Genomic DNA, 282,791 nt, shown 5'->3' on the forward strand with positions numbered 1-282,791 from the left:
CTCATGGTGCCACAATGGGCCCTGGGGACAAAGGGGGTCCCCTGGATGTCACAATGGGCTCTGGGGACAAGGAGGGTCCCCAGGATGTCACAATGGGCCCTGTGGACAAAGAGCGTCCCCTGAATGTCACAATGGGCCCTGGGGACAAAGGGGGTCCCCACGGTATCAGAATGGGCCCTGGGGACAAAGGGGGTCCCCTGAATGTCACAATGGGCCCTGGGGACAGTGGGGGGTCCTGGGACGTCTCAATGGGCCCTGGGGACAAGGGGGGGTCCCCAGGATGTCACAATGGGCCCTGGGGACAAAGAGGGGTCCCCTGAATGTCACAATGGGCCCTGGGGACAAGGGGGTGCAGTGGATGTCACAATGGGCCCTGGGGACAATGGGGGGTGTCCAGGATGTGAGAATGAGTCCTGAGGACCAGACTGGGTCCCCATGGTGTCACAATGGGTCCCCAGTGACAAGGAGGGGTCCCCATGGTGTCACAATAGGCCCTGGGGACAAAGTGGGGTCCAAGAATGTCACAATGGGCCCTGGGGACAAAAGGGGTTGCCATGGTGCCACAATGGGCCCTGGGGTCAAAGGGGGTCCCCATGGTGCTACAATGGCCCTGGGGACAAAGGGGGGTCCTGGGATGTCACAATGGGTCCTGGGGACAAAGGGGGTGTCCCCATGGTGCCACAACGGGTCCTGGGAGCAAGGGGGTGGCCAGGATGTCACAATGGGTCCTGCGGAAAATGGGGGGTGCCCAGGATGTCACAATGGACCCTGAGGACAAGCGGGGGTCTCCATGGTGTCACAATTGGCCCCAGTGACAAAGGGGCTCCCCTGAATGTCACGATAGGTCCTGGGGACAATGGGGGGTGCTGGGACGTCACAATGGGCCCTGGGGACAATGGGGGTCCCTTGGATGTCACAATGGGCTCTGGGGACAAGGAGGGTCCCCAGGATGTCACAATGGGCCGTGGGGACAAAGGGGGCTCACCAGGATGTCACAATGGGCTCTGGGGACAAAGGGGTCCCCAGGATGTCACAATGGGCACTGGGGAGAAAGGGGTGGTCCCCATGGTGTCACAATGGGTCCCCAGTGACAAGGGGAGTCCCCAGGATGTCACAATGGGCCCCGGGGATAAAAGGGGTACCCAGGATGCCACAATGGGCCCTGGGGACAACTGGGCGGTCCCCAGGATGTCACAATGGGCCCTGGAAACAATTGGGGTGTCCTGAGATGTCGCAATGGGCCCTGGGGACAAAGGGGGATCCTGGGACATCACAATGGCCCCTGGGGACAAAGGGAGTCCCCACCCTGTCACAATGGGCCCTGGGGACAAAGAGGGTCCCCACCCTGTCACAATGGGCCCTGGGGACAAAGGGGGGTCCTGGGACGACACAATGGGCCCTGGGGACAAAGGAGGTCCCCAGGATTTCACAATGGGCCATGGGGACAAGGGGTGTCCTGGAATGTCACAATGGGCACTGGGGACAAGGGGGTCCCCAGGATGTCACAATGGGCCCTGGGGATGACGGGGGGTCCTGGGACGTCACAATGGGCCCTGGGGACAATGGGGGGTCTTGGGATGTCACAATGAGCCCTGGGCACAACTGGGAGGTCCCTAAATGTCACAATGGGCGCTGGGGACAAAGGGGGTCCCCACGGTGTCACAATGGGCCCAGGGGACAGAGGGGAGTCCCCAGGATGTCACAACGGGCTCTGGGGACCAGGGGCGTCCCGAGGATGTCACAATGGGCCCTGGGGACAAAGTGGGGTCCTGGGAGGTCACAATGTGCCCTGGGCACAAAGGGGGTTTCCAGGATGTCACAATGGGCTCTGGGGACAACAGGGGTCCCGACGGTGTCACAATGGGCCCTTGGGACAAAGGGGGTCCCCCGGAAGTCACAATGGGCCCTGGGGACAAAGTGAGGTCCTGGGAAGTCACAATGGGCCCCAGTGACAAAGGGGGTCCCAATGGTGCCACAATGGGTCCTGGGGAAAAAGGGCGTCCCCAGGATGTCACAATGGGCCCTGGGGACAAGGGGGGGTCCTGGGACATCACAGTGGGCCCTGGGGAACAAGGGGGTCCCCAGGATGTCACAATGGGCTCTGGGGACAAGGGGGGATCCCCATAGTGTTACAATGGGTCCCAGTGACAACGGTGGTCCCCACGGTGCCACGGTGGGCCCTGGAGACAAGGGGGGTCCCCACGGTGTCACAATGGGCCTTGGGTACAAAGTGGGGTCCTGGGATGTCACATTGGACCACAGTGACAAAAGGGGTCCCCATGGTGTCACAATGGGCCCTGGGGACAAAGGAGGTCCCCACGGTGCCACAACGGGCCAGAGGGACAAGGCGGTCCCCATGATGTCACAATGGGCCCTGGGGACAATGGGAGGTCCTGGGATGTCACAATGAGCACTGGGGACAAACGGGGGTCCCTATGGTGTCACAATGAGTCCCCAGTGACAAGTGGGGTCCTGAGATGTCACAATGGGTCCTTGGGACAATGTGGGGTCCTGGGATGTCACAATGAGCCCTGGGGACAAACGGGGGTCCCCATGGTGTCACAATGGGTCACCAGTGACAAGGGGGGGTCCCCAGGATGTCACAATGGGCCCTGGGGACAATGGGGGTCCCCATGGTGTATACAATGGGTCCCCAGTGACAAGGGGGGTCCCCAGGATGTCACAATGGGCCCTGGGGACAATGGGGGTCCCCAGGATGTCACAATGGACCCTGGGGACAATGGGGGGTCCGGGGACGTCACAATGGGCCCTGGGGACAAAGGGGGTCCCCAGGATGTCACAATGGGCCTTCAGTATAAAGTGGGGTCCTGGGATGTCACAATGGGCCCTGGGGACAAAGGGGGGTCCTGGGACGTCACAATGGGCCCTGCGGATCAAGGATGGTGCCCTGGATATCACAATGGGCTCTGGGGACAATTGGGGGTCCTGGAATGTCACAATGGTCCCTAGGGACAAAGGGGGGTCCCTTGGATGTCACAATGGGGCTGGGGACAAAGGGGGTCCTGGGATGTCACAATGGGCCCTGGGGACAAAGGGGGTCCCCAGGTTGTCACAATGGGCCCTGGGGACAAAGGGGGTCCCCACGGTGTCACAATGGGCCCTGAGGACAAAGGGGGTCCCCAGGTTGTCACAATGGGCCCTGGGGACAAGGGGTCCTCAGGATGTCACATTGGGCCGTGGGGACAAAGAGGGGTCCCCAGGATTTCACAATGGACCCTGGGGACAAAGGGGGGTCCTGGGACGTCACAATGGGCCCTGGGGACAAAGGGTTCCCCAGGATGTCACAATGGGCTCTGGGGACAAAGGAGGTCCCCAGGATGACACAATGGGCCCTGGGGATGACGGGGGGTCCTGGGACGTCACAATGGGCCCTGGGGACAATGGGACGTCCTGATATGTTACAATGAACCCTGGGCACAATTGGGGGGTCCTTAGATACCACAATGGGCCCTGTGGACAAAGGGGGTCCCCACGGTGTCACAATGGGCTCTGGGGACAAAGGGGAGTCCCCAGTATGTCACAATGGGCCCTGGAGACAATGAGGGGTCCTGGGATGTCACAATGGGCCCTGGGGACAACGGGGGTCCCGACGGTGTCACAATGGGCCCTAGGGACAAAGGCTGTCCCCTGAATGTCACAATGGGCCCTGTGGACAATGGGGGTCCCCAGGATGTCACAATGGGCTCTGGGGACAATGGGGGATCCGGGGACGTCACAATGGGCCCTGGGGACAAAGAGGGTTCCCAGGACGTCACAATGGGCCCCAGTGACAAAGGGGGTCCCAATGGTGCCACAATGGGTCCTGGGGAAAAAGGGGGTCCCCAGGATGTCACAATGGGCTCTGGGGACAAGGGGGGGTCCCCAGGATGTCACAATGGGCTCTGGGGACAAGGGGGGGTCCCCATAGTGTTACAATGGGTCCCCAGTGACAAGGGTGGTCCCCAGGATGTCACAATGGGCCCTGGGGACAAGGGGGTCCCCAGGATGTCACAATGGGCCCTTAGGACAAGGGGGGTCCCCAAGGTGTCACAATGGGCCCTGGGGACAATGGGGAGTCCTGGGACATCACAACAGGCCTGGGGACAAGGGGGATCTCCACCCTGTCACAATGGGCCCTGGGGACAAAGGGGGGTCCTGGGATGTCACAATTGGCCCTGGGGACAAAGGGGGTCCCCATGGTGCCACAATGGGCCCTGGGGACAAAGGGGAGTCCCCAGGATGTCACAATGGGCCCTGAGGACAAGGGGAGGTCCCCATGGTGTCACAATGGGTCCTCAGTGAGAAGGGGGTCCCCCATGGTGTCACAATGGGCCCTGGGGACAAGGGGGATCCCCAGGGTGTCACAATGGACCCTGGGGAGAAGGGTTTAGGGGGTTGTGTTAGGGGGTTGGAGGATTATGTGGTGCAGGATTTGGGGGTGCAAGGATTTTGCGGGGCCTGATTTGTGGCTGCAGAGTCTGGGGTTGCAGGTTCCAGGGGTGCAGGATTTGGGGGTTCAGGGTTTAGGGCAGTAGGATCTTTGGGTGCAGGAGTTTGGGGTGCCGGGTTTGGGGGCCAGGATTTGGGGTTGCAGGATTTAGGGGTGCAGTGGTTTGGAGTGCAGTGTTTCGGGGTGCAGGGTTTGGGGAAGGAGGATATGGGGGTGCAGGGTATAGGAGAGCAGGATCTTGGGGTGCAGGGGTTTGGGGTGGGGGGCTTGGTAGGGCAGGGTTTGGGGGTGGAAATTTTATTGGGTAGGGCTGGGGGTGCAGGATTTGGGGGTGAAGGGGTTGTGGGGTGCAGGGTTGTGGGGTGCAGGGTTTGGGAGATCGGTACGTGGGGCTGGAGGATTTGGGGGTGCAGGGTTTGGAGCAGCAGAATCTGGGGGTGCAGAGTTGGGGGGTGCAAGATTGGGGGTAGCAGGGTTTTGGGGAGCAGGGTTTCGGGGTCAGGCTTTAGGGGGACAGGGTTTGGGGGGCAGGGTTGGGAGGGATGATTTTGGGGTGCAGGGTTTAGGGCAGCAGGATCTTGGGGTGAAGGGGTTTGGGGTGAAGGGTTTGATAGGACAGGATTTGGGGTGCAGGTTTTTAGGGTGCAACTTGTGGGGGTCAGTATTTGGGGTACAGGGTTTGGGGGTGCAGGGTTTAGTGGTGCAGGGTTTGGGGGTGCAGGTCTTGGGGAGGCAGAATTAGGGTGCAAGACTTGAGGGTGCAGGGTTTGGGGGTTTGGGACATGGGGCTGGAGGATTTGGGGGTGCAGGATTTGGGGTGCAGTGTGTGGGGGTGTGTCCTGGTTTTGTTAAAAACAAGTTTCTTTTTTAGTGAATTTGCCTGTCAGCTAAAGCCTTCATGTCAGCTGCATTTTCCTGGAGAACCCAACACATGTTTTGGTTAAACCCAGCAAGGGAATGCAAACTTATTGACAAGCACGGATGGACATCTCGCGAGAGGGGCAACGAGAAAACTGATGTCCGAGAGACTGACCAACGGTGAATAACATTCCGTTCACGTGAATACTTCATATAAAAGTGGGAGATCACGAGGATCTCGGCCCTTTTCTCCTCATGGCCGACATCAGGAGAGGACCTTGCTGGTCGTCCCTGCGAACGGAGGCCAGTGAGAGACTGAATCCAGCTCCGGTTGGCTGCAGAGTCTGATCCAGGACTTTGGGTGCTGGCTCTGCAGTTGCTGAGACTTACAAGATGGGTTTTGTATATTTGTATTATTTTCTCTGTTCTCATCAGTAGCATCAGTAAAACATCTTTAACTTTTCCAACTCTCTTCTCTCTGTCCTTCTTTCCCTCCCGATCGCCTGTGCTGAGTGGGAAGGGGGGAGAGGGAGGGGCAAAAGGGGGAAGTGGGGGGGAGAGGAGGTTGACAACACATCTGCCAGGGTTTGATTGTCACCCCGCAATCCTAACCCTCGACAGATAATTGGCGCCCAACGTGGGGCCAGAGAACGGGGTAAATTTGGAGGTTTTTGGCTTTTCTACTGCTCTGACGTACCTTCCAATTTTCTTGGCACGGTGCCAGCTCATAGAGTTGTGATACTCGCGCGTCTGTTTGATTCGGATATTATTTAGTCGTGATGATGATCCTGTGTGGTTTGGCACTGGTTTATTTCATTATACTGCAGCCGCTAATGTATTTTTACTCGTTTTTGCTTTACCTTGAAAAACCTCCAGGAGAGATTAAAGAGCAGAATGGCTCTATATTTGCTAATTGGTCAAGCGAATCTTTAGAAAGGCTGACTAACAATACTTTTGTGATTTCGCTGGGACAGTTTGCAAATGTGTTAGAGAACTTTGAATACCCTTGGAGCTTTGATAGAACTGTGATGGTGTTATCTGGTTTGCTGAATGTGTGTCAGTTTGTGTTACTGTTAAGAGAAATGAGGTTCAATAGGAGGTTTGCGTCTCTTTTTAGTCCTGAGATTTGCGGTGCGTCTTCGGAAGCTTTAGCAAAAAGCACTCCTGGCCGCTCGAGAAAAGGCAAAACAGCCAAAGCTGCTGCTGCAGCCACTGCCCCCCCAACCGCGGCTTCGCAGGCTGAAGCTCCAGCTCCTCCGCATTGCTCCTCTGCCAAGGGCGCTGCAGATAACGTTACTTCTCCAGCCTCAAAGGCTGACAAGGCAGCCCCCCCGCCTTCACACACTGGGCACTGTTGCTGCTGTAACCACAGCAATCACTGTGACAGTCATTCAGACTCTGGAAATGAATCAAATGATGGTGAACCCATATCAGCATCAGTTGCTGGTTGTAAGAAAGTCACTAGAAAGACCACCCGTGCAGCAGGTGATGGCACAGGGCCAACATCAACCCAAGAGGCATCATCACCAGGACAGGGTGGAGATGAAGTGACCACCACTCGGTCCTTTTCTCCAGGTGAGCTGAGAGACCTGCGAAAAGACTTCAGTCGTCGTGAAGGCGAGAATATTTTAACCTGGCTGCTGCGATGCTGGGACAACGGGGCAGAAACAATTGAATTAGAAGGTGGTGAAGCCAGGCAGCTGGGATCTCTGTCAAAAGATTCCACCATTGATAGGGCAATTTCAAGAGAGTCTAATGCCGCTACTCTCTGGACCCGACTCCTGGCAGCTATGAAAGTCAGATTTCCCTACAAGGAAGATTGTGTATCCAAGTTAGGGAAATGGAATACTATGGAGAGAGGTATCCAGTTCCTGAGAGAATGAGCTGTGCGAGAGATCATCTATCTAGGACCAAACAGCCAAGAGGGGACAGACCCAGACAGAATCAATTGTACAAAATCTATGTGGCGCAGATTTGTACAAAGTGCACCACCTGCATATGCTAAGTCATTGGCAGGAATGGTCTGGTCAGCTAGAGGTGCACAAGAAATTAATGAAGTGATTGAGCAGCTCCGGAACTTTGAGGACAGCCTTGCTGGTTCTCTACGGGCTTGTGTCTCTGCTGTGGAGAAACTGTGTGAAAAATCTGATGACCGGTTTGAAAAGCTGTTGCAAGAAATCCAAGAGCTCAGAGCAGACTCGTACCGTTCACGACCTGCACAAACCTATGTTTCAGCTGTTAGGAGAAGGCGTTTCCAATCTCGAGAGAGAGGGCAGAGGCAGCCCACAAAAAGAGGTTCACTGTGGTTCTTCCTACATGAGCAGGGAGAAAACATGAACAAGTGGCATGGAAGGCCGACCTCAGAACTTCAAGAACGAGTACGTGAGATAAAAGGAAAAACTCCTAGGAAGGTGGCTGCTCCAGTTTACAAAAGGAGCAGAAGAGATTGTGATGCTCTTGAAGGAACCTCTAATTCACACCCAGAGACTGTGCAAAACAGGAATTAGAGGTGCCCTGCCTCCAACCAGGTGGAGGAAAGGGATAACAGAGTCTATTGGACTGTACAAATACAATGGCCTGGCACAACACAACCCCAGGAGTACAAAGCTTTAGTGGACACTGGTGCTCAGTGCACAATAATTCCTTCTGATTATAAAGGAACGCAATCCATCAATATTGTTGGAGTGACTGGGGGATCCCAGGAGCTGACTGTTGTAGAGGCTGAAATGAGCCTAACTGGAAAGAACTGGCAAAAGCATCCCATTGTGACTGGTCCAGATGCTCCGTGCATCCTTGGTATAGACCACCTCAGGAGAGGGTATTTTAAGGACCCAAAAGGGTATAGGTGGGCATTTGGTATAGCAGCTGTGGACACTGAGAAAATTGAACAACTGTCTCATTTACCGGGTCTTTCAGATGACCCTTCTGTTGTAGGACTGCTGATGGTTGACGATCAGCAGTGCCAATTGCTACCACGACGGTGCATCGCCGGCAATATCGCACCAATCGAGACTCTTTGATTCCTATCCAGAAGCCGATCCGTCAATTGGAAAGCCAGGGTGTGATCAGTAAGACCCGCTCACCTTTTAACAGCCCAATCTGGCCGGTGCATTAGTCTGGTGATGAGTGGAGACCAACTGTAGACTATCGTGGCCTGAATGAAGTTACAGCACACTGAGTGCTGCTGTGCCTGACATGCTAGAACTGCAATTTGAACTGGAGTCAAAGGCAGTGAAGTGCGATGCTACAATTGACATTGCTCATGCATTTTTCTCTATTCCTGCAGCAGCAGAGTGCAGGCCGCAGTTTGCTTTCACCTGGAGGGGCATCCAGTACACATGGAATCGCTTGCCCCAGGGGTGGAAACACAGTCCTACCATCTGCCATGGACTGATCCAGACCACGCTGGAGCAAGGTGAAGCTCCAGAACACTTGCAATACATTGATGACATCATCGTATGGGGCGACACAGCGAAAGAAGTCTTCAAAAAAGGTGAGAGAATAATTCCTATTCTTTTGGATGCTGGTTTTGCCATAAAACGAAGTAAGGTCAAGGGACCTGCACGAGAGATCCAGTTTTTAGGAATAAAATGGCAAGATGGCCGTCGTCAGATCCCAATGGATGTGATCAACAAAATTGCAGCAATGTCTCCACCTACTAATAAAAAGGAGACACAGACTTTCTTGGTCATTGTAGGTTTTTGGAGAATGCACATTCCTGACTACAGCCACATTGTGAGCCCTCTCTATCGAGTGACTCGTAAAAAGAACCAATTTGAGTGGGGCCCTGAACAACGACAAGCCTTTGAACAAATTAAGCGTGAGATAACTCATGCGGTGGCCCTTGGACCAGTCCGAACTGGACCAGATGTTAAAAATGTGCTCTACACCGCAGCCGGAGATAATGGACTTACCTGGAGCCTCTGGCAGAAAGCACCAGGAGAAACCCGAGGTCGACCCTTAGGTTTTTGGAGTCGAGGATACAAAGGATCTGAGGCCAACTGTACTCCAACTGAAAAGGAGAGACTGGCAGCATATGAAGGAGTTGGAGCTGCTTCAGAAGTGATGGGCACTGAAGCACAGCTCCTCCTGCACCTCGACTGCCGGTGCTGAGCTGGGTGTTCAAAGGGACGGTTCCCTCTCCACATCATGGCACCGAAGTTACATGGAGTAAATGGATTGCACTGATCACACAACGAGCTCGAATTGGAAGTCCCAACCGTCCAGGGATATTAGAAGTGATTACAGACTGGCCAGAAAGCAAAGACTTTGGGATGTCTCCAGATGAGGAGGAAGTAAAACGTGCTGAAGAAGCACCACCATATAATCCGCTTTCAGAGACTGATAAGCAGTGTGCACTGTTCACAGGTGGATCCTGTCGTCTGTAGGAAAACATCGAAGGTGAAAGCTGCTGTGTGGAGTCCCACACGACAAGTTACAGAAGCCACTGAAGGACAAGGTGAATCCAGTCAGTTTGCAGCAGTGAAAGCCATCCAGCTGGCTTTGGACATTGCTGAGCGAGAGAAGTGGCCAATGCTTTGTCTCTATACTGACTCATGGATGGGAGCAAATGCCTTGTGGGGGTGGCTACGGCAATGGAAGAAAAGCAACTGGCAGCGCAGAGGTGAAACCATTGGGAACCACGCTGTGGGAAGACATTGCTGCTCGGCTGGAGAGCCTGCCTGGGGAAGTTGGTCATGTAGATGCTCATGTGCCTAAAAGTCAAGCCACCGAGGAACATCTAAACAACCAACAAGCAGATCAAGCTGCTAAGATTAAAGTAGCTGAGGTGGACTTGGACTGGCAACATAAAGGTGAACTTTTCCTAGCTCGGTGGGCCCATGGTGCTTCAGGGCATCAAGGTAGAGATGCAACATACAAATGGGCTCGTGATCGAGGGGTGGATTTAACTATGGACACTGTTTCACAGGTTATTCATGAATGTGAAACTTGCGCCGAAATCAAACAAGCAAAACGGTTAAAACCTGTATGGTATGGGGGGCGATGGTTAAAGTGTAAGTATGGAGAAGCTTGGCAGATTGATTATATTACACTTCCACAAACACGTCAAGGTAAGCGTTATGTACTTACAATGGTGGAAGCAACCACTGGATGGTTGGAAACATCTGCCGTACCTCATGCTACAGCCCGAAATACCATCTTGGGCCTTGAGAAGCAAGTCCTTTGGTGGCCGGGTACGCCAGAAAGAATTGAATCAGACAATGGTACTCATTTCAAAACCAGTATTATAGACAATTGGGCCAAAGAACATGGTATTGAGTGGGTGTATCATATTCCATATCATGCACCAGCCTCTGGGAAAATTGAAAGGTACAATGGTTTGTTAAAAACTACACTAAAGGCACTTGGTGGTGGAGCCTTTAAAAACTGGGATTCACATTTAGCAAAAGCCACTTGGTTGGTCAACACCAGGGGATCAACCAATCGAGCCGGGCCTGCCCAATCAGAAATTCTATGGACTGTAGAAGGAGATAAAGTCCCTGTAGTACACATGAAAAATATTTTAGGAAAGGCAGTCTGGGTTCCTCCTGCCTCAGGCACAGGCAAACCTATTCGTGGGATTGTTTTTGCCCAGGGACCTGGCAGCACCTGGTGGGTGATGCTTAAGGATGGAGAAGTTCGGTGTGCACCTCAAGGGGATTGGATTTTAGGTGAAAATATGCAATGCTGAACTGTACGATGTGAATTGCCACACTAACAATGTTTAAAAAGTGTCTTTCAGATCAAGACAATGGTGATGAAACCAGCGCTGGCTTCTTCGAGTGGCGCCCGACACCTTCTTCGAAGTTGGTGTCCTTAACCCACAAACAGGGGTCATGAGATGCACTTGGACCATTTTCCCTGCCCTGGGAGACTGTGGTGACAAAATGAACTTAATGAACTTTTCAAAGGATGGTCCACTGATTAATTACTCCTGTGTATATATGTACATATGTATATATATATATAGTAGTAGTGATTAATTAGATTGTATTGATAGATTGTATTGATAAGGTTTAAGTATTCAGTGAATGTCATATTATAAGGGGTGGAATGTCCTGGTTTTGTTAAAAACAAGTTTCTCTTTTAGCGAATTTTTGCCTGTCAGCCAAAGCCTTCATGTCAGCTGCATTTTCCTGGAGAACCAGACACATGTTTTGGTTAAACCCAGCAAGGGAATGCAAACTTATTGATAAGCATGGATGGACATCTCGCGAGAGGGGCAACGAGAAACTGGTGATCGAGAGACTGACCAACGGTGAATAACATTCCATTCACGTGAATACTTCATATAAAAGTGGGAGATCACGAGGATCTCGGCCCTTTTCCCCTTTGCCTTTTCCCTTTTTCCTCATGGCTGACATCAGGAGAGGACCTTGCTGGTCGTCCCTGCGAACTGAGGCCTAGTGAGAGACTGAATCCAGCTCCGGTTGGCTACAGAGTCCAATCCAGGACTTTGGGTGCTGGCTCTGCAGTTGCTCAGACTTACAAGATTGGTTTTGTATATTTTGTATTATTTTCTCTATTCTTATTAGTAGCATTAGTAAAACATCTTTAACTTTTCCAACTCTCTTCTCTCTGTCCTTCTTTCCCTCCCGATCGCCTGTCCTGAGTGGGAAGGGGGGAGAGGGAGGGGCAAAAGGGGGAAGTGGGGGGAGAGGAGGTTGACAACACATCTGCCAGGGTTTGATTGTCACCCCGCAATCCTAACCCTCGACACCTCCCCAGCTCCTGGCCCTGTGCCGGCAGCAGTGAACAGCGCTGCAGAGGGGTAAACACCTTCTGGAACAGTCTCACTCTCCTGTGCGCCTCACTGTGCTTTCCCCGTGAGCTGAGCACACATGGGAAATAGTCCTGAAACTGTTCTGGGATCTTTTGGACATATTCATAAGGCCTTTCTATGCTGGATTATGGGCTGTGCTGGAAGAAATCCTGTAGGCACATTGCATGCCACTCAGTTTCCAGCACTCTGTTTTTAACATAATACTTCATTTCTTCTGGCAATGGAACCCCAACAACATGAACACTGATCCCTTCAGCAGCTCTTTCAAGCAGCAAGACCTCGTCCTGATGCACCCCTGTGCCCGGCTTTGAAAAGGGAGCGGCTGGTCCTGCTCAGCTCTTGAAAGAGAACGTTCTCAACTTCCATAGTGCTTTCTAACACCCAAGAAGTGATGGCAACAGAGAGCATTTCCTGCACTTCAGTACTACTTGCTGAGTGCATCACAGTTCTCATCATGAACAGGCAGAAAAGCCTTTCAGGCTGCGGTCTGACCTTCCTACCAGGCAGCCCAAAGCATCTTCACCCCATGCTCCTGCACCAAGGCAGATGGCGAAGACCTGAACTCCCCCAGCCTGTCTCACCTTCAGCTGCCGTCGAACACGCTCTATAAAAAACTTCCAGCAAGTCTCCCTGGAGTCCACCAGCCCTCGGCCTTTGACTTCATTCCTCACGCTGTTGATTATGTTTTCTACTTCATCATCGGGGAAGAGATCAGGGATTTCACCTGAGAAGAAGGCAGGTTTGGGTTTACTGGTCTGGATTTTGTTGCAGTCGCAGAGCAAAGTGAAGCAGGTGCCTCCCTCTTCAGGGCCTTGGGGAAAACCCTTCCTTGAGAAAAATCGTTGTGCCAGGCGCCCATAGGCCCCAGCAGCAGCAAAGTGGCACAGAACATCATTCTGCTAAAAAATAAGCCCTTGTGAGAGCAACATTTCTCATAAAAGTATGAGCTAAACAAACACAGAATAAAGCCAAAGTACAGAAAGTCCATTTTTGTCAGATCGACAGTGCTGATTAGATTACAAAAAAAAATCGCAAATACCTAATATGCTATACACAATAATGAAATAATTTCAGTTTTGCAAATCAATTAGTTACCGGTACCGTTCCTGCAGCTGTTCAATGCCATTGCCAGTGCTGGTAAAATAACTCCCACATCACCAAAACATTTTAAAAGTCAGAAATCTTTTAAAAACTTTTTAAAGTTAATAGTTATGCAACTGATTGCCAAAAACATAACCAGCCAATTTTTCTTTTTTTTCTGGTTACTTAATTTATCACGTATTCACTTCCCTTCTGGCTTCTGATTTGATTGAAATCATTATTATTGAGTGAGATACTGTCAATATGAGCACTAATTACTTAGGAAAATACACTAATCAGATATCTGCTTGTTTATAAGAGAGTCTAAAATATATATTCTGTTCTAGCTCCTTAGGTGATGGAAAGAAGTGAAACAAGTAAGAAAAACAAGCCTGCAGAGAGCGGGAAGCAGCCAGAGCCCTCAGGCAGCACCCGCTGGGTGGCACTAGGTCACGTTTTGGGAGGTCATAGAACCACAGAACGTCCTGACATGGACAGGACCCCCAAGGATCATGGAGTCCAACTCCTGTCCCTGCAATGACAACCCCACAGTTCACACCGTGTGTCTGAGGACGTTGTCCAGTCTCTCCTTGAACACTGTCAGGCTGGGGCCGTGACATCGCCCTGGGAGCCTGTTCAGTGTCCAGCACCTCTGGGTGAAGAACCTTTTCCTCATGTCCCACTGACCCTCCCTGGCACATCTTCTGCCATTCCCTGGGTTCTGTCACTGTCACAGAGAAGAGCTCAGCCCTGCCCCTCCTGCTCCTGCTGAGGAACCTGCAGCCCCATGAGCTCTGCCCTCAGTCTGCTCTGCTCCAGCTGAACAAACCCAGGGACTTCAGCCGCTCCTCATATGGTTTCCCCTCCAAACCTTCACCAGCTTCATGTCCCTCTGGACACCCTCCAGTAGCTTTATCTCCTTTTCTCCTGTGTCCCCAGCCCTGCACACAGTGAATGCTCCAGGTGAGGCCGCCCCAGCACAGAGCAGAGCGGGACAATCCCCTCCCTGCCCGGCTGGCCGTGCCGTGCTGGATGCACCAGGACACGGGGCCCTCTTGGCTCCAGGGACACTGTTGGTTCATGTTCAACTTGCCACTGACCAGAACCCCCAGAGCTCTCCATGGAGCTGCTCTCCAGCATCTCGTCCCCCAGTCTGTCTGTACAGCCAGGGTTGCTGTGTCCCAGGTGCAAAATCTGGCACTTGCCCTTGTTACACTTGTCATGGTCCCTCCCATGGTCCCTTCCTCAGTCCTCAGTCCAGCCACAATTCTGAGCTGCCTCCCCAGACCCTGAGTGAGGACTTCTGATCTGTCCCCTCTTCCCCACATAGCAGCTACAGGAAAATGTGACACCTTTCTGAACCACCGCAAAATGACCTGGACATCCCAAACCAGGCTGCTTGGCCTGCCCCTTGCTGCAGGACACTGCAGAGCTTCACTTCATGTCATGAGATATTTGTGCCATCTACACAGGTGACAGGAGCTACTCACCAGCCTCCACAACAACCCCTGTCTTTACTCCTGATTACAAATTTATCACAGGCAGAGATTGTTTGCTGCTCAAACCATCTGGCCAATTTACAGCCACATATGTCAACTCTGGAGTTTCGCACAAACTATCGCTTCCCTGTGCTTTCAACTCTCCAGTCCTCACCATGCACAGAGGTCACCCGAACCAGCTGGAGTCTTCCCACTCCTGACTCATAAATAAGGAAAAAAGCATCATGCAGTTGGTAGCAGTGATTTTCCAGGGACTCCGGGGAATATGCCCAGGCTGGGTTACCCCCTGCGGTCACGGTGACACAGCCGCACGCTCCCATGTGCGCTGTAGCTGCAGTGCGCCCTGCATGGGGAGTGCTCCACCACACATACTCATGCCATGTTCTGCAGCGAAACAGAGCATCTGTGTGTAGGCTGGCTATTCTGCAATTGTTTGGGCAAGCAACAACTCAAAAACTTTAATGGAAAAACAAAGAGGAAAAGGACTGCAATGGGACAAGCAGCTAGGTGACGCACACAGACACGGTCATTTGGTGGCTTTGTACCATCCACCAACTTGCAGTCAAATATTCCAGCCAGGAAAAACCTTATTAGGTAACTAGAGTGTGGATGCATGAGATCCACAGGTCAAACTCTTCATCTGTTGATACATTCCTTGGGCTCTGTCCTCAGCTGCAATGTCACAACAGACACGTCTCTTAACTGTAGAGAGTATACCATGAAGTATGGAAAAACTAGGTACACAACATCAGAGAAAGAAAAACTATCAGATGATGGAGTACATCCTCACAAAGGAGACCTTATCATGGCTTTTAGTCCAGAACTTAACCCACATATCTTCTAGCTCACTTCATATATTGCCCTTCTGTATATTCTAAAACCACAGATGCTACCATGAGCACAACCACACTGAGAAGGGGGAAAGGGGAAATCAAGCAATGACAGAGGTACCTGATGCTAAGAAGTCATTCACCAGCACCAAGAACTGCTCATCTGCCACTTGAGCGTCGGTCATCAGGAACACGATGCCTATGTTCTTCACACCGGCTTTCAGGTACAGGTTTGCCAGGTCTGCCTGGACGTTGAAAAGCAAGAGGACTTAGGGGGTGCACCTCCATTCTGCAAAACTCAGGTAGGTACCACATCTACAAGCAGGATATTTCAGAATCTTCCCATTAACCAAGAATAAAGCAATGGCAATTAATTAGCGTGAAACTGCACTTTGGCCACTCTCCACCTTCATGGCTGAGTCTGCCCGGTTATATGGGGGAGTCTATCGCTGTCATCATTGTAAGACTTTACCCAGTAAGACTTGACGTTACGGCCAGGTCTGTGTAACACAAAAAAAAAGAGAAAGAAGCCCTGGCCAGCACCGCTACACACAGGGAAATGCTTGTAGCTGGAACACCTGGAGGTCAATGGATGTGGCTAAAGACATCAGTGCAGTCCCTGGTTGTGGAGGCTGCCCCGGGAGTTCAGAAAGGCTTACTGTGGGCACAATAAGTCACTATACGGGGACATTAAAGCACCACAGGGACTGGGAGGGACAGCAGCCACTGAAAATGTTGGACCTTGGTGTCCCCATGCTGTAGATTTCTCTGATTTCACAACTATACCTGAATTTTCTTTTTTTTTCTGAGGTGCTGCAACACATTTCTTTCTGCTTGTGAAGAAAGGAGAAGGACACCTTGTGCAAACAGGGATGTTTTCAGTTTTATTCCTTTCCAGAGTCTGAGCAGGGACTCGCCCTTCAGTGTCCCACTCAGTGCAGTGATGCTGACAGAGAAACTGCTCATATGGAAAAGCTGTTTCACCTCAAAGGGGACAGTGTCCTGATGAAGGACACAGTGTCCTCCTGATGAAGGACACCAACTTCTTGAAATCCAAGTTGTTCATGAGATGGGAAAAACGCCATCATCCCGCTCAAACTCCATCATTTCCTTCCTGCCCCTCCAAGCAGGATACAAGGCATGCGGGAGACACTGAAGGAATTTACTGGCCTGTGTTCCAGAAACTTTCTTAGGAATTCAGCAAATACACACGCTCCCTCAAAAAGAATCATTTGTTACTTCCATCACTGGAAATTTGAATTAGATCAATTATAACAGCACGAGGGGCCAATGCCAGACAGGGTAATCTGTCACCATCCTGCTCTTCCATATCGAAGAAAAAAAGATGACTCCATATTTCATAAACTCTTTGAAAATGAATAGAGAGTGAAGGGAACATCAAATTATCTTCCACCTCCACAGACAGAAGTAAAGACATGCTTTGAAAACAAGTTTATTAATGCTGGTTTCAAGCTATATTCCTAGATGGGAGCACAGGTTTTCTCAATGAATAGGCAGGTAGGAGCTAGAAAATTGTACGAGTGGGGCTGAAGAACACAGAGGAAAGTTGAAAATACCCAATGGATGGAGGATCAGGCTTGTGTGACGTGACAAAAACATGACAAAAACAACCTGTACACAACTACAGGTCATCAGGCCCTGCCTCTGATGGGGAAGGAAGGCAAGGGTTCATTGGCCATCGCATCTCCCGAGCAGAATGGCGTGAAGTTACTGAGGTTGTGATTTTTACAACATTTCTGATGAGAATCCTTTTGCCAGCAGCTAAAATACTTGAAAATCATTTCAACGATATTTTACAATGTTGATTTGTAACTTCTGTGCTCACTAGCCTGCGCATAGATATAAGCACAGGCACCTGTTATCCATAGTGAACCATCCACCATCCCCTCAGTCCCTCCCTCATACAAAATCCTGGTGGAAGGACTGGATACGACTTTGGAACTCTCCTCCTGCTCTCTCCTGCTCCTTTTCCACCTCCAAATCACTCCACAACAGGCACCTCACAGATGAGCTAATTACCACATCTTGGTTTAATTAGAAATAATAGTCAAATACGGTTTCTTGAACAAGCATTAACTGAATGTCCACACCAGGGGTTTATCATCGGAGCCCAGCGCTGACTCTGAGCCTTGGGCTGGGATGTTGTTGGGTCTGGCCAGCTCAGAGGGCTGGCAGGGGACATCAGGCCTGTCTGCACCCCACAGATGTGTTGGGAAGCACTGCTCCTCTCTGCAGTCCCATATAGTCTCTGGAGCTTTTTACTGTCTTCACAATGGCGTCATTCAACACGCAACAAGACAGAATCACAGGATCCCAGCCTGGTGGGGGCTGAAGGGACCTCTGCAGATCCCCAGTCCAAGCCCTGCTCACGCAGGGTCACAGAGCAGATCACACAGGTGGGTCCAGGCGGGTTTCAATGTCTCAGAGAAGGAGACTCCACACCCGCTCTGGGCAGCCTGGGCCAGGCTCTGGCACCTCCCAGCAAACAAGTTTCTGCTCATGTTCAGATGGAGCCTCCTGTGTTTCAGTCTGTGCCCGTTGCCCCTCACCCTGGCGTTGGGCACCACTGAACAGAGTCTGGTCCATCCTCTGACACCCACCTGAGATATTGATCCCATTGATCAGATCCCTCTCAGCTTCTCCAGCTCAACAGCCCCAACTCTCACTGAGTCTTTCCTCATCAGAAAGATGCTCCAGACCCCTCAGCATCTTTGTCTCCCTCTGGTAATTCCTTGTCCTTCTTAAATTGGGGATCCCAAAGTTTTCAGGGCAAGTTCTGCTTTTTATTCCCTTCCGCTCCACCTCAGCCCCAGGAGTCACCCACCTTCAGGTCAGGGATCCCGTACCCTTTCCTCAGCGTGATCTGGAAAAGCTCCAGGGAGCTGATGAAGGCCGCCAGCCTGGTCAGGCTCTGCTTCCCGCTTCCACCCACGCCGACCAGGAGAGCGTTCCCTCGGGGGGACTCCAGGATCCGGCTGATGCGGCAACTAAATTGAAGCATATAAAATCTGTCATTAATAAGAGTATTTTTCTTATTCTCTGCCCACTGCTTTTCAATATATATTTTAATCACTAGGAAACCGTAGTCTGAATGGGATGAAAAATGTCAATCTAAGAGACATGTCAGCAATCAATCCCCATCTCTGCTGAGGCCCAAACAAAGGACGTAGCTGATTAAAAAAATAGTTTGGTGGCGATTCAAACTGTGTCCAATATTTTTCCACCTGCCAAGTCCTGCTGGATAGAAATATTTTAAGGTGAAGGCCTGGATGTCTTTGCAGGGAGGACAAGGGAAAAAACACATTACATGGACATGCAAATAGTGAGAACAGAATTCATGGCTCTGGTGCACCTCTCCAGTGAAGGTTCCTCTTCACAAAGCATTTTGGGTTCATGTTCAGGTGAAGGGTCCTGCTATGCATTAAAGCATATTCATATACATCTGGAATAGCATAATACCTGTCTGGAAAATACAGTCCAACATTATTTATCCAAGCCACCATTAAGAGTGAGATTTTGTCACACTTAAAATGAACTTGCTATTGTTTTTCAGGTCTGTTCACTTGTCCTTGAGAGTTGCACAGTGAGCTCTGCCCCCAGTCTATTCTCTTTAAGCAATTGCTGACATCCCCACGTTAAAATCCCAAGTGAGGGAGGTTTAGAGGATCCTACCTGTGAAAACCTCACTGTCAGGTGTCTGAAATGCAAGCACCATTCCCCTCTTGACATCACTGCCTTTATTCAACTCACTTAACTGAGTATTTTCCTAGACTAATCTAATTAATTTTTCAAATAAGACTGCAAGAAATACTGTACTGCTTTATTACAGCTCAAGCGTCTTATGATCTATGTGCAGACTCCCACAGATTGTGAAATTAAACCCAGAATAGCAATCCAGCTTGTGTGGAGAGCTGGAATGTTCCTGCTTTTCATTCTCTAGCTGGCTGTCCCCAAAAGCAAGGGCACGGGGTGTGCGTTGGGAATGGGCACCATGAGCCCCGGGTCAGGAGGTGACTGACCCATATCCCCCACCTCCCCACATACATTAACTCCCTTACTTTTTTTTCCCAACAGAAACTTCACAACAAATTCAAGATGTCATCCATAAGCTGTTGGAGATGGAATAATTTGTGTGTTTCAGCAAAACGCAATTTCCAAATGCGCTGAATCGAAATCACTCAGCTCCAGTGAAAATCATGCTGAATACTCAAACCTCGCCTTCCCGATTACTCACAATATTAACTGGAGGGATACTGACAGGTTTTGTTGAAAATCCCAATTTATGTAAAGTGCAAAAGAAGCACAAGATTAAAATTACTGTCACCTTTCTGCAAGCAGAAACACCAATGGACATCAGGTTGCATATGACTCATTAATACAAAGAAGTAAATGCCCAAACTATAAGGGAAGCCATGCCCCAGCACAGCCAGCACGCTGCACCGCAAAAGGAACAGATTGCTGAGCTCTTAGAACAGAACTGGTTAAACAGCTAGTTAAAAGGAGTAGAAATTTATATATATATATGTATTTTTTTAATTTGCATGAGAGTAACTGCATTAGGTTACCAGGTCCAGCAAACCTGAAATCACCCACACAAGCGTGCAGCAGGACAGCGGCTTCCTTCTAGCTTAGTCACAAACCTGCTCTTCATGATACAATGTTTCCAGGCAAAATCAGTTAAAACTATGATTTACAGGGGAGGTTCATCTTCAGAAATTATCTGAGGCCAGGTCTGCATTTCAGCCCCCAAAAATCAGACCACACCTGGAATATTGTGTCCAGTTGTGGCCCCTCCGTTCCAGAAGGACAGGGAACTGCTGCAGAGAGTCCAGCGCAGCCACCAAGATGCTGGAGGGAGTGGAGCATCTCCCGTGTGAGGAAAGGCTGAGGGAGCTGGGGCTCTGGAGCTGGACAAGAGGAGACTGAGGGGGGACTCATTCGTGTTTACAGATATATAAAGGGGCAGTGTCAGGAGGATGGAGCCAGGCTCTTCTCAGTGACAACCAATGACAGGACAAGAGGCAGTGGGTACAAACTGGAACACAGGAGGTTCCACTTAAATTGGAGAAGAAACTTCTTCCTGGTGAGGGTGACAGAGCCTGGCCCAGGCTGCCCAGGGAGGTTGTGGAGTCTCCTTCTCTGCAGACATTCAAACCCGCCTGGACCCCTTCCTGTGGAACCTCAGCTGGGTGTTCCTGCTCCATGGGGGGATTGCACTGGATGAGCTTTCCAGGTCCCTTCAACCCCTGACATTCTGGGATTCTGTGATTCTGTGGAATTCCCAACAAGCATTTAAATCATGTATAAGAGCTGGAGGTACGTGTCACGATCCATACCACAGGCATGTAAATAGCTTCATAATGATCAACGGAGGCTCGCTATTTTCATATAGTCCCACGTGTCCAGTTTCCACAGGGAATCCAGCTGGACCTCCAGGCATCGGAATGCAAGCAGGCTTTCCAAAGGATCCAGGCAATTTAAGTGCCTCAGTCCATTCAAACTAGTAGCCTGAATTCACGTAATCTCACATTATATACATTTGAAAATCCCACTGAGAATTGTGTAAACGTGCCTCTAACCCAGTTGTGAAAGCATTTAGGGACATCCTGGTGTAACTAGTTCTGTGGCTGGCTGTCAAGTGAAGACAAAAAGCACTTGATCCATGTCATGTACAATAAACGTCTGTGCCGTATGCAGAGCATCAAGGGCCAAAGATGTAACAGCAACCAGACTTCAAACGACCAGCAGCATGCTGACCCTCCATCCGACAGCCCCGCATCCTCACAGTGTCAAAAGATCCCCCCAGCAGCAGCTGGAGAAGCAGGGCAGTATTTGTGCAGGACACACCACGTGGGCAGATGAAGCTTCTGCACACCTCCAGCTCCTTCTGCTCTAATAATGGATACCGACATCCTCCAGAAACCTCCATGGAAACAATCTGCATGGATAAAAGCTACAATGAGAGCATAAAGACAGAAAACTCCCTTACACGTGGCACATGGCGTCCTCAAACAGCACCAGGCTCATGGCAGCGTTGACTTCGTTGTAGCTGTCCAAGGCTTCCACAAGGATCTTGTTCAGCTCCTCCCAGGTCGGAACTGGCCTGTAGCTGGGTTCTCCAACGCCTTTAGCGAAATGGCAATAAATGTTCATTCGCTTGGTCTGCTCTAAAGTTTCCTCAATGTCCTGTCAAATTTAAAAATCATTTTTAAAAAAGGTATATAAGAAGTAAAGGAGAAAACACTGCAGCTCTATGTCATCTTTCCAAGTGAAGCACAGTGTTCCAAAAAATGTCCATATAGCTGCACCTGTGTGTTGAAAAAGGGGAAAGAGCGACAAAAAGGAAGGAAAGGGAAAGGATAAAGCCCCAATACTTGCTCTGGACCTTTTGTAAATCACAAGAACTCATCACCTTAAGAAAATGTGAGCACAAGAAAAGCCCCACAGCAACAGCTACAGCATGACACTGTTGCATGGACAATGATTAACAGCCAGAGGAAAAAGCACTGTCTGCGTTACTGTGATATTTGCAGGACTCCAATGGCAACACTGCCGGGTGATGACAGGACTGAAGCAAAGCAGGTCTAGAGCTTCCATTAGGAAGATATTTTGGAAAAAAAGGAAAGCACTAGGGATTTGTGCCTGCATCTCACTTTACTCCCACCAAGACTGGGGATCTGACTCTTTTGCTTTTGCCACAAGACTCAAGACATTTAAATAAAATAATTTAATTAATTCACAGAGCCGAAATCTCCTCTCCCCGGTGCCCTTAGGGAGAGCATCGTTCACCCAAATACCAACATTGGCAGCCCAGGAAGCAGTTGACAGAGATTTTGCTCCTGGTGTCCCACCAAGAGCATCACACTCCCTGCAAGTGAGAGACTGGCAGACCTTGGGTCAAACTTCTCTTGCCCAAGGAACCTTTTTCCTGTAAGCACGTACGTTATTATCAGAGTTATGAACCTCAACACTTACGTCACATAATTTCTTCACCGTCTCCAGCTGGATTTTATCAAAGGTACCATAATCCTTTTCTTCAACCATCTTATCCCGGTAGACTCGGTTTGACTCGTGCAGGTAGAGTTTCACCAGGTCTTGGGGGTGCTGCAGACGTTCCGGGGTAGAGAACAGAAGGCCCTGTGGGGTGCAGAGACCAGCAGTAAACCCCACCTTGACCTGAAGGGCCTGATGTCTCCCCAGCATCCAGGCTGAATGGGGCTGAATCACTCAAAATGCAGAGTTACTGTAACAACCTGCAAATAAACTTCTGAAGAAGCCCCTGGAGAACGTGCCCTTCGTTACCTCCAATTTCCCAAAGCAATTGTATATATTACACCAATTTTAACAGCCAAAGTGCATCCCCAGCGCAGCCTGATCTCCAAGAGTGCGTAGGGTCAGACACCAGCCCGACGGGCGGGTTTCTGCATCCCAACACCACAGCACGGCTGCTTTGTCAAGAAGAAGATAGTTTGGACATCTTAGCGGTGATGATTTTTTTCTAAAATCAATTAATTTTAATTAGGTGCATTCTGGCTGCAGGAAATATTAGTTTCTGTCTGCTTATCACAGCATGTTTACCATGAACTCTATTAAAATGCATAAAAGAATTATATTTCAAAGAGGTGTCACCTATTACTAAGCCTATTAACAGCACCCAGGGTTTTCAATGGCATGTATTAAACAGACAGTTTTTATTCCTAACATCTAATTATTTACACACAAAACATAAAATGTATTAAAAGCAATGTAAAGCAGGCCATCTCAGCTCGATGGATCATGGCTCAAATCATTTGGGTTTCACATTTGTCATTACAGCTGTCAAGCTGTTATTTTATTTATTTCAGAGAAAAGATAGTGAGAAGAGCTGATGACTCAAAGAGAATAAGGTGAAACCCATCAGGTCCTAAAAAAAAGTCACTCTAAAGACACTCCAAGCCACAAAAGTTGTGTTCTTGATGCAAGCAAATGTAAGGCTCAGAGGGAAGAAAATCCACGTTTCACAAATCTGTAAGCAGTTTATTAACTTAACACCTGAACATCTCCCCTTCCTTCACTTTACAGACCCGACTCTCCCGACTCCTCTCAGCAGAGCTACCAGGCTCTGCCACGGCAACCAGCTGCGTCCCCAGAGAGCGACGGGGACGCTCTAGATATGGAAGAAATTGCTGCCCCTGAGGGTGGTGAGAGCCTGGCCCAGGTTGGCCAGAGAGGTGGTGGATGAACCATCCCTGGAGACCAGGCAAGAAAAATAAATAACTTTTTCTTTGCAGTCTAAATAACATTTAAAATTATACTAACTAGTGCAGCATAGCGACCCCTTTCTAGCTGTCCTGCACTGCTGGATGAAGCACCTGCTCTCCTTTCTCCTGACGTTCTTCTTGGGGAGCCTGGAGCTGCCTCAGCAGCGGTGACATGAAAACAATGACAAACACAACAACAGCGTGTGGGCCACAAACTCAAGAGTCCTATTTAAAGTGCCAATTTTTAAATCTGCTCTGATATCAGGGAGGGTTGACGAGAGGCTCCAGTCACCCCCTTGGCACTGCATAGAATCACAGAATCATTTCAGCTGGAAGAGACCCTCACGAGCATCGAGTCCAACCATACCCTAATTCTAGCATGAAACCATGTCCCTAAGCACCTTGTTTAAACACCTTTCAAACCCCTCCGGGGATGATGACTCCACCACTGCCCTGGGCAGCCTGTTCCATAGCACCGTGGTTGCCATGTGCGATAGAGCAGCTGCTGGCACCTGGATCTCTGTTAGGAAGAAAAATAGCAGAGATGGGAAGAGAGAAGGAGGGGGAAGCTGTGAAACCAGACTGGCTCAGGTAACCACACGCCAGCCAAACCCAAGGTAAAGCTGTGCCAAACAACCGTGCCAGACCAAGGCACAAAACAAACTCTTGCTGACCCTGCGCCCATCTCGCCGCCGTCATTCCCAACTCAGCCACAATGTCAGCACGTAACACACAAGGTGCATTTCGGTGCTTCAAGCCTGAAGTTTGCAGGGCTCTTTAGTGAGCTCAACCAAGGGTGAACATGAAAATCCCTCCCCATGCAAAGGAGTGAGGAGTTCACTGGCAGCGGAGCCGACGTGGAGCAGCAGGACACGCCGGAGCCCCCGCTGCTGTCTGGCTGTCAGGAGGAGAGAGCCTGCTCTTCCCCAGCTGCCACAGATCTTAATGTGACATGCTGCTTCAAAATCTTGTTAGAAATAGGAATAAAAAGCAAAATACAACCCTGCTGGGTCTGTGATTATTATTTTACAGAGATGACAGATATAATTTAGAGCATAATACCATGGTAACCCTTTCAGATGGAAAGAAAGACAGCAGCAGGGCTTTCTCTGGTGGGAGCCAGCGGGGAATGTATTTTTAAAAAGCATAATCCACAACTCTGTCACTGCAGAGACCTGTCTGCTTTAATCAAGGGTAAATTGCTTGGAGCGTACCAATCAATTGAACTCTGCAGTGCATGGTGGGACCCAGAGGCACGAAAAGGTGCTGTAGAAGTGCAAGACAAAGTAGTGTCGGACTTGAACCACAGACGGGACCCACTACAGAGCGAAAGTAACAGATAATACCTTCTGATGAGCCCAAAGGATTACAAAGGACTGAAGGGTGACCTTGCCCCTGCAGCAGTAACATCAGTAACAGTAAATTATATACTCACAACAACCAGGAGCCAGGCTGCCGTTCCTGCAGACCTTGCCTAACCCTGCTCCAGCCCCTTCTTGCCTGTCATCCCTGACTGTGGTTTCCAGCCCCTCCTCATATTTCCAGTGAAACGTGACAGCAAATTAAAGTTAGATTATTACAAATTATTACGGTACTTGCTGAGCCTTCTGTAGTCATTTAAAACCAGCCACGAGCCCAGGGGGCTGAAGATGGTCATAGATTTTGGGGTTCCTTGTTATTCTTTTTAAAAATCAGGAAGCAGCATCCTTCAGCCCAGACCCTGGTGTGTTCCCAGGTCAGCAGTGACCCGAATGTGTTTGTGTACTCAGCAGAGGAACCATGCCCAGTGCTGGCTTCCCCTCTTCATCCCCCTTCTTCACCCACAGCCCTTCTGCCAGTCGCCACCTCCCTGGAGACTCATGTTCCCCTTTGGGAGCCAAACCCCCCCACAACACACACATTACCCTGGTGCCACATAGGACAGACCAGCTTAGCTCTACTTGAGGGCCTGAACCAAAGTTTCACCCTTGGCCAGCTGACGCCAGACAAGCAGCAGCACTGAGTACAATGCTGAGGCATTTAATGCTGTCCAGCTGAAGGTGAAGTCCAGAGACAAAATCAAATTAGAACAGTGGATGAAAATCATTGTTCTGCAAGGATACATGGAATTTCTCACAGCCTTCCCAAGTCAACACAACTAGATGGTTTGGTAGGGGTCTGGAGCATCTTTCTGATGAGGAAAGACTCAGTGAGAGTTGGGGCTGTTAAGCTGGAGAAGAGAAGCTGAGAGGGATCTGATCAATGGATCAATATCTCAGGGTGGGTGTCAGAGGACAGACCAGACTCTGTTCAGTGGTGCCCAGCGCCAGGGTGAGGGGCAACGGGCACAGACTGAAACACAGGAGGCTCCATCTGAACATGAGCAGAAACTTGTTTGCTGGGAGGTGCCAGAGCCTGGCCCAGGCTGCCCAGGGCGGGTGTGGAGTCTCCTTCTCTGAGACATTGAAACCCGCCTGGACCCACCTGTGTGATCTGCTCTGGGACCCTGCGTGAGCAGGGCTTGGACTGGGGGATCTGCAGAGGTCCCTCCAACTCAACCAGGCTGGGATTATGTGGGATTCTGTAATGCTGAGGCATTTAGTGTTTTCCAGCTGAAGGTGATGTCCAGAGACAAAAATCAAATGAGAACAGTGGATGAAAATCATTGTTCTGTAGGGATACGTGGAATTTCCCACAGCCTTCCCAAGTCAACACAACTAGATGGTTCATCTCAGGAGAAACCTATTGTACAGCCAGGGCAGCCTGGAAAACAACATGGCTCAAGCAGTTCAGACAGGAACCCACACAACAGAAGAAGACACCTGTGTCCTTGAACAGCCGCTGGAACCCAGGCTGGATATCCTGACATGTTTCAAAAAGCATTAGAGACCCACACTTGGGCAACAGAGTGAAACCACACCTGTGTCCCTGATGGGGCGCTGGACACCCTTCTGGCCTCCACAGCCTCGGATGAACCTGGATATCCTCACCTACCTGAATCTGAGCACCTTGAACTGGAGCCTAATCCCACCTTAGATCTGCAAAGTGCTGATGTCTGACAAGAGGACAGTCACCTTGGACTCCTTTCACCTCCAGTGAATGAGGTGCTTCAGAAACACAGTTCCTCTGAGCTCTTCTCCGTGTTTGTCCAGGAGGAAGAGCTGATGCACTACAGACAGAAATGCCCATTTTTCTCTGCTGGGGGAGAGGACGCGACTCGCCAGGCAAAAGGGAATCCCACTGAAGATACTCAGACCCCCAGAGACGATCATTCCAATCAGTCAGGACAAACATGAACAGTGCTTGACAAAGTCAATCCACTGCTGCCTGCCGAGCCTCCTACCCCTGGGTGTATAGGTTGCTCTTTTCCCTTTGGTTTCACCAATACCTGACAAATCTCTCTGGTATTTTGCCATCATTTGTAGTGAACACCTGGAGTCACCTTCAGCTGAACCCTCGCTCCAAGCAACGCAGACATCAGCCTGACCAGCTGGAGCCAGGTGACAATGGGTCTTGGGTGCAGAAGGGAAAACATGAGAGCAGTAAGGACCTGTACCTGTTGAAAGGAATTATTGCTGACTTGATTTGGGGCCGTCTTCCTTGTTCTGTGCAACACTCACATGCATACAATGTCCAAATTCATTAGCTGCAGCAATTAAGATACAAGTTCTTGGAGTGTTTTGTAATGAGGTAATTAGCACAGGACTCCTTGTCATAAGAGCTGTCAGGCAGTTTTGACAAAGGGAATCAAGCTGGGCTTCTAAGGTTGGTAGGTGCAGCATTAATATATAATATATTATGTATATAACAGTATGTATATAATAGTGAGATAACAACAGAGCCACTGGACAGGCTGCAAATGGAGCCATTTTAAGGACCTGTGCAGAGCCAGCAGTATCACAGCACAGCGGCAGCAAGTCCAGGGGCTGACCCCTCCACAGCTGCAATTTCTACGTGCTTTGTGCCTTTAACAGTTGTCATTGGCTGCTTGTATAACTACAGAACAGTCGGTAAAACAACAATCTCCCAATGCCCTTCACACACACAGCTATTGTGCAGGCGGTGTTTGATTGCTTGTCTGGGATTAAAAGGAATTTGAAAAAGGCAACATGCACCGAGCTACATCCACCAGTTCTCCATCTGCCCACAAGCTAAGGAAACTCACATGTCCCTAACCAGGAAAAGGGGGTTGTTTATTCCTTTATCTTTTTTTTTTTTCCCAGTTAGCATCATATCAAGGGTCATGGGCCATGGTAGACTGGAAGGTGGGTGGAGAACTGGCTGGCCCAGCAGGCTCCGAGGTCTCACTGGAGCTCCAGTGCTCCGCAGGGGCTGGTACCGGGGCAGTGGGTGTCTCCATGCGGGAGCCAGCAGTGCTCTCCCAGCAGGGCTGCAGCTGGCACTGACCACGCAGAACGCAAAGGGAAGGACCTTGACAGGCAGGCAAAAGCTGTGTGAGGTTCAATCCACTTTTGGGGCCCCCAGGACAAGAAAGACATTGACATACTGGAACGAGTTCAACGGAGGCCACCAAGGTCATAAAATGGTGGAGGACAGGACATGCAAGGAAAGGCTGAGAGAAATCGGTTTGTTCAGCTCGGGGAAAAGGTGAAGGGGAATTTTAATTCTGTTTCTACCCCTGGAGACATCCCAGGCCAGGCTGGATGGGGCTCTGAGCACCCTGAGCTGGTGAAGATGTCCCTGCTCATGGCAGGGGGGGCACTGGGGGAGCTGGGAAGGTCCCTCCAACCCAAACTGTTCTGTGATTCTTTGACTCTGTCTACAACTACCTAATAGGGAGTTATAGAGAAGACTGAGCCAATTTTTTTTGGAGGTGTATAGCAAAAGGACAAGAGGTAACAAACTGCAGGAAGGGAAATTCCAACTGAAATAAAAATATATCAGCTTCACCGTGGAGTGGGTTTAGTGGTGTGACAAGGGTCGGAGAGGTTATGGGAACTCCAGTCATGGAAACATTCAAAACTTGGCTGATCAGCCTGACCTGACTTTGAAGCCAGCACTGCACAAGAAGGGTTTGGACAAGAGAGTGTGAGCTAAATTATGAGTTTATGAAGATTGAATGAAAGTAACACATGGAAATGCATTCCCGGAGTCCAGAGCTTCTTTCACACTCAATTTCAGGAAGAAAATTGTGTTCCCGTAGGGACAAACAGGATATCAGGAGATCTCAAAAACTCAAGAATATTTAATGTGAAGGAATAATCAAGAATGAATCCAAAAGGTAAGGAAGGATTTCAAGAAAAATTGGACCACTATTTCAATAAACATTATGAAGCCCAGGAGCCAGACTCCCCCACTCCTGAAGCCACGTGATAAACAAAACAACACCTGAGCTCAGTCGCTGCTCCTGCCCCAGCATCCAGACCTGGCAGGACATTTCCTAATATCCCACAACCTGAGCACCTTTCAAGCAGGTTACAGTTAAAATTAAAGCTTCCCATGGAAATGCTGCTTTTCTCTCTCTGCCTTTCAAAGCACAGATTAACTAGAAGTCAGGAGTTAACACGACCCACATCTAACATCAAAAGCTGCTGATGTTTAGCTGAGCATAAGTGACAGGTCTGATTCTTTCTTGGCACAAAAGAGTTATTAACTTTTTCAAGGCCCTGTTTTTGCATTTCCCACTACGCCATTACTTCAGTTCTTGTGTGATGGACCAGACCACAAGGCACCAAACTTTCAGTACGTACTTAGGAGAACAGGTGTTAAGAAGGACAGCAACAAGTTACAAACCGGGGTTCTACAAGAGTTTATGGTGTTCCAAACCTCTCGATTCGGCTGCTGAGAACCTTCTCAAATTTTACTAATCAGCCTTAAACTCTGAAAGGCTCTTTGAGCAGTAATATCTACTGCTTCAAAGTATGAGATTTCAGGGGAAAAAAAAGTCTCTCCGTTGTTGGAAGAAAATATTTCTAAATCTGAACAACTTCCCCTTGGTACAGAACTGGCTCTGGTGGAAATTCAGTTTTAGCAATTAAGTCAAAGCTGGGTTTGATTCAATTATCACCTTTTTAAATGCCACCCTTCATGCACATACTGAGCATCTGACCATCAAGAAGCTAAGAGGACATGCCAGTACAGGCCAACAAGCTAAGCTGGATCTAACTTCAGGGCCAGTAACCCACTAACTATCCACCACCTGCTTCAGTACAATAAAATAATTTGCCTGTGTGGTGGAACAGTGCCATTAATCCCCACATTTACACGTGTGGAACTGAGGCTCCCAAAGATGAGCGCAGCTCCATCGCACTCACCATCAGTCATTTAAGTGCTGAAGTCGGAAGCCCAAAGCTCCCTTCAGCTGGTCCCTTCTACAGCCAGAGGGCGTTTCAACCCACCCCAAACCTGCACATCCATCTGGAACTACTCATCCCTCCCCGCTGACCACAAGAGGCTGGAAAGTAACTAAGCTTCTCAAAGCCATGGGCAATGGTTCTGGAATCCATCCAAAACTAACAAGGAATTAAGGAACGGCCTAAGGTCACCCACTTTACTCAGGGCACACATGTGCTGTGTCATTTTTAGGTAGGAGACTGCATTCTGCCCACCAGAGCTAGAGGAACACAGCTCCGCAGCCTCTTGTAGCATCGGGACAAGCTTCAAGTCCCACAGGACAGCAACTGCACTTACTTGGAAGATATTGGAGAAGTCTCTCAAGTTGAAAATGTAGTGGAACTTGATGGCTGTTGGAAGGAATGTAGCGGCTACTTTCTGGTGCAGTCCCAGGGCAAGGGCAATCAGCTGCTGAGCTGATTTTTGCACAGCCCCCGAGAAATTTCCACTTGTCAGGTGCTGCGTTAAAATGGTGCTAGAGATCCTGGACAAGGCATCCTGCCCAGGGATGGACAGCGCGAAGACACAGAAGTGACGCTGAGGGAGAGAAAGGAAGGCATGGAAAGGTCAGAGAGCTAGAAAAACACCTTTCAAGCAAAATGCCCTTGGGGATTTGCTGTGATAATCTCATCTAGGCTCCCTTTCCCATGAAATGCTGGACCAGATGATCTTTTGAGGTCCCTTCCAACCTGGGTTGTTCTATGATTCTCTGATTTGCAGTCCACCTGAACAAGGTTATTTCCCTCTCCCAGTTTGCCAGCAGAGCTCAGGTGGGAAGTGACATCACTCTGCTCACTAAACCAGGGATTTTCAACTGCATCTCACCAATGCTACACTGGAAGTGCAGTCCATCGAAGAGCCAAAGGGCTCTGAAGGTCCCACCGACCTCTGACAAAGCCCAGTCACTGTCTCTATTAAGAGCAGCCCCTGGAAGGTGCCATCTCCCAGAGGACCTCTTTACTAATTTGGAACTTGCAAAGTTGCCCATGGGACACTTCATTTTAACTCCACACCTTGCTGAAGAGGAGCCAGGGTCCAAGCTGACTCTGGTCATTAGGTTTCTCCATGATGAAATGAATTTTGCTCACTGCTACCCAGTCCCTCCATCGGTTGGCAGCTCCCAAAAATCAAAGTCTAATGTTTAAGATCTCTTCCCAAATCTTCTGTTATCAGCAGCGCTTGAACTGCTTTTTGTTTGGCTTGGGGTTTTTTTGTTCGGTTAGGTTTTTGGGGGGATTTGGTTGGTTGGTTGGTTTTGGTGTTCTTTGTTTTGTTGGTTTTGTTTGGTTGCTTGGTTTGGGGTTTGTTGGGGTTTTTGTTGTTGTTGTGTTTTGGTGTGGCTTGGGTTTTTTTTTAGTTTTGTCTGTTTTCTTCGTTTGGGTTTCTCCCCCACACCTCTTTTTACTGACAGCTGCATCAGACAATTCTGGAAAGCAGGCGGCGTTAATGCACCACGCTTCAGAGCTAAATACGAGCTAAATGAAGGCAAAATCTGCCTGTACGGACCAGAAGGTTGTCCTGAAAGTAGGTGTTAAGCTGGCTGGCAACTTTTGACTTCCTCCTCTGACGGAGCTGCAGAATGCGAGGAAAAACAAACAAGGGAATAAGGGACCCAGTTCGGTGCTTCACTATTAGGAATCACAGTCACTCGACAGATTCGTGCCATTTGTACTGATAAAACAACAGCAGGATCTGCCAGTGGTTGTCCTCTAACCTCACGTTTAAATGATCCACCCCAAAATAAACCCAGCGATGCACCTGCCGTTGTGCAGGGCTTTACCTGCAGCCGAGGGTTGATGGTGAAGCTCCCCGCCGTCGGGTTCATGCACGACACATACTGCACGTTCGTGATCTCCTTCAGCGACAGCTTGGTCCGGTCGTACCTTCGGGCAAAACACAAGCAGCAGCACAGTGACCACGGCCACTGCCTCTCTCAGTACGTGTCCCTGGGCTGCCAGAGGCCGCTTGTCTTCAGGGGGTCAAATTCTGCGTCTTGCCAAGATGAGGCCCAGGCCCAGGTTGCCGGCCTATCTGTACACGGCCTGGCACACGCGAGTCCTGCTCCTGGTGGAAATCCTTCAGCTTCAACAACCTGTAGCTAATATTTCTATCAGTAATAAGCACTGAGCAAAGCCCCTGGGCCATACTCTTCACTTGCATGGAAATGGCAGAAAACAGCAGGAGTGTCTCTGGTTTGATCCCAACCCGGGACAGGGTGTGAGAGACTACAAGGGTGACTCTCAAACACTGTGGCAAACCCAGCCCTGCAACACCCAGTCATGGGAGACGGGCCATCGTGAGCAGGTGAATGGTGATTTACATGTCAAGGCCGAGGTGACAGCCACAGACAAAGGCTGGGTGACACAGGCAGTGCTGTGTTGAAGGACACGCAGCCTGTGCGCTGACAGGCCCGACACGGTGTCAAGGCCCAGGCTGAGAGACCCTCCGGGCCTCCCCCATCTTCCACAATCACCCCCAGTGACGCCTGCACAAAAGCCCAGGTGATCCCGAGGGCTATAAACCCTATAAAACCTGTGCCAGCACGGGCAGGGTGCCACCCTGGGGACCCTTCCACCCACCGGGCTGACCACGGGAACCGAACCACACACCACAGGGTGCTGAACCCTGACTACAGACCCAAGCATTCCTGCATAGGAACTGGACCTGAGACTACAAACCCCTCAAACACACCACGGAGCCCTAAGGGTGGTGAGACCTTTCCTTTCCCTTTCCTTTTCCTTCCCTTCCCATTTCCTTCCCCCTTCCTTTCCCCTTCTTTTCTTCCTCTCTCTTTCCTTCCTATATTCCTATTTCTTTGCCTTCCTTTTTGTGAGTAATACAGTAACATAAGGTTTAGAGCCCCACTTGTGCCACAAAACTCTTTCATGTGAATCTTTTCGCTGCTAAACTGTTTATCGATTGAGCTTAAGTAACATAAATCCTTCTGCCACTGAGTCATTTGCCAATTGGACCAAGCTACAAAAAATAAAGGTCTTTTGTTTGTGGACCTTCAGGATTGTATGTACTTTTTTCCAACCCAGGGGACTGACAAATCTCAGTCACACTTCCCCCAACCATAGCGCCAGGTGGGACATGACAAGGGTCAGCAGGCTGCTGCTGCCGGGGGAGGACAGGGAGTCCTGGGCTCCCTGGTTTAAGAAGGACAAGGAATTACTGGAGAGAGTCCAGCGGTGGCTACAAAGATGCTAAGGGATCTGGAGCACCTTTCTTGTGACAAGAAACTGAGAGAGCTGGGGCTGTTGAGCTGGAGAAGAGAAGCTGAGAGGGATCTGATCAATGGATCAATATCTCAGGGTGGGTGTCAGAGGATGGACCAGACTCTGTTCAGTGGTGCCCAACGCCAGGGTGAGGGGCAGCGGGCACAGACTGAAACACAGGAGGCTCCATCTGAACATGAGCAGAAACTTGTTTGCTGGGAGGTGCCAGAGCCTGGCCCAGGCTGCCCAGAGCGGGTGTGGAGGAATTGAAAACCATTCCAGTGGTTAAAATTCAGACAGTCAAGAAAACACACCTTCAATGAAAATAAAGAAATAATGGGAAGGGTTATTAGAATGGAGTCGTGAGACAGGTAAACTGAGCCTTGGCAGCTAGGAAGTGTCAGGTAGTCTGTAAACCCTGCCGTACCCAACCAACGGGGAACTGGGGAGGGAATTTGCAGTTGGGATTAGGGGTGGATATAAGCAGTGGCTTTTTGCCCTGTTTTGTGTGCCTACCTTTAGGTGGAACACCCGACCTTGCAAAATCGTTAATAAAATATGCTTTGCTGAGAGATCCTACCTGAGCCTATTATATTGGTGAGATGATAACTTCCTGCATGCAATACAGTGCCCAGTGGGCACTGCTGAGCACATGGGCAGAAGGCCTCGATGTGTCTGGGAGGGGACCCATGGCATGCTGCATCCGCCCGCACCTCGCTGCATCCCCTGCACGTTGCTGCATCCGCCCGCACCTCGCTGCATCCCCTGTACGTTGCTGCATCCGCCCGCACCTCGCTGCATCCCCTGTACGTTGCTGCATCCGCCCGCACCTCGCTGCATCCCCTGTACGTTGCTGCATCCCCCCGCACCTCGCTGCATCCCCTGTACGTTGCTGCATCCCACCGCACCTCGCTGCATCCCCTGTACGTTGCTGCATCCCCCCGCACCTCGCTGCATCCCCTGTACGTTGCTGCATCCCACCGCACCTCGCTGCATCCCCTGTACGTTGCTGCATCCCCCCGCACCTCGCTGCATCCCCTGTACGTTGCTGCATCCGCCCGCACCTCGCTGCATCCCCTGTACGTTGCTGCATCCCACCGCACCTCGCTGCATCCCCTGTACGTTGCTGCATCCCACCGCACCTCGCTGCATCCCCTGTACGTTGCTGCATCCGCCCGCACCTCGCTGCATCCCCTGTACGTTGCTGCATCCCCCCGCACCTCGCTGCATCCCCTGTACGTTGCTGCATCCCCCCGCACCTCGCTGCATCCCCTGTACGTTGCTGCATCCCCCCGCACCTCGCTGCATCCCCTGTACGTTGCTGCATCCGCCCGCACCTCGCTGCATCCCCTGTACGTTGCTGCATCCCCCCGCACCTCGCTGCATCCCCTGTACGTTGCTGCATCCGCCCGCACCTCGCTGCATCCCCTGTACGTTGCTGCATCCCACCGCACCTCGCTGCATCCCCTGTACGTTGCTGCATCCCCCCGCACCTCGCTGCATCCCCTGTACGTTGCTGCATCCCCCCGCACCTCGCTGCATCCCCTGTACGTTGCTGCATCCCCCCGCACCTCGCTGCATCCCCTGTACGTTGCTGCATCCCCCCGCACCTCGCTGCATCCCCTGTACGTTGCTGCATCCCCCCGCACCTCGCTGCATCCCCTGTACGTTGCTGCATCCCCCCGCACCTCGCTGCATCCCCTGTACGTTGCTGCATCCCCCCGCACCTCGCTGCATCCCCTGTACGTTGCTGCATCCCCCCGCACCTCGCTGCATCCCCTGTACGTTGCTGCATCCCACCGCACCTCGCTGCATCCCCTGTACGTTGCTGCATCCCCCCGCACCTCGCTGCATCCCCTGTACGTTGCTGCATCCCACCGCACCTCGCTGCATCCCCTGTACGTTGCTGCATCCGCCCGCACCTCGCTGCATCCCCTGTACGTTGCTGCATCCCACCGCACCTCGCTGCATCCCCTGTACGTTGCTGCATCCGCCCGCACCTCGCTGCATCCCCTGTACGTTGCTGCATCCCCCCGCACCTCGCTGCATCCCCTGTACGTTGCTGCATCCCCCCGCACCTCGCTGCATCCCCTGTACGTTGCTGCATCCCCCCGCACCTCGCTGCATCCCCTGTACGTTGCTGCATCCGCCCGCACCTCGCTGCATCCCCTGTACGTTGCTGCATCCCCCCGCACCTCGCTGCATCCCCTGTACGTTGCTGCATCCCCCCGCACCTCGCTGCATCCCCTGTACGTTGCTGCATCCGCCCGCACCTCGCTGCATCCCCTGTACGTTGCTGCATCCGCCCGCACCTCGCTGCATCCCCTGTACGTTGCTGCATCCCACCGCACCTCGCTGCATCCCCTGTACGTTGCTGCATCCCACCGCACCTCGCTGCATCCCCTGTACGTTGCTGCATCCCACCGCACCTCGCTGCATCCCCTGTACGTTGCTGCATCCCACCGCACCTCGCTGCATCCCCTGTACGTTGCTGCATCCCACCGCACCTTGCTGCATCCCCTGTACGTTGCTGCATCCCCCCGCACCTCGCTGCATCCCCTGTACGTTGCTGCATCCCACCGCACCTCGCTGCATCCCCCTATGCCTCACTCCATCCCCCACACCTCGTTGCATCCCTCTGCGCCTCACTGCATCCCCCTACTCCTCGCTGCAGCCCCTTGTGCCTCCAACGCTCCCTCGCAGCTCCCTCACCCTCTATCTGCCTGACTTCCCTGACACCCACAGCCCAAGATTTCTGCCTCCGCTCCACTGTCTCTGTTCCTCGGAAGCTTTTGGCAGAGCTCAGGCATGCACACAGCTGAGGAGAGTGGAAATTGCAATGCGTCCCTGCCCTGTATTCCCTGTGGAGAGATGCAAATATTCATGTCCCACACAGAGCTGCTGGCTAAAGTGTAAAACACACCAATCTCCTTCCAAAACAGTCACTGCTTTTCCTTCAAATCACCTCTGCCTAGATAATGGTTGTTTGCTGCTGCCTGACAGAAGACAATGTTAGGTGCTCACAGCAGGGGGGTTCACCCCAGCTGAGGCCAAATCCACAGCCGCCTCTGCTCTCAGCGTCGCGGGGCAGCAAGGCCGAGCATCGCGCTCCCCTCGCAGGCTTTGCGCTGGGACCACAGTCACAAGCCACAGCAAGAGCAGAGCAAAGCTCCTCTCAACCCAGCTATGAGTAAGCAATCAAGCGGTATTAAAGAAGCGATGGACAACGTCCTCGGACACACGGTGTGAACTGTGGGGTTGTCCTGTGCAGGGACAGGAGCTGGACTCGATGATCCTTGCGGGTCCCTTCCAGCTCAGGACGTTTTGTGATTCTAAGTGAATTTGTTTGCTGGGGACAGGGGAAGCCCTGAGGGTGCTCAACTCTCAGTTCACCCAGAGCCTCCCAACCAGCTCTAGCCCAGCAGTATGCAATGGGAAGAGGGACCCACGCTTTGAGATTCTCTCAAACCCACTCCCCAGCACTGGAGCTGAACAAAAAGGTCTCCGACAACCAAGCCCAAGCAGGCTCCTACCAGTGGCCGTAGTCCAGGTGCTGCCGGATCAGCGTATGGGGCTGCACTGTCCCGTAAGCGTCCACCTCGGGCATGTTGAGATCATCAATGAAGTACACGAGCTTCTTGGTACCTGGAGGGCCATAATTCCTACCAGCCTTTTTCTCCAGAGGTTTCTCAAGCATACCTGTAGGGAGGCAGAGGTGCAAAGCTCATCTACTGGGAGAGCAACTGCTGCAAAATAAAAATGATTTCTCAGCCCAGCTCAATGCTGTGCTGTGTGTAGCTACAGCGGCCCCTCAAGGAGCTGAGATGTCCCCCAGCTGCAGCTGTATGAGGAGCAGCTGAGGGGCCTGGGGGTTCAGCTGGAGAACAGGAGCTGAGGGGAGACCTTCTGATCTCTGCACTGCCTGAAAGGAGCTTGGAGCCAGGGGGGTCGGGCTCTGCTCCCCAGGAACAAGCGCCAGGAGCAGAGGAAACGGCCTCAAGTTGCACCAGGGGAGGCTGAGGCTGGATCTGGGGAACAATTTCTTCCCCAAAGGGCTGTGGGGCATTGGAACAGGCTGCCCAGGGCAGTGCTGGAGTCACCAGCCCTGGAGGGTTGGACAGACGTGGAGATGAGGTTCTCAGGGACTAGAGTGCTAGAGCTGGGTTACGGTTGGACTCGATGATCCTGAAGGTCTCTTCCAACCAAACTGATTCTATGATTCTACAGTGCAGCTGGGAGCCCTGCAGGGACCCTTGGTCAGCACTTTGGTTTGACTTAAATCAGAAAGCTCTCAACTCTTCCTTCCAAACAAAAATACAACAAACTTCGTCTGCTACAAAACATGTCTACCTCAGAGCAAACAAGAGCTTTTCATGCAAGATAAAGCCTTTTGAATCTCTTCTGCATAATTTTTTACACGAAATCTTGCTTGCAGAGGTGGCTGTGCCAGAGCAGTGAGCGTCCCCTGCTGCCTGCCCCGGCGATGCGGCAACTGCAGCGTGGCCAGGGCAGCAGGCACTGGGCGCTGTGATGGAGAAAGGGAGATGGATGCTGTGGGCACAGAAGCCCACGAGCAAAGCTGCTGGTTTTGTGAATATATGCATCTTTTACCCTGTTAGACAAAAATAGGCGATCTCAGGGCCAAATTCCTGGACATCTTCAGAACAACCAACATGACACTTTTATTTAAATGCATCAAATAATCATAAGTTCCCTGATCTTCTCACCAGCGTTACCCAACCCTCCAGATAATGTGACAAGACTTAATTCCAACACGAGCTGTCAAATTACCACCTAGTTTCAAGTAGGGTCACGCACACGCAAAGGAAAGCACGGAGAGAACAGTTTCGCATTTCGAAGCCTTGGAAGACTTTAATTTGTTTTAGCAGAAGGCTGGGGTCATATGTTGCTCTAGCTCATAAAACGTGGGGAATATTTATAATCCTGGGCTGATATTTAATAAAAATCACCCCACGTCGCTGCACATCATGTTCTATAGGTTATTGATTCCTCTGATTGCAGCCCAGGCAACCTTTACTGTCTCAGTAAGTGGAAAAGCAAACGGAAGCAACGCTCCTCTGCCCAGACCCCGGGTGGGTTTTCTGCCCTGTGCTTACTCGAAGAATTTGTTTCATTAGCAGTTTTGGGTTGGCAACAGACCTATAAGGTGCTATAAAGCAGCACACGGTAAGTAGCAATTCTTTGTAATTAGGGAAGACTGGCAAATGTAAACGGGACTGGGAGTTTTTTTAAGCCATTTATTATCACGTGCAAAAGTTGTTAAGGAAGATTTATATTCCGTTGGTTTGTTTCAGATCACAGACCTTTCAAAACGCTGGGTTTTTCCTGCTTGGGTGCACTGCAGACAGCTCGCCTTGCTCACCACTCAAAGTGCAGCTGATTTCTTGTCACAGACAGTTGCTGCACAAAGGAATGGATTGTGCTACGGAAAATGATGAATCTTTCCTCAGCGGAGCCTCTCTCCCCGTTCAATAAAACCACAATATTTGAAATTTCTGGTAGCAAGTTAAATTAAGTGTTTCAAATAAGCATTTAATTTAAATTTAATTAGTCCCTAATTAACATATAAAATCAGCCCTTTTTGAGGTTAAACAAGTATGCAAGAGATTCATCACACTGAAATGCAATTACTGGGGATCAAGTGACATGTTCGTGGAAGTGGTATTTTAATTCAAAGCCGTATCTCACAATAATAATAAGGGGCGGTGTGTCTGTGTGAGATCCTGACACATACTCAAACCAGCACCTCAAAGAAACAGCCTGGACACCTCGTACCTTCTGGCTGGTGAGCAAGGGAGAGGGAAAAAAAGAACCCAAACAAAAAAACCACAAGATTTATTGCAATTTCTCTGAATGACAGAAGTCAGGGCTACATCTGATGGAGGGGCAGAGGCCCAAGAGGGCACGAAGCAGAGCGAGGCCCAGGGCAAATGCCACAGAATGTGGTATTTAGTCACAATAAACTACAGAAAATCCCCAAACTGGCCCCAGGTTCAGGCAGAGAGAGTGTTGGGCTCCTTTTAACCCCTGTGCACATGGCGCTTCTGGAAGCCACAGGATGCAGGGATGGGTTGAACAACAACTCTGCTTCCCCTAAGGGCTGCATCTTATACATCTCTGCAGCAACAGGCACCTTGTCTAAGGAACTACTGGAACTCAGGTTAGGATCTTTTTTAAGTAAGAAAAAATCCAAAATTACTTTGTGCCCATGTTTTACAAATTTAAAGATGTGCCTGCTGGGGAAAAGAATAAAGCAGCCAAGTGACAAACTACACAAAAAGGGACAAATTAACTCTAAAAAATGAGCAGCAGGGATCCAGGCCAAGCAGTATAAATCATGCTTCTCAATGCAAATCTCACCACCACATCTTCATCCACACACAAGACAACTTGCTCCTCTGTGCAGGGGAAGAAAATCACTGACTCAGCCCACAGCTCATGACCAGGGACACGGTGCCAGGTCTGCCTGTACAAATAACACCTGCACACACTCGCCCATCCAGCTGGAGACAAACGGCTGCACATTCACAGAATCACAGGATCCCAGGCTGGTTGGGCTGAAGGGACCTCTGCAGATCCCCCAGTCCAAGCCCTGCTCACGCAGGGTCACAGAGCAGATCACACAGGTGGGTCCAGGCGGGTTTCAATGTCTCAGAGAAGGAGACTCCACACCCGTTCTGGGCAGCCTGGGCCAGGCTCTGGCACCTCCCAGCAAACAAGTTTCTGCTCATGTTCAGATGGAGCCTCCTGTGTTTCAGTCTGTGCCCGCTGCCCCTCACCCTGGCGTTGGGCACCACTGAACAGAGTCTGGTCCATCCTCTGACAGCCACCCTGACATATTGATCCCATTGATCAGATCCCTCTCAACTTCTCTTCTCCAGCTCAACAGCCCCAGAGCTCTCAGTCTCTCCCCATAAGAAAGAATCTCTAGGTCCCTCAGCATCTTTGTCCCCCACCCAGGCAGCTGGACAGAGAGACAGACAGACAGACAGACAGACAGACAGACAGACAGCTCAGCCCATTTAGCAGCTCAAGGGCATTTTGCAGAGACCCCAACACAGGGAAGAAAGCAAAGGGGCACCTGGGAGGGAGGAGGGAGACTGCAGCCATCACACACTAGCAAGACCCAAAACCCTTCAGACCTGCCCCAGAAAGCTGCCGTGACTCCACGACACAGCCCCAGGTGACACAGCGTGGGCTGAGCCTGTGCTGTCACCTCTGCGAGTGGATCAGTCCCACAGGGCAACTTTAAACTCTGACACCTTCCTTAAAACATCTGCAGTGTCGGGAGCCCAGCAGAGCACAGACAGGGGCTGTGATGCTCATGGCCGTGAGCGTGTTCGCCCCAGGGCCACCTGGCCAGGAAAAACCCACATGGTGAAGGTTAAAACCTTGGTCTCACTGGTGCTGGTCCTGTAGAGGGAGTAAAGGGATTTCAGGACACTTGGGTCAGACCAAACTCCATAAAGGAAGTTATTTTGGTTTACAGTGACCCACAGCTGTTGTTCAACTCAAAACAAGCAAGGTTGTTTCATTCCTGATTAATAAATACATGTAGAAAATTATCCTCTCTCTTTAGGTCAACTGAAAGTGAAAATACCATTCCAAAATGAGTCACTTTTCAACAATTCCCTCTTTCTCTTCATCTGTGAAAAGACTACACAGCAGAACTGACCTTATCCTGGTCTCAAACTTCATCTTTCACTGATGTGCCAAAATCCTCATCAAAGATATTCTCATGGGCTTCCCCAGGTCAGAGCCTCCCAGGGTCAGCAGCCGTGTCCCCTGGGGCGGTGGGATGTGGCACCCGCTCCGTGGGAGCACACGGGGCTGCATCAGGATGCGGGGGACAGCCCAGGAACCAGCAGCACCTGCACATCCCCATCAGCACTGTCCTCACTGACAACTGGGATGCAATTCCCATCATTGCACTCTGAGGACAGCTTAGATCCCAGCCAAGCAACCCATTCTATTCAGCACGGGCTTAAATTCAAGCGTATTAAAGACACACCTCAAGTCAAGTACGAGCTGTGTGCTGTAGAGAACAGCAGCAGATTTAAGTGTGTGCTTTGCACAGCCCTGAACCAGAGTCGTGGTGTTCAGAATTCAATCCCTCATGTTGGGAAATGCCATTTTCCATAAAACCAGGAGTCTGCGGACCAGTGAGTTTCACAGTGGGATTTAAGAGTCAGTGGGTGCCAGTGCAGTGCCCACAGTGCACACCCAGCTCCAAACCCCGACGGACACCCGAAAGGAAAGAAAGGCATAGCTGGCAAACGCAATTCACTACCTGCAGCAACTCTCATTTTTCGTCCAAATCATATAAACAACCCTATTTTCAGCCACGCAGAATGACGAGATGGTGTCTCAGGGACTTTGTCACTACGTTGTCCCACATCCTGCTTCTCTCTGCAGGCCAAACGCACCTCCATCCCGCACCCTGGGCACACCAGCCCTGGCTCATAGGTGTCTCTGAGCCTGCGCCTCATGTACATCACTCAGCTCTGGAAGATGGATGGAGGATGAGTCTTCACAGTCAAAGTACAGTAAAGAAAGATGGGTAATTGAGTTGTACTTCATAAAGAATGTGTCAAGGGTTTTGATTGTGGGGTGACAATACAACCATGGCAGATGTGTTGTTAGGCCCCTCTCCCCCACCTTCAGCCCCTCTCTCTCCCCCATTCCCACTCAGGACAGGTGATTGGGAGGGAAAGAAGGATAGATAGAAGAGAATTGGAAAAATTAAAAATGTTTTACTAATGCTACTGATAAGAATAGAGAAAATAATACAAAATATACAAAACCAATCTTGAAAGCCCCAGCAATTGCAGAGCTGGCACCTGAAGTCCTGGACTGGACTGTGCAGCCAACCGGAGCTGGATTCAGTCTGTCATGAGGCCTCCGTTCGCAGGGACGACCAGCAAGGTCCTCTCCTAATCTCGGCCATAAGCAAAATGGACGAGATCCTCGTGATCTCCCACTTTTATATGAAGTATTCACGTGAATGGGATGTTATACTCTGTTTGTCAGTTTCTTGGTCACCTGTTTCTCGTTGCCCCTCTCGCGAGATGCGAATCTGTCCTTATCAATAACCTCACATTCCATTGCTATGTTTACCAAAACATGGATCTGGTTCTCCAGGAAAACGCAGCTGATATGAAGGTTTTACCTGACAGGCAAATTCACTAAAAGAGAAACTTGTTTTTAACAAAACCAGGACGGAATGCCATTCTTATCATGAAGTGCTTGACCTCGAATGAGACTTCAATTGAAATGCCTGCATACAGTCACTAAAATGCATGTGCTCTTCCCAGACAAAACACGTGCAAGGTTCACATACCTGTAAGGGCATTTCTGGATCAAATTCAAACTGAGGAATAAGTTTAGACCAAGGTTCAAACTTCTTCGTTTCTGGATCAATGTAGAAGTCAAAGACTGTGCCCTGAGAGGGAAACTTGATAGTCTTGAATTCTGCCACCCACCACTTGCTGAACTCCACTCTGTAGTCCACAAGCTATAAGACAAAAAGTGGAGAAAATACACTAATCTGGATCAATTAATTAGTAATGGAGAATGTTATCTATCCCAGTCCACCAGAGCGGGATTAGTCCTTAAAATATATTCCACAGCATAAAGTTCTTATCATTTTTCCTGCTATTAAGCCTAATTTTTCATTTTCTTCATTTCTGCTCATCAGTCCTATTTATTCATCTAAATAATTCATCCTCTGTGTTGATCACTCTTGGTATGTCTGAGACTAGATAGATGGATCAATTTGAAAAAGAGAAATACGTGCCTATGACTAAACAGACCACTTGATTGATTCTTGGTGCCTACTTCTTCCAACAGACAAGGACACAACATCCGTCTACATCTGTGCTCATGGTCAGTCACAGCATGCATACCAAAGCCTTTCCTCATCAATCACACCACTCTATTCAGAGTGAGTTGTTGTCTTCTGGCTTCTTTTCAAGCCACAACGTTTCAGACAAGCAGGACTGCAGACACCAGCGTACCAAAGCAGCAGCGAGGGGCTGCCCCTTTGACCCCGCCGTGATTCTGCGCTGCCACATTCCCCTCAAAGCACCCGTTTCCTTGCTTTTCCCCATTGTATCTTTCTACACATGGAGATTTTGGAGCATCTGAATTTTTTCAACTGGGGTGACAGTTTTGCTTTAGATGCTGGGTCAGGACTCACAAAATGTGCTTAGTCCCCTCCTCTGCCCTAGGTCTCCTGTATGACATTGGGCCAGCCATTCTGCCCAAACACCTTCCCATGTGGACAATGGGAACTGGAGAGAGGTGGAGGGGAGGAGGAGAGGAAAATTGCTGTGAGAAAGATGTTTGTGAAATACCGGACGCATCATTTAGCCCGTTTTAACAGCACAGTTTGTTCCTGGGGTGTCTGCGGGTCTCTCCTCCCCATAGCCATACAATGTGGGGTCACCAACACATTGTCCATAGGCTGCTCGGCCTCCATAAGGAAACCTGGGTTTGTTGCTGAACTGAACCAAGTGTCCTCCATAAAGCCTCCTGAGCCACAGTCCCTCAAAAGACCAGTGGATTTGAAAAACACATTAACAGTATCCACGATTTTGCAGACTCATGCTATTCAGAGAGGCAGAATCCCTGTAATTCTCCATTCTCCTGTTGTTCTAACTCCTCAGCAGCGGCAGCAGAGTAGCCCGCAGTGGAGCGGGACGTGCGTGGCTGCTAAAAGCTTTCCCACAAGGGTGCCCTTACCCCGCACAGCCAGACCGCCTGCAAGCGCGCTGTGCCGCGCTGCCCGCCCTCCCTGACCCCGCGGTTAAATGGAGCCACTCCAGCCCCAGCTCTATTGCCAGAACGGTGTGGAATTCAAACCACTTCCTTAATAAAAACCCCATATGGATTACCGCTAATTTCAGAGCCAGGAAATGGCAAATCTATCATCTGTTTTTATACAGGGGCCCCGCTACCCACCAACAAGCACCGAGTAGTGGGAAGCCTCCCAGACTGTTTCTCCTGACATTTCGGCCGCGAAAGGTCAGCGCGAAGGGCACCTTCGGTGGAAAGCAATAAACAGATTTTATATTGGATCATTTTTCATCAGGCTCCCCATTGCTCGGACTGCTGTATCCTCGCACTCTCAGCTCTGACATTTACAGAGCACCGCGGGCAGTAACGCACAGCCAGGCTCCCGGCGGAGCCTCCCGGAGGGTCGCTGTGCCTGCAGCTGCTCCTGCAGCCCACCCAGAGCCACTACCGCAGGCAGGAGCCCGGCCTGATGCACCCGAGACTGACTGTGCGGCATGGGGAACACAGCGGCCAGCTGCCACAGCACCGCACACCAGCATACTTGCGCTTGTACTGCTGAAGCAAAGACAAGTAGTGCTTCCCAGGCTTTATTGTGTTTTGTTTTGTTTCTTTAAGTCATCCTAGACTGGCAACACTAAGGCTGAGTATTTCCCAGCTGGCACATGGGAAATGGAGGCTCCACAAGGACCAAGGAAGCTGGTCTCGCACAGCTCATTCAATGGTCACAAGGTGTGATGGCACCAAGTGAGCACCCAGCTGAGCTTGAGCTGTGTTGTTCAGCACTTCCTGAAGCATCTGATCCTTGGCATGGAGCAAATCTGAAGAGACCAGCAGACACTCTAGGTCTGGCGTTAAGGTACATGAAAACACACAAAGAGACCCCTGGGAGCACTTGAGCAGCCATCAAGAACGGCAGTGCCTCCACCCGAGCTGGGGAGGGGTGTCTGGTGTTACATTCGTGGAGAGACCTCCCGCATAGTCCAGACAACACAGAGTTTGACACAAGCCCAGCGGAGATCAGACGTGGATCTCCAAGCCCTTGACAGCAGTGCAGTGTGGGCAGACCCAGACATCAGGACTACACACTTTAGATCTGAGGATAAGGCGTCCTCTGACTAGGGGATGCAACCACCCAAGAGTAGGTGTGCCCCTGTGGCCACGAAAGTCAATGGCACCTGGGGTGCGTTAGGAAAAGTATGACCAGCAGGCCAAGGGAGGTTGTTCCTCCGGCTCTGCTCTGCCCTGGTGACAAAACACCGGCTGGTTTGTGTTATGTAGCACGTCTACCTGTGCAGTCAGAAGGCTGAAAGACTGCTCCACTGATACATCCATCTGATAAATCAGTCTTAATTTGATCACATTATGCACATCCACAGGCTTCTATAAGTTAACCTTATGTTTCTCCCCAGTGAAATGCATCTGCATAAGCAAACATCCCTCCACCTTTACCACTGACCCCTCAGCTGTTCTCCGGTGGTGTTACACCCTGGATAACGAGGCCTTTCGTAAAAGGAATTGTTGTGTTTCTAGTTTATTATCACCTATATGAGAGCCCCAGGAAAACAGCATTACTGGCACAGCACTATGTTTCAGAAAGTATGAAGAAATCAAAACAACACAAAACCACACAAACAAACTGTGTGAAAGATGCTGAAGAGGCATCTTCCGTCTTACCTGATCTCGAAACATTGATCCACCAAAGGCCCAGACGGCAGCAAAGACAAAGTAAAGTTCATAAAGCTCCTTGGGACAGTCAGGAGGTGTGTTCTCCTCTGCCAGGAGACATTCAAGGAGGTAGCACAACATCTGAACCACACTCTGTTCAGGAATGGGAATAATCTTCTTAAATCTAAGGGATGGAAATTAGAAAGCAATACGTCCATCACAACCCAGGAAGACTAGAAATGCTCTTTCAGAACACTGGCATTCTGCTTGTCAGCGGTACGTGTCCTATTCCCAGGTACAATAAAGAGAACACCCATTCTCACACTCAGACCCGCTGGCACCGGCACATATACAAGTAATAACAATAATCAGAAGTTTCAAGCATTTTAAAACTTTGATCTTCTTGAAAGAAGCAGAATGGAAGACTTGCTAAAGGCAATGATTTCCTGCGAGCACGATGAGTTCAAAAGCGGTCAAATAGAGGAGTAATAAAATAAACCCTTTCATCTTGCCATTTTACATTCATTTAAGCTACACTTACAGAATTCCAAACTAATATTGTAGCTGCACTGAAGTCCTCCATAAAGTAATTATAGCTATTTGAAAGGTTGGTTCTACGATTTCTGAATTAAGCAAGCTACCAAAACACTCAGCTCAGGGTTGCCTGCAGCTAATCCCGTGGATTTCACGCTCTGAGACAATGTTCAGCAAACAGAATGGGAAACGTCCGATTGACTTTGCTACCAACAGTCAAAACCAACTTGGTCCCACAGAGAGAAGTTCCCTAGCACAATGTTTAAGTCCTGATTCCAGACCCTTCTGACACATCCCCCTTTTGGCTGACATCTCCCATGCTGATTTTTCTGTTGTTTTTAAAGGAAAGTGCAACTATAGGAAGCAAGTAGAGGATGGGAGATGCTCCCTTAAGTTTTCTGGGACTCTACTTTGGCCAGTCCTCACCACAGTATGAGAAAGAGAATGGTTTCACATGATGATAAGCAAGAACCACATGACTTCCCTGTGGACACTGCTTTAAAGCCAAATCAAGCCAAGAAGCACTAGGACCCTTCCAAATACCCAAGTTCTTAATGAAAAATAACTTGTGGAGTGGGCTCAGGTCTAGCCTGACACATCAGGAGGCTGAAAAGCTTTCTCTTTGGGATCTGCCGGAATTATTTTCCAAGAGATAGAGAGTTGATACAGGAAATACAATAAAAATCAAATCAAAATCAGATGAAAACCAGATCTGACCAACACGATACAGGCAGGAGCGTCACTTTGCCCACCTCGCCCTGCTGGTTCTCTGAGCTTAAGCCAATGACGCTCAGGGCTTCCAGGGGCAAGGAGGATCATGTGCAGCACAACCCAGCGCAGCACAGCTGGGCTGGACAGTGGCAGGTGTCCCCATGCCCTCACCACGGGTGACACAATCACTCATCAGATGGTACCTTGTTCTGAGGGTGTCCAGGCAAATGGGCAGGTACTTATCAAACAAAATGGTCAGGTTGGCTCTTTCGGACTGGATCTCTCGCCTGTCGATCCAGCTGCTCACTGGAGGATTCCAGCCCAGATCCGACGGGTTGATGTACAGGATCCCTTTAGGCCCAGGGTAAGAGAGAACATATAGTAAAGACATAGCAGAAACTGTTCCTTTCTTCCAGCAGAGTTTACCAGGTACTTTCACACAACTAAAACCCTATCAAATATGACGGGACGTCCCATTACCTGCCCCCTTTTCCTGCCCCACTGCAGAGTAGAAACATGAACAGTGAAGAAACTTCACCCTTGAAACCACGGCGCTTTTCATGACCTTGCCCTAAATTCAGAACATTGTCTTGTCTGAGCAGTTTCATTGCTCTGGGCCCCATTTCCCCATGTGTAAAACTAGGGGACACCTCCATTCCCTTCTCCCATACTTCATGCACTTCTTCAGAAGATCAAGAACTCTTTGAGACAGATACTGTCCTTCTCCTCATAAAGTCCATCCAAAGGGCTTTGCACAACAGGAGCACTCAGCAACGCTGAAGCCATGATCACCCACCAACAGTCAGAGTGCTCTGGGTAAATCTCCAGGATGATGACAGCTCCACATGTGCATTTGGGGTCAGGATCCTCAGTTTGTCTGTCAGAAACCTGCCCTGTCCACCCACGGCCGCTGTGATCTCAGGTTGGGTACTTGCAACAGGAGTCAAGTTGGCCAACAGAAGACTGGTTAATGGCACGAGATCCTCCTGGGTTCACGGCAAATCCCAGTGCGGAGCTCAGGCCAGGACTCACCCGCTCGGGACACGGTTGCTGGGGTGGCTGTGCGCAGGTGGCTGATCTCAAACACCAACCGCATCGTTGGGTTCAGAGGGATTCTCTCATTGCTCGCCAGGGTCAGCACCTGCATTGGGCAGACAGACAGACAGAATGACATCTTCCCCAGGAACAGGAATGAAAAGCATTCAGCACTTTGCACTAAAAAGCTTGGTTGCTGCCAGCACAGTTCCTTGAGGGAATGCAGCTGATTTCCAGCAGGTAGTAGAACTGTCTTCCATGACTCAAAGGAACAGCACTCCCTTCGAGCGGCGGAAAAAGGTGTGGAATTATGACCCCACCCTATTTTTGAAGGGCCTGGAGCTACAATCAGGACATCTGTGATTATCCATGAGCCCAGTTCCAGGAAGGGAAATTACAATGAAACCATGATTTGAGCTATTTCCCCTCATGCACCATTTTCTATATGTGATATTGTTTGGTGTATCTGAAGAAACACAACCGCATTATTCTAGGAGGTGTTATTTCAGCATCTGCATTTTTAGGCTGAACCATGCCATGCAGTCAAAGAATATCTCCTTCTTTAACTTATATTCATTACCTTATTATCATCCATCACAGTATTAAGAGACTCAATCCACATTGGATCAATATCTCCATCCAGTACCATCCACTTGGGACCGTCATGCGTGATGTTGGCCAGCTCTCGCATGATTGATGAAAACAGGCCTGGGAGGGTGACAGGAAGATGGTGATGAACACTGAACTTGACACCTGCTCTAACGGTTTTCTCCAGCAACACAGTAAAAATTACTCTAATTAATGCTTTCCTCTCAAACATGCAAAACTCTATGTGCCTATACGTAAATATTACTATATCACAATACGGTTCTAGTTTGCTTTAAAGTGAAAAAAGGGTTATCAGTTATCACTACTGAAAATGATTGCAGACCTACGCACGAGCTTCATTCCCACCGAGAATCATAAGGGATAAGAAAAATGTAGAGTAGCTACTCAAAGGCAAAAGGCGGCATGAGTTATACAATGCAGAGAAAACCACCTGAATATGCCTAGGAAATCCTTATAAATATTTTTTTGTGGCTCAAAGTATATCAGGGCAATCAAGATGCATTAAACGCTGGGTCATGGCTTTAGTGAGACTGAGGGGAGAACAAGCACAGAATGACATTGAATGACAGAACAAAATGTTGGTAAAATCAAGGAGAGAGAGGATACAGAGTCTCAAGGGGAGTAAATAATGAATGTTAAGAAGACCACGAAGGCTGGGAATAGAGCAGCAGCACTGCAGAGCAAATGAAAACTCCACAAAACTATTGCTCTCCTCTACATGTGAAAATACCTCGGGAGATGCTGGTCTTCATGAAAAAACATCAGGCAAACATTAAAAAAAAGCCTCTCTTCCAGTGAATTGTGACAAGAACTCTTTTTTTTTCTTTTTTTCTCCAGGACAAGCTATTTCTTTGTGATCCAGATCAGGAACAGCTAGTGGCACCATCTGACTGAAGACAAAGCTTGTGCTCAGCAAATGCAGAACGGCTCACCTGGAACAGGTGTGTGATCCCGAGACCGGGTCAACAAAAATAACGCTTCAGCGCCTCTGCCTCCAGCCAGTTCCTTACGTGTTGGACACACGCCTTGGGAACCACTCCGACATTATTAGCATCAGAAACAGTTGCTGTCTCAGGGCATCAGGGCTTCCCTCGGATACACCGCGGCAGCGGGGAGAGGAAAGCGCCTCTGTCCTGACCTTGTGCATCCACAGCACACGGCTCTCTTGGGGTTTAAAAGAAGAGTTTTGTTCTGCAAAGAACACTTTTGGGATTCCCATATGGGACCTTTTACCACCTAACATGTAGGACCTTTTCAACTTCTGATAATGTGACAGGATAAAACTGGGGAGCGGAAAAGCAGGGGCTGATCTGTAAGGGAACAGGTCACCTCTTGCTAGGCTGTGGTGAAGATTGCCTTGCTGGTCTTTGACAACATGAAACAACATTTTCAGGAATGGTTACTGCAGAAAATATCTGCCTTGAAAGCTCAGGGAGTAGTGCCACTATTTCATTTAAACCATCGCAGGCCAGAAACCACTGGACAGTCACCTGTAAAATGTCCCTCCTGCTGTTCGGTGTCACCGCTGCCCTCGATCTGCAGCCACTGCTGCAGCCAGTCTGCACAGTTCAGGCTGTACCCTGCACGTCCCTCTGCCACTTTGATTTAGGCTCCCTAATTACAATTAGAAAGAAATTAACCTGGCATTGGAGCAAAGCAGGGGGTCGGGAAGGGTCCACGGCGGGGCCAGGGGAGGTGGGTGGCAGCTCATCCGCTGCTGTGGATGATTCATGGTAATGTCTTCCCTCACCTCCCCCGCACCTCCCAAACCCGCCGCACACGTAAATCGAAGCTGCCTTTATGTATCAGTCACAACCCAACATTTCCACTCCAGATTTTCTGTAATCTTCCAGCAAGTTTGAAATGTTCCTCAGGAGTAAGCAGGATCAACAGCTTGGCAAACGCTGGTGTGCTACAGAGATCGGGCAGCCATACTGAGTGGAAAAACTGACGTTAAGGCTGCTGTGCGTGCTATCAGCAATGAAAACCTGGGGATGGGACATTTTTTGGGGTCCCAGTGCACACCACAGTGCAGGAGGGACATCTCTTCCATCACTGGTCCAGCCAACTCCCAAAAACTGCCTGCCCCACTTAGGAACTGGTAAGTGTTGGTATTAATGGGCATTAAAATTATTCTTAGGGCAATAGGATCAAGTAGGCTTATGCTATATTTCCCATTTGAAGATCAAAGAACTAAAACATCCTGTGTATCCTTTCAACAACAAACTGTCATGTGGCTGTAGGCAGCAGACAAGCACCTGGGCTCTCAGACCTGCACATGAAGAACCAGTCACCCTGCTGCTGCTCGGGAAATTCATTAAAAATACCCGTCTTTATCTACATATTTCAGACATGAAATGACATTTACCGTCTTTCCATTCTCTTGTTGCTGGGTTAATGATGCCAAAGAGCTCACCATTGGTGACTGCCTTGGGGTTGAGGTCTGTCCAGACAGGACGTCGCTTCATTATCTGGTAAGTCCTGTTCAGGGATCTCATCACCTGAGACTTGCCCGTGCCCGCGTTACCCACCACGAAGACAGAGTGCCGGACCGTCAGCAACTCCTCCAGCTGCACCACCTGAGAAAAACACTCCCAAATTTTAGACAAAGATGCCAAACTGAAGTTCAGGTCTATAAAATAGGTCCCACTGGGCCACCTCTTTAGAAAGACGTGACCCTGAGACACAAGCAGATTTGACAATTGAGTTTGGTCCAGCCACTCTAATCACAATGGGTGAAATCCTCAGCCTGCAGATAAACTTTCAGCGCTGTTTATACTTGACAACCACCACCTGATGAGGCCCTGCTCTCCAGGGGCTACACTTTCATGAGCCTACAAAAGTTGGCCCCTTTGGAAGCCCAGAGACTGATCCAGTGCTGACTTCAGGAGCAGGTGCAGCTGCCTCAGACCCAGCACAGCTGACTGCCCTCCAGCGAGATCTGCCTGCAAGGACAATGCTGTGCAGAGCTCTCTTTGTAGAAGCAAAGCTGTTTGAGAAAACCCAAATGATTTGATGGCGATGTGGGTGTAGCAGAAGATCTCTTGGTCTTACTTTGAGCACAAAGTTGTCCTCAGCCTGCAGCCGGAGGTCCAGCACAGCCTGCCTCACAAACGACTCAAAATTCAGGTCACGCTTCCGAGGCACATCCAGTGCAGGGAATAGATCCCCAATCAGCCCCATAAACACCGGCACATCATCCGTCACAATCTTGGGGATGTTGAAGTCACGAAGAGAGCGCATCAGAACCTGGTCTTCGGGTCGCTCTGGGTCATCTCGCTTGAGGGAGCCAGCAACAACTAGCACTGACTTAATGGCACGCAAGCCCCAGTCGTAGTGATCCTACACCAGAGGAAGAAAAAAAAAGAGGCATGAGTTTATGCTTAGACAGTACCATGTAGGGTGAAGAACCACCATTCCCAAACTGCCAGACTAGTAAGCAATGAAAATACATCTAAATCTGTTATTTGCATTGTGGCCAGAGACCTTCTCCAGCCTGAGTGACCTGGTTTCCATCTCAGTAGGTGAGATTCCCGTCAGGGACAGTATTAAAGAGTCAAATAATTCAGCTGTTCAGACCATCACATGGGCTCACAGTTGGCAGTAAGACAGCAGCAGGATTTGCACTCCAGAGACCAAAGCAATTTGTTTCACCTAAATCATAAAGCACCTATAGCAAGGCCAGCCAGCCCCCTGCATCTGCAGGAGCCACCAAGGTGAAAGGCTTGTGAGTCCATTATGAGGCCCCAAAGACCCAAGTTTCTCCACCCTGCCCATCACAAGATGACAAGCCTGTTTGGTCTCAGAGGAGGTCCAGGAATAAGGGGTCAGTAAAGACATTGCTGAAAAAGTACCACAAAACGGCATGAGAAGAACTCTCAAGCCAACAAACAACTGTTCATATTTCTGTCCTGTTAACACCCTCCAGAGCACAGCTCGACAGCTGACTGCTCTGTGTGGGAGGCCATGGCTTCCACCAGGCCCCTCAAGGCACAGCACCAAGTTTCTGCGACAGAGCATATCCCACCCAGCCTCATGCTGGCACAGCCAAGATCAGGTTTGTATCATCAGGAATCCTGATTCAGGTCTCCTCTGGACCCAGCTTCGATCTACACAAATAATGACAAGGAAAAATCTGATTTGCTTTGCACTGACAGTAACTCTAACAAGACCTGGAACCAGCCTAAGGCTGAACTCAGAGAGGGACACCATAAACCCTTTGCAGGCAGGAGAATCAATAGGAAGAGACTGGAAAGCAAAAGGTCACTGAATACTACCCCAAACATGGTGTCATTTAAACTCACTGAAAGGTCTCCCATTAATGCAGCTGGTCAAATGCTTTTGTCCCTGCAGATGCTCCAGTAAAGCAGTCTGAAAATTTTATTGCTCCGATGATCACCAACCCTCTCCTCCCCCAGCAGCCAGTGCAAATGCAGCCATTAAATAAAAGCTGTGAAACGTTAGCCATGGAGCTGAGCAGCACAGTGCCATGTTTCTGCTGATTTTGGAGATTCATCATACCACTCAGCCACAGAACCAGGCTCACCTGCTTGGACAGGAGCTCTTTGCAGAGTTGGTAGAGAGTAATGAACTTCCTGGCTAACACCCGGGCCTCGATGAATCCCTCAGCCACCAACATAATTTCACAGATCAGCTCAAAGTCTGGCACAACCATCGCACACGGCCTAAAATGACAGGTGAGGAGGCATTGCAGAACAAGTATTTCTTGACTACAGGTCTTACAGGCAGCGCATTTGCAGCTTCATCTTCTAGGCCTTCTTTTATGAGCCAGGTCACCCTCTGCCTTCCCCACGACAAGGGACAGAGCTCCTTTGCCCTGCCTGTGCGTGCCCAGACCCAGGCCTGTTGTGCAAGGCTTAAACTACCTGCGAATGCCCTATGCAAGTGAATTCCCCAAGGACATGAGGTCGAGCCTGGATGTTCCAAAAGACAGTTTCTGCCAGGTCACAAACCCTGACCTGGACTCACCTGGAGAGAGCTTTTAAATTCTCAGGTAGCTCTGTTCGCCCTGCGTAACCAGGGTTCATGGTGATGAAAATGCCTACTGATGGTACTAAGTTGATGTCTTCTCCAAGAAAATGGAAGGATTTCTTCTTCTCCCGTATTGCATCCTGCACGCTCTTCACCTAGAAATCAAGACAGTACTATAGTATCAGCGTTCACTTATGAAAAACACATCAGACAACGGTGCTTCCTTCGTTACTCTTGGCCTCGTGACAAATGGGGCTAATCACTGTTTTATTTTTCACCGGCAGCATAAAGCTTTATACACTGTTTGGAGTACATCAGCATGGCAATATCAATTTCCCATCTCAGTCAAACTCTGGCAAAGCAGAAAAAAGAGCTGAAGAGAGTGGAAAGTCAAAATGCAAAGGAGTTGCAAGACTTCACACCTTTGCTCCATGAGACAATGATGAACGTGGGTCAGGAAGAGCAACTCAGGAGCGGGAAATGTCCCCAGCACTGCCTGCATTCACCTTGGCTTTTGACATCACCTGTGGGACACTGCTCAGCACATCTCACAGCAAAAACACCACCAGAGGCTCCACCATCTCTGAACCAGCCAGCCCAGCAGAGGTCTGATGTGTGAGAGAGACACAGGGCAGTACAGGTATCCACAACACAGCCAACACCCAAACGCACTCCCCAAAGTCTATCACAATATGGGCCCATTATTCCCTTTACCCATCTCACCTCTCCCCACACAGCGTTGCTCTTCAGGACATCCCAAAACCCTCCTGTGCCTGCTCCGTTCCCTGACCAGGCCCAGAGAAGGGGTAGCACCTCCCAATAAGCTTGGCCTCAGCTCAGTTGTAAACTGACCACTTGATATCACTTTTAAAGATTTTGGGACATCAGATGTTTGATTTAAAACCAAAACCAGAAGGCAGAAGCTGTAAAACCTCTCCTAACACCTTCACTCACTAATATTATATTGTTTTTTATATTTGCCTGATTGCAGCTTTGTTCTGCTCATTCCTCTCCTTCCGAGGAGTTCACCTCTCTGCAAACAGCACCTCAGCGAGGGGCAAATCTCTCTCTATTCACCGCTCTAACCTCACGACTGTTTGCCATCTCAAAGTAAAGCAATTAATCGAATTTTTCCCTGTAAGGAACCATATCGACATCAGCTGCATGAGTAAGACAGCCAATTAAACATCGCCATGGTAACACTCCTAATAGCAGCCAGGAGACACCATGATGGAATGACGGCCGTGCCGCTTTCTTCAGCTGCCACGCTCCAGCCAGGAGCGAGGGAACCATGAGCAGTTGAGTCATTCCTGGGCTTCTTTTGTTCAGCTTCCCTTTTTATTTCAAGATCCTCAAAGACTTTTTTTCAATGACAACTTTAAACTAGGACCTGACGGAAGAGAAATTGAGAGGGAATGATACATAAACTCTTGTACCTGCCTGGGGCTTCTCTGGGATGCCACATAAGGTACCAATTATGAGTGAAACAGATGAGAAGAATGAGGAGTTCATGGAGGGGTTAAGAACAATGTCTTTGACCGAAACATTTACAGAAGTGTAGAAACTTCTGAGCTTTATATCTTTCTATAACACTGAGCCCAAAAGGGAGTCCAGGAACAATTCAGCACCTCAATCAGATATTAGGATCCTAAAACACGCACTCAGCTGACAGTTGGATCCTGAAGAACTTGGGCACTTTGGCACCTCAGTTTTCTGCACTGAAGCCCCCCAAGGCTTCCCCTGTATAAAATAATGCCAGGTTTCCTCATGGGCTGGTAAGAGGAGGGGAAGGAGGACGCGAAGTGACAGATTATATATATAAGCACGAGAGCACAGGACTTTCTGGCACGATGGGGAGGCCAGTCTCCCTTCCAGCCCTTCTCCAGGGATGCTGCTGCGCTTCACACGAGACTCACCAACACAATGCACTGAGCAGCTAAACTACAGAGGAGATGAGAAACCATTCGCCAGGGGAAACACCCATGCCCAGCTGGGCACCGCTCCAATAGCTCTGTCCCAGGTTTAATCCCACGGTGTCAGGGTACCCTGGGCAAGCGCGTCAGCAAGGGCCGCAGATCTGCCCCAGATTCCAGCTCCCGAGTGTCACCAGCTGACACTGGCTTTTGGGAGCACCACGGGGCTGCACACATTCCTCCAAGGAATGGTGCCAGTTGGCCAGGAATACCTTCCAAAGCCACTTGGCAGAGCTGTCGTTACAGACACCAGAACTAAATCCACAGCCATATCGTTTTGGAGACAGGTTAAGAAAATTAATCCTGAATGTATTCCCATTTCCTGAGTATGACACACAACCTGTGCCTGACCAGGGGTGATAAGGAACCCCCAGAAGTCCAGCGGATCTGCCCCAAACACCCCTCTTCCCCTCTGTGAAAATTATTCCCTACATTGCAGACTGAGCAGCCGCAAGTCAAGGCAGCTTCTCTGTCTTGAAACGATGTGCTGCAATTATCTCACAGCAGATTAATGACACGAGTGCTTTCCTGAGGAGGAACAGGTACAGAGCCATGGTGCGTAGTGGTCTGGGAAAAGATGCTACAAAGAATTGTCTTGGCACAAATGCTGTAACTGGGGCAAGAAAAGTGACAAATATCTTTGCAGCACGTAACTGCGACATCTTGGCAGTGCTGTGATATTCATGGGATTAATCTTGAGATCTAATCCCACACCTGCCTATACACAGAACTGAAACCGGCAATATGCAATTGCCATTTTTACCCTTGCTCCAAAGACTGCAGAATGGCTCTGCTCTGTTTGTATTTATTTATGAGTGTTTCTCCACTCACCTGTACAGCAACCACAGAAAGGACCTCAACTGAGATCCTGTTAAATTCATCAAAACAGCCCCAGGCTCCCGTCTGGGAAAGGCCTTTGTAAATATTCCCACAAGACTGGAAAAACAAAACAAAAACAAAGATTACAGGAGTGAAATCATAAATGGAATCAACTCCAGCAAAAAATTGATTTTATTTCCCAGCCTGTTTATTTATAGCAATTTACAGTCTATTGTGGGTATTTAGAAAAGTGCATGGAAACAGCAGGCACAACTCAATTATAATATTTATAGCTCTGCGCAGCTTGCCACTTTATCTGCTAATTGCACTTTCTCGATATATCTGTGCACCAGTTTCATTTAAAGGTCACTTGTGCTGAATTACTGATGGTCCCGTTTCCTGGGAGAGCCCATAAGCTAAATGAAATATGATCCGAGGCTACCAAAATCACTGTACCGTGCCAGACCGGCAGAGAGCAAGACTCAGCCTAATGATTCAGTGCTCTGTAGCGGCTGAAGGTTCACTATGTTTTGGGTTTATTCTGGGAGAGGATCCTGAGAAAACCAGGACAGGTCCCTCCCCGTGCCAGGGGCTGCCAGGTCGCGAGCACGCCGAGAAGGAACGACCAGGGTCCAACTATCAGCACAGCCTTGGTCTCAACTGAACAGACCAACATTTTTGAAGAATTACACATGAAATCTAACTCCAGAAAGGAAGGGAAATGCATAATGAGGCAGAGAAGATAGTTCGGGTCTCTGCCTCCTGAAGAACCTTGTGCAAATCTTAGAGAAGGAACGGGAGGAGAAGGAAAAGGCATTCAGCTTAAAGGAGTGTAGCAGGGATTTGGAGAGAGGTGATCACAGAATCCCAGCCTGGTGGGGCTGAAGGGACCTCTGCAGATCCCCCAGTCCAAGCCCTGCTCACGCAGGGTCACAGAGCAGATCACACAGGTGGGTCCAGGCGGGTTTCAATGTCTCAGAGAAGGAGACTCCACACCCGCTCTGGGCAGCCTGGGCCAGGCTCTGGCACCTCCCAGCAAACAAGTTTCTGCTCATGTTCAGATGGAGCCTCCTGTGTTTCAGTCTGTGCCCGTTGTCCCTCACCCTGGCGTTGGGCACCACTGAACAGAGTCTGGTCCATCCTCTGACACCCACCCTGACATATTGATCCATTGATCAGATCCCTCTCAGCTTCTCTTCTCCAGCTCAACAGCTCCAGCTCTCTCAGTCTCTCCTCACAAGAAAGAAGCTCCAGACCCCTCAGCATCTTTGTAGCCCACTGCTGGACTCTGTGCAGTTATTCCTTCTTAAACTGGGGAGCCCAGAACTGGACACAACTCCAGATGTGGCATCACCAGGGCAGAGCAGAGCGGAAGGAACAACCTCCCTTGACCTGCTGGTCATACCTCTCCTAATGCACCCCAGGTACCATTGGATTACTCTCATCCTTCAGGTTTGCTCGGGCCCTGAGCATCCCCAGCCCCATGTGACCGCACTGCAGCCGAGGTGGGAGCCATACCTTGTAGTCCATCTGCTCGGAGCAGTTAAACACGTACACCATGATGCCCAGGGCTCGCCCCAAATCTTTCGTAGTCTCCGTCTTGCCAGTGCCCGCAGGGCCTGCAGGTGCTCCGCTCATGGTCAGGTGCAGTGACTGGGTCAGGGTGATGTAACATCTTTCACAGTGAATGATGAATGAAAAAAGGAAATATGTCCAATAGGTCAACTGTGGGCTGCAGGGCAATAGCACTAGAGCATTGCACTCAGCAGAGCCTCTCCTCTGAAAAGCTGTACGTGAGCAGGGGTCATGTCTGAGCTGAAAGCCTTCTTGGCATTAATTACCACCTCTGCTCAGCTCTGTTTTCTCCAAGAGATACTCATCTTCCACCAAGGTCTGCCCAAACCTCTTCATGTCCAGCTTGTGTTCTCTCTGGATCCTCATACAACTCATGGATATTGGGCACATCTCAGGCAGTATGAGAAAAGGACAGCTTTTCTGGAAGACCTGTCACTGACAGAAACCTGCTCAGGTGGCCTATGAGTGAACCCAACTCAAAGCTGCAGCAAGTCCCAAAGTTTCTCCATCATGTTGATGATGGACACTGGGGTGGTGTCCACATGTGAGTATCTATACTACCTGTATAAGCCACAGAGGTGTAGTCAATATAGCCAACCAAACCTGATGATACCTGGGGGCTTGACGCAGCTGACTAACACAGGTGACTAGAGCCACCTGAGATGCTCTTGGTTGCTGAAATGTCACATAGGGTGGAGAGATATGACAAGGGGTCCATAGGAGACTTTTACACTTCTGGATTGGCAGCTGGAAGCCAGGTGGGACAACACAGAGTATCTCAAGTAACCCTAGGTGTCCCCACTGAGGCAACCAGGTAGATGTCTGCTTCAAGATGGGATGAAAGCTCTCTAGACTCACCAGCTTTATGGACTGTGGACATCTTGTGCACAGGAAGACACCCACAAGTGTTTTAATGTGTGAGCTGAATCCCACCCAGGGATCTGATGTACAAATTCCCCAGAGGGTACCACCAAAAACCAGATAAGAGTTAGAGCTCGACCGCTGGAGTGCTGGGACATGGAGACAGAACAAGAGGGATACAGGTGTCTGAACTAAATCCATCTTTGGTTGGCATCTCTCTCTCTACCTGTGTGGCAAAGCCCAGCTATGACATTGTGTCCCAGGGACTTACCTGTCGGTCAGCGGAGTGATCACAAGCCGAGGGGTATTGCCAAGGTATTCATAGGAGTACAGGAACTGGGCGTCACAGATGTTGGCAAAGCAGTGCCGTTCCTCATCTGACCATCTGTGCCGGAGCTGTGACAGCCAAATGAAGGCCTGGGCATTGTCCACCTGCAACACACCCACAAACACCATCACAGGAAGGCTGGGGATGCCAGACACATGCAGCTCGGGGGCCAAAATAGCGACTGCTATAAAATTTTCATGGGGGATGACTGGTCCTCACTGCAAGGCAGGTGTGGTGAGGAAGGCCGCCTCCTTGCAATGCGGTGAGAAATGTCACCTCCCCATCTCCCATCAGTAAAGGGGAGGAACCAAATTAGTGACCACATTGGTGGGAGAGGAAAAAATTAATGGCCAAGAGAAAGAGCCTTACAAAAAGACTCCTGAATAGATTTAAGAAGCAGCAAGTCATGAAGAAGGTCTCATAATGCAACCAGAGTGAGAGAAGGAGCAGAGGCCATCTAGACAAGGAAGAGGTTGCAGACAGCACCAAGGAAACAGACTGGGGACAGGTGGACAAAGACAGGCATGGCCAGCGCTCTCTGCACAACCAGCAGGCAGGTCCAGATGCATCACTTCACCCCAGGCTGGACCGAGGCACCACTGAGCCCAGCTGAGCCTTGAAGACAGAAACCCTGTGAGCAGCCTGGCTGCCTCTGAGATGACACAGATGAGGGAAGAGCCACAACCCAATACATTCAGGGCATCTTCCCACCCACCTGCAAGGCTAAACACTTGGCATGGTGTCAGGGACAGGGGAGTAGTGTGGGAGAGGTGTTGCAGGAGAAGGGAGTCCCACATAAGTCCCTGTGGCCCCACACCAGACAAAGGACGCTACAAAGAACAAAGCTTGAATGCTTTTTCTTACTTTCTAAAGTCAAAACTGAGACTGAGTCCAGCAGCCTCCCAACACACCACCATCATCCACCAGCACATGTCTTGGCACCAGGACGCAGTGCCGCGCTCTCACTCCTGGTGTGAATCTGCAGCAACTACAAGTTGGTGTTGCAGGGCCATGACACAGCACAGCTCTGCAGGCTTACAGGGGCTTTCTGCACACTTACTACAAACATTGTAGAAATAAATTTAGTCATACGTCTCCCACTGAGACCGGCAGTGATCTGAATGGCCAGTGGTTGGGCCCCCTGAAGCCCCCTCTCCAGCACCCACAGAACTGTGCTGAACTGCCAACACCAACCTTCTGTGCTATCATCTTTGCCACCACATCCCGAGCATGCACGTCGATGGTGCAAATGGTCATGATTTTCTGTCTGTCGCCCTTGGAGAGCTGCCCGATCAGCATGGTAACGAGGGTGTTCAGCTGGGTCACTTGCTTCTTGTGATATTCCTTCATCGCATTCTCGTAGCCTTCCTCCACCCTGGCAAAGGCAATCCCAACCTCGGTTGTCCACCAGATCTGGGTGCAGCAAAGCGCCACCTAGGGAAATAGGCTGGTTCAGTATCAGGGAAAATACCAAAGCTTCCTTATGTTCAAGAGTGTCGGATCCACAGGGAGATCAAGGATGAAACATCCGTGACATGAAATTAAGTATTTTTTCATACAGTAGTCACAGCAGACAGTACAACAAGGATCTGCTCCATGACATTCATTTAAAACACCATATCAGTGATAGACACATTTAGCAGCTAGTTATAAGTAAATCAGCACCTTTCACATGCCTGACACAGCAGAGGAGGAAGAGTTGGAGACCACGAGGTTGTCAGAGGTGCATCTGAGGGGCTCTTCACTCTTATCAGGCCTCACCACTTTGCCTTCCTGCTGCACCTCTCACTGCTCTGGCTGTACAGACTGCACTGCCCAAGCCCCTGGGCTCTGTCACCCAACCAAGAGCCCCAACCAGAGCATGGAGCTCAGCCTGAAAACTCCATCGGGAGACCGCCAGGATAAAGGACAACTCATCCTCCCTCTCTCCTGGATAGCAAGGTGGAGGCCAGAAACATGCCTGTCCACAGCTGCTGAAAGAAGGGAAGGGCAGGACTGATGGGGAACCCAAGAGCTACCTTTCCACGAGCCAGCCTGAGTGGTGATAAGAAGCAGTGGCAGATACCTGGGCAGGATAGTCAAAGAGCCATTGTTCCCTTGGTTTTTCCTCATAAGCCATGACGGCTTCTGTCATCTCATCTCTCACAGTAGCCCTCATGCTGTCTAATACATGACTGAGCCAGACTTCAACCTGGAAAAGAGATTAAATCCCAGTAACACATTTGCTCTTCTTAAGTGCCTTTGGTAATTAGTGAAGATAGGAAATGAGGCAAGCATCTCAGTTCTCTTTAGACTGGACATGAGGGAAAGGTTCTTCACCCAGAGGTGCTGGACACTGAACAGGCTCCCAGGGAGGGGTCACAGCCCCAACCTGACAGTGTTCAAGGAGAGACTGGACAACGTCCTCAGACACACGGGGTGACCTGTGGGGTTGTCACTGCAGGGACAGGACTTGGACTCCATGATCCTGGTGGGTCCCTTCCAGCTCAGGACATTCTATGAGTTAACCAAACCTCACAGCCTCCTTCAGACTGGGTAGATTTGGCTAATTCTGGTACTGTAGGATTAGCATCTACTTCCAGACACCAAGAACGGAAGACAGATTTTTTTCTTGAACTCTAGCTACAGGAGGAACCAAAATGAACTCCGTCAATGAATAATTTGGTCAGGTGTGTTCCACCTCCAGGCCATGACAGAATCCCTGGTGGGATGTGGGCAGTCTGCCAGCAGCAGAAGAAAGATGCTGCCAAACTTGGGAACACAATTCCTGCTGAATTTCATATTTCACAGGCAAAGCCCTCAACAAGAAGACAGACTGAACGCAGCAAGCTCCATTGCTGGGGAGCTCAGTAGCCGGTATTACGTACTTTAGCTTCCTGTAATAGACCGTGCAGAAAGGTGAAACTACCAGGATAGATAAGCTGAGCAGTAGCTTGATTCTTACATTTCATACTTTCACTCGTGGTATGAAATAATGAAGACTTGAGAAACAGGTAAAAGGCCTTCTCCTGCCAAACACACCCGTGCAGAGGTACTATGGAATAGCTTAGTCTCTTTTCAGTCTGCATCCCCTCCCTCACCGAGGATATTTGTAGCAAGCTTTAAGACGAACCTTCAAAAGGTCTTAGAAAAAATCAAATTAAAAACCTAGTCAGGAAAATGGCACAGCTCTTTCTCTCACAGTGGACTGCGACATCCACGTCCCCCCTTAGTGAGGACCTATCCAGAGTGACACGAAAGGTTGTGGTGTAAGGAGGTACTAAATCACCACCTCTTCCAGCTTTTCTCATGCACCAAGGGAGAGCAGTGAAGCTCTATGACGTCTTGGCAAGGGATCTCACACGAGGGGCAGGGGAGCAGACTCCACCGGACAGTTTTGATAGACAAGGACTTCCCTCTCACCTGCCCACTGCAGTCGCAGGGCTCGCTGAAGCTGACGTACTCCTCCTCTCTACTGTACATTCCCAGGCCAACCTTGGTTGGCTTTTGCTCAGAGTCCAGCTGGAATTTCATCCTGGCCAAGCTGTCAAAGAGTTTGGAAAGATGACGTTGCACCTGCAAAACGGGTTGTATAAATAAAGCAACCGAGATAGGACGAGCGGAATGAAGATCACTATACATGTCACAAGCAAAATCATGTTAACAAAATATCTTGGATATTTAGGTAGCACCACATCTTCTCAAATGTGGCCAACATACTGCCAACAAAAGCCTCTTGCTGTCTCTTGTAATACTTCCACCTATTTCTACGTAATTTAGAAAACAGACATGCCTTAATAAATCATGTTTCTCCATTGGGAAATCTTCCATACAGAGCAAAAGCATAGAAAACATTGAAACACCTCATGACTCCTACCCCAAATTTCCCTACATGTAGTGATGAGAAGTCTGTAGCCATTTCTCCACCTCATCCTATTCTCAGCACAACGTGGAGTTTTCTTCACTATGAACTTTCCTGTTTTTCCACTACTAGAAACTGATTTTGTGCTAGTGAAATATCCTAAATTCTCTTTCATGGAGAAGAAAGATCTTTATTTCTGCCTAAGACCTATGATAAACAGCCCAGACCTCCTATAGAACAACCATGTTCACCAAAAGCACTCTTCCAGAAGGAAAAGAATAATTCAGTTCTTTCCTGTTCACCTCCATCTGAGTCTGCAAAGCCAACAGGGAGATGCTGTGGGCTCTCAACATCAGCATCTGCCTGCTGGGAGCTGAGCAGGTCACCAGCACTTCTTCCAGACCACTGCGTAACACACAACTGCATCACTGCGCGCCCCACGCCAATGAAGGTGAGATTCTCCTAGGATTGACGTCCCCACAGAAAGGGGAAGCTCCCAAAGCAGTCCCAGACAGGAGCTGCCTCTCTCAATTACAGCAGAGAGGTAGAAAAACTCCCATAGGGGAGATGAGAAATGAGGGAAAGGGACCTGGGGGTCCTGGGGACAGCAGGGTGACCATGAGCCAGCACTGGGCCCTTGTGGCCAGGAAGGCCAATGGTACCTGGGGTGGGTTAGAAGGGGGTGGTCAGTAGGTCAGAGAGGTTCTCCTGCCCCTCTGCTCTGCCCTGGGGAGACCACACCTGGAATATTGTGTCCAGTTGTGGCCCCTCAGCTCCAGAAGGACAGGGAACTGCTGCAGAGAGTCCAGCGCAGCCACCAAGATGCTGAAGGGAGTGGAGCATCTCCCGTGTGAGGAAAGGCTGAGGGAGCTGGGGCTCTGGAGCTGGAGAAGAGGAGACTGAGGGGGGACTCATTCATGTTTACAGATATATAAAGGGGGAGTGTCAGGAGAATGGAGCCAGGCTCTCCTCGGTGACAACCAGTGATAGGACAAGGGGGAATGGGTTCAAACTGGAACACAGGAGGTTTCACTTAAATTTGAGAAGAAACTTCTTCTCAGTGAGGGTGGCAGAGCCTGGCCCAGGCTGCCCAGGGAGGCTGTGGAGTCTCCTTCTCTGCAGACATTCAAACCCGCCTGGACCCCTTCCTGTGGAACCTCAGCTGGGTGTTCCTGCTCCATGGGGGATTGCACTGGATGAGCTTTCCAGGTCCCTTCCAACCCTGACATTCTGGGATTCTGCGTGAGATGCCCAATGCTCTGATGCTTTCAGAGAAGGAAGGGTGGAGGTGGATTTGTCCATCTAATTCTGACTCACTGACTCACAAAGAACTACAACCCTCCCTCTCATGAGCTGTGCTGCAAGTGGACGCAGCTTCTCACACACATACAAGCAGGGCCAAACCCTGGGAGGTGCTAAGTGACTCTGAGAAGCACAGGGCACTCAGCATCCCCCCAGATCACAGAATCATTTTGGGTGGAAGAAACCCTCAGGATCAAGTCCAGCCATACCCTAGCTCTGGCACTAATCCATGTCCCTAAGAACCTCGTCTAAATGTCTTTTAAACCCCTCCAGGGATGGTGACTCCAGCACTGCCCTGGGCAGCCTGTTCCCATGCCCCACAGCCCTTTCTGGGAAGAATTTTTTTACAATATCCAATCTGAACCTCCCCTGGCACAACTTGAGGCCATTAAGCGTATCTTGAGGCCATAAGCTTATCTCTTTTCAAACCGTAAGTAAACCGTAGAAACTTTTTCTTACATGTAGAAGCTTCTGGTCACAAATCCCCAGCTGCCCCTTCCCAGACCCTGTCCAGTCTGGAGGGTTCGGACACAACCCCAGCACTTGCTGCGATCCTGCTGCCAGAGCCCGAACGCACCTGAATCTGCACAAGTTCAGCACCCAGTTCACGAGGATAATGTCATTGTGTATTTAATCCTCCTTTAGGAATCATCAGACTTTGAAACTACATTGGGAAGGCTGAGAGTGTATCTATGTATGATACTGCTTGACATTTACTTTGATTTTACTGCAAATACTTTTGAATAACAGAAAACACCAGGAATTTCTTCTTACTCAACAGAGCATTTCAACACAGTATCTTTGCTTCCTGTGTTTTTTTTTTCCTCTTCATTTTAAATATCAATCAACTATGTATTTATGATACTCTGTGGGCTGAAATCACCCAGCAGCAGACACAGATAGAAGCAGCGTTAAAGGTTAGAGGTAAACAACAGCATTTCCAAATACACATGCAAACCTGCTCCATTCCTGTGCTCACATCAATACTGAAAATGGTGGAAAGCCTGAAGAAAGTGAAAATACTCGCTACCAAAAGACAGAATTAGGACTTTGTTCATCATCCAACACTCGCCTTTTGCTGTGAACGTTTTGACTGGTTTTACGCACCAACCTCTGAATAAAAGATGCGTCCCAAACAAGGCCAAGCAGAGCTGTGCAGGGGTGGGTGGCAACCCAAGGAAGTCCTGCCTTGGCCACAGCCACTGTCTGACCACCAGCTGTCTTACCTCTTCCAGGCTGTGTTCTGCTCTTCCCCTGTAAACAGGCCATCCCAAAGACCTTTGCATGGGGGAAGGAAGAAGTGGCTGACTAGCAGATGTCTCCTCTGCCTAAAAACAGAGACGTCTCCAAGCCCTCGGTTGTCAACACTGTCACATTTGAATGATCGGTCTGTGGCTCTTTCAACAACAGATGCTGTTTGCTGGCATCCCAGCTTGGGGAACCAAGCTCAGCAACAAGTTTTGGCTGAGATCCTCAAGAAATGGTTTCCCCCAACCTCACTGTATCCCAGCAGAAACAAACCCACTGTTTTTATGGTATCAAGAACATAGCTCTGCTCTGTGCAGTGCTTTCAGAACCATCTGCAAGCATCACCAGGGACAGATGGGACAACATACAGTGTGCGCATTGCCTTTCAGAGACGACAGATGAAGGCCAGCAGTGAAAGAGTTATTGTTAATCCAAGTGAGGGTGGGAGAAAAGGCACTCAAGAAAGGATAAGCTACAGCTGAGTCCCTAGACAGCATCTTCCACCCTGACATTACTGACAGCTGGAAAATGTGAAGGTGACACAGTGCAAGGCTTACCAGCTGTGGGTTGGTGCCATTGGAAAGAATATCCAATAAATCTGCTGAAGAAACAAAGTAAAATCTGGGAAAGGCCAATCTTTTCATGTCCAAATATTCAGCCAAAGCCTTCTCACACAGGGACAACCTGGGGAGAAGAGCAGAAAAATAGAGCCCAGGACAGGCGGGTGAATATCCTTTAATGTGTCGTGCTACAGTTTGGGTTATCGAGCAGATTCTCCCCTCCCATGGGGAAATGCCAGACATGAGCTGAGCCTGCAGGCTGGTCCTTTACAGCATTTTCCAAATAGATAACAAAGCACATAGTAACTCATAGATCTCTCTCCACTCCCAAGGGTCAAACAGACAAAGAGTCAGAGAATCCTCACCAAAAAGCAGAAACACAGGTGGAAGAAGAGGCTAGAAAGGCTTTGCAGTCTGACTTACTGTTTTAGACAAGCTCTCAACTGCCACAGGTGATTTCACACTAGGATGAAAGTTTCCAAAACTGCTTTTATTCTAATGAGCACATTTTAAAGTCTGATTCAAACCTACTCAGCTTTTTGTGCTTGTGAAGCCTGAAAAGAAACTTGTTTGCTCCGTTCTAAAATGAATCTCTCAGTGTTTACATGTTAAACTGCTGCTGAGCTTTCAAAGTTCATAAATAACATGCAGTTAGTCCTCTGTGGGGAACACGGGCCTTATCTGTTTAGGAAGTAAAATTAGATCTCTATTTTAAATGGATAGTTATTACTGACACAACAGCTCTCACGTTAACTTGTTAGGTGTGTTCCAGGTAGAGTAGCTCATATGTTAGGTGAGAACTGTATCCATCTCTGGACATTAAGGTCTTTCTCAGGGAGTTTAGTTATACCATCTGTGAAGGGTACACACACAAAGATAATTTTGTTAATTAAAGCACATGGGATCGGCTCTGCTGCAGATATCCCTGCTTGGACTGCTAAATAGATATTTAAGACACCAAATTTGGGGTGGCAGTGAGGCCACATGTTATTAAAACCAACTGAGTGCCTAGCTTTGTATGTGTGCAAATCAATATTCAAGATAAGAGTTTGCACATACGCAAAGCCAGAATCCACCTTGGGGGCTTCAGGGTGATGGATCATGAATAAAAAGACTCAATGTGTGAATGCAAAGAACGCACAGTCCAGAAGGAAAGCCTTGGAGCACAGGTTAAACCAACTTATTAGAGCTGATCCCAGTCTCTGACAAAATCCTGGGACTGAAGTTGTACCTACCTACTCTGAATGTCCTCCAGTTGTTGGGACAGACCTGGTTTATTGGTGGCCTCAACCACATTTGGGGTTTTCTGAGTTTCATAGGCCAGTTCTTTAAAGTCCACATCAATCCCTTCAAAGCGTTTGGAGTCCTAAAAAGCAACACAAACATGCTCATGGTAAAACATGGATTTTGTGCTAAAGGTCTCCATCCTCTGGGTGCTGTCTTTGGGTTGAGGGGAAAACCTTCTGTCCAGTGCAGACAGGGACCCCTCCACCATTCCAGAATGGCTCTTCCACTGACTTGCCTGAAACTAGTCTGCAAACAGGCACTTGCCTTCTTGTCACTGTATCCCAAAGGGGTTGTGGATAAAGCGCTCCATGCAGGAGGCAATGTCTAGGACCAACCATTTTCATGGGATTTAATTCCCCTTGGAAAACCTCATAAATCTCTCTCTCCCATGTCCAGGTGAAGTACCAAGTTTCCCTGGCTGCAGCAGCAGGAGATGCTCCCACACCATGGAAAGGCTCCCAGCCTCATGTGAGTGCACTCCTCCCCTCCTGCTACAGCACAGGAATCCCAACACCCATCCACAAAACGGGTATGATGACTCTTGTAGAGGAGAGCCCTTCCTTGCCTTCAATGAGGGTATGGAAACCCCACGTCAGCACCGGAGGCCCACATCAACAATTATGCTCCGTATCTAACAGGGACTCTGAATTTCTGGAGCTAAACACTGAAGAATAAAGCAAGCTATGTTCAAAACATCTCTGCTCCTCCCTTCTTCCCAGGTCAGGCCTCCTAAGTGAGGCGGGACACTGAACAAGTGTTCCAAGCAGTCCAGGTAACACTTCCACGCTACCCTGTGTTCAGCCCCAGGAGCAAGGCTCCATCTGGAAGGTTGAGCCCTCCCTACACTCACGCCACAGATCCAGCTCCAGGTGAGCATCCCACAGCCTGTCAGCACATCCCCCCAGCCCTGGATGCATCCTGAGGGTGCTCAGCTACAGAGACTTTGAGCTTCAGTCTTTCTTTTACGGAAGAGAAGCTGCTGACTGAGCCACCTGTGTCCCTGGAGCCAAGAGGGCCCCGTGTCCTGGTGCATCCAGCACAGCACGGCCAGCCGGGCAGGGAGGGGATTGTCCCGCTCTGCTCTGTGCTGGGGCGGCCTCACCTGGAGCATTCACTGTGTGCAGGGCTGGGGACACAGGAGAAAAGGAGATAAAGCTACTGGAGAGTGTCCAGAGGAGGGACATGAACTTGGTGAAGGGTTCAGAGGGGAAACCGTATGAGGAGCGGCTGAAGTCCCTGGGTTTGCTCAGCTGGAGCAGAGGAGACTGAGGGCAGAGCTCATGGGGCTGCAGGTTCCTCAGCAGGAGCAGGAGGGGCAGGGCTGAGCTCTGCTCTGTGACAGTGACAGAGCCCAGGGAATGGCAGAAGATGTGCCAGGGAGGGCAGTGGGACATGAGGAAAAGGTTCTTCACCCAGAGGTGCTGGACACTGAACAGGCTCCCAGGGAGGGGTCACGGCCCCAGCCTGACAGTGTTCAAGGAGAGACTGGACAACGTCCTCAGACACACGGGGTGAATTGTGGGGTGTCCTGTGCAGGGACAGGAGTTGGACTTGACAATCCTGATGGGTCCTTCCAAGTCAGGACATCCTATGGTTCTATGGTTCATACCACTGCCAGACAGCTACTGAGATGCAGACAGCTGCCCAGCAGGATGCAAATGTAAATCATGATGCAATTTCATACATGACATTAGATAGCTCCTGGATATTAAGAGCTTGCTGGCACATGGTACAGCCTCAGGGCACTGGTTATCAGCACCTGTATATATTGCCCAGTGAGCGAGGTGTGCCCAGAATCATAGAATCATTTAGCTGGAGGAGACCATTGAGATCACTGAGTCCAACCATAACCTAAATCTAGTACTAAACCATGTTCCTCATCTATACATCTTCCAGGGCTGGTGACTCCAGCACTGCCCTGGGCAGCCTGTTCCAATGCCCCACAGCCCTTTGGGGAAGAAATTGTTCCCCAGATCCAACCTCAACCTCCCCTGGCGCAACTTGAGGCCGTTTCCTCTGCTCCTGGCGCTTGTTCCTGGGGAGCAGAGCCCGACCCCCCTGGCTCCAAGCTCCTTTCAGGCAGTTCAGAGATCAGAAGGTCTCCCCTCACCTCCTGTTCTCCAGCTGAATCCCCCAGGTCCCTCAGCCGCTCCCATCACACTTGTGCTCCAGCCCCTCACCAGCTCCATTCCCTTCTCTCAACTTGCTCCAGCACCACAAGGGCTTTCTTGGTGTGAGGGGCCAAAAACTGCCCCCAGGACACTCAGCACAGCGTGCTCTCTGAAGCAGATGGAGGAACAGTCCAAGCAGAGCAGAGTGCAGGGTTGGAGACAGAACAGTGTGTTGTCCAGGGGTCAATGGGCTGCGCACATCCCCTCGTGGGTGTTCGTCCCACAGTGGCGCTGTCAGCGATGCTGCTCGTGAACAGGGACGGGGGTCACACAGCCAACTGTGGGTCACTCGTGAGTGAAAGGCAGGTTCCTCCACAGGGCTGCGAGTGGTCCAGCGGGGCCAGGAACAAGCTTGGAAGATTTTCTAAATAATCAAGAGAATAGGGAATAAGACTGGAAGCTGGACTCAAAGACAGCCCTGAGGAGGTCACAACCCTGAGGAGGGCATCAATGACAACTCTGCTCAATTTTCTGAAGCTGAAGTGGGAGAAGAGCTGCTCTCCTGCTGCACCAGCACTGGAGGCAGGGAAGCGGATACTGCAAAGCTGCCTGGTCCAGCTCTGATTTGACAATTTGCACCATCTGAGTAATTATCTCCGTCTTCTCCCCTCCAAGGAAAGAGGGAACATGCCTGTATCACTGAAGGAAGCCAGCAGCCTCCTGCTCAGCCTCCAGGAACTCTGCATCTGCTGTGCAATGGTGGAGGGGAGGAAAAACAGTTTCTCAGCAGGGTTCAGGCACAACCAACAGTACAAAAACATCCTGGGGCAACACTGGGGAAACTGCTGTAGCATTAAGGGAGCCTCCAAGAAAGCAATGCAGCAAGAGAACAGTCCTGCTTGGGGGAACACGGCAATATAGACAACCTTCTTCTGTGTAATGGAGGCTCTTCTTCAACGCTTTCCACACAGGAAAAATAGGATTTGGGATTTCATACCTTAGGAAGCTGTGCCCGTATATCTTCTGAGCCTATGAATATGCTCTCCAAGTGAGACCACGTACGCTGCACTTCGAACCAGAGAGAAATGACGGAATCTGTTGTGGACAGCTTCCTCTGCCATATGGACACTTCCTCCAAGAAGAAAGCAATACATTTGGATGTCATTAAATTCTGCAGCTGCACCTGGTTGTCTTCTAAAGTTTCTATGAGTTCCTCGTCTGACTTCAGCAACGGGATGTTCGTCCGGGGGTGAGGCTCATACTGAAACTCCATGGTGCTCCAAGTCATTTTTAGCTCCTTCAGGACTTTCTCCATACTCATTTCTCGTACCGCTTTGTCCACAATGCCACGAACCTCATCCTCAAAGTTATGGAGGTTGAGCTTCAGGAGGTCAGCCAGCGTGGTGTCCGAGTCCATCACAAACCTCACACCCGTCACCTGCATCAGCTGATTCCAGTGCCTTTCCCTAATGGCGGGATTTTGAAGTTCTGCCACAGCTTTCAGGGCCGTCAGCATGTTCTTCACCTTGCTGTCCAGCCCAGTGAAAGCATCCCACGCCCTCACCTCCTTATCCAAATTCCGAATCTCTCTTGCAAACTTTTTACACTCCAGATCCATGTTTTCCACGTTAATATCCGCCCATTTGGTGGTCTGCCAGTCATCAAGGCAAGTGCCCACAAGGGAGATCATATCCCAGAGCTCTTTGAGAAGACACAGCTCCTTTCGGCACTGCTTCAGTTGTTTATAGTCTGGCACTATGACTTCAAACAGACCAGCTGATTCATAAATCGAGGTCATGGCTGACTCCATTTGTTTAATCTCAATGTGCTTTGTGTCCAGCAGTTGATAAGGCTTTTTGGTGTCAAACCTAGAAAGAAATGTTTATTCTTCATAAGTGATATTGTAACAACTTCTAAAGAAAACATAAAACAAATGGTGCCTCTGAGACACAAAGCAGACATGATACATCTATAGTACCCGTTGATGGTGCAGCCACATGGCACTGCTGACAACCCCTTTAAGCAATATTGTGCACTCAGCATCCAGATTGAATCTCTTGCTAACACCTTACAGTGTTTGCAGGGACAAAACACCCAGGGCATAACAGATACAACACCGTGAGCAGGTAGGAAATGTATGCAAGGGTTCAAGAACACATCCTCAGGACACTCCGAGATGATCCCATGAAGCTTTTCTTCCTCAGGGCTTCTCTGATGTTATAATTTCACTGTACCTGAATGGTGCTTCTTTCCGAAATCGCTCTCTGAATCTGTGTTGCTCAACATCAAACGCCGCACAGCTCTTGCGCACAACTGTCATTTCGTTCGCCTGCAGAGGAGCCACACGCTGCTTCACAGCTATCGCCAGCTTCTTTATATTGTTCCATTTTTCTGGCAGCTCCTGCAAGCAAAATTTAAATGACGGTAGGCAGTATTTGCTATTTGATATAAGATGTGACTGATCTGTTTATGGACAATCACAGAACAGGAAAAGCAACAGATTCCATGCCTAAAACTGCAAGGAAGTTTTGTTGTGATGCAAAAGCTAAACACAATTTGGGATAAAACTTATCAGTTATCCACAATTTTGAAGACGAATGAAGACTGAGACTTTAAAACTGACTGCTCTGATTGCAAAAACATGTTAAATAACTTCAGAAGAAGGGTCCCAGACCAGATCCTGGGCTCCCAGGATGGCTCGGTGGTTGAGAGAGCACAGTTCTCCTGACACCGAGCCCAGCGGGACCCAGAGCTGGCTGGAGGCAGGAGGGTGGGCTGAGGATGCAAGTTCATCAGATCGTCCGGCTTCCCAGAGCTAATTAAGAAACAGAGCCTGGGAAATTTCCAGCCAGCTCTTAGAGCAGAAGATATTATGCCAGAAGGACTTCTACAGAGCTTTCTGGGGCAAATCCCTCCAGCCTGCCTGTATAATATTAGTACTAAATAAGACAGTTTCTTTCTCAGGACTGCATCCAAGCTGCTGGTGCACAGCACTGCTAACAATCCACCCTTTGCACCTGGGATTTTATTTAGAAAGAGATTTGATTTCTTCTCTTCTCACTAGACTTCTCGAGCCAAATCCTCACCCCAGACAGTGACACCAGCCAGGGCTCTGCTGTCCTCAAGTCCCACAGCTTTGCTCTCCCACTTCCCCAGGTACTGTGCCAGCCTACAGGAAAGACTTTGGGCTTCTTTTCATCCCAGTGCACATAGTTGAGAAGACTAATGGAGATGCACCAACACTATGCAAAGAAGCGAAATAACCTGGAGGCAGCAGAGGCGGCCAGAGCAGGGCCAGTCCCTCCTGAGGGGTCTCTTTCTGGCACTTCATGTTCCAGTCTCTGTAGAAATCACTATCCATGACCATAGCAGGGCACACATGGAGCTGCTTCCTTGTCCTTCTCATACAAACTATCAGCTCCAGCCCATCCATCTTCATGGCCATGGAGGGAGCGGTACCTGGAGGAACTTACTTTGGTTTTCCTACTGTGTACAGCAGTGAATGAATTATTCAACTATGTGTTGCTGTCACTTGCCAGAAAGAACGAAACTGTTTTGTTATCTCCTCCATCTGAATGGCTGCCCTGCATACCTCATTTCTTCTGTCAGAAAAATAAATCAGTTGTTCAAATCTACACGCACAAACAGGCACCAAGCAAGCAGCTCTTGGGCAGAGGAATCAGCAGAGCTGGGTTCCCCATAGCACCATTTTTTATGCTGAACTGAAGCTGCTGTAGCAGCCAAAACATTCATTTAATGCAGCTCTTCTGTTTTTCAGGGTGTCTGTAGGAATCCAGTTATCTTTAGGACCCTTACCCGTGTCAGATTTGGTGATACAACCATCCGTGGATCACGGCTGCACCAGCAGAAAACTGGGGGATTGCTGAACCCCGCTCAGGTCCCATCCAAGCCTGCAGCAGAGGGAGGAACTTCTCCCCAAAAAGCTCTGCCTTAAACCTGGTGTCCTACACAGAGCCCTCTGCACACAACGCCCCGTGACTAAGGGGTATCCATCAGTACGCAGCCACACGCTCCTCCACCGTAACATGGTGACTGCTGCCAGTTCCCCAAGGCTGGCTGGGCATCCCACAGGCTTTTCCAACCTTCACCTCATGGTCCCCTGTCCAGAAATGAGAAGAATTCCCCAAAGAAAAATTGATTCATCAGGGCCAGATGTGGAAAGGTGCTGAAATACTTTCATAACGTGCTCCCAGTGATGTCCTTTGGGTCAAGCAGATTGGGTGTTATAGACCTAGTGGAGGACTGAAGTCCTATGAGAAGGCGACTCCTCTGCCAACATTATCCTTCCCATCTCCACAGTTGCCAAGAACTGGCTTATTTAAAAATAATTATAATTCAAACTAATTAACAGATGTATTTGAAAATGCATTAATTTTTTTCAAGAGTAATCGCTGAGAGTTGGAGCAGGCAATTCTATGTTTTTCATACATAACAAAAGGCTTAATCTCTGCTTTAAAAGAAAAACCTCAATATAACTCCAAAATTTAGAGCTATTAAGGCACATCCCACAATAGTAAAATACTATCCACTGAGGCCCTCTAATGACAGGGAGTGGGGCTTTAAATATTCCTGCAATGCTCTTAAGCTCATACTCTCTGACGCTGGCTACTTGGCAAACCGCCGTGTCCACCGCAGCTTTTCACCCACCTCCAGTTGCTTATAGACTTCCTCCGGCAGCTCTTGCTCATACGTCTTCAGCAGTTCGACGGTTTGCTTCAGGGGCTCGAACATGGCATCGGTGACACTGTGCCTTTCCTTAACGGCCAGGAGATGCCCCATGATCTCCACCAAACCATCATAATCGCCTTTTTCAACCTTTTTGCTCAAACCTTTGTCAGCAGTTTTTATGAACTCGTCCAGGTCAGACAAGCTGTAGAACACAAAACAGGAAAGCACCAAATGAGAGCAGTTCCTACCGGAATCATCCAGGCAGCTGGACTGGCACGGAGAGGGAAAGGCCTGGCTAACTCTGCCCATCACATGGCAACATGCTGAGGGCATCAGAACCACAGTTCATGCTCACAGGGATCCATAGATGTGGTACAGCTTCCTGTGAGGAACGGATAAATGGGTTGGGACTTCACAGGTTGGAGAAAAGGCATTTGAGGAGCACAAGTCTTACGAGGAGCAGCTGAGGGAGCTGGGGCTGTTCAGCCTGGAGAACAGGAGATGAGGGGAGACCTGATCTCTGCAACTGTCTGAAAGGAGGTTGGAGCATGGAGGGGGTTGGTCTCTTCTCTCAGGTAGCAAGTGATAAGATAAAATGGCCTCAAATTTCTCCAGGGGAGGTTCAGATTGGGTATTAGGAAAAAAATTATTCACAGAAATGGCTGTCGGGCCTTGGAACAGGCTGCCCTGGGCAGTGGTGGAGTCACCATCCCTGGAGGGGTTGGATAGACATATAGATGAGGTTCTCAGGGACATGGGGTAGTGCCAGAGTTAGGTTATGGTTGGACTCTGTGATCTTGATGGTCTCTTCCAACCAAACAGATTCTATGACTCTATCCTATGATTCTATAAGGGAGACCTGTGAGCTCGGGTCTGTGGTCTGAAGAGAGTGAATTTGAAAGGACAGTTTTCATGTCATCTCTTCCAATACAAGAATTCAACAAATGAACCTGGTAGGTTGTAAAGCTACAACAAACAGGGATTCTTCTTCGCACGCTGCCTTATTTCAGAGGGTAAGTCTCTGCTGCAGAAGGATGCAGATGTTAAAAATTCACAGCGGTTCAGAAAAGCAACCGAACATTTGTGGGAGAAAAAAAAATCCATCCAGGTCTTTAGATACAAAGGTACAACCCATGACTCTCAAAGTCCTCAGGTATGAATGGTTAGAGACAAGGAGACTATTTGGGGGAAGTTTCCCTACCTGCTTCTTGATCTCACCAGCTGCTGGACACTGTTAGCAGAGCTTGATGGGCTCCTGGATCTTTGGTCCTTTCCATTCTTCCCTTCTCAAAACGCTTACTTTTGAAGTGCCCGCTTAAATTCTGTGGATGCTGCTGGACCAAAACATAGCCCTAAACACTTCACCTATTAAAGACTAAACTGCTGAGTCAGGAGCTCTTAATAAGGACTCCTAAATGCCTGTTCTAACCTATGCAAAAACCTCTTTGCACAGGAATTATCGTGCTGAAAAGAACACAAGAGATCACAGCAGCCACCACACGCAGCAGCCTTCACTAGTACATATGTCTGTAAATATTTCTTCGTAAGCATCCAAGCCCTGTGGCATCCTTCAGCTGCTGCTACTCAAATAAATCACCTAACACATCATCCTGCAGAGACCAGGCGGCTGAGCAGCTATTCAGAGCAGGGAACACATGTTAATTCAAAACTTACATCCAAAGCTCCTCCTTTTTGTAACCTTGAAACTGCCTCCCCATGACTGCTCATGCCAGGCAACCCAAATTACTTTTTTTACAAAGAGTGCACTCAAAAGAGCACTGCATTTAGAAACGGAGCAAGTATCTCATGGCATTAATGCAGCTTTACTGATGGCAAATTCAACAAAATAAGCATAGAGCCCTAGAAGAGATTAGATTAGTTGGACCAGGATGAACAGACAAACAGACATCCTGTCCAACACCACACAGTAGGTCGTAGGAGCATCAGCTCGCAGGATGTCGATGGTACCGAGTTCGTGGAACTGTTTGCACTTTACACACTCAGCTGGACCAGCTGCTCCCAGCAGAGACGAGGGGATGAAAGTTAGCAGAGATGCGATGGAGCTGGCAGGGGGTGTGTGCCCCCTCCTCTTGCTCCTGTATTAGCCTTTTGCTTATCAGTGTGAAATGATAAAGCCCAGCCAACACAAGAGAAACCCACTTTGGTTCTGGGAAGAAGAGGTAGAACGGTTCCTACCTGTGCATGACGTGGTCCATGAGATGCTGCTTGAACACCAAGCTCCACCGTTTAATCACATTCAGCAGAGACGCTTTGAAAGGCCGAGCATCAACTTTCATCCAACTCTGGAAAATGCTGATGGGCTCGATGCGATTCACCTCCTCATAGATCTTCTCGTAGGAGTCAATCTGCTCTCGGAACTGCTGCAGCGTGGGAGGTGACTCAGGGACCCCGTTCTCTGCATGGGCCTCGATTTCTGCCGCAGTGAGAATGTGCCCGTAGAGGAGGAACTGGCGGAAGAACTCCTTTCTGTCCTCCCCGTACAGGTAGGAGTAGTGGTCGAAGGCACTGCGGTAATCACAGCAGGCCGCCATCACGGCCTGCACACGCCCCATCAGCTCATGGCGCATGTCGGCCAGGTCAGCCATGTCCTCCATGTCAGCCTGGAGAGAAGAGGAGAGGAGCTCGCAGTGATGCGGGGGCAGCGTGGCACCTCCTCACTGCCACACAGCGTGAGGGAGCTCCACAGCCACGGACCTGGTAGTGGAGGAGGCCGCTGTGCTCAGCCAGCCTGGGCACCAGCGATGAGATCCGGTAGATGTCGTTGAGAAGACCTTCCACCACGTCGTAGAAGCCATCGTTTGTGCCAGGGTCCAAGGAGGGTTGAAATATCAAATCTGGGATCACCAAATCCAGCTGCACCTCAAACAGGGGAGGAAGCCCTGCCTTGGGATCTGGTAGGGAAGAACAGAGGTGCCAGGTTATTTTTGAAGGGGAGAAAAGTGATCTAGAGCCACCACTAACATCCCACCACAAGACACACACATGCCCCACAGGGACACCAGGCAGGTGGGACACCCACTCGCTGGGTCCAGTGACATTGTGTCTGCATACAACGCAGAGGGGAGGCTGCCAAACCAGCTGGTGTTCTGGTACCCACAGGAGATACTGGAGAACAGATGAGACACAAGTGATTTAAGGACCGGAAAAATGCTGTGGAGGGAAGCCTTAAAGAGACCAGGCTCTTCAGCTCATCAAAAGGGAGTCTGAGAGCTGAACAATTACAGCACATAAGTACTTAAAGAGGAGAAAAACAACAGGAACCAAGAGGCTCTTTAATTTAGTGGAGAAAGGCATGAAAAAATAAAACACCAACTGGTTTCACAAATGTGAAATTATGTGCTTGTTTTTAACAAGATGGTGAGGAACTGGATGCAATTCTCCAGCTCAGTGTGCCTCCACATCCAGGAGGGAAGCGTTCTGAAGATGTGCTTTAGCTGGACACAGCTGCTCTCAGCAGAGTGACCCTCCGTGGCAGCCTTAGGCAGGAGCTCTGGTTTGGTGACCCCTCTCCTCACTCCTCAGTGATGGAGGTTTTTCTTTCATGTCTTTCATCCACAGAACCAACTCTTGAGACTCTCCACAAACGAAAGGTTGTGTCACCTTGATGCTTTGTGCATGGGAGGTCAGGAGATGGCTGATGCCCAAGAACAGACTTGGAATGATGCCTCAATTTTGTCTGTTCACAAATCCCAGCAAATGGTGCACAGTCCCCATCTCTGTCCCTTCCCTTGAGCAAGGCTTTGCTCCAGTGACCAGGGGACAGAGTTACCCTCTGAGTCTGGAGGCTCCTCCAGCACTTGCTGTAGACAATGCAAGAGGCAGAGTAGAAAGACCACCACAAGTCAAAGCACAAAACAGAAACTTCCTTTTGGTGAGACTCAAGATGGTATCACGGCCAGAGCTGAGGAACCAGCAGTTACCTGTGTTTTCGAGGAGGTACTTGAGTGAGCACTCAATGGCAGTGAAGAATCCATCCAGAACTATCTCATCCACGTAATCCACATAGGCCTTCCAGATGTCAGATGCTGGGTCTGCAAGTAAGAGGCTCTGGTTTTCCTGGAAGAAAAAGACGACACTTTGAAATACAGCGGGGCTGAGTCTGTCCTACAAGAGCTGCCCACAGCTGAGGACTCATGGCAATGAGCACACAGGTACCAGCCCTGCGGGGGGAGAGAAACCAGACAGACGGATGTTGCTGCTGGTAGCATGGCCACAATTTTCTCCTTCTGTCAAGGGCTGCTTTGTCATCTGAAGCAACTCAAAATAATCACAAGGTAAAAATGGAGTGCGTGAGAGACTTAGCAGCCCTGCAACCTTCTCCTCCCTCTTCTCTGAGGCCAAAGGGCTCAAGGGTGCTTTGCAGACCTGGGCCAAAGGCTCATCCCAATGCCTGAAGCCTCAGTCCTTGTGGCCTGTATAATGTTACCTTGGGTGGATGAGTCCTTCCAAGTGGACTGCTTACACCTCTGCCCTACAAATGGTCATCTCAAAACAAGAGAACTTTAAAATTCAGAAAAGGGTTTTTAAATAAACCAAGTGAAAATAGTTAAAGATTGGGATCAGAAGACAAAGGGTTGGCTTACAGCCTCCCTTCTCAGCTTATTGCGTTCCTTACCTCCAGGCAAGTTCACAGTCAGGAAATTCACGGTTTTCTAGGCCACAGAATGGCCCCATCCTTCTTGCGTCTCCTCTTCCACACCCACAAGACCAGCCTGGGTATCCATCCCCTGCACCTCCCAGGCTCTGCCGTGATCCTGTTCCGGCCTTGCTATGCCCTCTGAGGGCTCTTTCTCCTAAGCCTGCCAGGGGCTCTCAACACAGGCACGGGCTCAAACAAAACGTAAGGTCCAGCTTGCAGTCTGCTGCCAGGGGTTCAAAGCCGGCTGTATTTCATCTCTGGGGACACAGGAGAGGGTGCCATTCCCAGTGGCATGGCAGCTTGGCACACATGAGATCATAGAATCATTCTGGTTGGAAGAGACCCTCAAGATCATCGAATCCAACCATAACCTAACTCCACCACTAACCCATGTCCCTAAGAACCCCATCTGTACATTTGTTAACACCTCCAGGGATGTGACTCCACCACTGATCTGGGCAGCCTATTCCAAAGCTTCACAATCCTCTCTGTGAATTATTTTTTCCTAATATCCAATCTGAACTTTCCTTGGTGCAACTTGAGGCCACTTCCTCTCATCCTATCTCTTACTACTTGGGAGAAGAGACCAACCCCCTCCATGCTCCAACCTCCTTTCAGACAGTTGCAGAGAGCAAGAAGGTCTGGCCTCAGCCTCCTCAAGATAGAGTGGCATTGCCAATTGCGCTTGAGTCAACCCAGAGCTGCTGCTCCCCAACTTTACACATCAACGCTGAGTGATTAAACTGTTAACAGAGCAAGCCAGGGCTCTGGTGCCTTGCAGACTCACCTCCACATTTTGCTGACACAAGAGAAAGGGGAACTTCACAGGACTGAACACTATGGGAATGCCCATTTGAAAGCACCACCCCCTCTTCACCGTCCCATGCCCTTGTATTTGACAATGCCCCCTTGTCACTGGTGTTCTACTGAACCTTTACTCCAGAGGCCTCATCCTGGTGCAAAAGGGCAATGCAAGCCAGCATCTCACTGTCCTGCCTGTGCTTGTGGGTGCACGTACCCAAACTCTCTGTGCTCTTCTCTCAGCAGCCTCAAGACTCACCTGCTCAAAAGAAGACCTGAACACCCAAGGGAAACACAGCAGACCAGCTCTTGGCCCCTTTGCTGCTGTTCCTCCAGGTTTGACCAGCACAGCAGGACAGAGGCATGGGGACATCCTATTTTGGGCCACGGTGCCTTTCCCTCCCCAGGACCTTCATGCTGCTTTGCAGTTGGTCCTGCCCTGTGAGCCACCAGAGCAGCGGTGCCAGCCCTTCTGCCTTGGCCACAGCCCCATGTTCTCTCCGGTCAATTTAGGAAGTGTTCCCATCTTTTGGGTGTAGCTGGAGGTGGTTGAGCCTGTCACAGCGGTAGCAGCAGGACAACGTGGGCATAGTAAAATCCTCGCCGTGGGTTCAGAGGCTACAGAAGTGGGTCAGAAGCCCAAGGCTGAGTGCAGACAGTGAAGTAAGGTGAGCAACAAGGGCTCAGTGTCCCAGAGAGGGTCAGCCCAGTCTCTCCAGAGTCCAAGGCCAGATGGTGACCCTCAGGAGTGGGCTGGACCTAAAATCCATCTGCCTTCCAGCCAAGGTGCTGTCCCTGACACGCTAAAACCTCTGGGCAGGTGAGGCGCAGAGATTTGGGCTTTCTCCTGCTCTGCAAAGAGGACTCTCAGCTCTGGCAAAGCCACTGGAAAAAACCCAGGGTTCAGACAGCAGCTTTTTTCTTGTTACTCAGCTTCTCCCTGGACTGACAGCGTCACCTCCTGCTCCCACAGAGGAACAACAAGCCTAAAGCAGAAAGGTCAGCCACAGCCAGCTGCCTCTCCATTTTAAGGTGAATATTTCGGAGGAGTTTTTCCTCTGAGCAGGATCCCAAAGCCTGATGCACGACTCCCCTCTCGTGGCTTCACAAGAACCAGGACTGGGAGCCAGACTGGGCTGCATCGGCTCCCGCTCCTGCTCCAAACTCGGTGCCTGGTCAGCAGCCCCGCACACTCAGCTGTACCAGCTCACCCATCAAAGTATTCCTTAATCAACAACAGGTAAGTTTTTCAAATGAGTTAAGGGAGTTAATTTTAAGGTGAAGCAGCTCTGGACATTTTCACCAGAGCGGAGAGACACCCAGAGCCTATGAAGAGTCAACAAACCCCTGGAGAAGGTCCCCCCTCACCTTCACCAGCAGATGAATCCTCTGCCCTGACTCTCGGACAAGGCTGTAACGCCGTTCCAGGCGGTCCTGACAGTCCTCCAGGCTCAGCAGCGATTCTCTTTTACAATCTCTTCTCACAAATATGGGCGACGCCCACGATCCCACGATGGTCTGGATCTCCTCAACATTGTTTTTGGCTTTCTGTATCCTCTGCTCGAGGTCATGGACATCATCCATCACCATGGAGATGTGATCCCAGACACCTGGTAAAAAATGAGATGATTGACTACTTTTTTTCAGAGCTGCATGGCCAAGCTCTTGTGCACTCTCCATAAGACTTTTCCCCCACGGTTTCATGTATTTCTCACCCATCATTAACACAAGAGACTTACCACCTCAACCAAAAGAGTCACTTCTAGCTCCCTCCTACCCCAACAATCCATGGTACAGCTGCAGCCTCTGTTTTCTGCCAGGAGCACCAGCACCGTGGGGACGTCTGACACTTCCCCCTTTCCCGTACCCAGATTTAATCTGCTACCAGAGAGAGAACAAGGACAACAGGCTGAGTGTTCCTGCCACTGTCACTAGAGCAGGGATCCACAGCCCCACAAACACAGGCTGTGACAGCCCAAGGTACCAGCGAGGGCTGCATTTAGATTCAGGGAACTTCATCTGCAGGAAAGTCCCTTCATCTTTGTTGTGCAATGGAGAAAGAGTTTTTCAGCATGAGGAATTCTGCTTTGCAAGTTCCCAAGGGAGGACACTTGTTCCTGTTCATACCACAAGCCTGATGACAGAAATATATATTCCAACAGCGAGCAGTTTGCTTTCACCAAGAGGAAACAAATTGTCTTCCTCCATTCTGCTTTGCAGTTAAAACTGATCAAGCAAGAACACTGGTTAAATCATCCCAAAGTCACGGTGCACAAACCTCACCACTAACCACAGTATTTCATCTGGCTGGAAAGGATAACGAGGTGGCCCTGGCCCCCACCGGGAGAAGTCTGTCCCAAGCCAGATGGCTGGGCCAAGGGGTCCCAGTCCCTGCACAACTCAGGGAGAAAGCAGTGCCTTGGGGACACAGGGACATGACCACACAGTGGGTCACTTGGGCTGGCACGGGCAGGGAGCAGACTCTTCAACCCCAGCCTTGCCAGCTCTCACAAACCCCAATCTTGCCGTTTCCTCAGCATCACTGCTTACAGGGCAGCCTCTCTTCCCCAAAAGCCCAGAGGGAAGCTGAAGGGATCAGGATCCTGTCCCCAGCCCAAGCAGATCAAGGTAAGATGGGAAGGAGCAGGCAGGCTGGGGGCTGCCCTTTGTCTCCCCAGTGCTGGCTCTGCTGGAGAGTCCCCTGCCCTGCTGTGAACTGTCACTGGGAACCAGGTGATGGAGGCTGGGGACATGGGAGGAATCTGATGAGACCCAAGTGAGCAGGTTAACCATGAGCAATGTGCCCTGTGGCCAAGAAGGTTGATGGTACCTGGGCTGCGTGAGAAGGAGTGTGGCCAGCAGGTCGAGGGAGGTGAATCCTCCCCCTCTGCTCTGCACTCGTGAGGCCCCATCTGAGTGGTGTGTCCAGTTCTGGGCACCCCAGTTTAAGAAGGACAAGGAATTACTGGGGAGAGCCCAGCGGTGGCTACCAAGATGCTGAGGGGTCTAGAGCATTTTTCTTCTGAGGAAAGGCTGAGAGAGCTGGGGCTGTTGAGCTGGAGAAGAGAAGCTGAGAGGGATCTGATCAATGGGATCAATATCTCAGGGTGGGTGTCAGAGGATGGACCAGACTCTGTTCAGTGGTGCCCAGCACCAGGGTGAGGGGCAACGGGTACAGACTGAAACACAGGAGGCTCCATCTGAACATGAGCAGAAACTTGTTTGCTGGGAGGTGCCAGAGCCTGGCCCAGGCTGCCCAGAGCGGGTGTGGAGTCTCCTTCTCTGAGACATTGAAACCCGCCTGGACCCACCTGTGTGATCTGCTCTGGGACCCTGCGTGAGCAGGGGGGTTGGACTGGGAGATCTCCAGAGGTCTCTTCAGCCCTCACCAGTCTGGGATTCTGTGAAATCCTGTACGGCCTCTTTTGCCCTAGCACAGAGCTAGCTCACCCTCCATCTTCCAGTTGAGTGTTTCTTCTGCCTTCTTCAGCTTCAAGTTAATATCCCACAGCTGCTCCTGTATGAGAGGGTATTCGACCTCCAGGACTGTCTTCAGGACCTTGTTGTATCTGTTCACCATCAGCTCCAAGCTGGCCGCCAGCTGCCGGTATGACTCCTTGGAGGAATAGATTTCTGCTGCCGTGGGTGGGATGGCTCCCAGCCGGCTGCCAGACAGGTAGCTCACCTCCCTCAGCACCGACACCAGCTGCAGAAACAAGGCAGAGAGCTGAATGTGAGACAATCCTCCCCATTCACCTGGTAGACACCCTCCCGTCAATTCTGGGGATCTTAGGGGGTTCCTGCTGTTTTATTCACAAAGCAGTACGCTCTGAGAAGGGCCTGGACACCTCCTAGTCCAGACCATCTCCCTCCCATTGATCTTTGCCTCTGATTTGCTTCCCAATCAAAGACATATAGCTCTGTTAACTACCCAGCCAGCAAACCCTGTGCAGCCTCTAAAAGCCATGATGATCTCTGGTCTTCTCAGCTATCCTCATCAATACAGTCTTTCAGCAATACTGTGCCTGCAGGAGGAGGCACAACCAAAAGCATCTTTGAGTTGTGATGGAACGGGATTGAGTGGGTTATTAAACTATAAACCCAAGTAGAAGTGAGTCCCTGCAACAAACGGAGCAGCAAGGTCTTCCAACGCAATATATCACTTCTAAGACAAAAAAAAAAAATCTTTGCTCAGTTTAGTGGCTTGTGAGAGGGAAAATGCTCCTGAAACGGCACATTTTGGCTGGGTGACAGAAATTCAGTATATTGTATGGGCAATGGCAGGGGTGAGGAGTATCTACAATACTAAAGTGACTATGTCCACAATGACAAGAAGAGGAAAGAAAGACGGAGCGCAGAAGGGTGAAGGGAGCAGTTTGAGGAGGTGGATGGAAGAGGATGGGATGGGAGGAAGGGAAAAGCAGGGGATTGAGGGAGCAGGAGGCCAAGTGAGATAGAACCAAACTCCCCTCCCTTTTATGCACTGGAATGTCTGAGACATCCCCACCATGGTGTCAAGGATGTCTTACCCTCTTTCCCTCTCCTCCATGGAAGGTGAGCTCTGGAAGATTCTTTAATGTTGAAGGGTTGCAAATACATCCTCCCTTTAGGCAAAATGAGGTGCTCCTATCTGCTCTGAAGGGCATGAAGGGGCTGCTAAGCAGGCACCTGAGGACATGAGGCAGTCCTCAGTACGGAAAGCTGAGAGCAGCGCAGAAGCACTCAGAGACTGGAGCTGAGAACATGCTCAGCACGTCACAGGCTCCAAACCCTGGCACCAGGGTGAAGGGTGGAAAACATCCCCTGGGGCCATTTGCTTCCCACCTTAGCAAGGAGATTCCAAGGAGCTGGACAAATCCTTTGTCTGAGAGCCAAGCTGGAATGAGCTCTGGAACCTCAACACTTTTCTCTAACAGCAGCAAGTCCCCGGGAAAGGGGGAAGTGTTTGATGTTTTCCCAGGCCCCTGAGATTCAGCACCTCCGCAGCAAATGGCATTTCACATTTGAGAGGCCCCAGCTCTCATCAGGCCCCAGAACCTTTGAATCCACCTCTGCACTCTGCTGGCTTGGACCCTGCCTCTGCTTTGGGCAGGGGGATGGTCAGGCCTCCCTGTGCTGGAGAGGGCAGCCCTAGGGAACAGAGACCTACTGGAAGCCTCCTGCACCACAATTAAGGAAATCCAACAGCCACAACACTGAAGTAACAAAACAAACCTTTCCTGGGATTTTTATACCCTTTCAGGAAGCTCAGATTTCAGGTAAACATAACACGAACCCACGTCTGTAGGATGATGCTCCTACGCTCCCCACACCAGCGTCAAACCAACCTGCTCTGGAGATGTTGACACCAGTTAACATCTGGCTACTCACAGACTTTCTGGCTTTAATTACAATCTGCGCTGCTTAAACTGTAATCCTGATATTTTACCAGGAGACAGAGCCCACAAAGGGGATGGTTAATTCATGTCACCCATAACAGATGCTCCAGGGACCTCAGCAGAACAGATCTAGTAGCGATCCCACCAGACTTGCCATGCACGGTGGGGCACAGCTTGGAGACGTGCCCTCCAGCAGACAGGAAAGCTAGTTCTTACCTGGGGATCAAAATTAACTGTGATCAGTTTGGTTTCTGGAACTCGCCGGATAAGCGGTTGAGTAAGGTTGTACTGTGATTTTTCAGAGACTGTCTGGGACCAGTCTGCATAGAGCTTCTCCTGATACCTGCCGAAAAACAAACAAACAAATTAAAACATCCACCACGTAGCTGCCAAGCCCGCACACCAAGACATAGAACCAAATAAAAGCCAAGTCCACTTCTGAGGGCTGAAGAACATCAAGGACTATTTAAAACCCACCCACACCACCTCCATAAAGATCTTGGCTTCAAAGACAAACACCTGAAAACCAGTGACAGCATCAAGTCAGGAAAACAAAGATCCCCCAAGTACCATTCTTAGCAGAGGATTCAAATTTGGGGACAAACATTCAAAAGCTCAGAGCAATCAGTTCAGTTTTAGCATCAAACATTAAGATATTAAGTGAGGTGCAACGAATCCCACTCCCACTTGTGGAATACACACATTACAGCCACGGTAAGTACACTGTGAATGGGCACAAGTGGATTGAGACTTCTGGTCAGCTCAGGTTTTCTACCACAGCATCTCCTACATCCAAAAGAATCTCGTTCCAACATTTCTGCTGGGCTGCACAGCCCCTGTCCCTCCCATGCAAACTTCTCATTTCAAGATATCACAGAAAGACTGTGGTGTGTAGCAAAGGATTCCTCCTCCTCTCTCATCACAAAATTCCTTCTGGCTTAGAAAGAGACATTCTCAGGCCCTGGGCTTGCAAATGTGCTGAAAGGTGGTTTAGAGAAGGAGAAGGAAATGGCCTCAAGTTGCACCAGGGGAGGTTCAGACTGGATATTAGGAAACATTTCTTCCCCAAAGGGCTGTCGGGCATTGGAACAGGCTGCGAGGGCAGTGGTGGAGTCATCATCCCTGGAGGGGTGGACAGACGTGGAGACGAGGTTCTCAGGGACACGGGGCAGTGCCAGGGTTGTGTTAATGGATGGACATGAGGGTCTCTTCCAACCAAAACAATTCTATGATTCTATAAGGTTTGGCTTTTTTTCATATAGTTACAGTCATGCCTGAGCCACCACTTACCTGTCGAGCAGCTGGATCATTTCTTCATACTTCTCTATCACCCTTCTTCCTTCAGCAGAGTCCAAGCAGCTGGTGGCACAACAGACAAGCTCAGCGTTACATTTAGCCCTGTGAGGCTGCAGTCTCTATTTACCCCTTCCCAAAACCACCCACCACCTTGCAGGCAGAGCCTGGCTGGGGATCTTACATTCCAACCCCACCATATCGCCCAAAACCATTTCACTGCACAAAAGCTCTCCAAGCCCCAGTGCGCCCTTTTGCGGGTGTTTGCATGGCAACTGGCAAATGAGAACCACGTCCTGGGGGAAGAACAAGGGCCCAGAGCTGCTGGAGGAACACTGGTCTCCGTAACATACTCAATGCTCCGGTGTTTGCACAGAGCAGGGCAACCTCTGCTCACCAGCCACCACTTTCTGAGGTCAAAGAGGCACAGAAAGAAGCAGAGTGTGGCTCCCGGCAGATGAAGCTCTTGGCGGTGCCCAATTCATGCCCCTCAAACCGAAGAGCAAAGGTGTCCCAGAGTGCGGGAGGCAGAGCCCTGGCCACGCTGCCAGGGCTGTACAGCCCAGGGAACAGCAGGCCAGAGGAATTCTTATCATGCTGTCTTTTCCCCACTGTTTCATCTACAATATCCAAGTTTTCCTCAAGATGGTTGTTGATTTTGGAGGACATATTGACAAAACTTGAATTAACTTAACCAAAAGCTGGAAAAAAGGAGCGCCTGAGCAGTCACCGCTGGGCAAGTGCTGAGAAACCTGCTGGAAGTAAACAAGTCCTCTGAGCAAATCCAAGTAAATCCCAGCAAAACCACTTTTGTTTCTCCTTTTTAATCCTTTTTCCCTTTCAACAGCATCATGTCACCACCGTTGCAGAGCATGTTATTAACTACTCTAAACAGAGGACAGAAAATCAGTGTGAAATGCAGATCTGGGTCCTTCATGGTGGACAAAAATTTGCCATTTAGGTTCAAATCAGACATGATAACTTGGGCTCTGTGCTGGGAACAGCCCAAGAGTTTGTTTCATTGCACCAATGTCTTTGCTGCTGCAGAATAACTGTGCACTTAAAGACACTTAATGGCAAGATACAGTGAGAGAAGGTTACAAACATGGTACAGTGACGGTCAAGTACATTAAAAAAGTGGATCCATTTACACAGAATCCTGACCAGCACACGTGAAGCCATTCCTGTGAGCTACCAGGTGCAGTCCCTAGAACATCCGCAGTTGTCATAAGTCCAACACTGCCTTGCTTACAGAGCTCTTAAATGTTGTCTCATGTGGTGCCAGCTGTGAGTATGAGGCCATACTTCCCTGACACCATCCGTTATAACAAGCATTTGGGTGATAAATATACCAGCATTGGTTTCTTTCCTTGATCTTGGGAGATGGCTCCTTTGTTTAACGCTGAGAAAGTTTTCTTCTGCCCAACAAAATGCTCGTCTGCTCCCCAACATGCAAACCCAGCTCCATCGACCCATCTCAGCTGAGTCCAGCCCAGCACTTCTCTGCTATTCACAGTTTGGATGATGCCAGAACCAGGACTTGCAGCTGAGGAGGTCCTGGAGAACATGCTGAGTGGGATTGCAGCAGGAAAGGTTCTGATACCTCTTTCAATTGCAACCCGGGAACTATGTCTGAAAGCTGAATAGCCCACGGTGCCTCTTAATCGCTTCAAAACAAATCCAGTTAATGAGTTTCTTAAAAAAAATAATGATCACAAGGAAGCTGAAAAGCACCAGTGCAACCACTTCACACCTCTTTGACTAAGAATTATTTCAGCTATAACCATGGGATAATGTTCACCACAGAAAGAAAATCAGATTGATTACAGAGAAGATAGCAAGGTGGTCATAAAGCAACTTAGCTGGAACAGACACGCACAGATGTGGGATGTGCCTGAAGTGATCAAACGGCACCTGGATTCGCGCTCGCAGCTCCTGCGCCCAGCGCAGCGCTCCAGCCACCGGCGGCATGTTCTTGTGCACAGGGGGGGATCCTGGGGAGGGCACATTGGAACAGCATTTGACTGAACACTGCACTTGTAACCCCAAAGATGCAACAACAGAACCTCATTTGCAGAAAACTGCTCTGATTTCCCAGCTTCCTTCCTTAAATCCAACATCTGCCACACTGATGTAGGTCTGTGACCAAGGCAAGTGCCTCTGGATCTTGAATAAGGAGCTGAGATCGAACGAGAAGCCCAGACTATGTCCAAACCTGAGCTGATGTGAGGTGTCCCTTGCCTGGGACACATTCCCCGCCCCTCACAAACACTGACATAGGGATTTCTGACCAGGAGTTACTTCTGTCCGTCTTATCTAACAGCCACAGAACAATAACCACAAATTCACAGCAAATGATTCTCTCCATGATTCTCTCCAGTCCAGGACTTGTCTCGTTCCAGTATGATCTTTCTGAGGCAAGTAAATAGGTTATTGTTCAAAATGACACACTTGAATCCTCATAATCTGATAGAAATCCACCCATTCCCCCCTGTGCCAACAGTCACGGGGAATAATAAACTTGGAAAAGGCTGATTAAACCCTTGGTTACAAAGTCCCACTCGCATACTTTGCATTTTAAGCATTGTAAGGGAAACAAAATAAATTCATTCTGAGGAGCACATGAGTGGGTTTGCAGGTCCCATGGGGTGTTGGAGGCAGCACACAAATGTGGAGAGAAACCTCCTGTCACAGCCTCGCTGGGAGAAAAGCTCGGCATGTGTCTCCATTCCCAGTCACATATCATGCATACACATTTGAAAAAGGGTATTTTTACTCCTAACCAATTATTTGCTTTAATACTAAGAACAGAGCTTTCCCAGGCATTTCCATTGCCACTAGGAGCTACAGAGGCTGAAAACATCTGCAATTTGTAAAGTTTTGGGTTCCTTAGAAAAATAAATCATTTCCCCCCCAAATTAATCTCAATCAAACTCCCTGTAAAACCCATTTTACTCAGCACGTTCTACCTACCGAGCTTCAGCTCTGCCTGGATGTGCCGGGAGTAGATCAGCCTGGCGTGGTCCAGGGCCCTGCTGAACACGCTGATGAGGACGGAGTATTTGCCAGCAGCACCTGCAGCGACTACCGGTCGCTCCAAAAGGCTCCCGAACATGTCCAGCAGCTGTTGGGGTGAACACGCAGGAAAAGAAGAGGGGAAAAATTTACAACCCCGACTCCTGCAGAGAGATCAGCTGGGACCTTCCTCCCCAGCCCAGATGCTTCAATACTGTCCGCACCGATGGGCACTTTGGAAAAAGGAAATTTGCTCCCTTTGTTACGGGGCCTCTCAGACTTTCTCTGGGGTTGGACCACATTCCAACTGTTGTTCTTCAAATGCTTCAAGATTTTCTATTTTTTTCAAAAAACTTACAAAGATAAACACTGTCACTTGCTAAAGGCTTTTCTACAAATGCTTATATTGATTTTTTAAAAAAAATACCATTTATTATTTCTGCAAGATAGATTAATTGATAAATAAACCAGCTTTGTTTCTAGAAAACCTGTTTCCAAAACTGAAACAGATCCATGTATTAATAATATTAACAAATTGATACTAACAATATCAATTCTCACCAGGAAATCCTAGAAAAAGCATGATTTCCCCCAACTTGCAGAGAGAGACACAAATATATCTCCTGGCATCCAAAAGCTTTGTGAGGGACCCACCAGCCTGAGCATCCCAAACCAAGAGCAGCCCAAAAGCTCCAAGTCCCACTGTCCCACCAGCAAACACCAGCCCCATGTGCCTGTGGCTCCAGCACTGCCTGGTCTCCTCAGCGTGATTCTCACCGAGCCGGGTGCCCTGATTTCCCTTTTAGGGAAGAGCAAGGGAGCGATAAACAAACCTTGAAGGCGTGGTCCAAGTTGGAGGCGTCATCAAAAGCCTGGATGAAAATGGTGCCCAGCCGACGGTCCATGTCTTCTACTTTCTGCTGGAAACCAAAGGCATCCTGCTCAAAGTCCTGCACAAAGGCAAAACACAAGCTGTGAGGCTGCAAGATGGCACTAGGAAGGTACCTGTAACTCCTCGATCCAGAGATGCCCTCTCTTATTCACCGTGAACTAAGCCACTCCTCTGGCCAATCTTCAGCCATCGCAACGTGGCAAAGTCCTCACGAAGCTCGAGAACATTTCTGTGCTGTCCCATGGCTGAGATGTTGGCCCTTTCTCTGGGAGGGACCCTTTGGTCCTGAGGGCTTTCCACAGCCCACATGGCACTATCTTCAGCCTACAGGCAAGATGGACTATTTCCACACCCTCTCCCCCACCACTTGGCCTGAAGACCACACCATCATCCAGAAAACCCACGGATGCACCTGCTGAGTCCCAAATCCAACCTACTTTCAAGTCAAAACAAGCCTGTGGTTCCATGGTGAGCTGGTTGTGAGTGAGGCAGTTTCAAAACACTCGCACAGGTTGCCCAGAGAGGCTGTGGAGTCTCCACACTTGGACATAGGTAATCTTGGAGATATTTCACCTGACCAGTCACAGTCCTGCTCTGGCTGAGCCTGCTTTGAGCAGGGAAGGTGGACTGGGTGATCTCCAGAGGTCCTTTTCAAACTCAACAGTACTGGGTTTCTGTAATTTCCATCATCTTCTTGCACTGCTTTTCTTGCTTCAATTGTAATAAATCCTTTGAACTTCAAGAGTAACATCTATATTTGTTTTCCTACACGTAAAAGAGTCCAAATCAAAGACTGAACTTGACAGTCCGTGACAGTCCTTCTGTTCTAGCTTGGACAAAACCACTAAAAATGAGGTCATGTGTCTCTTTTCCAAAGGACAAAGTGCAAGGAAATAGCTTTTACTATTGCTACTGCTGAGCTCCAGCAGATCCAGATGCCATGTTTTAGCTAAAAAAAACGGCTCCAGCAGTGGCAGAGGGTGCAAAACTAGAGCACTGAAAGAACAGAATCACAGAATCAGTTGGTTGGAAGAGACCCTCAAGATCATCGAGTCCAACCATAACCTAACCCCTGGCACTGCCCCATGTCCCTGAGAATGTCATCTCTGTGACTGTTCAACCCCTCCAGGAATGGTGACTCCACCACTGCCCTGGGCAGCCTGTTCCAATGCTTCACAACCCCTTCTGGGAAGAAATGTTTCCTAATATCCAACCTCAGCCTCCCCTGGCGCAACTTGAGGCCGTTTCCTCTCATCCTGGCGCTTGTTCCTGGGGAGCAGAGCCCGACCCCCCCTGGCTCCAAGCTCCTTTCAGGCAGTGCAGAGATCAGAAGGTCTCCCCTCAGCTCCTGTTCTCCAGCTGAACCCCCCAGGTCCCTCAGCCACTCCCACCACACTTGTGCTCCAGCCCCTCACCAGCTCTATTCCCTTCTCTCAACTCACTCCACTACCTCAAGGTCTTTCTTGGCCTGAGGGGCCCAAAACTGATTTGAGGTTTGGCTTCCCCAGCGCTGAGTACAGTGGGACAGTCATTGCCCTGGGCCTGCTGGCCACACTGTTCTTGATGCACACCAGGATGCTGGTGGCCATGTTACCCACCTACACTGGGCCATCAGCTGTCCCCCAACATCATCTGTTTCCCCTGGGCCTGATTCAGGGCTTCCTCCAGCTACACATGGACTGTGGAAATGGGAGAAAGCTGCATGAGGCACAGACAAACCCTACAGGACAGAAAGTGCTGAGTTCAGCATGACAGCAGCTCTGCTACTGACAGAACATCGCTGAAAAAAAGCCATCGTGTTTCTGCAGGCATTAGCAACAGCTCTCCAGCCAGCAGGGCTTTGCCCCGAGTCAGCCTGAACCAGTACAGCACAAAGGTTTTCAAAGGGCAGGAGGAAATACCACTCCCAGGCTCCTGAGCATCTAAAGCCCCTCTGGCCCTGACAGATGAACAGCAGCCAGCTGAGATGCACCATTTCCAGACAGCCCCCAGCAGGTGTCCATCAGCAATTACTCCTGTGGATGGCTCCTAGTGAACAGTGACGAAAGAGTGCCCAGAGCGGGTGTGGAGTCTCCTTCTCTGAGACATTCGAACCCGCCTGGACCCACCTGTGTGATCTGCTCTGTGACCCTGCGTGAGCAGGGCTTGGACTGGGGGATCTGCAGAGGTCCCTTCAGCCCAACCAGCCTGGGATCCTGTAAAGGGCATTTCTGAAAAAAGTCCCTTGAGGTGTAGCCCCTGTGGTGGGGCTAAGTTAAAACACAGCCAGCTGCCCAGTGACCTCCCAGGCACTTTGCAGATCATGATGATTTTCTGTGCGGGAGCAATTTTCCTTAGTTGAAGCCTACATGAACCCCAAGTGGCCTGTTCTTCTCAACTCATGGAATTAGCAGCTCCACCACCAGCACTCTCCCTCTACACAAAACCAGCACCACAGGGCACCGTGCACTGGCCAGGCTGCTCTGGGTACCTGTTCTTCCAGAACTCCAGCTCCACCTTCGGGTTCGGATTGCTGCCTTGCAGGAGAGGCTCTGAAGACTCTTTCTTCAGTGCCTCCTGGATCTGGTGGCTCCAGTCTATGATGGCCGACTCCATGGCATACACCAGAGATTTATCTATCCGTTCCATGCTGTAGTAAACAGAGTACGTGATTAACTTTGTTGATGTGCATTGCTCAGTTGGATCTACTTCCAATGGCCGTGTGGGCAGCTGGATTTTACAGGGTTTCACATTTCAAAACCACAAAACAATCAAACCCCATAAGATTTTGTCACTGGTTTAATATAGGAATTACACTCTGGAGAAAATGGCTGAATGTCTGCAGCAGTGTGGGCAACAACACTGTTCATAAAGTGAATGGTGGAAATGAAGAGCCAGTCGCCACCTCTCTGCACAGCCAGTCATTGTCACATCAGATCCATTCAGGTTCAGGATCTGACCTGGAGACTCACACATCCAGCAAGATTCTCTCTCCCCATACCATTCTCCCTCAAAATATTCTACATCCCTGCAGTCATTAACTCACTTAATTCAGCAAGAAACACCACCAAGTGGGCTGGGAAGCTGAGGACAGGTCACCCCACTGCCTTGGAAGCAGTAACTTCTCACAAAATCCCACCCGCACCACGTCCTGTCTGAGGAGTGATTCATTCCACTGCACCCACACATCTCCTGGGGTTCCACAGGGGCACGCACGCAGCCCAGACACGATGACAACTTGATGTACAAACGCATCTGCTTCTCTGGACCTTCCAGAACCTGTTATTTTGGGGTGGTACTCACGATTTCTCATTTTCCAGATCAATGTCCTCAATTCCCTCTGAGCCAGCTGGGAGAGGCAGCAAGGTCTTGCCGTCTACTTGGCCAACAACTGTGAAAATGGTACTTTTGAGGTTGTGGACATGACGCACGATGTCTTGTGACACCACTTGTGGCCAGCCCTGATGGTTCTTCTTGTTCGTTAGGATGGGCACGATCACCTACAGCGGGAGTCACGGAAGACCAATGGAGAAAAAAGTGCAGCAGGAGACGGACAGGCCACCAGGCTCTGAGGTCTGTGCTTGGCCAAGCCTGGAGACCCATATTCATTGCTGTCTCAAGCAGTTCCCATGTGAAATAGAGGCAGCTGATGATGAATGGGCATCTCTACAGGCCCACTTTATACAGCAGAACACCCTTTTCCCCAAATCCAAGCAGCCAAGGAGGGTGGAAGCCAGTAGGCAAAGTGAGCAGCCCCATCCCCAGGCTCTCCCAGCCTTTCAAGCCCGCAACTGGAGATGGCCCCATGGGCTGCTGTCCCTTGCCCTCACAACTGTCCCCGGTGCTTGGTCCCCATGTCCCTGCCCATGGGCACAGCCGTCAGGCTGCCCTTTGAGCCTGCCAGGGCTGGGCTGAGCTCAGTGTGCTGCAAGGGAAGGTCTGCTGGTACCCCCTGGGATACACTGGTGGTGAGGGTCCCCCAGGTCCCAGCTGCAGCCCACCAAACAGGAGCTTTGCCTTTATCAGCACTTTTACTGACCCGGCAGCATGGGGTTGTGGGGCTGGTCGGGGTTTGCCCAGATTTGAGCTGCTTTTGGCTTGTTTGAGCTGTGACAGCAACACCGTGTCTGTCACCTATCCTGGCTGGCTCTGCACTGGGACCAGCCTGTGGCAACAGCCTAACAAAGCCAGGTTGTCCCTAGTGACAAACAACAGCCCTTTGTGTTACTGGACTCAGGGTGGGGGTAGGGGAGGGGGGGAGGTGACTAAAGGCATAAAAATAGCTGCAAATGGACATAAAATTGAAACGGAATAAAGCAGCTCAGCACCTCCATGGTGCTGTCCCAGGATGCTGAAGACTCTTTGGAACTGTGGCTGGCTCTGTAGACCCGAAGAAGACCCGACCAGCCACCTTCGTGCCCAGGGAGCCGTGGGAAGGGGGAGCACAACCCCAGGGAACACACGGGCAGGTGCTGACGAGTTCACCTTCAGCAGTTTTAGCTGCATTATTAGCAAGATGTGTCTCTATTACTTAAAGCATGTGGACTGCTAATGCCAGTGATGTTGTAACCAGGCAAATGATAGCCGTTCATTTTCTTTCTGACTGTTAAAATGATAACTGGACTCAGGATGAAGCCCCAGCCCACAGAGCAGGTGTGTTCCCTTCGGCACCGCAGGAGTGAAGCAACAAGTGGACAAGGTCACCAGCTGTGACCCCTCACTGAATAAAGACAAAGTGTGGGCAGAGGAACACACGACCCCAACCCCAGGAAATTCAAGACCTTTTTCACCTTCACGCAGACCCACCCCATCTGCCTGACCCAGCACCACCGCTGCTTTTGCCTTCAAGTGAAGCTTGAGAGGAAAATAGGATGAAAACCAGGCACAATCTGCTCCCTGCAGAAATACTGCATGTCTGCACAGGGGAGAGCAAAGCCTGCAAACACGCAGCTGGGACGCACAATCCCGGCTCCCAAAGGCATTCAGAAAACAGGATTTAACAGGATCTGCCAAAGTGTTCCTACCCCACCATCTACCCATAGCAGACGGTGCTTGCAATGCTATTGGCCAGCCGTGATGCAAAACCACTGTTTGTGCAGACTTCGCAAGACCACGGGGCTCATCAAAACAAAAGCTCCCCGTATAAATAATGTGTTTTCTCACAAAACCAGGATAACCAGTCTGGCAGCCTGCTCTTGGGAATCCAATCTATCAGTCACCATCTTAATATACCAAACATCATGATCAGAGCTTCTCAAATCCAGCAGCTCCTCTGCTTTCCCATTACAGCCTCATTCCTGAGACTTCTCCAGGTGAGGAGCCATCAGGAATAAACCGAAACAACATTGTCTAGTTCAGGCTAATAACACAGCAAAGCAAAAGCACTCGAACCTCTTGACGATCTCTTTAAGAAAACATCAGCCCACCTGAGATAACCCGACACTGAGCTACAGGAGGCTCCTGAACATCACAAAACACTTTTTCACTATGAGAGTAATCGAGCACTGGCCCAGGTTGCTCAAAGAGGTTGTGAAGTCTCCATCCTTAGAGATAATGAAGAGCTACCTGGACATGGCCCTGGGCAACTGGCTCTGGATGGCCCTGCTTGAGCAGGGGTTTGGAGTAGGTGACCTGCAGATGTCCCCTCCAGCACCTGTGGGTACATCAGTCCCACAAGGACCCCACTGATAGACAGAGCTGATGTGGATCAGCATTCAGGTGGTTTATATGAGTTCTAAAGCCGTCCATGGTACTGCAAAGGGCAGAGTTAAGGGTACAAGTGCATCAGCAGAGAAGGGAGGGAGGCCAAGGAGCCTGTCTGTAGGAGGGGACACCTTCCCCGCTGCCATGTGCGAGGGGCACCCGGTACTCATGGGTGCCAGGGCTCCCTCTGCACCTCCGGGGCTGCCCAGGCCTCACAGGATCCCAGCCTGGTTAGGTTGAAGGGATCTCTGCAGATCCCCCAGTCCAAGCCCTGCTCACGCAGGGTCACAGAGCAGATCACACAGGTGGGTCCAGGCGGGTTTCAATGTCTCAGAGAAGGAGACTCCACACCCGCCCTGGGCAGCCTGGGCCAGGCTCTGGCACCTCCCAGCAAACAAATTTCTCCTCATGTTGAGCCTGCCCCCGTGGCCCCTCATCCTCACCTCCTCCACGAGGGCGGCAAAGTGCCGCAGGGCATCGGCGGGCAGGTCCCCGCAGAGCAGCTCCCCGGGGCCGGCGCCGGGGGCCCGCAGGAAGAACAGCCCCTTGCGGCGGGCGGCGGGGGGCGGCGGGGGCGGCCCCAGCTCCAGCTCCCCGGCCGGGCCCCGCCAGAGCAGCAGCGCCGGCCCCGCCGGCCCCGCCAGGAAGCTCCGCAGCAGCGGCCCCGCCGCCTCCCCGCCTGCCCAGCGCTCCCAGCGCTCCGCCGGCACCCCCAGCCCCCGCGCCGCGCACCGGCACAGCCGCTCGGCGCCGGGCACCGGCTCCACCGCCTGCTCCATCCGGCCGGCACCGGCGGGTGTTGGCGGGGAAGAGCCGCGTTGCCCGGGGGAAGGGACACTGCGAGGAGCCGGGGGCGGGCCGGGGCGGGACCCAGCTCGCCTGGGAGACGCAGCTGCCCCGGGCAACCACGGGTATCAACACAAGCTGGGGATGGAGGGCCTGAGAGCAGCCCTGCGAAGGACTTGGGGGTGCTGGGGGATGCTCCCTCTGGGGGGGGTCTGGATACCACTGGATCCACCTGGGCACCCCCAAAGTGGCTTTTTAGCACTTATTTTTCTCCTGAAAAAGCAAACACAGTGGGGCTTTCTCCCACCTGGTTTGGCCTTTAGGAAGGGAAGAGCAGAAGAAGGGGCCTTGGGGACTAGAACCACTACGCAAACATTTGATTAGGGAGACAGGAGCTAGAGATTTGTCTGTCACTGTGGAAGAGGTGACAGCGGTGTGATCTTTGCCTCCAGACTAATCCCAAAAATATGCCCAAGCTAGAAATGGGTCAAATGGGGAAAGGGAATGGGCCTGGACCACAATGGCAAACTGATTGTTCAGAACTCCCAGGAAAAGGGGGGTACCGATATTTGTTGGTATTAACTGATGTTTTTTCAGGTTGGCCAGAAGCGTTCCCTACCAGGACAGCAAAAGCTTAGGAGGTGACTACAACACTGATACACAAAATAATACCAAGGCTTGGAGGCCCAGCTGTTAGATCCTCTGATTGAGGGCCACATTCTACTGACGAGTATGTGAAGTCTTTTGCAGAAAACTTTGAAACCATAATAGGAAGGTCCATTTCAAGATCCCCTGACTGCTACCAATATCGGAGAACAGAATGCCTGGATTCGCCATTCTAGAGTGAAGAAAGCCTGCGAAACACCACGGAGGGTAACCCGGGCGCAACCTGGAAAACTCTGTTTTTCACAGTCACCTTTTGGTCCTTCTGGGGGACCAGCCTGGGTGGTGCTTCCCGCATTGGGAAGAAGAAACCCAAAAGAACAAACAAGTAGAATTTTTGGTAGATATGGGGGCAACACTAATGAAAACCTGGACAGAAGAAACTTCAACCCCATGACGGGAGGGGCCTTTTTCTTGTTTTGTTAACTACAGAACCAGCCGCTGCCCCCACCCTGAAGCACGCAGGCTGTTGTCCCACACTGCCAGCACCACCCCCCTTCTTTTAGCAGGATCATTTTATCTGAGCATGGCAGTGGCCCTAAAGGCACTTGCTTTGATAGAGCTGTCCAATAAGGTGTTGAACAAGTCCTCGCAGACAGGCAATGATGTAGCATGCTATAGAAATCAGTGCTTCTGTTACTTCGATTAAAGAAGTAATTTCTCTCAATATTCCAAACCAAGATTCTAACAATCCCATGAGTGGACTATCTACACCTGAATTCTCAGCCAATTCTTCTGCTGAAGCTGTGGTTAGACATATATCACCTTTTTCTGCCAACATCGTATCTGGGACCATGTTATTTTCCCATGCCATTCTACTAGTAGCATCTAATTGTTTGGTGATTCATTTAACTGCTTGTCTAGTATAACTTATAAATAAATGTTATTTATCCCGTCTACATTCTTGTTTGTAGTTACCTACCAAAACAAAAAGGACTCAGAACCCGCAGCTACCTTGACTTCTTGCTTTGTGTTCCTTGGGGACTCCTCTGGGGACCCCAATCTAATTGAAATAAACCCTGTCATCAGAGGAAAGCCCTCAACTCCTTTTTCTGTTGCCCTGATGGATCACAGTGTTCAAATGCCAGGGTAAAAGGAATTTCCAATTGTACGACGTCACAGGTACCTTCCCAGTGGGGGATAAAATGGAATGAAGTGTCATCTTCCCACAGTACCACCAAAGATCCACTCAAGAAGCATTTGAGGACATATGAGGACCAACTTCCCGTGTCTCTGCACACCTACTCATGTTCCTAGGAACTTGGTATCATTCCTGCCCCGTCGTGAGAGACAGGCAGTATGATTTTCAATTATTCCTGAAAATGCCAGGGGGATTTTGATATTTTTCCCTGCAAAGCTGGAAACAGTAGGGAGAGAGTATGACACGACTTATTTCTCCATGCCGTAGAGTCTTGGCATAAGGCTAAGACGCACTCCATCCCCTGTCAATCTTCGCTCCACCCCAGAGGGAAGGGTACCACTTGGGCCACAGGCCTTCCTGCTGCACAGGCATAGCAATTGCTCTTGTTTAGGCTTTGCACCATATATTTGATCCATTCTACCCAGGCATTTGTACCTCCATATATTTTGAACCTTCCCAGGGCATCTTTTCTACTAATGTCTATTTGTGATCCATAAACCCCACTTACTGAATCATCTGCTCTCTGCCTTGCAATTAGCAAAGGGTTGCACTGCAGAGACTCACATCCTGGGAGAGACTGTCCTTTAGATAGGGTCATTTTTCTTTTCAACTCTATAACCGTTCATTGCTCACTGTCCATGCCCTAAACTCTGTGCTCCAAATAACACTGTACCAGGAGGGGCAATGAGAGCACAGCCGGCGGCTTTCCCCGGCCCCAACCACCGCCTGCCCGCCCCAGTCCGCCGCAGCGAGCCCGGCCGCCCATCCCCGCCCAGAGTTCCTCCCCACCCCCCGCCCCGGCCTTTCGCCAGCGAGTTCGCCTCCCCCCCGGGAAGCCGGGGCGTCCCTGCCGGCTCCGTGCCCGGGGTGGACGGGGGTGGACGGCGGGGGGGGTGGACGGCGGGGGGGGGGGGGGCACGCGGGCGTCCCGCGGTTTCTCAGCCCCGCTGTCGGAGGCCTAACCCCCTCACCTGCCCGTGCTGCCGCCTCCCGCGCTTCTTCCTCGGTGGCTCGCTCGCTCGGTCCCTCGGCCCGCTGCCCGCCCCGGCCGCGGGCTGAAGAAGAAACCGACCCCGCCAGCGGCTTTGCCTCCCCCCGGGGAGGCATAGAGACACCGCGTCCCCGTTCCCGTCTCCCCGTCCCGGCCCGCCTGCCTCCCTGCCTACCCGCGCGCGGGGTTCCTCGGCCGATCGGCAAGACGCTCCCGCGCTGGCCTCCCCGCGACCGCCCGCCCGACGGGCTTGACTCCGAGCGACTGACCGTTGGGCACCTGGCGGGGGGCAGGGGGCCGGTTGCCGGGCGGCGGGGAGAGCGCGCATGCGCGGCGCGCGCAGTTGCCGACCCCCTCCGGCCCTTCCCGCGGGTGGGCCGGAGGGGGCGGGGGGCAAGGCGAGGGCGGGAGAGACCGCGCTTTGGGGTGCGGGCGGGGGGGGGGGTGTTTGTGCTCGCCGTGCAGTCTGAGCCGGAACACGAAGTGAAATTATACGGCGGCGGCGGCGGCAGGTGCGGGTGGGGGGCACGACGACACCACCACGACCCCGCCGCCCCCGCCGAAATAAACCCCCACCAAAAAAAAAAAAAAAACACCGCCACGAAACCCGCATCCCCACGCCACGCGCGAGCCCCGAAACTCCAGACACGGACTCGCCGAGCGTGTGCACGGATCGCGAGGGTCGAAAAGCTCGACTCGTAGAGTCGCGTACACTGTCCCGCAGCCACCCGCGAGAGGCTCGCTCGGTCGCGTCCAGATCCTGTCCCTGCGTAGGACCAACCGCCCCGCCGTTCCGGTTCAGTCCTTGCCCGCCGGTCCCACTTACTTAGACTAAGCCTAAAATGCAAAGATCTCTCCATAAGGATGGGTTTTATACTCTACTTCCACAATCTGCTGGCAGTACAAAAGAATAAGCGGCAGATCTACTTAGGCTGAGTCACGGTGCTTTGCTCCTAAGACCATGCATACCATGGGAATATTTCAGCTGCATGTCCCACCCCAACCCCAGAGAGCAAGAGCTCCAGGAACAGGTGGAGAAACAGGGAAGAACACTGCAGTGCTTCTGAGAAATAAAGCAAGGACAGAAAGGCAGACGGGCATGCTGTGGAACCTTCTCCTTACCCGGCTGTGCTGCTGCCACTCATGAAATGACACTGTAGAGCAAGTACTTTTAGCACCTTTTTTGTGTTTCACGTTCCAGGAACCCTTCCCCTGGAGGTCCAGCTGCTGAGGTGGAGACTCAGGACCTGGACCCCATTGCTTCGGGGCAGAGGCTCTGATGGAGAGGAGAGGAGATCAGGGGTTGCACTGGGAAATGTGTCTGCACTGCAGGGGATGTGAGAGAGGTTCCTAAATCCCATCTCCAGCATTTCTGGTAGCAGTTAACTCTTCCTGCCCATGGCTGTGCTGCCTGCAGCTGTGTCTCTGTCCCTGGGTCTGCTCCCTGTCCGTGTCACAGATCCCGTCCCACCCGCTGTGTGCTCAGCTCTGTCCTGCTCACACCTCCTGGCACTGCCCAGGGGCAGCTCTGTGTGTGCAGGGGCTCAGGAGCAGCTCAGACAAGTCCTAACGAGAACTGGGGTCTCAGTGTCTTCTCCAAAGAGAGAAATAAATCCCCATCTCCCACTGCACACCCAGACAACCAAGAGTGGAAAACTGAAAGCACAGACTCCTTCCCTTGCAGCTGTTCCTGTCTTGATGTCCTTGTTCAGAAGGACTCTCTGCCATGTCCGTGGGGTTGATCTGGAGCTCTGAGCAGCCTTGACCCACACAGCACCCTCCAACCCCACAAGGTCCCTGCCTGCCCTGCCGGGGGTCGCTCCTTCCACCCACAGCTGCTGCCATGGGATCTCCCCGGGCAGGCTGAGCGCTGACCCTGGCAGGCGGCAGAGTCCCTGCCCTGGCACAGCCCTGGGGTGCAGGGACCCTGCTCTGCAGGACAGCCCTGGGCACCCCTGGGTGCTCACCCGGCTTCACAGCTGTTCAAAATTGAGGTGCAAGATCCCCCACCTTACAGATCCCACCAGCTGTGCCTGTGCCAGTTTTAGGAGATGCCTCCAGGAGCTACAGCTGCATTGCTCTGCACCCAGAGACTTACCATGGCAAGGGCTGCAAAGGTTTCTCCTCCAGTGAGCTCTCAGTCATCCTCCCAATCCTGACCACCTTTAATCTCTCTCTGCCTTGCTCGTCTCCCTGAGATCCCCAGGCAGAGCCCTCAGCCCTGCTGCGTGTGCAGAGGAGCTGCTCCTGGGCAGAGCTGTCTCTCTGCAGCGCTGCCGCTTGCCAGGAGCTCCCTCTGTCCCAGGAGCCCAGCCCAGATCAGCAGCACAGGAGCAGCCCAAGGCGCTTTAATGACCCCTCTGGTGGGTTTGGTGCTGAGTCCATGAACCTCAGACCCTGAGGGCAAGTTGAAGAAGTCAAACTCAGATCTAAACTTCAAAGTTTCCTGTAATGTTAAAGAATCCCACTGAGGGACACAGCTGAGAAACCATCCCCAGGGCAGCTGGGACAGAAAACTTGAAGCAGAACAAAGGGTAATGAAGTGAAAGGTGGCTCTGATGCTGAGTAAACCTGGATGTGTTTCATTAACCAAAGGGCCAAGCCCTGACCCCCAGCCCTGGGAAGGCAGATCCTGTCCCTCCCACGTTGCCCAGGGCCCTTCCTGGCCAGTGTGATGTGGGGCTGTGCAAGGCCAAGGGCAGGACTATGGTCCCACACCTCCCAGGTTCCTGGCTGGGGACAAGGAGGGTTTTGGAGCTCATTGACAACGTCTTCCTGACATGGGTGACTCAGGAGTCAGTGAGGTGAGGTGCCCAGCCACTCTCACTCCCAGTTCCAAGACTTAGCCATGTACATCCAGTTGGATGTTACAAATTACTTGACCGTGGAGAAGAAATGGAAAACATCTTCTGTCAGCAACCTTAGGATGTCTCCAGTCAATGAGCAGGTTCCTATGGAGAACTGTAATGACCCTGACACTCACTGGCCAGGAGGTGATCTTGGGCCGACTTCTTAACATGTCTGCCTGGTGGGCCAATAGGGGTGATGTTCACCTGGATCTATTCCTGATCAAGAAGGAAGAGCTGGTGAGGGATGTGAACGTCAGTGTCCACCTTGGCTGTTGTGACCAGGAAACAGTGGGGTCCCAGGCACCAGAGGGGAGGGTGAAGGCCAGCAGCAGAGCACAGGCTGGTGGGCTGCAGAGAAGGCTTTGACGTACTGGGGGATGGCAGATGAGGTGGTTACGTGGAAGCAGGCCTGAAAGGTGAAGAAGCTCAGGAAACCAGAGCAGCCTTACAGGACAGGCTGCTCCAAGCACAAGAATGATTTCTTTGAGAACCCATGAAAAGAAGCATTTATCTTGTGAGGCTGCTCATCTGAACTGATGGAGCTCCAGGACAAAAAGGCAGCACACAGGAGGTGGAAGTAGGGGAAGCTGCAGAGGAGGAATTCAGAAACCTTGTCCATCGATGTAAAGATGATGCCAAAGCTGATCTGAACTTCATAGCTGCAGGGGAGAATGAAGGCAGCAAGACGAGCTTACACAGTTTCCTTAAAACAAGAGACGTGGGCCTCCTGCTGAACTTTGTAAGAGTACAATCAGACAGGACTGAGGTTCTTCACGGCTTCTTTGCCCCCATCTTCACCAGCAAGGTCTCCTGGGAGTTCATTCCGAAACTCAGGAGTCTGGAGAAAACCCAGCAATGGATGGGGCTCAAGTCAGGGTGACCTGAGGCAACTCAGATGCTCAGACACCATTACAGAAAATGAAAACTGAGCATGGAAGGAAATAGAAGAAATTTAGCTTTATTGCTATTTATTATGGAAATGCTCTCTGTTTTACTATTTCTGAAATCTCCCTAATCATCAACAACAGACTTGAAGCCTTTAGGAAAAAGATGCACAGAGCCTTGCCTTGTAAGAGCATTTCAGATGTTAATGAGCCCTCTGCTGCCATGATCCTGAACTGCAGCTACTGAAACAATGAACAAACCTCTCATGAAGTGAAAGGCAGAAGCAAACCCCAGGTTTCTGAGGGTGTTTGGGACCCCACGAAGGGCCATCAGTGACACAGCTGTGAAGGAAACAACCAGTGCAGGTCCCTGTCCGTGAGGGCCGGTGAAGGAAAGACTTGGAGACACTGGTTACAGGTGGTGAGGGCCGTGTGGAGGTGGCTCTGATGCCATGTGAGCCCTTGATGCTGGTTCATCACCAGAATGGCTGAGCCCTGACCCCTGGGACCTGGTAGATTTTTCTCCAGTGTTTTCCAAGGCTTTTCCTGTGGTCAGTGTGAGTGTTTTGTGTTTTGGGGTGGGTTTTCTGTGCTGTTGTTTTAAGTGCAAGGCTCTGGTTTTCTGTGGAGCTGCAAATGCCTGTGAGTTCCTCACAACTCATCCAGCTTCTTTCATACATCTGGCAATGGTCACCAATCACCTCAATGTCCCAGTCCCAAACTTGCTTGAATCCTCTATTTGGATCCATACCCATCACTCCAGGAGGTTCATGGATCCACCAGGCTCATGGATGATTCCTGAGGTCCATCCAAGCGTGGGCAGTGTAAGAGAGGAGCAGAGCAGGGTCAGCTCATGGGCCATGGCTGAGCACAAACACCCCAGCAGCAGCCATTCCCCATCTCCCAGGCACAGCCATGCCCACAGGATGGAAATGTCACTGCCATACATGATCAGCCCAAGAGAGGCCTTTCTTCCTTCCATATTCCCAGGAAAATCTTCCTCCTGTTCCTCCTCCACCTGCAGACATCAACTGCTTTCCATTTCTGGGCTCAGACATGGCTGGAAGGGTTCACTGAAGCCATCAGCCATCTCACTGCTTCTCCCTGACAGGCCCTGACCCTCTCCCACACCTACACATGGCCAAGCACGGCTGCTCAGGGCCTCCCGCTCTTCAGAAGAGGCCTCGAGCTTCTTGGTTCTTCCTGGTGCTTCTTATAAATTTCCTCTCTCTCTCCAGAGTTCATGGTGAGCTTTCTTGTCCATAACAGCCCCTTCATGACCATGCTGTACTAAATGGTTGTCTCTTTATGATCATTTGTGCAGAAAGGGCAGTCACAGGACAGCACCCAATGTGTCAAAACTGATGCCGAGTGAAATGCCGTAAAGCCCTGATGAGTTCCCCCTGTGTCTGTGTCTCTCCTGGAAGGAGTCTGTCCCGAGAAGGGGATCCAGCTCCTGCCACTCTCTGCAGAGGCACATGAGCAGTGTCCGTGCACCTGGGGACACAAAGGTGACGTTTGCCAGACCACCCTTCATCTGAACCACTTAGATGTCTGCTTGTGGGTGGGGTATCATGCCTTATAGTGCAAATATCTATTTAATTGTCATTGCCAGAGGGGCTATCACGGATACAGAGTACTATTTTACAGATATTTAAATATTAGCCTGTTAAACTTTTATTTTTCTTTAAAAACTGACATTCCTAGACGTATTACACAAACACTTGAAGGATGCTTTTTAACATGATTGTCCACAGAAGCCCACCAGCTGTGCAGCTCAAGGAATGGGATTTCAAGGGCAGGATGGTTTGGGCTCTGTCCTGGGATCTGGAAACTGAAACGTGCTCCCATCTCCCACCCCCTGCCCTCCTCAGTGGGGCTGTGAGACATTCTGCCAGCAGGAAACACAGGTCAACCAGGAGTGGTGGTGGAGCTGTTCTCTATGTGAGAGAGCAACTGCAATGTACTAAATTCTGCCCAGGAGCGGATGAGGAACGAGTCAAGAGTGTATGGGTCAGGATCAAGGGACAGGCTGGCAGGGGTGATACTGTTGTAGGTGTCTATTACAGGCCACCAGATCAGGCTGAGGAAGTTGATGAGGCCTTCTATGCGCAGCTGAGAGTGGCCTCACAGTCACAGGCCCTGGTTGTTGTGGGTGATTTTAACTTCCCTGATGTTTGCTGGAAGGACCATTCAGCCAGCCAGCACAGCCCAGGAGGTTCCTCCAGCGCATTGATGATAACTTCCTCATGCAGATGGTGGAGGAGCCGACCAGGAGAGGTGCACTGCTGGATCGCATCCTCACTAACAAAGAGGGTCTGGTCGAAGCAGTAAAGGTCGAGGGCTGCCTGGGTTGCAGTGACCACGAGATGGTGGAGTTCAGCATCTCGTGTGGCAGGAACAGAATAGCAAGTAGAATTGCAACCCTGGACTTTGGCAGGGCTAATTTCGGCCTTTTCAAGCAATTGCTGGGGGAAATCCCATGGGCAAGACTGCTTGAAGGAAAAGGGGCCCAAGAGAGCTGGATTGCATTCAGAGATTGCTTCTTCCATGCTCAGGATCAGAGCATCCCCACACGTAGGAAGTCGAGGAAGGGAGCCAGGAGGCCTGCGTGGTTGAATAGGGATCTGTTGGGTATGCTCAAGCAGAAGAGGCGAGTTTACAGGTCATGGAAGCAGGGGCTGGCCACTTGGGAGGAATATAAGGCTGCTGATAGAGGATGCAGGAAGGCAGCTAGGGTAGCCAAGGCCTCCTTAGAATTACAGCTGGCGAGAGGGGTCAAGGACAGCAAGAACTTTTTCAAATACATAGCAGATAAAACTAATACCAGAGGCAATGTAGGCCCACTGATGAATGGGGTGGGTGCCCTGGTGGCAGAAGACACAGAGAAGGCAGAATTGCTGAATGCCGCCTTTGTCTCTGTCTACTCCGCTGGAGGCTGTCCTGGGGAGCCCTGTACCCCTGAGACCCCGGATGAAGCCAGGTCAATGGAGGAGTTTGCTTTAGTCGATGAGGACTGGGTTAGGGAACAATTAAATAGTCTGGACATCCATAAATCCATGGGCCCAGATGGGATGCATCCGCGGGTGCTGAGGGAGCTGGCTGAAGTCATTGCTGGACCGCTCTCCATCATTTTTGCCAAGTCTTGGGAAACGGGAGAGGTGCCCGAGGATTGGAGGAAAGCAAATGTCACTGCAGGCTTCAAAAAGGGCAAGAAGGAGGACCCGGGTAATTATAGAGCGGTCAGCCTCACCTCTGTCCCTGGGAAAGTAATGGAACAGCTTATCCTTGGTGCCATCTCAAGGCACATCAGGGATAAGAGGGTCATTAGGGGCAGTCAGCACGGCTTTACCAAGGGTAAGTCATGCTTGACCAACCTCGTAGCCTTTTATGAGAATGTACCAAGGTGGATGGATGATGGCAGAGCGGTGGATGTGGTCTACCTTGACTTCAGTAAAGCCTTTGACACAGTCCCTCACAGCATCCTCACAGCTAAATTGAGGAGGTGTGGTCTGGACAATAGAGTAGTGAGGTGGGTTGCAAACTGGCTTAAAGAGAGAAGCCAGAGGGTGGTGGTCAATGGTGCGGAGTCCAGTTGGAGGCCAGTATCTAGTGGAGTGCCTCAGGGGTCAGTACTGGGGCCAATATTATTCAATATATTCATTAATGATTTAGATGAGGGAATTGAGTGTACGATCAGCAAGTTTGCTGATGACACTAAGCTGGGAGGAGTGGCTGACACTGGAAGCTGTGCCGCCATCCAGCGGGACCTGGACAGGCTGGAGAGTTGGGCGGGGGATAACCTGATGGAATTTAACAAGGGCAAGTGTAGAGTCCTGCATCTGGGCAGGAACAACCCCAGGGTCAGTATAGGTTGGGGAATGACCTATTAGAGAGCAGTGTAGGGGAAAGTGACCTGGGGGTCCTGGTGGACAACAGGATGCCCATGAGCCAGCACTGGGCCCTTGTGGCCAGGAAGGCCAATGGCATCCTTGGGTGTATTACAAGGGGGGTGGTCAGTAGATCGAGAGAGGTCCTCCTTCCCCTCTACTCCGCCCTGGTGAGACCCCATCTGGAATATTGTGTCCAGTTCTGGGCCCCTCAGTTCAAGAAGGACAGGGAACTGCTGGAGAGGGTCCAGCGTAGGGCAACAAAGATGATTAAGGGAGTGGAGCATCTCCCTTATGAAGAAAGGCTGAGGGAGCTGGGGCTCTTTAGTTTGGAGAAGAGGAGACTGAGGGGTGACCTTATTAATGTTTGTAAATATATAAAGGGTGAGTGCCAGGAGGATGGAGTCAGGCTCTTCTCAGTGGCAAACAATGATAGGACAAGGGGCAATGGGATCAAGCTGGAACACAAGAGGTTCCACTTAAATTTGAGAAAGAACTTCTTCTCAGTGAGGGTAACAGAGCACTGGAACAGGCTGCCCAGGGAGGTTGTGGAGTCTCCTTCCCTGGAGACATTCAAAGCCCGCCTGGACACCTTCCTGTGCGACCTCACCTAGGCGTTCCTGCTCCAGCAGGGGGATTGGACTAGATGATCTTTTGAGGTCCCTTCCAATCCCAAACATACTGTGATACTGTGATACTGTGACCCCGCTGACTCCCATTGACCCCCATTGACCCATTGATCCCCATTGACCCCATTGACCCCCATTGATCCCATTGACCCATTGACCCCATTGACTCCCATTGACTCCCATTGACTCCCATTGACCCCATTGACCCCCATTGATCCCATTGACCCATTGACTCCCATTGACCCCCATTGACCCCGTTGACTCATTGATCCCCATTGCCCCCCATTGCCCCCCATTGATCCCCATTGATCCCCATTGACCCCATTGACCCCCATTGACACCCATTGACCCCATTGACCCCCATTGATCCCATTGATCCCATTGACCCATTGACCCCATTGACTCCCATTGACCCATTGACCCCATTGACCCATTGATCCCCATTGACCCCCATTGACCCCATTGACTCCCATTGACCCATTGATCCCCATTGACCCCATTGACTCCCATTGCCCCATTGACCCCATTGACCCCATTGCCCCATTGACCCCCATTGACCCATTGATCCCCATTGACCCCATTGACCCCCATTGATCCCATTGACCCATTGACCCCATTGACTCCCATTGACCCATTGACCCCATTGACCCATTGATCCCCATTGACCCCATTGACCCCCATTGACCCCATTGACTCCCATTGACCCATTGATCCCCATTGACCCATTGACCCCATTGACCCCATTGCCCCATTGACCCCCATTGATCCCATTGACCCCATTGACCCCGCTGACTCCCATTGACCCCCATTGACCCCATTGATCCCCATTGACCCCATTGACCCCCATTGATCCCATTGACCCATTGACCCCATTGACTCCCATTGACCCCATTGACCCCCATTGACCCCATTGACCCATTGACCCCATTGACCCATTGACTCCCATTGACCCCCATTGACCCCGTTGACTCATTGATCCCCATTGCCCCCCATTGCCCCCCATTGATCCTCATTGATCCCCATTGCCCCCCATTGATCCCCATTGCCCCCATTGCCCCCCATTGATCCCCATTGCCCCCATTGACTCCCATTGCCCCCCATTGCCCCCATTGTCCCATTTCAGGTAAAAGAGGACATAAACAAGAGAGAAAAAACAAAACACAACACATTTGGGTACTCCTGGGTCCTTTGGGGCACTCCTGGGTCCTTTGGGGCACTCCTGGGTCCCTCCTGAACTCCTGGGTCCTTTGGGGCACTCCTGGGTCCCTCCTGAACTCCTGGGTCCTTTGGGGTACTCCTGGGTCCCTTGGGGTACTCCTGGGTCCCTCCTGAACTCCCCATAGACCCCCATAATTTCCCCCTTAGGGACCCAGGAGTGCCGCATAGTGACCCATAAGTGACTCATGGAGCCCCCTAAGTGCGTTCGGGTCCCCTCGGGTCCCTTCGGGTGAGTTCGGGCCCCACTCGGGTCCCTTCGGGTCCCTTCGGGTGTGTTCGGGTCCCCTCGGGTCCCTTCGGGTGCGTTCGGGTCCCACTCGGGTCCCTTCGGGTGCGTTCGGGTCCCTTCGGGTGCCTTCGGGTCCCCTCGGGTGCGTTCGGGCCCCACTCGGGTCCCTTCGGGTGCGTTCGGGTCCCTTCGGGTGCGTTCGGGTCCCCTCGGGTCCCTTCGGCTCCCTTCGTGTATCTTCGGCTCCTCTCGGAGCCGCCTCCGCGCACGCCACGCACAGTGGGCGTGGCCACGCACCCCCCCCCTTCCCATTGACCGCCGCCTGAGGAAGGGGGCGTGGCCTCGCTCGCAGCCGCCGCCGCGGCGGGAAACGATCGTGAGGCGGGAAAAGGGGGAGAAAGTTGGGGGGGGAGGAAGAGGAGGGGCCGGGGGGGGAGCGGAACACGGGTTTTGGGGTAAAAAGGGGGGGATTTGGGAGTTTGGCGCCTTTTGGGGCACTTTCGGGTGGGTTCGGGTCCCTTCGGGGAGACTTCGGGCCCCTTCGGGTGGGTGCGGGTCCACTCGGGTGGGTTCGGGCTCCTTCGGGTGGGTTCGGGCCCCTTCGGGTGGGTTCGGGTCCACTCGGGTGGGTTCGGGTCCACTCGGGTGGGTTCGGGTCCCTTCGGGTGGGTTCGGGTCCACTCGGGTGGGTTCGGGTCCCTTCGGGTGCGTTCGGCTCCACTCGGACCCCTTCGGGAAGACTTCGGGTCCCTTCGGGTGCGTTCGGCCCCGGCCGGGACTCGGGCGCCGTTCGGCTCCGCTCGGGCGCCGTTCGGCTCCGCTCGGGCGCCGTTCGGCTCCGCTCGGGCGCCGTTCGGCTCCGCTCGGCTCCGCTCGGGCCCATTCGGCTCCGCTCGGGCCCATTCGGCTCCGCTCGGGCGCCGTTCGGCTCCGCTCGGGCCCATTCGGCTCCGCTCGGGCCCATTCGGCTCCGCTCGGGCCCATTCGGCTCCGCTCGGGCCCATTCGGCTCCGCTCGGGCCCATTCGGCTCCGCTCACCTCTTTCCGTCTCCGCTCGTTTTCCCGCGCTTTCCCTCAGAGCGCGAAACGAAGCGCGGGGACCCCCGGGGCCGCTTTTTTCGCGCTTTTCCCGAGGTGACAACAGCGGGGGCTTTGGGGACACAGCTCGGGGAGCCTCAGCGGGAGGGTTTTGGGTTGAAAAAGCGCTATTTTGGGTCAATTTTGAGGTGGTTTGTGGCCCTCCCGGCGGGGCAAGATGGCGGCTGCGGACATCGAGGGGCTGCTGGGTGAGTAATGAGGGGGAATTAGGGGTGATTAGCGCGAATTAGGGGGTAATTAGGGGGCAGCGGGGATATGGGGGGGTGGGGGGGGTGTTAATTAGCGCTGCTGAGGGTGTTAATTCTTAATGAATGCAGAGGAGGAGCCGTTCCCCAGGGCCATTGTCCCCAGGGCCCATTGTGACATCCTCTGCACCCCCTTGTCCCCAGGGCCCATTCTGACATTCAGGGGACCCCTCTTTGTCCCCAGGGCCCATTGTGACATCCTGGGGATCCCTCATTGTCCCCAGGGCCCATTGTGACGTCCCAGGACCCCCCATTGTCCCCAGGACCTATTGTGACATTCAGGGGGCCCCTTTGTCACTGGGGCCCATTGTGACACCATGGAGACCCCCGCTTGTCCTCAGGGTCCATTGTGACATCCTGGGCACCCCCCATTTTCCCCAGGACCCATTGTGACATCCTGGCCACCCCCTTGCTCCCAGGGCCCGTTGTGGCACCATGGGGACACCCCCTTTGTCCCCAGGGCCCATTGTGACATCCCAGGACCCCCCTTTGTCCCCAGGGCCATTGTAGCACCATGGGGACCCCCTTTGACCCCAGGGCCCATTGTGGCACCATGGCAACCCCTTTTGTCCCCAGGGCCCATTGTGACATTCTTGGACCCCACTTTGTCCCCAGGGCCTATTGTGACACCATGGGGACCCCTCCTTGTCACTGGGGACCCATTGTGACACCATGGGGACCTCCCCTTGTCCTCAGGACTCATTCTCACATCCTGGACACCCCCCATTGTCCCCAGGGCCCATTGTGACATCCACTGCACCCCCTTGTCCCCAGGGCCCATTGTGACATTCAGGGGACCCCTCTTTGTCCCCAGGGCCCATTGTGACATCCTGGGGACCCCCCCTTGTCCCCAGGGCCCATTGTGATGTCCCAGGACCCCCCACTGTCCCCAGGGCCCATTGTGACATTCAGGGGACCCCCCTTTGTCCCCAGGGCCCATTCTGATACCGTGGGGACCCCCTTTGTCCCCAGGGCCCATTGTGACATGCTGGGGACGCTCTTTGTCCACAGGGCCCATTGTGACATCCTGGGGACCCTCCTTGTCCCCAGAGCCCATTGTGACATCCCAGGACCCCACTTTGTCCCCAGGGCTTATTGTGACACCATGGGGATCTCCCTTGTCCCCAGGGCCCATTGTGACATCCCATGACCCCCCTTTGTCCCCAGTGCTATTGTGAAATCCTGGGGACCCCTTTTGTCCCCAGGGCCCATTGTGACACCATGGGGAACCCCTTTGTCACTGGGGGCCATTGTGACATTCCAGGATTCCACTTTGTCCCCAGGGCTCGTTCTGACACCTTGGGGACTCCCATTGTCCCCAGGGCCCATTGTGACATCCTGGGCAACCCCATTGTCCCCAGGGCCCATTGTGACATCCTGGGCAACCCCATTGTCCCCAAGGCCCATTGTGACATTCCAGGACCCCCCATTGTCCCCAAGGCCCATTGTGACATCCACTGCACCCCCTTGTCCCCAGGGCCCATTGTGACATCCTGGGGATCCCTTCTTGTCCCCAGGGCCCATTGCGATATCTGGGGGACCCCTTTATCCCCAGGGCCCATTGTGACATCCTGGGGACCCCCCCTTGTCCCCAGGGCCCATTGTGACATCCCAGGACCCCCCTTTGTTTCCAGGGTCCATTGTGACATCCTGGGGTCCCCCCTTTGTCCCCAGGGCCCATTGAAATGTCCCAGGAAAACCCTTTGTCCCCAGGGTTCATTGTGACATCCTGCGGACCCCATTTGTCCCCAGGGCCCATTGTGGCACCATGGGGACCCCCTTTGTCACTGGGGCCCATTGTGACATCCCAGGACCCCACTTTGTCCCCAGGGCTTATTGTGACACCATGGGGATCTCCCTTGTCCCCAGGGCCCATTGTGACATCCCATGACCCCCCTTTGTCCCCAGTGCTATTGTGAAATCCTGGGGACCCCTTTTGTCCCCAGGGCCCATTGTGGCACCATGGGGAACCCCTTTGTCACTGGGGGCCATTATGACATTCCAGGATTCCACTTTGTCCCCAGGGCTCGTTCTGACACCTTGGGGACTCCCATTGTCCCCAGGGCCCATTGTGACATCCTGGGCAACCCCATTGTCCCCAGGGCCCATTGTGACATCTGGGGGACGCCCTTGTCCCCAGGACCCATCGTGGCACCGTGGGAACCTCCTTGTCACTTGGGCCCATTGTGACACCATGGGGACCCACCCTTTGTCCCCAGTGCCCATTGTGACATCCTGCGGACCCCCCGTTGTCCCCAGGGCCCATTGTGATATTCAGGGGACCCAGCATTGTCCTCAGGGCCCATTGTGACGTCCCAGGACCCCCCATTGTCCCCAGGGCCCATTGTGACATCCTGGGGACCCCCTTGTCCCCAGGGCCCATTGTGACATCCTGGGGATCCCTTCTTGTCCCCAGGGCCCATTGTGACGTCCCAGGACCCGCCATTGTCCCCAGGGCCCATTGTGACATTCAGGGGCCCCCGTTTGTCACTGGGGCCCATTGTGACATCCCAGGACCCCACATTGTCCCCAGGGCCCATTGTGACATCCTGGGGACCCCACTTGTCCCCAGGACCCATTGTGACACTATAGGGACCCCCCCTTGAGCCCAGTGCCCATTGTGACACCGTGGGTACCACCCTTGTCCGCAGGGCCCATTGTGACATCCTGGGAATCCCTCCTTGTCCCCAGGGCCCATTTTGACATTCAGGGGACCCCACATTGTCCCCAGGGCCCATTGTGACATCCTGGGGACCCCCCTTTGTCCCCAGGGCCCATTGTGACATCCTCGGCACCTCCTTGTCCCCAGGGCCCATTGTGACATTCAGGGGACCCCACATTGTCCCCAGGGCCCATTGTGAAAACCAGGGGACACCCTTTGTCCCCAGGGCCCATTGTGACATCCTGGGGACCCCCCCTTGTCCCCAGGGCCCATTGTGACGTCCCAGGACCCCCCACTGTCCCCAGGGCCCATTGTGACATTCAGGGGACCCCCCTTTGTCCCCAGGGCCCGTTCTGATACCGTGGGGACCCCCTTTGTCCCCAGGGCCCATTGTGACATCCTGGGGACCCTCCTTGTTCCCAGAGCCCATTGTGACATCCAGGGGACCCCCTTTGTCCCCAGGGCCCATTGTGGCACCGTGAGGACCCTCTTTGTCACTGGGGCCCATTGTGACATCCCAGGACCCCCTTTGTCCCCAGGGCCCATTGTGACATCCTGGGGGACCCTCCTTGTCCCCAGAGCCCATTGTGACATCCCAGGACCCTACTTTGTCCCCAGGGCTTATTGTGACACCATGGGAATCTCCCTTGTCCCCAGGGCCCATTGTGACATCCCATGACCCCCCTTTGTCCCCAGTGCTATTGTGAAATCCTGGGGACCCCTTTTGTCCCCAGGGCCCATTGTGGCACCATGGGGAACCCCTTTGTCACTGGGGGCCATTGTGACATTCCAGGATTCCACTTTGTCCCCAGGGCTCGTTCTGACACCTTGGGGACTCCCATTGTCCCCAGTGCCCATTGTGACATCCTGGGCAACCCCATTGTCCCCAGGGCCCATTGTGACATCCTGGGGACCCCCATTGTCCCCAAGGCCCATTGTGACATTCCAGGACCCCCCATTGTCCCCAGGGCCCATTGTGACGTCCACTGCACCCCCTTGTCCCCAGGGCCCATTGTGACATTCAGTGGACCCCTCTTTGTCCCCAGGGCCCATTGTCACATCCTGGGGACCCCCGTTGTCACTGGGGCCCATTGTGACGTCGCAGGACCCCCCGTTGTCCCCAGGACCCATTGTGACATTCAGGGGGCCCCTTTGTCACTGGGACCCATTCTGACATCCCAGGACCCCACATTGTCCCCAGGACACATTGTGACATCCTGGGGACCCCACTTGTCCCCAGGGCCCATTGTGACACCGTGGGTACCACCCTTGTCCGCAGGGCTCATTGTGACATCCCAGGACCCACATTTGTCCCCAGGGCCCATTCTGATACCGTGGGGATCCCCTTTGTCCCCAGAGCCCATTGTGACATCCAGGGGACCCCCTTTGTCCCCAGGGCCCATTGTGACATCGCAGGACCCCCCTGGGCTCCAGGGCGCATTTTGACATCCTGGGGATGCCCCCTTGTCACCGGGACCCATTGTGACGTCCCAGGACCACCCATTGTCTCCAGGGCCCATTGTGACATCCTGGGGATCCCTGCTTGGCCCCAGAGCCCATTGTGACGTCTTAGGACCCCCCCTTGTCCCCAGGGCCCATTGTGACATCCCAGGACCCTACTTTGTCCCCAGGGCTTATTGTGACACCATGGGAATCTCCCTTGTCCCCAGGGCCCATTGTGACATCCCATGACCCCCCTTTGTCCCCAGTGCTATTGTGAAATCCTGGGGACCCCTTTTGTCCCCAGGGCCCATTGTGGCACCATGGGGAACCCCTTTGTCACTGGGGGCCATTGTGACATTCCAGGATTCCACTTTGTCCCCAGGGCTCGTTCTGACACCTTGGGGACTCCCATTGTCCCCAGTGCCCATTGTGACATCCTGGGCAACCCCATTGTCCCCAGGGCCCATTGTGACATCCTGGGGACCCCCATTGTCCCCAAGGCCCATTGTGACATTCCAGGACCCCCCATTGTCCCCAGGGCCCATTGTGACGTCCACTGCACCCCCTTGTCCCCAGGGCCCATTGTGACATTCAGTGGACCCCTCTTTGTCCCCAGGGCCCATTGTCACATCCTGGGGACCCCCGTTGTCACTGGGGCCCATTGTGACGTCGCAGGACCCCCCGTTGTCCCCAGGACCCATTGTGACATTCAGGGGGCCCCTTTGTCACTGGGACCCATTCTGACATCCCAGGACCCCACATTGTCCCCAGGACACATTGTGACATCCTGGGGACCCCACTTGTCCCCAGGGCCCATTGTGACACCGTGGGTACCACCCTTGTCCGCAGGGCTCATTGTGACATCCCAGGACCCACATTTGTCCCCAGGGCCCATTCTGATACCGTGGGGATCCCCTTTGTCCCCAGAGCCCATTGTGACATCCAGGGGACCCCCTTTGTCCCCAGGGCCCATTGTGACATCGCAGGACCCCCCTGGGCTCCAGGGCGCATTTTGACATCCTGGGGATGCCCCCTTGTCACCGGGACCCATTGTGACGTCCCAGGACCACCCATTGTCTCCAGGGCCCATTGTGACATCCTGGGGATCCCTGCTTGGCCCCAGAGCCCATTGTGACGTCTTAGGACCCCCCCTTGTCCCCAGGGCCCATTGCGACATTCAGGGGACGCCTCTTTGTACCCAGGGCACATTGTGACATCCTGGGGACCCCCCCTTGTCCCCAGGGCCCATTGTGACATCCTGGGGATCCCTCCTTGTCCCCAGGGTCCATTGTGACGTCCCAGGACCCCCATTGTCCTCAGGACCCATTGTAACATTCAGGGAACCCCTTTGTCACTGGGGCCCATTGTGACATCCCAGGACCCCACATTGTCCCCAGGGCCCATTGTGACATCCTGGGGACCCCATTTTCCCCAGGACCCATTGTGTCACTATGGGCAACCCCACTTGTTCCCAGGGCCCATTGTGACACTGTGGGTACCACCCTTGACCGCAGGGCTCATTGTGACATCGCAGGACCCCCCTTTGTCCCCAGAGCCCATTGTGAAAACCAGGGGACACCCTTTGTCCCCAGGGCCCATTGTGACATCGCAGGACCACCCTGGTCCCCAGGGCCCATTGTGACATCCTGGGCACCCCTTTTGTCCCCACGGCCCATTGTGGCACCATGGGGACCCCCTTTGTCACTGGGGCCCATTGTGACATCCCAGGACCCCACTTTGTCCCCAGGGCTGATTGTGACGTCCCAGGGCCCCTGTGTGTCCCCAGGGCCCATTGTGACACTTTAGGGACCCCTCTTTGTCCCCAGGGCCCGTTGTGACATCCTGGAGACCCCCGCTTGTCCCCAGGGCCCATTGTGACGTCCCAGGACCCCCCATTGTTCCCAGGGCCCATTGTGATGTCCTGGGGAGCCCCCTCTGTTCCCAGGGCTCATTGTGACTTTCAGGGGACCCCCCGTTGTCCCCAGGGCTGATTGTGACGTCCTAGGGCCCCTCTGTGTCCCCAAGGCCCATTGTGACATCCCATGACCCCCTTTGTCCCCAGTGCTATTGTGAAATCCTGGGGACCCCTTTTGTCCCCAGGGCCCATTGTGACACCATGGGGAACCCCGTTGTCACTGGGGGCCATTGTGACATTCCAGGATTCCACTTTGTCCCCAGGGCTCGTTCTGACACCTTGGGGACTCCCATTGTCCCCAGGGCCCATTGTGACATCCTGGGCAACCCCATTGTCCCCAGGGCCCATTGTGACATCCTGGGGACCCCCATTGTCCCCAAGGCCCATTGTGACATTCCAGGACCCCCCATTGTCCCCAGGGCCCATTTTGACATCCACTGCACCCCCTTGTCCCCAGGGCCCATTGTGACATCCTGGGGACCCCCGTTGTCACGGGGGCCCATTGTGACGTCCCAGGATCCCCCATTGTCCCCAGGGCCCATTGTGACATCCTGGGGATCCCTCCTTGTCCCCAGGGCCCATTGTGACGTCTTAGGACCCCCCATTTTCCCCAGGGCCCATTGTGACATTCAGGGGGCCCCTTTGTCCCCAGGGCCCATTGTGACATCCCAGGACCCCCCATTGTCCCCAGGGCCCATTGTGACGTCCCAGGACCCCCCATTGTCCCCAGGGCCCATTGTGGCATCCTCAGCACCCCCTTGTCCCCAGGGCCCATTGTGACATTCAGGGGACCCCTCTTTTTCCCCAGGGCCCATTGTGATATCCTGGGGACCCCCCCTTGTCCCCAGGGCCAACTGGGACGTCCCAGGACCCCCATTGTCCCCAGAGCCCATTGTGACATTCAGGGGCCCCCGTTTGTCACTGGGGCCCATTGTGACATCCCAGGACCCCACATTGTCCCCAGGGCCCTTGTGACATCCTGGGGACACCCCCTTATCTCCAGGGCCCATTGTGACATCCTGGGAATCCCTCCTTGTCCCCAGGGCCCATTTTGACATTCAGGGGACCCCCCATTGTCCCCAGGGCCCATTGTGACATTCAGGGGACCCCACATTGTCCCCAGGGCCCATTGTGACATCCTGGGGACCCCACTTGTCCCCAGGACCCATTGTGACACTATGGGGACCCCCCATTGTCCCCAGGGCCCATTGTGACATTCAGGGGACCCCCCTTTGTCCCCAGGGCCCATTCTGATACCGTGGGGACCCCCTTTGTCCCCAGGGCCCATTGTGACATGCTGGGGACGCTCTTTGTCCCCAGGGCCCATTGTGACATCCTGGGGACCCTCCTTGTCCCCAGAGCCCATTGTGACATCCAGGGGACCCCCTTTGTCCCCAGGGCCCATTGTGGCACAATAGGGACCCCCTTTGTCACTAGGGCCCATTGTGACATCCCAGGACCCCCCCTAGTCCCCAGGGCCCATTGTGACATCCTGCGGACCCTCCTTGTCCCCAGAGCCCATTGTGACATCCAGGGGACCCCCTTTGTCCCCAGGGCCCATTGTGGCACCATAGGGACCCCCTTTGTCACTGGGGCCCATTGTGACATCCCAGGACCCCCCCTGGTCCCCAGGCCCCATTGTGACATCCTATGGACCCCTTTGTCCCAAGACTTCATTGTGACATCCTGGGGACCCCCCTTGTCCTCAGGGTCCATTGTGACAGCCCAGGACCTTACATTTTCCCCAGGACCCATTGTGACATCCTGGGGCCACCCCCTTGCTCCCAGGGCCCGTTGTGGCACCGTGGGGACACCCCGTTTGTCCCCAGGGCCCACTGTGACATCCCAGGACCCCCCTTTGTCCCCAGGGCCATTGTAGCACCATGGGGTCCCCTTTGACCCCAGGGCCCGTTGTGGCACCATGGCAACCCCTTTTGTCCCCAGGGCCCATTGTGACACCATGGGGACCCCTCCTTGTCACTGGGGACCCAATGTGACACCATGGGGACCCCCCCTTGTCCTCAGGACTCATTCTCACATCCTGGACACCCCCCATTGTCCCCAGGGCCCATTGTGACATCCACTGCACCCCCTTGTCCCCAGGGCCCATTGTGACATTCAGGGGACCCCTCTTTGTCCCCAGGGCCCATTGTGACATCCTGGGGACCCCCCCTTGTCCCCAGGGCCCATTGTGACGTCCCAGGACCCCCCATTGTGTCCAGGGCCCATTGTGACATCCAGGGGATCCCTGCTTGGCCCCAGGGCCCATTGTGACGTCTTAGGACCCCCCGTTGTCCCCAGGGCCCATTGTGACATCCTGGGGACCCCCCCTGGTCCCCAGGGCCCATTGTGACATCCTGGGGATCCCTCCTTGTCCCCAGGGCCCATTGTGACATCCCAGGACCCCCCACTGTCCTCGGGACCCATTGTAACATTCACGGTACCCCCTTTGTCACTGGGGCCCATTGTGACATCCCAGGACCCCACATTGTCCCCAGGGCCCATTGTGACATCCTGGGGACCCCATTTTCCCCAGGACCCATTGTGACACTATGGGTACCCCCCCTTGTTCCCAGGGCCCATTGTGACATCCTGGAGACCCGCCCTTGTCCCCAGGGCCAATTGTGACGTCCCAGGACCCCCCATTGTTCCCAGGGCCCATTGTGATGTCCTTGGGAGCCCCCTCTCTTCCCAGGGCTCATTGTGACTCTCAGGGGACCCCACCTTGTCCCCAGGACTGATTGTGACGTCCTAGGGCCCCTCTGTGTCCCCAGGGCCCATTGTGACGTCCTAGGACCCCCATTGTCCCCAGGGCCCATTGTGACATCCTCGGCACCCCCTTGTCCCCAGGGCCCATTGTGACATTCAGGGGACCCCTCTTTGTCCCCAGGGCCCATTGTGACATCCTGGGGACCCCCTTGTCCCCAGGGCCCATTGTGACATTCAGGGGACCCCTCTTTGTCCCCAGGGCCCATTGTGACATCCTGGGGACCCCCTCTTGTCCCCAGGGCCCATTGTGACGTCCCAGGACCCCCCATTGTCCCCAGGGCCCATTGTGACATCCTGGGGATCCCTCCTTGTCCCCAGGGCCCATTGTCACGTCCCAGGACCCCCCATTGTCCCCAGGGCCCATTGTGACATTCAGGGGACCCCCTTTGTCACTGGGGCCCATTGTGACATCCCAGGACCCCCCTTTGTCCCCAGGGCCCATTGTGACATCCTGGAGACCCCCTTTGTCTCCAGGGCCCATTGTGACGTCCCAGGACCCCCCATTTTCCCCAGGGTCCATTGTTAAATCCTGGGGACCCCCTTGTCACTGGGACCCATCATGACACCATGGGGACCCTCCTTGTCACTGGGGACCCATTGTGACACCATGGGGACCCCCCCTTGTCCTCAGGGCCCATTGTGACATCCTGGGCATCCCCCCTGTCCCCCGGGACCATTGTAACACCGTGCGGACCCCCTTTGTCCCCAGGGCCCATTGTGACACTGTGGGGAACCCCCTTGTCCCGAGGGCCTATTGTTACGTCCCAGGAACCCCCATTGTCCCCAGGGCCCATTGTGACACCTTGGGGACCCCCTTGTCACTGGAGACCCATTGTGACAGCATGGGAACCACCCCTTGTCCTCAGGGCCTATTGTGAACATCCTGGGGAACCTCCATTGTCCCCAGAGCCCATTGTGAGTTCCTGGAGACCCCCTTGTCCCCAGGTCCCATTGTGACATCCTGGGGAGCCTCTTTGTCCCCACGGCCCATTGTGACATCCTGGGGACCTCCTTGTCCCCAGGACCCATCCTGGCACCGTGGAGACCTCTCTTGTCACTGGGGACCCATTGTGACACCATGGGGACCTCCCATTGTCCTCAGGGCCCATTGAGACATCCTGGGGACCCCCTTTGTCACTGGAGACGCATTGTGACATCCCAGGAACCCCACATTCCCAAGGGCCCATTGTGACATCCTGGGGACCCCCCTTTGTCTCCAGGACATATTGTGACACCGTGGGGACCACATTAGTCCCCAGGGCCCATTGTGACATCCTAGGGATCCCCTCTTGTCCCCAGGGCCCATTGTGACGTCCCAGGACCCCCCATTGTCCCCAGGGCCCATTGTGACATCCTGGGGACGCCCTTTGTCCCCAGGGCCCATTTTGACACCGTCGACACCCCCCTTTGTCCCCAGGGCCCATTGTGACATCCTGGGGACCCTCCTTGTCCCCAGAGGCCATTGTGACATCCTGGGGTCCCCCCTTTGTCCCCGGGGCCCATTGTGATATCCTGGGGATCCCTCCTTGTCCCCAGGGCCCATTGTGACGTCCCAGGACCCCCCTTTGTCCCCAGGGCCCATTGTGACATCCTGGGCATCCCCCCTTTCCCCCGGGACCATTGTAACACCGTGCGGACCCCCTTTGTCCCTAGGGCCCATTGTGACACTGTGGGGAAACCACTTGTCCCCAGGGTCCATTGTGACATCCTAGGGATCCCCTCTTGTCCCCAGGGCCCATTGTGACGTCCCAGGACCCCCCATTGTCCCCAGGGCCCATTGTGACTTCCTGGGGACGCCCTTTGTCCCCAGGGCCCATTTTGACACCGTCGACACCCCCCTTTGTCCCCAGTGCCCATTGTGACATCCTGGGGACCCCCCCTGGTCCCCAGGGCCCATTGTGACATCCTGGGGATCCCTCCTTGTCCCCAGGGCCCATTGTGACATCCCAGGACCCCCCACTGTCCTCGGGACCCATTGTAACATTCAGGGTACCCCCTTTGTCACTGGGGCCCATTGTGACATCCCAGGACCCCACATTGTCCCCAGGGCCCATTGTGACATCCTGGGGACCCCATTTTCCCCAGGACCCATTGTGACACTATGGGTACCCCCCCTTGTTCCCAGGGCCCATTGTGACATCCTGGAGACCCGCCCTTGTCCCCAGGGCCAATTGTGACGTCCCAGGACCCCCCATTGTTCCCAGGGCCCATTGTGATGTCCTTGGGAGCCCCCTCTCTTCCCAGGGCTCATTGTGACTCTCAGGGGACCCCACCTTGTCCCCAGGACTGATTGTGACGTCCTAGGGCCCCTCTGTGTCCCCAGGGCCCATTGTGACATCCTCGGCACCCCCTTGTCCCCAGGGCCCATTGTGACATTCAGGGGACCCCTCTTTGTCCCCAGGGCCCATTGTGACATCCTGGGGACCCCCTCTTGTCCCCAGGGCCCATTGTGACGTCCCAGGACCCCCCATTGTCCCCAGGGCCCATTGTGACATCCTGGGGACGCCCTTTGTCCCCAGGGCCCATTTTGACACCGTCGACACCCCCCTTTGTCCCTAGGGCCCATTGTGACACTGTGGGGAAACCCCTTGTCCCCAGGGTCCATTGTGACATCCTAGGGATCCCCTCTTGTCCCCAGGGCCCATTGTGACGTCCCAGGACCCCCCATTGTCCCCAGGGCCCATTGTGACATCCTGGGGACGCCCTTTGTCCCCAGGGCCCATTTTGACACCGTCGACACCCCCCTTTGTCCCCAGTGCCCATTGTGACATCCTGGGGACCCTCCTTGTCCCCAGAGCCCATTGTGACATCCAGGGGACCCCCTTTGTCCCCAGGGCCCATTGTGACATCCTGGGGTACCCCCTTTGTCCCCAGGGCCCATTGAAATGTCCCAGGATCACCGTTTGTCCCCAGGGTTCATTGTGACATCCTGGGGACCCCATTTGTCCCCACGGCCCATTGTGGCACCATGGGGAACCCATTTGTCACTGGGGCCCATTGTGACATCCCAGGACCCCACTTTGTCCCCAGGGCTTATTGTGACACCATGGGGATCTCCCTTGTCCCCAGGGCCCATTGTGACATCCCATGACCCCCCTTTATCCCCAGTGCTATTGTGAAATCCTGGGGACCCCTTTTGTCCCCAGGGCCCATTGTGACATCCTGGGAACCCCTTTGTCACTGGGGGCCATTGTGACATTCCAGGATTCCACTTTGTCCCCAGGGCTCGTTCTGACACCTTGGGGACTCCCATTGTCCCCAGGGCCCATTGTGACATCCTGGGCAACCCCATTGTCCCCAGGGCCCATTGTGACATCTGGGGAACGCCCTTGTCCCCAGGAGCCATCGTGGCACTGTGGGGACCCTCCTTGTCACTTGGGCCCATTGTGACACCATGGGGACCCCCCCTTTGCCCCCAGGGTCCATTGTGACATCCTGGGCAACCCCATTGTCCCCAGGGCCCATTGTGAAATCTGGGGGACGCCCTTGTCCCCAGGACCCATCATGGCACCGTGGGGACCCTCCTTGTCACTTGGGCCCATTGTGACATTCAGGGGACCCCCCCTTTGTTTCCAGTACCCATTGTGACATCCTGGGGATCCCTCCTTGTCCCCAGGGCCCATTGTGACGTCCCAGGACCCCCCATTGTCCCCAGGACCCATTGTGACATTCGGGGACCCCCTTTGTCACTGGGGCCCATTGTGACATCCCAGGACCCCACATTGTCCCCAGGGCCCATTGTGACATCCTGGGGACCCCACTTGTCCCCAGGACCCATTGTGACACTATGGGGACCCTCCCTTGTGCCCAGAGCCCATTGTGACACTGTGGGTACCACCCTTGTCCGCAGGGCTCATTGTGACATCCCAGGACCCCCCTTTGTCCCCAGGGCTCATTGTGACATTCTAGGACCCCACTTTGTCCCCAGGGCCTATTGTGACACCATGGGGAACCCTCCTTGTCACTGGGGACCCATTGTGACACCATGGGGACGCCCCCTTTGTTCCCAGTGCCCATTGTGACATCCTGCGCACCCCCCTTTGTCCCTAGGGTCCATTGTGACATCCTGGGCAACCCCATTGTCCCCAGGGCCTATTGTGACATCTAGGGGGACGCCCTTGTCCCCAGGACCCATCGTGGCACCGTGGGGACCCCCATTGTCCCCAGGGCCCGTTGTGACGTCCCAGGACCCCCATTGTCCCCAGGGCCCATTGTGACATCCCAGGACCCCACTTTGTCCCCAGGGCTTAGTGTGACACCATGGGGATCTCCCTTGTCCCCAGGGCCCATTGTGACATTCAGGGGCCCCCGTTTGTCACTGGGGCCCATTGTGACATCCCAGGACCCCACATTGTCCCCAGGGCCCATTGTGACTTTCAGGGGACCCCACTTGTCCCCAGGACCCATTGTGACACTATAGGGACCCCCCCTTGTGCCCAGTGCCCATTGTGACACCGTGGGTACCACCCTTGTCCGCAGGGCCCATTGTGACATCCTGGGGACAGCCCCTTGTCCCCAGGGCCCATTGTGACATCCTGGGAATCTCTCCTTGTCCCCAGGGCCCATTGTGACATCCAGGGGACCCCCCCTTGTCCCCAGGGCCCATTGTGACGTCCCAGGACCCGCCATTGTCCCCAGGGCCAATTGTGACATCCTGGGGATCCCTCCTTGTCCCCAGGGCCCATTGTGACATTCAGGGGCCCCCGTTTGTCATTGGGGCCCATTGTGACATCCCAGGACCCCACATTGTCCCCAGGGCCCATTGTGACTTTCAGGGGACCCCACTTGTCCCCAGGACCCATTGTGACACTATAGGGACCCACCCTTGTGCCCAGGGCCCATTGTGACATCCTGGAGACCCCCCCTTTGTCCCCAGTGCCCATTGTGACATCCTGCGGACCCCACTTTGTCCCCAGGGCCCATTTTGACATTCAGGGGACCCACCATTGTCCTCAGGGCCCATTGTGAGGTCCCAGGACCCGCCATTGTCCCCAGGGCCCATTGTGACATCCTCGGCACCCACTTGTCCCCAGGACCCACTGTGACACTATGGGGACCCCCCCTTGTGCCCAGGGCCCATTGTGAATCCGTGGGTACCACCCTTGTCTGCAGGGCTCATTGTGACATCCCAGGACCCCCCATTGTCCTTAGGGCCCATTGTCACATTCAGGGGACCCCCCTTTGTCCCCAGGATCCATTCTGATACCGTGGGGACCCCCTTTGTCCCCAGGGCCCATTGTGACATGCTGGGGACGCTCTTTGTCCCCAGGGCCCATTGTGACATCCTGGGGACCCTCCTTGTCCCCAGAGCCCATTGTGACATCCAGGGGACCCCCTTTGTCCCCAGGGCCCATTGTGACATCCTGGGGACCCTCCTTGTTCCCAGAGCTCATTGTGACATCCAGGGGACCCCCTTTGTCCCCAGGGCCCATTGTGGCACCATAGGGACCCCCTTTGTCACTGCGGCCCATTGTGACATCCAAGGACCCCCCATTGTCCCCAGGGCCCATTGTGATATCTGGGGGACCCCCTTGTTCCCAAGGCCCATTGTGACATCCTGGGGACCCCCCCTTGTCCCCAGGGCCCATTGTGACATCCCAGGACCCCCCATTGTCCCCAGGGCCCATTGTGACATCCTCGGAACCCCCTAGGTACCAGGGCCCATTGTGACATCCTGGGGACCCCCCCTTGTCCCCAGGGCCCATTGTGACATCCCAGGACCCCTCCTGGTACCCAGGCCCCATTGTGACATCCTGGGAACCCCCCTTTTCCTCAGGGTCCATTGTGACAACCCAGGACCTTACATTGTCCCCAGGGCCCATTGTGATATCTGGGGGACCCCCTTGTTCCCAAGGCCCATTTTGACATCCTGGGGACCCACCCTTGTCCCCAGGGCCCATTGTGACATCCCAGGACCCCCCATTGTCCCCAGGGCCCATTGTGACATCCTCGGCACCCCCTTGTCCCCAGGGCCCACTGTGACATCCTGGGGACCCCCCCTTGTCCCCAGGGCCCATTGTGATGTCCCAGGACCCCCCATTGTCCCCAGGGCCCATTGTGACATCCTGGGGATGCCTCCTTGTCCCCAGGGCCCATTGTGATGTCCCAGGACCCCCCATTGTCCCCAGGGCCCATTGTGACGTCCTCTGCACCCCATTGTCCCCAGGGCCCATTGTGACATTCAGGGGACCCCTCTTTGTCCCCAGGGCCCATTCTGACATCCTGGGGATCCCTCCTTGTCCCCAGGGCCCATTGTGACGTCCCAGGACCCCCCATTGTCCCCAGGACATATTGTGACATTCAGGGGACCCCTTTGTCACTGGGGCCCATTGTGACACCATCCGCTTGTCCTCAGGGTCCATTGTGACATCCTGGGCACCCCCCATTTTCCCCAGGACCTATTGTGACATCCTGGCCCCCCCCTTGCTCCCAGGGCCCGTTGTGGCACCATGGGGACACCCCCTTTGTCCCCAGAGCCCATTGTGACATCCAGGGGACCCCCTTTGTCCCCAGGGCCCATTGTGGCACCATGAGGACCCTCTTTGTCACTGGAGCCCATTGTGACATCCCAGGACCCCCTTTGTCCCCAGGGCCCATTGTGACATCCTCGGGACCCTCCTTGTCCCCAGAGCCCATTGTGACATCCCAGGACCCCACTTTGTCCCCAGGGCTTATTGTGACACCATGGGGATCTCCCTTGTCCCCAGGGCCCATTGTGACATCCCATGACCCCCCTTTATCCCCAGTGCTATTGTGAAATCCTGGGGACCCCTTTTGTCCCCAGGGCCCATTGTGGTACCATTGGCAACCTCTTTGTCACTGGGGGCCATTGTGACATTCCAGGATTCCACTTTGACCCCAGGGCTCGTTCTGACACCTTGGGGACTCCCATTGTCCCCAGGGCCCATTGTGACATCCTGGGCAACCCCATTGTCCCCAGGGCCCATTGTGACATCTGGGGGACGCCCTTGTCCCCAGGACCCATCGTGGCACCGTGGGGACCCTCCTTGTCACTTGGGCCCTTTGTGACACCATGGGGACCCCCCCTTTGTCCCCAGGGCCCATTGTGACATTCAGGGGAACCACCATTATCCCCAGGGCCCATTGTGACATCCTCTGCACCCCCTTGTCCCCAGGGCCCATTGTGACATTCAGGGGACCCCTCTTTGTCCCCAGGGGCCATTGTGACATCCTGGGGATCCCTCCTTGTCCCCAGGGCCCATTGTGACGTCCCAGGACCCCCCATTGTCCCCAGGACCTATTGTGACATTCAGGGGACCCCCTTTGTCACTGGGGCCCATTGTGACACCATGGAGACCTCCGCTTGTCCTCAGGGTCCATTGTGACATCCTGGGCACCCCCCATTCTCCCCAGGACCCATTGTGACATCCTGGCCATCCCCTTGCTCCCAGGGCCCGTTGTGGCACCATGGGGACCCCCTTTTACCCCAGGGCCCATTGTGACATTCAGGGGACCCCTCTTTGTCCCCAGGGCCCATTGTGACATCCTGGGGACCCCCCCTTGTCCCCAGGGCCCATTGTGACATCCTGGGGACCCCCCCTTGTCCCCAGGGCCCATTGTGACGTCCCAGGACCCCCCATTGTCCCCAGGGCCCATTGTGACATCCTCTGCACCCCCTTGTCCCCAGGGCCCATTGTGACGTCCCAGGACCCCCCATTGTCCCCACGGCCCATTGTGACATTCAGGGGACCCCACTTTGTCCCCAGGGCCCATTGTGACATGCTGGGGACGCTCTTTGTCCCCAGGGCCCATTGTGACATCCTGGGGACCCTCCTTGTCCCCAGAGCCCATTGTGACATCCAGGGGACCCCCTTTGTCGCCAGGGCCCATTGTGGCACCATGAGGACCCTCTTTGTCACTGGAGCCCATTGTGACATCCCAGGACCCCCCTTTGTCCCCAGTGCTATTGTGAAATCCCAGGACCCCTTTTGTCCCCAGGGCCCATTGTGACGTCCCAGGACCCCCCTTTGTCCCCAGGGCCCATTGTGACATTCAGGGGACCCACCATTGTCCTCAGGGCCCATTGTGACGTCCCAGGACCCCCCATTGTCCCCAGGGCCCATTGTGACATCCTCGGCACCCCCTTGTGCCCAGGGCCCATTGTGACATTCAGGGGACCCCTCTTTGTCCCCAGAGCCCATTGTGACATCCTGGGGACCCCCCCTTGTCCGCAGGGCTCATTGTGACATCCCAGGACCCCCTATTGTCCCCAGGGCCCATGGTGACATCCTGGGGACGCCCTTTGTCCCCAGGGCCCATTTTGACACCGTCGACACCCCCCTTTGTCCCCAGAGCCCATTGTGACATCCAGGGGACCCCCTTTGTCCTCAGGGCCCGTTGTGGCACCATGAGGACCCTCTTTGTCACTGGGGCCCATTGTGACATCCCAGGACCCCCCCTGGTCCCCAGGGCCCATTGTGACATCCGGAGGACCCCCCTTGTCCTCAGGGTCCATTGTGACAGCCCAGGACCTTACTTTGTCCCCAGGGCCCATTGCGATATCTGGGGGACCCCCTTGTCCCCAGGGCCCATTGTGACACCATGGGGACCCCCCTTTGTCCCCAGGGCCCATTGTGACATCCTGGGGTCCCCCCTTTGTCCCCAGGGCCCATTGTAATGTCCCAGGACCACCCTTTGTCCCCAGGGTTCATTGTGACATCCTGGAGACCCCATTTGTCCCCAGGGCCCATTGTGGCACCATGGGGAACCCCTTTGTCACTGGGGCCCATTGTGACATCCCAGGACCCCACTTTGTCCCCAGGGCTTATTGTGACACCATGGGGATCTCCCTTGTCCCCAGGGCCCATTGTGACATCCCACGACCCCCCTTTGTCCCCAGTGCTATTGTGAAATCCTGGGGACCCCTTTTGTCCCCAGGGCCCATTGTGGCACCATGGGGAACCCCTTTGTCACTGGGGGCCATTGTGACATTCCAGGATTCCACTTTGTCCCCAGGGCTCGTTCTGAACACCTTGGGGCCTCCCATTGTCCCCAGGGCCCATTGTGACATCCTGGGCAACCCCATTGTCCCCAGGGCCCATTGTGACATCTGGGGGACGCCCTTGTCCCCAGGACCCATCGTGGCACCGTGGGGACCCTCCTTGTCACTTGGGCCCATTGTGACACCATCGGGACCCCCCTTTTAACCCCAGTGCCCATTGTGACATCCTGCGGACCCCCCTTTGTCCCCAGGGCCCATTTTGACATTCAGGGGACCCACCATTGTCCTCAGGGCCCATTGTGAGGTCCCAGGACCCCCCATTGTCCCCAGGGCCCATTGTGACATCCTCGGCACCCCCTTGTCCCCAGGGTCCATTGTGACACTATGGGGACCCCCCATTGTGCCCAGGGCCCATTGTGACACGGTGGGTACCACCCTTGTCCCCAGGGCTCATTGTGACATCCCAGGACCCCCCATTGTCCCCAGGGCCCATTGTGACATTCAGGGGACCCCCCTTGTCCCCAGGGCCCATTCTGACACCGTGGGGACCCCCTTTGTCCCCAGGGCCCTTTGTGACATCCTGGGGACCCCCTTTGTCCCAAGACTTCATTGTGACATCCTGGGGTCCCCCCTTGTCCTCAGGGTCCATTGTGACAGCCCAGGACCTTACATTGTCCCCAGGGCCCATTGTGATATCTTGGGGACCCCCTTGTTCCCAAGGCCCATTGTGACATCCTGGGGACCCCCCCTTGTCCCCAGGGCCCATTGTGACATCCCAGGACCCCCATTGTCCGCAGGACCCATTGTGACATCCTCGGCACGCCCTTGTCCCCAGGGCCCATTGTGACATCCTGGGGACCCCCTTTATCCCAAGACTTCATTGTGACATCCTGGGGACCCCCCTTGTCCTCAGGGTCCATTGTGACAGCCCAGGACCTTACATTGTCCCCAGGGCCCATTGTGATATCTGGGGGACCCACCCTTGTCCCCAGGGCCCATTGTGACATCCCAGGACCCCCCATTGTCCGCAGGGCCCATTGTGACATCCTCGGTACCCCCTTGTCCCCAGGGCCCATTGTGACATCCTGGGGATCCCTCCTTGTCCCCAGGGCCCATTGTGACGTCCCAGGACCCCCCATTGTCCCCAGGACCTATTGTGACATTCAGGGGACCCCCTTTGTCACTGGGGCCCATTGTGACACCATGGAGACCCCCGCTTGTCCTCAGGGTCCATTGTGACATCCTGGGCACCCCCCATTTTCCCCAGGACCCATTGTGACATCCTGGCCACCCCCTTGCTCCCAGGGCCCGTTGTGGCACCATGGGGACACCCCCTTTGTCCCCAGGGCCCATTGTGACATCCTGGGGATCCCTCCTTGTCCCCAGGGCCCATTGTGACGTCCCAGGACCCCCCATTGTCCCCAGGGCTCATTGTGACATTCAGGGAACCCCCGTTTGTCACTGGGGCCCATTGTGACATCCCAGGATCCCCCCTCGTCCCCAGGGCCCATTGTGACATCCTGGGGACGCTCTTTGTCCCCAGGGCCCATTGTGACATCCTGGGGACCCTCCTTGTCCCCAGAGCCCATTGTGACATCCAGGGGACCCCCTTTGTCCCCAGGGCCCATTTTGGCACCATAGGGACCCCCTTTGTCACTGGGGCCCATTGTGATATCCCAGGACCCCCCGTTGTCCCCAGGGCCCATTGTGACAACCTGGGGACCCCCTTTGTCCCAAGACTTCATTGTGACATCCTGGGGACCCCCCTTGTCCTCAGGGTCCATTGTGACAGCCCAGGACCTTACATTGTCCCCAGGGCCCATTGTGATATCTGGGGGACCCCCTTGTTCCCAAGGCCCATTGTGACATCCTGGGGACCCACCCGTGTCCCCAGGGCCCATTGTGACACCATGGGGACCCCCCCTTGTCCTCAGGACTCATTCTCACATCCTGGACACCCCCCATTGTCCCCAGGGCCCATTGTGACATCCACTGCACCCCCTTGTCCCCAGGGCCCATTGTGACATTCAGGGGACCCCTCTTTGTCCCCAGGGCCCATTGTGAGATCCTGGGGACCCCCCCTTGTCCCCAGGGCCCATTGTGACGTCCCAGGATCCCCCATTGTCCCCAGGGCCCATTGTGACATCCTCGGCACCCCCTTGTCCCCAGGGCCCATTGTGACATCCTGGGGACCCCCCCTTTTCCCCAGGGCCCATTGTGACGTCCCAGGACCCCCCATTGTCCCCAGGGCCCATTGTGACATACTGGGGATCCCTCCTTGTCCTCAGGGCCCATTGTGATGTCCCAGGACCCCCCATTGTCCCCAGGGCCCATTGTGACATCCTCTGCACCCCCTTGTCCCCAGGGCCCATTGTGACATTCAGGGGACCCCTCTTTGTCCCCAGGGCCCATTGTGACATCCTGGGGACCCCCCCTTGTCCCCAGGGCCCATTGTGACGTCCCAGGACCCCCCATTGTCCCCAGGGCGCATTGTGACATCCTCTGCACCCCCTTGTCCCCAGGGCCCATTGTGACATTCAGGGGACCCCCCTTTGTCCCCAGGGCCCATTCTGATACCGTGGGGACCCCCTTTGTCCCCAGAGCCCATTGTGACATCCAGGCGACTCCCATTGTCCCCACGGCCCATTGTGGCACCATAGGGACCCCCTTTGTCACTGGGGCCCATTGTGACATCCCAGGATCCCCCCTAGTCCTCAGGGCCCATTGTGACATCCTGGGGACGCTCTTTGTCCCCAGGGCCCATTGTGACATCCTCTGCACCCCCTTGTCCCCAGGGCCCATTGTGACATTCAGGGGACCCCTCTTTGTCCCCAGGGGCCATTGTGACATCCTGGGGATCCCTCCTTGTCCCCAGGGCCCATTGTGACGTCCCAGGACCCCCCATTGTCCCCAGGACCTATTGTGACATTCAGGGGAGCCCCTTTGTCACTGGGGCCCATTGTGACACCATGGAGACCCCCGCTTGTCCTCAGGGTCCATTGTGACATCCTGGGCACCCCCCATTTTCCCCAGGACCCATTGTGACATCCTGGCCACCCCCTTGCTCCCAGGGCCCGTTGTGGCACCATGGGGACACCCCCTTTGTCCCCAGGGCCCATTGTGACATCCCAGGACCCCCCTTTGTCCCCAGGGCCCATTGTGACATTCTTGGACCCCACTTTGTCCCCAGGGCCTATTGTGACACCATGGGGACCGCCACTTGTCACTGGGGAACCATTGTGACACCATGGGGACCCCCCCTTGTCCTCAGGACTCATTCTCACATCCTGGACACCCCGCATTGTCCCCAGGGCCCATTGTGACATCCTCGGTACCCCCTTGTCCCCAGGGCCCATTGTGACATTCAGGGGACCCCTCTTTGTCCCCAGGGCCCATTGTGAGATCCTGGGGACCCCCCTTCTCCCCAGGGCCCATTGTGACATTCAGGGGATCCCTCCTTGTCCCCAGGGCCCATTGTGATGTCCCAGGATCCCCCATTGTCCCCAGGGCCCATTGTGACATCCTCGGCACCCCCTTGTCCCCAGGGCCCATTGTGACATCCTGGGGATCCCTCCTTGTCCGCAGGGCCCATTGTGATGTCCCAGGACCCCCCATTGTTCCCAGGGCCCATTGTGACATCCTCTGTACCCCCTTGTCCCCAGGGCCCATTGTGACATTCCGGGGACCCCTCTTTGTCCCCAGGGCCCATTGTGACATCCTGGGGACCTCCCCTTGTCCCCAGGGCCCATTGTGACGTCCCAGGACCTGACATTGTCCCCAGGGCCCATTGTGACATCCTCTGCACCCCCTTGTCCCCAGGGCCCATTGTGACGTCCCAGGACCCCCCCTTGTCCCCAGGGCCCATTGTGACATTCAGGGGACCCCCCTTTGTCCCCAGGGCCCATTCTGATACCGTGGGGACCCCCTTTGTCCCCAGGGCCCATTGTGACATGCTGGGGACGCTCTTTGTCCCCAGGGCCCATTGTGACATCCTGGGGACCCTCCTTGTCCCCAGAGTCCATTGTGACATCCAGGGGACCCCCTTTGTCCCCAGGGCCCATTGTGGCAGCATAGGGACCCACTTTGTCACTGGGGCCCATTGTGACATCCCAGGACCCCCCCTGGTCCCCAGGGCCCATTGTGACATCCTGGGGACCCCCTTTGTCCCAAGACTTCATTGTGACATCCTGGGGACCCCCCTTGTCCTCAGGGTCCATTGTGACAGCCCATGACCTTACATTGTCCCCAGGGCCCATTGTGATATCTGGGGGACCCCCTTGTTCCCAAGGCCCATTGTGACATCCTGGGGACCCACCCTTGTCCCCAGGGCCCATTGTGACATCCCAAAACCCCCCATTGTCTCCAGGGCCCATTGTGACATCCTCGGCACCCCCTTGTCCCCAGGGCCCATTGTGACATCCTGGGGACCCCCCCTTGTCCCCAGGGCCCATTGTGACGTCCCAGGACCCCCCATTGTCCCCAGGGCCCATTGTAACATCCTGGGGATCCCTCCTTGTCCCCAGGGCCCATTGTGATGTCCCAGGACCCCCCATTGTCCCCAGGGCCCATTGTGACATCCTGGGCAACCCCATTGTCCCCAGGGCCCATTGTGACATCTGGGGGACGCCCTTGTCCCCAGGACCCATCCTGGCACCGTGGGGACCCTCCTTGTCACTTGGGCCCATTGTGACACCATGGGGACCCCCCCTTTGTCCCCAGTGCCCATTGTGACATTCTGCGGACCCCCCTTTGTCCCCAGGGCCCATTGTGACATTCAGGGGACCCACCATTGTCCCCAGGGCCCATTGTGACATCCTCGGCACCCCCTTGTCCCCAGGGCCCATTGTGACATTCAGGGGACCCCTGTTTGTCCCCAGGGCCCATTGTGACATGCTGGGGATCCCTCCTTGTCCCCAGGGCCCATTGTGACGTCCCAGGACCCCCCATTATCCCCAGGACCTATTGTGACATTCAGGGGATCCCCTTTGTCACTGGGGCCCATTGTGACACCATGGAGACCCCCGCTTGTCCTCAGGGTCCATTGTGACATCCTGGGCACCCCCCATTTTCCCCAGGACCCATTGTGACATCCTGGCCACCCCCTTGCTCCCAGGGCCCGTTGTGGCACCATGGGGACACCCCCTTTGTCCCCAGGGCCCATTGTGACATCCCAGGACCCCCCTTTGTCCCCAGGGCCCATTGTAGCACCATGGGGACCCCCTTTGACCCCAGGGCCCATTGTGGCACCATGGCAACCCCTTTTGTCCCCAGGGCCCATTGTGACATTCTTGGAACCCACTTTGTCCCCAGGGCCTATTGTGACACCATGGGGACCCCTCCTTGTCACTGGGGACCCATTGTGACACCATGGGGACCCCCCCTTGGCCTTCAGGACTCATTCTCACATCCTGGACACCCCGCATTGTCCCCAGGGCCCATTGTGACGTCCCAGGACCCCCCCTTGTCCCCAGGGCCCATTGTGACATTCAGGGGACCCCTCTTTGTCCCCAGGGCCCATTGTGAGATCCTGGGGACCCCCCCTTGTCCCCAGGGCCCATTGTGACGTCCCAGGACCCCCCATTGTCCCCAGGGCCCATTGTGACATCCTCTGCACCCCCTTGTCCCCAGGGCCCATTGTGACGTCCCAGGACCCCCCATTGTCCCCAGGGCCCATTGTGACATTCAGGGGACCCCCCTTTGTCCCCAGGGCCCATTCTGATACCGTGGGGACCCCCTTTGTCCCCAGGGCCCATTGTGGCACCATGAGGCCCCTCTTTGTCACTGGGGGCCATTGTGACATCCCATGACCCCCCCTTTGTCCCCAGTGCTATTGTGAAATCCTGGGGACCCCTTTCGTCCCCACGGCCCATTATGACACCATGGGGAACCCCTTTGTCACTGGGGGCCATTGTGACATTCCAGGATTCCACTTTGTCCCCAGGGCTCGTTCTGACACCTTGGGGACTCCCATTGTCCCGAGGGCCCATTGTGACATCCTGGGCAACCCCATTGTCCCCAGGGCCCATTGTGACATCCTCGGCACCCCCTTGTGCCCAGGGCCCATTGTGACATTCAGGGGACCCCCACTTTATCCCCAGGGCCCATTGTGACATCCTGCACACCCCCCTTTGTCCCCAGGGCCCATTTTGACATTCAGGGGACCCACCATTGTCCTCAGGGCCCATTGTGAGGTCCCAGGACCCCCCATTGTCCCCAGGGCCCATTGTGACATCCTCGGCACCCCCTTGTCCCCAGGGTCCATTGTGACACTATGGGGACCCCCCATTGTCCCCAGGGCCCATTGTGACATTCAGGGGACCCCTCTTTGTCCCTAGGGCCCATTGTGACATCCTGGGGACCCCCCCTTGTCCCCAGGGCCCATTGTGACGTCCCAGGACCCCCCTTTGTCCCCAGTGCTATTGTGAAATCCTGGGGACCCCTTTCGTCCCCAGGGCCCATTGTGGCACCATGGGGAACCCCTTTGTCACTGGGGGCCATTGTGACATTCCACGATTCTACTTTGTCCCCAGGGCTCGTTCTGACACCTCGGGGACTCCCATTGTCCCCAGGGCCCATTGTGACATCCTGGGCAACCCCATTGTCCCCAGGGCCCATTGTGACATCTGGGGGACGCCCTTGTCCCCAGGACCCATCGTGGCACCGTGGGGACCCTCCTTGTCACTTGGGCCCATTGTGATACCATGGGGACGCCCCCCTTTGTCCCCAGTGCCCATTGTGACATCCTGCGGACCCCCCTTTGTCCCCAGGGCCCATTGTGACATTCAGGGGACCCCTCTTTGTCCCCAGGGCCCATTGTGAGATCCTGGGGACCCCCCCTTGTCCCCAGGGCCCATTGTGACGTCCCAGGACCCCCCATTGTCCCCAGGGCCCATTGTGACATCCTCTGCACCCCCTTGTCCCCAGGGCCCATTGTGACGTCCCAGGACCCCCCATTGTCCCCAGGGCCCATTGTGACATTCAGGGGACCCGCCTTTGTCCCCAGGGCCCATTCTGATACCGTGGGGACCCCCTTTGTCCCCAGGGCCCATTGTGACATGCTGGGGACGCTCTTTGTCCCCAGGGCCCATTGTGACATCCTGGGGACCCTCCTTGTCCCCAGAGCCCATTGTGACATCCAGGGGACCCCCTTTGTCCCCAGAGCCCATTGTGGCACCATGAGGCCCCTCTTTGTCACTGGGGGCCATTGTGACATCCCATGACCCCCCTTTGTCCCCAGTGCTATTGTGAAATCCTGGGGACCCCTTTCGTCCCCACGGCCCATTATGACACCATGGGGAACCCCTTTGTCACTGGGGGCCATTGTGACATTCCAGGATTCCACTTTGTCCCCAGGGCTCGTTCTGACACCTTGGGGACTCCCATTGTCCCGAGGGCCCATTGTGACATCCTGGGCAACCCCATTGTCCCCAGGGCCCATTGTGACATCCTCGGCACCCCCTTGTGCCCAGGGCCCATTGTGACATTCAGGGGACCCCCCCTTTATCCCCAGGGCCCATTGTGACATCCTGCACACCCCCCTTTGTCCCCAGGGCCCATTTTGACATTCAGGGGACCCACCATTGTCCTCAGGGCCCATTGTGAGGTCCCAGGACCCCTCATTGTCCCCAGGGCCCATTGTGACATCCTCGGCACCCCCTTGTCCCCAGGGTCCATTGTGACACTATGGGGACCCCCCATTGTCCCCAGGGCCCATTGTGACATTCAGGGGACCCCTCTTTGTCCCTAGGGCCCATTGTGACATCCTGGGGACCCCCCCTTGTCCCCAGGGCCCATTGTGACGTCCCAGGACCCCCCTTTGTCCCCAGTGCTATTGTGAAATCCTGGGGACCCCTTTCGTCCCCAGGGCCCATTGTGGCACCATGGGGAACCCCTTTGTCACTGAGGGCCATTGTGACATTCCACGATTCTACTTTGTCCCCAGGGCTCGTTCTGACACCTCGGGGACTCCCATTGTCCCCAGGGCCCATTGTGACATCCTGGGCAACCCCATTGTCCCCAGGGCCCATTGTGACATCTGGGGGACGCCCTTGTCCCCAGGACCCATCGTGGCACCGTGGGGACCCTCCTTGTCACTTGGGCCCATTGTGATACCATGGGGACGCCCCCCTTTGTCCCCAGTGCCCATTGTGACATCCTGCGGACCCCCCTTTGTCCCCAGGGCCCATTGTGACATTCAGGGGACCCCTCTTTGTCCTCAGGGCCCATTGTGACATCCTGGGGACCCCCCCTTGTCCCCAGGGCCCATTGTGACGTCCCAGGACCCGCCATTGTCCCCAGGGCCCATTGTGACATCCTGGGGACCCCCCGTTGTCCCCAGGGCCCATTGTGACGTCCCAGGACCCCCCATTGTCCCCAGGCCCCATTGTGACATTTTGGGGATCCCTCCTTGTCCCCAGGGCCCATTGTGACATCCCAGGACCCCCCATTGTCCCCAGGGCCCATTGAGACATCCTCTGCACCCCCTTGTCCCCAGGGCCCATTGTGACATTCAGGGGACCCCTCTTTGTCCCCAGGGGCCATTGTGACATCCTGGGGATCCCTCCTTGTCCCCAGGGCCCATTGTGACGTCCCAGGACCCCCCATTGTCCCCAGGACCTATTGTGACATTCAGGGGAGCCCCTTTGTCACTGGGGCCCATTGTGACACCATGGAGACCCCCGCTTGTCCTCAGGGTCCATTGTGACATCCTGGGCACCCCCCATTTTCCCCAGGACCCATTGTGACATCCTGGCCACCCCCTTGCTCCCAGGGCCCGTTGTGGCACCATGGGGACACCCCCTTTGTCCCCAGGGCCCATTGTGACATCCCAGGACCCCCCTTTGTCCCCAGGGCCCATTGTGACATTCTTGGACCCCATTTTGTCCCCAGGGCCTATTGTGACACCATGGGGACCCCACCTTGTCACTGGGGAACCATTGTGACACCATGGGGACCCCCCCTTGTCCTCAGGACTCATTCTCACATCCTGGACACCCCGCATTGTCCCCAGGGCCCATTGTGACATCCTCGGTACCCCCTTGTCCCCAGGGCCCATTGTGACATTCAGGGGACCCCTCTTTGTCCCCAGGGCCTATTGTGAGATCCTGGGGACCCCCCTACACCCCAGGGCCCATTGTGACATCCTGGGGATCCCTCCTTGTCCCCAGGGCCCATTGTGATGTCCCAGGATCCCCCATTGTCCCCAGGGCCCATTGTGACATCCTCGGCACCCACTTGTCCCCAGGGCCCATTGTGACATCCTGGGGATCCCTCCTTGTCCGCAGGGCCCATTGTGATGTCCCAGGACCCCCCATTGTCCCCAGGGCCCATTGTGACATCCTCTGTACCCCCTTGTCCCCAGGGCCCATTGTGACATTCCGGGGACCCCTCTTTGTCCCCAGGGCCCATTGTGACATCCTGGGGACCTCCCCTTGTCCCCAGGGCCCATTGTGACGTCCCAGGACCTGACATTGTCCCCAGGGCCCATTGTGACATCCTCTGCACCCCCTTGTCCCCAGGGCCCATTGTGACGTCCCAGGACCCCCCACTGTCCCCAGGGCCCATTGTGACATTCAGGGGACCCCCCTTTGTCCCCAGGGCCCATTCTGATACCGTGGGGACCCCCTTTGTCCCCAGGGCCCATTGTGACATGCTGGGGACGCTCTTTGTCCCCAGGGCCCATTGTGACATCCTGGGGACCCTCCTTGTCCCCAGAGTCCATTGTGACATCCAGGGGACCCCCTTTGTCCCCAGGGCCCATTGTGGCAGCATAGGGACCCCCTTTGTCACTGGGGCCCATTGTGACATCCCAGGACCCCCCCTGGTCCCCAGGGCCCATTGTGACATCCTGGGGACCCCCTTTGTCCCAAGACTTCATTGTGACATCCTGGGGACCCCCCTTGTCCTCAGGGTCCATTGTGACAGCCCATGACCTTACATTGTCCCCAGGGCCCATTGTGATATCTGGGGGACCCCCTTGATCCCAAGGCCCATTGTGACATCCTGGGGACCCACCCTTGTCCCCAGGGCCCATTGTGACATCCCAAAACCCCCCATTGTCTCCAGGGCCCATTGTGACATCCTCGGCACCCCCTTGTCCCCAGGGCCCATTGTGACATCCTGGGGACCCCCCCTTGTCCCCAGGGCCCATTGTGACGTCCCAGGACCCCCCATTGTCCCCAGGGCCCATTGTAACATCCTGGGGATCCCTCCTTGTCCCCAGGGCCCATTGTGATGTCCCAGGACCCCCCATTGTCCCCAGGGCCCATTGTGACATCCTGGGCAACCCCATTGTCCCCAGGGCCCATTGTGACATCTGGGGGACGCCCTTGTCCCCAGGACCCATCCTGGCACCGTGGGGACCCTCCTTGTCACTTGGGCCCATTGTGACACCATGGGGACCCCCCCTTTGTCCCCAGTGCCCATTGTGACATTCTGCGGACCCCCCTTTGTCCCCAGGGCCCATTGTGACATTCAGGGGACCCACCATTGTCCCCAGGGCCCATTGTGACATCCTCGGCACCCCCTTGTCCCCAGGGCCCATTGTGACATTCAGGGGACCCCTGTTTGTCCCCAGGGCCCATTGTGACATGCTGGGGATCCCTCCTTGTCCCCAGGGCCCATTGTGACGTCCCAGGACCCCCCATTATCCCCAGGACCTATTGTGACATTCAGGGGATCCCCTTTGTCACTGGGGCCCATTGTGACACCATGGAGACCCCCGCTTGTCCTCAGGGTCCATTGTGACATCCTGGGCACCCCCCATTTTCCCCAGGACCCATTGTGACATCCTGGCCACCCCCTTGCTCCCAGGGCCCGTTGTGGCACCATGGGGACACCCCCTTTGTCCCCAGGGCCCATTGTGACATCCCAGGACCCCCCTTTGTCCCCAGGGCCCATTGTAGCACCATGGGGACCCCCTTTGACCCCAGGGCCCATTGTGGCACCATGGCAACCCCTTTTGTCCCCAGGGCCCATTGTGACATTCTTGGAACCCACTTTGTCCCCAGGGCCTATTGTGACACCATGGGGACCCCTCCTTGTCACTGGGGACCCATTGTGACACCATGGGGACCCCCCCTTGGCCTTCAGGACTCATTCTCACATCCTGGACACCCCGCATTGTCCCCAGGGCCCATTGTGACGTCCCAGGACCCCCCCTTGTCCCCAGGGCCCATTGTGACATTCAGGGGACCCCTCTTTGTCCCCAGGGCCCATTGTGAGATCCTGGGGACCCCCCCTTGTCCCCAGGGCCCATTGTGACGTCCCAGGACCCCCCATTGTCCCCAGGGCCCATTGTGACATCCTCTGCACCCCCTTGTCCCCAGGGCCCATTGTGACGTCCCAGGACCCCCCATTGTCCCCAGGGCCCATTGTGACATTCAGGGGACCCCCCTTTGTCCCCAGGGCCCATTCTGATACCGTGGGGACCCCCTTTGTCCCCAGGGCCCATTGTGACATGCTGGGGACGCTCTTTGTCCCCAGGGCCCATTGTGACATCCTGGGGACCCTCCTTGTCCCCAGAGCCCATTGTGACATCCAGGGGACCCCCTTTGTCCCCAGGGCCCATTGTGGCACCATGAGGCCCCTCTTTGTCACTGGGGGCCATTGTGACATCCCATGACCCCCCTTTGTCCCCAGTGCTATTGTGAAATCCTGGGGACCCCTTTCGTCCCCACGGCCCATTATGACACCATGGGGAACCCCTTTGTCACTGGGGGCCATTGTGACATTCCAGGATTCCACTTTGTCCCCAGGGCTCGTTCTGACACCTTGGGGACTCCCATTGTCCCGAGGGCCCATTGTGACATCCTGGGCAACCCCATTGTCCCCAGGGCCCATTGTGACATCCTCGGCACCCCCTTGTGCCCAGGGCCCATTGTGACATTCAGGGGACCCCCCCTTTATCCCCAGGGCCCATTGTGACATCCTGCACACCCCCCTTTGTCCCCAGGGCCCATTTTGACATTCAGGGGACCCACCATTGTCCTCAGGGCCCATTGTGAGGTCCCAGGACCCCTCATTGTCCCCAGGGCCCATTGTGACATCCTCGGCACCCCCTTGTCCCCAGGGTCCATTGTGACACTATGGGGACCCCCCATTGTCCCCAGGGCCCATTGTGACATTCAGGGGACCCCTCTTTGTCCCTAGGGCCCATTGTGACATCCTGGGGACCCCCCCTTGTCCCCAGGGCCCATTGTGACGTCCCAGGACCCCCCTTTGTCCCCAGTGCTATTGTGAAATCCTGGGGACCCCTTTCGTCCCCAGGGCCCATTGTGGCACCATGGGGAACCCCTTTGTCACTGAGGGCCATTGTGACATTCCACGATTCTACTTTGTCCCCAGGGCTCGTTCTGACACCTCGGGGACTCCCATTGTCCCCAGGGCCCATTGTGACATCCTGGGCAACCCCATTGTCCCCAGGGCCCATTGTGACATCTGGGGGACGCCCTTGTCCCCAGGACCCATCGTGGCACCGTGGGGACCCTCCTTGTCACTTGGGCCCATTGTGATACCATGGGGACGCCCCCCTTTGTCCCCAGTGCCCATTGTGACATCCTGCGGACCCCCCTTTGTCCCCAGGGCCCATTGTGACATTCAGGGGACCCCTCTTTGTCCTCAGGGCCCATTGTGACATCCTGGGGACCCCCCCTTGTCCCCAGGGCCCATTGTGACGTCCCAGGACCCGCCATTGTCCCCAGGGCCCATTGTGACATCCTGGGGACCCCCCGTTGTCCCCAGGGCCCATTGTGACGTCCCAGGACCCCCCATTGTCCCCAGGCCCCATTGTGACATTTTGGGGATCCCTCCTTGTCCCCAGGGCCCATTGTGACATCCCAGGACCCCCCATTGTCCCCAGGGCCCATTGAGACATCCTCTGCACCCCCTTGTCCCCAGGGCCCATTGTGACATTCAGGGGACCCCTCTTTGTCCCCAGGGGCCATTGTGACATCCTGGGGATCCCTCCTTGTCCCCAGGGCCCATTGTGACGTCCCAGGACCCCCCATTGTCCCCAGGACCTATTGTGACATTCAGGGGAGCCCCTTTGTCACTGGGGCCCATTGTGACACCATGGAGACCCCCGCTTGTCCTCAGGGTCCATTGTGACATCCTGGGCACCCCCCATTTTCCCCAGGACCCATTGTGACATCCTGGCCACCCCCTTGCTCCCAGGGCCCGTTGTGGCACCATGGGGACACCCCCTTTGTCCCCAGGGCCCATTGTGACATCCCAGGACCCCCCTTTGTCCCCAGGGCCCATTGTGACATTCTTGGACCCCATTTTGTCCCCAGGGCCTATTGTGACACCATGGGGACCCCACCTTGTCACTGGGGAACCATTGTGACACCATGGGGACCCCCCCTTGTCCTCAGGACTCATTCTCACATCCTGGACACCCCGCATTGTCCCCAGGGCCCATTGTGACATCCTCGGTACCCCCTTGTCCCCAGGGCCCATTGTGACATTCAGGGGACCCCTCTTTGTCCCCAGGGCCTATTGTGAGATCCTGGGGACCCCCCTACACCCCAGGGCCCATTGTGACATCCTGGGGATCCCTCCTTGTCCCCAGGGCCCATTGTGATGTCCCAGGATCCCCCATTGTCCCCAGGGCCCATTGTGACATCCTCGGCACCCACTTGTCCCCAGGGCCCATTGTGACATCCTGGGGATCCCTCCTTGTCCGCAGGGCCCATTGTGATGTCCCAGGACCCCCCATTGTCCCCAGGGCCCATTGTGACATCCTCTGTACCCCCTTGTCCCCAGGGCCCATTGTGACATTCCGGGGACCCCTCTTTGTCCCCAGGGCCCATTGTGACATCCTGGGGACCTCCCCTTGTCCCCAGGGCCCATTGTGACGTCCCAGGACCTGACATTGTCCCCAGGGCCCATTGTGACATCCTCTGCACCCCCTTGTCCCCAGGGCCCATTGTGACGTCCCAGGACCCCCCACTGTCCCCAGGGCCCATTGTGACATTCAGGGGACCCCCCTTTGTCCCCAGGGCCCATTCTGATACCGTGGGGACCCCCTTTGTCCCCAGGGCCCATTGTGACATGCTGGGGACGCTCTTTGTCCCCAGGGCCCATTGTGACATCCTGGGGACCCTCCTTGTCCCCAGAGTCCATTGTGACATCCAGGGGACCCCCTTTGTCCCCAGGGCCCATTGTGGCAGCATAGGGACCCCCTTTGTCACTGGGGCCCATTGTGACATCCCAGGACCCCCCCTGGTCCCCAGGGCCCATTGTGACATCCTGGGGACCCCCTTTGTCCCAAGACTTCATTGTGACATCCTGGGGACCCCCCTTGTCCTCAGGGTCCATTGTGACAGCCCAGGACCTTACATTGTCCCCAGGGCCCATTGTGATATCTGGGGGACCCCCTTGTTCCCAAGGCCCATTGTGACATCCTGGGGACCCACCCTTGTCCCCAGGGCCCATTGTGACATCCCAAAACCCCCAATTGTCTCCAGGGCCCATTGTGACATCCTCGGCACCCCCTTGTCCCCAGGGCCCATTGTGACATCCTGGGGACCTCCCTTGTCCCCAGGGCCCATTGTGACGTCCCAGGACCCCCCATTGTCCCCAGGGCCCATTGTAACATCCTGGGGATCCCTCCTTGTCCCCAGGGCCCATTGTGATGTCCCAGGACCCCCCATTGTCCCCAGGGCCCATTGTGACATCCTGGGCAACCCCATTGTCCCCAGGGCCCATTGTGACATCTGGGGGACGCCCTTGTCCCCAGGACCCATCCTGGCACCGTGGGGACCCTCCTTGTCACTTGGGCCCATTGTGACACCATGGGGACCCCCCCTTTGTCCCCAGTGCCCATTGTGACATTCTGCGGACCCCCCTTTGTCCCCAGGGCCCATTGTGACATTCAGGGGATCCACCATTGTCCCCAGGGCCCATTGTGACATCCTCGGCACCCCCTTGTCCCCAGGGCCCATTGTGACATTCAGGGCACCCCTCTTTGTCCCCAGGGCCCATTGTGACATGCTGGGGATCCCTCCTTGTCCCCAGGGCCCATTGTGACGTCCCAGGACCCCCCATTATCCCCAGGACCTATTGTGACATTCAGGGGATCCCCTTTGTCACTGGGGCCCATTGTGACACCATGGAGACCCCCGCTTGTCCTCAGGGTCCATTGTGACATCCTGGGCACCCCCCATTTTCCCCAGGACCCATTGTGACATCCTGGCCACCCCCTTGCTCCCAGGGCCCGTTGTGGCACCATGGGGACACCCCCTTTGTCCCCAGGGCCCATTGTGACATCCCAGGACCCCCCTTTGTCCCCAGGGCCCATTGTAGCACCATGGGGACCCCCTTTGACCCCAGGGCCCATTGTGGCACCATGGCAACCCCTTTTGTCCCCAGGGCCCATTGTGACATTCTTGGAACCCACTTTGTCCCCAGGGCCTATTGTGACACCATGGGGACCCCTCCTTGTCACTGGGGACCCATTGTGACACCATGGGGACCCCCCCTTGGCCTTTAGGACTCATTCTCACATCCTGGACACCCCGCATTGTCCCCAGGGCCCATTGTGACGTCCCAGGACCCCCCCTTGTCCCCAGGGCCTATTGTGACATTCAGGGGACCCCTCTTTGTCCCCAGGGCCCATTGTGAGATCCTGGGGACCCCCCCTTGTCCCCAGGGCCCATTGTGACGTCCCAGGACCCCCCATTGTCCCCAGGGCCCATTGTGACATCCTCTGCACCCCCTTGTCCCCAGGGCCCATTGTGACGTCCCAGGACCCCCCATTGTCCCCAGGGCCCATTGTGACATTCAGGGGACCCCCCTTTGTCCCCAGGGCCCATTCTGATACCGTGGGGACCCCCTTTGTCCCCAGGGCCCATTGTGACATGCTGGGGACGCTCTTTGTCCCCAGGGCCCATTGTGACATCCTGGGGACCCTCCTTGTCCCCAGAGCCCATTGTGACATCCAGGGGACCCCCTTTGTCCCCAGGGCCCATTGTGGCACCATGAGGCCCCTCTTTGTCACTGGGGGCCATTGTGACATCCCATGACCCCCCTTTGTCCCCAGTGCTATTGTGAAATCCTGGGGACCCCTTTCGTCCCCACGGCCCATTGTGACACCATGGGGAACCCCTTTGTCACTGGGGGCCATTGTGACATTCCAGGATTCCACTTTGTCCCCAGGGCTCGTTCTGACACCTTGGGGACTCCCATTGTCCCGAGGGCCCATTGTGACATCCTGGGCAACCCCATTGTCCCCAGGGCCCATTGTGACATCCTCGGCACCCCCTTGTGCCCAGGGCCCATTGTGACATTCAGGGGACCCCCCCTTTATCCCCAGGGCCCATTGTGACATCCTGCACACCCCCCTTTGTCCCCAGGGCCCATTTTGACATTCAGGGGACCCACCATTGTCCTCAGGGCCCATTGTGAGGTCCCAGGACCCCCCATTGTCCCCAGGGCCCATTGTGACATCCTCGGCACCCCCTTGTCCCCAGGGTCCATTGTGACACTATGGGGACCCCCCATTGTCCCCAGGGCCCATTGTGACATTCAGGGGACCCCTCTTTGTCCCTAGGGCCCATTGTGACATCCTGGGGACCCCCCCTTGTCCCCAGGGCCCATTGTGACGTCCCAGGACCCCCCTTTGTCCCCAGTGCTATTGTGAAATCCTGGGGACCCCTTTCGTCCCCAGGGCCCATTGTGGCACCATGGGGAACCCCTTTGTCACTGGGGGCCATTGTGACATTCCACGATTCTACTTTGTCCCCAGGGCTCGTTCTGACACCTCGGGGACTCCCATTGTCCCCAGGGCCCATTGTGACATCCTGGGCAACCCCATTGTCCCCAGGGCCCATTGTGACATCTGGGGGACGCCCTTGTCCCCAGGACCCATCGTGGCACCGTGGGGACCCTCCTTGTCACTTGGGCCCATTGTGATACCATGGGGACGCCCCCCTTTGTCCCCAGTGCCCATTGTGACATCCTGCGGACCCCCCTTTGTCCCCAGGGCCCATTGTGACATTCAGGGGACCCCTCTTTGTCCTCAGGGCCCATTGTGACATCCTGGGGACCCCCCCCTTGTCCCCAGGGCCCATTGTGACGTCCCAGGACCCGCCATTGTCCCCAGGGCCCATTGTGACATCCTGGGGATCCCTCCTTGTCCCCAGGGCCCATTGTGACGTCCCAGGACCCCCCATTGTCCCCAGGGCCCATTGTGACATTCAGGGGCCCCCGTTTGTCACTGGGGCCCATTGTGACATCCCAGGACCCCACATTGTCCCCAGGGCCCATTGTGACTTTCAGGGGACCCCACTTGTCCCCAGGACCCATTTTGACACTATAGGGACCCCCCCTTGTGCCCAGTGACCATTGTGACACCGTGGGTACCACCCTTGTCCGCAGGGCCCATTGTGACATCCTGGGAACAGCCCCTTGTCCCCAGGGCCCATTGTGACGTCCCAGGACCCCCATTTTCCCCAGGGCCCATTGTGACATCCTCGGCACCCCCTTGTCCCCAGGGCCCATTGTGACATTCAGGGGACCCCTCTTTGTCCCCAGGGCCCATTGTGACATCGTGGGGACCCCCCCTTGTTCCCAGGGCCCACTGTGACGTCCCAGGACCCCCCATTGTCCCCGGGGCCCATTGTGACATTCAGGGGCCCCCGTTTGTCATTGGGGCCCATTGTGACATCCCAGGACCCCACATTGTCCCAAGGGCCCATTGTGACTTTCAGGGGACTCCACTTGTCCCCAGGACCCATTGTGACACTATAGGGACCCCCCCTTGTGCCCAGTGCCCATTGTGACACCGTGGGTACCACCCTTGTCCGCAGGGCCCATTGTGACATCCTGGGGACACCCCCTTGTCCCCAGGGCCTATTGTGACATTTTGGGCATCCCTCCTTGTCCCCAGGGCCCATTGTGACGTCCCAGGACCCCCCATTGTCCCCAGGACCCATTGTGACATTCAGGGGACCCCCTTTGTCACTGGGGCCCATTGTGAAATCCCAGGACCCCACATTGTCCCCAGGGCCCATTGTGACATCCTGGGGACCCCCCCTTTGTCCCCAGTGCCCATTGTGACATCCTGCGGACCCCCCTTTGTACCCAGGGCCCATTTTGACATTCAGGGGACCCACCATTGTCCTCAGGGCCCATTGTGAGGTCCCAGGACCCCCCATTGTCCCCAGGGCCCATTGTGACACTATGGGGACCCCTCCTTGTGCCCAGGGCCCATTGTGACACTGTGGGTACCACCCTTGTCTGCAGGGCTCATTGTGACATCCCAGGACCCCCCATTGTCCCCAGGGTCCATTGTGACATTCAGGGGACCCCCCTTGTCCCCAGGGCCCATTCTGATACCGTGGGGACCCCCTTTGTCCCCAGGGCCCATTGTGACATCCTGGAGACGCTCTTTGTTCCCAGGGCCCATTGTGACATCCTGGGCACCCCCTTTGTCCCCAGGGCCCATTTTGGCACCATAGGGACCCCCTTTGTCACTGGGGCCCATTGTGACATCCCAGGACCCCCCCTGGTCCCCAGGGCCCATTGTGACATCCTGGGGACCCCTTTGTCCCAAGACTTCATTGTGACATCCTGGGGACCCCCCTTGTCCTCAGGGTCCATTGTGACAGCCCAGGACCTTACATTGTCCCCAGGGCCCATTGTGATATCTGGGGGACCCCCTTGTTCCCAAGGCCCATTGTGACATCCTGGGGACCCCCCCTTGTCCCCAGGGCCCATTGTGACATCCCAGGACCTTACTTTGTCCCCAGGGCCCATTGTGACATTTTGGGAATCCCTCCTTGTCCCCCGGGCCCATTGTGACGTCCCAGGACCCCCCATTGTCCCCAGGGCCCATTGTGACATCCTGGGGATCCCTCCTTGTCCCCAGGGCCCATTGTTACATCCCAGGACCCCCCATTGTCCCCAGGGCCCATTGTGACATCCTCTGCACCCCCTTGTCCCCAGAGCTCATTGTGACATTCAGGGAACCCCTCTTTGTCCCCAGGGCCCATTGTGACATCCTGGGGACCCCCCCTTGTCCCCAGGGCCCATTGTGACGTCCCAGGAACCCCCATTGTCCCCAGGGCCCATTGTGACATCCTGGGGATCCCTCCTTGTCCCCAGGGCCCATTGTGACGTCCCAGGACCCCCCATTGTCCCCAGGACCTATTGTGACATTCAGGGGACCCCCTTTGTCACTGGGGCCCATTGTGACACCATGGAGACCCCCGCTTGTCCTCAGGGTCCATTGTGACATCCTGGGCACCCCCCATTTTCCCCAGGACCCATTGTGACATCCTGGCCAACCCCTTGCTCCCAGGGCCTGTTGTGGCACCATGGGGACACCCCCTTTGTCCCCAGGGCCCATTGTGACATCCCAGGACCCCCCTTTGTCCCCAGGGCCCATTGTGGCACCATGGCAACCCCTTTTGTCCCCAGGGCCCATTGTGACATTCTTGGACCCCACTTTGTTTCCAGGGCCTATTGTGACACCATGGGGAGCCCTCCTTGTCACTGGGGACCCATTGTGACACCATGGGGACCCCCCCTTGTCCTCAGGACTCATTCTGACATCCTGGACACCCCGCATTGTCCCCAGGGCCCATTGTGACATCCACTGCACCCCCTTGTCCCCAGGGCCCATTGTGACATTCAGGGGACCCCTCTTTGTCCCCAGGGCCCATTGTGACATCCTGGGGACCCCCCCTTGTCCCCAGGGCCCATTGTGACGTCCCAGGACCCCCCATTGTCTACAGGGCCCATTGTGACACTATGGGGACCCCCCCTTGTGCCCAGGGCCCATTGTGACACCGTGGGTACCACCCTTGTCCGCAGGGCCCATTGAGACATCCCAGGACCCCCCATTGTCCCCAGGGCCCATTGTGACATTCAGGGGACCCCTCTTTGTCCCCAGGGCCCATTGTGACATCCTGGGGACCCCATTGTCACCAGAGCCCATTGTGATATCCTGGCGACCACCCTTTGTCCCCAGGGCCCATTGTGACATCCCAGGACCCCCTTTGTCCCTGTCGAGGGTTAGGATTGCGGGGTGACAATCAAACCCTGGCAGATGTGTTGTCAACGTCCTCTCCCCCCCCAATTCCCCCTTTTTCCCCTCCCTCTCCCCCTTCCCACTCAGCACAGGCGATCGGGAGGGGAAGAAGCACAGAGGGAAGAGAGCTGGAAAAGTTCAAGATGTTTTACTGATGCTACCGATAAGAACAGAGAAAATAATACAAATATACAAAACCAATCTTGTAAGTCTGAGCAACTGCGGAGCCAGCACCCAAAGTCCTGGATTGGACTCTGTAGCCAACCGGAGCTGGATTCAGTCTCTCACTGGCCTCAGTTCACAGGGACGACCAGCAAGGTCCTCTCCTAATGTCGGCCATGAGGAGAAAAGGGCCGAGATCCTCGTGATCTCCCGCTTTTATATGAAGTATTCACGTGAACGGAATGTTATACACAGTTGGTCACCGGTTTCTCGTTGCCCCTCTCGCGAGATGTGCATCCGTGCTTATCAATAAGTTTTCATTCCCTTGCTGGGTTTAACCAAAACATGTGTCCGGTTCTCCAGGAAAATGCAGCTGACATGAAGGCTTTAGCTGACAGGCAAATTCACTAAAAGAGAAACTTGTTTTTACCAAAACCAGGACATTCCACCCCTTATAATATGACATTCACTGAATACTTAAACCTTATCAATACAATCTATCAATACAATCTAATTAATCACTACTACTATATATATATATATATATATACATATGTACATATATACACAGGAGTAATTAATCAGTGGACCATCCTTTGAAAAGTTCATTAAGTTCATTTTGTCACCACAGTCTCCCAGGGCAGGGAAAATGGTCCAAGTGCATCTCATGACCCCTGTTGGTGGGTTAAGGACACCAACTTCCAAGAAGGTGTCGGGCGCCACTCGAAGAAGCCAGCGCTGGTTTCATCACCATTGTCTTGATCTGAAAGACACTTATTAAACATTGTTAGTGCGGCAATTCACATCGTACAGTTCAGCATTGCACATTTTCACCTGAAATCAAATCCCCGTGAGGTGCACACCGAACTTCTCCATCCTTAAGCATCACCCACCAGGTGCTGCCAGGTCCCTGGGCGAAAACAATCCCACGAATAGGTTTGCCTTTGCCTGAGGCAGGAGGAACCCAGACTGCCTTTCCTAAGATATTTTTCATGTGTACTACAGGGACTTTATCTCCTTCTACAGTCCATAGAATTTCTGATTGGGCAGGCCCGGCTCGATTGGTTGATCCCCTGGTGTTGACCAACCAAGTGGCTTTTGCTAAATGTGAATCCCAGTTTTTAAAGGTTCCACCACCAAGTGCCTTTAGTGTAGTTTTTAACAAACCATTGCACCTTTCAGTTTTCCCAGAGGCTGGTGCATGATATGGAATATGATACACCCACTCAATACCATGTTCTTTGGCCCAATTGTCTATAATACTGTTTTTGAAATGAGTACCATTGTCTGATTCAATTCTTTCTGGCGTACTGTGCCGCCAAAGGACTTGCTTCTCAAGGCCCAAGATGGTATTTCGGGCTGTAGCAGGAGGTGCGGCAGATGTTTCCAACCATCCAGTGGTTGCTTCCACCATTGTAAGTACATAACGCTTACCTTGGCGTGTTTGTGGAAGTGTAATATAATCAATCTGCCAAGCTTCTCCATACTTATACTTTAACCATCGCCCCCCATACCATACAGGTTTTAACTGTTTTGCTTGTTTGATTTCGGCGCAAGTTTCACATTCATGAATAACGTGTGAAACAGTGTCCATAGTTAAATCCACCCCTCGATCACGAGCCCATTTGTATGTTGCATCTCTACCTTGATGCCCTGAAGCACCATGGGCCCACCGAGCTAGGAAAAGTTCACCTTTATGTTGCCAGCCCAAGTCCACCTCAGCTACTTTAATCTTAGCAGCTTGATCCGCTTGTTGGTTGTTTCGATGTTCCTCGGTGGCTTGACTTTTAGGCACATGAGCATCTACATGACCAACTTCCCCAGGCAGGCTCTCCAGCCGAGCAGCAATGTCTTGCCACAGTGTGGTTCCCAATGGTTTCACCTCTGCGCTGCCAGTTACTTTTCTTCCATTGCTGTAGCCACCCCCACAAGGCATTTGCTCCCATCCATGAGTCAGTATAGAGACAAAGCATTGGCCACTTCTCTCGTTCAGCAATGTCCAAAGCCAGCTGGATGGCTTTCACTGCTGCAAACTGACTGGATTCACCTTGTCCTTCAGTGGCTTCTGTAACCTGTCGTGTGGGACTCCACACAGCAGCTTTCACCTTCGATGTTTTCCTACAGACGACAGGATCCATCTGTGAACAGTGCACACTGCTTATCAGTCTCTGAAAGCGGATTATATGGTGGTGCTTCTTCAGCACGTTTTACTTCCTCCTCATCTGCAGACATCCCAAAGTCTTTGCTTTCTGGCCAGTCTGTAATCACTTCCAAGATCCCTGGACGGTTGGGACTCCCAATTCGAGCTCATTGCGTGATCAGTGCAATCCATTTACTCCATGTAACTTCGGTGCCATGATGTGGAGAGGGAACCGTCCCTTTGCACACCCAGCTCAGCACCGGCAGTCGAGGTGCAGGAGGAGCTGTGCTTCAGTGCCCATCACTTCTGAAGCAGCTCCAACTCCTTCATATGCTGCCAGTATCTCCTTTTCAGTTGGAGTACAGTTGGCCTCAGATCCTTTGTATCCTCGACTCCAAAAACCTAAGGGTCGACCTCGGGTTTCTCCTGGTGCTTTCTGCCAGAGGCTCCAGGTAAGTCCATTATCTCCGGCTGCGGTGTAGAGCACATTTTTAACATCTGGTCCAGTTCGGACTGGTCCCAGGGCCACCGCATGAGTTATCTCACACTTCATTTGTTCAAAGGCTTGGCGTTCAGGGCCCCACTCAAATTGGTTCTTTTTACGAGTCACTCGATAGAGAGGCTCACAATGTGGCTGTGGTCAGGAATGTGCATTCTCCAAAAACCTACAACGCCCAAGAAAGTCTGTGTCTCCTTTTTATTAGTAGGTGGAGACATTGCTGCAGTTTTGTTGATCACATCCACTGGGATCTGACGACGGCCATCTTGCCATTTTATTCCTAAAAACTGGATCTCCCGTGCATGTCCCTTGACCTTGCTTCGTTTTATGGCAAAACCAGCATCCAAAAGAACAGGAATTATTCTCTCACCTTTTTTGAAGACTTCTTTCGCTGTGTCGCCCCATACGATGATGTCATCAATGTATTGCAAGTGTTCTGGAGCTTCACCTTGCTCCAGCGTGGTCTGGATCAGCCCATGGCAGATGGTAGCACTGTGGTCCCTGGGGTCATTGGTTGGGTCATGGAGTCACTGGTTGGGTGATGGGGTCATTAGTTGAATAATGGGGTCATTGGTTGAATGATGGGGTCATTGGTTGAATGATGGGGTCATTGGTTGGGTCATGGGGTCACTGATTGCGTGATGGGGTCATTGGTTGAACGATGGAGTCATTGGTTGGGTTGTGGAGTCACTGATTGGGTGATGGGGTCACTGGTTGGGTTCAGGATTGGTTGGTTGGATGATGATGATGATGGTTGGATGATGATGGTGGTTGGATGATGATGGTGGTGGTTGGATGATGATGGTGGTGGTTGGATGATGATGGTGGTTGGATGATGATGGTGGTGGTTGGATGATGATGGTGGTGTTTGGATGATGATGGTGGTTGGATGATGATGGTGGTTGGATGATGATGGTGGTTGGATGATGATGGTGCTCTATGCCAAGGATGCACGGAGCATCTGGGCCAGTCACAAGAGGATGCTTTTGGATATTGGGGTGCAGGGCTTTGGTGTGAAGGTTCGGGAGACAGACTTTTGGGTGCAGGGATTTGGGCACCAAGAGTTCTGGGTGCAGCATTTGGGTCTGCAGGGTTCAGGTGTTCAGGACCTGGGGGTGCAGGACTTGTGGGCTGGAGGATTTGAGCGTGCAGGGATTTGGGGTGAGGGATTTCAGGGTGCCAGTTATGGGAGGGAAGGATCTGGGGTGCAGGGTTAAGGGGTTTAGGATTTTGGGGTGCAGAGTTTAGGGTGCACGTTCTGGGCATGTATGATTTGAGAGTGCAGGGCTTTGGGGTACAGGATTTGGGGTGCAGGGTTTTGGGGTCAGGATCTGGGGGTGCAGGGTGTTGGGGAGAAGGATTTGGGGGTGCAGCATTTTGAAGTGCAGGGTTTGGAGGAGGGAGGTTTTGGGGGTGAAGGATTTGGTGGTTCAGGTTTTGGGGGTGCAGTGTTAAGGGCGTGGAGGATTAGGGGTGCAGGATTTGTGGGGTTCAGGATTTGGGGCTCCAGGGTATGGGAGGGAAGGATCTGGGGCTTCAGGATTTGGGGGTGCACCGTTTGGGGGTGCAGGGTTTAGAAGTCAGGTCTAAGAGTGCAGAGTTTGGGGTGCAGGGATTTGGGGGGAAATTTAAGGTTGCAGAGTGTGGGGTGCACAGGACTGGGGCACAGGATTTGGGGGTGCGGGGTTTCAGGGTTCAGGATTTGGAGGTGTGGAGTTTTGGGGTGCAGGGGATGGGGGTGAAGGATTTGAGGCTGCAGGGTGGTGGGGGAAGGATTTGGGGGTGAGAGATTTGGGGTGCAGGATTTGGGGGTGCAGAGTTTTGGGAGGCAAGGATCTGGGGCTGCAGGATTTGGGGGTTCAGTGTTTAGGGCAGCACAATCTTGGGGTGCAGGGGTTTGCACTGAAGGGTTTGGTAGAGCAGGATTTGGGGGTGCAGGACTTTCGGGTGAGGTTTGGGGTGCAGGGGTCGTGTGTTCAGGGATAGGGGTGCAGGATTTGAGGGTGCAGGGCTCTGGGTGCAGAGTTTGGGAGTTCAGGGTTTGGGGTGCAGGGTTTTTGGCAGGAGGATCTGAGGGTGCAGGATCTGGGGGGCAGGATTTGGGGTTCAGCATTTTCAGTGCAGGTTTTGGGGGGACTTGATTTTAGGGTGCTCGCTTTGGGCTGCAGGATCTGGGTGCAGGATTTAGGGTTCGGGGTTCAGGGATGCAGTGAAGTGCGGGATCTGGGGTGCTCGATTTTGGGGTGCAGAGTCTTGCAGGAAGGATGTGGCGGTGCAGGGTTTAGGGTGCAGAATTCGGGGGTGTAGGGTTTTAGGGAGAAAGGCTTGGGGGTGCAGGTCTAGGGGGGTAAAATTTGGGGGCAAAGGGTTTGAAGGAGCAGGATTTGGGGTGCAGGATTTGGGGGTGCAGGGTTTGGGCGTGCAGTGCTAAGGTGGTGGAGGGTGCAGGGTTTGTAGTGAAGGTTTTGGGGTGCAGGATCTGGGGGTGCAGGATTTGGGCATGAATACTTTTGGGGTGCAGGATTTGAGGGTGCAAAATCTGATGGTGCAAGGTTTGGGTGTTCAAGATGTAGGCGAGCAGGATCTTGGGTTTTGGGGCACAGGGCTGGGTGAGGCCAGATTTGGGGTGCAGGTCTGGGTGAGGGATCTGGGGGTGCAGGGTTTGGTAGTGTGGGAATTGAGGGTGCAGAGTTTGGGGGGCAGGGCTTGGGGGAGCAGGAGTTTGGGGTTCAGAACCTGTGGGTGCAGAGTTTGGGGTGCAGAACCCGTGGGTACCGGGTTTGGGGAGGCAGAATTGGGGGTGCAGGGTTTTGGGGTTCAGGACATGGGGTTGAGGATTTGGGGGTGCAAGGTTTGGAAGTGCATTGATTAGGGGGAAGGATTTAGGGTGGTGGGATTTGGGGGCACGGGGTTTGGGGGTCAGCATTTGGGGGTGCAAAGCTTAGGGGGCAGCATTTTGAGTGCAAGTTGGGGGAGGACTTGATTTTAGGGTGCAGGGTTTGGGGTGCGAGTTTGGGGATGGCAGCATTTCGGGTATACAGTTTGGGGGTGCAGGGTTTTGGGGAGCAGTATCTGGGGGTACAGGATTATGGGATGTGCAGGGTTTGGGGGCGCAGGGTTCAGGGTTGCAGGGTTTGGTATCACAGGTTTGGGGGGTTCATGGCTTGGGAGGAAGGATTTGGGGGTGCAGAATTTAGGGGTGCACGTTTTAAGGGTGCAGAGCTTAGGGGGAAGAATCGGAGATGTAGGGGTTTTGGGGACATTATCTGGGGGTCAGGATTTGGGGTGCAGGGTTTTGAGGTGCAGGGTTCAAGTGTTCAGGGTTTGAGGGAAGGATCTGGAGGTGCAGGGTTTTGGAGTGGAGGATTTTGGGGTGCAGGGTTAGTTGGGATTTGGGGTTGCAGGGATTTGGGGTGCAGGGTTTGGTGGTGCATTGGTTTTGGGGGTGGAGGACTGGGGGACACAGGGTTTCAGGGTGCAGGATGTGGGGGTGCAGGATTTGGGAGTGCAGAGTTGGGGGGCAGAATTTTTGGTGCAGGGCTTTGGGGTACAGGACTTGGGGGTGCAGGGGTTTGGGTGGGGAATTTGGGGTGCAGGGTGCTGAGGAAGGATCTGGGGGTGCATTGTTTGGGGGGCTGGATGAGGAGGTGCACGATTTAGGGCTGCAGAGCCTGGGGGACAGGGGTTTGTTGGCAGAATGTGGGGGTGCGGGGTTCTGGGGTGCAGAGTTTGGGAGATCAGGGGTTTGGGGTGCAGGGGTTTGGGGGGAAATTTAACGTTGCGCAGTGTGGGTTGCATTGGTTTTGGGCTGAAGGATTTGGGGGTGCGGGGTTTGGGGGTCAGGATCTGGGGGTGAAAGGCAGTGGGGAAGGATCTGGGGGTGAGATATTTGGGGTGCAGGGTTTGGGATGCCAGGTTTGGGGTGAAGGGTTTGGGGGCAAGGATCTGGGGTGCAGGATTAGGGCAATCAGGGCTGGGGGGGTAAGTTTGTGTGGGGCAGAATTTCGGGGTGCAGGGTCTGGGTGGGCAGGATTTCGGGGGATCCGGGCTTGGGAGTGCAGGATTTTGGAGTACAGGGTTTGGGGGTGCAGGCTTGGGGAGGCAGAATTTGGGGGTGCAGGTTTGGAAGGGTCAGGACCTCGGGGGGCACAGTTTGACAGCACAATGTGGGGTGCAGGATTTGGGAGAGAAGGATCTGGGGGGGCAGGGTTTGGGCTGAAGGGTTTGGTAGGGCAGGGGTTGGGGGGGCAGGATTTGCGGGTTCAGAACCTGAGGGTGCAGGGTATTGGGGAGCAGGATCTAGAAGGGCAGGGTTTGGGGGTGCAGGATTTTGGGGAGCAGAGTTTGGGGGTTCATGACGTGGGGATGGAGGAATTCGGGGCGCAGGGTTTGTGGGTGCAGGGTTCACATGTTTAGGACCTGGGGGTGCAGAATTTAGGTGTGCAGGGGTCTGGGGTGCTGGGTTTTGGGGTGCAGGATCAGGGGGTGCAAGGTTTGGAAGTGCAGGGTTTTGGGGTGCAGGGTTTGGGAAATCAAGGTTTGGGGTTCCAGGATTTGGGGGTGCAGTGTTAGGGGGTGAATGCTTTCGAGGGGCAGGGTTTGGGGGTGTATGATCTGGGGGTGAAGGGTTTCAGGGTGCAGGGTCAGGGGGAAGGATTTGGGGGGCAGGGTTAGGTGGGATGTGGGGCTGCAGGGTTTAAGCGTGCAGGATTTTGGGGTGTAGGGGTTTGTAGTGCAAGGTTCGGTAGGGCAGGATTTGGGGGTGCAGGGCTTTGGGGTGAGGGATTTCAGGGTGCCGGGTTTGGGAGGGAAGGATCTGGGGGTACAGGTTTTGGGGCTTTGGGCTTTTAGGGTGCAACTTGTGGAGTACGGGGTTTCAGGGTGCAAGGTTCCGTGGTGTGGGGTTTGAGGGTGAAGGGTTTGGGGAGACAGAATTGGGGGTGCAGGGTTTGGGATTGCAGGGTGTGGGGGAAGGATCTAGGGGTACAAGGTTTGGGGTAGCAGGGTTTTGGGGAGCAGGGTTTCGGGGTCAGGCTTTAGGGGACAGGGTTTGGGGGGCAGGGCTGGGAGGGATGATGTGGGGGTGCAGGGTTTAGGGCAGGAGGATCTTGGGGTGAAGGGGTTTGGGCTGAAGGGTTGGGTAGGACAGGATTTGGGGTGCAGGATTTTAGGGTGCAACTTGTGGGGGCAGGATTTGGGGTACAGGAGGTTGGGGGTGCAGGGTTTGGGGTGTAGGATTTGTGGAGCAGGGACTGGGGGTGAAGGTCTTGTGGAGGCAGAATTGGGGGTGCAGATTTTGGGTGTTCAGGACCTGGGGCTTCAGGATTTGGGGGTGCACTGTTTGGGGGTGCAGGGTTTAGAAGTCAGGTCTAAGAGTGCAGCGTTTGGGGTGCAGAGTGTGGGGTGCACAGGACTGGGGCACAGGATTTGGGGGTGCAGGGTTTCAGGGTTCAGGATTTGGAGGTGTGGAGTTTTGGGGTGCAGGGGATGGGGGTGAAGGATCTGAGGGTGTAGGGTGGTGGGGGAAGGATTTGGGGGTGAGAGATTTGGGGTGCAGGATTTGGGGGTGCAGAGTTTTGGGAGGCAAGGATCTGGGGCTGCAGGATTTGGGGGTTCAGTGTTTAGGGCAGCACAATCTTGGGGTGCAGGGGTTTGCAGTGAAAGGTTTGGTAGGCAGGATTTGGGGTGCAGGATTCTGGGGTGCTGGTTTGGGGTACAGGATTTGGTGTTGCAGGGATGGGGTTGAAGGGCTTGGGTTTCCAGGCCTTTGAGGTGCAGGATTTGGAGGTGCAAGGTTTGGGAGGGAATTCTTTGGGGTGCAGGGTTTGGGGGCAGGGTTTGGGGCTGTAGGCAACGAGAAGAGAGGAGATGGAGAGAACAGTGGGGAGGTGGAGGAGCAGGAGTGGAGGTGAATACCAGAGAGAGCGAGTGCCCAAACCTGCCCCGCAGACACGGCACCCAAAATCCTGCACCCCAAAATACTCTTCCCAAACCTGCACCCCAGATCCTGACCCCAAGCCCTGCACCAAAACCCTGCCCCTCAATCCTGCACCCCCAAATCCTCCACCCCGATCCTGTCTTCCCAAACCCTGCACCCCAAATCCTGCACCCCCAAATTCGGCCCTACCAAACTCTGCACCCCTAAACCCTACAACTGAAACCTTGCACCCCCTAATCCTGCCCTCCCTACCTTCCTGAACCCCGAAACCTGCACCCCAAACCCTGCATTCCCAAATCTTTCCGTCCTATACCCTACACCCCTAAACCTGCCCCCAAACCCTGCACCCCAAAGAATTCCCTCCCAAACCTTGCACCTCCAAATCCTGCACCTCAAAGGCCTGGAAACCCAAGCCCTTCAACCCCATCCCTGCAAAACCAAATCCTGTACCCCAAACCAGCACCCCAGAATCCTGCACCCCAAATCCTGCCTGCCAAACCTTTCACTGCAAACCCCTGCACCCCAAGATTGTGCTGCCCTAAACACTGAACCCCCAAATCCTGCAGCCCCAGATCCTTGCCTCCCAAAACTCTGCACCCCCAAATCCTGCACCCCAAATCTCTCACCCCCAAATCCTTCCCCCACCACCCTACACCCTCAGATCCTTCACCCCCATCCCCTGCACCCCAAAACTCCACACCTCCAAATCCTGAACCCTGAAACCCTGCACCCCCAGATCCTCCCCCCAAAGGAATGAACCCCCAAAACCTGCACCCCCAGATCCTGCTGCCCCATACCCAGCACCCCAAACTCTGCACCCAGAAATCCTGCACTCTCATAACCCTGCACCTCAAACAATTCCCTCAACCCTGCACCCCCAAAACCTGTAACCCCAAATGCTGCACCCCCAGGTCCTGTCCCCACACTCTGCACTGCCAGATCCTGCCCCCCTAAACCCTTAAAGCCCAAATATTGCACCCTCAGATCCTTCCTCAACACCCTGCACCCCCAAATTCCCCACCGAAAACCTGCACCCCCAGATCCTGCACCACCAAGTTCTGTGCCCTGAAGCCCTGCACTGAAAATCCTGCCCCCTAACTCTGCACTTCCAAATCCTGCACCCCCAAATCCTTCAACCCCCAAAGCCAATGCACTGCCAAACCCTGGACCCCCAGATACTGCACCCCAGAACCCTGCACGTTGAAATCCTGCACCCCCAAACCCTGCAGCCCAGAACCCTGTACCCGATATCCTGCCGCCCCACAACTTGCACCCCCAAACCTGCAACCCCAAATACTGCACCCCAAATCCTGCATCTTGAAACCCTGCTCCCCTAAATCCTTCCTCCCAAGCCATGTTTCCCCAAAACCTGTAATACCAAATTTTGCACCCCCAAATCCTGCACCCCAAAATTGTTCCCCCAAACCATTCGCCCCCGAATCTTTTATGTCCAAACCTGTCCCCCAAAACCTTGCACCCCTGAACTCTGCTCCCCCAAAGCCGGCCTGCGAAACCTTGTCAACCAATTCCATCACCCCCAGATCCTGCTCCCCAAACCCTGCACCCAAAATCCTGCCCCACAAACCCTGCGCCCTCAGATCCTTCCTTACCCAACCCTGCACCCCCAAATCCTCCAACACCCAAGTCCTGAACACCTGAACCCTGCACCCCCAACTCCTCACCCCAAAGCCCTGCACCCCCAAATTCTGCCTCTAAACCCTGAACAACAAGGTTCTGCACCCCATATCCTGCTCCCCAGATCCTGCTCCCCAGATCCTGCACCCCAGAATCCTGCACCCCCATGCTGTGATCCCTGCACCCTGCACCCCCAGATCCTTCCCTCCCAAAACCCGTAGCCCGATAACCCTGCACCCCAAAACGCTGCACCTCCAGATCGTGAACCTTTAAACCCTGCACCCCAAATCCTTCCTCCCCAAAACCTGCACCCCAAAACCCTACAATCCCAGATCTTGCACCTGCAAATCTCTGCACTCCACAACCCTGCACCCTCAAATCCTGCACCCCTATATCCTGCCCCCCAAAACCCTGGCACCTCCAGACCCTTGATCCGCAGATCCTGCAACCCTAAACCAGGCACCCCCAAACCCTTCCCCACCAAACCCTGCACCCCTCAGACCCTGAAGCCCAAATCCCTCTCCCAAAGCCCCTGCACCCCTGAAATCCTGTTCCCTAAGACCCTGCAGCCACAGGTCCTGAACCCCAAACCCCTGCACCCCAAAATACTGCACCCCAATCCCTGCAGGCCAACCCCGGCACCCCAGAGCCCTTCAACGCAAAATCCTGCACCCCCAGTTCCTGAACACGCAAATCCTGCCCTCCTAAACCCTGCACCCCAAAACCTGGCCCCCAACACTGCACCCCAAAGCCCAGCACCCCAAGACCCTTCATCCCCAAACCCTGAGCCCCCAAATCATGCACCTCCAGATCCTAAACCCCAAACCCTTTACCCACAAACACTGCACCCCCATATCCTGCACCCCAAGATCCTGCTACCCTAAACCCTGAACCCCCAAATCCTGCACCCCCGATTCCTCTCTCACAAGCCCTGCACCCCAAAACTCTGCACCCCCAAATCCTCTCCCCCCAAACAATGCACCTGGAACCTTGAACCCGCAAAGCCTGCACGCCCAGGTCCTGAACACCTGAACCCTGCCCCCGCAAATCCTTTAACCCCCAAACCCAGCACCCCAAACCCTGTACCCCCAGATCGTTCCCCAAACACCCTGCACCCCCAAACCCTGCACCCCAAATTCCTGCCCTACCAAGCCCTTCACCCAAACCCCCGCACCCTTAAATCCTGCACCCCTAAACCCTGCACCCCCAAATCCTGCACCTCTAGATCCTTCTTTCCTTCCTTCCTTCCTAAAGCCTGCACCCCAAATCGTGCCCTACCAAACCCTTCACCCCAAACCCCTGCACCCCACAGTCTTGCTCCCCCTAATCCTGCCATCCCAAACCCTGCACCCCAAATTCTCCCCCCAAACCCCGATCCCTGAAACACTGCACCTCCAAACCCTGTACCCCCAAATCCTTCCCCAACACCCTGCACCCCCAAACCCTGCACCCGTAAGCCTGAACCCTAAATCCCTCACCCAAAACCCCTGCAGCCCCAAACCCTGCACCCCAAGATCCTGCTCCCCTAAATCTTGAACACCCAAACCTTGCACCCTCAAACCCTGCACCCCTAAATCCTGCAGCACCAAACCCTGCCCCCCAAATCCTGCACCCCTAAATTCATCCCTACCAAACTTTGCACCCCTAAATCCTGAAATCTTACACCCCCTAATGCTGCCCTCCCAAATCCTGAGCCCTGCACCCCCAAAGCCTGCATTCCCAAACGCAGCACCCCCGGTCCTGAACACCCAAACACTGCACCCCCAAATTAGGCAGCCCCAAACCCAGCACCCCAAAATCCTCTGTTCACAAACTCTGCACCCCCCGAACCTGGACCCCCACATGTGCACCCCCAAAATCATGCCCCCCGGAAACGCTGCACTTCAAAACCCTGCACCCCCAAATCCTTCCCCCAAAACCCTGCCCCCCCAAACCCTACACCCCAAGGTCCTTCCCCCACCTCCTGGAACCGCAAACCCTGCACCCCAAAGAATTCCCTCCCAAACCTTGCACCTCCAAATCCTGCACCTCAAAGGCCTGGAAACCCAAGCCCTTCAACCCCATCCCTGCAACACCAAATCCTGTACCCCAAACCAGCACCCCAGAATCCTGCACCCCAAATCCTGCCCTACCAAACCTTTCACTGCAAACCCCTGCACCCCAAGATTGTGCTGCCCTAAACACTGAACCCCCAAATCCTGCAGACCCGGATCCTTGCCTCCCAAAACTCTGCACCCCCAAATCCTGCACCCCAAATCTCTCACCCCCAAATCCTTCCCCCACCGCCCTGCAGCCTCAGATCCTTCACCCCCATCCCCTGCACCCCAAAACTCCACACCTCCAAATCCTGAACCCTGACACCCCACACCCCCAAATCCTGTGCCCCAGTCCTGTGCACCCCACACTCTGCACCCCAAACGCTGCACTCTTAGACCTGACTTCTAAACCCTGCACCCCCAAATCGTGAAGTCCCAGATCCTTCCCTCCCATACTCTGCAGCCCCAAATCCTGAACCCCACAAATCCTGCACCCCTAATCCTCCACCCTCTTAACACTGCACCCCCAAAACCTGAACCACCAAATCTTTCATCCCCAAAACCTCCCTCCTCCAAACCCTGCACTTCAAAATGCTGCACCCCCAAATCCTTCTCCCCAACACCCTGCACCCCCAGATCCTGACCTCAAAAGCCTGCACCCCAAATCCTGTACCCCAAAGCCCTGCACTCTCAAATCATACATGCCCAGAACGTGCACCCTAAACTGTGCACCCCAAAATCCTAAACCCCTTAACCCTGCACCCCCAAATCCTCCAGACCCATGTCCCGAACCCAGCACCCCAAAATCTACCCCCCAAAACCTACATCCCCAAATCCTGCACCCCCAGGTCCTGAACAGCCAAAATCTGCACCCCCAATTCTGCCTCCCCAAGACCTGCACCCCCAATTCTGCCTCCACAAGACCTTCACCCCCAGTCCCTGCTTCACTAAATCCTACACCCCCAAACCCTGCACCCCCAACCTCCTGGACCCCAAACCCTGCCCCCACAAGTTGCACCCTAAAATCGTGCACCCCAAATCCTGTCCTACCCACCCTTCACCCCAAACCCCTTCACCCCAAGATCCTGCTGCCCTAAACCCTGCACCCCCAAATCATCCCTCCCAGCCCTGCCCCCCAAACCCTGTCCCCCTAAAGCCTGACTCCGAAACCCTGCTCCCCAAAACCCTGCTACCCCCAATCTTGTACCCCCAGATCCTTCCCCCAACACCCTGCAATCCCAAACCCTGCACCCCCAATTCTGGCGCTAAACCCTGCACCCCCAAAACCCTGCACCCCAAAACCTTCTACCCCATAATTTGCACCCCAAAGCCCTGCACCCCCAAATCCCTGCACCCCAAATCCTGCCTCTAAATGCTGAACTACAAGGTTCTGTACCCCAACAGCCTGCTCACCCAGATCCTGCACCCCAGAACCCTGCACCCCCATATTCTGATCCCTACAGCCTGCACCCCCAGCTCCTGCACCCCCAAAACCTGTACCCCTAAATCCTGCACCCTTCAACCCTGCAGCCCACAACGCTGCACCCCCAACCTCTGCAGCCCCAGTTCCTTAACGTGTGAAACCTGCGCCCCCAAGTCCTGCACCTCAAAACCTTACACCCGGAATCCTGCCCCCCCAAACCATGCACCCCAAAATCAAGGCCCCTCAAACTTGCACTCAAAGGTCCACACCAAGAAACCCTCCCCGCCCAGTTCCTAAAGACATGGAACCTGCACCCCCAAATCCCGCACCCCAAAACCCTGTAGCCCAGTACCCCAGACCACCAAATCTTGCACCTCCAAATCCTGCCCCCTTTAGCCCTGCACTTAAAACCCTGCACCCCAAATCCTGCAACCAAACCCTGTACCCCAAATCCTGCAACCAGCCCTTGTACCCCTAAATCCTTGACCTCCACATCCCGAATCTCCAAACGCAGCAACCCCAAAACCCTACACCCCCAATCCCTGCACCCCCAAATCATTGTCCTTCAAATCCCACACCCAAAGCTCGTACACCCCCAGATCTTGCACCCCAACACATTGCACCCCAAATCCTGCACCCCCAAATCCTCCAGCCCCATGTCCCAAACCCCCAAACCCTGCACCCTCAAGTCTTGCACCCTAATTCTGCCTCCCCAAGACCTGCACCCCCAAACCCTGCACCACTAAACCCTGCACCCCCAAACCCTGTACCCCAAATCCTGACCCCCACAAGTTGCACCCTAAAAACCTGCACCCCAAATCTTGTCCTACCCAACCCTTCACACCAAACCCCTTAACCCCAAGATCCTGCTGACCTAAACCCTGCACCCCAAAATCATCCCTCCCAGCCCTGCCCCCCAAACCCTGTCCCCCTAAAGCCTGACCCCTAAACCCTGCTCCCCAAAACCCTGCTACCCCCAATCTTGCACCCCCCAACTCTGCACCCTCAGATCCTGCTGCTCCAAACCCTGCACCCCCAAATCCTCCAGCCCCACGTCCCGATCTCCCAAACCCTGCACCCCACAACCCTGCACCCCACAACCCCTTCACCCCCAAATCCTGCACCCCCAGCCCTACCCAATAAAATTTCCACCCCCAAATCCTGCCCTACCAAGCCCTCCACCCCAAACCCCTGCACCCCAAGATCCTGCTCTCCTATACCCTGCACCCCCATATCCTCCTTCCCCAAACCCTGCACCCCAAAACACTTCACTCCAAACCACTGCACCCCTAAATCCTGCAACCCCAAATCCTGGCCCCCAAACCCGGCAACCCAAACTCCTGCACCCAAATATCCTACTGCCCTAAACCCTGAACCCCCAAATCCTGCACCCCTGGAACCTGCAACCCCAGACTCTGCAGCCACAAATCAGGCCCCGCAAAATCCTTGCACCCCCAAATCCTGCACCACCTAATCCTCCAACCCCCTAACACAAACACCTGACCCCTTCTCCCCAGGGTCCATTGTGACACCCTGGGGATCCCCCTTGTCCCCAGGGCCCATTGTGACACCACGGGGGACCCCCTTCTCACTGAGGACCGATTGTGACATCGCAGGACCCACCCTGGTCCCCAGGGCCCATTGTGACATCCTGGGCACCCCTTTTGTCCCCAGGGCCCATTGTGGCACCATGGGGACCCCCTTTGTCCCCAGGGCCCATTGTGACATCCCAGGACCCCCTTTGTCCCCAGGGCCCATTGTGACAGGGTGGAGATCCCCCTTGTCCCCAGGCCTGTTGTGATGTCCCAGGACTCACCATTGTCCCCAGGGCCCATTGTGACACCTTGGGGACCCCCCTTGTCCTAAGGGCCCATTGTGACATCCTGGGGACCCCCTTGTCCCCAGGGCCCATAGTGAAGTCCCAGGACCCCCTTTGTCCCAAGGGCCCATTGTGACGTCCCCGGATCCCCCATTGTCCCCAGAGCCCATTGTGACATCCTGGGGACCCCCATTGTCCACAGGGCCCATTGTGACATTCAGGGGACAGCCTTGGTCCCTAGGGCCCATTGTGACACCGTCGGGACCCCCGTTGTCCCCAGGGCCCATTGTGACATCCCAGGAACCCCATTGTCTCCAGAGCCCATTGTGACATACTGGGGACCCCCCCTTTGTCCCCAGAGCCCATTGTGACACCGTGGGGACCCCCTTTGTCCACAGGGCCCATTGTGGCATCTAAGGACCCCCCAATTGTGCCCAGGGTTCATTGTAACATATCAGGACGTCCCATTGTCCCCAGGGCCCATTGTGACGTCCCAGGACCCCCCGTCATCCCCAGGGCCCATTGTGTCATCCTGGGGACCTCCTTTGTCCCCAGAGCCCATTGTGACATCCTGGGGAACCCTTTGTCCCCAGGGCCCATTGTGACGTCCCAGGACCCCCCTTTGTCCCCAGGGTCCATTGTAAAATCCTGGGGACCCCTCTTTGTCCCCAGGGCCCATTTTGAAACCGTGGGTATCCCCCTTGTCCCCAGGACCCATTGTGACATCCTGAGGACCCCCTTTGTCCCCAGGGCCATTGTGACACCGTGGGGTCCTTTTGTCCCCAGGGCCCATTGTGACAACCTGGGGACCCCCTTTGTCCCCAGGGCGCATTGTGACATCCCAGGACCCCCTTTGTCCCCAGCCCCATTGTGACATCCAAGGGACCCCCCTTTGTCCCTAGGGCCCATTGTGACATTCCAGGACCCCCCATTGTCCCCAGAGCCCATTGTGATATCCAGGGCACCATCCTTGATCCGCAGGGCCCATTGTGACGTCCCAGGAACCCCCTTTGTCCCCAGGGCCCATTGTGACATCCCAGGACCCCACTTTATACTGAAGGCCCATTGTGACATCCTGGGGACCCCCTTTGCCCCAGGGCCCATTGTGACGTCCCCGGACCCCCCATTGTCCCCAGGGTCCATTGTGACATCCTGGGGACCCCCATTGTCCCCAGGGCCCATTGTGACATTCAGGGGACAGCCTTTGTCCCAAGGGCCCATTGTGACACCGTTGGGACCCCTGTTGTCCCCAGAGCCCATTGTGACATCCTGGAAACCCCCTTTGTGCCCAGGGCACATTGTGACCTCCCAGGACCCCACTTTGTCCCCAGGGCCCATTGTGACATCCTCGGGACGCCCCTGGTCCCCAGAGCCCGTTGTGACATCCTGGGGACTCCCCTCTGTCCCCTGGGCCCATTGTGACACCGTGGGGACCCCCTTTGTCCCCAGGGCCCATTGTGACATTTAGGGACCTCCCAGTTGTGCCCAGGGCTCATTGTGACATCCCAAGACCCCCCATTGTCCCCAGGGCCCATTGTGACGTCCCAGGACCCCCCGTCATCCCCAGGGCCCATTGTGACAGGGTGGGGACTCCCTTTGTCCTCAGGGGCCATTGTGATGTCCCAGGATCCCCGTTTGTCCCCAGGGCCCATTGTGACATCTCAGGACACCCCAATTGTTTCCAGGGCCCATTGTGACATCCTGGGGACCGCCCAGTTGTCCCCAGGGCCCATTGTGGCATCCTGGGTACCCCTTTTATCCCCAGGGCCCATTGTGACATCCTGGGGACTCCCCTTGTCACTGGGGACCCATTGTGACACCATGGGGACCACCCCTTTCTCCCCAGTGCCCATTGTGACATCCTGGGGACCCCTTTGTCCCCAGGGCCCATTGTGACATCCCAGGACCCCCCTTTGTCACCAGGGCCCATTGTGACGTCCCAGGACCCCTCTTTGTCCCCAGGGCCCATTGTGACATCCCCGGACCCCTCATTGTCCCCAGAACCCATTGTGACATCCTGGGGACCCCCCTTGTCACTGGGGACCCATTGTATACACCATGGGGACCCCCATTGTCCCCAGGGCCCATTGTGACATCCTGGCGACCCCCCATTGTCCCAAGGACCCATTGTGACATATCAGGACCCCACTTGTCACTGGGGACCCATTGTGACACCATAGGGACCCCCGTTTGTCCCCAGGGCTCATTGTGACATCCCAGGACCTCCCATTGTCCCCAGGGCCCATTGTGACATCATGGGGACCGCCTTGTCCCTCTGGCCCGTTGTGGCACCGTGGGGACCTCCTTTGTCCCCAGGGCCCATTGTGACACCATGGGGACCCCTTTTGTCACTGTGGTCCAATGTGACATCCCAGGACCCCACTTTGTACCCAGGCCCATTGTGACACCGTGGGGACCCCCCTTGTCACCAGAGCCCATTGTGACATCCTGGGGACCCCCTTGTTCCCCAGGGCCCACTGTGATGTCCCAGGACCCCCCCTTGTCCCCAGAGCCCATTGTGACATCCTGGGGACCCCCTTGTTCCCCAGGGCCCACTGTGATGTCCCAGGACCCCCCCTTGTCCCCAGAGCCCATTGTGACATCCTGGGGACGCCCTTTTTCCCCAGGACCCATTGTGGCACCATTGGGACCCCCTTTGTCACTGGGGCCCATTGTGACTTCCCAGGACCTCACTTTGTCCCCAGGGCCCATTGTGACTTCCGGGGGACCCCCTTTGTCACCAGGGCCCATTGTGACGTCCCAGGACCCCTCCTTGTCCCCAGGGCCCATTGTGACGTCCCCGGACCCCCCATTGTTCCCAGACCCATTGTGACATCCTGGGGACCCCCTTTGTCCCCAGGGCCCATTGTGACATTCAGGGGACAGCCTTTGTCCCAAGGGCCCATTGTGACATCACAGGACCCCCTTTGTCCCCAGGACCCATTGTGACATCCTGGGCACCCCCTTTGTCCCCAGGGCCTATTGTGACAGTGTGGGGACTCCCTTTGTCCCCAGGGTCCATTGTGAAATTCTGGGGACCCCCTTTGTCCCCAGGGCCCATTGTGACATCTCAGGACCCCCCAATTGTTTCCAGGGCTTATTGTGACATCCTGGGGACCCCCCTTTGTCCCCAAGGCCCATTGTGATAGGGTGGGGAACCCCTTTGTCTCCAGGGCCCATTGTGCCATCCTGGGGACCCCACTTTGTTCCCAGGACCCATTGTGATGTCCACAATGGCCCCGTTGTCCCAAGGGGTCATTGTGACATCCTGGGGACCTCCTTTGTCCCCAGGGCCCATTGTGACGTCCCAGGACCCTCCATTTTTCCAAGAGCCCATTGTGACATCCTGGCGACCCTGCTTTTTCCTCAGGGCCCATTGTGGCACCATGGGGAGCCCCTCTGTCTCCAGGGCCCATTGTGACATTTAGGGGACTCCTCTTTGTCCCCAGGGCCCATTGTGACATCCCAGGATCCCCCAATTGTCCCCAGGGCCCATTGTGACATCCTCGGGACCCCCCTTTGTCCCCAGGGCCCATTGTGACACTGTGGGTACCCTGCTTGTCCCCAGGGCTCATTGTGACATCCTGGGGACCCCCCGTTGTCCCAGGTCCCATTGTGACATCCCAGGACCCCCCTTTTTCCCCAGGGCCCATTGTGACTTCCTGGGGACCCCCTTTGTCCCCAGGGCCCATTTTGGCACCATAGGGACGCCCTTTGTCACTGGGGCCCATTGTGACATCCCAGGACACCCCTTGTCTCCAGGGCCCATTGTGATATTCAGGGAACTGCTATTTGTCCCCAGGGTCCATTGTGACATCCCAGGACACCCCCTTGTCCCCAGGGCCCTTTGTGACATTCAGGGGACCCCTCTTTGTCCCCAGGGCCCGTTGTTGCATCCTCAGGTCCCCCCTTGTCCCCAGGGCCCATTTTGACATTCAGGAGAGCCCTCTTTGTCCCCAGGGCCTGTTGTGACATCCTGGGGACCCCCTTTGTCACTGGGGCCCATTGTTACATCCCAGGACCCCCCTTTGTCTGCAGGTCCCATTGTGACATTCAGGGGACCCCACTTTGTCCCCAGGGCCCACTGTGACGTCCTAGGACCTCCCTTTGTCCCCAGGGCCCATTGTGACACCGTGGGGACCCCCTGTTTTCCCCAGGACCCATTGTGACATCTGGTGGACCCCCTTGTCCCCAGGGCCCATTGTGGAACCGTGCGGACCCTCCTTGTCACTAGGGCCCATTGTGACACCATGGGGACCACCCCTTTCTCCCCAGTGCCCATTGTGACATCCTGGGGACCCCACTTATCCCCAGAGCCCATTATCACATCCTTGGGACCCCTGTGTCCCCAGAGCCCATTGTGACATCCTGGGGAGCCCCCTTTGTCCCCAGAACCCATTATCACATCCTGGGGACCCCTGTGTCCCCAGGGCCCATTGTGACGTCCCAGGAACCCCCATTGTCCTCAGGGTGCATTGTGACATTCAGGGGACCCCCATTTGTCCCCAGGGCCTATTGTGACATCCTGGGGAGTCCCCTTTGTCCCCAGGGCCCATTGTGACACCATGGGGAACCCCCTTTGTCCCCAGTGCCCATTGTGACATCCTGGGTACCCCTATGTCCCCAGGGCCCATTGTGACATCCCAGGACCCCCCCTTGTCCTCAGGGCCCATTGTGACATCCTGGGGAGTCCCCTTTGTCCCCAGGGTCCATTGTGACATCCCAGGACCCCCCTTTTTCCCCAGGGCCCATTGTGACACCATGGGGAACCCCCTTGTTACTGGGGACGCATTGTGACACAATGGGGACCCCCCCTTTGTCTCAGGTGCCCATTGTGACATCCTGGGGACCCCCTTTATCCCCAGGGCCCATTGTGACATCCTGGGGACTCCTCTGTGTCCCCTGGGCCCATTATGACATCCTGGGTACCCCGTTTGTCCCCAGGGCCCATTGTGACATCCCAGGGCCCCACTTTGTCCCCAGGGCCCATTGTTACAGGGTGGGACCCCCCTTGTCCCCAGGGCCCATTGTGACATCCTGGTGACTCCCTTTGTCCCCAGGGCCCATTGTGGCACCATGGGGACCCTCTTTGTCACTGGGGCCCATTGTGACATCCCAGGACCCCACTTTGTCTTAGAAGGTCACTGATCGGACTACTGGTACATCCTGACTCTGCTTTCTCAATAAACATTGAAGAACACCTGGGGTTTGTTTGCTCCAAGGGAAAACTTCCCTCCCACGGTTCCTGGTTCCCGGTCCTGTTTCCCGGTCCGGTTTGGCTTCGCTATCAGAACAGCTGCTGCCTCCACAGCCGCGCTCAAAGTCCCCGTTGTGACACCGGGATGGCGGGAGAAGGGGGGTGGCGGGGGCGGCAGCGGCGGCGATTGGGGGGGGGCAGTCGGGGCTGGGCGGACAAGCGGCGGCTGCTGCGGCTCCTCAGGCAGCGACAGCAGCAGCGATCGGGGGGACGTGGGGGGCGGACAAGCGGCGGCTGCTGCGGCTCCTCAGGCAGCGACAGCAGCAGCGATCGGGGTGACGTGGGGGGCGGACAAGCGGCGGCTGCTGCGGCTCCTCAGGCAGCGACAGCAGCAGCGATCGGGGTACGTGGGGGGCGGACAAGCGGCGGCTGCTGCGGCTCCTCAGGCAGCGACAGCAGCAGCGATCGGGGGGACGTGGGGGGCGGACAAGCGGCGGCTGCTGCGGCTCCTCAGGCAGCGACAGCAGCAGCGATCGGGGGGACGTGGGGGGCGGACAAGCGGCGGCTGCTGCGGCTCCTCAGGCAGCGACAGCAGCAGCGATCGGGGGGACGTGGGGGGGCGGACAAGCGGCGGCTGCTGCGGCTCCTCAGGCAGCGACAGCAGCAGCGATCGGGGGGACGTGGGGGGCGGACAAGCGGCGGCTGCTGCGGCTCCTCAGGCAGCGACAGCAGCAGCGATCGGGGGGACGTGGGGGGCGGACAAGCGGCGGCTGCTGCGGCTCCTCAGGCAGCGACAGCAGCAGCGATCGGGGGAACTTGGGGGGCGGACAAGCGGCGGCTGCTGCGGCTCCTCAGGCAGCGACAGCAGCAGCGATCGGGGGGACGTGGGGGGCGGACAAGCGGCGGCTGCTGCGGCTCCTCAGGCAGCGACAGCAGCAGCGATCGGGGGGACGTGGGGGGCGGACAAGCGGCGGCTGCTGCGGCTCCTCAGGCAGCGACAGCAGCAGCGATGGGGGGACTTGGGGGGCGGACAAGCGGCGGCTGCTGCGGCTCCTCAGGCAGCGACAGCAGCAGCGATCGGGGGGACGTGGGGGGCGGACAAGCGGCGGCTGCTGCGGCTCCTCAGGCAGCGACAGCAGCAGCGATCGGGGGGACGTGGGGGGCGGACAAGCGGCGGCTGCTGCGGCTCCTCAGGCAGCGACAGCAGCAGCGATCGGGGGGACGTGGGGGGCGGACAAGCGGCGGCTCCTCCGGCCGCGGCCAGGTCGTGGCTTCGCCGGCACCGGGGCCCGAGACCGCGCGCTGTGGGGCTGCGGGGCGGGTGTGGGGCCGGGGGTCTCCGGGGGTCCCGCAGCGGCCGCTGTGGGGCGGGATGGGGCGGCTGTGGAATTACCTGTGGGGCACTCATGGGGCTGCTGTAGGGGCTCTTAAGAGGCATGTCTGGAGCACTTATGGGGCGACTATGGGGCAGGTGCTGGGCTGCTACAGCGGGACCTGTGGGGCAGCCATAGGGCTGCTATGGGGTTGGTTATGGGTCACAGATGGGAGGGGGCAGCTGGGTTTGGCCCCGCCTACATGGGGTGGGGTCAGTGCCGAGGGGCGGGTACTGAGAGGGCACGCCCACGGGGAGCCCCTCGGGGGGGCGGAGCCTCTGTGTCACGCCCCATGGGAGGTGGTCTGGGGGCGGGCATTCTCTGGGGCACGCCCCCATGGGAGGAGCCTCTTGGGGTAGGGAGAGGGTGCGGTCAACATGGCACGGCCCCAAGGGGGCGTGGCTTAGCTCGGGAAGAGGTGGAGCCGAGAAGGGGCTGCCCGACCCGGCTCTCCAGGCGGCTCTGAGACGGAGCGGAGCGGGCCGGGCGGGGCCGGGCCGGGCACTCCCCGGGGCCTCGCAGAAACAGCGGCGCAGCGAGTCCGCTCCGGGCTCCAACGGTGCGCGCACGTGGCCGCCGAGAGCGCCCCGTGCACCTCGCAGCGCCCATTTCTGCGCATGCGCATTGGGAAGCCCTCGAGACAACCCTTCCCCCGCGGCCCGCCCCTTCTCTTCCCTCTCCGCAATCTGATTGGCCAGCTAAGCACGTCAATTTCCATTCTCTCCGCCTATCATCACCCGTCCCCGTTTGTCCCGCGCTGCGCTCTGATCCGGTGTCTATTTACACTTAAATACATTTAAACTTCCATTTTAACACTCAGGTATCTTTTCAAATTTACAGATTTTGACATATTTACAATTATATATATTTAGACTGGGATATCGATTTACATTTATTAATAAATTAAAGGTATGTATACGGGTGTGAGTGGATATATATAGATGATATTTATTACCTATTTAGACTATGTAACACGTAGTAATTATACATAGCTCTGCCTACTCACACTTTTTTCTATTTTAAGTTCCTATCTAGATATTTTTTTCTTTTTCAAGTCCTTCACTTTTTAATCTACAAATAGAGAAGATGTTTGTATTCTTAAAACCATCAACAGAAATTTTTTACATTCTAAAATCCTTTATATAACAGAGTAGAAAAGGGGTTTTATTTTAAAATCATTTTATATCTACATGAATACCATTCTGCAATATATAAATACAAACGACAGACTTCTCTCTGTTTGAAATTCTCACGCTCATATTTACAGGGTTTAATAAGTTTTATCCTCCCCCAGGAATTTTCAGGCATTTTTGGACTGTGACCCCCTCTTTTCAGGGGGACTCCCTTTTGAGCCCCACATTGTGGGGGATTTGAGGGATTTTCTTGCAGTCAGTGAACATTGTATGGAACTGAACTGAACTGAACAGGGCTCTGAGGCCTCTGTGTCCTGCAAGAGAGCAGGAGAGCAGGAGCGGAGCAGCCCCCGTGTCTACGTGACTGTACAGCCTTCTTCAGTGTTGGAACCGAGCTGCTTCGCCTTCTGTTTGTCCACGTGCACACACACCATTCCTCACTGGAAAACAGGCAGAAACCTTTCCACACGCACCCAGGTCTGTGCACCCAGGCCTTGTCTATTCCTGTCGGGTTTGCTGGGCTCTGTCAGGCTCCTCTGGCTCTGTCGTGCTGTGACAGCCTCTGTCAGGCCCTGCCAGACTCCACTGTTCGCTGTCAGGCGCTGTCGGGATTTGTCGGCCCCTGTTGAGTTCTATCAGGCTCTGTCAAGCCCTGTTGGGCTCTGTCGCGCTTTGTCAGGCTCTGCCTGGCTTTATCATGTTCCATAAGTGCTCCAAAAACTGGATGCTCTTGCGATGCTTGTATTCACACAATTATCGCATATTCATTACAATTTGGGGGAATTTTTAGCATCAAACGCATCTATAGTAAGAAAAAATGTCATAAACCTAGGGTTAGACTGAGGTTAATAATTTCATGGTCTTTGCTGCCATCTAGCGTCCCTTAAGAGAATGCACAGAACACACATTCGGAGGGTGCCTGCAGGTATGTGCCTGTTCTTGGACGAACCTGTGCGCGAAAGCCTTAGTGCCTATAAACGTTGGTCTGTCCACATGTGAGTGCCTTGATGTCAGCTCCATTTATGCTAAAGCTGGAGCATCATCGTTCAGACGTGTGCGTGTGTGCAGTGTGCCAAACATCCACGCACGTGTTTACCCTCAAGCATGTCAGTACATTTCACGTACGTCTTTCTGTCAATAGATGGGACTGGGCACGCTTGTGGAAGTGTGCGTGTGTGTGGCCACGTGTTTGCTTACACATCAGTGTGTAGCTGCGTGTGCGTGCACGCGGTGCTGGGTGCACATACCTGGGTGCCCCACAGGTCCCGCTGTAGCAGCCCAGCACCTGCCCCATAGTCGCCCCATAAGTGCTCCAGACATGCCTCTTAAGAGCCCCTACAGCAGCCCCATGAGTGCCCCACAGGTAATTCCACAGCCGCCCCATCCCGCCCCACAGCGGCCGCTGCGGGACCCCCGGAGACCCCCGGCCCCACACCCGCCCCGCAGCCCCACAGCGCGCGGTCTCGGGCCCCGGTGCCGGCGAAGCCACGTCCTGGCCGCGGCCGGAGGAGCCGCCGCTTGTCCGCCCCCCACGTCCCCCCGATCGCTGCTGCTGTCGCTGCCTGAGGAGCCGCAGCAGCCGCCGCTTGTCCGCCCCCCCACGTCCCCCCGATCGCTGCTGCTGTCGCTGCCTGAGGAGCCGCAGCAGCCGCCGCTTGTCCGCCCCCCACGTCCCCCCGATCGCTGCTGCTGTCGCTGCCTGAGGAGCCGCAGCAGCCGCCGCTTGTCCGCCCCCCACGTCCCCCCGATCGCTGCTGCTGTCGCTGCCTGAGGAGCCGCAGCAGCCGCCGCTTGTCCGCCCCCCACGTCCCCCCGATCGCTGCTGCTGTCGCTGCCTGAGGAGCCGCAGCAGCCGCCGCTTGTCCGCCCCCCCACGTCCCCCCGATCGCTGCTGCTGTCGCTGCCTGAGGAGCCGCAGCAGCCGCCGCTTGTCCGCCCCCCACGTCCCCCCGATCGCTGCTGCTGTCGCTGCCTGAGGAGCCGCAGCAGCCGCCGCTTGTCCGCCCCCCACGTCCCCCCGATCGCTGCTGCTGTCGCTGCCTGAGGAGCCGCAGCAGCCGCCGCTTGTCCGCCCCCCACGTCCCCCCGATCGCTGCTGCTGTCGCTGCCTGAGGAGCCGCAGCAGCCGCCGCTTGTCCGCCCCCCCACGTCCCCCCGATCGCTGCTGCTGTCGCTGCCTGAGGAGCCGCAGCAGCCGCCGCTTGTCCGCCCCCCACGTCCCCCCGATCGCTGCTGCTGTCGCTGCCTGAGGAGCCGCAGCAGCCGCCGCTTGTCCGCCCCCCACGTCCCCCCGATCGCTGCTGCTGTCGCTGCCTGAGGAGCCGCACCAGCCGCCGCTTGTCCGCCCCCCCACGTCCCCCCGATCGCTGCTGCTGTCGCTGCCTGAGGAGCCGCACCAGCCGCCGCTTGTCCGCCCCCCACGTCCCCCCGATCGGTGCTGCTGTCGCTGCCTGAGGAGCCGCACCAGCCGCCGCTTGTCCGCCCCCCACGTACCCCGATCGCTGCTGCTGTCGCTGCCTGAGGAGCCGCACCAGCCGCCGCTTGTCCGCCCCCCCACGTCCCCCCGATCGCTGCTGCTGTCGCTGCCTGAGGAGCCCCAGCAGCCGCCGCTTGTCCGCCCCCCACGTCCCCCCGATCGCTGCTGCTGTCGCTGCCTGAGGAGCCGCAGCAGCCGCCGCTTGTCCGCCCCCCACGTACCCCGATCGCTGCTGCTGTCGCTGCCTGAGGAGCCGCAGCAGCCGCCGCTTGTCCGCCCAGCCCCGACTGCCCCCCCCCAATCGCCGCCGCTGCCGCCCCCGCCACCCCCCTTCTCCCGCCATCCCGGTGTCACAACGGGGACTTTGAGCGCGGCTGTGGAGGCAGCAGCTGTTCTGATAGCGAAGCCAAACCGGACCGGGAAACAGGACCGGGAACCAGGAACCGTGGCAGGGAAGTTTTCCCTTGGAGCAAACAAACCCCAGGTGTTCTTCAATGTTTATTGAGAAAGCAGAGTCAGGATGTACCAGTAGTCCGATCAGTGACCTTCTAAGACAAAGTGGGGTCCTGGGATGTCACAATGGGCCCCAGTGACAAAGAGGGTCCCCATGGTGCCACAATGGGCCCTGGGGACAAAGGGAGTCACCAGGATGTCACAATGGGCCCTGGGGACAAGGGGGGTCCCACCCTGTAACAATGGGCCCTGGGGACAAAGTGGGGCCCTGGGATGTCACAATGGGCCCTGGGGACAAACGGGGTCCTGGGACGTCACAATGGGCCCTGGGGACAAAGAGGGGTCCCCAGGATGTCACAATGGGCACTTGAGACAAAGGTGGGGTCCCCATTGTGTCACAATGCGTCCCCAGTGACAAGAGGGTTCCCCATGGTGTCACAATGGGCCCTGGGGACAATTGGGGGTCCTGGGATGTCACAATGGGCCCTGAGGACAACAGGGGGTCCCCACGGTGTCAAAATGGGCCCTGGTGACATACGGGGCAGCCCAGGATGTCACAATGGGCCCTGGGGACAAAGAGGGGTCCCCAGGATGTTCACAATGGGCCCTGGAGACAGTGGGGGGTCCAGAAATGTCACAATGGGCCCTGGGGACAAAGGGGGCTCCCCAGGATGTCACAATGGGCTCTGGGGACAAAGGGGGTCCCCACGGTGTCACAATGCCCCTGGGGACAATGGGGGGTCCTGGGACGTCACAATGGGCCCTGGGGACACAGGGGTCCCAAGGATGTGATAATGGGCTCTGGGGACAAGTGGGGTCCCCAGGATGTCACAATGGGCACTGGGGAGAAAGGGGTGGTCCCCATGGTGTCACAATGGGCCCTAGTGACAAGGAGGGTCCCCACGGTTCCACGATGGGCCCTGGGGACAAGGGGGTCCACCAGATGTCACAATGGGCCCTGGGGAAAACAGGGGGTCCCCACGGTGTCACAATGGGCCCTGGGGACAAAGGGAGGTCCTAGGACGTCACAGTGGGCCCTGGGGACAAAGTGGGGTCCCCTGAATGTCACATTGGGACCTGCAGACAAAGGGGGGTCCTGGGATGTCACAATGGGCCCCAGTGACAAAGGGGGTCCCCAGGATGTCACAACAGGCCCTGGGGACAAAGAGGGCTCTCCTGAATGTCAAAATGGGCCCTGGGGACAAGGGGGGACCCCAGGATGCAACAACGGGCCCTGGGGACAAAGAGGGGTCCCCTGAATGTCACAAAGGGCCCTGGAGACAAGGGGTGTCCTGGGATGTCACAATGGGCCCCAGTGACAAAGGGCGTCCCTGTGGTGCCAAAATGGGCCCTGGGGACAAAGGGGGTCCCCAGGATGTCACAATGGGTCCTGGGGACAAAGGGAATCCCCATGGTGCCACAATGGACCCTAGTGACAAACGAGGTCCCCAGGATGTCACAACGGGCCCTGGGGACAAAGGGGGGTCCTGGGATGTCACAATGGGCCCTGGGGACAAAGATGAGTCCCCTAAATGTCACAATGGGCCCTGGAGACAGAGGGGCTCCCCATGGTGCCACGATGGGCCCTGAGGAAAAAGCGGGGTCGCCAGGATGTCACAATGGGCTCTTGGAAAAATGGAGGGTCCAGGGACGTCACAATGGGCCCTGGGGACAAAGGAGGTCCCCAGTATGTCACAATGACCCCTTGGGACAACGGGGCCATTGTGGACATCACAATGGGTCCTGGGAACAAAGTGGGGTCCCCAGGATGTCACAATGGGCCCTGGGGACAAAGGGGGTCCCCAGAATTTCACAATGGACCCTGGGGACAAAGGGAGTCCCCACACTGTCACAATAGGCCCTGGGGACAAAGGGTGTGCCCAGGATGTCACAATGGGTCCTGGGGACAAAGGGGGTCCCCAGGATTTCACAATGAGCCCTGGGGACAAAGGGGGTCCCCATGGTGCCACAATGGACCCTGGGGACAAACGAGGTCCCCAGGATGTCACAATGGGCCCTAGGGACAAAGGGAGTCCCCACCCTGTCACAATAGGCCCTGGGGACAAAGGGGGTGCCCAGGATGTCACAATGGGTCCTGGGGACAAAGGGCATACCCATGGTGCCACAATGGACCCTAGTGACAAACGAGGTCCCCAGGATGTCACAACGGGCCCTAGGGACAAAGGGGGGTCCCCAGGATGTCAAAATAGGCCCTGGGGACAAAGGGGGGGCCTGGGACATCACAATGGGCCGTGGGGACAATGGGGGGTCCTGGGATGTCACAATGAGCCCTGGGCACAATTGGGGGGTCCTTAGATGTCACAACGGGCTCTGGGGACAAAGGGCGTCTCCAGGATGTCACAATGGGCCCTGAGGACAAAGTGGGGTCCTGAAATGTCACAATGGGCCCTGGGCACAAAGGGGGTTCCCAGGATGTCACAATGGGCTCTGAGGACAACGGGGATTCCAACGGTGTCACAATGGGCCCTTGGGACAAAGGCTGTCCCCTGAATGTCACAATGGGCCCTGGGGACAAAGGGGGTCCCCAAGATGTCACAATGGGCTCTGGGGACAAGGGGGGGTCCTGGGACATCACAGTGGGCCATGGGGAACAAGGGGGTCCCCAGGATGTCACAATGGGCTCTGGGGACAAGGGGGGATCCCCATAGTGTTACAATGGGTCCCAGTGACAAGGGTGGTCCCCACGGTGCCACGGTGGGTCCTGGAGACAAGGGGGGTCCCCACGGTGTCACAATGGGCCTTGGGTACAAAGTGGGGTCCTGGGATGTCACATTGGACCACAGTGACAAAAGGGGTCCCCATGGTGTCACAATGGGCCCTGGGGACAAAGGAGGTCCCCACGGTGCCACAACGGGCCAGAGGGACAAGGCGGTCCCCATGATGTCACAATGGGCCCTGGGGACAATGGGAGGTCCTGGGATGTCACAATGAGCCCTGGGGACAAACGGGGGTCCCCATGGTGTCACAATGGGTCACCAGTGACAAGGGGGGTCCCCAGGATGTCACAATGGGCCCTGGGGACAAAGGGGGTCCTGGGACTTCACAATGGGCCCTGCGGACAAGGGCGGGTCCCCAGGATGTCACAATGGGCCCTGGGGACAATTGGGAGGTCCTGGGATGTGACAATGGGCCCTGGAGTCAAAGGGGTGTCCCCATGGTGTCACAATGGGCCCTGGGGACATAGGGGGGTCCTGGGATGTCACAATGGGCACTGGGAATAAAGAGGGGGTCCCCAGGGTGCAACTATGGGCCCTGGGGACAAGAGGGTCCCCAGGATGTCACAATGGGCCCTGAGGACAAGGGCAGGTCCCCATGGTGTCACAATGGGTCCGCAGTGACGAGGAGGGTCCCCATGGTGTCACAATTGGCCCTGGGGACAACGGGGGTCCCGATGGTGTCACAATGGGCCCTTGGGAAAAAGGCTGTCCCCTGAATGTCACAATGGGCCCTGGGGACAATGGGGGTCCCAAGGATGTCACAATGGGCTCTGGGGACAATGGGGGGTCCGGGGATGTCACAATGGGCCCTGGGGACAAAGAGGGGTCCTGGGACGTCACAATGGGCCCTGGTGACAAAGGGGGGTCCTGGGATGTCACAATGGGCCCTGGGGACAAAGGGGGCTCACCAGGATGTCACAATGGGCTCTGGGGACAAAGGGGTCCCCAGGATGTCACAATGGGCACTGGGGAGAAAGGGGTGGTCCCCATGGTGTCACAATGGGTCCCCAGTGACAAGGGGAGTCCCCAGGATGTCACAATGGGCCCCGGGGATAAAAGGGGTACCCAGGATGCCACAATGGGCCCTGGAGACAACTGGGCGGTCCCCGGGATGTCACAATGGGCCCTGGAAACAATTGGGGTGTCCTGAGATGTCACAATGGGCCCTGGGGACAAAGGGGGATCCTGGGACATCACAATGGCCCCTGGGGACAAAGGGAGTCCCCACCCTGTCACAATGGGCCCTGGGGACAAAGAGGGTCCCCAGGATGTCACAATGGACCCTGGGGACAAAGGGGGGTCCTGGGACGTCACAATGGGCCCTGGGGACAAAGGAGGTCCCCAGGATTTCACAATGGGCCATGGGGACAAGGGGTGTCCTGGAATGTCACAATGGGCCCTGGGGACAAAGGGGGTGCCCAGGATTTCACAATAGGCACTGGGGACAAAGAGGGGTCCCCTGAATGTCACAATGGGCCCTGGGGACAAAGAGCGTCCCCAGCATGTCACAATGGGCCCTGGGGACAAAGAGGGGTCCCCTGAATGTCACAATGGGCCCTGGGGACAAGGGGGTGCAGTGGATGTCACAATGGGCCCTGGGGACAATGGGGGGTGTCCAGGATGTGAGAATGAGTCCTGAGGACAAGGGGGGGTCCCCATGGTGTCACAATGGGTCCCCAGTGACAAGGAGGTGTCCCCATGGTGTCACAATAGGCCCTGGGGACAAAGTGGGGTCCAAGAATGTCACAATGGGCCCTGGGGACAAAAGGGCTTGCCATGGTGCCACAATGGGCCCTGGGGTCAAAGGGGGTGTCCCCATGGTGCCACAACGGGCCCTGGGAGCAAGGGGGTGGCCAGGATGTCACAATGGGTCCTGGGGAAAATGGGGGGTGCCCAGGATGTCACAATGGACCCTGAGGACAATGAGGGTCCCCAGGATGTCACAATGGGCCCTGGGGACAATGGCGGGTGCCCAGGATGTGAGAATGAGTCCTGAGGACAAGGAGGGGTCCCCATGGTGTCACAATAGGCCCTGGGGACAAAGTGGGGTCCTAGAATGTCACAATGGGCCCTGGGGACAAAAGTGGTCCCCATGGTGCTACAATGGCTCCTGGGGACAAAGGGGGGTCCTGGGATGTCACAATGGGCACCGGGGACAAGGGGGTGTCCCCATGGTGCCACAATGGGCCCTGGGAGCAAGGGGGTGGCCAGGATGTCACAATAGGTCCTGGGGACAATGGGGGGTCCTGGGACGTCACAATAGGCCCTGGGGTCAAGGAGGGATCCCCAGGATGTCACAATGGGCCCTGGGGACAAAGAGGGGTCCCCTGAATGTCACAATGGGCCCTGGGGACAAGGGGGTGCCGAGGATGTCACAATGGGCCCTGGGGACAATGGGGGGTCCTGGGATGTCACAATGGGCCCTGGGGACAAGGGTGGGTCCCCAGGATGTCACAATGGGCCTTGGGAACAAGGGGTTCCCCCAGATAACACAATGGGCCCTGGGGACAATGTAAGGTCCTGGGCTGTCACAATGGACCCTGAGGACAAGGGGGGTCCCCAGGATGTCACAATGAAGTCCTGGGACAAAGGGGGTCCCCAGGATGTCACAATGGGGCCTGGGGACCAGGGGGGGTCCTGGGATGTCACAATGGGCCCCAGTGACAAAGGGGGTCCCTATGGTGCCACAATGGGCCCTGGGGACAAAGGGGGTCCCCAGGATGTCACAATGGGCCCTGGGGACAATGGGGGGTCCCCTGAATGTCACAATGGGCCCTGGGGACAAGGGGGGTCCCACCCTGTAACAATGGGCCCTGGGGACAAAGTGGGGCCCTGGGATGTCACAATGGGCCCTGGGGACAAACGGGGTCCTGGGACGTCACAATGGGCCCTGGGGACAAAGAGGGGTCCCCAGGATGTCACAATGGGCACTTGAGACAAAGGTGGGGTCCCCATTGTGTCACAATGCGTCCCCAGTGACAAGAGGGTTCCCCATGGTGTCACAATGGGCCCTGGGGACAATTGGGGGTCCTGGGATGTCACAATGGGCCCTGAGGACAACAGGGGGTCCCCACGGTGTCAAAATGGGCCCTGGTGACATACGGGGCAGCCCAGGATGTCACAATGGGCCCTGGGGACAAAGAGGGGTCCCCAGGATGTTCACAATGGGCCCTGGAGACAGTGGGGGGTCCAGAAATGTCACAATGGGCCCTGGGGACAAAGGGGGCTCCCCAGGATGTCACAATGGGCTCTGGGGACAAAGGGGGTCCCCACGGTGTCACAATGGGCACTGGGGAGAAAGGGGTGGTCCCCATGGTGTCACAATGGGCCCTAGTGACAAGGAGGGTCCCCACGGTTCCACGATGGGCCCTGGGGACAAGGGGGTCCACCAGATGTCACAATGGGCCCTGGGGAAAACAGGGGGTCCCCACGGTGTCACAATGGGCCCTGGGGACAAAGGGAGGTCCTAGGACGTCACAGTGGGCCCTGGGGACAAAGTGGGGTCCCCTGAATGTCACATTGGGACCTGCAGACAAAGGGGGGTCCTGGGATGTCACAATGGGCCCCAGTGACAAAGGGGGTCCCCAGGATGTCACAACAGGCCCTGGGGACAAAGAGGGGTCCCCTGAATGTCACAATGGGCCCTGGGGACAAGGGGGTGCAGTGGATGTCACAATGGGCCCTGGGGACAATGGGGGGTGTCCAGGATGTGAGAATGAGTCCTGAGGACAAGGGGGGGTCCCCATGGTGTCACAATGGGTCCCCAGTGACAAGGAGGTGTCCCCATGGTGTCACAATAGGCCCTGGGGACAAAGTGGGGTCCAAGAATGTCACAATGGGCCCTGGGGACAAAAGGGCTTGCCATGGTGCCACAATGGGCCCTGGGGTCAAAGGGGGTGTCCCCATGGTGCCACAACGGGCCCTGGGAGCAAGGGGGTGGCCAGGATGTCACAATGGGTCCTGGGGAAAATGGGGGGTGCCCAGGATGTCACAATGGACCCTGAGGACAATGAGGGTCCCCAGGATGTCACAATGGGCCCTGGGGACAATGGCGGGTGCCCAGGATGTGAGAATGAGTCCTGAGGACAAGGAGGGGTCCCCATGGTGTCACAATAGGCCCTGGGGACAAAGTGGGGTCCTAGAATGTCACAATGGGCCCTGGGGACAAAAGTGGTCCCCATGGTGCTACAATGGCTCCTGGGGACAAAGGGGGGTCCTGGGATGTCACAATGGGCACCGGGGACAAGGGGGTGTCCCCATGGTGCCACAATGGGCCCTGGGAGCAAGGGGGTGGCCAGGATGTCACAATAGGTCCTGGGGACAATGGGGGGTCCTGGGACGTCACAATAGGCCCTGGGGTCAAGGAGGGATCCCCAGGATGTCACAATGGGCCCTGGGGACAAAGAGGGGTCCCCTGAATGTCACAATGGGCCCTGGGGACAAGGGGGTGCCGAGGATGTCACAATGGGCCCTGGGGACAATGGGGGGTCCTGGGATGTCACAATGGGCCCTGGGGACAAGGGTGGGTCCCCAGGATGTCACAATGGGCCTTGGGAACAAGGGGTTCCCCCAGATAACACAATGGGCCCTGGGGACAATGTAAGGTCCTGGGCTGTCACAATGGACCCTGAGGACAAGGGGGGTCCCCAGGATGTCACAATGAAGTCCTGGGACAAAGGGGGTCCCCAGGATGTCACAATGGGGCCTGGGGACCAGGGGGGGTCCTGGGATGTCACAATGGGCCCCAGTGACAAAGGGGGTCCCTATGGTGCCACAATGGGCCCTGGGGACAAAGGGGGTCCCCAGGATGTCACAATGGGCCCTGGGGACAATGGGGGGTCCCCTGAATGTCACAATGGGCCCTGGGGACAAGGGGGGTCCCACCCTGTAACAATGGGCCCTGGGGACAAAGTGGGGCCCTGGGATGTCACAATGGGCCCTGGGGACAAACGGGGTCCTGGGACGTCACAATGGGCCCTGGGGACAAAGAGGGGTCCCCAGGATGTCACAATGGGCACTTGAGACAAAGGTGGGGTCCCCATTGTGTCACAATGCGTCCCCAGTGACAAGAGGGTTCCCCATGGTGTCACAATGGGCCCTGGGGACAATTGGGGGTCCTGGGATGTCACAATGGGCCCTGAGGACAACAGGGGGTCCCCACGGTGTCAAAATGGGCCCTGGTGACATACGGGGCAGCCCAGGATGTCACAATGGGCCCTGGGGACAAAGAGGGGTCCCCAGGATGTTCACAATGGGCCCTGGAGACAGTGGGGGGTCCAGAAATGTCACAATGGGCCCTGGGGACAAAGGGGGCTCCCCAGGATGTCACAATGGGCTCTGGGGACAAAGGGGGTCCCCACGGTGTCACAATGCCCCTGGGGACAATGGGGGGTCCTGGGACGTCACAATGGGCCCTGGGGACACAGGGGTCCCAAGGATGTGATAATGGGCTCTGGGGACAAGTGGGGTCCCCAGGATGTCACAATGGGCACTGGGGAGAAAGGGGTGGTCCCCATGGTGTCACAATGGGCCCTAGTGACAAGGAGGGTCCCCACGGTTCCACGATGGGCCCTGGGGACAAGGGGGTCCACCAGATGTCACAATGGGCCCTGGGGAAAACAGGGGGTCCCCACGGTGTCACAATGGGCCCTGGGGACAAAGGGAGGTCCTAGGACGTCACAGTGGGCCCTGGGGACAAAGTGGGGTCCCCTGAATGTCACATTGGGACCTGCAGACAAAGGGGGGTCCTGGGATGTCACAATGGGCCCCAGTGACAAAGGGGGTCCCCAGGATGTCACAACAGGCCCTGGGGACAAAGAGGGCTCTCCTGAATGTCAAAATGGGCCCTGGGGACAAGGGGGGACCCCAGGATGCAACAACGGGCCCTGGGGACAAAGAGGGGTCCCCTGAATGTCACAAAGGGCCCTGGAGACAAGGGGTGTCCTGGGATGTCACAATGGGCCCCAGTGACAAAGGGCGTCCCTGTGGTGCCAAAATGGGCCCTGGGGACAAAGGGGGTCCCCAGGATGTCACAATGGGTCCTGGGGACAAAGGGAATCCCCATGGTGCCACAATGGACCCTAGTGACAAACGAGGTCCCCAGGATGTCACAACGGGCCCTGGGGACAAAGGGGGGTCCTGGGATGTCACAATGGGCCCTGGGGACAAAGATGAGTCCCCTAAATGTCACAATGGGCCCTGGAGACAGAGGGGCTCCCCATGGTGCCACAATGGGCCCTGAGGAAAAAGCGGGGTCGCCAGGATGTCACAATGGGCTCTTGGAAAAATGGAGGGTCCAGGGACGTCACAATGGGCCCTGGGGACAAAGGAGGTCCCCAGTATGTCACAATGACCCCTTGGGACAACGGGGCCATTGTGGACATCACAATGGGTCCTGGGAACAAAGTGGGGTCCCCAGGATGTCACAATGGGCCCTGGGGACAAAGGGGGTCCCCAGAATTTCACAATGGACCCTGGGGACAAAGGGAGTCCCCACACTGTCACAATAGGCCCTGGGGACAAAGGGTGTGCCCAGGATGTCACAATGGGTCCTGGGGACAAAGGGGGTCCCCAGGATTTCACAATGGGCCCTGGGGACAAAGGGGGTCCCCATGGTGCCACAATGGACCCTGGGGACAAACGAGGTCCCCAGGATGTCACAATGGGCCCTAGGGACAAAGGGAGTCCCCACCCTGTCACAATAGGCCCTGGGGACAAAGGGGGTGCCCAGGATGTCACAATGGGTCCTGGGGACAAAGGGCATACCCATGGTGCCACAATGGACCCTAGTGACAAACGAGGTCCCCAGGATGTCACAACGGGCCCTAGGGACAAAGGGGGGTCCCCAGGATGTCAAAATAGGCCCTGGGGACAAAGGGGGGGCCTGGGACATCACAATGGGCCGTGGGGACAATGGGGGGTCCTGGGATGTCACAATGAGCCCTGGGCACAATTGGGGGGTCCTTAGATGTCACAACGGGCTCTGGGGACAAAGGGCGTCTCCAGGATGTCACAATGGGCCCTGAGGACAAAGTGGGGTCCTGAAATGTCACAATGGGCCCTGGGCACAAAGGGGGTTCCCAGGATGTCACAATGGGCTCTGAGGACAACGGGGATTCCAACGGTGTCACAATGGGCCCTTGGGACAAAGGCTGTCCCCTGAATGTCACAATGGGCCCTGGGGACAAAGGGGGTCCCCAAGATGTCACAATGGGCTCTGGGGACAAGGGGGGGTCCTGGGACATCACAGTGGGCCATGGGGAACAAGGGGGTCCCCAGGATGTCACAATGGGCTCTGGGGACAAGGGGGGATCCCCATAGTGTTACAATGGGTCCCAGTGACAAGGGTGGTCCCCACGGTGCCACGGTGGGTCCTGGAGACAAGGGGGGTCCCCACGGTGTCACAATGGGCCTTGGGTACAAAGTGGGGTCCTGGGATGTCACATTGGACCACAGTGACAAAAGGGGTCCCCATGGTGTCACAATGGGCCCTGGGGACAAAGGAGGTCCCCACGGTGCCACAACGGGCCAGAGGGACAAGGCGGTCCCCATGATGTCACAATGGGCCCTGGGGACAATGGGAGGTCCTGGGATGTCACAATGAGCCCTGGGGACAAACGGGGGTCCCCATGGTGTCACAATGGGTCACCAGTGACAAGGGGGGTCCCCAGGATGTCACAATGGGCCCTGGGGACAAAGGGGGTCCTGGGACTTCACAATGGGCCCTGCGGACAAGGGCGGGTCCCCAGGATGTCACAATGGGCCCTGGGGACAATTGGGAGGTCCTGGGATGTGACAATGGGCCCTGGAGTCAAAGGGGTGTCCCCATGGTGTCACAATGGGCCCTGGGGACATAGGGGGGTCCTGGGATGTCACAATGGGCACTGGGAATAAAGAGGGGGTCCCCAGGGTGCAACTATGGGCCCTGGGGACAAGAGGGTCCCCAGGATGTCACAATGGGCCCTGAGGACAAGGGCAGGTCCCCATGGTGTCACAATGGGTCCGCAGTGACGAGGAGGGTCCCCATGGTGTCACAATTGGCCCTGGGGACAACGGGGGTCCCGATGGTGTCACAATGGGCCCTTGGGAAAAAGGCTGTCCCCTGAATGTCACAATGGGCCCTGGGGACAATGGGGGTCCCAAGGATGTCACAATGGGCTCTGGGGACAATGGGGGGTCCGGGGATGTCACAATGGGCCCTGGGGACAAAGAGGGGTCCTGGGACGTCACAATGGGCCCTGGTGACAAAGGGGGGTCCTGGGATGTCACAATGGGCCCTGGGGACAAAGGGGGCTCACCAGGATGTCACAATGGGCTCTGGGGACAAAGGGGTCCCCAGGATGTCACAATGGGCACTGGGGAGAAAGGGGTGGTCCCCATGGTGTCACAATGGGTCCCCAGTGACAAGGGGAGTCCCCAGGATGTCACAATGGGCCCCGGGGATAAAAGGGGTACCCAGGATGCCACAATGGGCCCTGGAGACAACTGGGCGGTCCCCGGGATGTCACAATGGGCCCTGGAAACAATTGGGGTGTCCTGAGATGTCACAATGGGCCCTGGGGACAAAGGGGGATCCTGGGACATCACAATGGCCCCTGGGGACAAAGGGAGTCCCCACCCTGTCACAATGGGCCCTGGGGACAAAGAGGGTCCCCAGGATGTCACAATGGACCCTGGGGACAAAGGGGGGTCCTGGGACGTCACAATGGGCCCTGGGGACAAAGGAGGTCCCCAGGATTTCACAATGGGCCATGGGGACAAGGGGTGTCCTGGAATGTCACAATGGGCCCTGGGGACAAAGGGGGTGCCCAGGATTTCACAATAGGCACTGGGGACAAGGGGGTCCCGAGGATGTCACAATGGGCCCTGGGGACAAAGAGCGTCCCCAGCATGTCACAATGGGCCCTGGGGACAAAGAGGGGTCCCCTGAATGTCACAATGGGCCCTGGGGTCAAGGGGGTGCAGTGGATGTCACAATGGGCCCTGGGGACAATGGGGGGTGTCCAGGATGTGAGAATGAGTCCTGAGGACAAGGGGGGGTCCCCATGGTGTCACAATGGGTCCCCAGTGACAAGGAGGTGTCCCCATGGTGTCACAATAGGCCCTGGGGACAAAGTGGGGTCCAAGAATGTCACAATGGGCCCTGGGGACAAAAGGGCTTGCCATGGTGCCACAATGGGCCCTGGGGTCAAAGGGGGTGTCCCCATGGTGCCACAACGGGCCCTGGGAGCAAGGGGGTGGCCAGGATGTCACAATGGGTCCTGGGGAAAATGGGGGGTGCCCAGGATGTCACAATGGACCCTGAGGACAATGAGGGTCCCCAGGATGTCACAATGGGCCCTGGGGACAATGGCGGGTGCCCAGGATGTGAGAATGAGTCCTGAGGACAAGGAGGGGTCCCCATGGTGTCACAATAGGCCCTGGGGACAAAGTGGGGTCCTAGAATGTCACAATGGGCCCTGGGGACAAAAGTGGTCCCCATGGTGCTACAATGGCTCCTGGGGACAAAGGGGGGTCCTGGGATGTCACAATGGGCACCGGGGACAAGGGGGTGTCCCCATGGTGCCACAATGGGCCCTGGGAGCAAGGGGGTGGCCAGGATGTCACAATAGGTCCTGGGGACAATGGGGGGTCCTGGGACGTCACAATAGGCCCTGGGGTCAAGGAGGGATCCCCAGGATGTCACAATGGGCCCTGGGGACAAAGAGGGGTCCCCTGAATGTCACAATGGGCCCTGGGGACAAGGGGGTGCCGAGGATGTCACAATGGGCCCTGGGGACAATGGGGGGTCCTGGGATGTCACAATGGGCCCTGGGGACAAGGGTGGGTCCCCAGGATGTCACAATGGGCCTTGGGAACAAGGGGTTCCCCCAGATAACACAATGGGCCCTGGGGACAATGTAAGGTCCTGGGCTGTCACAATGGACCCTGAGGACAAGGGGGGTCCCCAGGATGTCACAATGAAGTCCTGGGACAAAGGGGGTCCCCAGGATGTCACAATGGGGCCTGGGGACCAGGGGGGGTCCTGGGATGTCACAATGGGCCCCAGTGACAAAGGGGGTCCCTATGGTGCCACAATGGGCCCTGGGGACAAAGGGGGTCCCCAGGATGTCACAATGGGCCCTGGGGACAATGGGGGGTCCCCTGAATGTCACAATGGGCCCTGGGGACAAGGGGGTGCCGAGGATGTCACAATGGGCCCTGGGGACAATGGGGGGTCCTGGGATGTCACAATGGGCCCTGGGGACAAGGGTGGGTCCCCAGGATGTCACAATGGGCCTTGGGAACAAGGGGTTCCCCCAGATAACACAATGGGCCCTGGGGACAATGTAAGGTCCTGGGCTGTCACAATGGACCCTGAGGACAAGGGGGGTCCCCAGGATGTCACAATGAAGTCCTGGGACAAAGGGGGTCCCCAGGATGTCACAATGGGGCCTGGGGACCAGGGGGGGTCCTGGGATGTCACAATGGGCCCCAGTGACAAAGGGGGGTCCCTATGGTGCCACAATGGGCCCTGGGGACAAAGGGGGTCCCCAGGATGTCACAATGGGCCCTGGGGACAAAGAGCGTCCCCAGCATGTCACAATGGGCTCTGGGGACAAAGGGGGTCCCCTGAATGTCACAATGGGCCCTGGGGACAATGGGGGGTCCTGGGATGTCACAATGAGCCCTGCAGACAAGGGTGGTACCCACGGTGTCACTATGGGCCCTGGGCACAAGGGGGGGTCCCCATAGTGTCACAATGGACCCTGGGGACAAGTGGGGTCCCCACGATGTCACAATGGGCCCTGGGGACAATGGGGGGTACCCAGGATGTGAGAATGAGTCCTGAGGACAAGGAGGGGTCCCCATGGTGTCACAATAGGCCCTGGGGACAAAGTGGGGTCCTAGAATGTCACAATGGGCCCTGGGGACAAGGGGGTATCCCCATGGTGCCACAATGACCCCCTGGGAGCAAGGGGGTGCCCAGGATGTCACAATGGACCCTGAGGACAAGCAGGGGTCTCCATGGTGTCACAATGGGCCCCCAGTGACAAGGGGGAGTCCCCATGGTGCCACAATACGCCGTGGGGAGAAACGGGTCCCCAGGATGTCACAATGGGCCCTAGGGACAAAGGGGGGTCCGCTGGATGTCACAATGGGCCCTGGGGACCAGGGGGGATCCTGGGATGTCACAATGGGCCCCAGTGACAAAGTGGGTCCCTATGGTGCCACAATGGGCCCTGGGGACAAAGGGTGTCCCCTGGATGTCACAATGGGCTCTGGAGACACGGAGGATCCCCAGGATGTCACAATGGGCCCTGGGGACAAATGGGGTCCCCACGGTATCAGAATGGGCCCTGGCGACAAAGGGGGGTCCCCTGAATGTCACAATGGGCCCTGGGGACAATGGGGGGTCCTGGGATGTCACAATGAGCCCTGCGGACAAGGGTGGTACCCACAGTGCCACAATGGGCCCTGGGCACAAGTGGATGTCCCCATAGTGTCACAATGGGTCCTGGGGACAAGTGGGGTCCCCAGGATGTCACAATGGGCCCTGGGGACAATGTGGGGTCCTGGGATGTCACAATGGGCCCCAGAGACAAAGGGGGTCCCCCTGAATGTCACAATGGGTCCTGGGGACAATGGGGGGTCCTAGGACGTCAAAATGGGCCCTGGGGACAAGGAGCGATCCCCAGGATGTCACAATGGGCCCTGGGGACTATGGGGGGTCCTGGGATGTCACAATGGGCCCTGGGGATAAGGGGGGGTCCCCAGGATGTCACAGTGTGCCCTGGGTACAAAGAGGCGTCCCTGGAATGTCACAATGGGCCCTGGGGACAAGGGGGTGCCCTGAATGTCACAATGGGCCCTGGGGACAATGGGGGGTCCTGGGACATCACAATGGGCCCGAGTGACAAGGGGGGGTCCCCAGGATGTCACAATGGGCCCTGGGGACAAAGAGGGGTCCCCTGAATGTCACAATGGGCCCTGGGGACAAGGGGGTGCCCTGAATGTCACAATGGGCCCTGGGGACAATGGGGGGTCCTGGGACATCACAATGGGCCCGAGTGACAAGGGGGGGTCCCCAGGATGTCACAATGGGCCCTGGGGACAATGGCGGGTCCCCTGAATGTCACAATGGGCCCTGGGGACAAGGGGGTGCAGTGGATGTCACAATGGGCCCTGGGGACAATGGGGGGTCCTGGAATGTCACAATGGGCCCTAGGGACAATGGGGGTCCCCAGGATGTCACAATGGGCCCTGGGGACAAAGGGGGGTCCTGGGATGTCACAATGGGCCCCAGTGACAAAGGGGGTCCCCATGGTGCCACAATGGGCCCTGGGGACAAGGGGGTTCCCCTGGATGTCACAATGGGCTCTGGGGACAAGGAGGGTCCCCAGGATGTCACAATGGGCCCTGGAGACAAAGGCGGTCCCCACCATATCAGAATGGGCCCTGGGGACAATGGGGGGTCCCGTGAATGTCACAATGGGCCCTAGGGACAAGGGGGTGCCGAGGAGGTCACAATGGGCCCTGGGGACAATGGGGGGTCCTGGGACGTCACAATGGGCCCTGGGGACAAGAGGGGATCCCTAGGATGTCACAATGGGCCCTGGGGACTAATGAGGTCCCCACGGTCTCACAATATGTCCTGGAGACAAAGGGGGGTCCCCTGAATGTCACAATGGGCCCTGGTGACAAGGGGGGATCCCCAGGATGTCACAATGGGCCCTGGGGACAATGGGGGGTCCTGGGACGTCACAATGGGCCCTGGGGACAAGAGGGGGTCCCCAGGATGTCACAATGGGCCCTGGGGACAAAGAGGGGTCCCCTGAATGTCACAATGGGCCCTGGGGACAAGGGGGTGCCGAGGATGTCACAATGGGCCCTGGGGACAATAGGGGTCCTGGGACGTCACAATGGGCCTTGGGGACAATGGGGGGTCCTGGGACGTCACAATGGGCCCTGGGGACAAGAGGGGGTCCCCAGGATGTCACAATGGGCCCTGGGGACAAAGAGGGGTCCCCTGAATGTCACAATGGGCCCTAGGGACAAGGGGGTGCCGAGGAGGTCACAATGGGCCCTGGGGACAATGGGGGGTCCTGGGACGTCACAATGGGCCCTGGGGACAAGAGGGGGTCCCCAGGATGTCACAATGGGCCCTGGGGACAAAGAGGGGTCCCCTGAATGTCACAATGGGCCCTGGGGACAAGGGGGTGCCGAGGATGTCACAATGGGCCCTGGGGACAATGGGGGGTCCTGGGATGTCACAATGGGCCCTGGGGACAAGGGTGGGTCCCCAGGATGTCACAATGGGCCTTGGGAACAAGGGGTTCCCCCAGATAACACAATGGGCCCTGGGGACAATGTAAGGTCCTGGGCTGTCACAATGGACCCTGAGGACAAGGGGGGTCCCGTGAATGTCACAATGGGCCCTAGGGACAAGGGGGTGCCGAAGAGGTCACAATGGGCCCTGGGGACAATGGGGGGTCCTGGGACGTCACAATGGGCCCTGGGGACAAGAGGGGATCCCTAGGATGTCACAATGGGCCCTGGGGACTAATGAGGTCCCCACGGTCTCACAATATGTCCTGGAGACAAAGGGGGGTCCCCTGAATGTCACAATGGGCCCTGGTGACAAGGGGGGATCCCCAGGATGTCACAATGGGCCCTGGGGACAATGGGGGGTCCTGGGACGTCACAATGGGCCCTGGGGACAAGAGGGGGTCCCCAGGATGTCACAATGGGCCCTGGGGACAAAGAGGGGTCCCCTGAATGTCACAATGGGCCCTGGGGACAAGGGGGTGCCGAGGATGTCACAATGGGCCCTGGGGACAATAGGGGTCCTGGGACGTCACAATGGGCCTTGGGGACAATGGGGGGTCCTGGGACGTCACAATGGGCCCTGGGGACAAGAGGGGGTCCCCAGGATGTCACAATGGGCCCTGGGGACAAAGAGGGGTCCCCTGAATGTCACAATGGGCCCTAGGGACAAGGGGGTGCCGAGGAGGTCACAATGGGCCCTGGGGACAATGGGGGGTCCTGGGACGTCACAATGGGCCCTGGGGACAAGAGGGGGTCCCCAGGATGTCACAATGGGCCCTGGGGACAAAGAGGGGTCCCCTGAATGTCACAATGGGCCCTGGGGACAAGGGGGTGCCGAGGATGTCACAATGGGCCCTGGGGACAATGGGGGGTCCTGGGATGTCACAATGGGCCCTGGGGACAAGGGTGGGTCCCCAGGATGTCACAATGGGCCTTGGGAACAAGGGGTTCCCCCAGATAACACAATGGGCCCTGGGGACAATGTAAGGTCCTGGGCTGTCACAATGGACCCTGAGGACAAGGGGGGTCCCCAGGATGTCACAATGAAGTCCTGGGACAAAGGGGGTCCCCAGGATGTCACAATGGGGCCTGGGGACCAGGGGGGGTCCTGGGATGTCACAATGGGCCCCAGTGACAAAGGGGGTCCCTATGGTGCCACAATGGGCCCTGGGGACAAAGGGGGTCCCCAGGATGTCACAATGGGCCCTGGGGACAAAGAGCGTCCCCAGCATGTCACAATGGGCTCTGGGGACAAAGGGGGTCCCCTGAATGTCACAATGGGCCCTGGGGACAATGGGGGGTCCTGGGATGTCACAATGAGCCCTGCAGACAAGGGTGGTACCCACGGTGTCACTATGGGCCCTGGGCACAAGGGGGGGTCCCCATAGTGTCACAATGGACCCTGGGGACAAGTGGGGTCCCCACGATGTCACAATGGGCCCTGGGGACAATGGGGGGTACCCAGGATGTGAGAATGAGTCCTGAGGACAAGGAGGGGTCCCCATGGTGTCACAATAGGCCCTGGGGACAAAGTGGGGTCCTAGAATGTCACAATGGGCCCTGGGGACAAGGGGGTATCCCCATGGTGCCACAATGACCCCCTGGGAGCAAGGGGGTGCCCAGGATGTCACAATGGACCCTGAGGACAAGCAGGGGTCTCCATGGTGTCACAATGGGCCCCCAGTGACAAGGGGGAGTCCCCATGGTGCCACAATACGCCGTGGGGAGAAACGGGTCCCCAGGATGTCACAATGGGCCCTAGGGACAAAGGGGGGTCCGCTGGATGTCACAATGGGCCCTGGGGACCAGGGGGGATCCTGGGATGTCACAATGGGCCCCAGTGACAAAGTGGGTCCCTATGGTGCCACAATGGGCCCTGGGGACAAAGGGGGTCCCCTGGATGTCACAATGGGCTCTGGAGACACGGAGGATCCCCAGGATGTCACAATGGGCCCTGGGGACAAATGGGGACCCCACGGTATCAGAATGGGCCCTGGCGACAAAGGGGGGTCCCCTGAATGTCACAATGGGCCCTGGGGACAATGGGGGGTCCTGGGATGTCACAATGAGCCCTGCGGACAAGGGTGGTACCCACAGTGCCACAATGGGCCCTGGGCACAAGTGGATGTCCCCATAGTGTCACAATGGGTCCTGGGGACAAGTGGGGTCCCCAGGATGTCACAATGGGCCCTGGGGACAATGTGGGGTCCTGGGATGTCACAATGGGCCCCAGAGACAAAGGGGGTCCCCCTGAATGTCACAATGGGTCCTGGGGACAATGGGGGGTCCTAGGACGTCAAAATGGGCCCTGGGGACAAGGAGCGATCCCCAGGATGTCACAATGGGCCCTGGGGACTATGGGGGGTCCTGGGATGTCACAATGGGCCCTGGGGATAAGGGGGGGTCCCCAGGATGTCACAGTGTGCCCTGGGTACAAAGAGGCGTCCCTGGAATGTCACAATGGGCCCTGGGGACAAGGGGGTGCCCTGAATGTCACAATGGGCCCTGGGGACAATGGGGGGTCCTGGGACATCACAATGGGCCCGAGTGACAAGGGGGGGTCCCCAGGATGTCACAATGGGCCCTGGGGACAAAGAGGGGTCCCCTGAATGTCACAATGGGCCCTGGGGACAAGGGGGTGCCCTGAATGTCACAATGGGCCCTGGGGACAATGGGGGGTCCTGGGACGTCACAATGGGCCCGAGTGACAAGGGGGGGTCCCCAGGATGTCACAATGGGCCCTGGGGACAATGGCGGGTCCCCTGAATGTCACAATGGGCCCTGGGGACAAGGGGGTGCAGTGGATGTCACAATGGGCCCTGGGGACAATGGGGGGTCCTGGAATGTCACAATGGGCCCTAGGGACAATGGGGGTCCCCAGGATGTCACAATGGGCCCTGGGGACAAAGGGGGGTCCTGGGATGTCACAATGGGCCCCAGTGACAAAGGGGGTCCCCATGGTGCCACAATGGGCCCTGGGGACAAGGGGGTTCCCCTGGATGTCACAATGGGCTCTGGGGACAAGGAGGGTCCCCAGGATGTCACAATGGGCCCTGGAGACAAAGGCGGTCCCCACCATATCAGAATGGGCCCTGGGGACAATGGGGGGTCCCGTGAATGTCACAATGGGCCCTAGGGACAAGGGGGTGCCGAGGAGGTCACAATGGGCCCTGGGGACAATGGGGGGTCCTGGGACGTCACAATGGGCCCTGGGGACAAGAGGGGATCCCTAGGATGTCACAATGGGCCCTGGGGACTAATGAGGTCCCCACGGTCTCACAATATGTCCTGGAGACAAACGGGGGTCCCCTGAATGTCACAATGGGCCCTGGTGACAAGGGGGGATCCCCAGGATGTCACAATGGGCCCTGGGGACAATGGGGGGTCCTGGGACGTCACAATGGGCCCTGGGGACGAGAGGGGGTCCCCAGGATGTCACAATGGGCCCTGGGGACAAAGAGGGGTCCCCTGAATGTCACAATGGGCCCTGGGGGCAAGGGGGTGCCGAGGATGTCACAATGGGCCCTGGGGACAATAGTGGTCCTGGGACGTCACAATGGGCCTTGGGGACACAGAGGGGCCCTAGGACGTCACAATCAGCCCTGGGGACAAGGGGGGATCCCCTGAAAGTCACAATGAGCCCTGGGAACAGAGGGGGGTCCTGGGACGTCACAATGGGCCCTGGGGACAAGGGGGGGTCTCCAGGATGTCACAATGGGCCCTGTGGACAAAGAGGGTTCCCTAAAGTGTCACAATGGGCCCTGGGGACACAGAGGGGCCCTGGGACGTCACAATCAGCCCTGGGGACAAAGTGGGGTCCTGGGATGTCACAATGGGCCCCAGTGACAAAGGGGGTCCCCATGGTGCCACAATGGGCCGTGGGGACAAAAGGGGTGCCCAGGATGTCACAATGGGCCCTGGGGACCAGGGTGGGTCCTGCGATGTCACAATGGGCCCTGGGGACAAAGGGGGTCCCCTGTATGTCACAATGGGCTCTGGGGACAAAGGGGGGTCCTGCGATGTCACAATGAGCCCTGCGGTCAAGGGTGGTACCCACGGTGTCACAATGGGCCCTGGGAACAAGGGGGGGTCCCCATAGGGTCAGAATGGGTCCTGGGGAAAATGGGGTCCCCAGGATGTCACAATGGGCCCTGGGGACAATGGGCGGTCCTGGGATGTCACAATGGGCCCCAGTGACAAAGGGGTTCCCTGAATGTTACAATGGGTCCGGAGGACAATGGGGGGTCCTGGGACGTCACAATAGGCCCTGGGGACGAGGAGGGATCCCCAGGATGTCACAATGGGCTCTGGGGACAAGGGGGGGTCCCCAGGATGTCACAATGTGCCCTGGGTACAAAGAGGCGTCCCCTGAATGTCGCAATGGGCCCTGGGGACAATGGGGGGTCCTAAGACGTCACAATGGGCCCTGGGGACAAGGAGGGATCCCCAGGATGTCACAATGGGCCCTGGGGACAATGGGGGGTCCTGGGACGTCACAATGGGCCCCAGTGACAACGGGGGTCCCCAGGATGTCACAATGGGCCCTGGGGACAAAGAGGGGTCCCCTGAATGTCACAATGGGCCCTGGGGACAAGGGGGTGCAGTGGATGTCACAATGGGCCCTGGGGACAATGGGGGGTCCTGGAATGTCACAATGGGCCTTGGGGACAATGGGGGTCCCCAGGATGTCACAATGGGCCCTGGGGACAATGGGGTTGCCCAGGATGTCACAATGGGCCCTGGGGACAATGGGAGTCCCCAAGGTGTCAGAACGAGCCCTGGGGACAAAGTGAAATCCTGGAATGTCACAATGGCCCCCAGTGACAAAGGGGTTCCCCACGGTGTCACAATGGGCCCTGGGGACAAAAGGGGTCCCCAGGATTTCACAATAGCACTGGGGACAAAGGGGGGTCATGGGATGTCACAATGGGCCCTGGGGACAAGGGAGATCCCCATGGTGTCACAATAAGCCCTGGGCACAAAGTGGGGTCCTGGGATGTCACAATGGGCTCTGGGACAAGGAGGGTCCCCAGGATGTCACAATGGGCCCTGGGGACAAAGGGGGGTCCTGGGATGTCACAATGGGCCCCAGTGACAAAGAGGGTCCTCATGGTGCCACAATGGGCCCTGGGGACAAAGGGGGTCCCCTGGATGTCACAATGGGCTCTGGGGACAAGGAGGGTCCCCAGGATGTCACAATGGGCCCTGTGGACAAAGAGCGTCCCCTGAATGTCACAATGGGCCCTGGGGACAAAAGGCGTCACCACGGTATCAGAATGGGCCCTGGGGACCAAGGGGGTCCCCTGAATGTCACAATGGACCCTGGGGACAGTGGGGGGTCCTGGGACGTCTCAATGGGCCCTGGGTACAACGGGGGGTCCCCAGGATGTCACAATGGGCCCTGGGGACAAAGAGGGGTCCCCTGAATGTCACAATGGGCCCTGGGGACAAGGGGGTGCAGTGGATGTCACAATGGGCCCTGGGGACAATGGGGGGTGTCCAGGATGTGAGAATGAGTCCTGAGGACAAGGGGGGGTCCCCATGGTGTCACAATGGGTCCCCAGTGACAAGGAGGGGTCCCCATGGTGTCACAATAGGCCCTGGGGACAAAGTGGGGTCCAAGAATGTCACAATGGGCCCTGGGGACAAAAGGGGTTGCCATGGTGCCACAATGGGCCCTGGGGTCAAAGGGGGTCCCCATGGTGCTACAATGGCCCTGGGGACAAAGGGGGGTCCTGGGATGTCACAATGGGTCCTGGGGACAAAGGGGGTGTCCCCATGGTGCCACAACGGGCCCTGGGAGCAAGGGGGTGGCCAGGATGTCACAATGGGTCCTGCGGAAAATGGGGGGTGCCCAGGATGTCACAATGGACCCTGAGGACAAGCGGGGGTCTCCATGGTGTCACAATGGGCCCCAGTGACAAAGGGGCTCCCCTGAATGTCACAATAGGTCCTGGGGACAATGGGGGGTCCTGGGACGTCACAATGGGCCCTGGGGACAACGAGGGATCCCCAGGATGTCACAATGGGCCCTGGGGACAAAGAGGGGTCCCCTGAATGTCACAATGGGCCCTGGGGACAATGGGGGGTCCCCTGAATGTCAAAATGGGCCCTGGGGACAAGGAGGGATTCCCAGGATGTCACAATGGGCCCTGGAGACAAGGGGGTGTCCCTAGGATGTCACAATGGGCCGTGCGGACAAGGGTGGTACCCACGGTGTCACAATGGTCACTGGGCACAAGGGGGGGTCCCTATAGTGTCACAATGGGTCCTGGGGACAAGTGGGGTCCTGGGATGTCACAATGGACCCCAGTGACAAACGGGGGCCCCTGAATGTCACAATGGGCCCTGGGGACAATGGGGGTCCTGGGACGTCTCAATGGGCCCTGGGGACTAGGAGGGATCCCCAGGATGTCACAATGGGCCCTGGGGACAATAGCGGGTCCTGGGACATCCCGATGGGCCCTGGGGACAAGCAGGGATCCCCAGGATGTCACAATGGGCCCTGGGGACAATGGCGGGTTCTGGGACGTCACAATGGGCCCTGGGGACAAGGGGGGTCCCCAGGATGTCACAATGGGCCCTGGGGAAAAAGAGGGGTCCCCTGAATGTCACAATGAGCCCTGGGGACAAGGGGGTGCTGAGGATGTCACAATGGGCCCTGGGGACAATGGGGGGTCCTGGGACGTCACAATGGGCCCTGAGGACAATGGTGGGTCCCCTGAATGTCACAATGGGCCCTGGGGACAACGGGGGGTCCGCAGGATGTCACAATGGGCCCTGGGGACAATGGCGGGTTCTGGGACGTCACAATGGGCCCAAGTGACAAGGAGGGTCCCCACGGTGCCACGATGGGTCCTGGGGACAAGGGCGTCCCCCAGATGTCACAATAAGCCCTGGGGACAATGTGGGGTCCTGGGATGTCACAATGGGCCCTGGGGACAATGGGAGTCCCCAAGGTGTCAGAACGAGCCCTGGGGACAAAGTGGAATCCTGGAATGTCACAATGGCCCCCAGTGACAAAGGGGTTCCCCATGGTGCCACAATGGGCCCTGGGGACAAAAGGGGTCCCCAGGATTTCACAATGGCCCTGGGGACAAAGGGGGGTCCTGGGATGTCACAATGGGCCCTGGGGACAAAGGGGGTATCCCCATGGTGCCACAACGGGCCCTGGGAGCAAGGGGGTGGCCAGGATGTCACAATGGGTCCTGGGGAAAATGGGGGGTGCCCAGGATGTCACAATGGACCCTGAGGACAAGCGGGGGTCTCCATGGTGTCACAATGGGCCCCAGTGACAAAGGGGCTCCCCTGAATGTCACAATAGGTCCTGGGGACAATGGGGGGTGCTGGGACGTCACAATGGGCCCTGGGGACAATGAGGGATCCCCAGGATGTCACAATGGGCCCTGGGGACAAAGAGGGGTCCCCTGAATGTCACAATGGGCCCTGGGGACAAGGGGGTGCCGAGGATGTCACAATGGGCCCTGGGGACAATGGGGGTGCAGAGGATGTCACAATGGGCCCTGGGGACAATGGGCGGTCCTGGGACGTCACAATGGGCCCTGAGGACAAGGAGGGATCCCCAGGATGTCACAATGGGCCCTGGGGACAATGGGCGGTCCTGGGACGTCACAATGGGCCCTGAGGACAAGGAGGGATCCCCAGGATGTCACAATGGGCCCTGGGGACAATGGGGGGTCGTTAGACGTCACAATGGCCCCTGGGGACAAAGAGGGGTCCCCTGAATGTCACAATGGGCCCTGGGGACAATGGGGGGTCCTGGGACGTCACAATGGGCCCCAGTGACAAGAGGGGGTCCCCAGGATGTCACAATGGGCCCTGGGGACAATGGGGGGTCCTGGAATGTCACAATGGGCCTTGGGGACAATGGGGGTCCTGGGATGTCACAATGGGCCCTGGGGACAATGGGGTTGCCCAGGATGTCACAATGGGCCCTGGGGACAATGGGAGTCCCCCAAGGTGTCAGAACGAGCCCTGGGGACAAAGTGAAATCCTGGAATGTCACAATGGCCCCCAGTGACAAAGGGGTTCCCCACGGTGTCACAATGGGCCCTGGGGACAAAAGGGGTCCCCAGGATGTCACAATAGCACTGGGGACAAAGTGGGGTCCTGGGATGTTACAATGGGCCCTGGGGACAAGGAGGGTCCCCAGGGTATCAGAATGGGCCCTGGGGACAAAGAGGGGTCCCCTGAACGTCACAATGGGCCCTGGGGACAAGGAGGGTCCCCAGGGTATCAGAATGGGCCCTGGGGACAAAGGGGGTCCCCTGAATGTCACAATGGGCCCTGGGGACAGTGGGGGGTCCTGGGACGTCTCAATGGGCCCTGGGGACAAGGGGGGGTCCCCAGGATGTCACAATGGGCCCTGGGGACAAAGAGGGGTCCCCTGAACGTCACAATGGGCCCTGGGGACAAGGGGGTGCAGTGGATGTCACAATGGGCCCTGGGGACAATGGGGGGTGTCCAGGATGTGAGAATGAGTCCTGAGGACAAGGGGGGGTCCCCATGGTGTCACAATGGGTCCCCAGTGACAAGGAGGGGTCCCCATGGTGTCACAATAGGCCCTGGGGACAAAGTGGGGTCCAAGAATGTCACAATGGGCCCTGGGGACAAAAGGGGTTGCCATGGTGCCACAATGGGCCCTGGGGTCAAAGGGGGTCCCCATGGTGCTACAATGGCCCTGGGGACAAAGGGGGGTCCTGGGATGTCACAATGGGTCCTGGGGACAAAGGGGGTGTCCCCATGGTGCCACAACGGGCCCTGGGAGCAAGGGGGTGGCCAGGATGTCACAATGGGTCCTGCGGAAAATGGGGGGTGCCCAGGATGTCACAATGGACCCTGGGTACAAAGAGGCGTCCCCGGAATGTCACAATGGGCCCTGGGGACAAGGGGGTGCCCTGAATGTCACAATGGGCCCTGGGGACAATGGGGGGTCCTAAGACGTCACAATGGGCCCTGGGGACAAGGAGGGATCCCCAGGATGTCACAATGGGCCCTGGGGACAATGGGGGGTCCTGGGACGTCACAATGGGCCCCAGTGACAAGGGGGGGTCCCCAGGATGTCACAATGGGCCCTGGGGACAAAGAGGGTCCCCACGGTATCAGAATGGGCCCTGGGGACAAAGGGGGTCCCCTGAATGTCACAATGGGCCCTGGGGACAGTGGGGGGTCCTGGGACGTCTCAATGGGCCCTGGGGACAAGGGGGGGTCCCCAGGATGTCACAATGGGCCCTGGGGACAAAGAGGGGTCCCCTGAATGTCACAATGACCCTGGGGACAAGGGGGTGCAGTGGATGTCACAATGGGCCCTGGGGACAATGGGGGGTGTCCAGGATGTGAGAATGAGTCCTGAGGACAAGGGGCGGTCCCCATGGTGTCACAATGGGTCCCCAGTGACAAGGAGGGGTCCCCATGGTGTCACAATAGGCCCTGGGGACAAAGTGGGGTCCAAGAATGTCACAATGGGCCCTGGGGACAAAAGGGGTTGCCATGGTGCCACAATGGGCCCTGGGGTCAAAGGGGGTCCCCATGGTGCTACAATGGCCCTGGGGACAAAGGGGGGTCCCCAGGATGTCACAATAGGTCCTGGGGATAAAGGGGGGTCCTGGAATGTCACAATGGGCCTTGGGGACAATGGGGGTCCTGGGATGTCACAATGGGCCCTGGGGACAATGGGGTTGCCCAGGATGTCACAATGGGCCCTGGGGACAATGGGAGTCCCCCAAGGTGTCAGAACGAGCCCTGGGGACAAAGTGAAATCCTGGAATGTCACAATGGCCCCCAGTGACAAAGGGGTTCCCCACGGTGTCACAATGGGCCCTGGGGACAAAAGGGGTCCCCAGGATGTCACAATAGCACTGGGGACAAAGTGGGGTCCTGGGATGTCACAATGGGCCCTGGGGACAAGGAGGGTCCCCAGGGTATCAGAATGGGCCCTGGGGACAAAGGGGGTCCCCTGAATGTCACAATGGGCCCTGGGGACAGTGGGGGGTCCTGGGACGTCTCAATGGGCCCTGGGGACAAGGGGGGGTCCCCAGGATGTCACAATGGGCCCTGGGGACAAAGAGGGGTCCCCTGAACGTCACAATGGGCCCTGGGGACAAGGGGGTGCAGTGGATGTCACAATGGGCCCTGGGGACAATGGGGGGTGTCCAGGATGTGAGAATGAGTCCTGAGGACAAGGGGGGGTCCCCATGGTGTCACAATGGGTCCCCAGTGACAAGGAGGGGTCCCCATGGTGTCACAATAGGCCCTGGGGACAAAGTGGGGTCCAAGAATGTCACAATGGGCCCTGGGGACAAAAGGGGTTGCCATGGTGCCACAATGGGCCCTGGGGTCAAAGGGGGTCCCCATGGTGCTACAATGGCCCTGGGGACAAAGGGGGGTCCTGGGATGTCACAATGGGTCCTGGGGACAAAGGGGGTGTCCCCATGGTGCCACAACGGGCCCTGGGAGCAAGGGGGTGGCCAGGATGTCACAATGGGTCCTGCGGAAAATGGGGGGTGCCCAGGATGTCACAATGGACCCTGGGTACAAAGAGGCGTCCCCGGAATGTCACAATGGGCCCTGGGGACAAGGGGGTGCCCTGAATGTCACAATGGGCCCTGGGGACAATGGGGGGTCCTAAGACGTCACAATGGGCCCTGGGGACAAGGAGGGATCCCCAGGATGTCACAATGGGCCCTGGGGACAATGGGGGGTCCTGGGACGTCACAATGGGCCCCAGTGACAAGGGGGGGTCCCCAGGATGTCACAATGGGCCCTGGGGACAAAGAGGGTCCCCACGGTATCAGAATGGGCCCTGGGGACAAAGGGGGTCCCCTGAATGTCACAATGGGCCCTGGGGACAGTGGGGGGTCCTGGGACGTCTCAATGGGCCCTGGGGACAAGGGGGGGTCCCCAGGATGTCACAATGGGCCCTGGGGACAAAGAGGGGTCCCCTGAATGTCACAATGACCCTGGGGACAAGGGGGTGCAGTGGATGTCACAATGGGCCCTGGGGACAATGGGGGGTGTCCAGGATGTGAGAATGAGTCCTGAGGACAAGGGGGGGTCCCCATGGTGTCACAATGGGTCCCCAGTGACAAGGAGGGGTCCCCATGGTGTCACAATAGGCCCTGGGGACAAAGTGGGGTCCAAGAATGTCACAATGGGCCCTGGGGACAAAAGGGGTTGCCATGGTGCCACAATGGGCCCTGGGGTCAAAGGGGGTCCCCATGGTGCTACAATGGCCCTGGGGACAAAGGGGGGTCCTGGGATGTCACAATGGGTCCTGGGGATAAAGGGGGTGTCCCCATGGTGCCACAACGGGCCCTGGGAGCAAGGGGGTGGCCAGGATGTCACAATGGGTCCTGCGGAAAATGGGGGGTGCCCAGGAAGTCACAATGGACCCTGGGTACAAAGAGGCGTCCCCGGAATGTCACAATGGGCCCTGGGGACAAGGGGGTGCCCTGAATGTCACAATGGGCCCTGGGGACAATGGGGGGTCCTAAGACGTCACAATGGGCCCTGGGGACAACGAGGGATCCCCAGGATGTCACAATGGGCCCTCGGGACAATGGGGGGTCCTGGGACGTCACAATGGGCCCCAGTGACAAGGGGGGGTCCCCAGGATGTCACAATGGGCCCTGGGGACAAAGAGGGGTCCCCTGAATGTCACAATGGGCCCTGGGGACAAGGGGGTGCAGTGGATGTCACAATGAGCCCTGGGGACAATGGGGGGTCCTGGAATGTCACAATGGGCCCTGGGGACAATGGGGGTCCCCAAGATGTCACAATGGGCCCTGGGGACAATGGGAGTCCCCAAGGTGTCAGAACGAGCCCTGGGGTCAAAGTGGAATCCTGGAATGTCACAATGGCCCCCAGTGACAAAGGGGTTCCCCATGGTGTCACAATGGGCCCTGGGGACATAAGGGGTCCCCAGGATTTCACAATAGCACTGGGGACAATGGGGGGTCCTGGGACGTCACAATGGGCCCTGGGGACAAGAGGGGATCCCTAGGATGTCACAATGGGCCCTGGGGACTAATGAGGTCCCCACGGTCTCACAATATGTCCTGGAGACAAAGGGGGGTCCCCTGAATGTCACAATGGGCCCTGGTGACAAGGGGGGATCCCCAGGATGTCACAATGGGCCCTGGGGACAATGGGGGGTCCTGGGACGTCACAATGGGCCCTGGGGACAAGAGGGGGTCCCCAGGATGTCACAATGGGCCCTGGGGACAAAGAGGGGTCCCCTGAATGTCACAATGGGCCCTGGGGACAAGGGGGTGCCGAGGATGTCACAATGGGCCCTGGGGACAATGGGGGTCCTGGGACGTCACAATGGGCCTTGGGGACACAGAGGGGCCCTAGGACGTCACAATCAGCCCTGGGGACAAGGGGGGATCCCCTGAAAGTCACAATGAGCCCTGGGAACAGAGGGGGGTCCTGGGACGTCACAATGGGCCCTGGGGACAAGGGGGGGTCTCCAGGATGTCACAATGGGCCCTGTGGACAAAGAGGGTTCCCTAAAGTGTCACAATGGGCCCTGGGGACACAGAGGGGCCCTGGGACGTCACAATCAGCCCTGGGGACAAAGTGGGGTCCTGGGATGTCACAATGGGCCCCAGTGACAAAGGGGGTCCCCATGGTGCCACAATGGGCCGTGGGGACAAAAGGGGTGCCCAGGATGTCACAATGGGCCCTGGGGACCAGGGTGGGTCCTGCGATGTCACAATGGGCCCTGGGGACAAAGGGGGTCCCCTGTATGTCACAATGGGCTCTGGGGACAAAGGGGGGTCCTGCGATGTCACAATGAGCCCTGCGGTCAAGGGTGGTACCCACGGTGTCACAATGGGCCCTGGGAACAAGGGGGGGTCCCCATAGGGTCAGAATGGGTCCTGGGGAAAATGGGGTCCCCAGGATGTCACAATGGGCCCTGGGGACAATGGGCGGTCCTGGGATGTCACAATGGGCCCCAGTGACAAAGGGGTTCCCTGAATGTTACAATGGGTCCGGAGGACAATGGGGGGTCCTGGGACGTCACAATAGGCCCTGGGGACAAGGAGGGATCCCCAGGATGTCACAATGGGCCCTGGGGACAAGGGGGGTCCCCAGGATGTCACAATGTGCCCTGGGTACAAAGATGCGTCCCCTGAATGTCGCAATGGGCCCTGGGGACAATGGGGGGTCCCCAGGATGTCACAATGGGCCCTGGGGACAAGGAGGGATCCCCAGGATGTCACAATGGGCCCTGGGGACAATGGGGGGTCCTGGGACGTCACAATGGGCCCCAGTGACAACGGGGGTCCCCAGGATGTCACAATGGGCCCTGGGGACAAAGAGGGGTCCCCTGAATGTCACAATGGGCCCTGGGGACAAGGGGGTGCAGTGGATGTCACAATGGGCCCTGGGGACAATGGGGGGTCCTGGAATGTCACAATGGGCCTTGGGGACAATGGGGGTCCCCAGGATGTCACAATGGGCCCTGGGGACAATGGGGTTGCCCAGGATGTCACAATGGGCCCTGGGGACAATGGGAGTCCCCAAGGTGTCAGAACGAGCCCTGGGGACAAAGTGAAATCCTGGAATGTCACAATGGCCCCCAGTGACAAAGGGGTTCCCCACGGTGTCACAATGGGCCCTGGGGACAAAAGGGGTCCCCAGGATTTCACAATAGCACTGGGGACAAAGGGGGGTCATGGGATGTCACAATGGGCCCTGGGGACAAGGGAGATCCCCATGGTGTCACAATAAGCCCTGGGGACAAAGTGGGGTCCTGGGATGTCACAATGGGCTCTGGGGACAAGGAGGGTCCCCAGGATGTCACAATGGGCCCTGGGGACAAAGGGGGGTCCTGGGATGTCACAATGGGCCCCAGTGACAAAGAGGGTCCTCATGGTGCCACAATGGGCCCTGGGGACAAAGGGGGTCCCCTGGATGTCACAATGGGCTCTGGGGACAAGGAGGGTCCCCAGGATGTTACAATGGGCCCTGTGGACAAAGAGCGTCCCCTGAATGTCACAATGGGCCCTGGGGACAAAGGGGGTCCCCACGGTATCAGAATGGGCCCTGGGGACAAAGGGGGTCCCCTGAATGTCACAATGGGCACTGGGGACAGTGGGGGGTCCTGGGACGTCTCAATGGGCCCTGGGGACAAGGGGGGGTCCCCAGGATGTCACAATGGGCCCTGGGGACAAAGAGGGGTCCCCTGAATGTCACAATGGGCCCTGGGGACAAGGGGGTGCAGTGGATGTCACAATGGGCCCTGGGGACAATGGGGGGTGTCCAGGATGTGAGAATGAGTCCTGAGGACAAGGGGGGGTCCCCATGGTGTCACAATGGGTCCCAGTGACAAGGAGGGGTCCCCATGGTGTCACAATAGGCCCTGGGGACAAAGTGGGGTCCAAGAATGTCACAATGGGCCCTGGGGACAAAAGGGGTTGCCATGGTGCCACAATGGGCCCTGGGGTCAAAGGGGGTCCCCATGGTGCTACAATGGCCCTGGGGACAAAGGGGGGTCCTGGGATGTCACAATGGGTCCTGGGGACAAAGGGGGTGTCCCCATGGTGCCACAACGGGCCCTGGGAGCAAGGGGGTGGCCAGGATGTCACAATGGGTCCTGCGGAAAATGGGGGGTGCCCAGGATGTCACAATGGACCCTGAGGACAAGCGGGGGTCTCCATGGTGTCACAATGGGCCCCAGTGACAAAGGGGCTCCCCTGAATGTCACAATAGGTCCTGGGGACAATGGGGGGTCCTGGGACGTCACAATGGGCCCTGGGGACAACGAGGGGTCCCCAGGATGTCACAATGGGCCCTGGGGACAAAGAGGGGTCCCCTGAATGTCACAATGGTCCCTGGGGACAATTGGGGGTCCCCTGAATGTCAAAATGGGCCCTGGGGACAAGGAGGGATTCCCAGGATGTCACAATGGGCCCTGGAGACAAGGGGGTGTCCCTAGGATGTCACAATGGGCCGTGCGGACAAGGGTGGTACCCACGGTGTCACAATGGTCACTGGGCACAAGGGGGGGTCCCTATAGTGTCACAATGGGTCCTGGGGACAAGTGGGGTCCTGGGATGTCACAATGGGCCCCAGTGACAAACGGGGGCCCCTGAATGTCACAATGGGCCCTGGGGACAATGGGGGTCCTGGGACGTCCCAATGGGCCCTGGGGACTAGGAGGGATCCCCAGGATGTCACAATGGTCCCTGGGGACAATAGCGGGTCCTGGGACGTCCCAATGGGCCCTGGGGACAAGCAGGGATCCCCAGGATGTCACAATGGGCCCTGGGGACAATGGCGGGTTCTGGGACGTCACAATGGGCCCTGGGGACAAGGGGGGTCCCCAGGATGTCACAATGGGCCCTGGGGAAAAAGAGGGGTCCCCTGAATGTCACAATGGGCCCTGGGGACAAGGGGGTGCTGAGGATGTCACAATGGGCCCTGGGGACAATGGGGGGTCCTGGGACGTCACAATGGGCCCTGAGGACAATGGTGGGTCCCCTGAATGTCACAATGGGCCCTGGGGACAACGGGGGGTCCGCAGGATGTCACAATGGGCCCTGGGGACAATGGCGGGTTCTGGGACGTCACAATGGGTCCAAGTGACAAGGAGGGTCCCCACGGTGCCACGATGGGTCCTGGGGACAAGGGCGTCCCCCAGATGTCACAATAAGCCCTGGGGACAAAGTGGGGTCCTGGGATGTCACAATGGGCCCTGGGGACAATGGGAGTCCCCAAGGTGTCAGAACGAGCCCTGGGGACAAAGTGGAATCCTGGAATGTCACAATGGCCCCCAGTGACAAAGAGGTTCCCCATGGTGCCACAATGGGCCCTGGGGACAAAAGGGGTCCCCAGGATTTCACAATGGCCCTGGGGACAAAGGGGGGTCCTGGGATGTCACAATGGGCCCTGGGGACAAAGGGGGTATCCCCATGGTGCCACAACGGGCCCTGGGAGCAAGGGGGTGGCCAGGATGTCACAATGGGTCCTGGGGAAAATGGGGGGTGCCCAGGATGACACAATGGACCCTGAGGACAAGCGGGGGTCTCCATGGTGTCACAATGGGCCCCAGTGACAAAGGGGCTCCCCTGAATGTCACAATAGGTCCTGGGGACAATGGGGGGTGCTGGGACGTCACAATGGGCCCTGGGGACAATGAGGGATCCCCAGGATGTCACAATGGGCCCTGGGGACAAAGAGGGGTCCCCTGAATGTCACAATGGGCCCTGGGGACAATGGGCGGTCCTGGGACGTCACAATGGGCCCTGAGGACAAGGAGGGATCCCCAGGATGTCACAATGGGCCCTGGGGACAATGGGGGGTCCTTAGATGTCACAATGGCCCCTGGGGACAAAGAGGGGTCCCCTGAATGTCACAATGGGCCCTGGGGACAATGGGGGGTCCTGGGACGTCACAATGGGCCCCAGTGACAAGAGGGGGTCCCCAGGATGTCACAATGGGCCCTGGGGACAAACAGGGGTCCCCTGAATGTCACAATGGGCCCTGGGGACAAGGGGCTGCCGAGGATGTCACAATGGGCCCTGGGGACAATGGGGGCCCTAGGATGTCACAATGGGCCCTGCGGACAAGGAGGGATCCCCAGGATGTCACAATGGGCCCTGGGGACAATGGGGGGTCCTGGGACGTCACAATGAGCCCTGCAGACAAGGGTGGTACCCAGGACGTCACAATGGGCCCTGGGGACAAGGGGGTTCCCCATAGTGTCACAATGGGTCCTGGGGACAAGTGGGGTCCCCAGGATGTCACAATGGGCCCTGGGGACAATGTGGGGTCCTGGGATGTCACAATGGGCCCCAGTGACAAAGGGGGTCCTCTGAATGTCACAATGGGTCCTGGGGACAATGGGGGGTCCTGGGACGTCACAATGGGCCCTGGGGACAAGGAGGGATCCCCAGGATGTCACAATGGGCCCTGGGGACAATGGAGGGTCCTGGGACATCACAATGGGCCCTGGGGACAAGAGGGGGTCCCCTGGATGTCACAATGGGCTCTGGGGACAAGGGGGGTCCCCAGGATGTCACAATGGGCCCTGGGGACAAAGGGGGGTGTCGACGGTGTCACAATGGGCCCCAGTGTCAAAGGGGACCCCATGGTGCCACAATGGGCCCTGGAGACAAAGGGGGTCCCTTGGATGTCACAATGGGCTCTGGGGACAAGGAGGGTCCCCAGGATGTCACAATGGGCCGTGGGGACAAGGAGGGATCCCCAGGATGTCACAATGGGCCCTGGGGACAATGGGGGGTCCTTTGACTTCACAATGGGCCCTGGGGACAAAGAGGGGTCCCCTGAATGTCACAATGGGCCCTGGGGACAATGGGGGTTCCTGGGACGTCACAATGGGCCCCAGTGACAAGAGGGGGTCCCCAGGATGTCACAATGGGACCTGGGAACAAAGGGGGTCCCCTGAATGTCACAATGGGCCCTGGGGACAAGGGGGTGCCGAGAATGTCACAATGGGCCCTGGGGACAATGGGGGGTCCTGGGACGTCACAATGGGCCCTGCGGACAAGGAGGGATCCCCAGGATGTCACAATGGGCCCTGGGGACAATGGGGGGTCCTGGGACGTCACAATGAGCCCTGCGGACAAGGGTGGTACCCAGGATGTCACAATGGGCCCTGGGAACAAGGGGGGGTCCCCATAGTGTCACAATGGGTCCTGGGGACAAGTGGGGTCCCCAGGATGTCACAATAGGTCCTGGGGACAATGTGGGGTCCTGGGATGTCACAATGGGCCCCAGTGCCAAGGGGCCCCCCTGACTGTCACAATGGGCCCTGGGGACAATGGGGTGTCCTGGGACGTCACAATGGGCCCTGGGGACAATGGGGGGTCCTGGGACGTCACAATGGGCTCTGGGGACAAGGGGGGGTCCCCAGGATGTCACAATGTGCCCTGGGTTTCAAAGAGGCGTCCCCTGAATGTCACAATGGGCCCTGGGGACAATGGGGGGTCCTAAGACGTCACAATGGGCGCTGAGGACAAGGAGGGATCCCCAGGATGTCACAATGGGTCCTGGGGACAATGGGGGGTCCTGGGATGTCACAATGGGCCCCAGTGACAAGGGGGGGTCCCCAGGATGTCAGAATGGGCCCTGGGGACAAAGAGGGGTCCCCTGAATGTCACAATGGGCCCTGGGGACAAGGGGGTGCAGTGGATGTCACAATGGGCCCTGGGGACAATGGGGGGTCCTGGAATGTCACAATGGGCCCTGGGGACAAAGGGGATGTCCCCATGGTGCCACAATGGGCCCTGGGAGCAAGGGGGTCCCCAGGATGTCACAATGGGTCCTGGGGACAATGGGAGGTGCCCAAGATGTCACAATGGACCCTGAGGACAAGCAGGGGTCTCCATGGTGTCACAATGGGTCCCCAGTGACAAGGGGGGGTCCCCATGGTGTCACAATGGGCCCTGGGGACAAACGTGGTTCCCCTCAATATCAAAATGGGTCCTGGGGACAAAGTGGGCTCCTCGGATGTCACAATGGACACTGGGGACAACGGGAGGTCCTGGGACGTCACAATGGGCCCTGGGGACAAAGTTGGTCCCCACGATGTCTCAATGAGCCCCAGTGACAAAGGGGGGTACCCAGGATGTCACAATGGGCCGTGGGGATAATGAGGGGTCCTGGGACATCACAATGGGTCCTGGGGACAAGGGGGGGACCCCTGAATGTCACAATGGGCCCTGGGGACAATGTGGGGTCCTGGGATGTCACAATGGGCCCCAGTGACAAAGGGGGTCCCCTGAATGTCACAATGGGCCCTGGGGACAATGGGGGATCCTGGGACGTCAGAATGGGCCCTGGGGACACGGAGGGATCCCCAGGATGTCACAATGGGCCCTGGGGACAAGGAGGGATCCCCAGGAAGTCACAATGGGCTCTAGGGACAATGGGGGGTCCTGGGAAGTCACAATGGGCCCTGGGGACAAGGGGGGGGGTCCCCTGAATGTCACAATGGGCCCTGGGGAGAAAGGGGGTCCCCAGGATGTCAAAATGGGCCTTGGGGACAAAGTGGGGTTCTTGGATATCACAATGTGACACAGTGACAAAGGGGGTCCCCATGGTGCCACAATGAGCCCTGGGGACAAAGGGAGGTGCCTAGGATGTCACAATGGGCCCTTGGGACAATGGGGTTCCTGGGATGTCACAATGGGTCCCCAGTGACAAAGGGGGTCCCCAGGATGTCTCAATGGGCCCTGAGGACAAAGGGAGGTCCCCGTGGTGTCACAAAGGGTCCCCAGTGACAAGGGAGGTCCCCACGGTGCCAGGATGGGTCCTGCGGACAAGGAGGTCCCCAGGATGTCACCATGGGCCCTGGGGACAAAGGGGGTCCCCAGGATGTCACAATGGGCCCTGGGGACAAAGAGACTCCCCAGGATGTCACAATGGGACCTGGGGACAAGGGGGTCCCCAGGAACTCACAATGGGCTCTGGGGACAATGGAGGTTCCCCAGGATGTTCACAATAGGCCCTGAGGACAAGGGGTGGTCCCCATGGTGTCACAATGGGTCCCCAGTGACAAGGGGGTCCCCAAGGTGTCACAATGGGCCCTGGGAACAATGGGGGGTCCTGGGACGTAACAATAGGCCCTAGGGACAAAGGGGGTCCCCACGGTGTTACTATGGTCCCGGGTGACAAAGGGGGATGCCCAGAATGTCACAATGGGCCCTGAGGACAAGGAGGGGTCTCCATGGTGTCACAATGGGTCCCCAGTGACAAGGAGGGTCCCCATGGTGTCACGATGGGTCCTGGGGACAAGGGGGTCCCCAGGATGTAAGAATGAACCCTGGGGACAATGGGGGGTCCTGGGACGTCACAATGGGTCCTGGGGACAAAGGGTGTCTCCAGGATGTCACAATGGGCTCTGGGGACAATGCAGGGTCCTGGGACGTCACAATGGGTCCTTAGGACAAAGAGGGGTCCCCAGGATGTCACAATGGGCCCTGGGGACAAAGAGGGGTCTCTAAAGTGTCACAATGGGCCCTGGGGACACAGAGGGGCCCTAGGACGTCACAATCAGCCCTGGGGACAAGGGGGGGGTCCCCTGAAAGTCACAATGAGCCCTGGGAACAGAGGGGGTCCCCAGGACGTCACAATGGGCCCTAGGAACAATGGGGGTCCCTTGAAGGTCACAATGGGCCCTGGGGACAATGGTGGGTGCCCTGAATGTCAAAATGGGCCCTGGGGACAAAGTGGGGGTCCGCAGGATGTCACAATGGGCACTGGGGACAAAGGGGGCGTCCCCATGGTGTCACAATGGGCCCAAGTGACAATGAGGGCACCCACGGTGCCACGATGGGTCCTGGGGACAAGGGGGTCCCCCAGATGTCACAATGGGCCCTGGGGACATTGGGGTTGCCCAGGATGTCACAATGGGCCCTGGGGACAATGGTGGGTCCCCTGAATGTCAAAATGGGCCCTGGGGACAAAGGGGGGTCGCAGGATGTCACAATGGGCACTGGGGACAAAGGGGGCGTCCCCATGGTGTCACAATGGGCCCAAGTGACAAGGAGGTCCCCACGGTGCCACGATGGGTCCTGGGGACAAGGGGGTCCCCTAGATGTCACAATGGGCCGTGGGGACAATGGGGTTGCCCAGGATGTCACAATGGACCCTGGGGACAATGGGAGTGCCCAAGGTGTCAGAACGAGCCCTGGGGACAAAGTGGAATCCTGGAATGTCACAATGGCCCCCAGTGACAAAGGGGTTCCCCATGGTGCCACAATGGGCCCTGGGCACAAAGGGGGTCCCCAGGATTTCACAATAGCACTGGGGACAAAGGGGGGTCACGGGATGTCACAAAGGGCCCTGGGGACAAGGGAGGTCCCCATGGTGTCACAATAAGCCCTGGGGACAAAGTGGGGTCCTGGGATGTCACAATGGGCCCCAGTGACAAAGGGGGTCCCCATGGTGCCACAATGGGCCGTGGGGACAATAGGGGTCCGCAGGATGTCACAATGGGCCCTGGGGACCAGGGGGGGTCCTGCGATGTCACAATGGGCCCTGGGGACAAAGGGGGTCCCCTGGATGTCACAATGGGCTCTGGGGACAAGGGTGGTACCCACGGTGTCACAATGGGCCCTGGGAACAAGGCGGGGTGCCCATAGTGTCACAATGGGTCCTGGGGACAAGTGGGGTCCCCAGGATGTCACAATGGGCCCTGGGGACAATGTGGGGTCCTGGGATGTCACAATGGGCCCTGGGGACAAGGGGGGGTCCCCAGGATGTCACAATGTGCCCTGGGTACAAAGAGGCGTCCCCTGAATGTCGCAATGGGCCCTGGGGACAATGGGGGTCCTGCGATGTCACAATGGGCCCTGGGGCCAAACAGGGATCCCCAGGATGTCACAATGGGCCCTGGGGACAATGGGGGGTCCTGGGACGTCACAATGGGCCCCAGTGATAAGGGGGCATCCCCAGGATGTCATAATGGGCCCTGGGGACCAGAGGGGTCCTTCGATATCACAATGGGCCCTGGGGACAAAGGGGGTCCCCTGGATGTCACAATGGGTCCTGGGGACAATGGGGGGTCCTGGGACGTCACAATGGGCCCTGGGGACAAAGAGGCGTCCCCGGAATGTCACAATGGGCCCTGGGGACAAGGGGGTGCCCTGAATGTCACAATGGGCCCTGGGGACAATGGGGGATCCTGGGACGTCACAATGGGCCCCAGTGACAAGGCGGGGTCCCCAGGATGTCACAATGTGCCCTGGGGACAAAGAGGCGTCTCCGGAATGTCACAATGGGCCCTGGGGACAAGGGGGTGCCCTGAATGTCACAATGGGCCCTGGGGACAATGGGGGGTCCTAAGACGTCACAATAGGCCCTGGGGACAAGGAGGGATCCTGGGACGTCACAATGGGCCCCAGTGACAAGGGGGGGTCCCCAGGATGTCACAATGGTCCCTGGGGACAAAGAGGGGTCCCCAGGATGTCACAATGGGCCCTGGGGACAATGGGGGGTCCTAAGACGTCACAATGAACCCTGGGGACAACGGGGGGTCATGGGACGTCACAATGGGCCCCAGTGACAAGGGGGGGTCCCCAGGATGTCACAATGGGCCCTGGGGACAAAGAGGGTCCCCTGAATGTCACAATGGGCCCTGGGGACAAGGGGGTGCAGTGGATGTCACAATGGGCCCTGGGGACAATGGGGGGTCCTGGAATGTCACAATGGGCCCTGGGGACAATGGGGGTCCCCAGGATGTCACAATGGGCCCTGGGGACAATAGGAGGTTCTGGGATGTCACAATGGGCCCTGGGGACAATGAGGGTCCCCAGGATGTCACAATGGGCCCTGGGCACAATGGGGGGTGCCCAGGATGTGAGAATGAGTCCTGAGAAGAAGGGGGGGTCCCCATGGTGTCATTATGGGTCCCCAGTGACAAGGAGGGGTCCCCATGGTGTCACAATAGGCCCTGGGGACAAAGTGGGGTCCTAGAATGTCACAATGGGCCCTGGGGCAAAAGGGGTTGCCATGGTGCCACAATGGGCCCTGGGGTCAAAGGGGGTCCCCATGGTGCTACAATGGGCCCTGGGGACAAAGCGGGGTCCTGGGATGTCACAATGGTTCCTGGGGACAAAGGTGATGTCCTCATGGTGCCATAATGGGCCCTGGGAGCAAGGGGGTCCCCAGGATGTCACAATAGGTCCTATGGACAATGGGAGGTGCCCAAGATGTCACAATGGACCCTGAGGACAAGCGGGGGTCTCCATGGTGTCACAATGGGTCCCCAGTGACAAGGGGGGGTCCCCATGGTGTCACAATGGGCCCTGGGGACAAAGTGGGGTCCAAGAATGTCACAATGGGCCCTGGGGACAAAAGGGGTTGCCATAGTGCCACAATGGGCCCTGGGGTCAAAGGGGGTCCAAGACAAGCGGGGGTCTCCATGCCCGACAGATCCTGACAGGGCCGAGCAAACCTGACAGGGCCCGACGGAGCCCGACAGGGCACGAGCATACCCGACAGGGCCTGACGGAGCCTGACAGGGAACGAAGGAGCCCGACAGGGCCCGAGCAAACCCGACAGGGCCCGACAGAGCCCAACAGGACCCGAGCAAACCCGACAGGGCCCGAGCAAACCCGACAGGGTTCGACAAAGCCTGACAGGGCTCGATGGAGCCCGACAGGGCCCGAGGAAACCCGACAGGGCCCGACGGAGCCTGACAGGGCCCGAGCAAACCCGACAGGGCCCGAGCAAACCTGACAGGGCACGAAGGAGCCCGACAGGGCCCGAGCAAACCCGACAAGGCCCAACGGATCCCGACAGGGCCTGAGCAAACCTGACAGGGCCCGACGGAGCCCGACAGGGCCCGAGCAAACCCGACAGGGCCCGAAGGAGCCTGACAAGGCCCGAGAAAACCTGACAGGGCTCGACGGAGCCCGACAGGGCCCGAGCACACTTGACAGGGTCCGACGAAGCCTGACAGGGCTTTAGCAAACCCGACAGGGCTCGATGGAGCCCGACAGGGCCCGAGGAAACCCGACAGGGCCCGACGGAGCCTGACAGGGCTCGATGGAGCCCGACAGGGCCCGAGGAAACCCGACAGGGCCCCACGGAGCCCGATAGGGCCCGAACAAACTCGACAGGGCCTGATGGAGCCTGACAGGGCCCGGGCAAACCCGACAGGGCACGCTGGAGCCCGACAGAGCCCGAGCAAACCCGACAGGGCCCGACAAGGCCCGACAGGGCCTGAGCAAACCTGACAGGACCTGACAAAGCCTGACAGGGCCCGACGGAGCCTGACAGGGCCTGAGCAAACCCGAAAGAGCCCGACGGAGCCTGACAGGGCTCAATAGAGTCCGACAGGGCCCGAGGAAACCCGACAGGGCCCGACGGAACCCGAGAGGGCCCGACGGAACCCGAGAGGGCCCGAGGGAATCCGACAGGGCCCGACGGAGCCTGACAGGGCCCGAGCAAACCCGACAGGGCCTGACAGGGCCCGACAGGGCCCGACAGGACCCGAGCAAACCCGACAGGGCCCGAGCAAACCCGACAGGGTTCGACGGAGCCTGACAAAGCTCGATGGAGCCCGACAGGGCCCGAGGAAACCCGACAGGGCCCGACAGAGCCTGACAGGGCCCGAGCAAACCCGACAGGGCTCGACGGAGCCTGACAGGGCCCGAGCAAACCCGACAGGGCTCGACGGAGCCTGACAGGGCCCGAGCAAACCCGACAGGGCCCGAGCAAACCTGACAGGGCACGAAGGAGCCCGACAGGGCCCGAGCAAACCCGAAAAGGCCCAACGGATCCCGACAGGGCCTGAGCAAACCTGACAGGGCCCGACGGAGCCCGACAGGGCACGAGCAAACCCGACAGGGCCTGACGGAGCCTGACAGGGCCCGAGCAAACCCGACAGGGCCCGAGCGAATCTGACAGGGCCCGACGGAGCCCGACAGGACGCGGGCAAACCCGACAGGTCCCGAGCAAAACCGACAGGGCCTGACAAGGCCCGACAGGGCCCGAGCAAACCTGACAGGGCTCGAGCAAACCCGACAGGGCCCGAGGAAACCCGATAGGGCCTGACGAAGCCTGACAGGGCCCGAGCAAACCCGACAGGGTTCGACGGAGCCCGACAGGGCCCGAGCAAACCCGACAGGGTCGGACGAAGCCTGACAGGGCTTCAGCAAACCCGACAGGGCCCGAGCAAACCCGACAGGGCCCGACGGAGCCCGACAGGGCCCGAGGAAACCAGACAGGGCCCGACAGAGCCCGACAGGGCCCGACGGAACCCGACAGGGCCTGAGCAAACCCGACAGGGCCCGAGCAAACCCGACAGGGCCCGACGGAGCCTGACAAGGCCCGAGAAAACCTGACAGGGCTCGACGGAGCCCGACAGGGCCCGAGCACACTTGACAGGGTCCGACGAAGCCTGACAGGGCTTCAGAAAACCCGACAGGGCCCGAGCAAACCGACAGGGCCCAACAGAGCCCGACAGGGCCCGAGGAAACCCGACAGGGCCCGAAGGAGCCCGATAGGGCCCGAGCAAACCCGACAGGACCCGATGGAGCCCGACAGGGCCTGAGCAAATCCGACAGGGCCCGACGGAGCCCGACAGGGCCCGAGCAAACCCGAAAGGGCCCGACGGAGCCTGACAGGGCTCGATGGAGACCGACAGGGCCCGAGGAAACCCGACAGGGCCCGACGGAGCCCGATAGGGCCCGAGCAAACCCGACAGGGCCTGATTGAGCCCGATAGGGCCCGAGCAAACCCGACAGGGCCTGACGGAGCCTGACAGGGCCCGAGCAAACCCGACAGGGCCTGACGGAGCCCGACAGGGCCCGAGCAAACCCGAAAGGGCCCGACGAAGCCTGACAGGGCTCGATGGAGCCCGACAGGGCCCGAGGAAACACGACAGGGCCCGACGGAGCCCGATAAGGCCCGAGCAAACCCGACAGGGCCCGATGGAGCCCAACAGAGCCCGAGGAAACCAGACAGGGCCCGACGGAGCCCGACAGGGCCCGAGCAAACCCGACAGGGCCCGACGGAGCCCAACAGAGCCCGAGGAAACCAGACAGGGCCCGACGGAGCCCGACAGGGCCCGAGCAAACCCGACAGGGCCCGACGGAGCCCGACAGGGCCCGAGCAAACCCGAAAGGGCCCGACGGAGCCTGACAGGGCTCGATGGAGCCCGACAGGGCCCGAGGAAACCCGACAGGGCCTGATTGAGCCCGATAGGGCCCGAGCAAACCCGACAGGGCCTGACGGAGCCTGACAGGGCCCGGGCAAACCCGACAGGGCACGCTGGAGCCCGACAGAGCCCGAGCAAACCCGACAGGGCCCGACAAGGCCCGACAGGGCCCGAGCAAACCTGACACGTCCTGACAAAGCCTGACAGGGCCCGACGGAGCCCGGCAGGGCCCGAGCAAACCCGAAAGAGCCCGACGGAGCCTGACAGGGCTCAGTGGAGTCCGACAGGGCCCGAGGAAACCCGACAGGGCCCGACGGAACCCGACAGTGCCTGAGCAAACCCGACAGGGCACGCTGGAGCCCGACAGAGCCCGAGCAAACCCGACAGGGCCCGACAAGGCCCGACAGGGCCCGAGCAAACCTGACAGGACCTGACAAAGCCTGACAGGGCCCGACGGAGCCCGACAGGGCCTGAGCAAACCCGAAAGAGCCCGACGGAGCTTTGCAGGGCTCGATAGAGTCCGACAGGGCCCGAGGAAACCCGACAGGGCCCGACGGAACCCAAGAGGGCCCGACGGAACCCGAGAGGGCCCGAGGGAATCTGACAGGGCCCGACGGAGCCTGACAGGGCCCGAGCAAACCTGACAGGGCCCGACAGAGCCCGACAGGACCCGAGCAAACCCGACAGGGCCCGAGCAAACCCGACAGGGTTCGACAAAGCCTGACAGGGCTCGATGGAGCCCGACAAGGCCCGAGGAAACCCGACAGGGCCCGACGGAGCCTGACAGAGCCCGAGCAAACCCGACAGTGTTCGACAGAGCCTGACAGGGCCCGAGCAAACCCGACAGGGCCCGAGCAAACCTGACAGGGCACGAAGGAGCCCGACAGGGCCCGAGCAAACCCGACAAGGCCCAACGGATCCCGACAGGGCCTGAGCAAACCTGACAGGGCCCAACAGAGCCCGACAGGGCACTAGCAAATCCGACAGGGCCTGACGGAGCCTGACAGGGCCCGAGCAAACCTGACAGGGCCCGAGCGAATCTGACAGGGCCCGACGGAGCCCGACAGGACGCGGGCAAACCCGACAGGTCCCGAGCAAACCCGACAGGGCCTGACAAGGCCCGACAGGGCCCAAGCAAACCTGACAGGGCCTGACGGAGCCCGACAGGGCTCGAGCAAACCCGATAGGGCCTGACGGAGCCTGACAGGGCCCGAGCAAACCTGACAGGGCCCGAGAGAACCTGACAGGGCCCGACATAGCCCGACAAAGCGCGAGCAAACCTGACAGGGGCTGACAAGGCCCGACAGGGCCTGAACAAACCCGACAGGGCCCGCCAAAGCCTGATAGGGTCCGATGGAGCCCGACAGGGTCCGAGGAAACCCGACAGGGCGCGGCGGAGCCTGACAGGGCCCGAGCAAACCCGACAGGGTTCGACGCAGCCCGACAGGGCCCGAGCAAACCCGACAGGGTCCGACGAAGCCTGACAGGGCTTCAGCAAACCCGACAGGGCCCGAGCAAACCCGACAGGGCCCGACGGAGCCTGACAGGGCCCGAGGAAACCAGACAGGGCCCGACAGAGCCCGACAGGGCCCGAGCAAACCCGACAGGGCCCGAGAAAACCCGACAGGGATCGACAAAGCCTGACAGAACTTGATGGAGCCCGACAGGGCCCGAGGAAACCCGACAGGGCCCGACGGAGCCTGACAGAGCCCGAGGAAACCCGACAGGGCCTGACGGAGCCCGACAGGGCCCGAGCAAACCCGAAAGGGCCTGACGGAGCCCGATAGGGCCCGAGCAAACCCGACAGGGCCCGACGGAGCCTGACAGAGCCCGAGCAAACCCGACAGGGCTCGACGGAGCCTGATAGGGCCCGAGCAAACCCGACAGGGCCTGACGGAGCCCGACAGGGCCCGAGCAAACCCGAAAGGGCCCGACGAAGCCTGACAGGGCTCGATGGAGCCCGACAGGGCCCGAGGAAACCCAACAGGGCCTGACGGAGCCCGATAGGGCCCGAGCAAACCCGACAGGGCCCGATGGAGCCCGACAGGGCTCGAGCAAACCCGACAGGGTCCGACGAAGCCTGACAGGGCTTCAGCAAACGCGACATGGCCCGAGCAAACCCGACAGGGCCCGACGGAGCCCGACAGAGCCCGAGAAAACCAGACAGGGCCCGACGGAGCCCGACACGGCTCGAGCAAACCCGACAGGGCCCGACGGAGCCCGACAGGGCCCGAGCAAACCCGAAAGGGCCCGACGGAGCCTGACAGGGCTCGATGGCGCCCGACAGGGCCCGAGGAAACCCGACAGGGCCTGATTGAGCCCGATAGTGCCCGAGCAACCCCGACAGGGCCTGACGGAGCCTGACAGGGCCCGGGCAAACCCGACAGGGCACGCTGGAGCCCGACAGAGCCCGAGAAAACCCGACAGGGCCCGACGGAGCCCGATAGGGCCCGAGCAAACCCGACAGGGCCCGATGGAGCCCGACAGGGCTCGAACAAACCCGACAGGGCCTGAGCAAACCCGACAGGACCCGCCAAAGCCTCATAGAGTCCGATGGAGCCCGACAGGGCCCGAGCAAACCCGACAGGGTTCGACGAAGCCTGACAGGGCTTCAGCAAACCCGACAGGGCCCGAGCAAATCCGACAGGGCCCGACGGAGCCCGACAGGGCCCGAGGAAACCAGACAGGGCCCGACAGAGCCCGACAGGGCCCGAGCAAACCCGACAGGGCCCGAGCAAACCCGACAGGGTTCGACAAAGCCTGACAGGGCTTGATGGAGCCCGACAGGGCCCGAGGAAACCCGACAGGGCCCGACGGAGCCTGACAGAGCCCGAGCAAACCCGAAAGGGCCCGTCGAAGCCGGACAGGGCTCGATGGAGCCCGACAGGGCCCGAGCAAACCCGACAGGGCCTGACGGAGCCCGACAGGGCCCGAGCAAACCCGAAAGGGCCCGACGAAGCCTGACAGGGCTCGATGGAGCCCGACAGGGCCCGAGGAAACCCGACAGGGCCCGACGGAGCCCGATAAGGCCCGAGCAAACCCGACAGGGCCCGATGGAGCCTGACAGGGCCCGAGCAAACCCGAAAGGGCCCGACGAAGCCTGACAGGGCTCGATGGAGCCCGACAGGGCCCGAGGAAACCCGACAGGGCCCGACGGAGCCCGATAAGGCCCGAGCAAACCCGACAGGGCCCGACGGAGCCCAACAGAGCCCGAGGAAACCAGACAGGGCCCGACGGAGCCCGACAGGGCCCGAGCAAACCCGACAGGGCCCGACGGAGCCCGACAGGGCCCGAGCAAACCCGAAAGGGCCCGACGGAGCCTGACAGGGCTCGATGGAGCCCGACAGGGCCCGAGGAAACCCGACAGGGCCTGATTGAGCCCGATAGGGCCCGAGCAAACCCGACAGGGCCTGACGGAGCCTGACAGGGCCCGGGCAAACCCGACAGGGCACGCTGGAGCCCGACAGAGCCCGAGCAAACCCGACAGGGCCCGACAAGGCCCGACAGGGCCCGAGCAAACCTGACACGTCCTGACAAAGCCTGATAGGGCCCGACGGAGCCCGGCAGGGCCCGAGCAAACCCGAAAGAGCCCGACGGAGCCTGACAGGGCTCAGTGGAGTCCGACAGGGCCCGAGGAAACCCGAAAGGGCCCGACGGAACCCGACAGTGCCTGAGCAAACCCGACAGGGCACGCTGGAGCCCGACAGAGCCCGAGCAAACCCGACAGGGCCCGACAAGGCCCGACAGGGCCCGAGCAAACCTGACAGGACCTGACAAAGCCTGACAGGGCCCGACGGAGCCCGACAGGGCCTGAGCAAACCCGAAAGAGCCCGACGGAGCTTTGCAGGGCTCGATAGAGTCCGACAGGGCCCGAGGAAACCCGACAGGGCCCGACGGAACCCGAGAGGGCCCGACGGAACCCGAGAGGGCCCGAGGGAATCCGACAGGGCCCGACGGAGCCTGACAGGGCCCGAGCAAACCCGACAGGGCCCGACAGAGCCCGACAGGACCCGAGCAAACCCGACAGGGCCCGAGCAAACCCGACAGGGTTCGACAAAGCCTGACAGGGCTCGATGGAGCCCGACAAGGCCCGAGGAAACCCGACAGGGCCCGACGGAGCCTGACAGGGCCCGAGCAAACCCGACAGTGTTCGACAGAGCCTGACAGGGCCCGAGCAAACCCGACAGGGCCCGAGCAAACCTGACAGGGCACGAAGGAGCCCGACAGGGCCCGAGCAAACCCGACAAGGCCCAACGGATCCCGACAGGGCCTGAGCAAACCTGACAGGGCCCAACGGAGCCCGACAGGGCACTAGCAAATCCGACAGGGCCTGACGGAGCCTGACAGGGCCCGAGCAAACCGGACAGGGCCCGAGCAAATCTGACAGGGCCCGACGGAGCCCGACAGGACACGGGCAAACCCGACAGGTCCCGACCAAACCCGACAGGGCCTGACAAGGCCCGACAGGGCCCAAGCAAACCTGACAGGGCCTGACGGAGCCCGACAGGGCTCGAGCAAACCCGATAGGGCCTGACGGAGCCTGACAGGGCCCGAGCAAAACTGACAGGGCCCGAGAGAACCTGACAGGGCCCGACATAGCCCGACAAAGCGCGAGCAAACCCGACAGGGGCTGACAAGGCCTGACAGGGCCTGAGCAAACCCGACAGGGCCCGCCAAAGCCTGATAGGGTCCGATGGAGCCCGACAGGGTCCGAGGAAACCCGACAGGGCGCGGCGGAGCCTGACAGGGCCCGAGCAAACCCGACAGGGTTCGACGGAGCCCGACAGGGCCCGAGCAAACCCGACAGGGTCCGACGAAGCCTGACAGGGCTTCAGCAAACCCGACAGGGCCTGAGCAAACCCGACAGGGCCCGACGGAGCCCGACAGAGCCCGAGCAAACCCGACAGGGCCTGACAAGGCCCGACAGGGCCCGAGCAAACCTGACACGTCCTGAGAAAGCCTGACAGGGCCCGACGGAGCCCGCCAGGGCCCGAGCAAACTCGAAAGAGCCCGACGGAGCCTGACAGGGCTCAGTGGAGTCTGACAGGGCCCGAGGCAACCCGACAGTGCTCGACGGAACCCGACAGGGCCCGACGGAGCCTGACAAGGCCCGAGAAAACCTGACAGGGCTCGACGGAGCCCGACAGGGCCCGAGCACACTCGACAGGGTCCGACGAAGCCTGACAGGGCTTCAGAAAACCCGACAAGGCCCGAGCAAACCAACAGGGCCTAACGGAGCCCGACAGGGCCCGAGCAAACCTGACAGGGCCTGACGGAGCCCGACAGGGCTCGAGCAAACCCGATAGGGCCTGACGGAGCCTGACAGGGCCCGAGAAAACCTGACAGGGCCCGAGAGAACCTGACAAGGCCCGACATAGCCCGACAGGGCGCGAGCAAACCCGACAGGGGCTGACAAGGCCCGACAGGAACTGAGCAAACCCGACAGGGCCCGCCAAAGCCTGATAGGGTCCGATGGAGCCCGACAGGGTCCGAGGAAACCCGACAGGGCGCGGCGGAGACTGACAGGGCCCGAGCAAACCCGACAGGGTTCGACGGAGCCCGACAGGGCCCGAGCAAACCCGACAGGGCCCGACGGAGCCCGACAGGGCCCGAGGAACCCAGACAGGGCCCGACAGAGCCCGACTGGGCCCGAGCAAACCCGACAGGGATCGAAAAAGCCTGACAGGGCTTGACGGAGCCCGATAGGGCCCGAGGAAACCCGACAGGGCCCGACGGAGCCTGACAGAGCCCGAGCAAACCCGACAGGGCTCGACGGAGCCCGATAGGGCCCGAGCAAACCCGACAGGGCCTGACGGAGCCCGACAGGGCCCGAGCAAACCCGAAAGGGCCCGACGAAGCCTGACAGGGCTCGATGGAGCCCGACAGGGCCCGAGGAAACCCGACAGGGCCCGACGGAGACCGATAGGGCCCGAGCAAACCCGACAGGGCCCGATGGAGCCCGACAGGGCTCGAGCAAACCCGACAGGGTCCGACGAAGCCTGACAGGGCTTCAGCAAACGCGACATGGCCCGAGCAAACCCGACAGGGCCCGACGGAGCCCGACAGAGCCCGAGAAAACCAGACAGGGCCCGACGGAGCCCGACACGGCTCGAGCAAACCCGACAGGGCCCGACAAAGCCCGACAGGGCCCGAGCAAACCCGAAAGGGCCCGACGGAGCCTGACAGGGCTCGATGGCGCCCGACAGGGCCCGAGGAAACCCGACAGGGCCTGATTGAGCCCGATAGGGCCCGAGCAACCCCGACAGGGCCTGACGGAGCCTGACAGGGCCCAGGCAAACCCGACAGGGCACGCTGGAGCCCGACAGAGCCCGAGAAAACCCGACAGGGCCCGACGGAGCCCGATAGGGCCCGAGCAAACCCGACAGGACCCGCCAAAGCCTCATAGAGTCCGATGGAGCCCGACAGGGCCCGAGCAAACCCGACAGGGTTCGACGAAGCCTGACAGGGCTTCAGCAAACCCGACAGGGCCCGAGCAAATCCGACAGGGCCCGACGGAGCCCGACAGGGCCCGAGGAAACCAGACAGGGCCCGACAGAGCCCGACAGGGCCCGAGCAAACCCGACAGGGCCCGAGCAAACCCGACAGGGTTCGACAAAGCCTGACAGGGCTTGATGGAGCCCGACAGGGCCCGAGGAAACCCGACAGGGCCCGACGGAGCCTGACAGAGCCCGAGCAAACCCGACAGGGCCCGACAAGGCCCGACAGGGCTCGATGGAGCCCGACAGGGCCCGAGCAAACCCGACAGGGCCTGACGGAGCCCGACAGGGCCCGAGCAAACCCGACAAGGGCCCGACGAAGCCTGACAGGGCTCGATGGAGCCCGACAGGGCCCGAGGAAACCCGACAGGGCCCGACGGAGCCCGATAAGGCCCGAGCAAACCCGACAGGGCCCGATGGAGCCTGACAGGGCCCGAGCAAACCCGAAAGGGCCCGACGAAGCCTGACAGGGCTCGATGGAGCCCGACAGGGCCCGAGGAAACCCGACAGGGCCCGACGGAGCCCGATAAGGCCCGAGCAAACCCGACAGGTCCCGACGGAGCCCAACAGAGCCCGAGGAAACCAGACAGGGCCCGACGGAGCCCGACAGGGCCCGAGCAAACCCGACAGGGCCCGACGGAGCCCGACAGGGCCCGAGCAAACCCGAAAGGGCCCGACGGAGCCTGACAGGGCTCGATGGAGCCCGACAGGGCCCGAGGAAACCCGACAGGGCCTGATTGAGCCCGATAGGGCCCGAGCAAACCCGACAGGGCCTGACGGAGCCTGACAGGGCCCGGGCAAACCCGACAGGGCACGCTGGAGCCCGACAGAGCCCGAGCAAACCCGACAGGGCCCGACAAGGCCCGACAGGGCCCGAGCAAACCTGACACGTCCTGACAAAGCCTGATAGGGCCCGACGGAGCCCGGCAGGGCCCGAGCAAACCCGAAAGAGCCCGACGGAGCCTGACAGGGCTCAGTGGAGTCCGACAGGGCCCGAGGAAACCCGACAGGGCCCGACGGAACCCGAGAGGGCCCGACGGAACCCGAGAGGGCCCGAGGGAATCCGACAGGGCCCGACGGAGCCTGACAGGGCCCGAGCAAACCCGACAGGGCCCGACAGAGCCCGACAGGACCCGAGCAAACCCGACAGGGCCCGAGCAAACCCGACAGGGTTCGACAAAGCCTGACAGGGCTCGATGGAGCCCGACAAGGCCCGAGGAAACCCGACAGGGCCCGACGGAGCCTGACAGGGCCCGAGCAAACCCGACAGTGTTCGACAGAGCCTGACAGGGCCCGAGCAAACCCGACGGGGCCCGAGCAAACCTGACAGGGCACGAAGGAGCCCGACAGGGCCCGAGCAAACCCGACAAGGCCCAACGGATCCCGACAGGGCCTGAGCAAACCTGACAGGGCCCAACGGAGCCCGACAGGGCACTAGCAAATCCGACAGGGCCTGACGGAGCCTGACAGGGCCCGAGCAAACCGGACAGGGCCCGAGCAAATCTGACAGGGCCCGACGGAGCCCGACAGGACACGGGCAAACCCGACAGGTCCCGACCAAACCCGACAGGGCCTGACAAGGCCCGACAGGGCCCAAGCAAACCTGACAGGGCCTGACGGAGCCCGACAGGGCTCGAGCAAACCCGATAGGGCCTGACGGAGCCTGACAGGGCCCGAGCAAAACTGACAGGGCCCGAGAGAACCTGACAGGGCCCGACATAGCCCGACAAAGCGCGAGCAAACCCGACAGGGGCTGACAAGGCCTGACAGGGCCTGAGCAAACCCGACAGGGCCCGCCAAAGCCTGATAGGGTCCGATGGAGCCCGACAGGGTCCGAGGAAACCCGACAGGGCGCGGCGGAGCCTGACAGGGCCCGAGCAAACCCGACAGGGTTCGACGGAGCCCGACAGGGCCCGAGCAAACCCGACAGGGTCCGACGAAGCCTGACAGGGCTTCAGCAAACCCGACAGGGCCTGAGCAAACCCGACAGGGCCCGACGGAGCCCGACAGAGCCCGAGCAAACCCGACAGGGCCTGACAAGGCCCGACAGGGCCCGAGCAAACCTGACACGTCCTGAGAAAGCCTGACAGGGCCCGACGGAGCCCGCCAGGGCCCGAGCAAACTCGAAAGAGCCCGACGGAGCCTGACAGGGCTCAGTGGAGTCTGACAGGGCCCGAGGCAACCCGACAGTGCTCGACGGAACCCGACAGGGCCCGACGGAGCCTGACAAGGCCCGAGAAAACCTGACAGGGCTCGACGGAGCCCGACAGGGCCCGAGCACACTCGACAGGGTCCGACGAAGCCTGACAGGGCTTCAGAAAACCCGACAAGGCCCGAGCAAACCAACAGGGCCTAATGGAGCCCGACAGGGCCCGAGCAAACCTGACAGGGCCTGACGGAGCCCGACAGGGCTCGAGCAAACCCGATAGGGCCTGACGGAGCCTGACAGGGCCCGAGAAAACCTGACAGGGCCCGAGAGAACCTGACAAGGCCCGACATAGCCCGACAGGGCGCGAGCAAACCCGACAGGGGCTGACAAGGCCCGACAGGGCCTGAGCAAACCCGACAGGGCCCGCCAAAGCCTGATAGGGTCCGATGGAGCCCGACAGGGTCCGAGGAAACCCGACAGGGCGCGGCGGAGACTGACAGGGCCCGAGCAAACCCGACAGGGTTCGACGGAGCCCGACAGGGCCCGAGCAAACCCGACAGGGCCCGACGGAGCCCGACAGGGCCCGAGGAACCCAGACAGGGCCCGACAGAGCCCGACTGGGCCCGAGCAAACCCGACAGGGATCGAAAAAGCCTGACAGGGCTTGATGGAGCCGGATAGGGCCCGAGGAAACCCGACAGGGCCCGACGGAGCCTGACAGAGCCCGAGCAAACCCGACAGGGCTCGACGGAGCCCGATAGGGCCCGAGCAAACCCGACAGGGCCTGACGGAGCCCGACAGGGCCCGAGCAAACCCGAAAGGGCCCGACGAAGCCTGACAGGGCTCGATGGAGCCCGACAGGGCCCGAGGAAACCCGACAGGGCCCGACGGAGACCGATAGGGCCCGAGCAAACCCGACAGGGCCCGATGGAGCCCGACAGGGCTCGAGCAAACCCGACAGGGTCCGACGAAGCCTGACAGGGCTTCAGCAAACGCGACATGGCCCGAGCAAACCCGACAGGGCCCGACGGAGCCCGACAGAGCCCGAGAAAACCAGACAGGGCCCGACGGAGCCCGACACGGCTCGAGCAAACCCGACAGGGCCCGACGGAGCCCGACAGGGCCCGAGCAAACCCGAAAGGGCCCGACGGAGCCTGACAGGGCTCGATGGCGCCCGACAGGGCCCGAGGAAACCCGACAGGGCCTGATTGAGCCCGATAGGGCCCGAGCAACCCCGACAGGGCCTGACGGAGCCTGACAGGGCCCGGGCAAACCCGACAGGGCACGCTGGAGCCCGACAGAGCCCGAGAAAACCCGACAGGGCCCGACGGAGCCCGATAGGGCCCGAGCAAACCCGACAGGGCCCGATGGAGCCCGACAGGGCTCGAACAAACCCGACACGGCCTGAGCAAACCCGACAGGACCCGCCAAAGCCTCATAGAGTCCGATGGAGCCCGACAGGGCCCGAGCAAACCCGACAGGGTTCGACGAAGCCTGACAGGGCTTCAGCAAACCCGACAGGGCCCGAGCAAATCCGACAGGGCCCGACGGAGCCCGACAGGGCCCGAGGAAAACAGACAGGGCCCGACAGAGCCCGACAGGGCCCGAGCAAACCCGACAGGGCCCGAGCAAACCCGACAGGGTTCGACAAAGCCTGACAGGGCTTGATGGAGCCCGACAGGGCCCGAGGAAACCCGACAGGGCCCGACGGAGTCTGACAGAGCCCGAGCAAACCCGACAGGGCCCGACAAGGCCCGACAGGGCTCGATGGAGCCCGACAGGGCCCGAGCAAACCCGACAGGGCCTGACGGAGCCCGACAGGGCCCGAGCAAACCCGAAAGGGCCCGACGAAGCCTGACAGGGCTCGATGGAGCCCGACAGGGCCCGAGGAAACCCGACAGGGCCCGACGGAGCCCGATAAGGCCCGAGCAAACCCGACAGGGCCCGATGGAGCCTGACAGGGCCCGAGCAAACCCGAAAGGGCCCGACGAAGCCTGACAGGGCTCGATGGAGCCCGACAGGGCCCGAGGAAACCCGACAGGGCCCGACGGAGCCCGATAAGGCCCGAGCAAACCCGACAGGGCCCGACGGAGCCCAACAGAGCCCGAGGAAACCAGACAGGGCCCGACGGAGCCCGACAGGGCCCGAGCAAACCCGACAGGGCCCGACGGAGCCCGACAGGGCCCGAGCAAACCCGAAAGGGCCCGACGGAGCCTGACAGGGCTCGATGGAGCCCGACAGGGCCCGAGGAAACCCGACAGGGCCTGATTGAGCCCGATAGGGCCCGAGCAAACCCGACAGGGCCTGACGGAGCCTGACAGGGCCCGGGCAAACCCGACAGGGCACGCTGGAGCCCGACAGAGCCCGAGCAAACCCGACAGGGCCCGACAAGGCCCGACAGGGCCCGAGCAAACCTGACACGTCCTGACAAAGCCTGATAGGGCCCGACGGAGCCCGGCAGGGCCCGAGCAAACCCGAAAGAGCCCGACGGAGCCTGACAGGGCTCAGTGGAGTCCGACAGGGCCCGAGGAAACCCGACAGGGCCCGACGGAACCCGACAGTGCCTGAGCAAACCCGACAGGGCACGCTGGAGCCCGACAGAGCCCGAGCAAACCCGACAGGGCCCGACAAGGCCCGACAGGGCCCGAGCAAACCTGACAGGACCTGACAAAGCCTGACAGGGCCCGACGGAGCCCGACAGGGCCTGAGCAAACCCGAAAGAGCCCGACGGAGCTTTGCAGGGCTCGATAGAGTCCGACAGGGCCCGAGGAAACCCGACAGGGCCCGACGGAACCCGAGAGGGCCCGACGGAACCCGAGAGGGCCCGAGGGAATCCGACAGGGCCCGACGGAGCCTGACAGGGCCCGAGCAAACCCGACAGGGCCCGACAGAGCCCGACAGGACCCGAGCAAACCCGACAGGGCCCGAGCAAACCCGACAGGGTTCGACAAAGCCTGACAGGGCTCGATGGAGCCCGACAAGGCCCGAGGAAACCCGACAGGGCCCGACGGAGCCTGACAGGGCCCGAGCAAACCCGACAGTGTTCGACAGAGCCTGACAGGGCCCGAGCAAACCCGACAGGGCCCGAGCAAACCTGACAGGGCACGAAGGAGCCCGACAGGGCCCGAGCAAACCCGACAAGGCCCAACGGATCCCGACAGGGCCTGAGCAAACCTGACAGGGCCCAACGGAGCCCGACAGGGCACTAGCAAATCCGACAGGGCCTGACGGAGCCTGACAGGGCCCGAGCAAACCGGACAGGGCCCGAGCAAATCTGACAGGGCCCGACGGAGCCCGACAGGACACGGGCAAACCCGACAGGTCCCGACCAAACCCGACAGGGCCTGACAAGGCCCGACAGGGCCCAAGCAAACCTGACAGGGCCTGACGGAGCCCGACAGGGCTCGAGCAAACCCGATAGGGCCTGACGGAGCCTGACAGGGCCCGAGCAAAACTGACAGGGCCCGAGAGAACCTGACAGGGCCCGACATAGCCCGACAAAGCGCGAGCAAACCCGACAGGGGCTGACAAGGCCTGACAGGGCCTGAGCAAACCCGACAGGGCCCGCCAAAGCCTGATAGGGTCCGATGGAGCCCGACAGGGTCCGAGGAAACCCGACAGGGCGCGGCGGAGCCCGACAGGGCCCGAGCAAACCCGACAGGGTCCGACGAAGCCTGACAGGGCTTCAGCAAACCCGACAGGGCCTGAGCAAACCCGACAGGGCCCGACGGAGCCCGACAGGGCCCGAGGAAACCAGACAGGGCCCGACAGAGCCCGACAGGGCCCGAGCAAACCCGACAGGGCCCGAGCAAACCCGACAGGGATCAACAAAGCCTGACAGGGCTTGATGGAGCCTGACAGGGCCCGAGGAAACCCGACAGGGCCCGACGGAGCCTGACAGAGCCCGAGCAAACCCGACAGGGCTCGACGGAGTCCGATAGGGCCCGAGCAAACCCGACAGGGCCTGACGGAGCCCGACAGGGCCCGAGCAAACCCGAAAGGGCCCGACGAAGCCTGACAGGGCTCGATGGAGCCCGACAGGGCCCGAGGAAACCCGACAGGGCCCGACGGAGCCCGATAGGGCCCGAGCAAACCCGACAGGGCCCGATGGAGGCCGACAGGGCTCGAGCAAACACGACAGGGTCCGACGAAGCCTGAGAGGGCTTCAGCAAACCCGACATGGCCCGAGCAAACCCGACAGGGCCCGACGGAGCCCGACAGAGCCCGAGGAAACCCGACAGGGCCCGACGGAGCCCGACAGGGCTCGAGCAAACCCGACAGGGCCCGACGGAGCCCGACAGGGCCCGAGCAAACCCGAAAGGGCCCGACGGAGCCTGACAGGGCTCGATGGAGCCCGACAGGGCCCGAGGAAACCCGACAGGTCCTGATTGAGCCCGATAGGGCCCGAGCAACCCCGACAGGGCCTGACGGAGCCTGACAGGGCCCGACGGAGCCCGCCAGGGCCCGAGCAAACCCGAAAGAGCCCGACGGAGCCTGACAGGGCTCAGTGGAGTCCGACAGGGCCCGAGGAAACCCGACAGGGCCCGACGGAGCCCGATAGGGCCCGAGCAAACCCGACAGGGCCCGATGGAGCCCGACAGGGCGCGAACAAACCCGACAGGGCCTGAGCAAATCCGACAGGGCCCGACTGAGCCCGACAGGGCCCGAGCAAACGCGAAAGGGCCCGACGGAGCCTGACAGGGCTCGATGGAGCCTGACAGGGCCCGAGGAAACCCGACAGGGCCCCACGGAGCCCGATAGGGCCCGAGCAAACCCGACAGGGCCTGACGGAGCCCGACAGGGCCCGAGCAAACCCGACAGGGCACGCTGGAGCCCGACAGAGCCCGAGCAAACCCGACAGGGCCCGACAAGGCCCGACAGGGCCCGAGCAAACCTGACACGACCTGACAAAGCCTGACAGGGCCCGACGTAGCCCGACAGGGCTTGAGCAAACCTGAAAGAGCCCGACGGAGCCTGACAGGGCCTGAGCAAACCCGACAGGGCTCGACGGAGCCCGACAGGGTCTGAGCACACTCGATAAGGTCCGACGAAGCCTGACAGGGCTTCAGCAAGCCTGACAGGGCCCGAGCAAACCCGACAGGGCCCGACGGAGCCCGACACGGCTCGAGGAAACCCGACAGGGCCCGACAGAGCCCGACAGGTCCCGAGCAAACCCGAAAGGGCCCGAGCAAACCCGACAGGGTTCGACAAAGCCTGACAGGGCTCGATGGAGCCCGACAGGGCCCGAGGAAACCCGACAGGGCCCGACGGAGCCTGACAGGGCCCGAGCAAACCCGACAGGGCTCGACGGAGCCTGACAGGGCCCGAGCGAACCTGACAGGGCCCGACGGAGCCTGACAGGGCCCGAGCAAACCCGACAGGGCCCGAGCGAACATGAAAGGGCCCGAGCAAACCCGACAGGGCCCGAGCAAACCCAACAGGGCCCGAGCAAACCCGACAGTGCTTGACAGAGCCTGACAGGGCCCGAGCAAACCCCACAGGGCCCGAGCAAACCCGACAGGGCCCGAGCAAACCCGACAGGGCCCGAGCGAATCTGACAGGGCCCGACGGAGCCCGACAGGACTCGAGCAAACCCGACAGGGCCCGAGCAAACCCGACAGGGCCTGACAAGGCCCGACAGGGCCTGAGCAAACTTGACAGGACCCGACAAAGCCTGACAGGGTCCGATGGAGCCCGACAGGGCCCGAGCAAACCCGACAGGGCTCGATGGAGCCCGACAGGGCCCAAGGAAACCCAACAGGGCGCGACGGAGCCTGTCGGGTTTGGTCGGGCCCTGTCGGGCTCCGTCGGGCCCTGTCAGGTTTGCTCGGGCCCTGTCGGGTTTGCTCGGGCCCTGTCGGTTTTGCTCAGGCCCTGTCAGGCTCCGTCGAGCCCTGTCGGGTTTGCTCAGGCCCTGTCAGGCTCCGTCAGGCCCTGTCGGGTTTGCTCGGGCCCTGTCGGGTTTGCTGGGGCCCTGTCGGGCTCCGTCGGGCCCTCTCGGGTTTGCTCGGGCCCTGTCGGGCTCCGTCTAGCCCTGCCGGGTTTTCTCGGGCTCTTTCGGGCTCCATCGAGCCCTGTCAGGCTCTGTGAGGCTTTGTCGGGTTTGCTCGGGCCCTGTTGGGCTCCGTCGGGCCCTGTCAGGCTTTGTCGGGCCCTGTCGGGTTTGCTCGGGCCCTGTCGGGCCTTGTCGGGCCCTGTCGGGATTGCTCAGGCCCTGTCGGGCCTTGTCAGGCCCTGTCGGGTTTGCTCGGGCCCTGTCGGGTTTGCCCTGTCCTGTCGGGCTCCGTCGGGCCCTGTCAGATTTGCTCGGGCCCTGTCGGGTTTGCTCGGGCCCTGTCAGGCTCCGTCGAGCCCTGTCAGGTTTGCTCGTGCCCTGTCAGGCTCCGTCGGGCCCTGTCGGGTTTCCTTGGGCCCTGTAAGGCTCCATCGGGCTCTGTCGGGTTTCCTTGGGCCCTGTCAGGTTCCATCGAGCCCTGTCAGGCTTTGTCGAACCCTGTCAGGTTTGCTCGGGCCATGTCGGGTTTGCTCGGGCCCTGTCAGGCTCTGTCGGGCCCTGTCTGGTTTCCTCGGGCCCTGTCGGGCTCCTTCGAGCCCTGTCAGGTTTGCTCGGGCCGTGTCGGGTTTGCTCGGGCCCTGTCAGGCTTTGTCAAGCCCTGGCGGGTTTGCTCGGGCCTTGTCGGGCCTTGTCGGGCCCTGTCGGGTTTGCTCGGGCTCTGTCGGGCTCTAGCATGCCCTGTCGGGTTTGCCCGGGTCCTGTCTGGCTCCGTCAGGCCCTATCTAGTTTGCTCGGGCCCTATCGGGCTCCGTGGGGCCCTGTCGGGTTTCCTCGGGCCCTGTCGGGCTCCATTGAGCCCTGTCAGGCTCAGTCGGGCCCTTTCGGGTTTGCTCGGGCCCTGTCGAGCTCCGTCAGGCCCTGTCGGATTTGCTCAGGCCCTGTCGGGTTTGCTCGAGCCCTATCGGGCTCCGTCGGGCCCTGTCGGGTTTACTCGGGCCCTGTCAGGCTCCATCGAGCCCTGTCAGGCTCCGTCGGGCCCTGTCGGGTTTGCTCGGGCCCTGTCGGGTTTGCTCAGGCACTGTCGGGTTTGCTCAGGCCCTGTCGGGTTTGCTTGGGCCCTGTAAGGTTCCGTCGCGCCCTGTCGGGGTTCCTCGGGCCCTGTCAGGCTCCATCGAGCCCTGTCAGGTTTGCTCGGGCCATGTCGGGTTTGCTCGGGCCCTGTCGGGTTTGCCCGCGTCCTGTCGGGCTCCGTCGGGCCCTGTCAGGTTTGCTCGGGCCATGTCTGGTTAGCTCGGGCCCTGTCGGGTTTGCCCGCGTCCTGTCGGGCTCTGTCGGGCCCTGTCAGGTTCGCTCGGGCCCTGTCAGCTTCGCTCGGGCCCTGTCAGGTTTGCTCGGGCCCTGTCGGGATCCGTCGGGCCCTCTCGGGTTTGCTCGGGCCCTGTCGGGCTCCTTCGTGCCCTGTCAGGTTTGCTCGAGCCCTGTCGGGTTTGCTCGGGCCCTGTCGGGCTCCGTCGAGCCCTGTCGGGTTTGCTCAGGCCCTGTCAGGCTCCGTCGGGCCCTTTCGGGTTTCCTCGGGCCCTGTCGGGCTCCATCGGGCCCTGTCAGGCTTTGTCGAACTCTTTCGCATTTGCTCGCGCCCTGTCGGGTTTGCTCGGGCCCTGTCGGGCTCTGTCGGGCCCTGTCTGGTTTCCTCAGGCCCTGTCGGGCTCCGTCGGGCTCTGTCGGGTTTGCTCGGGCCCTGTCGGGTTTGCTGAAGCCCTGTCAGGCTTTGCTCGGGCCCTGTCGGGTGTGCTCGGGCCCTGTCAGGCTCCGTCGAGCCCTGTCGGGTTTGCTCGGGCCCTGTCAGGCTCTGTCGTGCCCTGTTGGGTTTCCTCGGGCCCTGTCAAGCTCCGTCGGGCCCTGACAGGTTTGCTCGGGCCCTGTCGGGTTTGCTCGGGCCCTGTCGGGCTCCATCGGACCCTATCAGGCTTTGTCGGGTCCTGTCAGGTTTGCTCAGGCCCTGTCGAGCCTTGTCAGCCCCTGTCGGGTTTGCTCACGCCCTGTCGGGCTCCGTCAAGCCCTGTCAGGTTCTCTCGGGCCCTGTCAGGTTTGCTCGGGCCCTGTCAGGCTACGTCGGGCCCTATCGGGTTTGCTCGAGCCCTGTCGGGCTCCGTCAGGCCCTGGCAGGTTTGCTCGGGCCCTGTCGGGCCTTGTCAGGCCCTGTCGGGTTTGCTCGGGACCTGTCGGGTTTGCCCGCGTCCTGTCGGGTTCCGTCGGGCGCTGTCAGATTCGCTCGGGCCCTGTCGGGTTTGCTCGTTCCCTGTCGGGCTCCGTCGGGCCCTATCAGGTTTGCTCGGGCCCTGTCGGGTTTGCTCAGGCCCTGTCAGGCTCCGTCGAGCCCTGTCGGGTTTGCTCAGGCCCTGTCAGGCTCCGTCAGGCCCTGTCGGGTTTGCTCGTTCCCTGTCGGGCTCCGTCGGGCCCTATCAGGTTTGCTCGGGCCCTCTCGGGTTTGCTCGGGCCCTGTCGGGCTCCGTCTAGCCCTGCCGGGTTTTCTCGGGCTCTTTCGGGCTCCATCGAGCCCTGTCAGGCTCTGTGAGGCTTTGTCGTGTTTGCTCGGGCCCTGTCGGGCTCCGTCGGGCCCTGTCAGGCTTTGTCGGGCCCTGTCGGGTTTGCTCGGGCCCTGTCGGGCCTTGTCGGGCCCTGTCGGGATTGCTCAGGCCCTGTCGGGCCTTGTCAGGCCCTGTCGGGTTTGCTCGGGCCCTGTCGGGTTTGCCCTGTCCTGTCGGGCTCCGTCGGGCCCTGTCAGATTTGCTCGGGCCCTGTCGGGCTCCGTCGGGCCCTGTCAGGTTTGCTTGCGCCCTGTCGGGATCCGTTGGGCCCTGTCGGGATTGCTCGGGCCCTGTCGGGCTCCTTCGTGCCCTGTCTGGTTTGCTCGGGCCCTGTCGGGTTTGCTCGGGCCCTGTCAGGCTCCGTCGAGCCCTGTCAGGTTTGCTCGTGCCCTGTCAGGCTCCGTCGGGCCCTGTCGGGTTTCCTTGGGCCCTGTAAGGCTCCATCGGGCCCTGTCGGGTTTCCTTGGGCCCTGTCAGGTTCCATCGAGCCCTGTCAGGCTTTGTCGAACCCTGTCAGGTTTGCTCGGGCCATGTCGGGTTTGCTCGGGCCCTGTCAGGCTCTGTCGGGCCCTGTCTGGTTTCCTCGGGCCCTGTCGGGCTCCTTCGAGCCCTGTCAGGTTTGCTCGGGCCGTGTCGGGTTTGCTCGGGCCCTGTCAGGCTTTGTCAAGCCCTGGCGGGTTTGCTCGGGCCCTGTCGGGCCTTGTCGGGCCCTGTCGGGTTTGCTCGGGCTCTGTCGGGCTCTAGCATGCCCTGTCGGGTTTGCCCGGGCCCTGTCTGGCTCCGTCAGGCCCTGTCGGGTTTGCTCGGGCCCTATCGGGCTCCGTGGGGCCCTGTCGGGTTTCCTCGGGCCCTGTCGGGCTCCATCGAGCCCTGTCAGGCTCCGTCGGGCCCTTTCGGGTTTGCTCGGGCCCTGTCGAGCTCCGTCAGGCCCTGTCGGATTTGCTCAGGCCCTGTCGGGTTTGCTCGAGCCCTATCGGGCTCCGTCGGGCCCTGTCGGGTTTACTCGGGCCCTGTCAGGCTCCATCGAGCCCTGTCAGGCTTCGTCGGGCCCTTTCGGGTTTGCTCGGACCCTGTCGGGCTCCGTCAGGCCCTGTCGGGTTTGCTCGAGCCCTATCGGGCTCCGTCGGGCCCTGTCGGGTTTCCTCGGGCTCTGTCGGTCTCCATCGAGCCCTGTCAGGCTCCGTCGGGCCCTGTCGGGTTTGCTCGGGCCCTGTCGGGTTTGCTCAGGCACTGTCGGGTTTGCTCAGGCCCTGTCGGGTTTGCTTGGGCCCTGTTAGGCTCCGTCGCGCCGTGTCGGGTTTCCTCGGGCCCTGTCAGGCTCCATCGAGCCCTGTCAGGTTTGCTCGGGCCATGTCGGGTTTGCTCGGGCCCTGTCGGGTTTGCCCGCGTCCTGTCGGGCTCCGTCGGGCCCTGTCAGGTTTGCTCGGGCCATGTCTGGTTTGCTCGGGCCCTGTCGGGTTTGCCCGCGTCCTGTCGGGCTCTGTCAGGCCCTGTCAGGTTTGCTCGGGCCCTGTCAGCTTCGCTCGGGCCCTGTCAGGTTTGCTCGGGCCCTGTCGGGATCCGTCGGGCCCTCTCGGGTTTGCTCGGGCCCTGTCGGGCTCCTTCGTGCCCTGTCAGGTTTGCTCGGGCCCTGTCGGGTTTGCTCGGGCCCTGTCGGGCTCCGTCGAGCCCTGTCGGGTTTGCTCAGGCCCTGTCAGGCTCCGTCGGGCCCTTTCGGGTTTCCTCGGGCCCTGTCGGGCTCCATCGGGCCCTTTCAGGCTTTGTCGAACTCTTTCGCATTTGCTCGGGCCCTGTCGGGTTTGCTCGGGCCCTGTCGGGCTCTGTCGGGCCCTGTCTGGTTTCCTCAGGCCCTGTCGGGCTCCGTCGGGCTCTGTCGGGTTTGCTCGGGCCCTGTCGGGTTTGCTGAAGCCCTGTCAGGCTTTGTCGGACCCTGTCGGGTGTGCTCGGGCCCTGTCGGGCTCCGTCGAGCCCTGTCGGGTTTGCTCGGGCCCTGTCAGGCTCCGTCGTGCCCTGTTGGGTTTCCTCGGGCCCTGTCAAGCTCCGTCGGGCCCTGTCAGGTTTGCTCGGGCCCTGTCGGGTTTGCTCGGGCCCTGTCGGGCTCCATCGGACCCTATCAGGCTTTGTCGGGTCCTGTCGGGTTTGCTCAGGCCCTGTCGGGCCTTGTCAGCCCCTGTCGGGTTTGCTCACACCCTGTCGGGCTCCGTCAAGCCCTGTCAGGTTCTCTCGGGCCCTGTCAGCTTTGCTCGGGCCCTGTCAGGCTCCGTCGGGCCCTATCGGGTTTGCTCGAGCCCTGTCGGGCTCCGTCAGGCCCTGTCAGGTTTGCTCGGGCCCTGTCGGGCCTTGTCAGGCCCTGTCGGGTTTGCTCGGGACCTGTCGGGTTTGCTGGCGTCCTGTCGGGCTCCTTCGGGCCCTGTCAGATTCGCTCGGGCCCTGTCGGGTTTGCTCGTGCCCTGTCGGGCTCCGTCTAGCCCTGTCAGGTTTGCTCGGGCCCTGTCGGGATCCGTTGGGCCCTGTCGGGTTTGCTCGGGCCCTGTCGGGCTCCATCGAGCCCTGTCAGGCTTCGTCGGGCCCTTTCGGTTTTGCTCGGGCCCTGTCGGGCTCCGTCAGGCCCTGTCGGGTTTTCTCCGGCCCTATCGGGCTCTGTCGGGCCCTGACGGGTTTCCTCGGGCCCTGTCGGGCTCCGTCGGGCCCTGTCGGGTTTGCTCAGGCCCTGTCGGGTTTGCTGAAGCCCTGTCAGGCTTCGTCGGACCCTGTCGGGTTTGCTCGGGCCCTGTCAGGCTCCGTCGAACCCTGTCGGGTTTGCTCGGGCCCTGTCAGGCTCCGTCAGGCCCTATCGGGTTTCCTCGGGCCCTGTCGGGCTCCATCGAGCCCTGTCAGGTTTGCTCGGGCCCTGTCGGGCCTTGTCAGGCCCTGTCAGGTTTGCTCGGGACCTGTCGGGTTTGCCCGCGTCCTGTCAGGCTCCGTCGGGCCCTGTCAGATTCGCTCGGGCCCTGTCGGGTTTGCTCGGGCCCTGTCAGGCTCCGTCAGGCCCTGTCGGGTTTGCTCGTGCCCTGTCGGGCTCCGTCGGGCCCTGTCAGGTTTGCTCGGGCCCTGTCGGGTTTGCTCGGGCCCTGTCGGGCCTTGTCGGGCCCTGTCAGGTTTGCTCAGGCCCTGTCGGGATCCGTTGGGCCCTGTCAGGTTTGCTCGGGCCCTGTCGGGCTCCTTCGTGCCCTGTCAGGTTTGCTCGGGCCCTGTCGGGTTTGCTCGGGCCCTGTCAGGCTCCGTCGAGCCCTGTCGGGTTTGCTCGGGCCTTGTCAGGCTCCGTCGGGCCCTGTCGGGTTTCCTCGGGCCCTGTCGGGCTCCATCGAGCTTTGTCAGGCTTTGTCGAACCCTGTCGGGTTTGCTCGGGCCCTGTCGGGTTTGCTCGGGTCCTCTCGGGTTCCGTCGGGCCCTGTCAGGTTTCCTCGGGCCCTGTCGGACTCTATCGAGCCCTGTCAGGCTCCGTTGGGCTCTTTCGGGTTTGCTCAGGCCCTGTCGGGCTCCGTCGGGCCCTGTCAGGCTTTGTCAGGTCCTGTCAGGTTTGCTCGGGCCCTGTCGGGCCTTGTCGGGCCCTGTCGGGTTTGCTCGGGCTCTGTCGGGCTCCAGCGTGCCCTGTCGGTTTTGCCCGGGCCCTGTCAGGCTCCATCAGGCCCTGTCGGGTTTGCTCGGGCCCTATCGGGCTCCGTGGGGCCCTGTCGGGTTTCCTCGGGCCCTGTCGGGCTCTATCGAGCCCTGTCAGGCTCCGTCGGGCCCTTTCGGGTTTGCTCGGGCCCTATCGGGCTCCGTGGGGCCCTGTTGGGTTTCCTTGGGCCCTGTCGGGCTCTATCGAGCCCTGTCAGGCTCCGTCGGGCCCTTTCGGGTTTGCTCGGGCCTTGTCGGGCTCCGTCAAGCCCGGTCGGATTTGCTCAGGCCCTGTCGGGTTTGCTCGAGCCCTGTCGGGCTCCATCGGGTCCTGTCGGGTTTGCTCGGGCCCTATCGGGCTCCTTCGGGCCCTGTCGGGTTTCCTCGGGCCCTGTCAGGCTCCGTTGGGCCCTGTCAGCTTGCTCGGGCCCTGTCGGGTTTTCTGAAGCCCTGTCAGGCTTCGTCGGACCCTGTCAAGTGTGCTCGGGCCCTGTCGGGCTCCGTCGAGCCCTGTCAGGTTTTCTCGAGCCTTGTCAGGCTCCTTCGGGCCCCGTCGGGTTTGCTCGGGCCCTGTCAGGCTCCGTCGCGCCCTGTCGGGTTTCCTCAGGCCCTGTTGGGCTCCATCGAGCCCTGTCAGGTTTGCTCGGGCCATGTCGGGTTTGCTCGGACCCTGTCGGGTTTGCCCGCGTCCTGTCGGGCTCCGTCGGGCCCTGTCAGGTTTGCTCGGGCCATGTCGGGTTTGCTCGGGCCCTGTCGGGTTTGCCCGCGTCCTGTCGGGCTCTGTCGGGCCCTGTCAGGTTCGATCGGGCCCTGTCAGCTTCGCTCGGGCCCTGTCAGGTTTGCTCGGGCCCTGTCGGGATCCGTCGAGCCCTCTCGGGTTTGCTCGGGCCCTGTCGGGCTCCTTCGTGCCCTGTCAGGTTTGCTCGGGCCCTGTCGGGTTAGCTCGGGCCCTGTCGGGCTCCGTCGAGCCCTGTCGGGTTTGCTCAGGCCCTGTCAGGCTCCGTCGGGCCCTATCGGGTTTCCTCGGGCCCTGTCGGGCTCCATCGGGCCCTGTCAGGCTTTGTCGAACTCTTTCGCATTTGCTCGGGCCCTGTCGGGTTTGCTCGGGCCCTGTCGGGCTCTGTCGGGCCCTGTCTGGTTTCCTCAGGCCCTGTCGGGCTCCGTCGGGCTCTGTCGGGTTTGCTCGGGCCCTGTCGGGTTTGCTGAAGCCCTGTCAGGCTTTGTCGGACCCTGTCGGGTGTGCTCGGGCCCTGTCGGGCTCCGTCGAGCCCTGTCGTGTTTGCTCGGGCCCTGTCAGGCTCCGACGTGCCCTCTTGGGTTTCCTCGGGCCCTGTCAAGCTCCGTCGGGCCCTGTCAGGTTTGCTCGGGCCCTGTCGGGTTTGCTCGGGCCCTGTCGGGCTCCATCGGACCCTATCAGGCTTTGTCGGGTCCTGTCGGGTTTGCTCAGGCCCTGTCAGGCCTTGTTAGCCCCTGTCGGGTTTGCTCACGCCCTGTCGGGCTCCGTCAAGCCCTGTCAGGTTCTCTCGGGCCCTGTCAGGTTTGCTCGGGCCCTGTCAGGCTCCGTCGGGCCCTATCGGGTTTGCTCGAGCCCTGTCGGGCTCCGTCAGGCCCTGTCAGGTTTGCTCGGGCCCTGTCGGGCCTTGTCAGGCCCTGTCGGGTTTGCTCGGGACCTGTCGGGTTTGCCCGCGTCCTGTCGGGCTCCTTCGGGCCCTGTCAGATTCGCTCGGGCCCTGTCGGGTTTGCTCGTGCCCTGTCGGGCTCCGTCGGGCCCTGTCAGGTTTGCTCGGTCCCTGTCGGGATCCGTTGGGCCCTGTCGGGTTTGCTCGGGCCCTGTCGGGCTCCATCGAGCCCTGTCAGGCTCCGTCGGGCCCTTTCGGTATTGCTCGGGCCCTGTCGGGCTCCGTCAGGCCCTGTCGGGTTTGCTCCTGCCCTATCGGGCTCTGTCGGGCCCTGTCGGGTTTCCTCGGGCCCTGTCGGGCTCCACCGAGCCCTGTCAGGCTCCGTCAGGCCCTTTCAGGTTTGCTCGGGCCCTGTCGGGCTCCGTCGGGCCCTGTCGGATTTGCTCAGGCCCTGTCGGGTTTGCTCGAGCTTTGTCGGGCTCCATCGGGTCCTGTCGGGTTTGCTCGGGCCCTATCGGGCTCCGTCGGGCCCTGTCGGGTTTACTCGGGCCCTGTCGGGCTCCATCGAGCCCTGTCAGGCTTCGTCGGGCCCTTTCGGGTTTGCTCGGGCCCTGTCGGGCCCCTTCAGGCCCTGTCGGGCCCCTTCAGGCCCTGTCGGGTTTGCTCGGGCCCTATCGGGCTCCGTCGAGCCCTGTCGGGTTTCCTCGGGCCCTGTCGGGCTCCATCGAGCCCTGTCAGGCTCCGTCGGGCCCTTTCGGGTTTGCTCGGGCCCTGTCGGGCTCCGTCGGGCCCTGTCGGGTTTGCTCGGGCCCTGTCAGGCTTTGTCAAGCCCTGTCGGGTTTGCTAGGGCCCTGTCGGGCTCCGTCGGGCCCTGTCAGGCTTTGTCGAACCCTGTCGGGTTTGCTCGGGCCCTGTCGCGTTTGCTCGGGCCCTGTCGGGCTCTGTCGGGCCCTGTCTGGTTTCCTCGGGCCCTGTCGGGCTCCGTCGGGCCCTGTCGGATTTGCTCGGGCCCTGTCGGGTTTGCTCAGGCCCTGTCAGGCTCCGTCGGGCTATATCGGGTTTCCTCGGGCCCTGTCGGGCTCCATCGGTCCCTGTCAGGCTTTGTCGAACTCTTTCGCATTTGCTCGGGCCCTGTCGGGTTTGCTCGGGCCCTGTCGGGCTCCGTCGGGCCCTGTCTGGTTTCCTCGGGCCCTGTCGGGCTCCGTCAGGCTCTGTCGGGTTTGCTCAAGCCCTGTCGGGTTTGCTGAAGCCCTGTCAGGTTTCGTCGGACCCTGTTGGGCCCTGTCTGGTTTCCTCGGGCCCTGTCGGGCTCCGTCAGGCTCTGTCGGGTTTGCTCAAGCCCTGTCGGGTTTGCTGAAGCCCTGTCAGGCTTCGTCGGACCCTGTCGGGTGTGCTCGGGCCCTGTCGGGCTCCGTCGAGCCCTGTCAGGTTTGCTCGGGCCCTGTCAGGCTCCGTCGTGCCCTATCGGGTTTCCTCGGGCCCTGTCGGGCTCCATCGAGCCCTGTCAGGTTTGCTCGGGCCCCGTCGGGCCTTGTCAGGCCCTGTCGGGTTTGCTCGGGACCTGTCGGGTTTTCCCGCGTCCTGTCATGCTCCGTCGGGCCCTGTCAGATTCGCTCGGGCCCTGTCGAGTTTGCTCGGGCCCTGTCAGGCTCCGTCAGGCCCTGTCGGGTTTGCTCGTGCCCTGTCGGGCTCCGTCGGGCCCTGTCAGATTCGCTCGGGCCCTGTCGGGTTTGCTCGGGCCCTGTCAGGCTCCGTCAGGCCCTGTCGGGTTTGCTCGTGCCCTGTCGGGCTCCGTCGGCCCTGTCAGGTTTGCTCGGGCCCTGTCAGGTTTGCTCAGGCCCTGTCGGGATCCGTTGGGCCCTGTCGGGTTTGCTCGGGCCCTGTCGGGCTCCTTCGTGCCCTGTCAGGTTTGCTCGGGCCCTGTCGGGTTTGCTCGGGCCCTGTCAGGCTCCGTCGAGCCCTGTCGGGTTTGCTCAGGCCTTGTCAGGCTCCGTCGGGCCCTGTAGGGTTTTCTCGGGCCCTGTCAGGCTCCATCGAGCTTTGTCAGGCTTTGTCGAACCCTGTCGGGTTTGCTCGGGCCCTGTCGGGTTTGCTCGGGTCCTCTCGGGTTCCGTCGGGCCCTGTCGGGTTTCCTCGGGCCCTGTCGGACTCTATCGAGCCCTGTCAGGCTCTGTTGGGCTCTTTCGGGTTTGCTCAGGCCCTGTCGGGCTCCGTCGGGCCCTGTCAGGCTTTGTCAGGTCCTGTCAGGTTTGCTCGGGCCCTGTCGGGCCTTGTCGGGCCCTGTCGGGTTTGCTCGGGCTCTGTCGGGCTCCAGCGTGCCCTGTCGGTTTTGCCCGGGCCCTGTCAGGCTCCATCAGGCCCTGTCGGGTTTGCTCTGGCCCTATCGGGCTCCGTGGGGCCCTGTCGGGTTTCCTCGGGCCCTGTCGGGCTCTATCGAGCCCTGTCAGGCTCCGTCGGGCCCTTTCGGGTTTGCTCGGGCCCTATCGGGCTCCGTGGGGCCCTGTCGGGTTTCCTCGGGCCCTGTCGGGCTCTATCGAGCCCTGTCAGGCTCCCTCGGGCCCTTTCGGGTTTGCTCGGGCCTTGTCAGGCTCCGTCAAGCCCGGTCGGATTTGCTCAGGCCCTGTCGGGTTTGCTCGAGCCCTGTCAGGCTCCATCGGGTCCTGTCGGGTTTGCTCGGGCCCTATCGGGCTCCTTCGGGCCCTGTCGGGTTTCCTCGGGCCCTGTCAGGCTCCGTTGGGCCCTGTCGGCTTGCTCGGGCCCTGTCGGGTTTTCTGAAGCCCTGTCACGCTTCGTCGGACCCTGTCAAGTGTGCTCGGGCCCTTTCGGGCTCCGTCGAGCCTTGTCAGGTTTTCTCGAGCCTTGTCAGGCTCCTTCGGGCCCCGTCGGGTTTGCTCGGGCCCTGTCGGGTTTGCTCGGGCCCTGTCGGGCTCCGTCTAGCCCTGTCGGGCTTCCTCGGGCCCTGTCGGGCTCCATCGAGCCCTGTCAGGCTCTGTGAGGCTTTGTCGGGTTTGCTCGGGCCCTGTTGGGCTCCGTCGGGCCCTGTCAGGCTTTGTCGGGCCCTGTCGGGTTTGCTCGGGCCCTGTCGGGCCTTGTCGGGCCCTGTCGGGATTGCTCGGGCTTTGTCGGGCTCCGTCGAGCTTTGTCGGGTTTGTTCGGGCCCCTTCGGTTTTACTCAGGCCCTGTCAGGCTCCGACAAGCCCTGTCAGGTTTGCTCGGGCCCTGTCGGGTTTGCTCGGGCCCTGTCGGGCTCCGTCGGGCTCTGTCGGGTTTCCTCCGGCCCTGTCAGGCTCCGTCAGGCCCTGTCGGGTTTGCTCGGGCCCTGTCGGGCTCCGTCGAGCCCTGTCGGGTTTGCTCGGGCCCTGTCAGGCTCCGTCGCGCCCTGTCGGGTTTCCTCAGGCCCTGTCGGGCTCCATCGAGCCCTGTCAGGTTTGCTCGGGCCATGTCGGGTTTGCTCGGACCCTGTCGGGTTTGCCCGCGTCCTGTCGGGCTCCGTCGGGCCCTGTCAGGTTTGCTCGGGCCATGTCGGGTTTGCTCGGGCCCTGTCGGGTTTGCCCGCGTCCTGTCGGGCTCTGTCGGGCCCTGTCAGGTTCGATCGGGCCCTGTCAGCTTCGCTCGGGCCCTGTCAGGTTTGCTCGGGCCCTGTCGGGATCCGTCGAGCCCTCTCGGGTTTGCTCGGGCCCTGTCGGGCTCCTTCGTGCCCTGTCAGGTTTGCTCGGGCCCTGTCGGGTTTGCTCGGGCCCTGTCGGGCTCCGTCGAGCCCTGTCGGGTTTGCTCAGGCCCTGTCAGGCTCCGTCGGGCCCTATCGGGTTTCCTCGGGCCCTGTCGGGCTCCATCGGGCCCTGTCCGGCTTTGTCGAACTCTTTCGCATTTGCTCGGGCCCTGTCGGGTTTGCTCGGGCCCTGTCGGGCTCTGTCGGGCCCTGTCTGGTTTCCTCAGGCCCTGTCGGGCTCCGTCGGGCTCTGTCGGGTTTGCTCGGGCCCTGTCGGGTTTGCTGAAGCCCTGTCAGGCTTTGTCGGACCCTGTCAGGTGTGCTCGGGCCCTGTCGGGCTCCGTCGAGCCCTGTCGGGTTTGCTGGGGCCCTGTCAGGCTCCGTCGTGCCCTGTTGGGTTTCCTCGGGCCCTGTCAAGCTCCGTCGGGCCCTGTCAGGTTTGCTCGGGCCCTGTCGGGTTTGCTCGGGCCCTGTCGGGCTCCATCGGACCCTATCAGGCTTTGTCGGGTCCTGTCGGGTTTGCTCACGCCCTGTCGGGCTCCGTCAAGCCCTGTCAGGTTCTCTCGGGCCCTGTCAGCTTTGCTCGGGCCCTGTCAGGCTCCGTCGGGCCCTATCGGGTTTGCTCGAGCCCTGTCGGGCTCCGTCAGGCCCTGTCAGGTTTGCTCGGGCCCTGTCGGGCCTTGTCAGGCCCTGTCGGGTTTGCTCGGGACCTGTCGGGTTTGCCCGCGTCCTGTCGGGCTCCTTCGGGCCCTGTCAGATTCGCTTGGGCCCTGTCGGGTTTGCTCGTGCCCTGTCGGGCTCCGTCGGGCCCTGTCAGGTTTGCTCGGGCCCTGTCGGGATCCGTTGGGCCCTGTCGGGTTTGCTCGGGCCCTGTCGGGCTCCATCGAGCCCTGTCAGGCTTCGTCGGGCCCTTTCGGTTTTGCTCGGGCCCTGTCGGGCTCCGTCAGGCCCTGTCGGGTTTGCTCCGGCCCTATCGGGCTCTGTCGGGCCCTGTCGGGTTTCCTCGGGCCCTGTCGGTCTCCGTCGGGCCCTGTCGGGTTTGCTCAGGCCCTGTCGGGTTTGCTGAAGCCCTGTCAGGCTTCGTCGGACCCTGTCGGGTTTGCTCGGGCCCTGTCGGGCTCCGTCGAACCCTGTCGGGTTTGCTCGGGCCCTGTCAGGCTCCGTCAGGCCCTATCGGGTTTCCTCGTGCCCTGTCGGGCTCCATCGAGCCCTGTCAGGTTTGCTCGGGCCCTGTCGGGCCTTGTCAGGCCCTGTCGGGTTTGCTCGGGACCTGTCGGGTTTGCCCGCGTCCTGTCAGGCTCCGTCGGGCCCTGTCAGATTCGCTCGGGCCCTGTCGGGTTTGTTCGGGCCCTGTCAGGCTCCGTCAGGCCCTGTCGGGTTTGCTCGTGCCATGTCGGGCTCCGTCGGGCCCTGTCAGGTTTGCTCAGGCCCTGTCGGGTTCCGTTGGGCCCTGTCGGGTTTGCTCGGGCCCTGTCGGGCTCCTTCGTGCCCTGTCAGGTTTGCTCGGGCCCTGTCGGGTTTGCTCGGGCCCTGTCAGGCTCCGTCGAGCCCTGTCGGGTTTGCTCGGGCCCTGTCCGGCTCCGTCGAGCCCTGTCGGGTTTGCTCGGGCCCTGTCAGGCTCCGTCGGGCCCTGTCGGGTTTCCTCGGGCCCTGTCGGGCTCCATCGAGCTTTGTCAGGCTTTGTCGAACCCTGTCGGGTTTGCTCGGGCCCTGTCGGGTTTGCTCGGGTCCTGTCAGGTTCCGTCGGGCCCTGTTGGGTTTCCACGGGCCCTGTCGGACTCTATCGAGCCCTGTCAGGCTCCGTCGGGCTCTTTCGGGTTTGCTCAGGCCCTGTCGGGCTTTGTCGGGCCCTGTCAGGCTTTGTCAGGACGTGTCAGGTTTGCTCGGGCCCTGTCGGGCCTTGTCGGGCCCTGTCGGGTTTGCTCGGGCTCTGTCGGGCTCCAGCGTGCCCTGTCGGGTTTGCCCGGGCCCTGTCAGGCTCCATCAGGCCCTGTCGGGTTTGCTCGGGCCCTATCGGGCTTTGTGGGGCCCTGTCGGGTTTCCTCGGGCCCTGTCGGGCTCCATCGAGCCCTGTCAGGCTCCGTCGGGCCCTTTCGGGTTTGCTCGGGCCTTGTCGGGCTCCGTCGGGCCGTGTCGGATTTGCTCAGGCCCTGTCGGGTTTGCTCGAGCCCTGTCGGGCTCCATCGGGTCCTGTCGGGTTTGCTCGGGCCCTATCGGGCTCCGTCGGGCCCTGTCGGGTTTCCTCGGGCCCTGTCAGGCTCCGTTGGGCCCTGTCGGCTTGCTGAGGCCCTGTCGGGTTTTCTGAAGCCCTGTCAGGCTTCGTCGGACACTGTCAAGTGTGCTCGGGCCCTGTCGGGCTCCGTCGAGCCCTGTCAGGTTTTCTCGAGCCTTGTCAGGCTCCTTCGGGCCCCGTCGGGTTTGCTCGGGCCCTGTCGGGTTTGCTCAGGCCCTGTCGGGTTCCGTCGGGCCCTGTCGGGTTTCCTCGGGCCCTGTCAAACTCCACTGAGCCCTGTCAGGCTCCGTCGGGCTCTTTCGGGTTTGCTTGGGCCCTGGCGGGCTCCGTCGGGCCCTGTCAGGCTTTGTCAGGACGTGTCAGGTTTGCTCGGGCCCTGTCGGGCCCTGTCGGGCCCTGTCGGGTTTGCTCGGGCTCTGTCGGGCTCCAGCGTGCCCTGTCGGGTTTGCCCGGGCCCTGTCAGGCTCCGTCAGGCCCTGTCGGGTTTGCTCGGGCCCTATCGGGTTCAATCAGGCCCTGTCGGGTTTCCTCGGGCCCTGTCTGGCTCCATCGAGCCCTGTCAGGCTCCGTCGGGCCCTTTCGGGTTTGCTCGGGCCCTGTCGGGCTCTGTCGGGCCCTGTCGGGTTTGCTCGGGCCCTGTCGGGCTCCGTCGGACCCTGTCTGGTTTCCTCGGGCTCTGTCGGGCTCCGTCGGGCCCTGTCGGGTTTGCTCGGGCCCTATCGGGCTCCGTGGGGCCCTGTCGGGTTTCCTCGGGCCCTGTCGGGCTCCATCGAGCCCTGTCGGGCTCCATCGGGCCCTGTCGGGTTTACGCGGGCGCTATCGGGCTCCGTCGGGCCCTGTTGGGTTTCCTCGGGCCCTGTCGGGCTCCATCGGGCCCTGTCGGGTTTATGCGGGCCCTATCGGGCTCCGTCAGGCCCTGTCAGGTTTGCTCGGGCCCTGTCGGGTTTGCTCAGGCCCTGTCAGGCTCCGTCGGGCCCTATCGGGTTTCCTCGGGCCCTGTCGGGCTCCATCGGGCCCTGTCAGGCTTTGTCGAACTCTTTCGCATTTGCTCGGGCCCTGTCGGGTTTGCTCGGGCCCTGTCGGGCTCTGTCGGGCCCTGACTGGTTTCCTCAGGCCCTGTCGGGCTCCGTCGGGCTCTGTCGGGTTTGCTCGGGCCCTGTCGGGTTTGCTGAAGCCCTGTCAGGCTTTGTCGGACCCTGTCAGGTGTGCTCGGGCCCTGTCGGGCTCCGTCGAGCCCTGTCGGGTTTGCTGGGGCCCTGTCAGGCTCCGTCGTGCCCTGTTGGGTTTCCTCGGGCCCTGTCAAGCTCCGTCGGGCCCTGTCAGGTTTGCTCGGGCCCTGTCGGGTTTGCTCGGGCCCTGTCGGGCTCCATCGGACCCTATCAGGCTTTGTCGGGTCCTGTCGGGTTTGCTCACGCCCTGTCGGGCCTTGTCAGCCCCTGTCGGGTTTGCTCACGCCCTGTCGGGCTCCGTCAAGCCCTGTCAGGTTCTCTCGGGCCCTGTCAGCTTTGCTCGGGCCCTGTCAGGCTCCGTCGGGCCCTATCGGGTTTGCTCGAGCCCTGTCGGGCTCCGTCAGGCCCTGTCAGGTTTGCTCGGGCCCTGTCGGGCCTTGTCAGGCCCTGTCGGGTTTGCTCGGGACCTGTCGGGTTTGCCCGCGTCCTGTCGGGCTCCTTCGGGCCCTGTCAGATTCGCTCGGGCCCTGTCGGGTTTGCTCGTGCCCTGTCGGGCTCCGTCGGGCCCTGTCAGGTTTGCTCGGTCCCTGTCGGGATCCGTTGGGCCCTGTCGGGTTTGCTCGGGCCCTGTCGGGCTCCATCGAGCCCTGTCAGGCTTCGTCGGGCCCTTTCGGTTTTGCTCGGGCCCTGTCGGGCTCCGTCAGGCCCTGTCGGGTTTGCTCCGGCCCTATCGGGCTCTGTCGGGCCCTGTCGGGTTTCCTCGGGCCCTGTCGGGCTCCGTCGGGCCCTGTCGGGTTTGCTCAGGCCCTGTCGGGTTTGCTGAAGCCCTGTCAGGCTTCGTCGGACCCTGTCGGGTTTGCTCGGGCCCTGTCGGGCTCCGTCGAACCCTGTCGGGTTTGCTCGGGCCCTGTCAGGCTCCGTCAGGCCCTATCGGGTTTCCTCGGGCCCTGTCGGGCTCCATCGAGCCCTGTCAGGTTTGCTTGGGCCCTGTCGGGCCTTGTCAGGCCCTGTCGGGTTTGCTCGGGACCTGTCGGGTTTGCCCGCGTCCTGTCAGGCTCCGTCGGGCCCTGTCAGATTCGCTCGGGCCCTGTCGGGTTTGTTCGGGCCCTGTCAGGCTCCGTCAGGCCCTGTCGGGTTTGCTCGTGCCATGTCGGGCTCCGTCGGGCCCTGTCAGGTTTGCTCAGGCCCTGTCGGGTTCCGTTGGGCCCTGTCGGGTTTGCTCGGGCCCTGTCGGGCTCCTTCGTGCCCTGTCAGGTTTGCTCGGGCCCTGTCGGGTTTGCTCGGGCCCTGTCAGGCTCCGTCGAGCCCTGTCGGGTTTGCTCGGGCCCTGTCCGGCTCCGTCGAGCCCTGTCGGGTTTGCTCGGGCCCTGTCAGGCTCCGTCGGGCCCTGTCGGGTTTCCTCGGGCCCTGTCGGGCTCCAACGAGCTTTGTCAGGCTTTGTCGAACCCTGTCGGGTTTGCTCGGGCCCTGTCGGGTTTGCTCGGGTCCTGTCAGGTTCCGTCGGGCCCTGTTGGGTTTCCACGGGCCCTGTCGGACTCTATCAAGCCCTGTCAGGCTCCGTCGGGCTCTTTCGGGTTTGCTCAGGCCCTGTCGGGCTTTGTCGGGCCCTGTCAGGCTTTGTCAGGACGTGTCAGGTTTGCTCGGGCCCTGTCGGGCCTTGTCGGGCCCTGTCGGGTTTGCTCGGGCTCTGTCGGGCTCCAGCGTGCCCTGTCGGGTTTGCCCGGGCCCTGTCAGGCTCCATCAGGCCCTGTCGGGTTTGCTCGGGCCCTATCGGGCTTTGTGGGGCCCTGTCGGGTTTGCTCGGGCCCTGTCGGGCTCCATCGAGCCCTGTCAGGCTCCGTCGGGCCCTTTCGGGTTTGCTCGGGCCTTGTCGGGCTCCGTCGGGCCCTGTCGGATTTGCTCAGGCCCTGTCGGGTTTGCTCGAGCCCTGTCGGGCTCCATCGGGTCCTGTCGGGTTTGCTCGGGCCCTATGGGGCTCCGTCGGGCCCTGTCGGGTTTCCTCGGGCCCTGTCAGGCTCCGTTGGGCCCTGTCGGCTTGCTGAGGCCCTGTCGGGTTTTCTGAAGCCCTGTCAGGCTTCGTCGGACACTGTCAAGTGTGCTCGGGCCCTGTCGGGCTCCGTCGAGCCCTGTCAGGTTTTCTCGAGCCTTGTCAGGCTCCTTCGGGCCCCGTCGGGTTTGCTCGGGCCCTGTCGGGTTTGCTCAGGCCCTGTCGGGTTCCGTCGGGCCCTGTCGGGTTTCCTCGGGCCCTGTCAAACTCCACTGAGCCCTGTCAGGCTCCGTCGGGCTCTTTCGGGTTTGCTTGGGCCCTGGCGGGCTCCGTCGGGCCCTGTCAGGCTTTGTCAGGACGTGTCAGGTTTGCTCGGGCCCTGTCGGGCCCTGTCGGGCCCTGTCGGGTTTGCTCGGGCTCTGTCGGGCTCCAGCGTGCCCTGTCGTGTTTGCCCGGGCCCTGTCAGGCTCCGTCAGGCCCTGTCGGGTTTGCTCGGGCCCTATCGGGTTCAATCAGGCCCTGTCGGGTTTCCTCGGGCCCTGTCTGGCTCCATCGAGCCCTGTCAGGCTCCGTCGGGCCCTTTCGGGTTTGCTCGGGCCCTGTCGGGCTCTGTCGGGCCCTGTCGGGTTTGCTCGGGCCCTGTCGGGCTCCGTCGGACCCTGTCTGGTTTCCTCGGGCTCTGTCGGGCTCCGTCGGGCCCTGTCGGGTTTGCTCGGGCCCTATCGGGCTCCGTGGGGCCCTGTCGGGTTTCCTCGGGCCCTGTCGGGCTCCATCGAGCCCTGTCGGGCTCCATCGGGCCCTGTCGGGTTTACGCGGGCGCTATCGGGCTCCGTCGGGCCCTGTTGGGTTTCCTCGGGCCCTGTCGGGCTCCATCGGGCCCTGTCGGGTTTACGCGGGCCCTATCGGGCTCCGTCAGGCCCTGTCGGGTTTGCTCGGGCCCTGTCGGGCTCCGTCGGGCCCTGTCGGGTTTCCTCGGGCCGTGTCGGGCTCCATCGAGCCCTGTCAGGCTTTGTCGAACCCTGTTGGGTTTGCTCGGGCCCTGTCGGGTTTACTCGGGCCCTGTCGGGTTTGCTCAGGCCCTGTCGGGTTCCGTCGGGCCCTGTCGGGTTTCCTCGGGCCCTGTCGGACTCCACTGAGCCCTGACAGGCTCCGTCGGGCTCTTTCGGGTTTGCTCGGGCCCTGGCGGGCTCCGTCGGGCCCTGTCAGGCTTTGTCAGGACGTGTCAGGTTTGCTCGGGCCCTGTCGGGCCTTGTCGGGCCCTGTCGGGTTTGCTCGGGCTCTGTCGGGCTCCAGCGTGCCCTGTCGGGTTTGCCCGGGCCCTGTCACGCTCCGTCAGGCCCTGTCGGGTTTGCTCGGGCCCTATCGGGTTCAATCAGGCCCTGTCGGGTTTCCTCGGGCCCTGTCTGGCTCCATCGAGCCCTGTCAGGCTCCGTCGAGCCCTTTCGGGTTTGCTCGGGCCCTGTCGGGTTTACTCGGGCCCTGTCGGGTGTGCTCAGGCCCTGTCGGGTTCCGTCGGGCCCTGTCGGGTTTCCTCGGGCCCTGTCGGACTCCACTGAGCCCTGTCAGGCTCCGTCGGGCTCTTTCGGGTTTGCTCGGGCCCTGGCGGGCTCAGTCGGGCCCTGTCAGGCTTTGTCAGGACGTGTCAGGTTTGCTCGGGCCCTGTCGGGCCTTGTCGGGCCCTGTCGGGTTTGCTCGGGCTCTGTCGGGCTCCAGCGTGCCCTGTCGGGTTTGCCCGGGCCCTGTCACGCTCCGTCAGGCCCTGTCGGGTTTGCTCGGGCCCTATCGGGTTCAATCAGGCCCTGTCGGGTTTCCTCGGGCCCTGTCTGGCTCCATCGAGCCCTGTCAGGCTCCGTCGAGCCCTTTCGGGTTTGCTCGGGCCCTGTCGGGCTCCGTCGGGCCCTGTCGGGTTTGCTCGGGCCCTTTCAGGCTCCGTCAGGCCCTGTCGGGTTTGCTCGTGCCCTGTCGGGCTCCGTCGGGCCCTGTCAGGTTTGCTCAGGCCCTGTCGGGATCCGTTGGGCCTTGTCGGGTTTGCTCGGACCCTGTCGGGCTCCTTCGTGCCCTGTCAGGTTTGCTCGGGCCCTGTCGGGTTTGCTCGGGCCCTGTCAGGCTCCGTCGGGCCCTGTCGGGTTTCCTCGGGCCCTGTCGGGCTCCATCGAGCCCTGTCAGGCTTTGTCGAACCCTGTCGGGTTTGCTCGGGCCCTGTCGGGATTGCTCGGGTCCTGTCGGGCTCTGTCGGGCCCTGTCATGTTTGCTCGGGCCCTGTCAAGCTCTGTCGGGCCCTGTCGGATTTCCTCGGGCCCTCTCGGGTTCCGTCGGGCCCTCTCGGGTTCCGTCCGGCCCTGTCGGGTTTCCTCGGGCCCTGTCGGACTCTATCGAGCCCTGTCAGGCTCCGTCGGGCTCTTTTGGGTTTGCTCAGGCCCTGTCGGGCTCCGTCGGGCCCTGTCAGGCTTTGTCAGGTCCTGTCAGGTTTGCTCGGGCCCTGTCGGGCCTTGTCGGGCCCTGTCGGGTTTGCTCGGGCTCTGTCGGGCTCCAGCGTGCCCTGTCGGGTTTGCCCGGGCCCTGTCAGGCTCCATCAGGCCCTGTCGGGTTTGCTCGGGCCCTATCGGGCTCCGTCGAGCCCTGTCGGGTTTCCTCGGGCCCTGTCGGGCTCCATCGAGCCCTGTCAGGCTCCGTCGGGCCCTTTCGGGTTTGCTCGGGCCCTGTCGGGCTCCGTCGGGCCCTGTCGGGTTTGCTCGGGCCCTGTCGGGTTTGCTCGGGCCCTATCAGGCTTTGTCAAGCCCTGTCGGGTTTGCTAGGGCCCTGTCGGGCTCCGTCGGGCCCTGTCTGGTTTCCTCAGGCCCTGTCGGGCTCCGTCGGGCCCTGTCGGGTTTGCTCAGGCCCTGTCGGGTTTGCTAGGGCCCTGTTGGGCTCCGTCGGGCCCTGTCTGGTTTCCTCAGGCCCTGTCGGGCTCCGTCGAGCCCTGTCGGGTTTGCTCGGGCCCTGTCAAGCTCTGTCGGGCCCTGTCGGATTTCCTCGGGCCCTCTCGGGTTCCGTCGGGCCCTCTCGGGTTCCGTCCGGCCCTGTCGGGTTTCCTCGGGCCCTGTCGGACTCTATCGAGCCCTGTCAGGCTCCGTCGGGCTCTTTCGGGTTTGCTCAGGCCCTGTCGGGCTCCATCGGGCCCTGTCAGGCTTTGTCAGGTCCTGTCAGGTTTGCTCGCGCCCTGTCGGGCCTTGTCGGGCCCTGTCGGGTTTGCTCGGGCTCTGTCGGGCTCCAGCGTGCCCTGTCGGGTTTGCCCGGGCCCTGTCGGGTTTGCTCAGGCCCTGTCGGGTTCCGTCGGGCCCTGTCGGGTTTCCTCGGCCCCTGTCGGACTCCACTGAGCCCTGTCAGGCTCCGTCGGGCTCTTTCGGGTTTGCTCGGGCCCTGGCGGGCTTTGTCGGGCCCTGTCAGGCTTTGTCAGGATGTGTCAGGTTTGCTCGGGCCCTGTCGGGCCTTGTCGGGCCCTGTCGGGTTTGTTCGGGCTCTGTCGGGCTCCATCGAGCCCTGTCGGGCTCCATCGGGCCCTGTCGGGTTTGCTCGGGCCCTGTCAGGCTCCGTCGAGCCCTGTCAGGTTTGCTCGGGCCCTGTCGGGTTTGCTCGGGCCCTGTCGGGCTCCGTCGGGCCCTGTCGGGTTTCCTCGGGCCCTGTCGGGCTCCATCGAGCCCTGTCAGGCTTCGTCGGGCCCTTTCGGTTTTGCTCGGGCCCTGTCGGGCTCTGTCAGGCCCTGTCGGGTTTGCTCGGGCCCTGTCGGGCTCCGTCGGGCCCTGTCGGGTTTGCTCGGGCCCTGTCGGGTTTGCTCGGGCCCTGTCAAGCTCTGTCGGGCCCTGTCGGATTTCCTCGGGCCCTCTCGGGTTCCGTCGGGCCCTCTCGGGTTCCGTCCGGCCCTGTCGGGTTTCCTCGGGCCCTGTCGGACTCTATCGAGCCCTGTCAGGCTCCGTCGGGCTCTTTCGGGTTTGCTCAGGCCCTGTCGGGCTCCATCGGGCCCTGTCAGGCTTTGTCAGGTCCTGTCAGGTTTGCTCGCGCCCTGTCGGGCCTTGTCGGGCCCTGTCGGGTTTGCTCGGGCTCTGTCGGGCTCCAGCGTGCCCTGTCGGGTTTGCCCGGGCCCTGTCGGGTTTGCTCAGGCCCTGTCGGGTTCCGTCGGGCCCTGTCGGGTTTCCTCGGCCCCTGTCGGACTCCACTGAGCCCTGTCAGGCTCCGTCGGGCTCTTTCGGGTTTGCTCGGGCCCTGGCGGGCTTTGTCGGGCCCTGTCAGGCTTTGTCAGGATGTGTCAGGTTTGCTCGGGCCCTGTCGGGCCTTGTCGGGCCCTGTCGGGTTTGTTCGGGCTCTGTCGGGCTCCATCGAGCCCTGTCGGGCTCCATCGGGCCCTGTCGGGTTTGCTCGGGCCCTGTCAGGCTCCGTCGAGCCCTGTCAGGTTTGCTCGGGCCCTGTCGGGTTTGCTCGGGCCCTGTCGGGCTCCGTCGGGCCCTGTCGGGTTTCCTCGGGCCCTGTCGGGCTCCATCGAGCCCTGTCAGGCTTCGTCGGGCCCTTTCGGTTTTGCTCGGGCCCTGTCGGGCTCTGTCAGGCCCTGTCGGGATTGCTCGGGCCCTGTCGGGCTCCGTCGGGCCCTGTCGGGTTTGCTCGGGCCCTGTCGGGTTTGCTCGGGCCCTGTCAGGCTTTGTCAAGCCCTGTCGGGTTTGCTAGGGCCCTGTCGGGCTCCGTCGGGCCCTGTCAGGCTTTGTCGAACCCTGTCGGGTTTGCTCGGGCCCTGTCGCGTTTGCTCGGGCCCTGTCAGGATCTGTCGGGCCCTGTCTGGTTTCCTCGGGCCCTGTCGGGCTCCGTCGGGCCCTGTCAGGCTTTGTCGAACCCTGTCGGGTTTGCTCGGGCCCTGTCGCGTTTGCTCGGGCCCTGTCGGGATCTGTCGGGCCCTATCGGGTTTCCTCGGGCCCTGTCGGGCTCCGTCGGGACCTGTCGGATTTGCTCGGGCCCTGTCGGGTTTGCTGAAGCCCTGTCAGGCTTCGTCGGACCCTGTCGGGTTTGCTCGGGCCCTGTCGGGCTCCGTCGAACCCTGTCGGGTTTGCTCGGGCCCTGTCAGGCTCCGTCGAGCCCTGTCGGGTTTGCTCGGGCCCTGTCCGGCTCCGTCGAGCCCTGTCGGGTTTGCTCGGGCCCTGTCAGGCTCCGTCGGGCCCTGTCGGGTTTCCTCGGGCCCTGTCGGGCTCCATCGAGCTTTGTCAGGCTTTGTCGAACCCTGTCGGGTTTGCTCGGGCCCTGTCGGGTTTGCTCGGGTCCTGTCAGGTTCCGTCGGGCCCTGTTGGGTTTCCACGGGCCCTGTCGGACTCTATCGAGCCCTGTCAGGCTCCGTCGGGCTCTTTCGGGTTTGCTCAGGCCCTGTCGGGCTTTGTCGGGCCCTGTCAGGCTTTGTCAGGACGTGTCAGGTTTGCTCGGGCCCTGTCGGGCCTTGTCGGGCCCTGTCGGGTTTGCTCGGGCTCTGTCGGGCTCCAGCGTGCCCTGTCGGGTTTGCCCGGGCCCTGTCAGGCTCCATCAGGCCCTGTCGGGTTTGCTCGGGCCCTATCGGGCTCCGTGGGGCCCTGTCGGGTTTGCTCGGGCCCTGTCGGGCTCCATCGAGCCCTGTCAGGCTCCGTCGGGCCCTTTCGGGTTTGCTCGGGCCCTGTCGGGCTCCATCGAGCCCTGTCAGGCTCCGTCGGGCCCTGTCGGGTTTCCTCGGGCCCTGTCGGGCTCCATCGAGCCCTGTCGGGCTCCATCAGGCCCTGTCGGGTTTACGCGGGCGATATCGGGCTCCGTCGGGCCCTGTTGGGTTTCCTCGGGCCCTGTCGGGCTCCATCGAGCCCTGTCGGGCTCCATCGGGCCCTGTCGGGTTTACGCGGGCCCTATCGGGCTCCGTCAGGCCCTGTCGGGTTTCCTCGGGCCCTGTCGGGCTCCGTCGGGCCCTGTCGGGTTTCCTCGGGCCCTGTCGGGCTCCATCGAGCCCTGTCAGGCTTTGTCGAACCCTGTTGGGTTTGCTCGGGCCCTGTCGGGTTTGCTCGGGCCCTGTCGGTCTCTGTCGGGACCTTTCTGGTTTCCTCGGGCCCTGTCGGGCTCCGTCGGGCCCTGTCGGGTTTGCTCGGGCCCTGTCGGGTTTGCTAAAGCCCTGTCAGGCTTCGTCGGACCCTGTCGAGTGTGCTCGGGCCCTGTCGGGCTCCGTCGAGCCCTGTCAGGTTTGCTCGGGCCTTGTCAGGCTCCGTCGGGCCCTGTCGGATTTCCTCGGGCCCTGTCGGGTTTGCTCAGGCCCTGTCGAGGTCCGTCGGGCCCTGTCGGGTTTCCTCGGGCCCTGTCGGACTCCATTGAGCCCTGCAAAGCTCCGTCGGGCTCTTTCGGGTTTGCTCGGGCCCTGGCGGGATCCGTCGGGCCCTGTCAGGCTTTGTCAGGTACTGTCAGGTTTCCTCGGGCCCTGTCGAGCCTTGTCGGGCCCTGTCGGGTTTGTTCGGGCTCTGTAGGGCTCCAGCGTGCCCTGTCGGGTTTGCCCGGGCCCTGTCAGGCTCCGTCAGGCCCTGTCGGGTTTGCTCGGGCCCTATCAGGCTCCATCGAGCCCTGTCGGGTTTCCTCGGGCCCTGTCGGACTCCATCGAGCCCTGTCAGGCACCGTCGGGCCCTTTCGGGTTTGCTCGGGCCCCGTCGGGCTCCGTCAGGCCCTGTCGGGTTTGCTCGGGCCCTGTCAGGCTCCGTCGGGCCCTGTCAGGTTTGCTCAGGCCCTGTCGGGATCCGTTGGGCCCTGTCGGGTTTGCTCGGGCCCTGTCGGACTCCTTCGTGCCCTGTCAGGTTTGCTCGGGCCCTGTCAGGTTTGCTCGGGCCCTGTCAGGCTCCGTCGAGCCCTGTCAGGTTTGCTCGGGCCCTGTCGGGTTTGCTCGGGCCCTGTCAGGCTCCGTCGGGCCCTGTCGGGTTTCCTCGGGCCCTGTCGGGCTCCATCGAGCCCTGTCAGGCTTCGTCGGGCCCTTTCAGGTTTGCTCGGGCCCTGTCGGGCTCCGTCAGGCCCTGTCGGGTTTGCTCGGGCCCTGTCGGGCTCCGTCGGGCCCTGTCGGGTTTGCTCGGGCCCTGTCAGGTTTGCTCGGGCCCTGTCAGGCTTTGTCAAGCCCTGTCGGGTTTGCTAGGGCCCTGTCGGGCTCCGTCGGGCCCTGTCAGGCTTTGTCGAACCCTGTCGGGTTTGCTCGGGCCCTGTCGCGTTTGCTCGGGCCCTGTCGGGATCTGTCGGGCCCTGTCTGGTTTCCTCGGGCCCTGTCGGGCTCCGTCGGGCCCTGTCGGATTTGCTCGGGCCCTGTCGGGTTTGCTGAAGCCCTGTCAGGCTTCGTCGGACCCTGTCGGGTTTGCTCGGGCCCTGTCGGGCTCCGTCGAACCCTGTCGGGTTTGCTCGGGCCCTGTCAGGCTCCGTCGCGCCCTGTCGGGTTTCCTCGGGCCCTGTCGGGCTCCATCGAGCCCTGTCAGGTTTGCTCGGGCCCTGTCGGGTTTGCTCGGGCCCTGTCGGGCTCCATCGGACCCTATCAGGCTTTGGCGGGTCCTGTCGGGTTTGCTCAGGCCCTGTCGGGCCTTGTCAGCACCTGTCAGGTTTGCTCGCGCCCTGTCGGGCTCCGTCGGGCCCTGTCAGGTTCTCTCGGGCCCTGTCAGGTTTGCTCGGGCCCTGTCAGGCTCCGTCAGGCCCTATCGGGTTTGCTCGAGCCCTATCGGGCTCCGTCAGGCCCTGTCAGGTTTGCTCGGGCCCTGTCGGGTTTGCTCGGGCCCTGTCGGGATTGCTCGGGTCCTGTCGGGCTCTGTCGGGCCCTGTCATGTTTGCTCGGGCCCTGTCAAGCTCTGTCGAGCCCTGTCGGATTTCCTCGGGCCCTCTCGGGTTCCGTCGGGCCCTCTCGGGTTCCGTCCGGCCCTGTCAGGTTTCCTCGGGCCCTGTCGGACTCTATCGAGCCCTGTCAGGCTCCGTCGGGCTCTTTCGGGTTTGCTCAGGCCCTGTCGGGCTCCGTCGGGCCCTGTCAGGCTTTGTCAGGTCCTGTCAGGTTTGCTCGGGCCCTGTCGGGCCTTGTCGGACCCTGTCGGGTTTGCTCGGGCTCTGTCGGGCTCCAGCGTGCCCTGTCGGGTTTGCCCGGGCCCTGTCAGGATCCATCAGGCCCTGTCGGGTTTGCTCGGGCCCTATCGGGCTCCATCGAGCCCTGTCGGGTTTCCTCGGGCCCTGTCGGACTCCATTGAGCCCTGTCAGGCACCGTCGGGCCCTTTCGGGTTTGCTCGGGCCCCGTCGGGCTCCGTCAGGCCCTGTCGGGTTTGCTCGGGCCCTGTCAGGCTCCGTCGGGCCCTGTCAGGTTTGCTCAGGCCCTGTCGGGATCCGTTGGGCCCTGTCGGGTTTGCTCGGGCCCTGTCGGACTCCTTCGTGCCCTGTCAGGTTTGCTCGGGCCCTGTCGGACTCTATCGAGCCCTGTCAGGCTCCGTCGGGCTCTTTCGGGTTTGCTCAGGCCCTGTCGGGCTCCGTCGGGCCCTGTCAGGCTTTGTCAGGTCCTGTCAGGTTTGCTCGGGCCCTGTCGGGCCTTGTCGGGCCCTGTCGGGTTTGCTCGGGCTCTGTCGGGCTCCAGCGTGCCCTGTCGGGTTTGCCCGGGCCCTGTCAGGCTCCATCGAGCCCTGTCGGGTTTGCTCGGGCCCTATCGGGCTCCGTCGAGCCCTGTCGGGTTTCCTCGGGCCCTGTCGGGCTCCATCGAGCCCTGTCAGGCTCCGTCGGGCCCTTTCGGGTTTGCTCGGGCCCTGTCGGGCTCCGTTGGGCCCTGTCGGGTTTGCTCGGGCCCTGTCGGGTTTGCTCGGGCCCTATCAGGCTTTGTCAAGCCCTGTCGGGTTTGCTAGGGCCCTGTCGGGCTCCGTCGGGTCCTGTCTGGTTTCCTCAGGCCCTGTCGGGCTCCGTCGGGCCCTGTCGGGTTTGCTCAGGCCCTGTCGGGTTTGCTAGGGTCCTGTCGGGCTCCGTCGGGCCCTGTCTGGTTTCCTCAGGCCCTGTCGGGCTCCGTCGAGCCCTGTCGGGTTTGCTCGGGCCCTGTCAAGCTCTGTCGGGCCCTGTCGGATTTCCTCGGGCCCTGTCGGGTTTGCTCGGGCCCTCTCGGGTTCCGTCCGGCCCTGTCGGGTTTCCTCGGGCCCTGTCGGACTCTATCGAGCCCTGTCAGGCTCCGTCGGGCTCTTTCGGGTTTGCTCAGGCCCTGTCGGGCTCCGTCGCACCCTGTCAGGCTTTGTCAGGTCCTGTCAGGTTTGCTCGGGCCCTGTCGGGCCTTGTCGGGCCCTGTCGGGTTTGCTCGGGCTCTGTCGGGCTCCAGCGTGCCCTGTCGGGTTTGCCCGGGCCCTGTCGGGTTTGCTCAGGCCCTGTCGGGTTCCGTCGGGCCCTGTCGGGTTTCCTCGGGCCGTGTCGGACTCCACTGAGCCCTGTCAGGCTCCGTTGGGCTCTTTCGGGTTTGCTCGGGCCCTGGCGGGCTCCGTCGGGCCCTGTCAGGCTTTGTCAGGACGTGTCAGGTTTGCTCGGGCCCTGTCGGGCCTTGTCGGGCCCTGTCGGGTTTGCTCGGGCCCTGTCGGATTTGCTCGGGCCCTGTCAGGCTTTGTCAAGCCCTGTCGGGTTTGCTAGGGCCCTGTCGGGCTCCGTCGGGCCCTGTCTGGTTTCCTCAGGCCCTGTCGGGCTCCGTCGGGCCCTGTCGGGTTTTCTCAGGCCCTGTCGGGTTTGCTCGGGCCCTGTCGGGTTTGCTCGGGTCCTGTCGGGTTCCGTCGGGCCCTGTCGGGTTTCCTCGGGCCCTGTCGGACTCTATCGAGCCCTGTCAGGCTCCGTCGGGCTCTTTCGGGTTTGCTCAGGCCCTGTCGGGCTCTGTCGGGCCCTGTCAGGCTTTGTCAGGTCCTCTCAGGTTTGCTCGGGCCCTGTCGGGCCTTATCGGGCATAGTCAGGTTTGCTCGGGCTCTGTCGGGCTCCAGCGTGCCCTGTCGGGTTTGCCCGGGCCCTGTCAGGCTCCATCAGGCCCTGTCGGGTTTGCTCGGGCCCTATCGGGCTCCGTGGGGCCCTGTCGGGTTTCCTCAGGCCCTGTCGGGCTCCATCGAGCCCTGTCGGGCTCCATCGGGCCCTGTCGGGTTTACGCGGGCGATATCGGGCTCCGTCGGGCCCTGTTGGGTTTCCTCGGTCCCTGTCGGGCTCCATCGAGCCCTGTCGGGCTCCATCGGGCCCTGTCGGGTTTACGCGGGCCCTATCGGGCTCCGTCAGGCCCTGTCGCGTTTGCTCGGGCCCTGTCGGGCTCCGTCGGGCCCTGTCGGGTTTCGTCGGGCCCTGTCGGTTTTCCTCGGGCCCTGTCGGGCTCCATCGAGCCCTGTCAGGCTTTGTCGAACCCTGTTGGGTTTGCTCGGGCCCTGTCGGTCTCTGTCGGGACCTTTCTGGTTTCCTCGGGCCCTGTCGGGCTCCGTCGGGCCCTGTCGGGTTTGCTCGGGCCCTGTCGGGTTTGCTAAAGCCCTGTCAGGCTTCGTCGGACCCTGTCGAGTGTGCTCGGGCCCTGTCGGGCTCCGTCGAGCCCTGTCAGGTTTGCTCAGGCCTTGTCAGGCTCGTCGGGCCCTGTCGGATTTCCTTGGGCCCTGTCGGGTTTGCTCAGGCCCTGTTGAGGTCTGTCGGGCCCTGTCGGGTTTCCTCGGGCCCTGTCGGACTCCATTGAGCCCTGCAAAGCTCCGTCGGGCTCTTTCGGGTTTGCTCGGGCCCTGGCGGGATCCGTCGGGCCCTGTCAGGCTTTGTCAGGTACTGTCAGGTTTCCTCGGGCCCTGTCGAGCCTTGTCGGGCCCTGTCGGGTTTGTTCGGGCTCTGTCGGGCTCCAGCGTGCCCTGTCGGGTTTGCCCGGGCCCTGTCAGGCTCCGTCAGGCCCTGTCGGGTTTGCTCGGGCCCTATCGGGCTCCATCGAGCCCTGTCGGGTTTCCTCGGGCCCTGTCGGACTCCATCGAGCCCTGTCAGGCACCGTCGGGCCCTTTCGGGTTTGCTCGGGCCCCGTCGGGCTCCGTCAGGCCCTGTCGGGTTTGCTCGGGCCCTGTCAGGCTCCGTCGGGCCCTGTCAGGTTTGCTCAGGCCCTGTCGGGATCCGTTGGGCCCTGTTGGGTTTGCTCGGGCCCTGTCGGACTCCTTCGTGCCCTGTCAGGTTTGCTCGGGCCCTGTCGGGTTTGCTCGGGCCCTGTCAGGCTCCGTCGAGCCCTGTCAGGTTTGCTCGGGCCCTGTCGGGTTTGCTCGGGCCCTGTCAGGCTACGTCGGGCCCTGTCGGGTTTGTTCGGGCCCTGTCGGGCTCCATCGAGCCCTGTCAGGCTTCGTCAGGCCCTTTCAGGTTTGCTCGGGCCCTGTCGGGCTCCGTCAGGCCCTGTCGGGTTTGCTCGGGCCCTGTCGGGCTCCGTCGGGCCCTGTCGGGTTTGCTCGGGCCCTGTCGGGTTTGCTCGGGCCCTGTCAGGCTTTGTCAAGCCCTGTCGGGTTTGCTGGGGCCCTGTCGGGCTCCGTCGGGCCCTGTCAGGCTTTGTCGAACCCTGTCGGGTTTGCTCGGGCCCTGTCGCGTTTGCTCGGGCCCTGTCGGGATCTGTCGGGCCCTGTCTGGTTTCCTCGGGCCCTGTCGGGCTCCGTCGGGCCCTGTCGGATTTGCTCGGGCCCTGTCGGGTTTGCTGAAGCCCTGTCAGGCTTCGTTGGGCCCTGTCTGGTTTCCTCGGGCCCTGTCGGGCTCCGTCGGGCCCTGTCGGATTTGCTCGGGCCCTGTCGGGTTTGCTGAAGCCCTGTCAGGCTTCGTCGGACCCTGTCGGGTTTGCTCGGGCCCTGTCGGGCTCCGTCGAACCCTGTCGGGTTTGCTCGGGCCCTGTCAGGCTCCGTCGAGCCCTGTCGGGTTTCCTCGGGCCCTGTCGGGCTCCATCGAGCCCTGTCAGGTTTGCTCGGGCCCTGTCGGGTTTGCTCGGGCCCTGTCGGGCTCCATCGGACCCTATCAGGCTTTGGCGGGTCCTGTCGGGTTTGCTCAGGCCCTGTCGGGCCTTGTCAGCCCCTGTCAGGTTTGCTCGCGCCCTGTCGGGCTCCGTCGGGCCCTGTCAGGTTCTCTCGGGCCCTGTCAGGTTTGCTCGGGCCCTGTCAGGCTCCGTCAGGCCCTATCGGGTTTGCTCGAGCCCTATCGGGCTCCGTCAGGCCCTGTCAGGTTTGCTCGGGCCCTGTCGGGTTTGCTCGGGCCCTGTCGGGATTGCTCGGGTCCTGTCGGGCTCTGTCGGGCCCTGTCATGTTTGCTCGGGCCCTGTCAAGCTCTGTCGGGCCCTGTCGGATTTCCTCGGGCCCTCTCGGGTTCCGTCGGGCCCTCTCGGGTTCCGTCCGGCCCTGTCAGGTTTCCTCGGGCCCTGTCGGACTCTATCGAGCCCTGTCAGGCTCCGTCGGGCTCTTTCGGGTTTGCTCAGGCCCTGTCGGGCTCCGTCGGGCCCTGTCAGGCTTTGTCAGGTCCTGTCAGGTTTGCTCGGGCCCTGTCGGGCCTTGTCGGGCCCTGTCGGGTTTGCTCGGGCTCTGTCGGGCTCCAGCGTGCCCTGTCGGGTTTGCCCGGGCCCTGTCAGGCTCCATCAGGCCCTGTCGGGTTTGCTCGGGCCCTATCGGGCTCCATCGAGCCCTGTCGGGTTTCCTCGGGCCCTGTCGGACTCCATCGAGCCCTGTCAGGCACCGTCGGGCCCTTTCGGGTTTGCTCGGGCCCCGTCGGGCTCCGTCAGGTCCTGTCGGGTTTGCTCGGGCCCTGTCAGGCTCCGTCGGGCCCTGTCAGGTTTGCTCAGGCCCTGTCGGGATCCGTTGGGCCCTGTCGGGTTTGCTCGGGCCCTGTCGGACTCCTTCGTGCCCTGTCAGGTTTGCTCGGGCCCCGTCGGGTTTGCTCGGGCCCTGTCAGGCTCCATCGAGCCCTGTCGGGTTTGCTCGGGCCCTATCGGGCTCCGTCGAGCCCTGTCGGGTTTCCTCGGGCCCTGTCGGGCTCCATCGAGCCCTGTCAGGCTCCGTCGGGCCCTTTCGGGTTTGCTCGGGCCCTGTCGGGCTCCGTTGGGCCCTGTCGGGTTTGCTCGGGCCCTGTCGGGTTTGCTCGGGCCCTATCAGGCTTTGTCAAGCCCTGTCGGGTTTGCTAGGGCCCTGTCGGGCTCCGTCGGGTCCTGTCTGGTTTCCTCAGGCCCTGTCGGGCTCCGTCGGGCCCTGTCGGGTTTGCTCAGGCCCTGTCGGGTTTGCTAGGGTCCTGTCGGGCTCCGTCGGGCCCTGTCTGGTTTCCTCAGGCCCTGTCGGGCTCCGTCGAGCCCTGTCGGGTTTGCTCGGGCCCTGTCAAGCTCTGTCGGGCCCTGTCGGATTTCCTCGGGCCCTCTCGGGTTCCGTCGGGCCCTCTCGGGTTCCGTCCGGCCCTGTCGGGTTTCCTCGGGCCCTGTCGGACTCTATCGAGCCCTGTCAGGCTCCGTCGGGCTCTTTCGGGTTTGCTCAGGCCCTGTCGGGCTCCGTCGGGCCCTGTCAGGCTTTGTCAGGTCCTGTCAGGTTTGCTCGGGCCCTGTCGGGCCTTGTCGGGCCCTGTCGGGTTTGCTCGGGCTCTGTCGGGCTCCAGCGTGCCCTGTCGGGTTTGCCCGGGCCCTGTCGGGTTTCTCAGGCCCTGTCGGGTTCCGTCGGGCCCTGTCGGGTTTCCTCGGGCCGTGTCGGACTCCACTGAGCCCTGTCAGGCTCCGTTGGGCTCTTTCGGGTTTGCTCGGGCCCTGGCGGGCTCCGTCGGGCCCTGTCAGGCTTTGTCAGGACGTGTCAGGTTTGCTCGGGCCCTGTCGGGCCTTGTCGGGCCCTGTCGGGTTTGCTCGGGCCCTGTCGGATTTGCTCGGGCCCTGTCAGGCTTTGTCAAGCCCTGTCGGGTTTGCTAGGGCCCTGTCGGGCTCCGTCGGGCCCTGTCTGGTTTCCTCAGGCCCTGTCGGGCTCCGTCGGGCCCTGTCGGGTTTGCTCAGGCTCTGTCGGGTTTGCTCGGGCCCTGTCGGGTTTGCTCGGGTCCTGTCGGGTTCCGTCGGGCCCTGTCGGGTTTCCTCGGGCCCTGTCGGACTCTATCGAGCCCTGTCAGGCTCCGTCGGGCTCTTTCGGGTTTGTTCAGGCCCTGTCGGGCTCTGTCGGGCCCTGTCAGGCTTTGTCAGGTCCTGTCAGGTTTGCTCGGGCCCTGTCGGGCCTTATCGGGCATAGTCAGGTTTGCTCGGGCTCTGTCGGGCTCCAGCGTGCCCTGTCGGGTTTGCCCGGGCCCTGTCAGGCTCCATCAGGCCCTGTCGGGTTTGCTCGGGCCCTATCGGGCTCCGAGGGGCCCTGTCGGGTTTCCTCAGGCCCTGTCGGGCTCCATCGAGCCCTGTCGGGCTCCATCGGGCCCTGTCGGGTTTACGCGGGCGATATCGGGCTCCGTCGGGCCCTGTTGGGTTTCCTCGGGCCCTGTCGGGCTCCATCGAGCCCTGTCGGGCTCCATCGGGCCCTGTCGGGTTTACGCGGGCCCTATCGGGCTCCGTCAGGCCCTGTCGCGTTTGCTCGGGCCCTGTCGGGCTCCGTCGGGACCTGTCGGGCTCCATCGAGCCCTGTCGGGCTCCATCGGGCCCTGTCGGGTTTACGCGGGCCCTATCGGGCTCCGTCAGGCCCTGTCGGGTTTGCTCGGGCCCTGTCGGGCTCCGTCGGGCCCTGTCGGGTTTCCTCGGGCCCTGTCGGGCTCCATCGAGCCCTGTCAGGCTTTGTCGAACCCTGTTGGGTTTGCTCGGGCCCTGTCGGTCTCTGTCGGGACCTTTCTGGTTTCCTCGGGCCCTGTCGGGCTCCGTCGGGCCCTGTCGGGTTTGCTCGGGCCCTGTCGGGTTTTCTAAAGCCCTGTCAGGCTTCGTCGGACCCTGTCGAGTGTGCTCGGGCCCTGTCGGGCTCCGTCGAGCCCTGTCAGGTTTGCTCAGGCCTTGTCAGGCTCGTCGGGCCCTGTCGGATTTCCTTGGGCCCTGTCGGGTTTGCTCAGGCCCTGTTGAGGTCTGTCGGGCCCTGTCGGGTTTCCTCGGGCCCTGTCGGACTCCATTGAGCCCTGCAAAGCTCCGTCGGGCTCTTTCGGGTTTGCTCGGGCCCTGGCGGGATCCGTCGGGCCCTGTCAGGCTTTGTCAGGTACTGTCAGGTTTCCTCGGGCCCTGTCGAGCCTTGTCGGGCCCTGTCGGGTTTGTTCGGGCTCTGTCGGGCTCCAGCGTGCCCTGTCGGGTTTGCCCGGGCCCTGTCAGGCTCCGTCAGGCCCTGTCGGGTTTGCTCGGGCCCTGTCGCGTTTGCTCGGGCCCTGTCGGGATCTGTCGGGCCCTGTCTGGTTTCCTCGGGCCCTGTCGGGCTCCGTCGGGCCCTGTCGGATTTGCTCGGGCCCTGTCGCGTTTGCTGAAGCCCTGTCAGGCTTCGTCGGGCCCTGTCTGGTTTCCTCGGGCCCTGTCGGGCTCCGTCGGGCCCTGTCGGATTTGCTCGGGCCCTGTCGGGTTTGCTGAAGCCCTGTCAGGCTTCGTCGGACCCTGTCGGGTTTGCTCGGGCCCTGTCGGGCTCCGTCGAACCCTGTCGGGTTTGCTCGGGCCCTGTCAGTCTCCGTCGCGCCCTGTCGGGTTTCCTCGGGCCCTGTCGGGCTCCATCGAGCCCTGTCAGGTTTGCTCGGGCCCTGTCGGGTTTGCTCGGGCCCTGTCGGGCTCCATCGGACCCTATCAGGCTTTGGCGGGTCCTGTCGGGTTTGCTCAGGCCCTGTCGGGCCTTGTCAGCCCCTGTCAGGTTTGCTCGCGCCCTGTCGGGCTCCGTCGGGCCCTGTCAGGTTCTCTCGGGCCCTGTCAGGTTTGCTCGGGCCCTGTCAGGCTCCGTCAGGCCCTATCGGGTTTGCTCGAGCCCTATCGGGCTCCGTCAGGCCCTGTCAGGTTTGCTCGGGCCCTGTCGGGTTTGCTCGGGCCCTGTCGGGATTGCTCGGGTCCTGTCGGGCTCTGTCGGGCCCTGTCATGTTTGCTCGGGCCCTGTCAAGCTCTGTCGGGCCCTGTTGGATTTCCTCGGGCCCTCTCGGGTTCCGTCGGGCCCTCTCGGGTTCCGTCCGGCCCTGTCAGGTTTCCTCGGGCCCTGTCGGACTCTATCGAGCCCTGTCAGGCTCCGTCAAGCTCTTTCGGGTTTGCTCAGGCCCTGTCGGGCTCCGTCGGGCCCTGTCAGGCTTTGTCAGGTCCTGTCAGGTTTGCTCGGGCCCTGTCGGGCCTTGTCGGGCCCTGTCGGGTTTGCTCGGGCTCTGTCGGGCTCCAGCGTGCCCTGTCGGGTTTGCCCGAGCCCTGTCAGGCTCCATCAGGCCCTCTCGGGTTTGCTCGGGCCCTATCGGGCTCCATCGAGCCCTGTCGGGTTTCCTCGGGCCCTGTCGGACTCCATCGAGCCCTGTCAGGCACCGTCGGGCCCTTTCGGGTTTGCTCGGGCCCCGTCGGGCTCCGTCAGGCCCTGTCGGGTTTGCTCGGGCCCTGTCAGGCTCCGTCGGGCCCTGTCAGGTTTGCTCAGGCCCTGTCGGGATCCGTTGGGCCCTGTCGGGTTTGCTCGGGCCCTGTCGGACTCCTTCGTGCCCTGTCAGGTTTGCTCGGGCCCCGTCGGGTTTGCTCGGGCCCTGTCAGGCTCCGTCGAGCCCTGTCAGGTTTGCTCGGGCCCTGTCGGGTTTGCTCGGGCCCTGTCAGGCTCCGTCGGGCCCTGTCGGGTTTCCTCGGGCCCTGTCGGGCTCCATCGAGCCCTGTCAGGCTTCGTCGGGCCCTTTCAGGTTTGCTCGGGCCCTGTCGGGCTCCGTCAGGCCCTGTCGGGTTTGCTCGGGCCCTGTCGGGCTCCGTCGGGCCCTGTCGGGTTTGCTCGGGCCCTGTCGGGTTTGCTCGGGCCCTGTCAGGCTTTGTCAAGCCCTGTCGGGTTTGCTAGGGCCCTGTCGGGCTCCATCGGGCCCTGTCAGGCTTTGTCGAACCCTGTCGGGTTTGCTCGGGCCCTGTCGCGTTTGCTCGGGCCCTGTCGGGATCTGTCGGGCCCTGTCTGGTTTCCTCGGGCCCTGTCGGGCTCCGTCGGGCCCTGTCGGATTTGCTCAGGCCCTGTCGGGTTTGCTGAAGCCCTGTCAGGCTTCGTCGGGCCCTGTCTGGTTTCCTCGGGCCCTGTCGGGCTCCGTCGGGCCCTGTCGGATTTGCTCGGGCCCTGTCGGGTTTGCTGAAGCCCTGTCAGGCTTCGTCGGACCCTGTCGGGTTTGCTCGGGCCCTGTCGGGCTCCGTCGAACCCTGTCGGGTTTGCTCGGGCCCTGTCAGGCTCCGTCGCGCCCTGTCGGGTTTCCTCGGGCCCTGTCGGGCTCCATCGAGCCCTGTCAGGTTTGCTCGGGCCCTGTCGGGTTTGCTCGGGCCCTGTCGGGCTCCATCGAACCCTATCAGGCTTTGGCGGGTCCTGTCGGGTTTGCTCAGGCCCTGTCGGGCCTTGTCAGCCCCTGTCAGGTTTGCTCGCGCCCTGTCGGGCTTTGTCGGGCCCTGTCAGGTTCTCTTGGGCCCTGTCAGGTTTGCTCGGGCCCTGTCAGGCTCCGTCAGGCCCTATCGGGTTTGCTCGAGCCCTATCGGGCTCCGTCAGGCCCTGTCAGGTTTGCTCGGGCCCTGTCGGGTTTGCTCGGGCCCTGTCGGGATTGCTCGGGTCCTGTCGGGCTCTGTCGGGCCCTGTCATGTTTGCTCGGGCCCTGTCAAGCTCTGTCGGGCCCTGTCGGATTTCCTCGGGCCCTCTCGGGTTCCGTCGGGCCCTCTCGGGTTCCGTCCGGCCCTGTCAGGTTTCCTCGGGCCCTGTCGGACTCTATCGAGCCCTGTCAGGTTCCGTCGGGCTCTTTCGGGTTTGCTCAGGCCCTGTCGGGCTCCGTCGGGCCCTGTCAGGCTTTGTCAGGTCCTGTCAGGTTTGCTCGGGCCCTGTCGGGCCTTGTCGGGCCCTGTCGGGTTTGCTCGGGCTCTGTCGGGCTCCAGCGTGCCCTGTCGGGTTTGCCCGGGCCCTGTCAGGCTCCATCAGGCCCTGTCGGGTTTGCTCGGGCCCTATCGGGCTCCATCGAGACCTGTCGGGTTTCCTCGGGCCCTGTCGGACTCCATCGAGCCCTGTCAGGCACCGTCGGGCCCTTTCGGGTTTGCTCCGGCCCCGTCGGGCTCCGTCAGGCCCTGTCGGGTTTGCTCGGGCCCTGTCAGGCTCCGTCGGGCCCTGTCAGGTTTGCTCAGGCCCTGTCGGGATCCGTTGGGCCCTGTCGGGTTTGCTCAGGCCCTGTCGGACTCCTTCGTGCCCTGTCAGGCTCCGTCGGGCTCTTTCGGGTTTGCTCAGGCCCTGTCGGGCTCTGTCGGGCCCTGTCAGGCTTTGTCAGGTCCTGTCAGGTTTGCTCGGGCCCTGTCGGGCCTTGTCGGGCATAGTCAGGTTTGCTCGGGCTCTGTCGGGCTCCAGCGTGCCCTGTCGGGTTTGCCCGGGCCCTGTCAGGCTCCATCAGGCCCTGTCGGGTTTGCTCGGGCCCTATCGGGCTCCGTGGGGCCCTGTCGGGTTTCCTCGGGCCCTGTCGGGCTCCATCGAGCCCTGTCGGGCTCCATCGGGCCCTGTCGGGTTTACGCGGGCGATATCAGGCTCCGTCGGGCCCTGTTGGGTTTCCTCGGGCCCTGTCGGGCTCCATCGAGCCCTGTCGGGCTCCATCGGGCCCTGTCGGGTTTACGCGGGCCCTATTGGGCTCCGTCAGGCCCTGTCGGGTTTGCTCGGGCCCTGTCGGGCTCCGTCGGGCCCTGTCGGGTTTCCTCGGGCCCTGTCGGGCTCCATCGAGCCCTGTCAGGCTTTGTCGAACCCTGTTGGGTTTGCTCGGGCCCTGTCGGGTTTGCTCGGGCCCTGTCGGTCTCTGTCGGGACCTTTCTGGTTTCCTCGGGCCCTGTCGGGCTCCGTCGGGCCCTGTCGGGTTTGCTCGGGCCCTGTCGGGTTTGCTAAAGCCCTGTCAGGCTTCGTCGGACCCTGTCGAGTGTGCTCGGGCCCTGTCGGGCTCCGTCGAGCCCTGTCAGGTTTGCTCGGGCCTTGTCAGGCTCCGTCGGGCCCTGTCGGATTTCCTCGGGCCCTGTCGGGTTTGCTCAGGCCCTGTCGAGGTCCGTCGGGCCCTGTCGGGTTTCCTCGGGCCCTGTCGGACTCCATTGAGCCCTGCAAAGCTCCGTCGGGCTCTTTCGGGTTTGCTCGGGCCCTGGCGGGATCCGTCGGGCCCTGTCAGGCTTTGTCAGGTACTGTCAGGTTTCCTCGGGCCCTGTCGAGCCTTGTCGGGCCCTGTCGGGTTTGTTCGGGCTCTGTCGGGCTCCAGCGTGCCCTGTCGGGTTTGCCCGGGCCCTGTCAGGCTCCGTCAGGCCCTGTCGGGTTTGCTCGGGCCCTATCAGGCTCCATCGAGCCCTGTCGGGTTTCCTCGGGCCCTGTCGGACTCCATCGAGCCCTGTCAGGCACCGTCGGGCCCTTTCGGGTTTGCTCGGGCCCCGTCGGGCTCCGTCAGGCCCTGTCGGGTTTGCTCGGGCCCTGTCAGGCTCCGTCGGGCCCTGTCAGGTTTGCTCAGGCCCTGTCGGGATCCGTTGGGCCCTGTCGGGTTTGCTCGGGCCCTGTCGGACTCCTTCGTGCCCTGTCAGGTTTGCTCGGGCCCTGTCGGGTTTGCTCGGGCCCTGTCAGGCTCCGTCGAGCCCTGTCAGGTTTGCTCGGGCCCTGTCGGGTTTGCTCGGGCCCTGTCAGGCTCCGTCGGGCCCTGTCGGGTTTCCTCGGGCCCTGTCGGGCTCCATCGAGCCCTGTCAGGCTTCGTCGGGCCCTTTCAGGTTTGCTCGGGCCCTGTCGGGCTCCGTCAGGCCCTGTCGGGTTTGCTCAGGCCCTGTCGGGCTCCGTCGGGCCCTGTCGGGTTTGCTCGGGCCCTGTCAGGTTTGCTCGGGCCCTGTCAGGCTTTGTCAAGCCCTGTCGGGTTTGCTAGGGCCCTGTCGGGCTCCGTCGGGCCCTGTCAGGCTTTGTCGAACCCTGTCGGGTTTGCTCGGGCCCTGTCGCGTTTGCTCGGGCCCTGTCGGGATCTGTCGGGCCCTGTCTGGTTTCCTCGGGCCCTGTCGGGCTCCGTCGGGCCCTGTCGGATTTGCTCGGGCCCTGTCGGGTTTGCTGAAGCCCTGTCAGGCTTCGTCGGACCCTGTCGGGTTTCCTCGGGCCCTGTCGGGCTCCGTCGAACCCTGTCGGGTTTGCTCGGGCCCTGTCAGGCTCCGTCGCGCCCTGTCGGGTTTCCTCGGGCCCTGTCGGGCTCCATCGAGCCCTGTCAGGTTTGCTCGGGCCCTGTCGGGTTTGCTCGGGCCCTGTCGGGCTCCGTCGGGCCCTGTCGGGCTCCATCGAGCCCTGTCGGGCTCCATCGGGCCCTGTCGGCTTTACGCGGGCCCTATCGGGCTCCGTCAGGCCCTGTCGGGTTTGCTCGGGCCCTGTCGGGCTCCGTCGGGCCCTGTCGGGTTTCCTCGGGCCCTGTCGGGCTCCATCGAGCCCTGTCAGGCTTTGTCGAACCCTGTTGGGTTTGCTCGGGCCCTGTCGGTCTCTGTCGGGACCTTTCTGGTTTCCTCGGGCCCTGTCGGGCTCCGTCGGGCCCTGTCGGGTTTGCTCGGGCCCTGTCGGGTTTGCTAAAGCCCTGTCAGGCTTCGTCGGACCCTGTCGAGTGTGCTCGGGCCCTGTTGGGCTCCGTCGAGCCCTGTCAGGTTTGCTCAGGCCTTGTCAGGCTCGTCGGGCCCTGTCGGATTTCCTTGGGCCCTGTCGGGTTTGCTCAGGCCCTGTTGAGGTCTGTCGGGCCCTGTCGGGTTTCCTCGGGCCCTGTCGGACTCCATTGAGCCCTGCAAAGCTCCGTCGGGCTCTTTCGGGTTTGCTCGGGCCCTGGCGGGATCCGTCGGGCCCTGTCAGGCTTTGTCAGGTACTGTCAGGTTTCCTCGGGCCCTGTCGAGCCTTGTCGGGCCCTGTCGGGTTTGTTCGGGCTCTGTCGGGCTCCAGCGTGCCCTGTCGGGTTTGCCCGGGCCCTGTCAGGCTCCGTCAGGCCCTGTCGGGTTTGCTCGGGCCCTATCGGGCTCTATCGAGCCCTGTCGGGTTTCCTTGGGCCCTGTCGGACTCCATCGAGCCCTGTCAGGCACCGTCGGGCCCTTTCGGGTTTGCTCGGGCCCCGTCGGGCTCCGTCAGGCCCTGTCGGGTTTGCTCGGGCCCTGTAAGACTCCGTCGGGCCCTGTCAGGTTTGCTCAGGCCCTGTCGGGATCCGTTGGGCCCTGTCGGGTTTGCTCGGCCCCTGTCGGACTCCTTCGTGCCCTGTCAGGTTTGCTCGGGCCCTGTCGGGTTTGCTCGGGCCGTGTCAGGCTCCGTCGAGCCCTGTCAGGTTTGCTCGGGCCCTGTCGGGTTTGCTCGGGCCCTGTCAGGCTCCGTCGGGCCCTGTCGGGTTTCCTCGGGCCCTGTCGGGCTCCATCGAGCCCTGTCAGGCTTCGTCGGGCCCTTTCAGGTTTGCTCGGGCCCTGTCGGGCTCCGTCAGGCCCTGTCGGGTTTGCTCGGGCCCTGTCGGGCTCCGTCGGGCCCTGTCGGGTTTGCTCGGGCCCTGTCGGGTCTGCTCGGGCCCTGTCAGGCTTTGTCAAGCCCTGTCGGGTTTGCTAGGGCCCTGTCGGGCTCCGTCGGGCCCTGTCAGGCTTTGTCGAACCCTGTCGGGTTTGCTCGGGCCCTGTCGCGTTTGCTCGGGCCCTGTCGGGATCTGTCGGGCCCTGTCTGGTTTCCTCGGGCCCTGTCGGGCTCCGTCGGGCCCTGTCGGATTTGCTCGGGCCCTGTCGGGTTTGCTGAAGCCCTGTCAGGCTTCGTCGGGCCCTGTCTGGTTTCCTCGGGCCCTGTCGGGCTCCGTCGGGCCCTGTCGGATTTGCTCGGGCCCTGTCGGGTTTGCTGAAGCCCTGTCAGGCTTCGTCGGACCCTGTCGGGTTTGCTCGGGCCCTGTCGGGCTCCGTCGAACCCTGTCGGGTTTGCTCGGGCCCTGTCAGGCTCCGTCGCGCCCTGTCGGGTTTCCTCGGGCCCTGTCGGGCTCCATCGAGCCCTGTCAGGTTTGCTCGGGCCCTGTCGGGTTTGCTCGGGCCCTGTCGGGCTCCATCGGACCCTATCAGGCTTTGGCGGGTCCTGTCGGGTTTGCTCAGGCCCTGTCGGGCCTTGTCAGCCCCTGTCAGGTTTGCTCGCGCCCTGTCGGGCTCCGTCGGGCCCTGTCAGGTTCTCTCGGGCCCTGTCAGGTTTGCTCGAGCCCTATCGGGCTCCGTCAGGCCCTGTCAGGTTTGCTCGGGCCCTGTCGGGTTTGCTCGGGCCCTGTCGGGATTGCTCGGGTCCTGTCGGGCTCTGTCGGGCCCTGTCATGTTTGCTCGGGCCCTGTCAAGCTCTGTCGGGCCCTGTTGGATTTCCTCGGGCCCTCTCGGGTTCCGTCGGGCCCTCTCGGGTTCCGTCCGGCCCTGTCAGGTTTCCTCGGGCCCTGTCGGACTCTATCGAGCCCTGTCAGGCTCCGTCGGGCTCTTTCGGGTTTGCTCAGGCCCTGTCGGGCTCCGTCGGGCCCTGTCAGGCTTTGTCAGGTCCTGTCAGGTTTGCTCGGGCCCTGTCGGGCCTTGTCGGACCCTGTCGGGTTTGCTCGGGCTCTGTCGGGCTCCAGCGTGCCCTGTCGGGTTTGCCCGGGCCCTGTCAGGCTCCATCAGGCCCTGTCGGGTTTGCTCGGGCCCTATCGGGCTCCATCGAGCCCTGTCGGGTTTCCTCGGGCCCTGTCGGACTCCATCGAGCCCTGTCAGGCACCGTCGGGCCCTTTCGGGTTTGCTCGGGCCCCGTCGGGCTCCGTCAGGCCCTGTCGGGTTTGCTCGGGCCCTGTCAGGCTCCGTCGGGCCCTGTCAGGTTTGCTCAGGCCCTGTCGGGATCCGTTGGGCCCTGTCGGGTTTGCTCGGGCCCTGTCGGACTCCTTCGTGCCCTGTCAGGTTTGCTCGGGCCCTGTCGGACTCTATCGAGCCCTGTCAGGCTCCGTCGGGCTCTTTCGGGTTTGCTCAGGCCCTGTCGGGCTCCGTCGGGCCCTGTCAGGCTTTGTCAGGTCCTGTCAGGTTTGCTGAAGCCCTGTCGGGCCTTGTCGGGCCCTGTCGGGTTTGCTCGGGCTCTGTCGGGCTCCAGCGTGCCCTGTCGGGTTTGCCCGGGCCCTGTCAGGCTCCATCGAGCCCTGTCGGGTTTGCTCGGGCCCTATCGGGCTCCGTCGAGCCCTGTCGGGTTTCCTCGGGCCCTGTCGGGCTCCATCGAGCCCTGTCAGGCTCGGTCGGGCCCTTTCGGGTTTGCTCGGGCCCTGTCGGGCTCCGTCGGGCCCTGTCGGGTTTGCTCGGGCCCTGTCGGGTTTGCTCGGGCCCTATCAGGCTTTGTCAAGCCCTGTCGGGTTTGCTAGGGCCCTGTCGGGCTCCGTCGGGTCCTGTCTGGTTTCCTCAGGCCCTGTCGGGCTCCGTCGGGCCCTGTCGGGTTTGCTCAGGCCCTGTCGGGTTTGCTAGGGTCCTGTCGGGCTCCGTCGGGCCCTGTCTGGTTTCCTCAGGCCCTGTCGGGCTCCGTCGAGCCCTGTCGGGTTTGCTCGGGCCCTGTCAAGCTCTGTCGGGCCCTGTCGGATTTCCTCGGGCCCTGTCGGGTTTGTTCGGGCCCTCTCGGGTTCCGTCCGGCCCTGTCGGGTTTCCTCAGGCCCTGTCGGACTCTATCGAGCCCTGTCAGGCTCCGTCAGGCTCTTTCGGGTTTGCTCAGGCCCTGTCGGGCTCCGTCGGGCCCTGTGTAGGCTTTGTCAGGTCCTGTCAGGTTTGCTCGGGCCCTGTCGGGCCTTGTCGGGCCCTGTCGGGTTTGCTCGGGCTCTGTCGGGCTCCAGCGTGCCCTGTCGGGTTTGCCCGGGCCCTGTCGGGTTTGCTCAGGCCCTGTCGGGTTCCGTCGGGCCCTGTCGGGTTTCCTCGGGCCGTGTCGGACTCCACTGAGCCCTGTCAGGCTCCGTTGGGCTCTTTCGGGTTTGCTCGGGCCCTGGCGGGCTCCGTCGGGCCCTGTCAGGCTTTGTCAGGACGTGTCAGGTTTGCTCGGGCCCTGTCGGGCCTTGTCGGGCCCTGTCGGGTTTGCTCGGGCCCTGTCGGATTTGCTCGGGCCCTGTCAGGCTTTGTCAAGCCCTGTCGGGTTTGCTAGGGCCCTGTCGGGCTCCGTCGGGCCCTGTCTGGTTTCCTCAGGCCCTGTCGGGCTCCGTCGGGCCCTGTCGGGTTTGCTCAGGCCCTGTCGGGTTTGCTCGGGCCCTGTCGGGTTTGCTCGGGTCCTGTCGGGTTCCGTCGGGCCCTGTCGGGTTTCCTCGGGCCCTGTCGGACTCTATCGAGCCCTGTCAGGCTCCGTCGGGCTCTTTCGGGTTTGTTCAGGCCCTGTCGGGCTCTGTCGGGCCCTGTCAGGCTTTGTCAGGTCCTGTCAGGTTTGCTCGGGCCCTGTCGGGCCTTATCGGGCATAGTCAGGTTTGCTCGGGCTCTGTCGGGCTCCAGCGTGCCCTGTCGGGTTTGCCTGGGCCCTGTCAGGCTCCATCAGGCCCTGTCGGGTTTGCTCGGGCCCTATCGGGCTCCGTGGGGCCCTGTCGGGTTTCCTCAGGCCCTGTCGGGCTCCATCGAGCCCTGTCGGGCTCCATCGGGCCCTGTCGGGTTTACGCGGGCGATATCGGGCTCCGTCGGGCCCTGTTGGGTTTCCTCGGGCCCTGTCGGGCTCCATCGAGCCCTGTCAGGCTCCATCGGGCCCTGTCGGGTTTACGCGGGCCCTATCGGGCTCCGTCAGGCCCTGTCGCGTTTGCTCGGGCCCTGTCGGGCTCCGTCGGGCCCTGTCGGGCTCCATCGAGCCCTGTCGGGCTCCATCGGGCCCTGTCGGGTTTACGCGGGCCCTATCGGGCTCCGTCAGGCCCTGTCGGGTTTGCTCGGGCCCTGTCGGGCTCCGTCGGGCCCTGTCGGGTTTCCTCGGGCCCTGTCGGGCTCCATCGAGCCCTGTCAGGCTTTGTCGAACCCTGTTGGGTTTGCTCGGGCCCTGTCGGTCTCTGTCGGGACCTTTCTGGTTTCCTCGGGCCCTGTCGGGCTCCGTCGGGCCCTGTCGGGTTTGCTCGGGCCCTGTCGGGTTTGCTAAAGCCCTGTCAGGCTTCGTCGGACCCTGTCGAGTGTGCTCGGGCCCTGTTGGGCTCCGTCGAGCCCTGTCAGGTTTGCTCAGGCCTTGTCAGGCTCGTCGGGCCCTGTCAGATTTCCTTGGGCCCTGTCGGGTTTGCTCAGGCCCTGTTGAGGTCTGTCGGGCCCTGTCGGGTTTCCTCGGGCCCTGTCGGACTCCATTGAGCCCTGCAAAGCTCCGTCGGGCTCTTTCGGGTTTGCTCGGGCCCTGGCGGGATCCGTCGGGCCCTGTCAGGCTTTGTCAGGTACTGTCAGGTTTCCTCGGGCCCTGTCGAGCCTTGTCGGGCCCTGTCGGGTTTGTTCGGGCTCTGTCGGGCTCCAGCGTGCCCTGTCGGGTTTGCCCGGGCCCTGTCAGGCTCCGTCAGGCCCTGTCGGGTTTGCTCGGGCCCTATCGGGCTCCATCGAGCCCTGTCGGGTTTCCTTGGGCCCTGTCGGACTCCATCGAGCCCTGTCAGGCACCGTCGGGCCCTTTCGGGTTTGCTCGGGCCCCGTCGGGCTCCGTCAGGCCCTGTCGGGTTTGCTCGGGCCCTGTAAGACTCCGTCGGGCCCTGTCAGGTTTGCTCAGGCCCTGTCGGGATCCGTTGGGCCCTGTCGGGTTTGCTCGGCCCCTGTCGGACTCCTTCGTGCCCAGTCAGGTTTGCTCGGGCCCTGTCGGGTTTGCTCGGGCCCTGTCAGGCTCCGTCGAGCCCTGTCAGGTTTGCTCGGGCCCTGTCGGGTTTGCTCGGGCCCTGTCAGGCTCCGTCGGGCCCTGTCGGGTTTCCTCGGGCCCTGTCGGGCTCCATCGAGCCCTGTCAGGCTTCGTCGGGCCCTTTCAGGTTTGCTCGGGCCCTGTCGGGCTCCGTCAGGCCCTGTCGGGTTTGCTCGGGCCCTGTCGGGCTCCGTCGGGCCCTGTCGGGTTTGCTCGGGCCCTGTCGGGTCTGCTCGGGCCCTGTCAGGCTTTGTCAAGCCCTGTCGGGTTTGCTAGGGCCCTGTCGGGCTCCGTCGGGCCCTGTCAGGCTTTGTCGAACCCTGTCGGGTTTGCTCGGGCCCTGTCGCGTTTGCTCGGGCCCTGTCGGGATCTGTCGGGCCCTGTCTGGTTTCCTCGGGCCCTGTCGGGCTCCGTCGGGCCCTGTCGGATTTGCTCGGGCCCTGTCGGGTTTGCTGAAGCCCTGTCAGGCTTCGTCGGGCCCTGTCTGGTTTCCTCGGGCCCTGTCGGGCTCCGTCGGGCCCTGTCGGATTTGCTCGGGCCCTGTCGGGTTTGCTGAAGCCCTGTCAGGCTTCGTCGGACCCTGTCGGGTTTGCTCGGGCCCTGTCGGGCTCCGTCGAACCCTGTCGGGTTTGCTCGGGCCCTGTCAGGCTCCGTCGCGCCCTGTCGGGTTTCCTCGGGCCCTGTCGGGCTCCATCGAGCCCTGTCAGGTTTGCTCGGGCCCTGTCGGGTTTGCTCGGGCCCTGTCGGGCTCCATCGGACCCTATCAGGCTTTGGCGGGTCCTGTCGGGTTTGCTCAGGCCCTGTCGGGCCTTGTCAGCCCCTGTCAGGTTTGCTCGCGCCCTGTCGGGCTCCGTCGGGCCCTGTCAGGTTCTCTCGGGCCCTGTCGGGTTTCCTCGGGCCCTGTCGGGCTCCATCGAGCCCTGTCAGGCTTTGTCGAACCCTGTTGGGTTTGCTCGGGCCCTGTCGGGTTTGCTCGGGCCCTGTCGGTCTCTGTCGGGACCTTTCTGGTTTCCTCGGGCCCTGTCGGGCTCCGTCGGGCCCTGTCGGGTTTGCTCGGGCCCTGTCGGGTTTGCTAAAGCCCTGTCAGGCTTCGTCGGACCCTGTCGAGTGTGCTCGGGCCCTGTCGGGCTCCGTCGAGCCCTGTCAGGTTTGCTCGGGCCTTGTCAGGCTCCGTCGGGCCCTGTCGGATTTCCTCGGGCCCTGTCGGGTTTGCTCAGGCCCTGTCGAGGTCCGTCGGGCCCTGTCGGGTTTCCTCGGGCCCTGTCGGACTCCATTGAGCCCTGCAAAGCTCCGTCGGGCTCTTTCGGGTTTGCTCGGGCCCTGGCGGGATCCGTCGGGCCCTGTCAGGCTTTGTCAGGTACTGTCAGGTTTCCTCGGGCCCTGTCGAGCCTTGTCGGGCCCTGTCGGGTTTGTTCGGGCTCTGTCGGGCTCCAGCGTGCCCTGTCGGGTTTGCCCGGGCCCTGTCAGGCTCCGTCAGGCCCTGTCGGGTTTGCTCGGGCCCTATCGGGCTCCATCGAGCCCTGTCGGGTTTCCTCGGGCCCTGTCGGACTCCATCGAGCCCTGTCAGGCACCGACGGGCCCTTTCGGGTTTGCTCGGGCCCCGTCGGGCTCCGTCAGGCCCTGTCGGGTTTGCTCGGGCCCTGTCAGGCTCCGTCGGGCCCTGTCAGGTTTGCTCAGGCCCTGTCGGGATCCGTTGGGCCCTGTCGGGTTTGCTCGGGCCCTGTCGGACTCCTTCGTGCCCTGTCAGGTTTGCTCGGCCCCTGTCGGGTTTGCTCGGGCCCTGTCAGGCTCCGTCGAGCCCTGTCAGGTTTGCTCGGGCCCTGTCGGGTTTGCTCGGGCCCTGTCAGGCTCCGTCGGGCCCTGTCGGGTTTCCTCGGGCCCTGTCGGGCTCCATCGAGCCCTGTCAGGCTTCGTCGGGCCCTTTCAGGTTTGCTCGGGCCCTGTCGGGCTCCGTCAGGCCCTGTCGGGTTTGCTCGGGCCCTGTCGGGCTCCGTCGGGCCCTGTCGGGTTTGCTCGGGCCCTGTCAGGTTTGCTCGGGCCCTGTCAGGCTTTGTCAAGCCCTGTCGGGTTTGCTAGGGCCCTGTCGGGCTCCGTCGGGCCCTGTCAGGCTTTGTCGAACCCTGTCGGGTTTGCTCGGGCCCTGTCGCGTATGCTCGGGCCCTGTCGGGATCTGTCGGGCCCTGTCTGGTTTCCTCGGGCCCTGTCGGGCTCCGTCGGGCCCTGTCGGATTTGCTCGGGCCCTGTCGGGTTTGCTGAAGCCCTGTCAGGCTTCGTCGGACCCTGTCGGGTTTCCTCGGGCCCTGTCGGGCTCCGTCGAACCCTGTCGGGTTTGCTCGGGCCCTGTCAGGCTCCGTCGCGCCCTGTCGGGTTTCCTCGGGCCCTGTCGGGCTCCATCGAGCCCTGTCAGGTTTGCTCGGGCCCTGTCGGGTTTGATCGGGCCCTGTCGGGCTCCATCGGACCCTATCAGGCTTTGGCCGGTCCTGTCGGGTTTGCTCAGGCCCTGTCGGGCCTTGTCAGCCCCTGTCAGGTTTGCTCGCGCCCTGTCGGGCTCTGTCGGGCCCTGTCAGGTTCTCTCGGGCCCTGTCAGGTTTGCTCGGGCCCTGTCAGGCTCCGTCAGGCCCTATCGGGTTTGCTCGAGCCCTATCGGGCTTCGTCAGGCCCTGTCAGGTTTGCTCGGGCCCTGTCGGGTTTGCTCGGGCCCTGTCAGGATTGCTTGGGTCCTGTCGGGCTCTGTCGGGCCCTGTCATGTTTGCTCGGGCCCTGTCAAGCTCTGTCGGGCCCTGTCGGATTTCCTCGGGCCCTCTCGGGTTCCGTCGGGCCCTCTCGGGTTCCGTCCGGCCCTGTCAGGTTTCCTCGGGCCCTGTCGGACTCTATCGAGCCCTGTCAGGCTCCGTCGGGCTCTTTCGGGTTTGCTCAGGCCCTGTCAGGCTTTGTCAGGTCCTGTCAGGTTTGCTCGGGCCCTGTCGGGCCTTGTCGGGCCCTGTCGGGTTTGCTCGGGCTCTGTCGGGCTCCAGCGTGCCCTGTCGGGTTTGCCCGGGCCCTGTCAGGCTCCATCGAGCCCTGTCGGGTTTGCTCGGGCCCTATCGGGCTCCGTCGAGCCCTGTCGGGTTTCCTCGGGCCCTGTCGGGCTCCATCGAGCCCTGTCAGGCTCCGTCGGGCCCTTTCGGGTTTGCTCGGGCCCTGTCGGGCTCCGTCGGGCCCTGTCGGGTTTGCTCGGGCCCTGTCGGGTTTGCTCGGGCCCTATCAGGCTTTGTCAAGCCCTGTCGGGTTTGCTAGGGCCCTGTCGGGCTCCGTCGGGTCCTGTCTGGTTTCCTCAGGCCCTGTCGGGCTCCGTCGGGCCCTGTCGGGTTTGCTCAGGCCCTGTCGGGTTTGCTAGGGTCCTGTCGGGCTCCGTCGGGCCCTGTCTGGTTTCCTCAGGCCCTGTCGGGCTCCGTCGAGCCCTGTCGGGTTTGCTCGGGCCCTGTCAAGCTCTGTCGGGCCCTGTCGGATTTCCTCGGGCCATGTCGGGTTTGCTCGGGCCCTCTCAAGTTCCGTCCGGCCCTGTCGGGTTTCCTCGGGCCCTGTCGGACTCTATCGAGCCCTGTCAGGCTCCATCGGGCTCTTTCGAATTTGCTCAGGCCCTGTCGGGCTCCGTCGGGCCCTGTCAGGCTTTGTCAGGTCCTGTCAGGTTTGCTCGGGCCCTGTCGGGCCTTGTCGGGCCCTGTCGGGTTTGCTCGGGCTCTGTCGGGCTCCAGCGTGCCCTGTCGGGTTTGCCCGGGCCCTGTCGGGTTTGCTCAGGCCCTGTCGGGTTCCGTCGGGCCCTGTCGGGTTTCCTCGGGCCGTGTCGGACTCCACTGAGCCCTGTCAGGCTCCGTTGGGCTCTTTCGGGTTTGCTCGGGCCCTGGCGGGCTCCGTCGGGCCCTGTCAGGCTTTGTCCGGACGTGTCAGGTTTGCTCGGGCCCTGTCGGGCCTTGTCGGGCCCTGTCGGGTTTGCTCGGGCCCTGTCGGATTTGCTCGGGCCCTGTCAGGATTTGTCAAGCCCTGTCGGGTTTGCTAGGGCCCTGTCGGGCTCCGTCGGGCCCTGTCTGGTTTCCTCAGGCCCTGTCGGGCTCCGTCGGGCCCTGTCGGGTTTGCTCAGGCCCTGTCGGGTTTGCTCGGGCCCTGTCGGGTTTGCTCGGGTCCTGTCGGGTTCCGTCGGGCCCTGTCGGGTTTCCTCGGGCCCTGTCGGACTCTATCGAGCCCTGTCAGGCTCCGTCGGGCTCTTTCGGGTTTGTTCAGGCCCTGTCGGGCTCTGTCGGGCCCTGTCAGGCTTTGTCAGGTCCTGTCAGGTTTGCTCGGGCCCTGTCAGGCCTTATCGGGCATAGTCAGGTTTGCTCGGGCTCTGTCGGGCTCCAGCGTGCCCTGTCGGGTTTGCCCGGGCCCTGTCAGGCTCCATCAGGCCCTGTCGGGTTTGCTCGGGCCCTATCGGGCTCCGTGGGGCCCTGTCGGGTTTCCTCAGGCCCTGTCGGGCTCCATCGAGCCCTGTCGGGCTCGATCGGGCCCTGTCGGGTTTACGCGGGCGATATCGGGCTCCGTCGGGCCCTGTTGGGTTTCCTCGGGCCCTGTCGGGCTCCATCGAGCCCTGTCGGGCTCCATCGGGCCCTGTCGGGTTTACGCGGGCCCTATCGGGCTCCGTCAGGCCCTGTCGCGTTTGCTCGGGCCCTGTCGGGCTCCGTCGGGCCCTGTCGGGCTCCATCGAGCCCTGTCGGGCTCCATCGGGCCCTGTCGGGTTTACGCGGGCCCTATCGGGCTCCGTCAGGCCCTGTCGGGTTTGCTCGGGCCCTGTCGGGCTCCGTCGGGCCCTGTCGGGTTTCCTCGGGCCCTGTCGGGCTCCATCGAGCCCTGTCAGGCTTTGTCGAACCCTGTTGGGTTTGCTCGGGCCCTGTCGGTCTCTGTCGGGACCTTTCTGGTTTCCTCGGGCCCTGTCGGGCTCCGTCGGGCCCTGTCGGGTTTGCTCGGGCCCTGTCGGGTTTGCTAAAGCCCTGTCAGGCTTCGTCGGACCCTGTCGAGTGTGCTCGGGCCCTGTCGGGCTCCGTCGAGCCCTGTCAGGTTTGCTCAGGCCTTGTCAGGCTCGTCGGGCCCTGTCGGATTTCCTTGGGCCCTGTCGGGTTTGCTCAGGCCCTGTTGAGGTCTGTCGGGCCTTGTCGGGTTTCCTCGGGCCCTGTCGGACTCCATTGAGCCCTGCAAAGCTCCGTCGGGCTCTTTCGGGTTTGCTCGGGCCCTGGCGGGATCCGTCGGGCCCTGTCAGGCTTTGTCAGGTACTGTCAGGTTTCCTCGGGCCCTGTCGATCCTTGTCGGGCCCTGTCGGGTTTGTTCGGGCTCTGTCGGGCTCCAGCGTGCCCTGTCGGGTTTGCCCGGGCCCTGTCAGGCTCCGTCAGGCCCTGTCGGGTTTGCTCGGGCCCTATCGGGCTCCATCGAGCCCTGTCGGGTTTCCTCGGGCCCTGTCGGACTCCATCGAGCCCTGTCAGGCACCGTCGGGCCCTTTCGGGTTTGCTCGGGCCCCGTCGGGCTCCGTCAGGCCCTGTCGGGTTTGCTCGGGCCCTGTCAGGCTCCGTCGGGCCCTGTCAGGTTTGCTCAGGCCCTGTCGGGATCCGTTGGGCCCTGTCGGGTTTGCTCGGCCCCTGTCAAACTCCTTCGTGCCCTGTCAGGTTTGCTCGGGCCCTGTCGGGTTTGCTCGGGCCCTGTCAGGCTCCGTCGAGCCCTGTCAGGTTTGCTCGGGCCCTGTCGGGTTTGCTCGGGCCCTGTCAGGCTCCGTCGGGCCCTGTCGGGTTTCCTCAGGCCCTGTCGGGCTCCATCGAGCCCTGTCAGGCTTCGTCGGGCCCTTTCAGGTTTGCTCGGGCCCTGTCGGGCTCCGTCAGGCCCTGTCGGGTTTGCTCGGGCCCTGTCGGGCTCCGTCGGGCCCTGTCGGGTTTGCTCGGGCCCTGTCGGGTTTGCTCGGGCCCTGTCAGGCTTTGTCAAGCCCTGTCGGGTTTGCTAGGGCCCTGTCGGGCTCCGTCGGGCCCTGTCAGGCTTTGTCGAACCCTGTCGGGTTTGCTCGGGCCCTGTCGCGTTTGCTCGGGCCCTGTCGGGATCTGTCGGGCCCTGTCTGGTTTCCTCGGGCCCTGTCGGGCTCCGTCGGGCCCTGTCGGATTTGCTCGGGCCCTGTCGGGTTTGCTGAAGCCCTGTCAGGCTTCGTCGGGCCCTGTCTGGTTTCCTCGGGCCCTGTCGGGCTCCGTCGGGCCCTGTCGGATTTGCTCGGGCCCTGTCGGGTTTGCTGAAGCCCTGTCAGGCTTCGTCGGACCCTGTCGGGTTTGCTCGGGCCCTGTCGGGCTCCGTCGAACCCTGTCGGGTTTGCTCGGGCCCTGTCAGGCTCTGTCGCGCCCTGTCGGGTTTCCTCGGGCCCTGTCGGGCTCCATCGAGCCCTGTCAGGTTTGCTCGGGCCCTTTCGGGTTTGCTGAAGCCCTGTCAGGCTTCGTCGGGCCCTGTCTGGTTTCCTCGGGCCCTGTCGGGCTCCGTCGGGCCCTGTCGGATTTGCTCGGGCCCTGTCGGGTTTGCTGAAGCCCTGTCAGGCTTCGTCGGACCCTGTCGGGTTTGCTCGGGCCCTGTCGGGCTCCGTCGAACCCTGTCGGGTTTGCTCGGGCCCTGTCAGGCTCTGTCGCGCCCTGTCGGGTTTCCTCGGGCCCTGTCGGGCTCCATCGAGCCCTGTCAGGTTTGCTCGGGCCCTGTCGGGTTTGCTCGGGCCCTGTCGGGCTCCATCGGACCCTATCAGGCTTTGGCGGGTCCTGTCGGGTTTGCTCAGGCCCTGTCGGGCCTTGTCAGCCCCTGTCAGGTTTGCTCGCGCCCTGTCGGGCTCCGTCGGGCCCTGTCAGGTTCTCTCGGGCCCTGTCAGGTTTGCTCGGGCCCTGTCAGGCTCCGTCAGGCCCTATCGGGTTTGCTCGAGCCCTATCGGGCTCCGTCAGGCCCTGTCAGGTTTGCTCGGGCCCTGTCGGGTTTGCTCGGGCCCTGTCGGGATTGCTCGGGTCCTGTCGGGCTCTGTCGGGCCCTGTCATGTTTGCTCGGGCCCTGTCAAGCTCTGTCGGGCCCTGTCGGATTTCCTCGGGCCCTCTCGGGTTCCGTCGGGCCCTCTCGGGTTCCGTCCGGCCCTGTCAGGTTTCCTCGGGCCCTGTCGGACTCTATCGAGCCCTGTCAGGCTCCGTCGGGCTCTTTCGGGTTTGCTCAGGCCCTGTCGGGCTCCGTCGGGCCCTGTCAGGCTTTGTCAGGTCCTGTCAGGTTTGCTCGGGCCCTGTCAAGCCTTGTCGGGCCCTGTCGGGTTTGCTCGGGCTCTGTCGGGCTCCAGCGTGCCCTGTCGGGTTTGCCCGGGCCCTGTCAGGCTCCATCAGGCCCTGTCGGGTTTGCTCGGGCCCTATCGGGCTCCGTCGAGCCCTGTCGGGTTTCCTCGGGCCCTGTCGGACTCCATCGAGCCCTGTCAGGCACCGTCGGCCCCTTTCGGGTTTGCTCGGGCCCCGTCGGGCTCCGTCAGGCCCTGTCGGGTTTGCTCGGGCCCTGTCAGGCTCCGTCGGGCCCTGTCAGGTTTGCTCAGGCCCTGTCGGGATCCGTTGGGCCCTGTCGGGTTTGCTCGGGCCCTGTCGGACTCCTTCGTGCCCTGTCAGGTTTGCTCGGGCCCCGTCGGGTTTGCTCGGGCCCTGTCAGGCTCCGTCGAGCCCTGTCAGGTTTGCTCGGGCCCTGTCGGGTTTGCTCGGGCCCTGTCAGGCTCCGTCGGGCCCTGTCGGGTTTCCTCGGGCCCTGTCGGGCTCCATCGAGCCCTGTCAGGCTTCGTCGGGCCCTTTCAGGTTTGCTCGGGCCCTGTCGGGCTCCGTCAGGCCCTGTCGGGTTTGCTCGGGCCCTGTCGGGCTCCGTCGGGCCCTGTCGGGTTTGCTCGGGCCCTGTCGGGTTTGCTCGGGCCCTGTCAGGCTTTGTCAAGCCCTGTCGGGTTTGCTAGGGCCCTGTCGGGCTCCGTCGGGCCCTGTCAGGCTTTGTCGAACCCTGTCGGGTTTGCTCGGGCCCTGTCGCGTTTGCTCGGGCCCTGTCGGGATCTGTCGGGCCCTGTCTGGTTTCCTCGGGCCCTGTCGGGCTCCGTCGGGCCCTGTCGGATTTGCTCCGGCCCTGTCGGGTTTGCTGAAGCCCTGTCAGGCTTCGTCGGTCCCTGTCGGGTTTGCTCGGGCCCTGTCGGGCTCCGTCGAACCCTGTCGGGTTTGCTCGGGCCCTGTCAGGCTCCGTCGCGCCCTGTCGGGTTTCCTCGGGCCCTGTCGGGCTCCATCGGGCCCTGTCATGTTTGCTCGGGCCCTGTCAAGCTCTGTCGGGCCCTGTCGGATTTCCTCGGGCACTCTCGGGTTCCGTCGGGCCCTCTCGGGTTCCGTCCGGCCCTGTCAGGTTTCCTCAGGCCCTGTCGGACTCTATCGAGCCCTGTCAGGCTCCGTCGGGCTCTTTCGGGTTTGCTCAGGCCCTGTCGGGCTCCGTCGGGCCCTGTCAGGCTTTGTCAGGTCCTGTCAGGTTTGCTCGGGCCCTGTCGGGCCTTGTCGGGCCCTGTCGGGTTTGCTCGGGCTCTGTCGGGCTCCAGCGTGCCCTGTCGGGTTTGCCCGGGCCCTGTCAGGCTCCATCGAGCCCTGTCGGGTTTGCTCGGGCCCTATCGGGCTCCGTCGAGCCCTGTCGGGTTTCCTCGGGCCCTGTCGGGCTCCATCGAGCCCTGTCAGGCTCCGTCGGGCCCTTTCGGGTTTGCTCGGGCCCTGTCGGGCTCCGTCGGGCCCTGTCGGGTTTGCTCAGGCCCTGTCGGGTTTGCTAGGGTCTTGTCGGGCTCCGTCGGGCCCTGTCTGGTTTCCTCAGGCCCTGTCGGGCTCCGTCGAGCCCTGTCGGGTTTGCTCGGGCCCTGTCAAGCTCTGTCGGGCCCTGTCGGATTTCCTCGGGCCCTCTCGGGTTCCGTCGGGCCCTCTCGGGTTCCGTCCGGCCCT

General features: G+C 58.6%; 2 protein-coding genes and 1 long non-coding RNA gene across 3 annotated transcripts; 1 reads left to right on the plus strand and 2 right to left on the minus strand.

The window, feature by feature from the left end:
- Positions 1 to 12,012: 12,012 nt before the first annotated feature.
- LOC139826688 (dynein axonemal heavy chain 9-like) lies at positions 12,013 to 88,389 on the minus strand. Its single transcript, XM_071803099.1, has 34 exons — positions 88,283 to 88,389; positions 86,401 to 86,469; positions 85,327 to 85,453; positions 83,183 to 83,438; positions 81,101 to 81,342; positions 74,251 to 74,469; positions 71,817 to 71,983; positions 70,580 to 71,450; positions 67,420 to 67,550; positions 66,182 to 66,308; positions 62,636 to 62,788; positions 61,299 to 61,424; positions 60,428 to 60,667; positions 59,177 to 59,337; positions 57,988 to 58,144; positions 56,482 to 56,586; positions 53,675 to 53,832; positions 53,232 to 53,370; positions 51,740 to 52,027; positions 51,054 to 51,264; positions 48,657 to 48,784; positions 48,074 to 48,182; positions 47,245 to 47,392; positions 45,806 to 45,980; positions 42,588 to 42,848; positions 36,847 to 37,007; positions 31,876 to 31,978; positions 30,393 to 30,632; positions 27,933 to 28,172; positions 22,498 to 22,659; positions 21,512 to 21,708; positions 18,347 to 18,509; positions 15,623 to 15,746; positions 12,013 to 12,816 (listed from the first exon to the last, which is right to left on the minus strand). The coding sequence occupies exons 1-34, from the start codon at positions 88,372 to 88,374 to the stop codon at positions 12,545 to 12,547; spliced, it is 6,522 nt and encodes a 2,173-aa protein (XP_071659200.1). The 5' UTR covers positions 88,375 to 88,389; the 3' UTR covers positions 12,013 to 12,544.
- Positions 88,390 to 92,669: 4,280 nt separating this feature from the next.
- Positions 92,670 to 100,059, minus strand: LOC139826720 (dynein beta chain, ciliary-like). The gene is made up of 3 exons (XM_071803127.1): positions 99,749 to 100,059; positions 93,593 to 93,789; positions 92,670 to 92,939 (listed from the first exon to the last, which is right to left on the minus strand). Exons 1-3 carry the CDS (start codon positions 99,899 to 99,901, stop codon positions 92,726 to 92,728), a joined length of 564 nt encoding a protein of 187 aa, XP_071659228.1. The 5' UTR covers positions 99,902 to 100,059; the 3' UTR covers positions 92,670 to 92,725.
- A 9,523-nt stretch (positions 100,060 to 109,582) lies between these two features.
- On the plus strand, positions 109,583 to 168,869 carry LOC139826701 (uncharacterized). The gene is made up of 4 exons (XR_011736857.1): positions 109,583 to 109,648; positions 110,499 to 110,558; positions 148,489 to 151,688; positions 163,791 to 168,869. It is a non-coding gene; the product is annotated as an uncharacterized lncRNA (long non-coding RNA).
- Positions 168,870 to 282,791: the final 113,922 nt, after the last annotated feature.

Source organism: Patagioenas fasciata, unplaced genomic scaffold, assembly GCF_037038585.1.
Source record: "Patagioenas fasciata isolate bPatFas1 unplaced genomic scaffold, bPatFas1.hap1 Unplaced_1, whole genome shotgun sequence".
Taxonomy (NCBI): Eukaryota; Metazoa; Chordata; class Aves; order Columbiformes; family Columbidae; genus Patagioenas; species Patagioenas fasciata.

Coding starts and splice junctions, on each gene's coding strand:
- LOC139826688 (XM_071803099.1), bottom strand. CDS start 88,374: ATGCCGCCGGTGGCTGGAGCGCTGCGCTGGGCGCAGGAGCTGCGAGCG. Junction 85,454..86,400: donor ATGATCCAGCTGCTCGACAG/GTAAGTGGTGGC, acceptor GTTTTTCGGCAG/GTATCAGGAGAAGCTCTATG. Junction 30,633..31,875: donor CCATCAACCCTCGGCTGCAG/GTAAAGCCCTGC, acceptor TCTCTCCCTCAG/CGTCACTTCTGTGTCTTCGC.
- LOC139826720 (XM_071803127.1), bottom strand. CDS start 99,901: ATGCGCGCTCTCCCCGCCGCCCGGCAACCGGCCCCCTGCCCCCCGCCA. Junction 93,790..99,748: donor CCGAGGAACCCCGCGCGCGG/GTAGGCAGGGAG, acceptor CTCCCGCTGTAG/GTGATCGTGCCCATCCTAAC. Junction 92,940..93,592: donor GATCTGGAAAATGAGAAATC/GTGAGTACCACC, acceptor TGTTTACTACAG/CATGGAACGGATAGATAAAT.